Source organism: Manduca sexta, chromosome 4 (assembly GCF_014839805.1).
Source record: "Manduca sexta isolate Smith_Timp_Sample1 chromosome 4, JHU_Msex_v1.0, whole genome shotgun sequence".
Lineage (NCBI taxonomy): Eukaryota > Metazoa > Arthropoda > Insecta > Lepidoptera > Sphingidae > Manduca > Manduca sexta.
In genome coordinates this window covers 1,872,307-2,108,565 of record NC_051118.1, presented here as the reverse complement: position 1 = coordinate 2,108,565, position 236,259 = coordinate 1,872,307, and the positions used below count along the sequence as shown (strand labels likewise).

The following is a 236,259-nucleotide window of genomic DNA, read 5'->3' as shown; positions in this document are numbered from 1 at the left end:
GATGTTCATACGGGATCACACAAAGCAACCATCTTACTTGTTAGCCCTTATTTATTTAGAAAAAGCTGTGCTATGGATGTCGAGAGCATTTGCTCGCACTGTATGTTGTAATTTACGCACAATTGTATGGATATGACGGATATACGAATGTCTGCTGATTAAAATCCTAAGAGCACACACCTCAGACTTTTCTAATAATTATATGTGTATTCTTTGCGAGTTATCGCTTGATTTCATTGTGAAGGAAAACATCGTGAGGAACCTTAATACCTGAGAAGTTCTTTATAGGAATTTTGAGGGTGTGTGAAGTCTACCAATCCGCACTAGGCCAGCGTAATGGACTAAGCCCTAATGCCTCTCAGCAATAAAGAAAGCCCGTGCCCAGCAGTGGGGCAGTATATACGGGGCCGATATTATTACAGTACGGATAAATAAAACAACACATAGGTAATCGAATTTTCCTTTAATAATTTGTCATTTATTAGCTAGGGAATAAAATCACATATAACAAAGTGTCAGCGGTACATCCACGTCGCCATTAATGGAAGCTTTATACAAAACATGTGTTATTATGATACCGGCTTGCAGTGCGGACCTTAAATCTTAGAGAGGAGACCATTTAAGGCATAGTAGGACCCAGGCAGGTCGTATGACAGGAAATAAATATTTTGTTAATATTAAAATGAAATTGGCGTGATAATAAATTGTTGTTTCAAACAAGCCTTTTAAATGGTGACCCCTGTATAGTTTTAACATTGTCCGTAGCAGAATTTATAATTCTAATCGTGAGCTAATAAGTATTTGTACTGAATGATTTATGGAAGCCATTTTAAAAATATGACGTAATATTACAATTATACCATATCTAAACATATAAAACTGCATGATTACAATCAATAATAATATCTTATGTGAGAGATCGTTAAATAGAGATACAGCACTTTTTTCCATATCGACGTACAATCACGTCCAATCGAAACTATTGACGTGTAAAGACGTCATGCAAAAGTCGTTGTTATAGGAAATTGCTTTTACATATTATATTGTCTTTTGATGAACATATGGAATGAGCTACTTGAAAACGACTTGATCCATTTTAATAAAAAATTGTTGACGGACATATTTAAGAAGAGTGTTATTTGTCTTTTACATGTTGTATTTAAATAAATTATATCTTAGTAATGTGCAATATCAATTAGCAGTGTTACTAACATTACTATTATAGAAACGTAAATCTGCAAAGGCACTTACTGCATTACATGATGCTTACACACGAAAACACGACGAAACCAAACAATCCAAATGTAGACGATCACAGAAAAATAATGGTAAAGGCAAGTGGCGTCAGCAAATGCGATTATAAATTTAATTGCCTGCGTAATACCAAAGTGAAGGTCCTTTTGTATTTTTTAAATTAAAATACTATTTTATTAAAACTGTTAATTAGTGAGAATAAAAACAATCCACCAGAATTGATCAAACTGATTTTGATAGTTGGTTTATGTAACAATATTTGCCTATACAAATAAAGAAAATATTTCTCACATTGATCGACGCCAAAAACATTTACCGTCATCAGTTATTTTAAAACATTAGCGGTAGTCATTCTAAACGTGATACTTTTAAGGTTTCTGCTTTCACATTAGGAATACCATTTTTAGAAAATGTAGTCGAAACAAAATGTCTTATTTTTACAATTATAATGAAGAAAGGACATCATTTCACATAAACTTTCCACCGGCTCTTTTTACTATTATAAAATAGTTTAGCACAAACAAATAGTATCACGTTTAGGACAACATCATTATCATCTAAATATTAAACATTTTGTCGATTATTAAATACAAAGTTAAACAATCACCTACGCGCCGTAACATACAGAAAGATTTTTATATACTATAAACATTCAACTAATTTAAGTACGTTTTAAAATACTATTGTTGCAATAAATTGCAAGTTAAGAGAACCGAAACGCGAGCCTGTTTCACGCGATTCACACTTAAAGCACCTCATGCAGTATATCTGTGTCACAGTGGCGAAGGGTGACGTTTTCTAAAAGGGAACAACATATACGTAAAAGACTTTCCCGCCCTCACACACACTACTACAACTCTTGTTAGCCAGGATAAGCACGGGCGCGAATTTTATGACACCGAGCAGTGAAGTGCGGCGAGTCTTAGGGAAAAGTAATTTATATTTATCTTGCAACGAAATTAATCAAATAGAAAGATTGGGAGGAGTTGGAAATATTAACTGTGCCTTCATAGCAAAGCGGGAGGCTAAATAATGAGCTAAAAAGGCATTTTAACCTCAATTATAGGGAAGTTTACAACTAGATAAGCCAGTTGTAAAGCACCACGGATAAAAATTAAAAGAAAAGGTAACAACATATAGGTACTACTGATATGCGTAAATACGGTCTACAAATAGTTCTAATGATAATAAAATTTTAGGAAAATTACGAAAGGGAAACCGGCAGGAATCGGGACCCTTCGCCACTGATGTGACATTAGTTGCTTTTCTTAATAACACTTTTATGTAGTCCATACTCAATGGTTTATTTGCCAAGCCACAACCAGCTGCAGTAAATGGCTGTCAACAGCCAACTCTTATGCCTTTCCTTCTGCTACGATGATTTTTTTACCACGTTTACAGATATTACGGGGTAAAAATTTTATCTTTTCATGGCAGTGATCTGACAGTAAGTACAGTGCATTCCAAAAGTCAAACCAATATCAAATCTCGACAATTTCTAAAATAAAGAGCCATAATGTTAGTCCGCCAAAAAGTAGCTATTTTTAAACGGATTCAAAATTTCAAATCGCCATTTAACTTTTATATCCCTATTAATAGTCATCTTTTATACACTAAAATAAACTTGGAGTTCATTTGACTTTAGATAACGAGAAAATCATAATTTCGATTGAAGTTATGATGATATTATTAAGCATTTTGAAGTTTCGAATTTGTTCAGCTACTTTTATGGCTGACTGCACGTCCACTCACTCACAATAATATCTCGCCGAAATGGAACCGCATGTCTTTTAACCATGTCCATACACTACAAATACCAAAGTAAAAGCTTATCGTTCGAAACCACTCGATCGTACCGCGCGTGAAACAAACTCATAAGCACCTAATTTTATAATTAAACGTTACCTAGCCACCCTAATCCTTTATTCACTAGCCGTTTTAACACATTTTTAATACTATGTTAAAATTGAAATATCGAAATAAATAAAATAATACTAGAATAGTGTAAGTAGACGCTCTGAGGTTTGTATCTGTGTGTTTGTCGGCCATTTTTTGTTTTATGTTTAATAATTGCTGTTAAAAATAAAAGACTATTGTATAAATCGATGGGAAAAGACAATTTGTGACCAATATCAACAAATGACGACTGAAAATGATTGACGTATATGAACGTCATTTTGATTTTTATTTTAAATAAATTAAAATAATTTGTGATACAACGAACCTGGCCGACATTCAGAGAGCGATAACAATAAACTAAACAACTGGCAAGTACAGTTTGATAGTCACGCACGTATTACAATTAGTAACAGTTAAACATTTACAACAATTTTTTTATACACAGAAACGTCATTTATTGTCATTATTTAATAATGGCGTCGGTTCTACGTGTTATTTGTCGTTATTTTATAATACATAGACAAAAAAAAATGTCTTAGTACATCTTTTTCCATTAACAGCTTTTTAAAACTGACAAATCAACATTTCTTCTTTTTTGTGGTATTAATAAAAAAAAATGAATAAAAGCAATAATAGGGGACCGGACAGGTATTACCAAAAAATCTGAAATTCAGTTTAAAGTAAAGTTTGTAATATTAAAAATATTATCTCATATTTGATTTTGTAAAAGAGTTGTGATTTGTATTTTTAAATCAATAAATAAAATACAATAATTATAATATTTTTAGTCTATTCTTTACGGCAAATGAAACACTAATCACGGCGCAACGTCACACGAGACGAAATGACGTAATGTAGCGTTTGCGCGGGAATTATAGCTATTTAACATTTAGGCATGGTTTTATGTACTTTTTAAGCTTTATTTGTGCAAAATACTATTTTTCTTGGCTATTTATATCCACAATGATCAATTTAAAACACCTTCTGAAAATTTGTCCGGTCCCCTATTCCGATATCATAAACAAACACTTTTTTTTATTAATAACTCAAAATTAAAATACCAACAAACAACACGAGATATCCGATAATTTTTACAATTGAATGAACAACAATACGATGAGACAGTGCGTTGTGAACAAAAAAAAAAACAACCAAATACTCGTACCTTACACCAAAATATACATAGGAAGCCATTCACAACCAAACTGATGATCATAAACCAACAACGCCTGTCCAGCTCCAGCCAAGGTGGAGGGGCCGGAGAGAGATGGGGGGGAGGAATGGTTAATGTTAAAAACATATTGCTTATGACTTCCTATACACGATCCTGATCGTATTCTATTCAATCCCAAGAATAAGCCAATCAAAATTATTTATTTCTAAGTATATAAAAAACCTTCGTTCTGATTGGTCTATTTTTGCGATCGATAAAAAAAATCGGATCATTTATTGGAGACGACAGTTAGTTTTGTCTATTGGTCCAAGAATATTAAAGTCCATATTAGTATACATTTGCCAATAATAATCACCAGTTTAATTGTGAACGAATAAAACGCTTTTGTGGTATAAAATTTGTTTACTTTAGGAATAGAGGCAAATTATTTTAACCTAATCAGATGTCGCCTGAAAAGATTGTGGACTTTACACTATTTTATATGGGTAAAGTAACTCCACTGCACCTGATGGTAAGCGGAGTGGGGTCCAGCGTCGACTGACGAGGGATGATTACCCGACGCCAGTCGACACAAATGTGACGGCCTGTTTGAAATTTTATCTGTGATTTCGTTCGTACATGTGTCATTACTATTAATTTATTAAAACATGAATTTAGTCACTATATCTTAGCGCCATCTTGGTAGCTAAATCTGGTTACCCACATTGTAACAGGAAATATTGTCGGTATACATTTTCCATTGACCATTATAATATACCACAAAGCGTACTATTAAATACAAAATCATTATATACAAACATACACGCCTACGTGGTTAACTAACAACAACATCGATTAATATTATTTATGTAGAAAACGTATTTTACAATAGTTAAGCACCATAGGCTTGGCTAGGACATTCGAAAGGCTAGATTCTAGTTGAATTAATACCAAGACTTAGGTATCATAATTTTATTAGCCTTTAGAAATTACCCTCGAAAATTTAGCTTAAATTTCTCAAAAAACCTTTTCTTGATTTAATAAAACATTAACTTTACAGTATTATTTAAAAAAAAAAATGCAAAGTTATGTTTAGTTAAAACACAAATATACTCGATCAGCTGTAAATCAAAACCCGCTGTCTTGCCTCTTAATAAGGTTTAAACTAGGAAACCGGTGATGTTTTTGACAGCTATTTAAGCAATTCTTAACCATCTCTTAACGCTAAAACAAGTTTATAAGTAAGACTATTTGGATCCACAACTAAGCCAGGTCAATATAAATTAAATTAAGCCTAGAGGTTTCAATTGCTCCACTGAATCTGGTTGTTGACGTAGTTAGTTTCCATATCGATGACTCCTAAGTAAACTATCGTATTTGCAAAAGTAGCGATATTTACTTTTAAGCGTTTCGTTATCTATGTACTTTTTATTACCAAACCCATTTAAATCAAAAGTTAATAAACGAAAAAAAGCTTCATTAAAAATCATTTACTAATTTTTTTAATGGGTTTTGTAGTACCTAGATAGAGAAACGTTAAAATGGTGAATATCGATATTTTTTCAGACACGATAGTTTACTCAGGAGCCATCTATATAGTCGAGACTGAACTAAGTCCGTATCGATATTTAGTACAGTAATTAGTATAGGCTTTAGTGTCTTATCGTTTTTTTTCTTTTATTTTAAATTACTCCAGGTATGATTTATGTTTAGTGTGAGAGCGTAATAAACGTATTTTAGTTCTTTCTTTCTCTATTTTTTTAACTGAATTTAGTCTAGAATCTAGATTTAGCCCGATTCCTAGCCACGCCTACGCCAAGCATATCCGAGATAAGATTTGCGTTACAAAGCGAACAATTGAATTCTTAACACTAATTCATAACAGCCCATTAACCGTCTTCATACTCGCTCTTAAATAATGTAATATATGAAGTAAAATACGGATAGTTAAACGACGGATAAAGAATCTTGATCGATATTTCCGGATTGTGGAAATGGATCAATCAGAAAGTTAATTGCAACATTCCCATAATAGTTTTGATTGGGTTATCTTTTGACTAATCTGGAGATAGCGATCGAGATTGTTTATCGGCCATAACTCGACCGGTCTGAAGTCAATCACAGTACGTGCTATCTGTAGCCTGCAATTTTTGGAACCAGCTAATTGTCAATTTACTTTATGATTTCTTATATTTACTTGAATGTTTGGCATTAATACATAACTGATTTTTAGTCTACCCCGTGACCATGTCGGTTGCATGTTATTAATGTAGGAAGAAAATTTAAACAAATTATTGCGAAAAAATCTCTTATGTAATTTTATTTTAATTCACTTTAATCGCCTTTGTTTTCTGTAACTACTAAATAGCGAAAAAAAAATAGCTGTTATGTGACTCGTGACAGACTTCATCTCGGTCGATAGCGTGTTGTAATAAAAATAAACTGGTCCAATAATAGTACTATTACGATGTTTATTAAAAAAATTTAAGCGATATTTAAAATCCGGTAAAACAAAAACCATTCTGAGAGTTACATGAGAATCGTAACATCGGTATAAATTATTCTAATTTGTGACAATATTCCCTCGATTTCTCTATAAACAAGGTAAAATCTTAAAAACGTAGCTTAAAACATTCCGTTTTTTTTTTCAATCGATTTATACATAATCGATTTAAAAATCGTTTTGGCTGCGATACTCATATCAATAGTGGTTGGGCACCACGTAGAAATGTCTTTTACAATCATACCCGTATGAGAATTTGAAGAGTTTTCACTCGTACACACAGATAATTGACAAGATTTATGGAAATTCGACATTACACGCATTACAACATACAATACGGGAATCGAACACAATATCGCACTGTTTAATCCGAGTCTATTGAAACGACTGACCAATATGTTAGTATCGGTATTACATTTATTAGTATCGCCATTTAAAACAATAAAAGATTTCATGATTTTGCTTCACAATAAATTAAAAAATAAAAAAAAAACAAATAAATAATATGCCCAAAAAGCTTACACAATTCTGACCGAACACATAAAAATTTTGTAGATATAAACTACAATTTGCCTATCTCAAATCACCCCGATTCAATATTATATGGGAATCCAATTTTGACATTATTCTTTGGGCAGTACACGAGTTGCCGAATTTATCTCCTTTAATATATTGAATAGAACTTCCCCGCGCTTTCTTAGCGCTTATTCAAAACTCGGTTACCCCAGAATTAAATATGAAAAAATGCCATTAAAAAAATCCCAATAAGACTTTGTCGATATATGACTTAGTATTATAGGTCGATAACTCTAAGCTGGCTCGTACAGAATACTCACACTGATACAAATTAACATTTAAAAAAAACATATATGACCTCGTTACCATGCAGGCTGCAGTCTTCGAGAGAAAATTATGATATAAAAACCGCGATTAAATAGGCAAAAAAAAATTAATAATTTTGAAACATTATAATTGAAGGGACAAGGATATATGTCAACAAAATGTCACGCTATATGTTTTTGTTGATGTGTGAGTGATGCGTCGTCATGGCAACCGATAAGTTCATTTCGACACATGCACAGCTTGTAAATGTGTTGTACGAGCCAGCTTTCGGTAATCGATCTATATTATGTAGGGCGTTGTCATATATTTATACATTTCATTTAAGACACGACTTTCAAAGTAATAAATATGTTAAAATATGGATTTAAATTTCGGCCAAAAATAAAATTACGTAAAGTAATTTTCACATATCAACAAAAAAGACGTATCAAGTACCAAATATAAAAAAAAAACAAAACAAAAAAGTATGGAAAACGTTCACAGCCACGCAAAAAAGTTTTCATAAAAAAAAACATAGTTTGAAATACTTTGATAACAATAAGTGTTTTTTTCGTTATTTTTTTAACCGATCAGGTCAATTTCAGACCTGAACCGTTTAAGTACATTAAATAAATAAAAAAAAAAACACAAGAACCCAAAAAAAGATTGCATTAATAGAACCGTTACTCTCAGTGTTGCCACACTACATATCCTTGCCAGAGTTAATAAATAATTTGTGAACGTCCGACGCGACGGCCCGGCGGCTGTTAGTTTATTGTAAAGCTATATAATAAGCTGTAAGCGACACAACCAACTAGCAGAGAACCTCGTACTGCGGTATACGCTGGAAGAAAAAAACAAAATTAAAACAATTGTGTTAAATAAAAATCTCAAGCCAGGTAACACTTTGTGTTGATTTTTCTAACCATGATTATGTAGGTTGCATAATTATTTAATACGTAACGGGTTTTAAAACGAATAAGACCCTTTCTAAACAAAATATAAAACTATATAAATCTGACTTGGAAAAAAGGCAGAAATATATTATAACTTATTTAAGTTCAAGAGATTTTGTAAATTATTCCTGTGCAAGATTTTGGCTTAATAAGTATCGTACCTGATGGTTAATAAGAATCAAGACAAGACTATGGGCTTTTAAATGAATAATGTGTATTGTCTATGGTGGTGGTGGTACGTACGTGCAGCAGCAGGCGCGGTCACCAGATGCGCGGCGCGGCGAGGTGCGGGAACCCGCTGTCGCGCGCGCGCCAGTACTCGCCCGTGAACACCCACGTCTCCTCGCCACCCTCCATCGATTTACTGCACACAAACAAATTCATTATACATCCTGCTCGAAGGACCCAACTTGATAATACATCAGTCATAGGAAGCCCACTGTTTGATATAGACCTTCCCCAAAGATTTCCAAACTAAACTGTTAGAAGTGGTCAGAATTTATCAACAATCACATACATCCTGCTCGAAGGACCAAGTTTCAATTCGTTGTTATAACAAAAAAAGCTCCAGTTCGTGCCTCAGCTGCTCGGCCGCCTCCACGTCGCCCTCCTCCAGGGCGCGCTGGTCCGGCCTGGGGGTGGGGGTACAGTAGATATAGGTAGTACTGACCGGAACCAGGCGGGCGTGTGGTCGGGCGAGTCGCGTCGCCTCTCGCGCTGCGCCTGCTCCAGCTCGTGCTTCAGCTGCTCGGCCGCCTCCACGTCGCCCTCCTCCAGGGCGCGCTGGTCCGGCCTGGGGGTGGGGGTACAGTAGATATAGGTAGTACTGACCGGAACCAGGCGGGCGTGTGGTCGGGCGAGTCGCGTCGCCTCTCGCGCTGCGCCTGCTCCAGCTCGTGCTTCAGCTGCTCGGCCGCCTCCACGTCGCCCTCCTCCAGGGCGCGCTGGTCCGGCCTGGGGTGGGGGTACAGTAGATATAGGTAGTACTGACCGGAACCAGGCGGGCGTGTGGTCGGGCGAGTCGCGTCGCCTCTCGCGCTGCGCCTGCTACAGCTCGTGCTTCAGCTGCTCGGCAGCCTCCACGTCGCCCTCCTCCAGGGCGCGCTGGTCCGGCCTGGGGGTGGGGGTACAGTAGATATAGGTAGTACTGACCGGAACCAGGCGGGCGTGTGGTCGGGCGAGTCGCGTCGCCTCTCGCGCTGCGCCTGCTCCAGCTCGTGCTTCAGCTGCTCGGCCGCCTCCACGTCGCCCTCCTCCAGGGCGCGCTGGTCCGGCCTGGGGTGGGGGTACAGTAGATATAGGTAGTACTGACCGGAACCAGGCGGGCGTGTGGTCGGGCGAGTCGCGTCGCCTCTCGCGCTGCGCCTGCTCCAGCTCGTGCTTCAGCTGCTCGGCCGCCTCCACGTCGCCCTCCTCCAGGGCGCGCTGGTCCGGCCTGGGGGTGGGGGTACAGTAGATATAGGTAGTACTGACCGGAACCAGGCGGGCGTGTGGTCGGGCGAGTCGCGTCGCCTCTCGCGCTGCGCCTGCTCCAGCTCGTGCTTCAGCTGCTCGGCCGCCTCCACGTCGCCCTCCTCCAGGGCGCGCTGGTCCGGCCTGGGGTGGGGGTACAGTAGATATAGGTAGTACTGACCGGAACCAGGCGGGCGTGTGGTCGGGCGAGTCGCGTCGCCTCTCGCGCTGCGCCTGCTCCAGCTCGTGCTTCAGCTGCTCGGCCGCCTCCACGTCGCCCTCCTCCAGGGCGCGCTGGTCCGGCCTGGGGGTGGTGTACACGAGACATAGGTAGTACTGACCGGAACCAGGCGGGCGTGTGGTCGGGCGAGTCGCGTCGCCTCTCGCGCTGCGCCTGCTCCAGCTCGTGCTTCAGCTGCTCGGCCGCCTCCACGTCGCCCTCCTCCAGGGCGCGCTGGTCCGGCCTGGGGGTACAGAGGACAGTCATGATACATTCAAATTAATCTATTTTACGGTTTTTATATTATAATTTTCTCCCAGCGTTTCTACAAAGACAAGTAGCAATATCTACCGACATTTTACAATATTTTTTTTTTTATATTTTGTGTTGGTGGTCCGATCTACGCAGACTGAACTCACAGTGTCTTGAAGTCTGGCAGCCAACCAGACTGACTTTTTGGACGACCAATACCTCAGTCCGATCGGTGACCACGAAGGCTGTAAGGTCTTTGAAACGTCGGGAGAAAATTATAATATAAAAACCGCGACAAAATCCGTAAAATAGTTTTATTTTAATGTACTGTCACATTTTCATATCACGCGTTACTTTATTTAATTTAGTATCTACGCAGAATCGACTAACTCACCTGAGCCTGGTATCGGTGTGGGGCAGCACCTCCCTCATGCCGGGCTCCATCTCGTTGAGCTCCATCGCGAACCGCGTGAACCCGTAGTACAACTCGTGTTCGGGCGGCATCGCGCCTGAGGGAAACATAATTATAATATTTTTTTTTTTTTTATACAATGACTCTCCTTTTAAATGTTTTCATAAATATGTAGACATTATAGTAAAAAAAAAAAATCATATTTTGAAAAATATATTTTACTTGATACACAAAAATCAACATGTAATATGACTACTTCTTGTATTTCTCTCCCACTCTCTATCCACCCTTTTTTTTTTGATTTCGCGGAGAAAGTGCCTTATTACTATCGCCCAGCCTTCGTGGGGGGCGACTGAGCGGTTATGCTGGGGCAACCGTGCCTTACGGCCCGGCGTTGAGCCGCCCGGATTTGATGGTGACCTTCGGGCGACCGCCGGGCCGAGTCCCTAGCCCTATATACAACTTAACCTATGCACGGCCTACTAGCCAAAACTCCGCGGTGGCCCCCTTCGGCGCATTTGGGACGGCTGCGGGCTTCCTCTGACGTTGAAGTGTCTAAGTCTGCGACCGCAGCCGCCCCTGCGCGGTGCCGCCTTGCGGCCCGTCCACTAGGGAGGGGAGGGGGGGCCCAGAAGCCCCCGCGCAGCGAAGGACGCCCTCGGCGTTTACGGCAGCGTGACGCCAACTGCACACTGCCGTCCACTCTCTATCCACCTACCTACCCTTTCGCTCTATGCCTATATTTACGAATTTTACCATGTATTTTATTCACTCACCTGGCCTCCACAAACACCTGGCAGCAGGCGGGTCTCCAGCGTACAGCGCCTCGGACCAGCGTCCCGTAATGCGCAGTCGATTCCCGGTGCTGCCCTCCGTGACGAACCCGCGCACCTCGTGCCGGCTGCTCGACCATGAGCTTGCCTGGAACAAACGCGAACATATACCTAGACAGTAGACACCACACGTGCAATATGTGATATGTGTATGTCGAACACTTTAATCCCCTTATTCATAGACTTTGTTTATCTAAGCTCTATCTTTACTATAATAACATGTCTGTTTCTCAGTGCTAACGGCAGCCTTCGCAGTGCGTACACATAGGGCCGTTGTGATTGGCTAATATTGAGATACAACTTGAATCTAGTTGGCTTTTAGATAAACAAAGCTGAACAAACAGCAAGCTGCCAGATAAACAAAGCTAAGTAACAGACTTGTTATTATAGCAATGCTCTGTCCTTAGATAAATAACGTCTAGGAATACGGAGGTAAGAGTGTGACACAGCGTGTAGTTGATAGCATGATTTGATTCGGTTTAGTTTTTTTAATATTGATTCGATATAATCGATATCGATTTTTGTTGACTAGACCCACCTTGATATAGTTGACAGTGTGACATCCCCAGATTGCAGAAACGATTCGGCTTAGTTTTTTAATATCGATTCAATATAATAGATATCGATTTTTGTTGACTAGACCCACCTTGATAAAGTTGAGCTTGCACGTGATATCGGTGCCGTGGCACACGATGTGCATGTCCCCATACTGATCCACCCAGCGCTGACCTCCGAACAGGTTGTGCACGCATGTCGTCACCTGAAAATCACGAACACAGGTAAATAAATGTTCTAGAATCTAGATATAGTAAAATGGGGTTAAATGGACAGCGTTGGAGGAAGGTCTATGTACGGTGCAACCATACAAATATGCGCTCTTAGCATTTTATTCTATTACCGCAAATATCGATACTTCTAGCTTCAGTTCGCGTACTGCTGAGCAACAAGCCGCGCGTGCTCATATCAAGCAATTATCAATAAACAACCAGTCTCATTAAATCATTAACATTTTATCGTGTTAAGTTTATATCAATAAACTGTCGATCATTTATATCGAGTGTTGTTCTTTATCATAACATCATCAAAACAAACTATAAAGTGTGTGGTGCTGAACCTAGACCGTACATCCTTTTGGTCCTTCGAGCCGGATAGCAGATCATTAGCAGACAGTATTAAACGAAATATCGTGTCAGTAATAAACGAAACAGATTAATACCAAACAATGGTCGTTTGAAAATAAAAATATTCTGTGCCATATATTGGTACACATTACGTAAACATTTCCCCTCTCCTCACCTTATTCCAGCTGTAATGATCTCCGGTGGTCGTGAGCCGCACGTGTACTCTGCCCGTCGGCTGGAACTCCATGGACTTGCCCCAGAACTTGGTCTTGATGCGCGCCTCCTGCCAGAAGCACCAGCGCGAAGACTCAGCGTGACACGCCGAGATTGGGGGGTGGTGAGATACCTGGGGGGAAAAAGGATAAAAAATAAAGTTGGGATGTTGAATTGTTTAATGTTTTAAATAATGAGTAATATTTTAATTAACTGCTTTTTATAATGAAGGAGATTTTTAAAGTAAAAATAAAGCATTGACATTTTTAATGTGATCAATATAGGAACACATTAACAATGCAACTAGATAAAAAAAAATATTTTTTTTACAATAATAGTGTTTGTTGGAGCATACAGATCATTTCGTTCGCGCAGAGATGTCCTAGTATGTTTTGAGTTGGGGGTGTCGTGGGTAAAGGGATTGATTCAAGTGCTTTCCCCGAAGCTATTTATGGTAGTGTGCGTGTGCGGGTGCACTCATGTCGTTTACGTATACTATATTTTTTTATATGCGCACGGCAAAGTTACCCCACAACACCTGATGGTAAGATCCCTCTATAGTTGACAAATTATGCCAGCTTGTTGGAACCGGATATACATAGGTTGATCCCGGAATGCGACCTAATTACGTGGGCCACTATGGCGGGTTTAAAACCTCGTGTACGGTCGCTAGCCGGGCGGGTGTACCTGCTCGGCGAGGAAGCGGAAGTTCCTGTCGTCGCGCACGCACTCGTAGGTCTCGGCGAGCAGCGGGTTGAAGGGCTTGGAGGCGGCGCGGTGCGCGGCGGCGGCGTACGCGCTCACCGCGAACGCCGCCACTAGCGCCATGCGCTCCGCCGCGCCGCCGCACGCCGCCGCCGCGTCCAGCAGCGACGAGTACTCCAGCTCCTCGCACAGCCGCTGCCACACATCACACATGCTTACTACACTACTACACCACACGGCTGCCATTCAATTTATATTTCATCAAATAAAATGATTCGATAATCATTTATGTTTAGGCGAACGTTACACTTTAAAATAAAACTATTTTTCGGATTTTATCGCAGTTTTTATAATATTATAACCGGGTATTCAGTTACTATATGTTTATTAGAGTAAAAGTGGGCACATACAATACGCATCACAACAATATTTGGCAAGTACATAGGGTTTGCGCGCGAGTCGCCGTGGCTAGCGACGTGAACGCACGCACGAGAGCCCCGCTCGACTGGCGCGGGCCGGCCGGCGGCCGCGGCAGGGCGTCGTGGGGGAAGCGTTGGCGGAGTGCGGGGTGAAGGCGCGCTCGCGACGTACCTACTAGCGGCCGCGCGTGCGCGTGTACCTACCTACCTACCTAGTTACTATGTTATAATTTTGTTCCGACGTTTGCGTTTATGACAAAGGGGAGGGGTGGGGCGGGGGGGTTACTCAAATGTCGCCCACACGAAAAATCAAAATTACAATATCTACCTACATTTTAGAATTATACTATTTTTCTAAATTTTTAGCTGTTAATTCGCATAAACATAAAAAGTCCCTGACTGCCAATTGAGAAACGGCTACAGTCAACACTTTAAAGAGTAACTAATGGACTTGAAATAAATTCTATTTTTGTGAATACATTTTTGAGAGCTCATCAATAAGGAAGTGAAAACCAGTCCTGGATTTGTAAATAGGCCGTATAGGCCGCGAGCCGAGGCCTATGGGCGGCAGCCTCTTAGGGGCGGCAGATTTCAGAGAACGCTCACTCGATTTAATTAAACTTTCGTTTATTTAACTTTAGTGCCTTCCATAATACAAACAAATGGAAAATTATTAAGTATTTTAGAAACCTATATAGTACATACATACATAAAACCAAAGATGTTTTTATAACATAGATACGTTGTCCGAGCTCAATACTGGCAAGACGAAAGCAAGGTAATTGCCCGACATTCACTTAGTCAACCTCCAACCACTGTCGCGGCTAGTCGGCTTACTAACTTTTTGTATTTTTATAAATAAAATGCCTACCTGTGTTTTTAGACGATGTACAAATTCTAAAAAAAAACGCATCATTTCATACGTTAGTAATAAGTATACACTGTATGTAACTTATTTTTTAATTAATAAATGCATTTTATTCGACTGTCATGGCGACGGGGCGGTCGACGCTCGGGTCCACTCGGGCCCCTTCGGGCTCACTCGGGCTGCATCAATGTGACTATAGTAAATACTGGGCTATTTTTAAGTGCAATTTTGTTAGCCTATGACGCGTCTATTTGTAAAACATCAATACGCCACTTAAAAAGCTACCAAAATCTTCTACATCTTACCTGCAGCATGTTCAACGGCTCGTTGATGGTGACCGGCATAGATATCTGCGACAGGTCCTTGCCGATGTTCTTGTACAGCAAGTTCCAGAGACTGGGACCTCCCGGCGTGGGCCGGACGGAGGGCAGGCGTGTGCGACGCGACCACCCGCCCCCCGCGCGGGAGTCCGTGCCGTTCGCGTTGAGACGTAGGGTTTCTTGTTCTGCCGATAACACTGTAGAGAATTTAAAAGCTTATTCGTTTTTTATTATAATGCCAACATTAAGATTCATTCCTTAATATGTAGTATATAATAAGGTTATATTCCCGTGACACACGTAATGTCATGTAGCTGTCATGTTTGCCGGCAAACATTCCGCTGGTAAATGGGTTAATCAACTGTACAAGATAATTATAGTTATTTCTAGTTGCGAATGTGACTGACCGTCGGAGTTATCGGAGCTGGCCGAGCCCTCCTCGCTGCTGAGGGAGCCCGCCTCCGACGACGAGTCGCCGTCCAGCTCGATCACGCCGGCCTGGGGGATGAGGACAATCGTTATTACTACAACTGTAATACAAATAATCTGTCTTGCAAGTTAGCATCACGCCATTATGTTTTAAGGGATGTCAGAAGTGTATCACATCAAATTTCGGCAGTTAGGTCGCATATAATAGAATACGAGCCTATTGACATTTAAAGAACACATTTCTATACTCCCACACATACGCACACGCATGGCCGCACGCACGCACTCATACACACACACACATGCGAACATTTTACCCTCGAAGGAAGCACCCACTTTTCGTCATGTGTTTCTCGTTCCATAAAGTGATTGAAGAGCGAGATTATTGCCATATAAGGCATAAATTTTATTTAAGGCTTCATATTTACCCGCCCTGGAGATTGAACTCGAGAATTCAGTATTGCAAATGTATCATTCAAATTAAGCCACCAAGACACTTTCCGATGCTCCAATATGACGGAATCTTACCTCGTCAGCGGCGATGACCTCGTCTCGCTTAATGTCGTCCTCGTGCTGCTCCGCGTCGAAGAACTCCGAGGCGGACACGCACGACGAGCTGTAGCTGAGCGACTGTTGGAACTGCCTCGCCTGCTGCAGGGATCAGGGTTCGATTATATTAGTAATATGGAGTAATATGTTTGTTTTAGGACATGGATATTTGTTCTAATTAATTTGTTCTTATTAAAAGCTTTTGAATTACTGTATTTTGTGTTAATCATTTGAATTAATTACATTCTATATCCGTTTATTGCGAATATGTATATTTAAATATATTCTTTGACAACATAATATGGCGGTTTTTAAAATGTAGCGTTTTTCGAACAAGTTCATTACAGACTTCAAACGCAAGTAAGAAGCAGTAACCCTGAAGGGTAAGCACGTACGCACGTAACGCAATTTTTGAAGATTTTAATCTCCTCCTACATGTAACGCGCTGTAACATTTTCCTGTACGCCCCCCCTCCTTCAAAACTTATATAATTCTAAAGTGTAATTTTTTTTTGTAATATTCACAAATATTTTACGCGAAATATCGGAAAGTCGCTAAAATACATTTGTTACTGTTTTAAAATAAAAAAAAAAAAACAATGTTACATAACGCTTTGTACGAGATCCCCTTCCGCCCCTGTAACGCATCGTAACGTTTTACAAGACCCCCTCCCCCCAAATTGCGTTACGTCATACTTGAACGGCCTCTTATCCTGCGCCGGGCGCGAGCGCGAGCGCGGCCACGTCGGCGAGGTCGGAGGCGAGGTGGATGCGCGACAGGCGCGCCCGCAGCTCTGCGCACAACACTTCGCGACTCATTATATACATGTAGTGCACTCACCGCGTCGGCGCCGGGCGCGAGCGCGAGCGCGGCCACGTCGGCGAGGTCGGAGGCGAGGTGGATGCGCGACAGGCGCGCCCGCAGCTCTGCGCACAACACTTCGCGACTCATTATATACATGTAGTGCACTCACCGCGTCGGCGCCGGGCGCGAGCGCGAGCGCGGCCACGTCGGCGAGGTCGGAGGCGAGGTGGATGCGCGACAGGCGCGCCCGCAGCTCTGCGCACAACACTTCGCGACTCATTATATACATGTAGTGCACTCACCGCGTCGGCGCCGGGCGCGAGCGCGAGCGCGGCCACGTCGGCGAGGTCGGAGGCGAGGTGGATGCGCGACAGGCGCGCCCGCAGCTCTGCGCACAACACTTCGCGACTCATTATATACATGTAGTGCACTCACCGCGTCGGCGCCGGGCGCGAGCGCGAGCGCGGCCACGTCGGCGAGGTCGGAGGCGAGGTGGATGCGCGACAGGCGCGCCCGCAGCTCTGCGCACAACACTTCGCGACTCATTATATACATGTAGTGCACTCACCGCGTCGGCGCCGGGCGCGAGCGCGAGCGCGGCCACGTCGGCGAGGTCGGAGGCGAGGTGGATGCGCGACAGGCGCGCCCGCAGCTCTGCGCACAACACTTCGCGACTCATTATATACATGTAGTGCACTCACCGCGTCGGCGCCGGGCGCGAGCGCGAGCGCGGCCACGTCGGCGAGGTCGGAGGCGAGGTGGATGCGCGACAGGCGCGCCCGCAGCTCTGCGCACAACACTTCGCGACTCATTATATACATGTAGTGCACTCACCGCGTCGGCGCCGGGCGCGAGCGCGAGCGCGGCCACGTCGGCGAGGTCGGAGGCGAGGTGGATGCGCGACAGGCGCGCCCGCAGCTCTGCGCACAACACTTCGCGACTCATTATATACATGTAGTGCACTCACCGCGTCGGCGCCGGGCGCGAGCGCGAGCGCGGCCACGTCGGCGAGGTCGGAGGCGAGGTGGATGCGCGACAGGCGCGCCCGCAGCTCTGCGCACAACACTTCGCGACTCATTATATACATGTAGTGCACTCACCGCGTCGGCGCCGGGCGCGAGCGCGAGCGCGGCCACGTCGGCGAGGTCGGAGGCGAGGTGGATGCGCGACAGGCGCGCCCGCAGCTCTGCGCACAACACTTCGCGACTCATTATATACATGTAGTGCACTCACCGCGTCGGCGCCGGGCGCGAGCGCGAGCGCGGCCACGTCGGCGAGGTCGGAGGCGAGGTGGATGCGCGACAGGCGCGCCCGCAGCTCTGCGCACAACACTTCGCGACTCATTATATACATGTAGTGCACTCACCGCGTCGGCGCCGGGCGCGAGCGCGAGCGCGGCCACGTCGGCGAGGTCGGAGGCGAGGTGGATGCGCGACAGGCGCGCCCGCAGCTCTGCGCACAACACTTCGCGACTCATTATATACATGTAGTGCACTCACCGCGTCGGCGCCGGGCGCGAGCGCGAGCGCGGCCACGTCGGCGAGGTCGGAGGCGAGGTGGATGCGCGACAGGCGCGCCCGCAGCTCTGCGCACAACACTTCGCGACTCATTATATACATGTAGTGCACTCACCGCGTCGGCGCCGGGCGCGAGCGCGAGCGCGGCCACGTCGGCGAGGTCGGAGGCGAGGTGGATGCGCGACAGGCGCGCCCGCAGCTCTGCGCACAACACTTCGCGACTCATTATATACATGTAGTGCACTCACCGCGTCGGCGCCGGGCGCGAGCGCGAGCGCGGCCACGTCGGCGAGGTCGGAGGCGAGGTGGATGCGCGACAGGCGCGCCCGCAGCTCTGCGCACAACACTTCGCGACTCATTATATACATGTAGTGCACTCACCGCGTCGGCGCCGGGCGCGAGCGCGAGCGCGGCCACGTCGGCGAGGTCGGAGGCGAGGTGGATGCGCGACAGGCGCGCCCGCAGCTCTGCGCACAACACTTCGCGACTCATTATATACATGTAGTGCACTCACCGCGTCGGCGCCGGGCGCGAGCGCGAGCGCGGCCACGTCGGCGAGGTCGGAGGCGAGGTGGATGCGCGACAGGCGCGCCCGCAGCTCTGCGCACAACACTTCGCGACTCATTATATACATGTAGTGCACTCACCGCGTCGGCGCCGGGCGCGAGCGCGAGCGCGGCCACGTCGGCGAGGTCGGAGGCGAGGTGGATGCGCGACAGGCGCGCCCGCAGCTCTGCGCACAACACTTCGCGACTCATTATATACATGTAGTGCACTCACCGCGTCGGCGCCGGGCGCGAGCGCGAGCGCGGCCACGTCGGCGAGGTCGGAGGCGAGGTGGATGCGCGACAGGCGCGCCCGCAGCTCTGCGCACAACACTTCGCGACTCATTATATACATGTAGTGCACTCACCGCGTCGGCGCCGGGCGCGAGCGCGAGCGCGGCCACGTCGGCGAGGTCGGAGGCGAGGTGGATGCGCGACAGGCGCGCCCGCAGCTCTGCGCACAACACTTCGCGACTCATTATATACGCACGCACACGCCACTCACTAGCTTATTTAGTACCATAGTAACTTTTGCTCGCGGCTTTGCCTGCGTGAAGCAGTTTTCCGGAATAATAATCCCGTTATATAATTTCCTGGGATAGAAAGTAGTCTCTTCCAACGGTTTCAAATACTTTATCTTATTCGAGGTTCAAACTCAAGACTTCAATACGGTTTTTATCTGGTCACTTACCATCAGGTGCAGAGGAATCTTTTTACCATATAAAAACACTCATCTACAAAGTCTCCTTTTCTGTCCTGTTGTATATATATTTTCTCAAAATCTACGGAACGGATTTTAATGAAATTTGGTATGGAGATAATTTAAGACCCTGGGAAGGCTACTTGTTATCCCGGGAAAATATATATGCAGGACTTTTCTCCCAAAAAACTCCTTCCACACGGGCGAAGCCGCGAGTAAAAGATAGCAATAAATATTTATAAAGTTAAATCGGTTCTCACCAGAATTCTGCTGTAAAGCGGACGTGAGGTTCGTCCTCAGGGCGGCCATGACGGATCCGCCGGGCGTGCCGGTCGAGTCCGCCGCCTCCATCGCCGCGCGGAGTCGGCCTCGCTCGCACACCTGTAAAGCAAAACCGGCAATGGATAACAAAACCAAGCCTTAGACCTAGGAGATGCCGGATAAAGTAATATCATAAAAACGTTAAAAAAATCAGAGGCTGTAGATAAGATGACTATTTATGATCGTTTGCGCTAACGTTATGTATAAAAATACGTAATACACCTTTTTGTTAGTGTCAACGATTCTAGAAAGTTGTTTTTTTTTTTTTTTTTTTTTTTCTAATTCACAGTTTATTGCACTCCACAATCATTTTATACATAAGATGTTACATTTTAATACACTTGACATAATCGTGGACCCTGTCGGGCACAGCAAAGTTTCAAGAGAGAGAGAAACTATACAATTAACTACTTTTTTTTTACTGTTTTGTACATATACGGTTCCAGATGTAAATTGGATTTTTTTAAATATGGACATCGCATTATCAAATCTGCATTATAAAAGGAATATTTTTATTTCTTCAGCGCACGACCACACTTCGATGTGGAATCTAACATGTGCCTAAGTTTATTTATTTACGAACTATAATAAAGTAAATTCACAAAGATTAAATACAAGAATTTTATTTTATATCAGGCAACAAATTAAAGTTTAAAAAGAAATTACATCAAAGTACAAAGCCTGAAAACATATTTTTTATTAGAGTTTTACATACCAAAGTCGCAACAATGCTTTTCAAACTGGCCAGCAAATCTTTCGCGAGTACAGTGAAGTCTTCTCTGAGCTGGTGGTCGGGGGTCAGGCTCGAGATGGAAGCAGGGCCGGCGGTGGGGCCCAGGGCCTCCGCGCCGGGCAACGACTGGGGGCGAGCCGCCGCACATGCTACAAAAAAAATAACATTTAAAAAATTTTACAAAAAAAAATGGCATCCTATACAAACTCAATTTAGAATCAAGGCACATGCGTATAAACATATTTTATAGAATATTTGGCATATAATTTTGGGTAAGATATTTTTTTGATCCCATTTTGAGCAAATTGCACAGTGCAATGTGACGTGTTTATTTTGTAAGAAAAATTAGGTCAAATCTGAGTATAGGATACAAGATTATACGTCACAATAATGAAAGCACTGCGCGTTTTGTGCAATAAGTTTAAATGATATCAGAGAGGGCTGCAAGTCATATTTACAAATTGAACAAATATTCGAACCCAAAACTTTCAGAGTTGACCTTCATTTTTACCATTTTAAATGCATAAACCTATCACGAAACTAAATGGCTTTATTTCCATACATATTTTATACTGTAAGCTTATCAATAACGTGCAATAGATTTCAAAATGGTTTATGGTACAGTGGTACGATTGTGATTATAAAAACATACAATCTAAAGGCTGTGTTGTGATGGTACTCAAGATAGATTGGGGAGGTCGACCCCCCACTATAAATTATTTCATTTAATATACTTTTTTTTTTGTAATTTTATATCTTATGTTCCGAGCCTAGAACTTTATTGAAACAGCACATTGGGTGTTGTATATTGAATAAATATATATTCTTACAGTATATGGATATCAGATGATGTTAATTCAAATTGTACTGACTGAAATTGTTGTAAATTTAAATACTACGTTATTAGTATATACTATTTAACAAAAAGCTAGTGAAATTCTTGATCTAAATGACAATTACAGCTATATTTCAACATGATTTACTCATTAAAGTACAAAGTATCACAAAACCAACTCACATTGCGGGTCTCCGTAATCTCTTAATATTTCCACAATATATTGGCAAATGATTTTTGCTGTCGGTACAAAAATTCCACCACTGTCGCTTGACATTTCGAATACTTATTTCTACTTGATTTATTCCTCAAAGCACTTGAAATGGTCAATTTATTTAATCACTTTTTTCACCTAAGAATCTACTTATTGGATCTATGCATTCATGTTCTTGTAAGAAATATTTTAAATTTTCACTTAATAAGAACATGGAAGTTGATCTAAACAAAACATCATCAAAATGATAACATGACAAATGGAATATTTAGAAAAACACAACAGCATATAACACACTCGATTCTCCCTTGAATTGACTAACACAATCTGTTTGTCTTCCTATTTTGCCTCAAAATAAGTCATCGAAAAACTTCTTTAAACAGTACAAAGAATTATTACTTTCAAAAAACTTTCTTCCATTAAGCCGATACTCTGATGTAACGATCCAATTTGAACTAAGATTACACTGAACGATATTCAGATCACGCTTATCAGTGATAACGCCACCGAGATTACAATCAAGGCCTATTGTACACGTAGATTCATCTATCTCAATCTTCCATAATAAAACCCATGTTAGTTCGGATATTGATCTAAGACGATGCAACATATTTCGTATAATTTTGAACCCTATTTGAAGAAATTTACGCATATTCGTCACACACATAAATCCGTATAAATAGCTATTTCTAATTAGGGTCATTATTGGATATTGACAATTAACTTGTCAGTGGTTTGTGTGCGAGCAGTTATTTTTATTTCAGTTATTAATAACGATGCTACCGTATGTACATTTCCCATTAAACAACTGGGGCCTTATTCTCTATCCCGCACGTTATTTTAACAGTGCGTAACAAGCACGTAACACAACGCATCATGTTTAGGACTATAGAAATTTGGCTTACAGAATACCATTCCACGCACATTTCTCGAAGATAACATGACACGGCCGCGTTACGCGTTTACACTATCATACAGAAGGGCCCTGGAGTTCTGTAATGATTCTTTATGTTTACGTGAATGTTAGTCATTGAAATAAAACTATTTTGCGGATTTTATATAATAATTTTCTTTAGAATTTTCGAAGACTTTGCAGCCTTCGTGGTCACGGGCGAAACGTCGGGACAAAATATGTTTATACAAACCGCAAAACAGTTTTATTTCAACTGGAATTATATTATTATTGAATGAGAAAAAACTTGATATTACTCTATATATTCAAATCGCATAATTTTTTTTTTTTAAATCTATATTATATCAATAAGTTTGCATACTAATCGAATCATTGAACTTAAACCGAACAATTTAGACAAATTTTCATAAAAAATAGGTAATTATTACATTTTAAATTCTATTTATAAAATCTTATCCTAACCATGAAGGAATGACGCAAGCGCACAAACACCTACCTCTCTCATGCACAGTAACCAAGCGCCGTAGCATGTCGTGAGCTCTGTACATACGTGAATATGACGAGGATGAAAAAGGGGAATTTAAACAAAAATAAAAGCAGTCTTACGAACTAAAGTAGAGGCCAGAAATGTCGAAAGAAACGCTGGAAGGGAAAACCATAAGAATTTATTAGACACCATTTAGATTTTTATGAATGTTTATTGTGTTTTTATAAAGCAATTATAAGTGTATTAGACCCCCCATTATAAAAAACTGAATTCGACCCTGTACATAATTTTTATATTAATAAAAAGCTGACTCTCAAATTTATCTGCAGTGGTTTTATTGAAATATTTAAATAGAATTAATTTCAATTACTACAAATTACATTAGCAACATTCTCCATCCCGCTCGCTCATACAAGAGCGACAGAGACAGTACAGTGTGTTGTAGGTAGTCACACATGCTTGTATATCATAGTCCATAGCAACTATCTACGCCATGACATGCCTGAATGGTGCTGTGAAGTCTGCCCGTGAGCCATGCTCGCCACTTACCAATCTCGTAGAATCCTTGTAATGGCATACATTTTAAAATTTGTCGTTAAACCCTAATATTGTTAAAACGAAATGAAACTTATACATCAAGACCCTGATAAAAATATGGTTTTCAATGAAAATAAAACTTTATTAAACACAAATAAATTAATAAACAATGATTTGAAACGATATGTACAATTGGGATGGGTCCGTTTTGGTTACAGGATGGGAATTGGGATTCCTAGAAACAAATAACATTTAGTTAGACATTTTGAACCCAAGAGTATACATGTGCACGGTGAAATTCTAAAAAGACTGTATGTTCTTGGGTTCGGAAACATATAGTTGGTATGCACAATCAAATTTATTTATTATATGCGTTATATTCGTGATCGGTTCCTGCTTTTGTAGACTGTAGTGTCCATTTCGCTTCTTATTTTTAAATACTAGGTTATGTAAGTGTTCCTGCAGGGTTGTGGACGCGTAGAGAAATTTAAAATTCATTAAAAATCTATTTTGCGAGCTATGACTCAACTGTCTGAAACAACAATAAAAAAACCGCTTGTATGTTTTATAGTATATACCTTAAAAGGATTTTGAAAAGAGCAACATCAAAGTCTCTTGTGAGAACTGCTTTCCGAACTAGCATTAGAGTTAATATTGACGGAATCTAAATAATGTAATATTTTATCTGTAATATATTATTGAAATTCTTAAATAATTTGCCATCACCATGTGTATGTCTTACTTTCCTTTTTTTTTTTTTTTTTTCGCGGAGAAAGTGCCTTATGACTACCGCCCAGCCTTCATGGGGGGCGACTGAGCGGTTATGTTGGGGTCACCGTGCCTTACGACCCGGCGTTGCGCCGCCCGGATTTGATGTCAGCCTTCGGGCGACCGCCGGGCCGAGTCCCTAACCTATGTACAACGCACGGCATACCAACTAAAACTCCGCGGTGGCCCTCTTCGGCGCATTAGGGACGGCTGCAGGCTTCCACTGACGTTTGTCTAAGACTACAACTGCAGCCGCCCCTGCGCGGTGCCGCCTAGTGCGGCCCGTCTCCTATTGTGGGGGGGCTCAGAAGCCCCGCGCACCGAAGGACGCCCTCGGCGTCTACGGCAGCATGAGGCCTACTGCACACTGCCGTCCATCCCGGGGGTCAACCGAAAATTGTGCAAGAGCGCACAAAAATGCACTAGGGCGGACAGCCCCCTGCTGCCCGCCGACGACCCCCATCGTTATCTTACTTTCCTAACTCAACCATAGATAACTTATTATTACTATCACCATTATGCTTGCACGCGACACGATTTCCAACTAAACTTGACTGTGCACCCGACAGTCGACAACGAAAGCATGACGTTATCACAACTAACACTGAACGTGATACCAGCATGTAGTTGACTCACCGATGGGCAGCGAGGCGGCCGAGTTGGGCACGGAGGACGCGCCTCCGCCCGGCGACGGCGGCGCTGTGAGGGCCGACAGGGCCTGCGGAGGGATTTCGTATTAATTCAAGTTTTTACGAGCTAATTCAAAAACTCCTAGATGTTTTGCAAATACGCATTAAAAAGTGATTAAGGCAGATTTTATTAAAATCTCGGTATGTAATGGTTTGGCATAATTATATTGATGGGTGGATGATAAATATTTGCTACAAGCTGAAGAGTTTGTTTCTAATTTAAATACGCTAATCTCAGGATCTTTTTTTAATAATTATTTTGAATGAAGAGACGAGCTTGCCGTTCGTGGTAAGCGATACGACCGCCCATAAACAATAGAAACACCAACAGCTTGATTTACAGAGTATTGTTTGGTATTCTACTGCGCTCGCCATCCTGAGACATGAGATTTTAAGTCTTATTATTTCGGTAGTTACACTGCCTACAATGTCCTAAACCAATTTTGATTTAATTTTCCTAATAGTAAACTATATTACTCCTTAGTGCTATAAGCTACTTAATAAACCGGAAAAAAAATTACACGCGACCAGATCCTTAGACAAAGCTAGTCCTTTTATATTTATGACACCTATAACATCGATTACTATCAACAAAAAAAGTAATTTTTTTATATTTCCCTAACCATGTGCGAGCTGGACGGGTCGACGTGCGGCGGCGCGAGCTCCACGGACGCGCACTTGCTGTTGGACTTCTTCTTGCGCAGCCCGAACTTGCGCCGGTCCTTCTTCACGTTCGGCGACGCGCCCTCCAGCGACACCTGGCGGACAGGCATTGCAAACTTGGTATATTGATACAAAAATAACATACGTAGGTGAGATTGGGTGTTTTGAAATATGAAAAAATTTTGGTCCTTCGAGCCCGATATAATGACATCGATTTGATAGAATTATTATTAAAATAAATGCAAACTGTGTTAATGTATATGATTGACATAAATTCATGCATTTCACAATTATTACTAGGTTCCAATAGATTATTTTAAATATCACTAATATACTACTAATAATATGCATACTAACATAAAAATTTACAGATCATAATTTCAATAGACGTTACAATATTTTTCTTCTTTATTAATACAGTTCTTTTCTACGTTATATCAAAGGACATCGACTTCAACTTTCGCTATACAATTCATCTGAAAACAATATAATATTTTAAACATACTGATATTATATTGCTATACGAATATTTTAAATCAATAATAAATGACTCATTTTTTTATAATTTATAATATCCTAATAATTTGTATTTTAAACTTTTATTTGGAAATTAAATAATAATGTGGAATTATTTCGACCTGATTATCTATTTATTACATTTATACAAATTGATCCAATATTTAATATATTTACATGAAGACACTTTAAACCACAGAAAAACATTAATTCCTTTTAAATAACCTTTGAAAAACTCAAACAAGAAAACAAGTCATGTAATGTTACTTATCATTGAGATATTTTTTTAGTAAACTTCATAATCTGAGCCTGATTTTGATCATAAAATCTTTAGTAAACAAACTAACGTCAGTGTCATGGTGCACTTGCTGCTGCAACTCCAGCGCATCAAGCAACCGCTGCAACTGCTGGATCGACAGCTGCGCCTGGCCCAGCTCGCGCGACGCATTCTCCAGGGGACCGCCGGACTCTGGGAGGAGAAAAATGTGTTAAATTATGCGTTATACTTATAGGAAACTTTAGTGTGGTCATTTAAGGGCTTACTCTTGGTTTCTGTACGTAAAAATTGCAAAAGAATGGTTATTTTTATTTTTTATTCAATTGAATCTATCACCTAAGAAATATTGATTTTCAAACACGGTATAATGAAAAAGTTTTAATTTCACCCGGATCTACAAATAGAAAGTCTAATAAAAATGTATTACATTGTAACAAATAACAATACGTTGGTGGAACCACTCACATATCCATACATCGCTGTAAAAGCAAGCGAATTGGGAACAACAAGTGCGGACTTTCACCACAAACATGCGCAAGAGGTGATGACGAAACGTACAGAGGAAAACAGTACGGCGAAGTGGCAAGCGCACCTGCATTTGTCTCGAAATGAATGTAGTCACCGGCGCTTTTTTTTAACATGATTTTACGTTTGTTTGCCTGACAAGGGTCGGCTTATTCAAACACAATTGATTTTCAGGTGAGTGCTTTAGGCGATCGCAACCCTTGAAAATTAAGCGACCATGTTGAGGGCAACTTAACGGGTGACGAACCTCGGCTCACGACGGTCACTGGGAGAGGATGAGACATCAACAACGATGAGCGTACTAGACACTCTATCCATTACCGTATTCGTCGGCACGCGGGTCCAAATTATAAGGGTCGAGCAAGAGGATAGGGGGGGGGGGGGACTACGCGGCGACGACGAAACTGCGGACTTGTGCAGTGTTGGAGTTTCAATAACTCGTTTTTTCGGCGAATGGCCAGTGTTATAATCCTGTGGGTGGGTTAGAATTGAATGCCGCCATCTCCATTTAGCGTAGTTGAATGGAATCACCGCGCGCGAAGACGCGCATATCTATAGTGTACAAGCCGGTTCGCTATAGACACGAGCGAGGATAGACTACTGCCCGCTCTCTCATTGGTGGAATTTTAGTTGATTAAGCGTTTATAGGTTTGCTTCTTGGCAAACGTAGCGTGGGACGCACTCTGGCCAGATGGCGGGATGACTTACACAAGAGGGCCGGCAACGACTGGATGCATAAAGCTGTAGACCGGGCTATGTAGTGTAACTTGGGAGAGGCCTATATCCAGCAGTGGACTGCAACGGGCTGATGATGATGATGAAGCATTTATATAAATATAGGCTACTTTGATCAATATACATCACTATTAATCTGGACTTCGTGTTTAATTCATCTCTGCTGGTCGCAACATTTTTAACAACTGATTAGATGTTTTTAATATTATACTATTCCTTTACACTTAAAAAAGCGACTGAAAGCTTAGTGCATCTAGCAACAAGTCACCAAAATGAACCTAGAAATACAATACTATTTGTATACCCATGCAATTATATCAACCAAGCTTTAATTGTTAGAAGCAAGGCAATTAACGAATTCAAAGTATCAAAAACTAAAATAAAATATGAGGAGGAATTGATACTTGAAATGGATATATCTCTTGCAAATGTTAGTAAGGATTATGATTTTTTTTTAATATTCTAAAGTATTAGCACCCAATTTTTTCGAAACTCAATTTTATAAACTGAGAACCCAGATCCATTACGTTCTATTTATTTTAATAGACATAAAAAAAATTGATAATTTTTTTGTAGCCCCTTTACCCTCGTAGAGCTAATTTTTGCTCAATTAGAACAAATAGCTCACCAGATGTGGCATAGAGTAGAGGGTTAATTATAGAGTGATTATCAGATCATTCAAAATAAAGGCGACCACAGACTATAAATACCTGTGGGTTATCTCTCCACTCCACTCTATACATACACAATCTAGTGCCCTACATTCCTTGGACCCCGGTTAATAATTCCAATATCCATAGTACCATACCTATAATCCAGCTGGCAAGTCGTCCGCCTGGCGTGCCAGAGACGAACTGCGGGCCCCGGATAGGCGGCGACGTGGGGCTTATCAGCCCTATGGAAAACAACGTGTGGGCTACCGTGCTGCTTGGGCGGTATGATCTCCCTACTTTTTGGGTTCAGTCATTTTGAATTGTAATGTTTATATTTGATATTTTGAGTCTTATTGCATGTTGCAGAAATAGGGTATCAGTTCGACTTGAGAGGAAAATTTGTAGGTTTAAATTAGATAAGGAAAGATGAATTGAAAATTTTAAATTTAGTATCTAATAAAAAATTACCGTTTTGTAGTTTGATACAGTGGATACTGCTTGACATTTATATCTAACTATATTCTACCAAATTACCGTTTCTTGGTCAAACACAGCTGCGTAAAGGGCGACAAAGGGTGTATGTTTTTTTTGAACTATTGACAGAAGTATGACAAAATAAATAAAATAAAGTATTTATAGTGATTGAAGAATCTACCAAGGGCACTATAAATTAGATTAAACGGATCTAATAAAACCACAGGAAGGAAAACCATACCACGCCAACACACAAAACAGGGTTTGGAAAATGTGCATGAGATAGTAAATTGATTGATAAACAAAACATATGATTGTATTATACTATTTAAAGATATGTATGGTTCATAGTTTTATTTATCAACCAGGAAAAACTATAATCAGTAAGGGATTCATGCTCAAGATTATTCTAAATCGTATGTTCTAATCTAAATCCAAAAAAATAAGTAAATATTGCAAAAATTCTAAGATTTCAAATAGATTAGAATATTTTTCTTTTTTAAAAACTTATTTAGCCGTTTAATAAAATGAACTAAGTGTTAAAAAGCTAAAATAAGCTTTATAAACCTGCGCACAAATTACTTTACTCTTCTAGTAAGCTTTTGTGCATTTTGCAAAGCTTTGTCAAAGCACAAAGCGTTCACATTCATATAAATCGTAAATCCATTGCTAGTTCGCAGTTTTTGATAACTGCTTTTAGTAGTTACTGCAGTTTTATTTTAAGTTAATTTATCTACTGCACATTCAGATCATTTTATCAATCATTACAAAAACGAATAACACTAAATAAAATAAAATCTACTATAATATTAAGTTCTGAGACTAATAATTTCTCACTATGTAGACTTCACACATCTCTAATATTTAATTTAACTATAAACACATCATTCAACTACTAACCGCTGTTTCCAAAAAACGGTTCCATTAATCCTCAATCCGATCGCGAGAATAAACCAATCAGAATAAGTAATTTGTAAGCATGTCAACAAAGCTCTATTCTTATTGGTCCATTTTTAAGATCGGTCAAAAAGCGATTGGAATCATTTATTGAAAACTGTAGCAAATCATCGTCTACTCAATGATCTAATTGGCAATAAATCTAACCGGAACAATAAGGATCACTGGTGCATCTGTACAGAGTCTTAAGCTCGGCACTCCAGCTGACTTCTGCATTGGAGTCCGTCAACGAACTACGTCTAGTTGGCCCGTTCTGACATAGTAGCATCTGATAAACCTTCATATCGACATCTCTATCTCTCAAAACCACCATCATTCTCTCTGTTTGCGACTGTTTCGACACTTTAAGAGAAGGAGATAATATTGATATCTCCTTTATTATTTCTTCAGGTGGTTTCGGAACGTACTTTCTTCTTTTTAGCATATCTGTATCAATATTTATAGGTCTTGCTGTGTTATGGTAGGTTTCATTGTCAGTATTCGGAATGGACTTTACAATTGTGGTGACTGCTCGCTCGTGCGTTCCTCTCCAATTATGATTTGATGTTGCACTCTCTTTTGTCTCTGTAATGTTCTTATTTTGAGCTACATTTGCAACTAAGTAGTCAATTCTAGTGGATGATTTGTTCGTTTTATTTACTTCTTCAGTTTGAACGTAATTGTTAGCTACTTCTTTTGTTAGGTGTAACGTAGTAATCGATTTGTTTGTGACGACTTTATCATCCGTTTTAGTATTAACTCCGATATTAAGTGTTTGTTTTAAATTTGTTTTATTCACTGTATTTCCATCGTCTTCGAATTGAGTCTCATGATCATTTAATTTTATTGTTTCATTGTAAATCTTTCCCAATAGACTCAAACCTTGTACATTTGGACTGGTTTTGACAATTTTCTCACACTTTTTCTTTAACTTCGCAAATAGATTACTTATTTCCTTGTGTATACTAGGCACACCTTTAGACAAAAGTGTTAAATTTTCCAATAACAATAATATAAATTTTTCATCAATGATTCTGGGCGTGGGTTTCTCGAATACTTTTACTTCTTCGTTATGTTCGCTTGGGGTTAAAGGTATGTCTGTTTTAGAATCTAGGGCGATACCATCTTTCAACCTTACTTTCTTTTTACTCTGAAATTTTGTAACTTTATTCTTTTTCATAGTAGACATTATAAAGCAAGGCTTCATATCATTTTCAAAAGATTCTCTATCTTGGAAGATATTATGATTAAAGGATATGTTAAGAGAATCTTCACTGTCATTCATGAATTTGAATGCTTTTGAAGTTCCGTCACTCGTGCTAATATATGGTTTCAAATCAACAATCTCTTTACTGCAATCGAATGGTTTAGTATTCCCCACAGTAAATCTATTGAAAATATCATCAGATGTATAACTAGGGGTTTTACATGGAAACCAGTTGTTCGTTTTAATTTGAGGCTTGGAGTCGTTCGAGAATTTTAGACTTAAATGGGCACGTTTTGCTTTCGGCTTGTCGAATTTCTCTTTTAACTTTATATTAATAGACATAGTGCCCTTTGTTGCAGGATCATCAGCCATAGTGATATTTTCTAGATTGTATTTAGAAAGATCGATAACTAATGAATTTTCGTCCACTTTTTCACATATTATTTCCTTACCATTATCTTTTATTAACCTCGCTAATTCATCTTTTACATCGATTTTATTTTCTTTTTTAAGTTCCTCTTTTACCGAACTAAACAAAGGTTTGTCATCACTCTTTTTAACTTTAGAAAATATTGTCGTTATTTTATCTAAAACATCTTTTAAATACATCTGACCAGGATCAACAGATTTTTCAACTTTAGGATCTTCTACATCTGCTGGTTTAAGAGTTGTTACACTTTTTGAAATTTTCTTGACAATGGTTTCAGTTCGAACCTCACAAATAGGCCGTTTTGTATCATCAACGTTGTCACTAGATTGCGTGCTGGTGTTTGTTCCACTTCTGCTGCTATCATGTCTAAGCACATCTAAATATGCATTAAAAAATTCTTTCGCCACATCAGGAGGTATGGAAGTTTCGCTGATCAGTTTATTTATGGTTTTTTGAATTCCAGGCAGTTCCGAAGACGAATTTGACGTATCATTCGCTGTTTCATCAGTTTTATCGTCAAACCTACTTGAAAATTTACCGATATTACTTATTAGGGTTTTGGTGATTTTGATATCTTTTTCTCTACTTGGACTAAGTCCAGTTTCGCAAATGTAAACTGTGTTTTTGAGCAATTTTTCCAATTCTTGTATTCGTTTCTCTTTCTCGAAACTTTCGGTGTCGTGTCTTGGATTGTGATACTGTATCGGATTTTTATTTTCAGTGGTGATTCTGTGTGTATGTCTTATGTTCTTCCTAGTTGTGAATTCAGCTATGATATCACTGAGTCCATGGAACTGCGTTTCCTTGCACGTTTGATCTATAACGGTACTTGACAGATTTTCGTCTTTAGTAAAATGTTTATTCGACGGCTTTTCGATTGACTTAGCTTTCGTCATGGCCTCCTTAATTTGGCCAAACGACGTGTGCTTCAACCAATATTCCAATAAGCTTTTAAACAATGCTTTGACTGGATGCTCTTCCTGATTAGTTTTATCATCATATAAATCTCTCACTACTTGATTCACGTAGTATTTAACTTCGTCACCTTTGACTGTACTGTTATGTCTTTCAAATATAGTAACCATCAGTCTTTCTGTTATCCTGTCGTAATCAGACGCAGTCGCTACATGTTGAAGTTTTTTATTGGCTTTGTTATCAATGTTTACTTGTATTTCATTATTTTCTTTAGAGACAGGATCACAAGCTACTGCTCTGTTATGTCCCTTATCCGTTACCACTTGCTTCGATGCTTTCAATTTATATTTTTTCAACAACATGCATTTACTCAGAGGTTTCTTTAACGGTGGTTCATTGATAATATTTTTATACTTTATTAAGTTCGTGGATTTTCTACTTCGTTTCATTGGGGATTCAGTGATTTGACTAGAGATTTTATTACGAGTAAACAAGAAATAGGCGTTCGTCGGCCGACCCTTACGCGTGAATATGGACGTCTTTTCTTTCTTAATTGTATCTTTAAAGACATTTGTTTGAGAAATATTTGACATTTTATAATCACCGATCCTTTTTAAAGTTCTCAACGATGCACTATCAGAATTTAGGGTCGTCTCGCAAATCGGTACAGAATTTTGACCCGGTTCGTTACATTTAAAAGAACTATTATCTAACTCAGTGGAATGCATTTGTTTCTCCGTTTCGGTACTTCCATTTGACACATCAGCTGACCCAATAGGGTCGATATTAGCAAACAATCTTCTGGCACAGTTCATGGAACATAAGCTCTTATTGTAGAATTTATTTTGGAAATTTTTCGTTATACAGTTTTCCAAGCAGATCCCCTTTGTGCGGTTCTTTTTACTCTCATTGTCTTTGGTTAAAATATTATTTTGTTGTGTCTGAATGATTGAGTTAGTTGTGGATACATTTTGGACTTTACTTGCGTGAGATTTGACATAATCTTCGCTGTTACTTGAGATTTCTGAACTGGTATTGGATGCACCTTTGGGGAAATTAAGGATTAGGGATAATACGAAAGGATTATACTAGGTATTGGGGTAGGGGTCTTAAGTATAAGACGTGTATTACGGCCAATTTATAGGCTTTTTTGAAAACTAAATACATAATGTATAATTTCTCTTTGGTTTTAGACACAGTACAATAACATACACAAATTTCTACATCATTCAACAAAACAATGGTCACAAAATCCCAAAATGACCTACCCTAAACTAAACAGTAGTAGTGCTTCAACATGTCCGAGTACTGTAAAACTTCAATAATATAATTAATTTTGAATATTTTGTTTAATGCTTATAAAATATTGAATTACTTTTTATATTTTCATGTAGGTTGATGAATTATTTGACCCATAGTTATTCAAAACTATCATCTTTGAAGTCTTGTATGTAATGAGGTTATGTAATTTAGGTTGCCCTTTTATATTTTTAAATTCACCGATCTTTTTAAGGGCTCTATCAGTAATAAATATATCTGTCACCTTATGATATTTTTTTCTTTATAATATGTTAGGAAGCCTTGCGGACAGATTTCCTGATACTAAGTTATAATCATATTCCAAAATAACGTTTTCACCGAGAAATCGTCTTTACGCCGCCATGTTAAGTAAAGTATAGAACCTACTCGGACATGGTGAAACAGACATCCAATAAAATCCATATGTATACATATAATACTCTTATCGATATATAACACTCACGTGATGACGTGTCCGTCGGTGGGAGGTCGTCTAGCGGCGCGTGTATCTTCGGCACCGACTCACGAGCGCCGAAGGTCAGCAGGTGCTGGCGGTACAACCTTCAACAGATACATTGTGATTAATGATGTTATCCGGGGTGAATCGGAATGGGGCGTTAATTTACTAGTTTTGTTTTGTAGTCTCATAGAGTGTCGAGACAAGTAAAAGTGTAGTCAAGTCAAAGCAAGTAAAATCTTTTTTAATTTTATTTAGTATGCTAAACTACAGTAGGTCAGCGCGGACAGTGGTGGTGCCCAGTGGTGTGACAGTATATAATACAGAAGCGATATGAACATACCTGTGAGCCTTCAGCACATTCAACCAAGTCCTGAACACGTCAGGCGTCTTGGCCCGCAGGTGGTATATGAACTCGTCGGCGTCGATGTCGATGCGTCTGCGCCGCGCCTTAGCCGAGATGACGGACAGGCCGACGTCCACCGAGCCGTGCAGGCGGCCGCGCGCCACGTCCGTCGGCGACCGCGCGTACACGAGGATACCGCCGTCCACCACGAAGAAACGCTGGAAGGTATTATATTATTGATAATAAACTGACATAATAATATGGTAAGACATGTAATTTTTCAATAATTCAAATTCATTCCGAATCATTTTAAGTTATGTCAACAGCTAATTTAGATGTCGCGTGGTAGAGGGACTGAAAAAACAGAACGAAAGACGTATTTAACAGATTTCTTATTAATTGACTTTTCGGAATAAAAGAAGCCTAATGGAGAATACAGATAGACTATATTTTCATGGCTTGTAGCTCCACCAGCGTGTTAAACCTTTACCCCGCTGTGGCTCTCTTAGCGCATAAGTCACCGTAGGCGAAAGTAGTCCTCCGCGAAATGAAGCTCATCGGTACATTTTTCCAGGACATAGAAGCTCATATACGATAATTCAGAAATTAGTTGACCTGCATGCTATTCAGAAGATTCTGCGTTCTCTTCTAACAAACATCTTCACAATAAAAGAAGTAAATTACCTTGTGCCACCCTTTGAGAGGCCATTTCCTCTTCTTGTGCAGGTACCCGTTGAACACGTCGGGCCTCTTGTCGAACCGCTGCCCGTCCTTCAGACCCTCCAGCACCTCCCACTCACTGCCGCGTCTCCTACTGCGAATAATCGTTCAGAAAAGACCTCAAACTTGAGTGTAAATGATACGGCAAGTTGCTCGTCTGGTGGTAGAGGGATAACGGAGTCCAAACCATATAGGCTGTATTACAAAGCAATTGATATACAATTATGATAACACCTTGGTAGCAGAAATACTTAGTCTGGCCATAAATACTGTTACACTTAATTATAAAAAAATATTACATTTGAATTTCGAATCTGTCATTTTTATACGATTGTTCATTGTGTTTTCTCATTTTGGCGCCAATACATTGTAAAATATTTTGCGATATTAAAATGGTGTGGGGTGATAAAGAGAACCGAATCGCTGTGATAGCATTACACAAAGTAGGTATGGAGCCAAATGCAATTTTTAAAACTCTCCATACACTTGGTATTAGTAAAATGTTTGTGTACCGGGCTATTAATAGGTACAATGAGACCTCCTCTGTTTGTGACAGAAAAAGATCTGGCCGTCCACGTAGTGTTCGTACGAAAAAGGTGGTCAAAGCAGTAAGGGAAAGAATTCGAAGAAATCCTGTCCGAAAGCAAAAGATTTTATCTCGGGAAATGAAGATAGCACCTAGAACCATGTCGCGTATTTTAAAAGATGACTTAGGACTTGCAGCCTATAAGAGACGCACTGGCCATTTCTTAACTGATAATTTAAAGAAGAATAGGGTGGTAAAATCGAAACAACTACTGAAGCGGTACGCAAAGGGAGGTCACAGAAAAATTTTGTTTACGGATGAGAAAATTTTTACAATTGAGCAACATTTTAACAAACAAAATGACCGTATTTATGCTCAAAGCTCTAAGGAAGCTTCCCAATTAGTCGACAGAGTGCAACGTGGACATTATCCGACTTCAGTGATGGTTTGGTGGGGTGTTAGCTATGAAGGAGTGACTGAGCCATATTTTTGTGAAAAAGGTATCAAAACATCGGCACAAGTGTATCAAGATACCATTCTTGAGAAGGTAGTTAAGCCCCTTAACATCACCATGTTCAATAACCAAGTATGGTCCTTCCAGCAAGACTCGGCGCCGGGTCATAAAGCTCGGTCCACGCAGTCTTGGTTGGAATCGAACGTTTCGGACTTCATCAGAGCTGAAGACTGGCCGTCGTCTAGTCCCGATCTTAATCCGCTGGATTATGATTTGTGGTCAGTTTTAGAGAGTACAGCTTGCTCTAAACGCCATGATAATTTGGAGTCCCTAAAACAATCTATACGATTGGCAGTGAAGAATTTTCCCATGGAAAGAGTGCGTGCTTCTATTGATAACTGGCCTCATCGTTTAAAGGACTGTATTGCAGCCAATGGAGACCACTTCGAATAAGCTTTTTATATTTTTAATTGTTTTATATTTATGTATTAAACTGACACACTGTAAAAGTAATAAATGTTATTTGCAGTTAACAATTTTCTTTTTTCTTTATTACAATATTTATGGCAAGACTAGGTAGATTCAGTGGTGAGACTAAACATTCAGATCAGTAAATCCAGAAGATACACGTTTTCTTCTATTATTTCACAGTGGAAATATAAAACTATAGCATAAAACGGTGGGTACTAGACTAAAAAGACTTAGAAATTTCCTAGCTAAATCTGTGGTGCTGTTCGTAGGATACATAATACCAACGGATAACGACCAAAGTACAAAAGTGTATAACCCTCCTTAGTGGACCACGCAATATAGTCGCATTCTAGGATCAGCTTGGGTATATCCGGTTTTAAATAGGCCGGCATTATTGTGTCGACGTACGAAGGATAAACATTTTATTGTGACTCCAATCCAATGGCTCATTTTGTTTGCCCGTATAAAAAAGAGTTTAGCCAGGAAAGGAAACATCTATTCTTCTCCTACTATTGCACCATCCACACAAATATTATATCATGTTACCTGCGCGACTTGCCGCTGCGCGGAGGCTGTGGCTGCGGTCGGAGGACGCGGTCGCCGCTATCCGCCGACAATGACGCGGTCTCGCCCGAGCAGTCCGAGTCGGACGGCGCACGCCGCAGCGCCGCCGCGCGACCTGCCGCGCCGCGACGACGCTCGCCTGCAAACAATGGCGCCGAATCATTTTAAGTTATGTCAACAGCTGATTCAGATGTCGCGTGGTAAAGAGGGACTGCAAAAACAGAACGGAAGACGTATTTAACAGATTTCTTATTATTCGACTTTTCCGAATAAAAGAAGCCTAATGGTGAATACAGATAGACTATATTTTCATAGAATATTTTAATTCGGAACTTGGTCTCTCTGTAGTGCTAAATTTTATATTATTTCGTTCAGGCGTACGGGCGATTATTTCTAAACATAATCATCATTTAGAGGAAAATTCTGGCATTTTCCTTCGGTTTCGCACATTTTCCGTTTCCTGTATAAAAACTGCTTGTTGTACTCAGAGACAACGTAGCTTATCATTAATGAAAGAATTTTCAGAATTGAAATAAAGTTGTAAACGTTATCGCGATCAAACTTCATCTTTATGACAATAGTAAAAGTTTTATAATTTTTTATAATCATGAGTACTCAAGTACAAAAGAGAATATTAGATACAAAATTCAAACTATTAATTAGTATGCTCTCAAACATAGCAATTAAATGACTACCGATTTAGAATCTGACACCACTATTTTGAATAAACCACTCCAATCACTTTTTTCGATCTATGTCAAAAATTGACCAATCACAGCAAAGTTTTTGACAAGCTTGCAAATAAGTAATCTTGATTGGTTCATTCTCAGAATCGGATTGAAGATTGAGATCGTTTATTGAAAACGGCTGTAACTCGTTAATTGGCGGATAAAAACACTAGAACAGTGTTTCCCAAAGTCGAATGCACCGCGGCACATCTACACTCCAAATTCTGACCTCACTTCTAGGCTGCCACGTACACACTTTTAATACTTTATAAAACGCAAGATGAAGTGTCTTAGTATCACTTTCAGTTACTTTTTACTGCTGATAGGCCTCTCATATGTGAGCGTCCGCCTGGGCAGGTACCACGGCAATGTCTATTTCTACCGCCAAGCAGCAGTGTGTAGACTGTTGTATTCCGCTTTGAAGGACATTGTAGCCAGTCTAACTACTGGACATAATGAGACTTAACATCCCACTTCTCAGGATGGCGAGCGCAGTGGAGTACCAAATAATACTTAGTATTTCAAGGTGTTGGATGGTGTTTCTACTGTTTATGTACGGTGGTATCACTTACCATTAGGCGAACGGCAAGCTCGTCTCGTCATTAACAGCAATAAAAAAAATCTCGTTCATCAGTTATCATTCATTCTATTTTTCAGGCCCACCTATTATTCCTTAGCTACACACCAGTTTGCGACCGATGTTTTGAGAAACGCTGTACTAGAACATTATGAAACAGCCCTTAAATCCATTAAGCGACGGCACGCTAAGTATTAACTCTACCTACTGCTAACATTAAATTCATAAGAAATAGTTAATTGAAGGTTAAGTGGTCTGATTGATCAAATTAATCTAATTAAACACGCAATCACGATGAATCGCGCTCCGGCCCACGTTGCCGTGATTTCATTACGAACAAATTAACAGTATTACCTAAGTGTTTAGCCTTTGAACTTTAAATACATATATAAATTAACGAGATGTGTATATACTATAATAACAGCCCTGTATTATATACTGTCCCACTACTGGGCACGGGGCCTCCTCTACTACTGAGATTGATCAGTCCTTAGTCTACTACGCTGGTATAGTGCGGATTGGTAGACTTCACACATCCTCAAAATTCTTTAGAGAACTTCTTAGGTATGCAGGTTTCCTCACGATGTTTTACTCACCGATAAGCAAGCGATAATTCACAAAGAATTCACACATAATTTAGAAAAGAAAGAGGTGTGTGCCCTTGGGATTTGAACCTGTGGACTTTCGTCTCGGCAGTCCGTTCTACACTCAACTAGGCTATAGATAAACGAAACGTGTATGCTGCTGCATAAACTGTAAGATTTCCATTCTAAACTTACAATAACAAAGCATGTTGGGGAGTACACTGCGTTACTCCGAAACTCAAAAAACTTTCGGTTAAACGTCTCGAGCCCCACCCGAGATGCCTCTCTAAATTGTTAATGCTAATAGAAAACAGAAAAACGAACGTGATTGATGTATCTTACTAATAAGTCTATTACCCTCCTAGCCGAATTTCGACCACGGCGGCCAATCTCAAAAATCAGCCAGGTACGCAGGAAATATTATAATGTAGAAATGTGTGCGATACACAAGCACTCTCTGTTCCTTCACTCTTAGTCCGGTGAGACGGCAATGCGAAATGACCGGAGTGAAATCACGCGAAGGACCTACGACTTTACGTTCTAAATTTACATTAAAAAAACAAACCCATATAATGTTATTTAAATTAACCATTATACCCCAGCCATATTAACTAGGATATATAAAATAATAATACAATCAAACAATTGCCAACGTTATCACTTGTCACATTTCGGGTGTACACGTGAATCACTTCGATAAAGCTGATTAAACATATCAGCACGTGTTTTTTATTTGTGTACATACACCCTTCGTTATGCAAAGCATTTGAATTCTTATACAACAGGAGGCGATGAACTATGTTTCAATAACAAGTATTTTATTTTTATGTATGTTACTTGTTACTAATTTAACAAATGCGATAGTTTGTGAGAATGTTTGTATGTTTGTTAGAAGTAAAACTAAAAAATAACTTAAATTCTACGGTCGGATTTCAACCCCAATTATTATTAGATAATATGGGCCCGACGTTTATCAACTCAAATGAAATCATGGATCATACCGTCAATTTTGGGTCAATTTACTCTACCCCAGGTCTCCTTCTCTCTTTCTTTACTCTACTCTCCATGCTAGGTCTACTTATGTTATAGGTCACTCCACGACCATTAAGCACCTTTAAGAATCTCAGAAAATGGCCCCATTGCGCTTGATTGTAAGTGGAGGGGGTCCAATAGTGTCGACTGACAAGAGATGATTACCCCCCTCGACAGTCAGATATACACAGGATGATCCCGAAACGCGACACTTACGAGGGCCACTATGGCGAGTTTTAACAACTTGTGTACGGTGGTCCTTGCGGATATAAAATATATCCTATCACCAGCAAAATATATATTGTGTATACCGTTTTTATTGATGTTTGCCATCATTGTTAAACCAAGCAATACTAATAACGAGTACCAGAGGAAACGAGGTTAAAAAATGTAATAATAAAGTTCATTCATCCCTAAGGCTTTTTTAGCACACAATTTTAGGAAGTAGAGCTGTATACCCTTGCCTGTCTACAACGCCAAATTAAACAGCCTATCCAACACACGTACACTGCTCAAATCTGATATTTTAGATCACTCCAGACTCGACTATTAGCCTAAATCTCGTTACCCTACCGATACGTAACGATATTGGGTCATACAGATGTCGAACGCGCAATCGATACGTACTTAGGTCGTCGGCCCACGGCTCAAATTAATGCTGAATACTTACCATATATTCGTCGTAAGGCAACTTTCATAAATACAGTCTTCAATGCGGTTTATTCAAAGGAAAACAGTTCAAAACACGTGACCATAAAAACTAACCGCACCTTTTCATTGAATTTCATTTAAATACACCTTTTTAATTTCATTAAAAGTTCAGTTATGTATTCAATCTGTTTCGCTTTGAATTTCTCAGTAATTACTATGAATTATTAAAATAAATGTACGGATAAAATAACCCTAAATCGTAATATTTAACATAAAAAGTCTTTTAGAGCCTTTATACTGTTATAGTATAAGTATGATAATTAACAAGTTAAGAAATAAGAAATCAAGTGAAGGTTTTGAAGACAGAAACAACGTGTTGCCTAAAGCATACCATGCCCTTTATTCACTGAAAAATGTACTTCTTAAACGGCTTAAGTATTGACTCACGAATTACTAAAAACATTAGCAATTAATTAACAAAGATATGTTTAGAAATTCTTTTCGTAGACTGCTGAAGATCATAATTTGTATCATTGAACTCAAAAACACTCGTATCTCACGTGAGCCCGCTAATCTTACAGTTAAAACCGAATTATTTCGCGTGCAAGAACCGAACTTCACTGAACGTAAACCGAACATCAAACTGCAATGCGACGTGGTCGTGGTGCATAAACCATTCGCGGTGGTCGTTTGATTGCCTTTTTTTGTTGTCATTAACGAGTAAGGGAGGCCTCCCTTCCGCCCCCTGTATTGAATTAGTATACTCGGCAGTAATTAGACTGGAGAATTGGGAAGGCGGTGCGCGGGTAAAATTTACACGTCTGAAACAACTATGCTTAAAAGTAACGGCTAAGGGAGAAGCTTAAAGCCAGTCGTCCACCGCCAACTAAACTAAGTTAGTTTAGCTTAGCTCGCATAGTTGAGAGAGTTTTTTTTATAAATATGCGTCCACCGCAAACTATACCACATGTATAAAAAAGTGGCTCATCTATGCGAGCTAAACTAACTTAGTTTAGCTAGCGACGATCGGCTTAAGAGTTTTCAATACATTTTTTTTTATTTGTTCTTGAGACGATGTTGCCGTTCGCCTGATAGTAAGTGATACGACCGCCCATAAACATTAGAAGCACCATCCAATACCTTTAATTACAAATTATTGTTCCGTATTCCACTACGCTCGCCATCCTCAGAATGTGATGTTAAGTTTTATTATGTCCAGTAGTTACATTCGCTACAACGTGCTTTAAACCATTTGACTTTTATTGCAATATAATAGTTAGGTATTGTTAATGGAAAAAATAAACTAGGGGGTTTCCCGGCAGTGGGAAAGACCCACGGTGTCTTTTACAACTCAAGCGACATAAATTAGAGGATCAAGGAAAAATGTAATGGCCTAAGGAGGTGATTGATTATTATTATGAGATTATTGTCTCCCAAGAACATTAGTTAAGTCAGGGACCCGATCAGTGGCCGAAAGGTGATTTTTTTTCGAAATGGAAGCTGAGGCAACATATATACATAAATATACATAAATGCGGTCTCCAAATCGTTTTAATGATAATTAGATTCTACACAAAGGGAAGTCGGCAGGAATCGGGTTATATGGACCCTTCACCACTGGACCCAGCCAAGGTTCTGCCTAACCCGCAATACTTATATAATAATAATAATAATATCAGCCCTGTATTATATACTGTCTCACTGCTGAGCACGGACCTCATCTACTACTGAGAGGGATTAGGCATTAGTCCATCACGCTGGCCTAGTGCGGATTGGTAGACTTCACACACCTTCGAAATTCCTATAGAAAACTTCTCAGATGTGCAGGTTTCCTCACGATGTTTTTCTTCACCGTTAAAGCGAACGATAAATTCACAAAGAATACACACATGATTTTAGAAAAGTCAGAGGTGTGTGCCCTTGGGATTTGAACCTGCGGCATTCGTCTTGGCAGTCCGTTCCACACCCAACTAGGCTATCGCCGCTTAGTACTTATACAGGATCATTTTGACATTGCGTAACTAAACGAAACCACTTACTCAACTTCACTTTTGCTGACATTGTGCCAAAAATCATCCATTAATAATAAATATTTCCAACAAAAATCCTGGTTTTAGTTTTATGTTCTTTTTTATCATTTTGTAGTTTACTGCAAATACTTCGTGTGTGTGAGTGTATTTCTGACTGAAACTATGATGTTGCCGCTGCGACGAATTCTCTTAGAGTAGTAATAGTGGCATTAAGGCGCGTGAAATTAAAAATTACTTTTTACTAATATTTATTTTGTTCGAAAGTTACACTTTCTTCATTTACATTTACTGCTCAAGTAACTTATTGTAAAGTGTTATTTCCGAGTAGATAAGTATGTGGTTTCATTTTACCTATTTTCCATGAAAGACAATGATTAATTTCAATTAACAACTGCCCGATTAACATAATCGCGGTTGGATATGGTCACATGTACGGAAGTCTGATACCAATGTATACGCGGGATAATAAACCTAATCTCTCACCCGTAATCAGAAATAATCGTTATCAATTCAAAAAGATAATTTGACATTGAAATATTACATGAGTCATAGTGACTTTACGTCTATGTCATACCTACTATTGGATAATATTGAATGGACTAGAAGAACATAGTACTTCGTCCCTATTTTTTTAAATATAATTCTATTTACGGGTATCTCTATAGGATTGATTCCCAAAGTGGTCCAGGTGGACCACCAGGGGTCCGCGGGAGACTTGACGGGGGTCTACGGTAGCATCACCGAAATATAGGGGTCCACGAAAATTTATCTGGTTTGATAGTAAAGCACTACAATTTTTGCTTGACTTCACCAATAAATGTGGTAATATAGCGGTCGGAAGAGGCATGGTGACCCCAAACCCCCTGCGATGGTTGGTTGCTATTTGTAATACACTTTCTCTACGACACCTAAAATGATGTCCACCAGAACCAGCCAAATTTTGAAAAGTGTCTACAAATAGTTTGGGAGCCTTTGCTTTAGTCAGAGAAGAATTGTTCCCAGTTGTACTTTCGGTTATGCAGTGCTCAATATCCTTACCACGGATTAGTATTTGCATGACCGCTAGGTCGAATCTTCAACTAATAACTCGACTATTTAACGTCATCCAGCATTTAGTTATAAATTTTCTTCTTCTACCTCTTCCCAATAATCTAATATGTGGTGTCGCAAAACGACTGGTATAGTATATTAGTTTCCAGGATCAGTCTTTTGTCACAGCAAGTTCTATCCCTTGTCCACGCAGAACGCATAGCCTGCGAAGTTTAATGGCGAAAGCACTGAGAAACAGACTATTTTTCAGAGCATTGCCAGAGTTCTTAGGGAAGTTTAGACCATTTATCTATTCCTTGAGGATCGTATGCGTGTTCTTGTGAATGTATTTTAGTTATACTATCAACATATTTTAATTACAATGACCCTAATAATATTCCTTAAAGCAAAAACGTCATCGAGACAAGATAGTCATTTGAACTTTGGGATTACAGGCTTTTTATGTTATAAAAATCATTTACAAAATGTTGCTTAACATGAGAATCGGTATTGCCGTTGATGATGCACTCACGTTTGTTGTCGAGACGCGGTTGGTCGGCGGGGGCATGCTTCACACCGCCCTGATTCATCTCCTTGCCGCTACACGCATCTACCAGCAACCATCTTAAATCACCTGCAATGCAATAAGTACAAATTCATTAATTCAAATAAAACAAACACTTTCCATGCTGTTGTGGCTAGAGTTAAAAAATCTTGGGGATAAATTAGGGACAGACCATTCCTCAACAAATTGAGAAATCACAAACAACGCTATTTTATAACGCTCTTTTATTGAAGAAATATTACCTATGTTAAGTGATAAGTGTAGTTTTTACAAGAGGCCTTTATACAATAAAGGGGTTCTTGCATTAATGAAACATCTAACAAAACTAACAATTAATTTAAGTTTAACCAAATAACACTAGTAATAAGGCTTTTTTATTTATTTATGTTAAGTCTTTATCGTCCGTTAACACCCACCACTCCAAAAGAATCTTTATGTGTGATGGGTCCCATGGCAAAATTGACAAATAATTCCCCTGGGATCGGATGTGTAGTAGGCGCCCTCCCCATCACATCACAGGACGGAAATACCGTTTGCGTAACGTGCGTACCCTTTGATAACACACGCGTGACGGTATGTACGAGAAATTTGTATTCAACTGCGTGTTAGATCTGATGTCATCGAAGTATGACTTGAACGAGTAAATGGAATAAAAAGCGAGACAGTTGCTCGTCTGATGGCAAGTACCACGATTACAAACAGTATTAACACCCAGAATGTTGAATTACGAGATAGGTAGGGTCCAAGTTTGTATTGTGTTTTTAAAATAGATGTTTATTTTAAATGTTAATAAGTATGAGCCGGTAATCGAGCTGACGGGTTTCCTGATGTGCAGTGGTTTTCTTAGCTAAGCCCATAACACGCATAAAACCAGTAGAATCTGGCGTTACGTCCAAATAGAATATCGGCATAATATATGTTATGTCACCGCATTTACGGAATGTTTGATATTTGGACTTCCGGATTTCTTATTCAGCTAGTCTCTACGGGACACTGTTACTATTCCGGACCTGGGTTCCTTACGCTATGAATATTTTAGAAGAGATTACTTTATTATATTCAGCTATTGTATCAAAATCGAGGGCATACACTTTGCTGACCACACACACACACACACACACGCAAGCACGCACGCACGCACACATACATAAACACAACACTACAGCGACTCTTATCACACATGACACAATAAAAAATCTGTAGAAAAAAAATAACATGCAAATAGACTTCTTAGAAGCTAAGAATATTATGTATAATACAATATGTATTAGCTATGAGCCTGCAGATAAAAGGGCTCAGTCTCATAAATTATTAAGAATAAAAAAATTACAATAAAAAGAAACTTGATTTCTGTGGTGTTCCCTAATTTCCACTGATTCATCGTGACATTCACGGGTTAGCAGTACGTAAATATATTACACAGTAAGTATGAACATGCAAATCTCGCATATCAATAACTTAAAGCAACAGATATTCATAAATAAACACAATGGTTTCGTGAAGATTAAAGTAAGGTCCAGCCAAGACCTTAATACGTTAATACGCGCTTACTGCGCCGGCACGCTGTACTTGAAAAAAAAATACACCAATAAAAATACGTACCTATGCTAAATATGTTTAGAGGATTTTTCAATTTCATATTACATCACAATTAAATAACTTCTTAATCAAACCCGTCCGCCCACTATTAAATTTAATACTAAATGTTTTTTTAATGTAATATTAAATACATCTAATCGCTCAAATATTAACACCAATTCCCCATTCTGTAATCGCTGATTCAACTAATTAGGTTCGTTTTTTAAATTTCGAACTAGCAGCGTCGCATTTTTTTCTTCACTTATTTAAATTTGGAACACTGATTTCAACACAGAATTCAAATTGGTTGTATTCAAAAACTATTTACACTTGGATGTATTTTTTTTTCACAACTTATAACACGTCCATTTTCGAGCGAAGTACTGATATTGTATCTTCAGTGGTCATATCATTTTTTATCTTTATCTTTTATCATTAAGGATATCAAACAATGCGAGTGCTGTATTATCCTCTGGTGCAGCGTCGAGTGTAAATATAAATGTGCTGAGAAATCCACGTGTGCTAGATATCGGATTATAGCCAGTTTTAAATATGCAGCCGTAGTTTGTGAAATTAAAATGTGATTAGCACTGAATTAGGTCACGAACTAACACTCATTAAAAAGTTATGTGTTTTATTAGTAACAGAACGACGAAAATGTGACTTTTTAAAAAATAGTCTTCTTAAGGCAACAATTTAATAGAAGTACATACAAGGACTCAAAAAGAAAAGAACTCAAAACTACCGCAATCAATATGCCCGCCTTAGCGGATGGACCAACGCCATAGAGGAGCATTGATAAAGATCACGAGATGCGATCTGCTAGACTGGGGCTTGCAGTACGAGATGACGCAATATCTTCGAACAAAAATGGAAGTTGTCATAAGGTATGTGTATATATTATGTATACTTCAATTATTTTTAGGGGCAAGTTTCTGACACAGGGAACTTATTCATTCTTATTGCTTATGTGCCAACGAGTTCTGATTTCAAGCAGGCCGGTATAAATGTATCGTCTGGCAAGCGACAATCATTTCTCATCAGTCAATACTCTATTTAGACGTCGCTCTGTTTACCATCAGGTCCAGTAGGGTCACTTTCTCGTGCCCGAATAGATTAGAAACGTGCTCAGATACTTCCAACCAACTAGGAAATTATTTTCTTCTCTGTAGCTGATGTTAAATCTCTATAGCGTATAACATCACCAATTTCAAAGGTCATAGATGCATTACTGGATTAAAGGAAGAAAAAAGGGATATGGGAAGACTGGAAGACATTTAGACTTTAATATCTCCTTTTTGATGAGACAAGATAATAGCTTGCCTGTGTATCATCGACAGCCCTAAGTTATGCGCAATTTATTTACGTGTGAAGTTCTCGCAGGCCGTTTAAAAATTACGCTAGTATTATTTTGACTTGAGCTATAAAAAATACTATAAACCCTAAGCTAATAACACGAACTGTTTACACATTAAACAATGTCGTTTTAAATTAATGACTAGACGTGAGTAACCTAGCCCACATCGCTTACACTGGTATGTTTGTATTCAAATTAGTAATTTCAGTTCGTGACTCATTTTGTTAGGTTAACCCTTTGTTATGGGGTTGGAAAGTATGTGACGAAGGGAATTTGATCAAGATTTTATTATTTAATACTTATTACATTTGTGGTTTGTTTTAAAGGTGTTATAATGTGTGATAACACAATGGTACTTGAAAACATATGAACGAACCTTATATTTTTGTTAAGGCATCTTCACCCTTAGTCATGGAAATGCTGTCGGTAGCAAGGCGGGTGAGGAGAACAGCATGTTTATCGAGTTATTCTAAAATATACCTAGTTCGGATGTTACTTTAAGAATCAATATATGTTTTTATACCCAACAAAAGCAAAATCTGACGACCTACTGTAAGGTATGAATCTGAGTTCGAATACCCGGTCGCGGTATTGGGTTTTTTTTACTCAGTATCAGCCGGGAATCTGGAATTCCTACTCGTAATTGTGGCTAACCCCCTATCAGATCATGGAACGAAACAACAAATACCTAAATGTGGATGCACTGGTTGAACCTCTGCCTAACCCTTCGGGTATGAAGGCGTGATGTGTGTACCATCTGGTAACCTATTACCATTATATATCAGCAAGCAAAGGCAAAGCTTTAAAATCGCCTACTATCCCAACAGATAGTATTGTAATAATGACGTCACGATGCTTATACTTCATGGTTTTTGGTTAAAATAGGGCGCGGGGTGTGGCGTACTGCGGGTATATAAATCAACCGCATCCAAACTTTCGATTGGGTTCCATTATGTGAAAATTCGGAGGCCATTCGATACGGTAATCATGACGCCATGGATTTGGAAGTTTATGTGGAAGCTCTCGCTATTCGCGACGGGGTCGATAGGAATTTAAACAGTAAAGTTAGGTATAGTAGTTGCCTAATTTAGGATGCCTATTTCTATTTCTGGTACAATGCCTGAATATTGAAAGATTTTTATTGTATATTATTAGCATTCTGCACTTATGAAGCGATAGCGACATTTTGTAAAACTAGAAAATTTCCTGTTATAGATTGCAAAAAGTCCACAATTACCACATTTTCATTTAAATTGAAGAAACGATTTCACTATGTTTCTTCAACTCGACTGCTATCTGACGACACTCCCCTGTTTTTCAAATCCTATGCAGGATAAATAGAAAAGTTCACAGAAACTAGCTCGTACTGAGTCTCTATTGTTGTCTGACGTCACTTCCCTCTTTCTGGGATCCTACAAATAAATTATCTCTAGCTGAGTTTCGGATCAAACACCATCTGTCTATAATTTTATCAAAATATAAACATCCGGAAATATTAAAGCTTTGATTAATTAATGAAGAGAATCTAATTACTGCGCCGACGCAACGCAAGGCTTGTTAAGTGGGTCAGTGCGGCAAAGTTAGGTGTTCTGTTATTGATGACGTCATTTGTCTCACTTCTTACCTCATTCCTAATATAATAGACCTATGACACTACGTACTTGTATTTAAATGCGAATATTGTAAAGATATTTGGATATTTGTTGGAAACGCAGAAACCGCTGAAGTTTTCGATGAAATTTGGCAGAAATACTTTAATAATCTCGTTTAATATAACAGTTGTAATTAACTAGTTCACACTAGGTTTTACTCACGAATTTGCGCCCATGAAATATTGCTTATAAAAATTAATATATCCTTTCAAAAGGTCTAGGAGTTTTACATACCATTTTCCTACAAAATCAGTTCACGAACAGTCATTCTCTATTTATATTAGTATGGATTACTTTCAGCAACCAATTTCATTCCGCAGCCGACCCACATTAGAACGCGTCGTGAGCTCTGACCCGTATATTGCGCGCGATGCAGCCGACGAACAAAGGTGATAAAAAAAACATTCCACTGCCCCACCATTATATTCTAACAGCTTTTGACCTCACACTTATGAATAGTATAATCTATACTTTTTGTGCAATAATGGGACGAGCGAGCTGCTCGCTTGCTGATAAGCGTCTCGACACCCTGAATAATAGCAAGACTTTACAGAACTTTGAATTGGAAAGCCGTGACAAAGGCACCGCACTGCGTTACTTCTTATTATGCTCAGTAATTACTGGCTACAATGTCCTTCATAGGAGAATACAAGAGTGCAGTTCTAATTCGGAATAACATAATTTAGCGATTGCCTTATCGTTCTTAATTTTTTTTCAGTTTTGTATTGTTAATGATTTTAGAAAGGTGCATAGGTGCATAATGCATAGGTGTCCAGGCACAAGGATCTGCTCCTTGTTCCTGGACACCTATGCATAATCTGATCACGGCTATGCCGAGAAGGGTGTCTTCCACAATATACGTCTTAAGTGCATAATATCGGATTAATATGACAGCCGTCGTACAACAAATATACATTGCGGACATAAATCGGGGTTCCGAATTACCTTCCAGAGAAAAAAATACGCAGTTCTATTCAAATCTAAGATAGCTATAACTAAAATATTCTTACGCTTGATAAAAAAAATACTATACGCAATACTATTGGAATGCTGAACATGTGTCACGCACGCCGATAAAAAAAAAACGACACAAAATCCGAAATAAATTAGTTCCCATTCAACAAAGATATAAGTCAATCGAACAGCGCATCATTCGCAACGCGTTTTGTATAAGGTTGCCATATGCGTATAAATCCTCAAAAAAGAGGGATTATGACGTGTGATCTTGTTTCACGTATTTACTGTCTTGTATGTAGTTAAGTATATTTGGTATTTTCAGAAGACCACATTAACGATGACGGCAAATCTAAAAAAAACAGAATTATGCGTCTCATTCTGTCATTTAATTACTTTATTTTTCCGAATAATAATTACAATTATTATTCATCCGCGGCTTTATGAGTTTCACAAGCCCAAAACAACCATTCAATGTTTTTTGTCAATCTTGATATTTTACTAAAGTTAAGTTACTTAGTTAAGTTCTATACATCATAGCCTACTAAATTTTTAAGAGTATTTATATATTTTCTTTTTCTCCTTATGAATTTGAATATCAGCCTCCGACTTGAAGTAAAACCTTCGGTTGAAAAGTCAAGAAATGTTCAGGAAATCACGATGTTGAACCTGGCAACTCATTTCCAAGCTAGCCGTTCGAAGGTGAGCCAGCCAATTATGTCACAATGACATCATCTTTAGAGTTTACACTACGTTGTTTGGGCCGATGTTTCATATTGTAAATACTGCTTTGATGATGTTTTTAACGCTTTTGTTAAACGCTGTGTTTATAGAATCTAATATAAATTTTGCTTTCGCACACATCTCCGGTAGATTTTTTCCAAAATAAGATTTCACTATATTCTTCCAGGATACAAATTGGACTATATCCTAATCAAAGACTTGATCTATCTGTTTGCCAAATTTCATCCAAATCCATTCAGTGGTTTCCACGTGAGTGGCTTACAAATACTTTGACAAACTTCCGCATTAAAATATTAGTAGGATATACCTTGGATGTAGTTGCTCGTGAGCACCAGTTTTATAGGTTGGCTCTTCAATACAGATCCCGAGATCAGAGAAAGTGATTAACGATTAAAACATCTTTGCAGTCAAGTTATTTATTAGTTATTTAGTTCGACATTATAGTGTGATGTTTACTGCGAAATATTGTTTTTTTATAGCATAAATGACAAATATTTGGTTACTGGATGGTAAATTATAATCATTGGAATTGCGAGTGACCGACACTACAGGATACAGGTTAAATGGAGCAAGGTATAATCCAGCATTCTTTAAACCGAAAACGTGAGAAAGCGGCCATTATAATTTTTCGTATTTGAATACACAAAACAACATGCCTTTTTCCCTGATTCAAAATATCTACACACTTGTACTTCGACAACTAATTAGTTATATTTTTACACGGGCACAGCCAATTATATAATATGGGAGGAATTCGGAGTAACTGACACTACAGGGTACAGTTTAAATGGAGGTATAATCTAGCATTTTTTTTTATCCGGAAGCATGAGAACAAAGTGGTCATTACAATTATTTAAATTATCAAAAAATCCAATCATAATTTGAACACACAAAGCGACATACCTTTTTCCCTGATTCAAATCACACACTTGCGTTTCGACAACTAATTAGTATTTTTTTACACGGACAAAGCAATGTAACCCACTGCACCTGATGGTAAGCAAAATGGTGTTACGATAGATTGTCTAATGACGAGAGAAGAGCATCTCTTGCCAGTCGTTACAATTACGCCGGCCTGTTCGAAACCGAAGCAAACTGATCTCGGAACGGGACACGCGTGAGCTACAATGGAGTGTTTTTCACCTTGTGTCTGATGGCTGCTATCCGAGCGGATACAAATAACCTTCCATTGTCATCTACCCAAACTGGTCGGATCCTTTACTGGTGGTAGGTCTCTCATATGTGAGAGTCTGCCTGGGTGGAAACTGTCTATATCTGTCGCCAAGCAGCAGTGTGTACTGTTGTGTTCCAATTTGAAGGACATTGTAGCCAGTGTAACTACTGAACATAATAAGACTTAACATCTCATGTCTCAGGATGACGCAATGGAATATCAAACAATACTTTGTAATTTAAGGTGTTGCATGACGTTTCTACTGTTTATGCAAATTTAGGCAAGCTCGTATCGTTATTCAAAGGAATAAAAAAATAAATAAATCCGAGATCTTAGCAGATAGACAGCACTCGCACCATTACAGATACGCCACCGGGGAAAATCCTTAGTTATTTCATGTTTTCACCACAAACACCTTATCAAACTCTAGCAATCTTGAATATTCCCCTCTTGAGCTTTACTGAGTTAAAGTAGGCCAATTTCTACGTCATCGTTAAATATTTTACGCAAATCACCATAATCTGGAACCTAATTCCGTTGAGAATGTAACAAAGCCCACGAAAGCTCCTAGCATTTCTACACGTTAATCATGTAGTTTTTTAAATTTCACCGCGTAGTAGCAATATCGTAATAAGGAATTCACTGGTGAGAAGTCGCCGATTCGAGCCAGACTGACAAAAAACTGACTTCTATATTCCTTGTTTACATGTTTGCTGGTGGTAGGATATATTTTATATCCGCCCGGATAGCGACCACCGTACACAAGATGTTAAAACCCACCATAGTGGTCCACGAAAATGTGTCGCGTTCTCGGATCAGCCTGTGTATAGCCGGTTTCAACACGCCGGCATATTTGCGTTGACTATCAGAGGGTAATCATCTCTCGTCAGTCGACATTTTATCACTTTATTGGAGCCTACTCCTCATACCATCAGTGCATGTAGCCATGGCTGTATAAAAAAAATAGTTATTTATATTATGAAGTACAATTGTGTTTTATGTCTAAAAGTGTGCATGAGCATTTCAAAGACATATAAGGTTTATTAAAAAGCCTTACATCAGCTCAGGATGGATGGTCTAAATCCTTCTTTGAGTAATGCTGTGTTCTTTGATTAAAATTGTCTACAATTGAAGCCAGAACTGTCATTATTAAAAACCATGCCATTTTAATATCACTAAATTTGATCTAGCAATTTTAATATAAGCGCAGGCAAACATAAATATTTACAGTTCATATTTAGTTTAGTAGTAACTAAAGTATTATTCGATAAATTTATTATTTAATATTGGAAAAAATCGTAAAATTCAAAAACACAATCACATTAAATTTGTTTCTATCAATGAAATCTCATACGATACATATACAATAAGGATATTATTCCAGGTAAATCAATAAGGAAGGATATCATACATCACACTGTAAGTTCATCATGAGATGAATAATAATAACACCCAGTATTGACTAGTGTTTTAGTGTTAATGGATTCGGAATGCTGACATTGGGGGAAATTTACTTTGGCATTGTCAATGGTTTTATGGAGAGCCAACCTTGTGAAATGTTATTCTATGTTATTTCATTGGTAGAGGTGTGCTGAAAGGCTAAATTTATAGACAATCATAATAAATATCTGCAGATAGGGAAAATAAACCAATCACAATAAAATGTAACAAAGTATTCAATTTTTTGTAAGTCTGTGATGGATTCCTAAAGAATATGCATTAAGATTGTTCATACATTTTGGCCAATAAACAGTAGATATCAAGGTTGTATTAATTTCATTGAAAACCAATGTTGAGTGTTAGCTTTGATTTGTTTCTGCCTCATATTCTAGACTCTTTGATTTCTATTTACCATATTTCCAGGGTAAAAAAAAATTGGTGCACATCTCTGCATGCCCCGGTCTGGGACTAGCCTGAGATTATGTTGTGTATGAAATATGCAATTCCTATTTAATGGGATGATAGGTCTACTACTAAACTAATTTGTGGCAGATTTGCCCAGGATAAGTAACTTTTTATAAGCTTATTTAGATGTATACTATATAGGGGTTCAAATGAAATTAAGGCTGTAAGTAATTTTGTATTAGTTTAATGATTTTGTTTTTTGTTTTATGCCATTTACATATTGTATTGATGCTCCTTTAAAATACAAAATAGAATAAATTTATCATCAGGGTAAACAAGGGTAGACCCTGGAATTTAACTACCATACAAAATTGTACTGGAAAGTTTGTAAAATCTGGGAATTATCCTAATGACATAATACTCGTAGATGCTAAACATCTTATACAGACTGTCATGGGGTTAATAATATTTTTTTAACGTTAGTGTACTCTACATTTTCATACAAAAACCACCGGTGGTGATGAAAATGTGTGCAGCTATTACATCTTCCCAGCAAGAAGTATTCATGGGCAGGTTGCTTTAACCACACTTCTGTTAGGTAGCAATCCAGAATTTTGTTGGGGCAAACCTGCACATTATTTGTGTTGCATATGGCGATATTGGCATTAAAGTGTTTTAATTTTAAATATGCATTTAATTTATTAACTCACAAACATGTTTAGGAAAATGTAGCCTTTATAAGCACTTGAACAATTATCAGTTTAGCTTGACCAAGAAAATAAAAAACCTTGCCATGTTATGGTACTACTTTCTTGTACAATGTTGACTTTAAAATGAAAAAAAAAAAAACTGGTGACCCCAAAGCAGCTATGAAGCATTTATAATATGATAATCTTAAGATTGAACAAAAGTATATAGATAGAAGTAGTTTCTGGGAATAAATAAATTTGTCAATTATTTTTATTGCACACAATTTATATCTATTGAAATGTTGATATTTCTGACTTGGCTGCTGTCCACAAATAATGGAATGGTTATAAATAAATTCCATCAGATATAGAAAAGTTGTTTTGTAAAATATTGCTGCTTTTCAACACTATGCTGATTTGAAAAATATTTTTTCGATATTGCAATTTTAAATTTAAATGAAATTTTAATAATACTGCATCAATGATATTTTTAAATTTAATTTTGCATATGAATACTGTTTGGACCCGTTTGTGCTTCTCTAGAACATTTAGCCCAAATTAACATAATGTCTATTGCCTGCTATGCAAAACCAATTTACTTTATCTACCAAAAATATTGCCAATGTCAGCGTGCGGAAAATAATACGGCTTCATATCGCAATAAATACGAGCAACCTTCGCACAAAAACCTGTTCTTCATGATAGCACAACATTTTAACCTAATTACTGCGTGCCATTACCTTTAATACGCAATAAAAATATATAAAACCTGCGCCGATGTGTTAAAACAGGCGCGAAATTAAGCCGATAGCGAATTTCCTTAGTCATTTCATTGTAAAAAAAAAACTCCAACCCATATGATACCATGAATAAACATGTTTAATAACAAAAAAAACAAGCAATACTTACGTAAGCACCTTTAAATAACAGCCAGAAGGAACACAAACATCACAGAGGCAATTGATTTTGAATCCACAATTGAATTTTTTTTATCACCAATTATAAGCATCTAGGAATTTTCACACCGAAATATTTCACAGGACGTCGGACGGGATTCGCAAACTACACTTGCAATTTGAAGTTCATTTTCGTATTAATTGACATAATTGAGAAAGAAACCCGCGACAGCGAAACACCATTTTGAAAGATTGAAGAAAAGATCGTCAAGGATTTTTCCCTTCTTGTCAGCTTGCGTCATTGCGGCAATTTGACGTTTACGCATTGTGTGATACCTGGTTTTTATAAAATTACCCTTTAAAGTGTTTTGTACTATTGAAGAAATAGTTTCTATTTTCTGGAACAATTTATTGTTAGCGTAGCGTAGCCTTACATATTTGGAATTCATAATGCTAAAAAATGTAAATTAAAATTAGAAGCGTTCTGGAGTTTTTATTTTTTTATAATAAATGCACTAATAGTAAAGTAAAATTAAATTTATAAACATAATAGAATAAGGCTAATATAGAAACATTAAACTCAATGGCAAGCTTGTATTTTTAAAATTTTATCACTATAGTCAGGGATATGAATTAATTCAGTAAATTCTAGTCACAATTCCCGACGCAAGAGTGAACTATATCTATAGCATCGTTCCTAATTTATATAAACCCTAAAATTGATAAACTATAATGAAACGCCCGGTGACCATTTTATGGGTTGTAAAGTTTTTAAAACGTGGGGAGAAAAATATAATATAGATAACCGCGATAATATCCGTAAATAGTTTTATTTCAATGTCTAACATTAACGTAAACATAAGAAATCGTTATGCAAAACCAGTAATGTTAATTTGTTTGTTTAAATTACATACGTTCAATCCAGATAAACACCGCCCTGTCTAGGGAAATTTGAGTAGCTTGGCAACATTTAATTCGATCATACTTAAAGTAGCGTTCATGAATCATGAATGGCTGCGTTCATACGATTGACCTTAATATATTCATTTTTATTCAGCGACGCAAAGTAAAAACGACGAATTAGCACATTATATAATTGTGTTTTGTCAAGTAATTACTTAGCATTTAGTTTAGGTGTAGTTTACGACTAGGTAGACTTATTATATCATTTTAGAACCTATTTTGTATTTATTTAAATTTGCTCTATTGTTTCATGGTGGTATCTCAGTGTCCATATTGTAACGTTTTTTATAATTTCATTTTGCATTATATATTGAACAAATTTTTAAAGTAGGTTCAGGAATTATTATAAAAAATTTTCTTTGGATGTCGAAAATCATTTTATTGAGGTACAATGTGCCCATTTCTTGAAAAATATATTCTTATTATCACAACTCACTACAAATTATTATCTAATAATGTTAATTCAATAAAGTCCATAATACTTGATACACGAATTCTCAAGTATACAATTCAACTTCATTTCCATCATTAATATTAGTTATTTTTTTCCAATAAAGATAATCCTCTTTCAACCCCTTAGAACCTAAGAAGTACGGATACTCCTTGCTTGTCGACACGAAAAAGATCCCATGTTTCTTCTTGTCTATGGTTAGATCCATATTGTTTATCTCTACGGGACAATTCTCGAAGCATTTCCCATCCCTAGCTTGTTGGATGCTCTTGCATTTGATGCCTAGGAACTTTCCAGGGTGCCTAAGAGCGACGACCCAAAGGGCTAGGACCCTGAAATGGCTGCAAGTCGTGGTGCAGGGGTATAGGTTTAGGTCCGAGGGTTGATACTCCCCACCGTTGATGTAGAAGTCCACGTGACCCATGGGGGTGGCCATTCCGTAGCCATCTATGTTGGTGTGAAGGACCTGGAAAAGATATTAAAAATGTAAATTGACGTGATTAGTGACGTATTTGATAGGAACATGCTACACCTAATTATCCAATCGAGAATTTAATATTTTTTGATCAACGTGGTAGTTGGATATTGAACCTCCTGAACCTCCTTCGTATCATCAATGTAGCCCACTGTTTTGAAATATATGAAACCTACTCCACTAACTTTTCTCAGCTTTGGTGAAAAGCTGGACCAGTATACGATTTTCGTCTAAAATTGTCAGCACATTCTCTTTTCCTACACAACTGACAATTTACTAACTGATTTCCTCGGTACATTCTCTTTAACTATACTCATTATCTACATTTATATGTCTGTTCTTACTTGCACAAAGTCAGCATTAGAAGCATCCAACCGATCTTCCTTCCCCAGGGTCCTGAAGCAGGGTCCAGATGGCTCCAGCGCAACTATATTCGATACATTCTTCCCAGTCATTTGCTGGTAGTTCTTCGCCACGTAGCTCACCGTCTGCCCTCCCAGGCTGAACCCTAAGAGTTCTAGCTTTGAAGGATCTAGCCCAGCCTGGGTTAGCTGGACCAAGACTTCGGCTACGTGCTTCCCAACTGGGCGCATCAGCCGACTGGCTCTGTTGCGAAAATAAGGGTAGTTTTAAGATTTGTATATCTTGTATGGACTAGAGATAAGAGAGAGAGAGAGAGAGAAAGAGAAAGGGGGGGGGTTAATAGGGGGTTATCCATAGGCTGACGTTATAATCCGTGATTTCATTTGAATTGGTAAAGGTCGTCTTCATGTTATCTAATTCAAGTGAGTCTCCAGTGGTTGAAATTCGACCGTCAAATTTAATATACTTATAACACTAATTTTACATTGTCTACTCCATGTCTACCCCTCCGGGAGACAGGCTTTAATATGTACTTACAGATGGTAGTGTACTGTGGCAAATCTTTGATTGTCTACAATGATGATGTTGTAGCCGATGTCCTCGTACTCGTTCGCGAACATAGCTGAGATGGGGAAGCTGGGACTGTCCAAGTACCCGATAGCCAGGAGAAGCGTCCTCCTGGAAATTTTAATTAGAAGATCAGTTGATTGCTTTAGACAGAAATATTCTAAAATATGTCAGGTCATTGTTATGATGTCCCTAATTCGAATCCTGGGTCGGGCAGTGATATTGGGTTTTTCTGTTTAGTATCAGCCCGGAGTCTGGAGTTTGTGCCTGATATGGCGATAAGGCTCGGCCCAAATCTCATCATGGGACGGAACACACATGGCGAAACTTGGGATACCTGATTGCATCATCATTATGCTAATAACGATGTGATGATATGTGTTTGTGTACTGAATATCACGTCTGATGAAAGACTTCAATTTTTTAGATCTTGACCCTGCTTTTGGAGGTGGAGCGCAATTAGTTTTCTAAGGGGGTGCAACGATTGTTCTGATGTCGACTGCTGCCTACTGTATATGCAATAAGACAGGCCAGCATAATGCTATCGACCATTAAAGAAGGTAATACCTCTTGGCACTCGCTATATTTGGACTGAGCTTAAGACATTATGGGCAAAAAGAAAATTTACAAAAGATTCTCAAGTGACAAAATTATGTATAAATCGTACTTACAAAGTTCTGAAAAACAATTAGAACTTAGAAAGCAAAAATTCTTTAAAATCTTACCTCTTAAAGTTAATTCTAGGATCCTTAGCAATGTTCCTGGCATTCCAGTAGTTGTACTTCTGTCTGGAACGACCGTTCCCCTGCACCACGAATGATAAGTACTTCAGCTGGCTTTTTGGAATGGTTGCAGGCTTCGTGGAGCCAGGACCTGGAATTTAATTATCAGTCATTTAACTAGATGACTCATATGAAGCTCCTGAGGTTCTGTCATGGGTCTCAGTGATACTGGCTTACTGGATACAAACGCAGTCAAAGACATCTTTCACTGGCATTTTTACCGCGTTTTGCCAACTTTAATTTTGAGCTCAAATTGTTACTATACTAATTATCTCCTTACAATGGTTAAATTCATATTATTTAGTATAGTAGAAGTATATTGGATATATAACATTATGATGACTGTATAGAATTGGTTACTGAGTATATTTAATGGTCGTCTTTATAGCAAATCTAGTTTGCCTCGATGGCGTATTTCGAGTACTGCGGTGAGGTTCTGGGTTCCTATCCCGGGTCGACCCAAAATAATTGTGACTGTGTTTTTCTATCTTAAAAATATTACTTAGTCACAGCTCGGAGTCAGGATGTTGGCGGTGTAATACCCCCGTGCCTCGGAAAGCACGTCGGACTGCCGTATTACCAAACTATGAGAGCGAAGAAACAGAGAGTGCACCTGTGTATAGCACATTTGTGCGCTATAATATCTCCAGCGCACCTGGCTGATCTCCATTGAGATTGGCCGCCGTGGCCTAAAATTCGGCTAGGAGGATTCATTCAGTATTTTTAGGCTACGGTTTGGTTGTGCCTCTGGCGTTGCTAAGTGCAATGGGCGACGGATGCTGCTCACTATCAGGCGTACCACTCATTTGTCTACTAAGGCAATAAAAAAATAGCATATAACAGTTACTCGTTTACAAAAGTGCAAATGAGTAGATTATGTCTTCTGGCCATTATTATACGAGTATTATACGAGTATTGTTGTGGTTTGAGAGAATAGTCTTTAAAACAACACAAGGTAATAGCTAGTATAATACTGGGCATAATGAGATTGAACATCTAATATTTCAGGGTGGCATTACTGTGGTAGTATTCGTTGTGTGTTCATGGGCCTTTCTGTCAAACGAGTGCCTTATTGGTCTTGTAATTGAGTAGTTTAAAATGTAGTGGCTCGGCAAACTTAGCGTAGGACGCATTCCATCTATGTGCAGTAACCATCTGCGAAAGGCCTGTGGCAAGAATTGGATGCGACAGACCGAAGACAGGGTAAAATGGCACATATTGGAGGAGGCCTATATCCAGCAGTGGACAAAGATAGGCTGATGATATATATTGATCAATAAAATTTGTATGCAACTAGAGGCATCCTTGAATGAATAATGCAGCTCTTCAAATGAATGCACTTGTAATAATGTGTAATCTATTTCTTCCTATTTCCTGCTAACTGTTGAGTATCCATACACAAAGAAAAGTATATACATGTATGAATAGCATAACGCTTTTACTATTTTCAGGTGTAAGCAGAGGTTTTATTACAGTGAGAGTTTAAAAAAAAACAGATTAATAACGAGGGCCGGGTTAACTGTTAGTTTATGCATTCATTACTAAACATAGAGTTTTTTTTCTATTTTACAACCACCCCATTTGTGTGTGTTTTAATTAATTCCTGAAAAAGAAAGTCTTTTTGTTTTTAACTTTCAGTGCCCAAATCAAGTCGGGGTCATGCATGATTTGGATAAAGATAGTTTAAGACAGACGGAGCTCAACCATAAAAAGATAACCGCAGCCGGTAGGATTCGAACCTACGCTCCCAGAGGGAATCTGATTTCGAGTCAGACGCCTTAACCACTCGGCCACGACTGCTTCATATGTGTTTAGTGATAAAGCACGCCCTATTTGATTAGATATCTGCCAACTCTTCCATGGGACCTAACATAACTGGTGAAATGTAGATGTAACTCTTCTGTCTACCCCTGAAAGGGACTATCTATTCATTACGTTACTCGTTAAGAGTGGGAGAGAGAGTTCAACGAAGTGTAACATTATGTGACAAGCAGGCGGGCTACACAAGTTTCGTCATGTCCGAAAACTCCGACAATCTCACACTATAAAATATTTCAGATGTTGGTTATACTTCGTAGTCCGTTTAACTTTCACGCGGCTTTAGTATTTTTGATAAGATTTCAAGGGTAAATAAGAAAATCTTGTTTAATGCCAATCATAATATATTTTTTAATAAGTTTATTTATCACTTATAAACATAATTCTTACTCGACAGTGGTGTTTGTATTTCAAAATACATTAAAACGGTAAAAAAATCATTTAAAAAGGTTACCTTATTTATTCTATGTCGAGAAAATGCGTTGAAAAATAATCATAAACACATAAACTTGATAATAATTTGGCTAATTACGGACTAATTAATATAAAATTGTAAAATATTCTTTATATTTACTTAACTAACGTACCTTGTTGAATAGTAAAACATTTTGGTTGCATAAGTTACCGTTACGGCGCTTACACGGAATGTGTTGTAATGAAATAGTTAAAGTCAACTTGAATTTAGTATTTTCAATATTGTTTGGTTGCCATTTTGTTTTGATAAAGGTAGTGTTTACTTTTGACTTACCCACATTAGTTGCACTTATGCTGGTAAAGGTTTATAGTTCTTTTTTTAATAAGTGAGAATAAAAAAGAAAATATAGAGCACAGAGGGTAGAAACAATTACGTTGTTAACACTATTGTTGGTGGTAGGATATATTTTATATCCGCCCGGATAGTGACCACGGTACACAGTGTTAAAACCCGCCATAGTGGCTCAAGTAAGTGTGTCGCGTTCCGGGATCAGCCTGTGTATATCCCGTTCCAACAGGCCGGCATAATTGTGTCGACTGGGGTAATCATCTCTCGTCAGTCGACATTGTATTGGACTTCACTCCATGTTTTTTTAATTAGACAACGCATACGAATATTCTAACCAAATTATTGTAATGCTCTAAACCGCGATAAAAACTTAAGGCAGTCGTGGCCGAGTGGTTAAGGCGTCTGACTCGAAATCAGATTCCCTCTGGGAGCGTAGGTTCGAATCCTACCGGCTGCGGGAAGTATTTTTGCACTTCATAAGAATTAAATAAAGAAGTAAAAAATAAGAGGTTGGGAACAATCATTTTTTTTATCTGGTATGGCGAGTAGCACTGCAATTTGCACCTTATCTTCTATACTTATAATAAATCTGTAGAGAGGTCAATTCTGTACATTAAATATATTTCCAAAATAACTATCAGGGGGTGATTAGGGATTGATACTGATGCCAAAAATGCAATTAGTAAAATTTTTGTCTGTCTGTCTGTCTGTCTGTCTGTATAACCGTTATAGAAACAAAAACTACTCGACGGATTTTAACGAAACTTGGTACAATTATTTGTCATACTCCTGTGCTGGTTATAGTATACTTTTCATCACGCTACAATTAATAGGAGCAGAGCAGTTTAGGGAAATGTTGGGAAAACGGGAGAAGTTACTCCATTTTTTAAGCTTCCGTCGCGTGTGCAACCTTAATGGTTAAAGCTACACAGAAATCATGTATGACGGAAATGTTCTCCTTAAAATTATGTAAAAAATATCCCACGACAGCATATGTCTATCTTTTATGGTTGACTCACAATAACACGTGTAACTCCCGATAGCTTAGCAGTTCGAAGCTTTCTCCTTATATTTGTCTACTCTTACGTTTATAACACTCTCAGTCATCCCTAATTAAAAAAGTTAACATTATTAAATATTCCATAAAAAGAATCATAGAAATGGGTATAGAAACACCAAAGTTATACATGAAATACGCTAATAATAAGCCATCATGCGTGAATACTGAATCATGCTATAAGGATTATTTTTGTATATATATAAGGTCGCGAACGCACAGGCAGGCGGCTTGCTTGGCACCTAGAGGCTAGTGAATCACCTAGCGAGTAGCTTCGTAAAACGAACACTCTCGAATGTTCGCGACCGGCTCCATTTTTGAAGTCCGAAATCCACGCGGGCGAAGCTGCGAGCGGAAGCTAGTTACAAATATATCGATAGTCTGAATCGCTGCATTTGTTAACTCCAATATGCATTAAGTTAGGATGCCATATTACTATTCAAATAAACTTAATTTATTGTGACGTTTAACATAATATAGCTTGTACAAAAAATATATATTTAAAAAATAAAGTTAAAAAGAAGTTATCATGTAAGACCTTATTCTAGCTTAAAAAACAAATGCCAAATAACAAAAAAACAGGATAATGTCATTAAAATGTGATCCCCAATGACCCCCATAAATCGAGTTTATCAGCCTAGCGCAACAAGGAACAAAAAATCTTTTGTATGGAATTGACATGGCATTTAATGGCGGATACTGCTATCTCTCTCTCTCAGTACAGTTTCTCTTTCTTTACCTCACCGCCATTATTATTGTTTGTTTATTTCCTGACGTTTTGGAATACATTTGTGTTTATTGATTTATGTTTGTATTATTTGTTATTCAAACAAGTAAAAATATACTAAAAAGTGTTTTTGTTGGTGTAAGTGAATACGTTTTAAAGACATGCTACCAAAAAAACGTTTCATTACGTGTGAAATTTGTGGAGATCGAGCCAGTCGAATAAATCACAAAAGCAGAATGTTTATGGCGAAATTTCCATTGGATGAGGTCAGGTAAGCATTAATTAGATGTTTTTAGTCATCGCGCAAATAAAGTAGCTTAGAAATAATAAAAATTCTCATTTTCTAATTACCATTATGTTACTAGTGATGTTGTTATGATTATCGATATCGATACCCATTTAGATCCAGATTCTGTGGGAACATAGTGATAAAAAGTAGTAATTCTAACTATCTACATACCAAGTTTAATCGCAATCATTTTAGATTTTTTGCGGGTACGAATAATAAACATACAATTGCATGCACACGCTTTATAATATTAGTAAGATGATGACTGATCATCAGGACAAAAATACTAAAGTCGTGTATGTGTCGGTGTGTGTGTGTGTGTACTTAAAAATGCGTTGAGCAATCAATGTGCCTGGTCACTGTTTATGATTTTCGGATTAAATATAATGTAATAAGCAATTTATTTACAATTAAAAAATATTTCCAGATGCCGAAAGTGAGTTCAGATTGTGGGAAGAGAAGATTTGATATAAGTTCCCATAGAAAAGCTCCATACTTTGAAATATGTGTGTGGTTCTCACTTTAATAACAAAGATTTTAATAAAAAGAACAATCGCCTTAGAAAGTCAGCCATACCATCGAAAAATTTGAAAGCTGATCCACTTCTCGATGAAATGTTGTTTGAATTTCCGTGCCATGTTTTTATAAACAATTATTGCACAAATGATAATATCTTTCAAGAGAAGTGCGACAAAGAAGTGTCACCATCCTTTGACTTTATAATTAAATATTCTCATTGTAACTTGACCTATCATAAGTGCAACTATATTCGCCTACATGGTGAACAAAGGATTTTATTTTAAAATACAATTATTATTAAACATGTGAAAGCTTTTCATTTTATTTCGAGTCCCCATTTCAATCCAGCCTTGTAATTATTATGCTAAAATGTTCACTGTATATTGTGAGTTGGATTGATAATGTGGACTCGAAAATACATTATATGAATTTTATCAAAGTAGCATTAGCGTCGATTCCCACCCAGTAGAATTTATCGATATCGATAAAAAGTGCTCACTACTATGTATTTTGTTCAGTTGGTAGTATTGTTATTTGACGTTCCTGACGTATTTTTCCGTGATATTGGTATTGATACGCCATGTAAATTCGATTTTATTTCTTTGTATTAAGTCCTGTCTCTTAAAACGTAGTGATTATATTCTCTTTGGAGTTTATTTCGAGTAATCAGTGCGAAGTACAAGGATTTTCCTCATGAAGAGCACTTATAAATTCTAATTGATAAATATTTAAGGAAAATCTAAATGACCTTTCGTTGTGACATGATCTGCTTATTCAAAGGTTTTTGATTTTTCCATAGAGATTATTTATTGAGTTTTTCTACTCAGTATCAGCCCGCAGTCATACCTAGGGTTGCCACTTTGCTGAATTAAAAATATAATCATAATATAAAAGTAGTTAACTGAGTTTTTAAGGTTTGTAAATTGAATATCTAAGCACATAGAAAAATTACTCTTGAAGTAAAACAATTTTACAAATTATATCGCGGTTTTTTATATCCAGTTTTTCTCCCGACGTTTCGACATTGCAGCCTTCGTGGTCACGGGGCGGACTGAGGTGTTGGTCATCCGAAAAGTAAGTTACAATTTGTACCTACATTATACAATTATATATTTTTTTAAATTCTAGGTTTCGTCGGTCTCATCTACGCAGAATGAGCTTACAGTGCTTTGAAGTCTGGCAGCCGGACTTTTGAGTTCCGATTTAATTAAATGTAGAATAACGTCAGAAGATAATTATAATATAAAAAACACGATTAAATCTGTAAAATTAATGACTTCTTCGCATAAACATAAGAAATCGTTAGAAAATTTACCAGTTATATGAAATACTTAGAAAAAAATGTCACGTACAAACTGACATCATTCCACTTGGATATCCTAGTTCGCTCCTGGAGTCCAAAATAACTGGTGCAAAATAACACACAAAAGCACAAAAATATAAAATTGTCTTCACCATTTTTAACACTGCCTTCAAATTTATTTACCACAAAGTATATTATAAATTGATTGTACTTTTAATAAAAGTCTATCAAAACATTTAAAAAAAAATATCTTTTATCAAAATATAGCAAAAACAATATATTTATTGCGGTTATACAATTATTTTCAAACATAATTTTTCCCGCGTAAAATAAATACAACGCGTTCCTTTTTTAAATTTTAAGGCAACGACTGTTCAACCGTACGGCTTTCAAGTAACTAGTGAAGGTAAAGGAGGTTCAGTTACGTCTAATGTATAAAGGTTGAATATTTACTGCGAAATATCGGAAAGAGAGTTATACTGTATTGTTGTTCCGTTAATGTATGAATATAGGAAACAACATATTGTTATGAGTACCTGTGTATCCTTATTCCTTATGCCGTACATAATAAAATTTTAATTGGAGTAAAGTATGGGTGTGAATGTTTATATGTAAATTTATTCTTGTTCCAGTAATCGATACTGGAAATTACGTACAGAAAATAAGGCTGTTAACAATTAAGTTTGTGTCTCAATTTCACCAAAATTTTTGTGATCACTATCATTAGAAATACCAAAACGCATGCAGTTTTGCAATCCTGCCTACCTATTTACATAAACGGGCGTGTCATTATAATTATGTTTTCTGTAAGGTTGAAGTAGGCATGGCCAGTAACTAACAAGTGTCTAGGACTTAGGCAGAACACAAATTAAAAACAATAATACGATAAATAATTTAAATATTTATTTTCATACAATATTTTTTTTTATTAGTAACACAACGGTTATTACAAAACTTTGTTAGTGTTCAGAATATTAATCGATGAAGAGAGAGGGTGAATTGGGTTTTGAAATATATATCGGCAAGATTGGTCGACAATTTGATGGGAAGAATTCCCGAATACGACAGGTATGAGAGGCACAAGTTGTATGTTTGAATTTTATATAATTCATGCAGTCTTATATTACATTTATATATGTCAGTAAGTGTTAAAAAGATTTCGTGTTGACACATTCACTATTATAGCCTGATCAGGAAAATAAAAATTGCCAGTACAAGATATTAGTATCATAATTTACCACAAGACGATTATTTTTTACTGCTCAGGGTATACGTCTTCCTCCAACTACGTTATATATTGTGGGTAATTGTGTTCGAGAAGAGTGTTATAGTAAAGCATCTCAAACTCTTGACATTCCAGACTCATGATAATTTACCTTAATAATGATGTCTAAGAAAATTTGCTCTTAAAAAATGTCTAAAGGTTTAGCAAACTGGCAATCTTCGCAGGCCTGCTTTTTGCTTGTACATATTCCTCCCTTGCAGGGATACTCCCCTTTTCGTGGATACTGTGTCGGATTCGAGCGGTCAGGCCTGAAGAGAGGCTGGTGCAACTTGTTCAGCATGGACAGCTCGAAGCGTTGGACTTTTTGCGGTGCTGCTGAGGTTAGTAGAAATGCTGCTGTGAGGAGCAAAAGATGCATCTGGAAATGGTTAAAAAATTTGATTAGCAACCTTATATGCCCGGTTGTCTGGAAGAGATCGCTTAAAGCGATAAGACCGCCTATTGTGCATCATGCTTTTCTTTTAATAATAATAATATTTGGTTTGTGTCCTTTTTATATTAGTATTTGGTGTGTGTGCAATAAAGAGTTTTTGTATTGTATGCCCGCAACTTCCTACGAGTGGATAACTGTTATTAATATTCTGCTTCCAAATAACAGTCATGTGTCCGTCCACCTGCGAAAACTATATGTAAATTCGTTCAAACAGAAAGAAAATAATTCTAAAAATCTGATTTGTGTTCTATTACTTTTCTTTAGTGACCTCGTTTCTTTGTATATACACACTGGGTTTTGCTTTTTTTATTATATTTATAAACAATAACATATCGCTTGGGATTCTATCCGTACGAAATTTCTAAGAATACATATATATATGTCGTCATCGAGTTGATTTTTAAATGGAACGCCAACGCCATCTTATGGCATTCGACAGAATCTTCGCTACACAGCGCAATGAGGATGTCAGACGACATCAAGAAGGCCGGAAAGCTAGCAGTCAAAGAGAATGACAAGCCTATGAAAAATTAGCAATTCAGTTGGTTTTAGATCAAGTGATCGAATAATATTATTGGAGACTAGTGCTGTGGGTGCGTGGAGACTGTCTCGCGTTCCGTAGTAGTTTGTGTTGTTGGAATTATAATTGTTTTGGGACAAAAACTACAAGTACTAAAATCTGACTTCGGTTATTGTGATCCGACATATCCCCACATACGCCCACGATACTTAGTAGTAACAAGCTATGAAAGACGATAACGAGCATATACCATGCCTGCCGTTATATATATATATATACATACAATACTTCATTTGAGGCGTAAAAAGCGTGGGCTTATAACTTTTAAACCAAGACAACACTCAAAAAACTCAAACAAAAAGGTATTTTTTAATTTATAGCGGTGTTTTAATCATCAGATAAAAATTATTCCTCCTATAAAATACAAAATAAAATTAAAATGGACAGTTGCATGAGGAATATTGTTCATAGCTCTCACTTTTGTATTTAGTTGGATTAGAATTTATTTGATAGACAACTGTTTGACGACATAAAAATAAACCCAAGTATTTTTTTTCTTCACCTACCAGTAATGTAGACCTGGCTATATTATTTGTATACCACTTGTAACTGCAGGCTCATTAATCGATGACATTACAATGTACATTTTGATTTACGAATTCACACGAAGAATTTTCTTAACAAGATGCATTGTTTGATTGTAAGAAAAATATTTTTATTGTAGTTGGTTCCTCAAGCGAAAACAATCCTCCATTGAAATTCTGCGTTAGTTTTTATCGTAAAGCATGTAATCATTCATATAGCAATACACTAGTTTCTGGTCGCGACTTCGCTTGCGTTAAAGACCATTCCCTAGATAAAAGCTTCGCACTCTCAAGTAATGTAACTTCCAATTAGAGAAAGAATTTTCAAAATTGGTTTAGTACTTTTTTAAATGATCTATTACAAAAATGTTATGTTTTCTTTATAACCTACTATCAAGCTATTTAAATGTTATTGATCACAGAATAACAGACGTTATATTCATCTAACTTCAGTGCCAACTCCAGCAACTTTATGTGATAAAACTACACTGTAGACTCATTTGTCTCTTTTTAGACTAGCTAGGCATAGGGTCCTCATTGCATTCGATAGTAAATGGACTAAGGCACTGATAGTGTCGACTGACAAGAGATGATTAGCTAGGGGTAATCATCTCAGACTTAACTTATGTCTCAGGATGAAGAGCGCAATGTAATACCCATCTATTAATGATCAGTTATATCACTTACTATCAAGCGAGGCGCTTTTTTATACGGTCGCAGCGGAGTGACCCACTGCACCTGATGAGTAGTGGCGTCCTATTAGAGTATAGACTGACGAGAGATGAGTATACCCAACACAATTAGAAAGAAAAGAAAGAAAGATTGTATTATTGGGACAACATCAGTATAACAAGGACAATAAAGAAGATAAAAAAGAAAACAAAAAATATAAAATTATACCCATTGTGCCAACAATGGGAACTCTCATTCAGCGCCTTGCTGTAGTACCAGCATGACTGATACTGCAGCACTGATTTTCAATAAGGGACCCAGGTGACGTACGGATACTCAGTTAGTGTGAAATATAATTTGTGTTATTGTCAAATACAATACATCAATTATGCTGACCTAGTCGGAATGGGATATACAAGCTGATCCCTCAATGCGACACACGTGGGCCACTATGATGGGTTTTACACCTAGTGTATGATGGTCACTATCTGGGTAGATATCACCAATCACTACATAGTATAAAACAAAGTCGCTTTCTCTGTCCCTATGTGTGCTTAAATCTTTAAAACTACGCAACGGATTTTGATGTGGTTTTTTTAATAGATAGAGTGATTCAAGAGGAAGGTTTATATGTATAATAACATCCATTAAATAATGGAGAAATATTGCACCCGTCCGAAGCCGGGGCGGGTCGCTAGTATGCTATAAAACTCGCAAGCGACCTTTTCTTTACTAAAATAATTTAGATATTTGCGTCGATATATTGCCTAGTTGCTGGTTACAGGTTAACCAACGCTAAGTAGTATCGCAACGGATATTATTATAATTATTTACATTCTATCAAATATCTAGTATAATACTAATATTATAAAGAGGTAAAGTTTGTAATTTTGTTTTACTAATCTCTGGAAGTACTGAACCAATTTTGAAAATTCTTTCACTAATCGGAAGTTACGTTATTCCAGAACGCTATAGGCTATTTTTTATCCCGGAAAAATATTTGACCAGGAAAACTTTGTAACACAGGCGGAGCTGCAGACATAAGCTAGAACTATATATAAAAACCTGCAAAATATGTGAGTAATTTTGAGTTTTAATATCTAGAAGTAGAGAATTGATTCAAAAAAATATTTTACTCATAAAAAGTTACTGTAATATAGACTATTTGTAATATATTTCGTTTCGCAAGCAGAACTGTAAAGCAAATGGAAATAGCACTTGTTGAATTCAATAGAATGGATAATATTAAATTGATTTTATGGATTGTGATAAGTAAGGATTTGAGTTTAAAACGCATAACTCTACAAATTGATTTGAATGACGTGATATATGTACCAAATCATCTAAACCGAATAGTTAAAAAAGAATTGAATTTCGTAAAATACATTGATTATTGTCTACAAACAATATTTACATGTCATTTTGATTCAGAAAACAAAAAAAAAAAAACACTCACACACTACAATTGAACTACTATGATGGTAGTGTGTTTTTTGTTTGTTTTGTTATTCAGCGTGTACACCGAAAAAAATATTCGAAAACAATTCAGAGTTTCTTTGTCCATACTTCTAAACAAAGAGTATTGTTTGCCAAATATGTGTTTCCCAAAGACGTTATTACAAATGGTGCCCATTTTAATACTTGTTCACGATATTCCGCTATGGACTTCAAACAACAAACATGTGTTTTATCTCTGAAAGGGTAGACAGAGACGCAACTAGTAATATTCATGTGATACCGCGCAAGCCTATTGCCATTTCCAATTTCAGACTTGTTCTTGCTTGAAACAAAAGAGGTTCTGCATGTAAACTAATATGTTTAATAAATAATAAAAATATTTATTTATTTATGTCAGTTTTTGAGACCAATAATCCTCTTATTTAAGTATATTATCAGGTTAATTAAGAATTAATAAAGACCTGATTTTAAACATCTTAAATTAAATTTATTATCTTAACTGATTATGAACTACGGTGGCAGTGCTCGGAAATGATGCTAAATATAAAAACCTTGACTCCAGTAATGGACACGAGCCAAGTGAAAAATACGGATGTTTGTAACGTGGAATTATAGATTTATTTTTATAATGGGACTTTTTTGACGTTTCGATGTATTGAAAATAAAAAAAATATATACTTAATAACCACACACGTAATTTTAACCGCATAATAAGCTGCAAATGTGTGGTGGTTGTCAAATACATATTTGTAGATAAAAAAAAGCCGCTCGCATTTCACAACTAGCGCATCGCTCGCTACCTCTTAAAGACTGTAATTTAGTACCAAGCAATATTATTCAGGTTCTGATTCTTTAATGACAATGAGGCCAATGTAATTAGTGTTTAAAACACTGACGATAGCAGTACAGTACCAAGCAACGCTTTCTTAGAAAAAAACAGCTGTGTTGTCACTGTTTATCGGCAATTGCATCGTTCAGTAGAGTGGGTTGCTCGTCTCGTCATTTATTGTAATAAATAATAACAACAGTATTATATACTGTCCTACTGTTGAGCACTGTCTCTACTACTGAGAGGGATTAGGTCTCAGTCCACCAAGCTGGCCCAGTGCGGATTGGTAGACTGAACTACCTTCGGAATTCTCATGAAAAATTCTAAGGTATGTAGGTTTCCTCGCGATGTTTTCCTTTACGGCTAAAGTAAACGCTAATAAGAACAATACACATGAGTTCCTCATAGCCGAATTTCGGACACCAATCTTAAAGATCAGCTAGGTTACAGAGACGTAGAAGACATATAGTGCACAAGTGTGTGCGCAATACACAGGTGCACTCTCTGTTCCTTCACTCTCATAGATCGGGGAGACTGCAATCTGACATCACCGGAGAGAGATCAGACGCAGGACCGACAGAAACATATAAATTAAAAAAATGGGAGGTGCTTGCCCCTTCTTGGCAGTCCGTTCCATTCCCAACTAAGCTCTCGTTCAATACAGTCATTCATATATTAAAAAAAAAACCATTATCAACTCACCCAAACTCTCATGATGAATCCACAATTGTTTTAACTATACGAAGCGTATCCTTCAAGAATGCATCCAAAGCGTATCATAGACAATAGACTTTTGGTTATACGTTGTGTTTATTTTTCTCTTAAATACGATTAGCGTGGGCGAGCACCGTATGCCGCGACCGTTATGTGCCTCTGTCACCCACGTCACCCACATACGATGGATTTCATAGATTTGTGCACATATCTAATAGAAGTATGTCGCACATTGACTGTTGAAAGATCGTCGCATACTTTTAATATCGCTTTGTGAGTTGGTCATGTTATTAAGCTGACGTACGGAGCGTCTAGGTTGTGAAACTACGACCAAGCTTCTTCAGTAAAGATGAATAAAGAATCGGTAAATGGACGTAATTTAGCATGACAGATTTCATTATGTTTTAGGATACAAGCTGTTTTTTACTCCAGAATAATTTACAGTGGGAATTACTTTACATAGCATACTTAATAAATTATAGCTTGATTTTTTTGTAATTTTCCTCTGTTGGTTCCTGTAATTCAAGATATAAATGAGATTTGTATTCCTTCTAAATCTTTGGCAACTGCTTTATCAATAAACTATAACCAAGCATTCGTTCTCATTATACGTACAATCAAATACATCATTTTCTCCATTGATTACTTCATATTTCCACAACAAATTTAATTTATGTTGAAGTAGCATTTCATGTCCCAGATGGCGGGAACTTTTCATTAATGCGATGCGATATATCGACCGGCTTTTTCGACCTATTTTAAAAATAGACAAATCAAAACAAAGTATTTTTGACATGTACAAATGAATTATTCTGATTGGTTCATTCTCGGAATCGGATTGGACATTGAGATTGGGGTTAATTTTTGAAAACGGCTGTTAGCTAGCTGTGCACCAACCTTTATAACTATAACGGAAACCTCTTATCATGTGTCATTTGCCGCGTCACACTTGATTAGGCACAGTTTTATTCTTAGAAAACTGTGTTTGTTTATTTTAATAATCTCACAGGTTTATGTGTGTGATGTGTGAATCAACAGTGAAATGTGAAATGGAATAATAAATAAACATTTCCTTCCATGTAGGAATACCATAAATGTTAGAACGCTGTTAATTTTAGGCATAAAATGGCTGATAAATTTTCTATAAAATGCGTTTCTAAATATATATAAGTAATAACTACTAAGTATACATTTCCTTCCACGTAGGGAAACCAACCAAACCTTACATGTACGAATGACTGTTAGTTTTCATTTCAGGCATGAAATGCCTCATATTTTTTTAAAAAAATATTTTTCAAAATATATATAGTTACTAGTACTAACCATACATTACTATAAAATATGTTTTTTGATGATTGGCACAATTGTACTTTCCTTAATATTTCTTCAGGTCCCGCTTAAAGTACCCCACGTATGCCGGAAAATTAATCCACAGTAAAGCTTCAATTAAACGGTGGAATTTTCTTACAGTATGTTTCTTGAGGCAAGTCCTCTGTCATAGCGTGCAAGAATTGCTACATAATTGTGTTCAGAAGGGACAAAAATTGTATGTCTTTTCCAGAATCGGATGTGCGCGGCAAAGCTTGCTCCGTTTAAGTGAGAGTTAATGTTACAGCAAAGATAAGAATTATTAAACCTTGTTGGTTATTCCGCGATGGAAAAGATCACAAAGCTATTGTTCCGCAAGCCATACCCTAAAACGAAACATAATCAGCATAATTATATTTATCATCAAGAGATACAACATCGCTTTGTCGACTAACTTCACTACACGTTAAATGCAATGAAGTTGGCTATGCTAGAATTATTTTTCGTCCCTCCCTCCGTCGACGTTTTCATTTGGTTTTTCTTTACTGCAGTTTATTCTATGGTAGAATCATAGTAACCTCTTTGACGCAACGTACTATTGCATGTCTAAGATGAAGTGAAATAGATTACCGGCGATTATAGCTGATTATAACAATTGCGTGACAACGTGCGTGTAGCAATGTGCGTTTGGAAACTGTCACGGTAGATATAGCTGACTTGAGGTCACAGCCAAACCTTTGGTACAATCGTTTACGCTAAGAGAAAACAAAAATATGTATGTGAATGATATTTCGTAGCGATAAACATACAACACACACCTCTAGCTTTTCTAAAGTTATGTGTGCAATCTTTGTGAATCATCGCTTTCTTTAACGGTGAAGGAAAACATCGTGAGTAAACCTACGTACCTGAGAAGTTCTCTATAGGAATTTTGAGGGAGTGTAAAGTCTATTAATCCGCACTAGGCCAACGTGGTGGACTAAGGCCTAATACCAAAGTAGTAGAGGAGGCCTGTGCCCATCAGTTGGACAATACCTAGTCTTGCCATAAATATTGTAATAAAGAAAAAAGAAAATTGTTAACTGCAAATAACATTTATTACTTTTACAGTGTGTCAGTTTAATACATAAATATAAAACAATTAAAAATATAAAAAGCTTATTCGAAGTGGTCTCCATTGGCTGCAATACAGTCCTTTAAACGATGAGGCCAGTTATCAATAGAAGCACGCACTCTTTCCATGGGAAAATTCTTCACTGCCAATCGTATAGATTGTTTTAGGGACTCAAATTATCATGGCGTTTAGAGCAAGCTGTACTCTCTAAAACTGACCACAAATCATAATCCAGCGGATTAAGATCGGGACTAGACGACGGCCAGTCTTCAGCTCTGATGAAGTCCGAAACGTTCGATTCCAACCAAGACTGCGTGGACCGAGCTTTATGACCCGGCGCCGAGTCTTGCTGGAAGGACCATACTTGGTTATTGAACATGGTGATGTTAAGGGGCTTAACTACCTTCTCAAGAATGGTATCTTGATACACTTGTGCCGATGTTTTGATACCTTTTTCACAAAAATATGGCTCAGTCACTCCTTCATAGCTAACACCCCACCAAACCATCACTGAAGTCGGATAATGTCCACGTTGCACTCTGTCGACTAATTGGGAAGCTTCCTTAGAGCTTTGAGCATAAATACGGTCATTTTGTTTGTTAAAATGTTGCTCAATTGTAAAAATTTTCTCATCCGTAAACAAAATTTTTCTGTGACCTCCCTTTGCGTACCGCTTCAGTAGTTGTTTCGATTTTACCACCCTATTCTTCTTTAAATTATCAGTTAAGAAATGGCCAGTGCGTCTCTTATAGGCTGCAAGTCCTAAGTCATCTTTTAAAATACGCGACATGGTTCTAGGTGCTATCTTCATTTCCCGAGATAAAATCTTTTGCTTTCGGACAGGATTTCTTCGAATTCTTTCCCTTACTGCTTTGACCACCTTTTTCGTACGAACACTACGTGGACGGCCAGATCTTTTCTGTCACAAACAGAGGAGGTCTCATTGTACCTATTAATAGCCCGGTACACAAACATTTTACTAATACCAAGTGTATGGAGAGTTTTAAAAATTGCATTTGGCTCCATACCTACTTTGTGTAATGCTATCACAGCGATTCGGTTCTCTTTATCACCCCACACCATTTTAATATCGCAAAATATTTTACAATGTATTGGCGCCAAAATGAGAAAACACAATGAACAATCGTATAAAAATGACAGATTCGAAATTCAAATGTAATATTTTTTTATAATTAAGTGTAACAGTATTTATGGCCAGACTAAGTATATAATACAGGGCTGATATTATATTATAACGATTTTAGAAAGGCGTCTTGGAGTCCGACCCTGTAATCCATTTTCTACCATAACAATTATTTACCCGTTTTTCTAATCATTATTTTTAGGATCGTCTTATGTCGTTGTTCGGTCTTATAACTACCGTGTTAAGGTATCGGGTTTAATCCACGCGTCAAGCAAAATATTGCTTCTTTGCTCTGAATGACGAGACGTGCTTGCCGTTCGCCTGATGGAAAGTGATACAACCGACCATAAACAGTAGAAACAACCTTGAATAACAAAGTATTGTTTGGTATGCCACTGCGCTTGCCATCCTGAGACAAGAGATGTTAAGTCTTATAATGTCCAGTAATTACACTGGCTACAATGTCCGTCAAACCGAAACACAACAGTGACTACACACTGCATCTTGGCGGCAGAAATAGACATTACGGTGTTACCTAGCCAGGCGGACTCTCATATATGAGAGATCTACCACCAGCTGTTTATATCATGAAGGCTTGGAATAAGCATGGTGAAAAGTAGATACCCAAGTGACTAATCTGCCTAACCCATTGGACATAAAAACGGTAAAGTGTCTGTTAATTATTTAATACTAATAATTATAAACATGATTTTGCTTTATCATAATATTAGTATGATAATTAACATTATTGTAACATAATATTCAAATGTAGGGTAAATTAATTAACACAATTAAAAATAAAGTTTGATAGTACAAATAAAACTTATCAAATTAAATTTAATGTTGTTACCAATTAGGATTTGTGCATAGAGAAGATTTTAGTTTTTTTTTTACGGAATCGGGAAAGGGACCTCACTTCACATAATAGCAAGTGGAGTGGAATCCAGATAAAGTATGAACTGAAGAGAAATATTGACCGCTTACCAAACAATTATGAAGGCCTATTTGAAACCGAATGTGTACAGGCTAAGCCTGGTGCGTGACATACGTACGAGGCCCACTATGGAGGATTAGGATAAATATCTTACCATCAGTAAGTTGAGATGAGAAGGTGAATCAGGCCTAGCCTTCGCTATTCAAGCGGCCTGGCCGACATTTTTTTTTGGCGCCCTGTTTTTGGACCTTAATGTAACATATCTTTGTAGGCATAGCATAACGTCGATGATAATATTCTAACCATAATCCATGGCGCCCCTCTAAGTCTTTGGCGTTGTCCCTGGGACTAGGCATCCGCCCCCCTAAAGACAGTACTATTAATAATTATTAATTAATCCTAATAATTAGTAATTAAAGCGGCAAGCAACATGAAGTCTATGCAAATATATAAATCTGAATAGTTTGTTTGAACGCGTTAATTTCAGCAAATACTAAACGGATTTAGATGATTTTGTTCACTAAAAGAAAGCTACATTACTAAAGTGATGCTACTTTTTATCCCAGAAAAATATTTCACTGGGGCCGAGTGCAAGAGCTATTGCTATATAGCATACATTATGCACACACCCTATTACAAAAAAAAATCTGATAACATTACGCACTCGTACAATTCAATTAATTTATAGGAAATTTCCTATAAATACTCTATCGTTGATCAATTTGCTATATTTGGCTGTCAGTGGTAAAATTTGGTGGTAGATACCATGGAGTACCTACCAGCTGTATTTATCTTGTTTTTGAGTGTCCATCATTGCCTCTCCTATTCAGTTGGTAAGTAGGCGGTTGAAAAGAAATGTTTGGGTGTTAATATTTCGAATATTTAACGCATTAATAAAGGTATCACCTTATTCTTAACTATCATTGTCGGTTATTGTTAAGTGTTAACCCTAGGATATTCACTGCTGAACATAAGCCTCCCCTAAAGATTTTCAGATCAATATTATAAGGAACATATCTGTCTTAAATCAATCTGTCTTTAAATAAATAAAATAAAATGCTTTATTCATCACGTAGGCAAACATAGTTGCACTTATAAGTCAAACATGAGAATATTTAATTATTATTTAAATAAAGTCGCTTATATAACTACAGACATTTTATCATTGCATTTTGTATTGGTAACTAACTGACCCGACAGACGTTGTCCCGTCTTAATTATGAATTTGCAGCGCGTATTCTGTCAATCGCTGACAGTTATTTCAAGCACTTGACAGTTATATAAAATTAATATTTTCGTTAAGTTTTTTTAAATTTTCTAATTTTCCGCGCAATTTGTGATTTTTTTTTCTTTCATGAGAACCTTCTCCTGATAATAACAAACGCAACAAAAAGAAAATAGTGAAATCGGTCCAGCCGTTCACGCGTGATGGCGTGACCAAGGGAAATAGGAATTCATATTTATATATATAGATTAAATCAATGAAAGACTATAAAATAAACAAATTAGCCTGCTCGGTCTGGCAGGAAGAAGAAATAAAAAAGATATATCCCGCAACGAAATTAAAGAATACAAAGGCAGGGAGGAGTGGGAAATATTCTAAAAATATTATTAGGTATCAAATGTTATTTTAGATTACAGAAATGATTCGGAGGATGAGCGAATCCGCTGGCCTGCGGAGTACCACCTGAAGGGCGAAGAACTGAATCTCAAGACCGGACTGAAGACAACGTTTGAGCTGTGGTACGTAATTAATTAATTTTTTAATCGAATTCAAGATATTTAAACTTATGTATGTAAGTTTATATGGTCGCAGTTTTCTCAATAATACTAATCCAACTTTATTGAGGTTTTCTTTTAAAATATAGGTTTTCCTTTAACATAAAGTCCACATCTGAACATAGGCCTGAGTCCCACGTGTGCCTATACGTGTACCCGCATTTATATGGTATCAAAATTAATTCACCTTACCGCCTGCACCTACCTTACTGTAGGTGGTATAACCGCCTCTGCCTACCTCTGGTTACCCGTGATTGTAATTGTTTTTTTTTTGTTCAGGTCCAGTGAGAATCTCAACCGGTACCGCAGGGACTACTTTGATGGAGTAGAGAAGATGTATTACTACGGGACGTCTGATGACGAAAACTCCACAGTGTATTATGTAAGAATGTACTTTATATGTTTTGGGATTCTATGATAGTGCTTTTAGTCAATCAATAATTACCGATACATATTATAAAACAAAATCCCATTTTCTGTCTGTCTGTATGTTAACGATTTTCTAAAAATCTACTGAACGGATTTTTATGAAATTTGATATGGAGATAGTTTAAGACCCTGGGAAGGTTACAGGTTACTTTTTGTCCAGGAAAAATATATAGCGGGACTTTTATCCCGGAAAAACTCTTTCACGCGGGCGAAGGCGCGAGCTAAAGCTAGTATTTAGTTAAAAGAATTAAATAATTAATTAATACTTATTTAAAAAATGGTGTAAGGCCTAATGAATAAAACACTGTAGCTGACGCATTGGCGTAGCTTGAGTTACTTTCCAGGGATGGTCCGTAATCGGAGACTGAAACATGACTTTCCTGGCTATAAGTTTATGAGATAAGCATATTGCGCATGTCTTTATCCGCGTAAAAGTTGTTCCAGGATATGACCAGCTATATACTTTTCCGGGATAAAAATACCCTATGTTCTTCCCAGAATTTCGAACTATCACGATACGAAATATATCTCATTCATATCATTGGTTTTCAGCTTTTCCCAATCTCTGACGAAGAAAGCGTCAACACTATCGTGTGTATGGAAACGGAGGTCGAAAATGGTCACAAGTTCTTACCAAAGTTGTCAAAGTTAAAACAGACAGGTGTGTCTTTTTGTTCACATTTCAACCTATTCTTTGAGTCAGGTTCTTACCTTTAGCTTAGTGCTTTGCCTATATCCAGTACCTATTAAGGGTTGACGGAACTTTCAACCATATTGTTCAAGAGATTTGATTTAATTTGACCAGACAAGAACTGCCTTTGAACCCAATCCCAGACCAATTGTATTAGAATCGATTGCATGGCCTTCTGTCTCACAGCCCGTATCATAAGTTACGTACTAGTTAATAGAGTATGAAATAACTATTAAATTTTAGGTACAGCAAAGTTTGAAGATAAGGAAGTTCAGAAATGGGAGTTAACAAATATCATGGGGAAGATGAGGGTGGAAATATCGGCTTACACTTACACTGTGGGAGACTACTACGTACCCGTTCAGTGAGTTGGCTCTGTGTAATGTTTGTATAGCACGGCGTAATTCCACTGCACCTGATGGTAAGTGGAGTGGGGTCCAGTAAAATATCGACTGACAAGAGATGATCAAATCTCGGCAGTCGACACAATTATGCCGGCCTGTTGGAACTGGATGTACACAGGCTGATCCCGTAACGTCTTATTAACGGAGGCTATGTGCTGTTTGCTGTCCGTCATGAGAAACATTTTTGTAAATTAAAAGACGTATGGTCTTTGTTTTAAGGATAAAGGGCAGGCTATTAATTTGAAACATTCAAATTGGATGCTTTTTGCGTATACTTCGGACAAACATGATAAACTTTAGCATTTAATCAGACAATTGAGATTATAGTTAATACATGAATGTATGTGATGGTAAACATCATCATCATAATCAAATGATTAGAAAACCTCAAAGCTCCACTGGGAGAACAAAGACGGTCTTTGATGTTAACATGTTTTGTTGATTTACTGGGCGGTAATCTTACAAAAAGTTCCTCGGGTAAGCCACTACGAAGACGTGGGCGGTTACCTAGTTCACACTTAACACCAACAATTTTTTTTATCGACTTCAAAAAAAGGAGCAGGTTTTTTGTGTTTCTTCCGCGACTCTAAAAATTGATATATAGGTAATGTTAAATATTTTTTGTTTACGTTTAAAAAGTTTTTATTTACGTTCCGCAATGATTTCACCGTCGCTTACAGAAAGTAATACCACAAGGAATGTATTTCAGAATCACAATAAAAGCTTATAATTTGGATAAGGGGCGGTTGGAATCTCATACTATGACGGATTACTACGGCTTTTCAAGTGAAGTGGACGAGACTGATTTAGACGTCGATTGGGGTGAGTAGCTAACCTCGGCAAGTAAGTACGCCTTAGTAGAATTTTTATTTGGATATATACTCAGCAGTCAACACTTGGGCTACCCGCTAATGAAATACTGGAATCTCCCTGCTTAGCGACTGCAGAGTCCTGTAGGAAAGTTGGGATAGATGGAAAGGAAGTGCTCATTTCCACTGACACCTATATGACATACTGACAAAAATATATTTTTACTAAAATCCTGGCCCCTCTGATGATAAAATACTATTGAGTTCTGCCCCATTCAAACTTATTGTCCACTCCGCGCCCATTTCGATAAAATAAGGTGTACGCGATATTTGCAAATTATAGTAACATATCAAAATTTGTTTCATTGTAGAGCCAGTAGTGTGCGAAGAAGAGGCAACGTTTTGGGAAAGACATGACATTGGCAAATTGAGTCCCGGAAGGAAGCATCACGTCGACCTGGCGTTTAGAAGGTTCGTGTAAACTAAGCAAACAAAATTGACTAATTAATACTTTCTTATTGATTGTACTGCAACAGATTTGAAATGAAAAATATTAATTATTATATCCATATTTTTTAGGTTTGCGTCTCAACATAATAGGCTTTACGATGACGACGAGCATGAGACAAGAAAAGCTATTTTCCACGATAATTGGAAGTAAGTGTTGTTGCAAATTCGTCCTTAAATATATTTTTAAAAATCTACATTTGATTTCTCAACGACGGCTTCAATAAATCCTGTTTCTCAACCGGCAATATACAATCTTGTGAATGATGGTTGATCATTAAAAATGAAAACATTTAGGGTCCACGAGCATCTATCGTGTGCATGCGCATAATGTCATCACGACACTAAAAAAGGAAAACACAATGTATTATTTCTAGGCAAGTAGTCGAACACAACAATAAAAATTTGGGATACAAATTGGAGCTGAACAAATATGCAGACTGGACTGACGAAGAGTTCGCAGTCCTCACGGGCCTGAGACCTTCGGATCGGGACTTAGGCGCTGTGCCCTTCCCTCACACTGACAAGGAGGTGGAAGCTATAGTCCAGGACCTTCCTGAAGAGCTGGACCTCAGGTTGGAGGGCGTGATCACTCCTGTTAAAAGTAAGCAGATCATGATATTTCGAGTCTTATTCCACCTGTTCTTATTACATTCCACTATAGAGGTGACGGAACACATTTGTGTTGCCTTTTATAACAATTAATTCTAATGCCATTGTTAACCGATGCCTTTTCTGAGTTTTTTGTGATGGCAATCGTAATAAACCACCCAAGATATAGGACATTTAAAAATATTTGTGTGATTAAGTGTTTTTAATTATTTATTTTTTCACTGTAGACAGGGTCTGGCTAAGTTGAAATTACTGGCTGCCTAATGTTAACCTGTTTAAGCTGGTCCCTATCAAATTCTATATAAAAAAATCTTAATTGGTGCAGTCGACCTTTCAATTCACATGCACACACATGAGTTATAGGGAATAATTATAATTATAATCATAATTTTGGACAGATCAAGGGAACTGCGGGTCTTGCTGGGCATTCTCTTCCGTCGCCGCTGTAGAAGCGACGTTGGCGTTGAAGAATGGCGGCAGGAACCTAGAGTTGAGCGAGCAATCATTGGTTGACTGCGCGTGGGGGTGAGTGATAATATATACACACACACAACATCACGCAATTATCCCCGAAAGCGTATGCAGAGGCGCAACCAAGGCACCCACTTTTCGCCAAGTCTGTTCCATCCCATGATGTGATAGGGGGCGAGCCTATCGCCATATTGGAACCAAATTCCTGATTCTGCGCTGAAACTAAACAGAAAAACTCAAATATCACTTTGCCCGACTCGGGATTCGAACTCAGGACCTCAGAGCGCTGTCGTACCGCGCATGCACTACAACTACGCCACCGAGGCAGTCAGTGATAGTATATTTAAGTATTAATGTCAAGTTGACATGAGAACCAATTCTGGGATGCAATCAATGACTAAATATAAAGAGGACAGGCCTCAAAAGTTAGCTATATGAATAAGTTATATTTATGTTAGGGAAATCGACGCAGAATTGTCAATATATATGTCTATCTCTTTTACTCAAAGCTTATTTGGAACGCAACAAAAAAGACAGAAATAATTGCTTTCTTCGCATATGGCACTATTTCGTTTACTTCAACACACTGGGACCGCCTTGCGGCAGAAACGCCATTTTATGCTGGGCAGTCGGCAGGTACATGTAGTGTCAGACGATGTAAACAAATCTTCATAAATATTGAATTTAAAGTAATATAATCATATTCTCAATTGTTCAGTGTGTTTATTAGTGTATTTGTTAAGTTTCGAAAATGACTCAGTGTTGTGTGAAAGGATGCAAATCGAATTCACGCAAGAAAGACCCCGAAATATCTTTTCATAGGTTAGTAACTGTTTTTACCGAAAATTAGCAAATATCTTTGTATATTTACTTTTTGGATGTGTTTTTACCAATTAAAATGATATGTGGATCTGGTTTGTTAAGCTTTGGACCCTTTTAGGCGTGATTTATACACATTAAAATCATTATGTTTGTTTACACACGAGCTTAGGGATGGGTGGGTGGATTTGTTTAGAAATTATTGATATCGATATTTTAACAGACGCCCGTTTATCAGTTACGGTTTTTGTCTTTGAAAGAATGTTAGAGCACACATCAATATTGTATTATTCAGAAGGACAAACTAAGTGAAATTAGAATATTTTTTAAGATAACCAAAAAATTTAAAAACCAAGGCAAAATGAATTGAGAATATTGAGCGACGTGATTGGAATCCTACACCAAATACATATTTCTTTACATTTTGAGAAGATATGCATAAACCACACGTTTAATTAACGCGAGTAAAGATAACTGTTTTCCAACAATATTCGCGATAAGTAAAATAGTAATGATTATTATACTTCACCTAATAAGTAGTAATATTACTTTAATATATTGCTATGAATAAAATTAGAATTGTTACATAAAAGAATAGATAAACATAAAAGAAACAACATAAAGATGAAATGTAAGATATATTTTTACAATTGGCGGTCTTATGTTTCGAGCAACCTTTGCATGCACGGAAATAGATACATAATCATATTGTTGTTATTGCAAATAATTATTATAATTGATTATCTTAACCACCATTTTTACGGTCATTGATTTTAGTTTGCTGAACCATAGTTATGTTTCTCGATCAAAGAGCATAATAATAAAATAAAATAAAACCAACCAAATAATTGCTGGCTACGCTATCTTATTCCATTTATCATGTATTAAATAAATATCTTAATCTGTAACTTAAATTTTTAGCAAGGAATAGTGCAACATACAAATATAGATCAAACACAACTGGATGTTTGTCACAACAGGTACTGCTTTGTTTAACAATTGTTACTTATAAATCAGTTTCAGTTTGTTTGTTTACATTATGATTTGTTATATTTATATTATGGTAGTTCCTAACCCCTTTCGTATTTGATCTTTTTTGGGGCTTGTTTGTCTCTCTTAATTCTTCGATGTCGATACAAAATTTTCGGTACTAGCATATCACTATTGTAAGGGGCGGAGTCGGCACCATTTTGTTCATGAAATGTGCCGCATGTCACGTGACCATATTACCCATCCTCTATACTTCTTTTATCATTGGATGCAATACGATTTTACTAAGTAAGCTAATTTAACATATGAATTTGAGCCTGGTGCAGGGTACAAAAGGTTTTTTACAATGTCGCAATCGTATCTGGTTAAAAAGGTCTCTGGTGCTATCTAGCTGCATGCCATGACGACCTTCAAAGGCCGCTGGCCGACCGGATCGTGGGTTTATTGCACCATCATTAATACTCTAAATTACAGCTTCGAAGCCATGGGATGTAACGGAGCCTCGCCTGATAGCGGCTTCAAGTATATTCTGGAACATGGAGTTCCAACAGATATGGAATATGGACCTTATTTGGAAAAGGTTGGTTTTGAAGATTATTTTATCTCTTGTATCATGGTGCTTTCGAAATAGAGTGTGGTGAAAAAGTATATTCAGATGTTAATGCTTTCTTAAATTTTAATTGAAGTATTTTCTGTGCTAATGTTGCTATCGTTCATTTATAAACAATTTTTTCTCGACTTCTTTCATCTACTCATGCTTTTAGAACGGTTTCTGCGAAGCTCGCAACATGAGCAAGCTTTACCACATTACTGGCTTCGGGCGGGTGACTCCTCGCAATCCTGATGCCATGAAGGTTGTGCTCAATCGTTACGGGCCCGTCTTGGTCGCCATCCACGCTGGAAATTCCATGAAGTTGTATTCCAGTGGAGTTTTCTACGATGTTAATTGGTAGGTTTCTTTTCTACAGTCTAGTCAGGTAAACAAATGAATTCAGGTAAAGGAAAGAGTTATTAGAGCAAAAAAAAAATGAATGTGATTTTTTGATGCACTCTTTTTTTACAGCGAAAATTCTACTCCAAACCACGGTGTTGCACTGGTTGGATACGGGGTTCGTGACGGGGAATTATACTGGATGGTGAAGAACTCCTGGGGCGAGGACTGGGGAGAGGACGGCTACATCCTCATGTCAGCCACCAACAACAACTGCCTGCTTATGGACAGCGGATTCTATGCGATAGCTTAGACGTAGAATACGAGGATTCTTGGTAGATAAAATGTTACCTTGGAACGAATGTCCACTGCCGCTTTTAACAAAAAAGGCGACTATGTGTTCATGCGTGCGTGTGTGCTGTTTCGACTACCTTTCAAATGCTCATCTCGGCCGGTGGATAAACGCTTTCAGTATTCATTTTTAATATCAAGAAGCCTTTCTGAATCCTCTCTTCTTTGTATTAAATGATTATACCTATAGACTTTGTAATTAAATACCACGTGCTGTTGAAGTTTTGGTTTTATTTCTAGCATTTGCATCCAATTTCGTTAGTGTAAGTCTATTTCTCGAATAAAAATAATCATCATGTTAAGGCAACATGGGTGGCAGTAATGAAGCTTACATAACTGTATGAAGTGTCTAGAAATAAATTTAAACGAAAAAGTAGTTAATTAGCAGATTTACAAACTATCTCTCGTTTGTTACACTATATTCATCTCGCCCAAGCACATGCGGGAGAGATGGCCAATTGTATTTTAAGTAAAAAAGGTAATTATGATACTTATTCTGATATAATAATTATTTTTTCTTATTTTCTGAAAGTTTAACAATCAAAGTTTCATTGAACGACGAGTTTTAATTTTAACTGCTTTTCCAAAAATCCATGGCTATTTCCTCTAAACTCCTACGTTTCATTCTTACATACACACTATGTATACATCACAACAATATTGTAGCTTTAGTTATTGTACTGATAGGAGGCTTGGGTGTACAATGGGCCGACCGAGTAAGTATCACCAAGCAATGCCTATTCTTTTCAAGCACTCGTATTGCAGTTTAAAAGGTATGTTAGCCACGTCATTACTGGACGTTGTGAGACTTAACATTTTACGTCCAAGATGATAGGCGCAGTAAGTGCCAGTACTTTATTTTGTTTGTCGTCGGTCGTCTCGCTTACAAATAATAATTATAGTTAAGAACCATCTCGATCACATCAGCTTTAAAATAAAAACGCATCAAAATCATTCTATTTGTTTAGAAGCTATGATGCCACAGACAGACACACAGGCACAATGATAAACATATACACATTTTAAACTTGTAACTAACCTCTTTTTCGGTCAAGGGTAAAAAAATAACGTGAGTATATTAAAAGAAAACATAGTTATACCCTCAACTGCAATAGAGGACTGAAAAGTAGAATAGCTGGAACAACTACAAGCCTTAAATAATAATAATATCAGCCCTGTATTATACACTGTCCCACTGTTGGGCACCGGCCTCCCTCTACTACTGAGAGGGATTAGGCCTTAGTCCACCACGCTGGCCTAGTGCGGATTGGGAGACTTCACACACCCTCGAAATTCTTAAAGGGAACTCCTCAGGTATGCAGGTTTCCTCACGATGTTTTCCTTCACCCTTAAAGCAAACAATAATTCACAAAGAAAACGCACATAATTTTAGAAAAGTCAGATGTGTGCGCTTGGGATTTGAATTTGCGGACATTCGTCTCGGCAGTCCGTTCCACAACCAACTAGGCTATCGCCGCTTCTTTCCTACTACCATAAGCATTGATGCTCGCTAATCAATAAATCAAGTGAATAACAAAACGAGTGGATATATAAGCACTGTTATAAACTGAAGCAATTTTTCCTACTAATATTATAAATGCGAAAGTTTGTGAGGGTGGATGTATCTATGTATATATGTTTGTTACTGTTTCACGAAAAAACTACTGAACGGTTTTAGATGAAACTTTACAGTATTATTGATTATACATTAAAATAGCACATGGGCTACAATTTATAATGATTTTGTGTAATTTGATCATAATCTAACGATACATATCAAGTAAGCCGAAAAAAAAATGATTTCTTGGCGTACGCTGCCTAAACCGTTGCAGTTAGACAAAAATGATGTACCGTAGGGTTGTTTGTCTTAAATAGTTCTAAATAAAAGCCCGCGACGGCATATATCTACCTTTTATGAGGAAGCCACGATGGCCAAAATAGTGAGCCATTTCTGTCTATATGTTATCGATTTTCTCAAAATCTACTGAACGGATTTTTTATGAAGTTTTGTATGGAGATATTTGACCCTGAAAAGGTTGTAGGCTTTCTATCCCGGGAAAGTATAAAGCAGGACTTTTATCCCGGGAAATTCTCCACGCGGACGAAGCCGCGAGCAAAAGCCACTATTAAAATAAGAAGAAATGTCACTGACTACAGATATATACTTTGACAAATATTACACAGACCAAACGACCAGTACGACTGTCAATGAATAACTGCTCGGTCCCAACTGCCAACTGCAAACTGCAAACTGACGACTGTCTCAAACGCTCAGTGTTCTTTTAGCAAAGGGCATCACAAATACCCTCACAACTATATTTTTATCCTAGCAGTACTTAGTACTTACCTATATTTTTAAAGTTATAGCTTCTGTTAAACGTGATGGAAATACGATACAAATTATTGCGACATAAACCCGAAGCAGTCGTGGCCGAGTGGTTAAGGCGTCTGACTCGAAATCAGATTCCCTCTGGGAGCGTAGGTTCGAATCCTACCGGCTGCGATATTTTATTTTGCTTCTCTTATGACAATCTAGACAAACTTTTATATTTGGGACCGTTTCCAACGATTACGCTAGTACAAAAGGGGGTCTATGACTTGCTTATTTGCGATGACGTCGAGGACGAATGCGCCGGAACAAAGATTAACGTCAGCAAATTAAAAAAAATATTTTTATACAGGGTCATTTTGACGTTGCATTACTAAATGAAACCACATACTCGTCTTCACCTTTGCTGACATAGTGCCAAAACTCATCCAATAATAACTAAAATTTTCACCAAAAATCCTGGTTTTAGCTATCTGATTTTTTATCATTTTGTAGTTTGCCAATATGGCCTGTGCGTGAGTGTATTTCTGACTGAATGTGTCATGTTGTCGTTGCGAAGGATTCTCTTAGAGTAGTCGTAGTGGTATTAGGGTGCGTAAAATTAAATATTACTTTATTTAATATTTATTTTGTTCGAAACTTACTCATTTTTATTTTACATCTACGGCTCAAGTAACTTATTGTAAAGTATTATTTGCAAGTAGATATGTATGTGGTTTAATTTAGTAACGGAATATCAAAATTTTCCTGTATATTTTTTGATAAATAACAATTAAGAAATTTGAACAGATTTTTAAATTTTTTAAACTATGTTTACATAGTTATAAAGTTTATATCTTCTACGCTAGGGGGGAGTAAGGTTTCTTTACTTTTGCTGACAAAGGGGCCGGGTTAGGGAGGGGGGAGGGTGGTTAAAGTACTAAAATTCTGGCTACGTGATACTCGAACGGCCGCTTATCATTCTGTGTAGTGAGTTATAAGTTTAACCTATCAGGTTTTTTAACCCGTCACGGATACACCATTAAGAAGATTTCAATAAATTTAGCATAGACTTAGACTGGATTAAAACGGAAGTTATTTTTTATTCCTCAGAAGACTTCCATGGACGTAGTCCTGTACAAATGCTTGTAAAATAAAACAAAACGCTTCAACAGCACGTGGAATTTATTTATGTCTAAATAATCATTGAACAAAATGAAAAGAAGAGATACAACGGCTTCTTGATATTAAAAATATACACTGAGAGCGTTTGCCTGCCGATCGAGATGAGTATTCGCATGAAAATGGACGCGGAGTGGTCGCACTTTGGACACGGCATGGTTGCACATTGGACACGGCGTGGTCGCGCTGTGGCCTTGGAGTCATCGTTACTGCGAAGGCGGCGATGGATATTCGCTTGGATGCGGCGAGGTCGCACACTGACACGGTATGGTTGCACGTTGGACACATCGTGGTCGCGCTGTGAAATTTGGAGTCAACTTCTTACTGCGAAGGCGGCGATGGACATTCGCTCTAAATTCGCATATTGTCAAGAAGCCTTGTATCCTAAATCTAAGCTATCGGATAGAAGGCAGTGTCCATAAGCAAGCAGTTGTTGTTGTTGGCCGAAATGAGGATGTAACCGTCTTCTCCCCAGTCCTCGCCCCAGGAGTTCTTCACGATCCAGTACATCTCTCCGTCACGGATGCCGTAGCCCACCAGGGTCACGCCGTGGTTTTGCCTCCTACCTTCGCTGTAAAAAAAAACTGTGTTTATCAAGAAGCATTTTTAAGTAGTTGAATGTTATTAGTTTATGATTCACTCGGTTTGCTGGTGTTAGGATATATTTCATATCTACCCGGATAGCGATCACCGTACACAAGGTATTAAAACCCGCCGTAGTGGCCCACGTAAGTGTTGCGTTCCGGGATCAGTTTGTGTATATCCGGCTCCAACAGGCCGGCATAATTGTATCGTCTGTCGCGGGGTAATCATCTTTTGTCAGTTGACATTCTATTTGACGCCACTCCACGTACCATCAGGTGTGGTGGAGTCACTTTGCCTTGACCGTAAAAAAAAACACGTCAGTCTCAACCAATCAATAATAACAACCAATCAATCAATAATCAATTAAACACCATGGAGGTGAGTTTCTTATACCACGTTCTAGACTGTACTTACCAAGTAACATCATAGAAAATTCCACTGGAGTAAAACTTCATGGGTGTTCCAGCGTGAACGCCAACTACAGCAGGCCCGTACTTATTGAGGACTACTTTCATGGCGTTAGCGTTGCGAGGAGTCACCTGCCCGAAGCCGTTGATGTGAAACACTTTGCTCATGTTGTAAGCTTCGCAGAAACCGTTCTGAAAATATAGGTAAATAGCAAAATGGCGGGAAAGAGATGGAAATATTGGTACAGAACATAATTGAGTTTTAAAAGAGAGAGTATCAAGATTAATAAAATACCACTAAATCTACCTTTGCCATATAAGGTCCATATTCCATCTCTGTTGGGACTCCATGTTCTAGAACATACTTCATACCACCGTTGGGCGCACCTCCGTCACACCCTTGGGCATCGAAGCTGAAATTATTTGGAGCATTAATGACTTGGTCTTCGGAATCTATAATCCTGGAGTTAGTTAATAGCTGGTAGACGTCACCTTGACATGCAGTTAGATAGAACCAGACATATTATCTACTAGATACGATTGCGATGCTATCAATATCCTGGTATACACTGTACGAGGCGATCTCGTGTATTTAATAAGCTAATAGCTAACTCAGTAACATCACAGGTGCTTAAATGCTTTCAAGAATTAGAAAATGTGATCCTCATATTAAGTTAAACTTAAAAGTTTTGTTAAATGAAGTATCAGTTACCCCCACGCGCAGTCGACCAGCGCCTGCTCGCTAAGATCCAGATTCCTGCCGCCATTCCTCAACGCCAGCGCCCCTTCTACAGCGGCGACGGTACAGAAGGCCCAGCAAGACCCACAGCTCCCCTGATCTGTCAAGTAATTCTAATTATTCTTCTGATCCTCATTAACTACCGACGATTCTACCGCATCTGATGCTAAGATATTTATAAAATCATGAAGGTCGTAGGCATGTTCATCAGCATTAACTGGAGGTCCAAGTACCTCTACTTGAACGAGTTGCTGGTAGCTATAAATATTGTGTACACTTTTCCATCAGATGCATTGAGGCTTTTCAATGAAATTAAGGTTATTAACATCGTTGGAAATATTTTAAATGTTCTTCTCTTCGTCTAGACTCTAGTACGTATCTTTAGGTCAAGCTAGATTTGGTGCGGGTTTTTCATACTTTAACCGGGACTAAAACCCCACAAGGGTTTATGTCAGGCAGTTTTGATACTAAACTAAATACTTTATTCAATAAATTTGATAAGAGCATGATTCCTTAGGACTTACTCGTCGTTTAAGATAGATGAGTGAAGAATAAAAATAAGATCTGTTTACTTTTAACAGGAGTGATCACGCCCTCCATCCTGAGGTCAAACTCCTCAGGAAGGTCCTGAACTATAGCTTCCACCTCCTTGTCAGTATGAGGGAAGGGCACAGCGCCGAAGTCTCGATCCGAAGGTCTCAGGCCCGTGAGGACTGCGAACTCCTCGTCAGTCCAGTCTGCATATTTGTTCAGTTCCAATTTGTATCCCAAATTTTTATTGTTGTGTTCGACTACCTGCCTAATAATAAAACAGTGGGTTTTAATCATACCAAAATATTACGCAGACATATATAAAGTTGAGACATATGGAAAGAGCGGCGATAGCCTAGTTGGGTGTGGAACGGTCTGCCAAGACGAATGTCCATAGGTTCAAATCCCAAGGGCACACACCTCTGACTTTTCTAAAAAATCACGTGTGTATTCTTTGTGAATTTATCGTTCGCTTTAACGGTGAAGGAAAACATCGTGAGGAAACCTGCACATCCGAGAAGTTCTCTATAGGAATTTCGAAGGTGTGTGAAGTCTACCAATCCGCACTAGGCCAGCGTGGTGGACTAAGGCCTAATCCCTCTCAGTAGTAGAGGAGGCCCGGGCTCAGCAGTGGGCAAGTATATAATACAGGGCTGATATTATTATTATTATTATTATATATATAAAGTTCCAACTACACTTACTTCCAATTTTCATGGAAGATAGATTTTCGCATCTCGTGTTCATCTTCACCGTAAACCTTTTTATGTTGAGTTGTAAACCTAAAAACATATAGAATATATTAAGTTTTTCGTTTTATATCTGGTGCAGTGCGATCTTACAAAAAAGTTGTTCAAAAGACCCTTTGATCTACTCTGGTTATACCAACCTTCTAAACGCCAGGTCGACGTGATGCTTCCTTGCAGGACTCAGTTTACCAATGTGATGTTTTGCCCAAAACGTTTCCTCATCATCGCACATTGCTGGCCCTACAATTATATGTATATTGTGGTATATAGTGAGTGCATTTGTCACCAAAGCGGTGGGCGGAGACAACTAACTAACAAACAACAGCAATAATATAATAAAAGTTATAACAACATGGATGCTTTGCACCCACTCCAAAGTTATCAGTATTGCTTGAGCCCCTGAGCAGCCATATAGTTGGCGCACCTATTCCAGGCATTTGGTACAAGGGATAATCATCCCTCGTCAGTCGACATTCTATTGGACACCACCCTACTTACCATCACGTGCAATGGGGACACTTTGACGGTCCCGTATTAAAAGTTACATATTTAATGTATTGAATTATTTAATAAACAAAGCTTTAGCTGTATTTTAAGAGCTTGTTCTCAGCTAAGTCGGCGTCGTTAAAAAAACATAAATTAGCTGTCTGAATACGTCGTACTGTGATTTAACTTATTGTTCGACATGTTGTTGATATATTTGTTAAATAGTGGCGAACTTAAGTTACTGACTTTAATTTGACAGCGTCTCAGCTGAAATCTCACTTAAGAGCGCAGCTGAGTGGCGTCTATTATGAAGGCTCCTAGTAATCTTATCAATTTGCCTACACTAACTACTCACCCCATTCCACGTCTAGATCAGTCTCGTCCACTTCACTTGAGAAGCCGTAGTAATTGGTCACAGTATGGGACTCTAACCGTCCTTTATCCAAATCATATACTTTGACTGTAATTCTGAAACAGAGTCCATGTGATAAACCAAGATGGTCAGACCAAGTAAGCAAAAAAATATATATTAGGTAGTATGAAGATAGCTCGGTTCCTAACATCCACTACTGCAACTACGCCATTTATGTAATCATGCAACACCTAGTAAAAAGAACCTAAAAAAGAAGTAAAAACAGAGCCAACTTACTGAACGGGGACGTCTTCGTCTTCCACCTTGTAGGTATAAGCAGATACTTCCATCCTCTGTCCGTCTGATTCTTCTTTGAAATCCCATTTCTGAACTTCCTTATCTTCGAACTTTGCTATCCCTGAAATGATAAGCTCCATTTATAATCACGCTCTATCTCTTTCATGTTTAGTGATACACGAGTTGTGGATTAGGGCCTCTTGGAATTCGTTCTTAGGTAGGGCAACTCTATGGGTTTCTGGATATTCACGGGATTTGAACACTAAAAGAAGTTTGAAGACCGGGGAAAGTAAGCTAAAACCTTTTTGTATCATCTTAAGAGAATATGTTGCGCTTATTTCAAATTGAAGAAGATTGAAGACATGCCGATGAGCTATTGAAATCCAGTTAAGTTTCTAAAGGAAAGTATAAATTTAAACCTTATGTACCTGTATAGTTCCCTTTTGGCAAATGCTGTAAGAATTCTTGATCATCGTCATAATTGCTTTGTTCGACACATATGATCGTGTTGATACTTTCTTCATCAGACATCGGGAACATCTACGAGCAAATCATAAACATCTCATTACGACGCAGAATATTTTCTTTTTGTTTTTTCTTAGAATAAAAATTAAACTAAAATCCATTTATCTATTTACATCTATTATAATTAAACATAATAACATTGTAGAATTATAAAGGAAATTATCCAGCTCATGGCGGCGATGAAGATGGCTCTCAGAAATTAGCGATTCATTCTATATAAATACTATTTGCTATTTACTGATAGAGCACGATAGCTTAATTAGGCTAATGGGAATGGATTCGACTGCGAAGGTGAAGCTCCGCCGATTCAAAACCCAATACACACTATTGACTTTAAAAAGTTACGTGTGTATTGTTTAACAATTATAATTTTTCGTTTTAACGTAGTAGGAAAAGATCGTGAGGAAACCTACATACGCAAGAATTTTCTATAAAATTTCGAAGGTAAGGTGAAGTCTGACCACCCGCACAAGGCCAGCGCAGATTACGGCCTAAACCTTTTCTGTAGTATAAGAGGTCCATGCTCAGCATTGGACAGTATATAAACTAGCATTATTATTATTAAAAAGAATATTGCAATTGGAGCTTTCGTTAGTACATAAAGTTGATTCTTACATAATATACAGTACAGTTTTCTTCACCAGAAACCCCGTAGTAATATTTCTTCTCGACTCCGTCGTAGTAGTCTCTGCGGTATCGGTTGAGACTCTTACTGGACCTATGCAATTTCATATTTAGTCATATATTTCTGATACTATGGCAAATAATGTCCAATAGGCTGGTGTGCAATATTCCATGCGGATGCTCACGGATTAGTGTTGCGGTGGAATGGACATGTGTACCTCGCGACCATTGATATAAGAAAGAGAGAGGACAGTATGGCGGGGTTATAATCGATAGGTAAGTCTGGCAGAAATCCACAATGTATTTTATCCCGTTAAACCACCGTAGGATATTAAAAAAAAATACTTACCATATCTCAAACGGGGCCTTCATTCCGGTCTTGAGATTCAGTTCTTCGCCCTTCAGGTGGTACTCCGCAGGCCAGCGGATTCCTTCATCCTCTAAGCTATCGCTGTTGTCTATAATATTGTACACAATACCTTAATCATGGAACAAAACCATATTTGGACGATTCTACTTTTTAGTACCTAAAAGTTTGTCTCCTTTAAACTAAACTCTCATAATATAAGATACCATTTAAGAAAAAAAACCTAAGACGACATAATACTTCATAGCTTTAGGTTACGCAAAATATATTTTTTGCCTTTACATGCTGTAAGTTCTTACTTTATGCCAAATTTCATGATTCTAGATCAACGGGAAGTACACCATAGGTTTTGATTCTCACGTAAAATCGAAAAACTTCAATTTATAACTTAAAAACTTATATAAACCAAAAATGCACGGTAAAACTTCGCTGCTAACATTTAGCACATATTATAATATTTTAGTCCATACATCTATAACCACTCACATCACCAAAGCATTTAATTTTTTTTCTGAATATACTCTAGCTTTTAGGCATTGAAAAGTAGAATGGCCTGTTTATTACCTTGTATTCAAGTTTCAGAGTAATTAGTAACAAGACTTATTTTTAAAATATTTTTAAAATTTTCTTTCCGTGGCGATGGTGAATAATAAATTTATATTATTGAATCCCGGTGGCTAATTAATAAGAATTGCATAATGATTTCATGGTAATGGGGATGTAAGACATTGAAATAAAATTATTTTTCACGGCAAAATCCGGAAATATTGTTTTATATCAATATTAAAACTTGGCTATACAATAACTTGAAATAATGGAAACAGTAACATGTAATTAATAACGCTTAAGAAAATAATTAGCAAAATATACAGGGTCAATTTGACATTGCGTTACTAAATGAAACCACATACTTATCTACTTGGAAATAACACTTTACAATAAATTACTTAAGCCATAGATGTAAATAAAAAACGTGTAAGTTTCGAACAGAATAGATATTAATAAAAACTAATTTTAATTTTACTCGCCCTAATGCCACTACTACTCTAAGAGAATTCTTCGCAGCGGCAACATCATACTTTCAGGCAGAAATACACTCGCGCACACGCCATATTCGCATTAAACTAAAAAAATAATAACAAGATCAGAAAAATAAAACTAGGATTTTTGGTGAAAATATTCGTTATTAATAAACTATTTTTAGCACAATGTCAGCAAAGGTGAAGACGAGTATGTGGTTTCATTTAGTAACGCAATGTCACAACGACCATGCAAAAAAATCATTAACTTACCCAGTGAATAAGAGAGACAGCGATGCGCACTCAAAAATAAAATAAATACAGCTGGTAGGTACGCCATTTTACCTACCACCGAATACCAACGACAATAAAGTATGCCGAAATAATATCAACCATAGGATATTTATAGGAAATCAATTGAATAGGGCGAGTACATAATGTTACCAGGAAATGGATTTATTGTGTTCCAATTGGACATCGCTTTATTTTTGTATTTGTAGTGGTCACCTTCCAGTTTTGCAAATGATCGTAAGTAGAAAATTGGGAAGGGAAGAAAAAAGGAGATATTTTTAAGTAGCAAACCAAACTAGCCATTCAATGGCAATTGGAGTGGATTCTTAATAGCAAGTGTTCTCTGCAGCCAGTAAAGAAACAAAGAAAGATATTTATTTGACAAATTTGGAACACGGGTTGATAACACATGGGCTACTTTTTATCCTTGCAAATAGTTCCTATGGGAAATAATGTTTTCTTTTTACTTGGTTATTTAAATAGATCATTACAGTGTTGTTGGGTCTTGTAAAGCGAGAAAAGTATTTATTGCACACAAAACCGCGAGCAACACCTAGTATTTCATAATATTTCTGTTTTAAATATAACAATTAAATTTAATATATATGCACAAATCCTTATATGTTTATATAAAAAATAATTGGATAAGTTTTAGTTAAATGTTATCTAAAATTAATTTTAAAAACGTATTAATTAATATGATTTACATTTTAATGTACTACGTTAATTAGTGTAACTAGATAAGGTGCCTAAATCATGTTAACAATGATATAATGTAATTTATTTCACTGCAAAAAATGTGAATTATAAGTATGAATCATTTATATGGTTAAATGAACAATAAACATTAAGTACTCTTGACTTTATTAGATGAGAAAAAACCTTACAACTATATCGGTGATGGCGCATTCCGAACAGACCGGCATACTTATGTCGATTGGCGACTGATAATAATTTCTCCTCAATCGATATTCCATCTGGACCCCACTCTAGCCAGTGTAACTACTGGGCATAATGAGACTTAACATCTCATGTCCCAGGATGGCGAGTGCAGTGGAATACCAAACAATACTTTATAATTTAAGAAGTTGAATGGTGTTTCTACTGTTTATGGGCGGTCGTATCACTTACCATCAGGCGGACGGCAAGCTCGTCTCGTCATTCAAAGCAATAAAAGAAAGTTGTCACTAGGTGCATTGGAGTCACTTTTCCGTACTCATAAAGAAGAGTTATTATTGACTGTGATCTTCTAGTTAAGTAGGGTTTTGTTCCGAAGGCAAGAAAAACAATGACTGGAGTCCATAGATTTTCCTAAGAACGGTTTAATTTTTATTAAGATTTATTGACCAATTTAATGTATTAAAAATGTACCTAACCATTGTTATCTCTATTCATCTCTATTATTCAAGTTACTCTATGTCTAATAATTTCCGTAGATAGGTTAATTGGATTATGTTTTAACGCCATCTCTGATTTATAGTATAAAATTACAGCTTAGGTAGGGCCACGGGCACAGTAAATATAATTATTGAGGTGGAAATTTGTAGATTATGGTCGGATAGTATAATATTTAATCCGTTACTAAAAGGTATCGGAAAAACCTTTTAAAGTGTGATAAAATAAACTTAATATGAAAGAAAAGCATGTTAATGTGTTTGGAAAATCGTAGAAGAATCCAAGTTTACTACATCAAGTCATACAAGTTAACGCCATCTAGCGTCTTTTTCTCGCACCTTTTTGAATGATCATGGATATTGGTTCACTATTATTATTTTATTATATTGTGGACAATTTAAAAATAAGCAATAAATTAATTAACTATATTTTATATAGAATTAAAAAACATTATTTTAATGACAACGCCATCTATTGACATTTTCCGAAACTAACAAACTGTATTTAAACTCTGGAAATAATAAGAGCTATTCACTTAACCGACATATGAAACCTTGAATGCAAAGTTCTTCCATCTGGGTAGATAACATTGCTTTGTCTATTTCAAGCAGTAGTGTGCCAGGACTTTTGTTTTTTTTTATTTGGCACTGGAACGTTGACTGCATTGTACCTGAGGGTAAGCATGATGCTGTCCAGATAAAGTATCGAATGTTGACACAATCATGTCGGCCTACTAAGATACTTCTTCCCGCTACGATTCGTATAACACTAGAGCCAGTGAGACTTAAAATTAGGTTCCTTCTCTTCTCTTAGATCTCTTTTGTTTATAAGAGCGTATAAAAGACTGAGAACTCTGAGATCCCGGATTTGATTAGGTCAAGAATATTTTAATTAGGTCTTCCAACACAATTTCGACAGGATTTCTTGAAATAGATTTAGACCTTAAGCGTTACCTACGTTTGAGAAATAGAAGCTATATGTAACTATAACACAATAAACACACATCACGCAGCTATCCCCGAAGGGGTATGCAGAGGCGCAACCAGGGCATCCACTTTTCGCCAAGTGTGTTCCGTTCCATGATATGATAGGGGGCGAGCCTATCGCCATATCGGGTACAAATTCCAGACTCCGGGCTGATAATGAGCAGAAAATGCAATATCAACTTAGCTCGACCCGGAGATCGAACCCGAGACTCAGCAAAGCAATTGTTCCGTACAACTACGCCACGAGGCAGTTATCTAATATGTTTTTATTAAACCTACATATAATTACAAATGTAAAAGTAACTTTATCTTTTGCACTTTCATGGCTAAATTACTAAGCCGTATGATAATCGTGATGAAATTAAGTACAGAAAAAATTTTAAAACCCTAAGACGCGGCACACGAAGACTACTTTCTAATATATTACCAACAGAAATTTACAGGAACCTGTGATTTAATATTGAATTATACAGAGTCATTTTGTCATTGCGTTAGTAAATGAAGCCATAAACTTGTCACCACTGCTAATATTGTGCCAAAAATCATACATGAATAGTAAATATTTTCACAAAAAAAAAAACAATTTACCTTTTCGGATTTGTCGATAATTTTGTTGTTTAGTGCAAACACGGCGACTGCGTGAGTGTATTTCCGACTGTAAGTGTGATGTTGCCGCTGCGACGAATTCTCTTAGAATAGTAGTGCAATTAGTATTTATAAAATAAAATAACTTTTTATTGATATTTATTTTATTCGAAACATATTCTTTATTTCACATATTATACTCTTCAAGTAATTTATTGTAAAGTGTTATTGCCGGAATACATCGCACTCTTAATAAGATAATGACCTATTCCAAAATTGCAAATTTGTGGGAATCGTCAAACAATCAATTTCTGTTTGCGACCTTTTAGTTTTTTCCCTTTTTTCATGCTATAAGTTTCATTATTTACCTATCTTTAATAAGCTCAATTTTATAGTAACTTCAAAAAAAGGTAACAAACAGAAATTAGTTATCCGACGACAGATTATGTGATTTCATTTAGTAACGTAATGTCAAAATGGCCCTGTATAAAGATGGAAATATTAAGTTTAGTTCTAGCACTTCAATATGCTAACAGAAAACCATTAAAAGCAGAACATTCTAGAGTCAGGTCGGTATAGTTTTTATCTCCGTTTCAAGTGTGGTAGACTCGCCTCTCCAGCTGTAATTTTAAGTTATTTTCTGCTTAACTTGTCGTTAAGACGCTGTTGCACCAAGCTTATAGAGCGCGACTACTTTTAATATGCAACTTTTCATTAAATTATTGGTAACGTGACATATATACGAATATGTGTTTTTTAATAATATAACATGTTGCTTATTAGCCAATTTAATGTACCTAATTGTTGTCTCTATTCATTCCTATTCACCCCTGTTGGAAGGTTAATTTGAAATTATATTTTTTTGACATTTCTGTTTTATAGCATGAAGTTTTGGTGTAGGACCACCAAGTACAGTAGTACAGCAAATTACCATACTAAGGTGAAAGATTGTGGTCTGATAGTAAGTTATATTATTTAATTTGTAACTAATTGATAATAAAAATAACGTTTCAATAAGTTTAATGGTAATAGTGTGATAAGATGAACTAAACACAAAGCAAAAGCATAATACGATTATGGCTAATACGCGAAAAATCCCAATTTACGCGACTAGTTTCGACATGCTTTTGTTTAATAAGTAATATTATATATTTCATCGAATGCTTTAGGATAAATTTATATTACGCATTAAATGCGGATGGAGTTCTGTGCAATACCTAAGATTTAATATTTCGCTAACTTCTTCCCTAGTGAGACAGCGGTCCAACACCAATAGAACAAAAAATCAACCCACTCCGCATAAATATTACGATAAAATGTAAAACGTTTATTAACTGGAGCGTCTCTGGAACTCTACCCAGCGATAACAACTTCCAATTTTGTAAAAATATTAAAAGCAATTGCGAACTGATTTTTTGCGACCGTTTCATAAGCTTTTAATTTTATTTTAAACTTGCGAATTGAATATGATTCGTTGTTCCAAATTACAAGATAGGACTAATAAAAATAAACAGAGGTCCATATACTTGCAAAATTATTATTTGCAATAGTAATATTTATTTATCTATCGACCCTCGGTGGCGTAGTTGTATTGCATGCGCGGTACGGCAGCGCTTTGAGATCCTGGGTTCGAATCCCGGGTCGGGCAAAGTGATATGTGGGTTTTTCTGCTCAGTATCAGCCTGGAGTCTGGAATTTGTGCCCGATATGGCGATAGGCTCGCCCCCTATCACATCCTGGGACGGAACACACTCGGTGAAAAGTGGGTGCCCTGGTTGCGCCTCTATATACCCCTTCGGGGATAAATGCGTGATGTTGTGTGTGTAATATTTATTTATTTCACATACGCCATAGGCACTTATATGATATTTAAAGATACAATCTATACTATTATACGAAGCTGAAAAGTTTGTTTATTTCGATGAGCTAATCTCAGGAACAACTAAACCGATTTTGATTTTTTTTTCGCTAATACCAAGCTACATTGCTCCCGAGTGTTACAGGCCATTTTTTATCCCGGAAAAATATAAAATGGCACTTATACCACGAAAAAACTGTAATACAAAGGCGCAGCCGCTAGTACAAGCCTGTCTACAAATAATAACATTTGATATTGCATATCAACCATCATTATTGTTGAATAGAACATTCTAGATTTATTAAGCAAAGTATTAACATTGATTTCGATAGATCCACATGCAGATACAGATCGAAGCCCTTCGTGGCCCCTATTAGTCGCCTCTTACGACAGGCAGGGGATACCGTGGTGGAATTCTTCAAACGCCCCCATTCCACAGGGCGGTACAATATCTACCTACATTTCACAATTATCCAACTTTAAATTTTAGCTGTTGGTGTCCGATCTACGCAGAATGAGCTCACAGTGTCTTGTCAGGAAAATATCGTTTGCTTGAACAATAAAACTAAAAGGATGTTCGCGACAGCTGCAATAAATAAAGAGCTTTGTCGCATCCAATATAGACGAGAGCTTAAACCTTCTAATCTGTCATAGCGTGGGTGTCAACTTATTGCTCGATGTTGAGCGAAATAACTTAAGTGCTATTATTAGAGCAAATATTTTCAAGGGACTTTTATTAACTAGTTTAGCTCGCGGTTACGCCTGTCGTGTTTTCTTCCGATATCACGCAGTCCGTACCAGTGTAACAAGCCTGTAACGCAAAAATATATAGGAGCTATAGATGTCTAAAAAGAATTTACATAAAAGGTGATAGTTAAAGAAATTACCGCGTTCAAAGCAAATAGTTTTTTTTTTTTTTATTTTATATAGGAGTATTATAAGATTGCGTTAATAAATGAAACCATATACTTGTCTCCTTGAAAACAAAGCTTTACCATATGTTGTTCTAATCATAGATGTAATTAAAAAGGGTAAGTTTCGAACAAAATAAATATTAAAAAGCAAATTAAGTTTTACACGTACGGTTCCGGTTACGGTAGTTTGCGGGTAAGTAATGCCACTAATTCTACTGTAAGAGAATTCGTGGCAGCGGCAATATCACACTTTCAGGCAGAAATACACTTACACGCAATATTAAAAAATAAACGAAAATTAAAACCGCGATTTTCGGTGAAAATACTTAATATTAACTGATAATTTTGTCTGACTAACTACTGATAAGTTTGCATGTCAGGAGAGGGGGAAAAGCAATATGTGGTTTCATTTAATACCGCAATGTATAAATTTCTCTGTATACAAGCGATGTTAGTCTAGTTAGGAATGGAACGGACAGATAAGACGAACGTCCGCAAAACCAAGTATTCTTTGTGAATTATAGCTTGCTTTAACGGAAAACATCATGAGGAAACCTGCATACCGGAGAAGTTTTTTATAGGAATTTTGAGGATGTATGAAGTCTACCAATCCGCACTACGACAGCGTGGTGGACCAAAGCCTAATCCCTTTCAATATGGGACCAGGTCCGTGCCCAGCAGTGGGACAGTATATAATACAGGGCTTATATTATACTTATTTTATGATTATATACCCGCAATGGGATATAAATATGCGTAAATTATGTTCATGTTAATTTATCGAAAACCTATTTTATTTTCTATGTCATATGCGACATTTGTTTAACTTAGGAATCAAACTACCACGCTAGTAACCAACATAGATATAGCAACTATCAAGTGTTAAGTGTTCATAAATTCAATTATAGCGCTTGGAAGCAAGCTTAATGCTTCCCATTAGCAATAAAGGGGATTGACAGTGAGGTAACTAGATTTCCAGGGTATAAGCCATTCCTTGATCGAAGCAATGTCAACACTAATGGAAGTGTCTTGGATAAAATTATATAGGTTTCCAGAGATCTTCATGGAGGTCCACTCAGCGGCAATAGTTAGCGTTTTGTTCATTTCTGCTGTTGAGCATTTACTAGCTATTCAGACCTAACAGCTGAAGTAATGTATAAAAATAAATAAAACTAAAATTAAATGCTTTATTCATCACGTAAGCGAACATAGTTGCATTTATGATAAGTCAAGGTACATGAGAATATTAAATTATTACTTAATTAAATTAGCTTATATAAACAAAGACAATTTATATTGAAAATAAAATAAATGAAAAATATAGTAAACAAAGAAGTTAACTTGGGCTGGCAGGAAAGAAGAAATAAAATGATGTATATATGTAATTTTAAATAAACAAATTTTAAATACATAAATTTTAGTACCATGCAGTACTCATTCGAATAACTGATGATTATTATCATCTTTGCGTTGTCAGAAAGAAATCCCGTCAATGGAACCACGTTATCAGCAATAATATCTGAAAAAATATTCCCTCCCATTTCTCAATTTCCCAAAACTTTAAAGGGTATCAAACCATTATCCCATAACTACCTCCAATTAAACTTTCAAATCAAATCCCTAATACGCGTCATTGTCAAACTGTTCGAACATTATAGATTACGGCGTAATGGTCTGATATATCAATATGTCTAAAGGCCTATCATTTATTCCACAATGTCTAACCTAACCCAATTTCCCTCCATGTCCCGGCAGGGCGCGGGAGGGGTCCCATTCAGATCGCGTTGAGCGCGCCCCGCCGACACACGCGCGTTGCCTCGCCGCGCAAAATGTCATACAATTTTTAAACCCGTGCACTTGTCAAGAAGAAAAATGCCGAAATATAATCATTTGCTGGCGTTTTTGTTCGCCGTCTGCTTGGTTGCGGGTAAGTTATAGCTATAATCAATATTAAATTTAATTTAGTTTGTTTTGCGATTGTGATCGTTGAACGTTCATTTTGTTTTTGTTAATTCAAATTTCGAATTTAGTGTTTTATTTTATAAATATCAATTAGTAAACGTTGAATATATTTTTTTAAAATAAGAATGTTTACGGCCAGTATTTAATCATAAAATATTTTTTTATTACTTTTTTAATCTATAATATTACAATGCCATACGTGACCTTTTAAAATTAATTGCGTCTAGACCAGCTTACAAACACTGAAATATCTAGACCCTATAAGTGCGGACTATGAATAACAAACTACTCGAAAGTTCTACAACTAGATAGACGAGTTACAATTTATAAGATCAGGAAAACTAATATAAACCCGTCTTTGTGGCTGTCAGTGGATATATTCCGTAACATTTATTACGTTCATTGTTCTTTTCCCGCCCATTTGATGTTTTTTCTTTCTGTTGATTATGGTGTCTTCACAAGAAAAAATATTTATTATCGAATGCGTATCTTTGTTGTAATACTAATTTCAAATTACAGAAATATTAGTACACATAATATTGAAATATCTTGTACTTACGGTATATTATATTGGTTGCTATTTAGTATTTGTGACTGGATTTCGGAGTCAATAATGCGAATAAAATCTTTAATTTTGTCTTAATTTATAACAAAACTATTTCTGAGATTAGAATCTATAGAATTTTCGAAAGCGTTAAAACAATTTAAATTTGTATGTAGAAAAAATACATAAATGTTATGCGATCATTTTAATTTCACTAAGGCGAAGGTAGTCTCTATCGTACAGCCTAAAATCTATTGTATGAAAATAAATATACAAAAACTTGTAAGTGGTAAATTTATAATCAGTGAGCATAATTTTACACATTACAACAATACTTGACCTCAAAATCTTTTTATAAGATTCTATATTATAATCCTTATATTACATAGAAATTGGTCTATAATTGTTTGTATCGTTGAAGTGGTATAGAGTTGTGTTTTCGAGGGGAATTCTCTAAACGTTCTGAAATTCGATAGAGCGACAAACAGCGTTAGATATTTTAATTTATGCACACAAAGCTGAATTAAACTATTATAAGCTACAACCCAATAAACTAAAATAAAATTGAGATACTAAACAGAATGTGGAAAATAAACATGTTTGCGTTTTATATTGACTATTTATAAATACTATATATATCTATATATATTTATATATATTTATAAATACTATATATCTATATATATTTATATATATTTATAAATACTATTCATGTATCAAAGGGTAGGCAGCGTCCAACAAATATTCGAAACAGCGGTTTTAAATTGCCTTTGCGATATTGAACACAGATTTATTCCAGGGCGGGTCATGTTTTTCCGAGCGAAAACTTGCACAAAGGTTTGTTTGAAGCTATGACCTCGGAGTTGTATGCCGTTTGACCAAAGAGGCTATTAGCTTTCTCTATTTTTAATATACTTGGCATAATATTTAATTTAGTTATGATTTTTCGAGCCCTAGTTTGGTTTTGATGCGTCTTTATTTGTTAATTGTTTTTATGTTTAATATATTGTTTCATTGTCATTGCTTTATTTCGTGTTGTATACTTGAACGTTTCGTATGTCAAGTAATTTATTCTTACGTAAAATGTTACCTCCTATAATAATGTTTCTTATAAGTGGAATATTCTTAAAAATATGCAGGACGGCACTATATTGCTGGGTTCTGTTGCCCGGTTTTATTATTTTATGAAAATTAATAATGACATAAATATGGTTGCTTCACGATAAGCTCTTAGCCTAACTGTAGCAACTTTGAAACTTGAATTACTCTGTATGACCTTACGTTGTGATCATCTTCAGAAGAACCTCCTATAAACATTATGTTCAAAGGCTCATAACAATGCCTTAGAATTTCACTGTCTATAAATCAAACTTGAACTTAACAATTACTATAGCTTGGCGAGGAATGTAGACAATGCGGTGGTATATACAAACAGAGCTTTTCACTTGTTTTTATATAAGTTCACGCTAAAGTGACCCCACTGCACCTGATGGTAAGTGGAGTGGTCAATAGAATGTCGACTGACAAGAGATGATTACCCATCGACAGTCGACACAATTATGCCGGCCTGTTGGAACCGGATATACACAGGCTGATTCCGGAACGCGACATATATGGGCCACTATGGCGGGTTTTAACACCTTGTGTACGGTAGTCGCCATCCATTAAATTTTTTTGGTACAAATATAATAATACTTAAAAAAAGCATATTAAAACTAGTCGCGTATACTAGGATTATCCTCTTATTTTCAAAAACAGTGGCGTGCTTTCGCTTTGTGTTTAGTTCATGTTATCACTCTACTCGCTATTGCGACGAATATAAAATATATCCTACCACCAGCCCATAAAGAAAGAAAAAGAATTTATTGTCGCGGTACATATCCATATTATATATGCACATAACAAAAAAATAAAATAAAGAAGAAAACCACTGAGTAATTAATTACTATGTCCAAACCGCGACAACTAGTCTATCTCAGCATAAGCTGTGTTATAACAAGCAAACACAGCAATGGTTTTAGCCACCTAATGTACTTACATACGGACGCCAAATCAACCATAAACATAATTCATTACAATATAATACCTGCAGAAGCAATTTGTATATACTCTTCGTAGACAACATAATTTAAGACATGTTTTCCGTCAACCCAACAAGGGCCCTTATTCTGTATGATAGTGTAAACGCGTAACGCGGCCGTGTCATGTTATCTTCGTGAAATGTGCGTGGAATGGTATTCTGTAAGCTAATTTCTATAGTCCTAAACATGATGCGTTGTGTTACGTGCTTGTTAGGCACTGTTAAAATAACGTGCGGGATAGAGAATAAGGCCCAAGGATAGCGTGATGAACGCGTTCACACGCCGCCGATTGTTCACGGTTCAGCGCGTGAAGAAAGCGACAATGTAGATACGATATGTATGCGGTTTGTTACTCATTCAGTTCCCGGTAACAAATAGACTAGTTCTACATATCGCTGGTTTACTATCTGTGGCGAAGGGACCATATAAATTCCTGCCGGCTTCCCTGTATTTATTTCTTTTTATTTTCACAAAACGGGTTACAATCATAATACAAATTTGATGCTACAAATGAGGTTTTTTAACACAATAGGGGACCGGCTTGTGTTCGATTTTGTACATTATTATATATGAAATGGTTGATAATACGAAAAAGAAACCCTCCTGCGAAAACTGCATTAAAATTGGTTAAAAAATGAGCCAGTAATTCATATTTCAAATATTACTATGTGCCGAAGTGGGCGCGAAGTGGGGATATCGCTTCATCTCTTTCTTTCGCACGCGTCATAATGCCCGATGACGTCACACGTGGGTATTGCGCCTCTTTTCTGTTTTTTGTTACTTACCCCTTCTACCGAAATTAAAAGACTTATAACTTGTTGATTTTTTACCGGATTTAAATAATGTTTTCTGTGTTATAATTTATATAACGTAAATATTTGATAAAAAAAAGAACAAAAATGAGTCCGGTCCCCTATTATAAACCAAAACTTGTGTTTTACAATAAAAAACAAGTGCGATTGATATAACTATGTAATAATGATAAAGGAAAAGAGAATGTAGAATCTAATTGTCATAAGAACGATTTGTAGACATTTATGCGTATTAGTACCTATAAGTTGCGTCGGGTTGCCTTTCGGAAAATTTTACATTTCACCACTGCTTACTATTACAAAGTTTTATGTTACATTTGACTAGCTTTTGTCTGCAGCTCCGCCCGCGTGAAGTTTTTTTGGGATAGTTTCCCTATACTTATAGTTCGATAGTTTTAATAGCATTCGGATTCGGTTATCAGATAGCCAAGAAGTAAAGTTGTATCTCAATATGAACTAATTGCAGCGTCCCATTTCACCCTGTACTTACGAGGGCTGTCATGGTGAAAGTGGTGAGAAGCAAATATTTTATCATAGCATTGCTCGTTTGTAGGTAAGTAATGTTTGTGAAGACGCGCGATAATCAGTACAATCGTTGTCAATTGATGTTTCGCCACGTACAAGGTCATATTGACACTGCGTTACTAAATGAAATTGCACACTTATCTTCTTGAAAAAAATAATTTAAAACAAGTCACTCGAACCATAGATGCATAACAAAAGAAAATAAGTTTTGCACAGAATAGTTATCAATAGAAAGTACTAATTTAAAACGTCCCAATGCCAGTTCTTCGCAGCGTCAACATTACACTTTCAGACAGACATACACTCATGTACACGCCATATTCGCACTAAATGCTATGTCAAAATAACCCTATGTATGACACAATATACCCTATGTATTTTGATGTGAAATTTTATTAAGATGCTGTTAGTTAGAAGTAAGTAAACGCAGAAGTCTGATGGTGGTAGACACGGTACTAGGTTATTTGTATCCATTCGGATAGCGACAACCGTACAAGGTGTAAAACTCGCCATAGTGGCCCACGTAGTGCCTTCTGGGATCTGATTTCGGCCAGGGCATAAGGAGGTTCTCAGGGCTAAAGACTAGCAAAACTACGCCTATCCAATATTCATGGTATTCATATAAAACGTTTCCATTTAGTCTCGGGCGTGAGACAAAATATTCTAAACTAGACTGGAGGAGCGCTCACGACTTGCGACAATTTGAGCTGTCAACTCGTCAGAAGCTATTGTGCACCTAAGTGTGGACTCCGTTGAGTATTGTTCCCTTTGTGCTAACATTTTTATCTCCATTATGCGTGGCGATTTATCATGTGAGACCTCGCAGCTTTGTTTAGGGAAATGATGGACAAGGTCTGTACTGGTAAGTGTTTGAACTTAAATCTTATTGTACTTCTTATTAATATTATAAAATGGTTTTGCTCGCGGCTTTGCCTACGTAAAGGAGTTTTCCGGGATAAAAGTCCAGCTATATATTTTCCCTGGATAGAACGAATATAAGCTTCCCAAGTCTTAAACTATCTCCACACCAAATTCTAAAAAAATCCGTTCAGTAGATTTCGATAAAATCCATAGCATACAGACAGACAGAAAAGGGGACTTTGTTTTATAATATGTATAGATGTTATAGTTTGTGAAAATGTTTGTATGTTAGAAGTAAACGTAGAAACAGCTGAATGGATTTGGATGAAATTTTGCAGACGGGTACAATGTTCTAGATTACGTAGGCTACTTCTCCCGAACAATACAAAGTGGATTATTTCCGGGGCAGGTATATGCTTATTTTTTATATTTATTAATTACACTCAAAACAGGTTATAATCGGGTAAACATTGTATACCAAATTGCTTAAGATTTTTACATAATTATATATGTACATAGATATATATGTACTACGTACAGTATGCGATAGAATAATTATAATCCAAAACTTATATAGCGCATACGTCAGACGAAAGTTTTGCTTGTGTCGCTTGGGATTTAAAATATAAGTACACATGCAAAGTGTGTGATTTTATTTGTAAGTAGTACAAAATAACTGGGTCAATTGTAAAAATTAATTTATTGAAAAAGTTACTCTTTTCAGTGTGTAATAAAGGCTATATTTTATTTTTATTCCGAGATGAATTCAACGAACACCGAACAAAAGCTTTAGAAAATACTTTTTACGAGACTTATATGCAAAGGAAATACTGTATTCTGCCATCCGTCTGTCGCTATGCGCTTTGTATTACATGCAATATCGATAGCAGAACGCACACGAGCACGGTGGCCAGGCGGCTGGGACTACCGGGATATTACTGGGATATTTTGGTTGTTTACAGTACTTTTTATTTGCTTTCCTAAAATTCACAAAAATGTTGGACATAGTCTTATATTAATACACTTTAATGTTCCTTGTTTTTGAATGATAGGATGTATTTACATAGTTGTGATTTTAATGATTTTGTTATAAGTTTAATTAAAAGCCTAGTCAACCATTCCAATCCCTAAATTCAAATTGATTGCAAAATTGAAATTAAACTAATTTTCGGATTCTATCGCGGTGTTAGTATTTTATTTTCTCCCGACGTTTCGAAGACTTTGCAGCCTTCATGGTCACGGGGGGGACTGCATGAAGGCTGCAAAGTCTTCGAAACGTCGGGAGAAAATAAAATACTAACACCGCGATAGAATCCGAAAACTAGTTTAATTTCAATGTCTAACATTCGCGTAAACATAAGAAATAATTGATTGCAAAAGTTAAATATTTTTTACTGCGTTTACAGGAGGCTTATTTTATAGGTTTATTTTTTGTATCGGTCCGATTAGCGGTTGGCATCGGTTATTCATTTTCGTATACAAAAATAATATTCCCATTTCAAAGTATCTCTAATTTACTGGGTAATATATATTTAGTCCGATTCTCAGGGAAACCTTCGAGTACTGTTGGCTTTGATTACTTATAAGTATTCTACAAATTATAGATATAAGTAGAGACCGGATTATATGCATTTGCATATTTTGCCATTTTCATCGGTAATTGTATGTAAATCGTGGGATGTTGCATACTGCATATTTCAAGCATTTTTTCGTGCATATTTCGTTAACTTTAAGTTGCATATAATCCGGTCATATAAGATTGTAGTAAATATGCTTTTCAGTAAAGAAATGTCCTAAAAAGTCTAACTTTCTATCTAGCAACCCTACATCCAACACTACACAGATGCCAGATGACGTCGCCAGACAATATTCTGGATCAAACGTTTGACTCGGTTGGAGCCAATATTGGCCTTGCAGCTGATTGTCAAGTTATATATTGATTTTAGTTTTATTAATTTTTGTTGTGAATGCAGGCTCCCGGAACTAAAGCTTAGATAAATGGTTCATCATCAGCTGCAGAATGTCCACTACTGAATAGGGGCCTTCCCCAAGTGTTTTCGGATATATTATTAGTCTATTTCACATAAACGGTTGTGTAAATTTAATTAATTTAAATTATTAATGAGTAGTGATAGCCTAGTTGGATGGAACGGACTGCCGAGACGAGTGTCCGCAGGTACAAAACCCAAGGGCATACAACTCTGACTATTCTAAATAAAAGTATGTGAATACTTTGTGAATTATCGCTTGCTTTAACTGTGAAGGATAACATCGTGGGGAAACCTGCACATCTGAGAAGTTCTCTATAAGAATTTCGAAGGTGTGTGAAGTCTACCAATCCGCACTAGGCCAGCGTGGTGGACTAAGGCCTAATCCCTCTCAGTAGTAGAGGCCGTACAGTGTACAGTGGGACAGTACATAATACAGGGCTGATATTATTATGATATTGTAATTATTGGGCATCATGAGTCGTGTCAGGGTAATGAGCGCAGTCCAACACCACGCAGTACTATGTATTCCAGTTCAGGGCCCTTATTCTGTATGATAGTGTAAACGCGTAACGCGGCCGTGTCACGTTATCTTCGAGAAATGTGCGTGGAATGGTATTCTGTAAGCCAATTTCTATAGTCCTAAACATGATGCGTTGTGTTACGTGCTTGTTACGCACCGTTAAAATAACGTGCGGGATAGAGAATAAGGCCCCTGATGATGTTTCTACTCTGCATGTTTAATGACGCGCAAGCCAGGCGAGCTACTTGCTCGTCCAGTCATATTATAAAAAGGCTGGTTTAAATTTCGTTCCAAACACACAATTCTAGAACGCTTACGGGTTTTTGAAATGATTTGGTTAAAAAATTATGTTTGTTAAGGACTCTAATCAAGTTAGTTTTCATCATAACAATAAGTCTATTGTCCCAAATTATATGAAAAATTATTGGATATATGAACTCACAAATATATAACAATCATTTACAATGGGGTTGGGTCTTATAGATATAATCCCGAAAAAATATTAAAAAAAAATAACAATAATTCCACCCTTAACTGACTTATGAAAAGGAAATTTGATTCCTTATTCCCGCAGTGACCCTCGCATAACCGTCGTCGAAGATTCCACGCAATCTAAGATATTGTGGGTCAGATATCTATTGTGATTCAATAATAAATTCACTTACAATATTTGGGGTATACTTTGACGTTACCTCGGGAATAGGCGAGACGTGGAGACAATTGGATAGTATACGATGATACTTTGAGATTATACAAATGAGGTATGTAGGTATAGGTATGGAGGGAGGGGGAGGGCTGTGTTGGGAATTTGAAAATCAGTTACAATATCTACGTACATTTTATAATATTTTTTAATTGTTTTGTTCTTCTCGGTCGGTCGGACGGTCTGATCTACGCAGAATGAGCTCACAGCGTCATAGACCCTCCATGACCATGAAGGCTGCAAAGTCCTCGAAACGACGGAAGAAAATAATAATAGCACACACACACACATCATCACGCATTTTATCCCCGAAGGGGTATGCAGAGGTGCAACCAGGGCACCCACTTTTCGCCGAGTGTGTTCCGTCCCAGAATGTGATAGGGGGCGAGCCTATCGCCATTTCGGGCACAAATCCAGACTCCGGGCTGATATTGAGCAGAAAAACCCAATTATCACTTTGCCCGACCCGGGATTCGAACCCAGGACCTCAGAGCGCTGCCGTACCGCGCATGCAGTACAACTACGCCACCGAGGCAGTCAATAAAGGCAGTCAGTAATAATAATAGCAACCGCGATAAAATCCGAAAAATAATTTTATTTCAAAGATTATTGATTTTTTGTTGCATGAAGAACAGTAGTTGTTGATCATTACAAGACGTAATATTTATTGTCTAGGTAACAACAGTACCGTGCAATTTTAATTAAATATTCTTAGAAACTATCTCTTTTCTTCCTTTGCCTCGTCATATTTAAAAAAGCAAAAACAGATTAAAAATTCACCCAGAGATAAATTCACATTGTCAGAGTGACATATTCAGATTAAAAGTGAAAAGCAGCGCATCCGAGAGCGTCCGATAACCCTGCATTGGAACATGGCTATCCGACCACGTGCCGCGCTTTGAGATACTGTCCGTTGCGACGGGCTGTATTTTTTGAAATTCGAATATTCATTTTTTTTTAAAACGTTCCGTTATGCTTGGGCGATCATTATATAATCTTTTTGTTATTACCAGTGATATTTATTTTAATATTAAAAAATCAAAATTATTGGAATTTTTAGATAATTTTATCCTTGGCTGATTATAAGATGCGAAGTTATAGTAAGTACTTGAGAACCAATATATCTGGAGTTATAAAAAAATACTTTTATAAAATAATGATTTAACAGTGAAAAAGTGACCATGATCGTTTCCTTCTTTGAACCTAGGTACTTCATGCCGTAAAGTTACATAATCGCAACATTTTATACTTTTAAATACCATTTTACACATATCTTCGTAACACGAAATTTAATTATACGATCAAATTATAAGAGATCTTTTAACTGGCTGTCACTGTACTCATGTTTCGTGACAATTTTGTGCAATAAACGATATTGTGGAAAGTTGACAAGTCAGGCCGGTATAATAACTAGATTTATGATGATGTCGCACGTAAGATATGGCATATATCTCGCCTTTTCTATTTTCAAGGGTAGGCAGACGTTAGAGAAGACATTTTGATAGTTATGTTAGGTCCTATGAAAACAAGCTAGCCTATCGCTGCTATAACGGCATTTTTATTTTTTTATCCTTCGTGAAAATGGACCAATCAGAATAAAGTTCTTATTGACATTCTTATAATCGACGTGGAACGAACTGCCGAGACGAATGTCCGGTTCAAAGCCCTAGGGTACACACCTCTGACTTTTCTAAAGTTATGTGTGTATTCTTTTTACTATTGCTTGCTTTTACGGCGAAGGTAAACATCGTGAGAAAACCTGTATACCTGAGAAGTTCGCTATAAGAATTTTGAGGGTTTGTAAAGTCTACCAATTCGCACTAGGCCAGCGTGGTGGACTTAAGCCCTCTCAATAATAGATGAGACCCGTGCCCAACAGTGGGACAGTATGTAATACAGAACTGATATTATTATATACTAGCTAGCTATGTTTTTGTCTGAGAGTCCGCCTGCGTTAAAAAGTTTTTACAGGACAAAAGTACAGGAGTAATGTAGCTTATTTGTAAAAAAAATCTAAATTGATTTAGATGTGTCTAATATTAGTGCGTTCAAACAAACGAAGTTTTCAGCTTTATATATTAGTATACATGTCATATTCACGAGATAAGATCAAAGATTAAAATTGGGATAGTTTATAAAAATCGGTCGATAAAAATACTGTTTATTTTACCTAAAGATTAACCTTTTATGAATTGATGTCTTGAAACGTGTCTTATAAAATACAGCTAAGAATATCAACCCTTTTGCCCTTAAGTTATGAGATATCTCGAGAACTAAGTAACTTGGGCAAAGTAAGTTATCCGTTACTTGACCTCTCCGTACTTTGAAGTGGATGAACGACTTAGGGGCTGTTTACACGGGTTTTTGTCGACTACGACTTTTGTATTTTTTTTATTGCTTTGAATGACGTCACGAGCTTGCCGTTGGCCTGATGGTAAGCGATACGACCGCCCATAAACAGTAGAACCACCGTCCAATACTTTGAATTACACAAAATCATTATAAATTGTAGCCTATGTGTTATTATGGTGTATAACCAATATTACTGTAAAGTTTCATCCAAATCCGTTCAGTAGTTTTTTCGTGAAAGAGGAACAAACATACATACATCCATCCTCCCAAACTTACGCATTTATAATATTAATACATCTTGTGAAAAAGTATCATAATGTCACAAATTTCTAATAAAGATTGTACATAAACAGCATACATAACCGGGCCGTGGTAAAACCAATCGATAGAATCGTAAAATCTTCGCAATATGCCGCCTACGTGCTAACCTACGGAGTTCGAATAGGCAATTAGTCGACGGCAGATAAATGCCGGCTTTTCCGAAAAACGGCAGGTCATCAAACAGAATAAGGGTGTGTACACTTGAAATTCGATTTCGCACGATTTCCCACGAATATGTACGAATTCTCCTGCTCTCGATATAAGCTTGAGGATATGGGATGTTTTAATTTGGACTGTATGTCCTGTGTCCACGTGGTAAAATCCAACAATCGAGCCCAGGAACATGCGATGTACTACATTGCGACCGATATAATTGTGGCGATCGTCGGTAGACGCTACATCGCTACACAAGTCGCACGTATTTCAAAGACTTATATTCTCACATAAGCATCTCACCTTAGTTACTTCATAAAATACTAGTCATAAAATACTAGTCATAAAATACACTATTTGACTGACGAAAAAAATCTGCTACTATTTTAAAAACGCAACAAAAAATCGCCCACTTGCACGCGACCTTACCCGGCCTATATCACCCGAACATAAAGCTCGATCCAGATGACCGGATTGAGTAATCGAGCACCATCGCTTTTTATGAACCAGAGATCGATTATGGCGATAATCCAAAGCAGGTGAGCACTTTTTTAATAACATTACGCCTTGATCCTTAGAGGGTTAAACAGAAATTTATCTAGTGCACTTATACTTCACGGAGATTTATATTTTACTAGCTGAGCCGACAGACGTTGTCCCGTCTTAACTATGAATTTACAGCGCGCATTCTGTCAATCGCTGACAGTTATTTCAAACCATTGACATTTATACAAAATGAATACTTTCGTTAAGTTTTCTTTAATTTTCTAATTTTCCGCGCAATTTTTTGAATTTTTTCTTTCATAAGATCCTTCTCCTGACAATAAAAACACAGCACAAAAAATTGTGAAATCGGTCCAGCCGTTCACGCGTGATGGCGTGACCAAGGGAAATAGAGATTCACAAACGGACATGGGCACGACAATGTAACTTGACGTGATGGTAAGCGGTGTGGTGTGAACATAGTGTCTCATCAAACACAAGTATGACATACATACAAACATGGCGACCGAGTCGGAAGATGTGTAGTTCGTCATTGGCGTGCATAATGGTATTGCGTTTGACCATTTTCTGTTCCTGTAAAACAATATTACGTGAATACATACATACATAACATCACGCATTTATCCCCGAAGGGGTATGCAGAGGCGCAACTAGGGCACCCACTTTTCGCCAAGTATGTTCCGTCCCATGATGTGATAGGGGGCGAGCCTATCGCCATATCGGGCACAAATTCCAGACTCCGGGCTGATACTGAGCAGAAAAACCTAAATATCATTTTGCCCGACCCGGGATTCGAACCCAGGACCTCAGAGCGCTATTGTACCGGACATGCAATACAACTACGCCATCGAGGCAGTCACAAGTATGACAGCTTGTTTTTTTTTATTTTAGCGTTTATCACAGGAGTTTCCACTGTCATAAAGAATATGGGCCCTTTTTGCATGAGCAAATCTGAACACTAAGGCATTGACAAGGACAACATTAATGAATTTAGGAGTTTATACTGTCATAGGGAATAGGGTTCCTTTTTGCACAACTAAACCTGAGCGTTGAGACAAGGACAACACTAATGAATTCTAAACTAATTAGCCACCAAATAGCTATTAAACTAACTCTTCCCCACTTCTAAATACTTTAACTACTACTATATATAAAAATGAATCCCTATTTCCCTTGGTCACGCCATCACGCGTGAACGGCTGGACCGATTTCACTATTTTTTAAAAAAAAATTGTTTTTGTTATTGTCAGGAGAAGGAAAAATTAAGAAAACTTAAGAATGCGCTCTGCTAATTCATAGTTAAAACGGGACAACGTCTGTCGGGTCAGCTAGTATTATATTTTTTACTAAAAGACGTATAAATTGTGAAGGTTATAAAAATCCCAAAACAAGATTTCCCCGGGCGCCGAAAGACCCGATAAGTATACAAAAAAATTATCCCGGGTCCCGTGCAAAGTGAGTGATAAAATAAACTGTTTTCGGTCCCGCGGGATCGTGCAGTTTGCAGCCCTACCCGGCCCCTTGTGGATAGGGATGGTTGATAAATCCATGGTAGTTATCACTACTTAAAAGTAGGTGGTTCTTATTTGATTTTGTTCTATATATAAATACTAGTTATTGCTCGCGGCTTCGCACGCGTGAAGGAGTTTTTTGGTATAAAAGTCTCGCTAAAGAAGTATCCGATTTAATTATATTTGACTTACTATTTTGGTTATAATAGCTTCCACGTAAAAGGTAGATATATACTGTCGCGGAAAATGATTTAGAACTATTTAAGATAAACAATTCTACGGTACATCATGCTTGTCTAACTCTAACGGTTTAGGCAGTGTACGCCAAGATAGCTGTATTTTTTCCGACTTACTTGATATGTATCGATATATTATGATAAAATTACACAAAATCATTATAAATTGTAGTCTATTTTATTCCGATGAATAACCAATATTGTTGTAAAATTTCATCTAAATCCGTTCAATAGTTTTTTTGTGAAAGAGGAACAAATATACATACACACATACATTCATCCTCACAAACTTTCACATTTATAATATAAGTAGGAAATACGTTTATCTTACTAATCATAAATGCGAAAGTTTGTGAAAATAGATGTATGGATGTTTGTTGATATTAACCGCAAAAATAACTGAATGTATTAAGTTGAAATAATCAATCAATATACCATACCGAAAAATAATCAACTTGACGAAATATATTTGACCACACTTTCATAACGTTACCATAAATGTTAAACTCTATATTATCTTAACAAAATAAGTTTCGTAAAACTTGTCTTTGATTTTTATCAATATTTTTGCTATAAATTTATTTGTTGATGGGTTTATGGTTGTCTGATATCAGCCGTCATGTACAATGTGTAAATATTTCGGCGAACCTACACGGATTTGCCGAATCCTATTACAGTCTGGATATATTGAATATTGAACTTGTCAGTTTTGGGAATTCGCGTTTATTGGATATTTTTTTTATAAAATTTACGATATTGTCGGTTAAAAGATTAACTGACTTGCCTTTGCCTTATGAAAAAAAAAAAAAAAACAAGAAATCGTCTTAGAATCAAGCCTTGCAAGTTGGAATTCTATAAAGTTATTTATATAGTAATTATTTCAGCCTAGATTGCTATCCTTTTCTCTTCCATTGACCATATTTACCCCATTGAACTGATACGTGACATTTTTACAACAAAAAAAATTTGAGAGTCGCCTGGGTCATTTATTCGCCTCATTATGGTCTGAGCTTTTGGATAGTTTGGGCTCCTTGCACAATGATCTTTTATTTCCATAATATCACAAAACTTTTATATTTTCGTTAGGTTACTGAAAATTGTTTCGGCTGGGATTGACATTTCGCTTTGCTGGGTAGTTCGTGCATACCTTAGTATTGAAAAAACATACGCAACCTTATTACAAATTATTGTGAACGCACTCTGAGTGTTTTATTATCTGTGATCATCTATGTGTACTTGTATATCTTCCGTTTTAAAAAATTAAAACCGTTCGCACTGGTTCACACTGACTTTCATGTTCTTTTAACTCGTGTAGCTTCCCAATAAAAACTAACTGCGCATTATAATTCAGTATTTTATCAAGTGTAATGCTGCTTACAGCGGAGCACGGGCTTCATCTGCTACTGCGAGGGTTTAGGGCTTAGGCCTTAGTCCACAACGCTGGACTAAGGCAAGTTGGCAGAGGTACACTATAGCCTAGTTGGGGCTTGAACGAACTGCCGAGACGAGCTTCCACAGGTTCTAAACCCAAGGCATAAGTTACGTTTGTAATTTTTATCAATCGAACGAATTACGTTTGTATTTTTTCCTAAGCGGCGATAGCCTAGTTGGGTGTGGAACGGACTGCCAAGACGAATGTCCCCAGGTTCAAACCCCAAGGGCACACACCTCTGACTTTTCATGTGTGTATTCTTTGTGAATTTATCGTTCGCTGTAACGGTGAAGGAAAACATCGTGAGGAAACCTGCACATCTGAGAAGTTCTCTATAGGAATTTCGAAGGTGTGTGAAGTCTACCAATCCGCACTAAGCCAGCGTGGTGGACTAAGGCCTAATCCCTCTCAGTAGTAGAGGAGGCCCGTGCTCAGCAGTGGGCAAGTATATAATACGTGGCTGATATTATTATTATTATATTATTATTGTTCGCTTTAACGGTAAAGGAAACCTATATACCTGAGAATTCTCCACAAGAATTTAGGAGGTATACAAGGTCATTTTGACAATACGTTACTAAATGAAACCACATACTCGTCCTCACCTTTGCTGACATTGTGCCAAAAATCATCCATTAATAACGAATATTTTCACCAAAAACCCTGATTTTATTTTTCTCATTTTTTTATCATTTTGTAGTTTAATACCAATATGGTGTGTGCGTGAGTTTATTTTTTATATATATTTTTTTTATATAGTTGCAATGGAATAGGCGTTTGTCGTCCATCACACCTGATGGAAAGCGTAGATGAAGACGTAGGTGGTACACGCGCATCCAAAAGATACTTATTCACTCTACTCTACTCTTTTTCTATTTTTGACTGAAACTATGATGTTGCCGCTGCGACGACTTCTCTTAGAGTAGTAGCAATGGCATTAAGGTGCGTAAAATTAAAATTAATTTTTATTAATATTTATTTTGTTCGAAACTTACCCTTTTTCATTTTACATCTACGGCTTAAATAACTAATTGTAAAGTGTTATTTCCGAGTACATAAGTTTGTGGTTTCATTAATAACGCAATGTCAAAAATACTCTGTATGAAGTCTCCAACCCACTACATAGTCATAACTCATCCAAAAACTAATACCAAAAACAGAGAACGTAAAAACCACGATATATAGCCCTAAAGAGGTCCCAAGCTTAGGTAATAAAAATAATAGAGCCTTACAAAACAAGGGTCACCATGATCTCCCACGTCCCGGGACAAATTACAAAGCCCCGATTAAGATAAAGCCAGTTTAAGCTTGTAATCTGTTTAAACAGGACGTAGGGTGTCGCTCTTTGTGTAATCAGCGGATAATTTGTTATGAAACCGATTGTTGGATATTGGTGTGTTTTTACTAAGATGTGTACAAATAATGCTAGATTTTTTTTTATTCTTAATAGCGAAGGTTTGGGAAGATTGTTGGAAGCAAAAACTGCTAAATTGATTTAGATATTTTTTGGCAGCGATAGACCAAATCTTGGATAGGCTTCTTTTTGACTCGGAAAATATCGGTATATTAAGATTTCACATCTTAAAAACTATATTTTTTCTTCCAAAATATCCCTAAATATCCCAAAACTGTCCACCCTATAGCCTGCCATAAACTCAACGCTGTACGTATTTACGGCCACTACACGCTATAAACACACCGCTGCGGTCGTCCAGTCTTGGCACCAGTCATGGACACCTTATCGATACACACGCGAGCCCGATTATGCACCCACCCGTATTGGCAATATATCTCCGTAACGATTGTATTCGACGTGTGTTTAATTGTCTGTCCAATATCGGACATGCGATATTGGCTTCCATTGCCAAGATGTTTTATTGTCCATGACTGGTTATTTCACTTTAAAATGAGCTAGATATATTTAGAATAGAATATGGTTCAAAATTATAATAATAATAATAGAAAGAAAATCATAAAAAAGCGTCGTCTTGATTTTTTTGGTGCAATCTCAAGACGCTGGTTGTTAAAAAAATCTATACTATAATTATGTATAAAGCCATAGCTAAACCTCAGAAGACCTAATTTATCTCTAAGCAAAAACCTTCAAATCGAAATTCATCTACCACATCGAAACCGCAGATGTTCGAAACCGTGCACGTAAACCGGTCATTCGCAAACCGGGTATTAATAAACCGGGCACAATCCGGTCCGGCCTGTATCCGGGTAAGCCGCAAGCCTGATGGATGCGTAGCTCACGGCATCTGAATATTTATGATGGACACATTGAGAGAATATCGACGTGGATATTGCATTGTTTGAGAAAATGGTGTTTTTTTTTATATTGAAACTAGCGACCCGCCCCGGCTTCGCACGGGTGCAATGCTGATACTAAATACACTACAGAAAAACTGTGAACGTTGTATATAAAAACATAGCGGCCCGCTCTGGCTTCGCATGGGTATAACATAACAAAATAACAGTATTTCTCCACTATTTAATGGATGTTATTATACATATAAACCTTCCTCTTGAATCGCTCTATCTATTAAAAAACCCGCATCAAAATCCGTTGCGTAGTTTTAAAGATTTAAGCATACATAGGGACAGAGAAAGCGACTTTGTTTTATACTATGTAGTGAAATAGCACTACGTCCACCGATATATAATTACGTACTAGATTTGGCGTTCCAAACATTCACTGTGTTTAACTGAATTGAACTGCAATCCACTTAAACTGACTTTAGTATATACTTTAGTCAATATTGACAGCTTGTGGTTGTGCACGGAGTGGCGCTCATGATATAAGAACTCGAGTCTAAGTGTAAACCTGGATGTGAATAAAAATATTAGTCAAATAAGTAAAATTATTTGTTGTTCTAGTGAATAAATAGGTTATAACAGTGACGTTATGGTTGCCGTTTGATTTCAGATTTTGAACAAATTGTATATATGGACGTTCGGATCTATAGAATATACGTCAATGATCACGTCTTTTTTATTTTGAGTGCTTGTTCTTGTTCTGAGGGTAGATAGATGAGTATAACATTCACATTTCGCATTGTGTTAATAACAATAATATCAGCCCTGTATTATATACTGTCCCACTCCTGGCTACGAGTCTTCTTTAGTGAGATGGATTAGGCCTTAGTCAACCACGCTGGCCTAGTACGGATTGGTAGACTATACACATCCTCATAATTCCTATAGAGAACTTTTCAGGTATGCAGGTTTCCTCACGATGTTTTCCTTCACTGTTAAAGCAAGCGATAATGCACAAAGAATGCACACATAAGTCTACAGTAGTCAGAGGTATGTGTTTCTAGGTTTTGAACTTGCTGTATGCAATTGGGTGTAGTAGGTATATTTACTAAGTGTAATTCCAGAAACCGGGCTGCTACTGAGTAGAAAAACCAAATATAACTTTTGCCCGATCCAGGGATCGAATCCAAGGCCCCAGCACTGCAATCGTACGACACAACTACACCACTGTGGCGTATACTAGTTAAATTCTTATGTAAAATCCAATAGCAATAAAGTCTATTTTTATTTGACTTTTAGTACTCAGTAAATTTACCTGCCGCATTTACCTTGCAATATCAGAAAATTAAATGCGTTACCCAGCAGCTAAAAGCGATATCACCCGATATTACAAGACATATTGCCAGGTAATTTGTCATCGGTTGGCACGATATCTAGCACGTGCGCAGGATGAGCTGCAAGTCGGAAGCTCAGGTTATCAATCACGTCGCCTGCAATCCTGAGGACATCTGCGTTTAATACCTAAAGCTATGGAAATTTTTATATATACATACTATTACGCCAATATCCCATAGGGGTAGATAGAGACTATGGACCGCCATACGCGATTTTGGCACTTTTCTGAAGACCTTCCCATTATTGTTTTTTACTTTGAAATAATTCGATGACCCCGCTCAAAATAACAAAACTAATTGCTATCACGAAAATTATTGTTATAAAGTAAAATTATAGTAGTATCTATCCAAGTTTTGAATTTAAGCGGATGTTCCAGACAATAGAAAATGACAAAGACTCCGGAAATTGTCTGCCTTGTTATTGATTTTAATTTCCGGTCAAAATATTTCATCTTATAGAAAATATACTATAAATTTATATTATTGAATGTCTTTTAATTTTCTTGTATTATTCATGTTTTTATAAATGCTTTTTGATACCTCTAATTAGTGAGTAGACTCATCCATAAAATTTTAAGTAAACATGTTAAATCTATAAATTATTGGTGAGATTTTAAATAAATAATAGGGGTAGATAGAGAAGAAATCTGTGCGTCCGTGATTCGAAATTTTTTATTCAGGGTAAAGTAACACTGGACCTGAAAGTAAGCTACGGCTTAAAATATAAATTGTGAAACTTTATTTTTACTGTATTATATGTTATATTAGCTTATGCTCGCGGCTTCGCCCGCGTGAATAAGTTTTCCGAGATACTAGTCCCACTATATATTTATCCGAGTTAGAAATTCCTTCCCAGGGCCTTAAAGTATCCCCATACCCAATTTTATAAAAAATAGTTCAGTAGATTTTGAGAAAATCAATCACATACAGACAGACAGCTTTTGGGAATTTTGTTTTATAATATGTATTAATTAGTCAGTCAGTCTAATTTTAGTTAGTTTTTTCTCCTAAAATTTTTCCCAATTGGTAATAAGTCACTGTCTTATCTTAAATGTCTGTATGACAAGATGAGACAGCATCCTCGTATATTAATACAAAAATTATATATGTACAGAAAATATACTAATATTCGCATTAAAAACATGCAAATCTCATATATGCAGCGATCATTTCGGAATCATTGTTCCGTAGATTCCAGTTCTGCAGGTCACTTCAGCATATTGAACTACGAGAGATGCATGTCAGCCGTTACGAAGCTATATTGCGAGAGGAGGTTAGCACTTCAAAATTGATTACCCGACTATTGCAAGTGTGGATATTTTTTTTAACAGGCGCGATAAAGTGATGCCACAGCACCTGATGGTAAGTGGAGTGGCGTCCAATAGAATGTCGAGTGACGAGAGAGTACCCCTCGGCAGTCGACACAATTATGCCGGCTTGTTGGAACCGGATATATGCAGGCTGATCCCGAAACGCGACACTTACGTGGGCCACTATGGCGGGTTTTAATACCTTGTGTACGGTGGTCGCTATCCGGGCGTCTACCAAATTTTGACAGCGATAACACGTATAGGCAAATGAAAAGCGATGAGTATAACAGCTTCCTGACTAAAGATCAGATAAGATTTGTCGTAAATATAACCTGACTATAAAAGTTAATCAGCGAACCATTTTAATCATAAGGTAACGAGAACGTTTAACGCCCACATAATTTAAAAATCTTTATTGAATTATTTCATGAAATATATAAAAGAAATCCTTTGATTAAATTGCGACATATCTACATATTATAAATTTAATAACATAATAACTAAAAGAAACACTTTATATGTTTTTGCATTATGATTCAAAAAAACCTTTAAAATATCGATGAAGGAACCAGGCTCTCTAATGCCACACTACTTTACTACTGGTATTGTAAATTTGCTACCTAGTATTTTTTTCTAGTATTTAATAGAATGACATTTATCGTGGGATTAAAACAACAGGCCTAACTCTATTTTAATAATTTCAACATGGTACCGCTTGGTGAATAACCGTTTAGTCTATTTTACCAAAGCCAAGCGAAAAAATAACAATAAAGAATAAATAATTCATTCAATAGAGTCGAAAGTCTGATTAAGATGTCAAAATCCAGAAAAATAAATATAATTAAAGTTACTTTACTTTACTTCGGTGTCTTAGATCATCTCTATATTATACAGGAAAATTAATTAATTAAAGTTTAATGCACTGCGGTGCGACGGAACAGTTTCCTCGGTCTTTGTTACTCGATTTCTTTTGTTAGTTGCGAACAATAAACATCCGCTAAGCACTTAAGAATATCGATAAAATAGCGGATAAAATCCCATCTCTACGATAAACATACGTTATTTAATAAACGGCAGACAAATTGTAAATGTTGTTTGTAGTTTGACAAAATTGGTGGTAGGTCTTTCATATGTGAGTGCCTTCCTTTGTAGGTACCACCGCAATGACTATTTCTACTGCCCAGCAGCAGTGTGTAGTCACTGTTGTGATCCGGTTTGGAGGACATTGTAGCCAGTATAACTACTGGACATAATAAGACTTAACATCTCATGTCTCAGGATGGCGAGCGCGGTGGAATACCAAACAGTACTCTGTGATTTAAAGTGTTGTATGGTGTTTATACTGTTTATGGATGGTTGTATTGCTCACCATCAGGCGAACGGCAAGGTCGTCTCGTCATTCAAAGCAATAAAAAAAAATCACCAAAACATTAGCTGAAAGAAAGTCACTCACTTTCTACTTTTAGGTACATATAGCCATATTTGGGAATTTCAGACTCAACCGACCGGGGCTCGAACTTCGAACCTCAGAACGATGTAGTACCGCGCACATAATGCTAAGCCACCGAGGCCATCATTTAATTATCTTAATAAATAAATATGAAAATTTGTAAAAGTTTTAATATTTGTTATAAATAAGTATACGCAGTTACAACCGAATGAAATTTGGCACACGTATAAAACATGTCCTGTTTAACCACATAGGTTACTCTAATCCCTTTAATTTGTACAAATGGTAGGACTTTATTAGGAGAAAAGGCTTTTCACGCTGGCGAGGCTGCAAGCAACACTTCTTTATTAATCATAACTCATTTTATACATAAACTGGATTTTGCTGGCGGCTTCGGCCGCGTGATGGAGTTTTCCGGAATAAAAGTCCCGCTATATATTTTGTCGGGATAGAAAGTAGTAATAACCTTTCCAATGTCTTAAATTATCTCCATACCAAATTTCATAAAAATCCGTTCAGTAGATTTTGAGAAAATCGATAACATACAGACAGAAAAGTGGGCTTTTTTTTATATTTATAATATTTATAGATTTTATTGCGCGCACTCATTGGAACAAGGACAAGATTAATATTGAAAAGAAATAAGTGTATTACATCGCGTTGAAGGTAAGCCAATTGCATACCCGGTCGTAATCGGATGCAGTTTGGAGCTGATTACCCGGGTCGATGCATTTGTCCGGCATCCGGGCGGGATTCTATCAGGGATTACTGGAGCGATATGATTAGATCGACCTTTGGTTACCTGGTTAATGATTATCGGCAAGGGAGTTTGGTTAAGTTGGACAGTTTTAAGTTCAGTGGCGCAATTGCGCGGGGTCTGCCAGAAAACTATTTTTATTATTTTCGGAAAATTTGATTGATTGATTCAGCAGCAGATTTGAGATCAGCCAAGTTCGCAGGAGATATTATAGTGCACAAGTATGTGTGCAATAAATAGGTACCTCGGTACGACACTGTTCTGAGGTCCTGGGTTCGATTCCCGGGTAAGGCAAAGTGATTTTTCAGCTCCGTATTAGCCCGGAGTTTGGAATTCGTGCTCGATGGGGCAATAGGCTTGCCCCCTATCACATTATGGGACGGAACACATGGACAAAAAGTAGGTGTCCTGGTTGCAACTCTGCCTACCCCTTCGGAGGTAAAGGGGTGATGTATGTGTTTTAAATATTTTTTTTATTCATTTAACGTATTAACTTATTAGAAGAGGTATTAAACCTGATCAACATACCAATTTATTTTCATTTTATCTCATTCCCATTTCTTATCAGTAAATCTATAGCAGCATCCCTCTAATTCAGTCACCAAAGTCACTCTATCGACATTTTATACATAAAAATGAAGGTGCTATAAATTTCATGCAGTTTGCACCTTATTATGCGGCTAATGCGTTCTGGTCCGGCTCGAAGGACCACGCGATTGACATTTTTATCGGAGATATTACGAGAGTGGCCGAATTTGAACCTTATATTATAAAGAATTTGAATAAAACGGTATTATGTATGATAAAGGACATTTTAGTCTCAGTATTTATTGAGTTAGTCGAAGTAGCAACATAAACTGACAGTAAAATAAAAAAAAAATTATTTATTCATCATGTAGGCGAACATAATTGCACTTATAGGTCAAGGTACGTGAAAATATTTAATTATTACTCGAATTAAGTATATAACTAGAGACAATATATTGGACATAAAATAGATGAGAGTACAAAGTAAACAAAGAACCCAACTCGGGCTGGCAGGAAAGAAGAAATAAAAAAGAGTATTTAATATCTAGAGAAAATTTCTGTCAAATCACTGATTCACTATTACAAGGTTCCATGTTAATATATTTTTTGCAGAAATTGAATTATATTTAACATGATTGTACGTATTTTTCAGTAAACATTTTAATAATTCTAAATGACAAATAAAGGCGCAACCATGAATTATAATCTTTTAAAATTGATTTTTCCTACTTCACTATAAATTAACGTAGGACCTTGTAACAGTAAGCCGGCGATATCTCAACAAAGTGATATGTTACATAACATTATTATCATAGAAAACCAACATTTCAAGAAGTATGTATAATTTGGAATTAAAATAAGTAGAATACAATGTAATCATACATTTTTTTATACGTGCACGCACAAGTGACCCCACTGCGCCTGATAATAACTGGAGTGGGGACCAGTAGAATGTCGACTGATGAGATTACCCCCTCGACACTCGACACAATTATGCCGGCCTGTTGGAACCGGATATACGCAGGCTGATCCCGAAACGCAACACTTACGTGGTCCACTATCGTGCGTTTCAACACCTTGTGTATGGTGGTCGCTATCCGGGTAGATATAAAATATAAACTGCGAAAAGTAAATATATGATAAAATATTTTTGTTACTATTTATCAAGTACTAGCGACCCGCCCCAGCTTCGCACGGGTGCAATGCTGATACTAAATACACTGCAGAAAAACTGTGAACGTTGTATATTAAAACATTGCGGCCCGCTCTGGCTTCGCACGGGTATAACATAACAAAATAACAGTATTTCTCCACTATTTAATGGATGTTATTATACATATAAACCTTCCTCTTGAATCACTCTATCTATTAAAAGAAACCGCATTAAAATCCGTTGCGTAGTTTTAAAGATTTAAGCATACAAAGGGACATAGGGACAGAGAAAGCGACTTTGTTTTATACTATGTAGTGATAAAACGAAAAATATTATCTTTATTTCCAACTGCACCTATCCCATTCATATTATTAAATAGGCTAAACAATTGCAAGCAGACGTACAAACTTGCACTTTATACAGCGTGTTCACTTTCAAGTTAAAGTTACGCGAAGTTCTAGAATCTAGATAAATGTAGCCCAAACGTTAATCCGGGATGTAAACTCCACCTGCACTTTAGTTTACTAGTTTATTCACAGAAATACCGGTTAAAACTAGTTAATAATTCCGATTAGGCATTAATTTTATGAAACTTTGAAGTATGCTGGTAATGTGGTGCGACAGCAATTAGGCTGTAGAATGGTATTGATATGACAGTGAAATTAAACTACTTTTCGGATTCTATCGCGGTTTTTTATATTTTAGTCTTCCCCGTGACCATGAAGGCTGCAAAGTCTTCGAAACTTCGGGAGAAAAATAAAATATTGAAACCGCAATAAAATCCGGAAAAAATAGTTTAATTTCAATGTTTAACATTCGCATAAACAATAAAAAATCATAATTGATATGACAGGTTTAAAAATGTTTATTTATAATTTATGTGAGTTTTAGTAGATACTATTTGGTGCCTGCGGTTTCGGTCGCTTGAAGTTTACGGGATAAATATTTTTTCGGGTTAAAAATAGCCTATAGTACTCAGGAGTAATGTAGCTTCCTATTAGCGAAAAATAAATCAAAATTGGTTTACTGGTTCATGAGATTAGTGCGTTCAAACAAACTTATCGGTGTTATACTATATTAATATAGATTTGAACTCTTTGCTTTATATTCTAAGAACGAAATTCGTATTTAACCAGCCAACGACATTTGGTACTAGCTTATAACTTTTTATATCTCGTCAGTCGACAATCTATTGGACCCCACCTCACTTACCATCAGGTGTAGAGGGTGTAGATTTTAATAAAAGATTTATTTGTTATGATACTTTATATTTAATGATACCCGCTGATGATGAGGATGAATTGACACTGGTTAAGATATAATAAATCGATACAAAATGCTGCTTTAGGACACGCGACGCGGTGGCATGGTGAATGCGTACTAATTACATAAAATGGCTAAATACACGCGCGATGCACAAAATGCTGACAAAATAAAATGTAGGGCGTTAGCCCGTACAGAGGGTTCTGGTTGATGTGACCGTATATAAAAACTGAGAGACGCTGATTTGATTCCCATATTAGGTATATTAAGTGATATAAAAAACTTCATTAATGTTATATGGGTAAGAACACAAATCTATACTAATATTATAAAACTAAGGAGCTTGTTTGAACGCTTTAATCTCAGGAACTACTGCACAGATTTTGAACTTTTCACTTATAGAAAACTCCATTACTCTTGAGTGCTATAGGCAAATTTTTATGCCAGGAAAATATTTATCCAAGTACTATACTTTTTATCCTAGAAAAATATTTATGCTGGAAAATCTTATTCACGCGTTCCAAGCCACAGGCAAAAGCTAGTGTATGAACAAAATGGGTTATAAATATAACCTTAAAGTAATATTCCCAAAGCTTAATTCCATTTGCCAAAACAGACTAGATGCAAGTATTTTTTATTAGAAACATACTAGTTAAATAGGTACGTTTTAATCCCTACTTTAAGCCTGTGTTTCGCGCTCACTTTTAACGGGAACTAATTATGCTCTGCATTTTGTGTTTTTAACGTCATACGTACTTTGTGTAATGTTAAGCAGCTTAACTTAACTTACACTAAAACAGATTTAAAAATGTTAACTATAGAATTAATCGCTTTTAGGATTGTGTGTTTAATACTGATAATTAAGTATACATTAGGATGAAAATATTTTTGTGAGGCTATTTGTCACACTTTTTGCCGTAAAATACTGATAGTTTGACAAGATCTGTGGGAGGTCTCTCATATGTGAGAGTCCGCCTGGGTAGGTCCCACCGCAATGTCTATTTCTACCACAAAGCAGCAGTGTGTCACTGTTGTATTTCGATTTGAAGGACATTGAAGCTATTGTAACTACTGGACATAATAAAACTTAACATTTCAAATGTCGCGATGGCGAGTGCAGTGGAATACCAAATAATATTTTGTAATTTAAGGTGTTGGATGGTGTTTCTACTGTTTATGGGCGGTCGTATAGCTTACCATCAGGCGAACGGCAAGCCTGTCTCGTCATTCAAAGCAATAAATAAAAATAAAAACGGAGGTATAAGAGATTGAACATGATTAAAGTTCATATAGATTAAGCTTGATAAACACAGAGCAAATTTATTTAGTCATAGACTCCAAAATTGGTGTCCAGTATATATTTAATGTTAAATAAATTTTTGGTTTTTAGTGGTTTTTGAAGGCGATATAATTTTATGTTAAAATTTTTTTCTTTTTTGTGTTAGTAAAAAACAGTATACGTTGACATCATTTTAAGAAATTTCTGATGTATTTCCAAAGTCAAGAGTTCAACAACAATGAAATTTTCAAACCACACGGGAAGCATCAGCTTTCAAATAAAAAAAAAAAGAATCATCAAAATCGGTTCACCCACAAAAGTTCTGAGGCAACAAACATAAAAAATACAGTTGAATTATAAAACCTCCTTCTTATTTCGAAGTCGGTCAATAAGTACTAAAAAACAAAATATTTACGGATTTGGCACACGTCACTATTGCCGTGTAAACATTGCTGTTTCGAACTGAAAATAAAATCCTATAAAGTACTTCAATTTGAGGAACCAGTTTGCAGGTTCGGAATGGTTACGTCAAAACTTTGAGCGTTGCAATTGCAAAAAACCCGGGTAACGCAAAGCCTATTCGGCTTTCCATCCGACTGTGCCAGGGGCGTGGTTGGGCTTAAAAAGGGGTGCTAAAATCGTGGTTCGGTTGGTGTTGGTGTTTTTTGGTTCATTTAAAAAAAAAAAAAAATTTATTTAAATAATAATTTTAATTTTAGATTATTTATACATAGTATTTAGAAATCATGATGATCTGATAAAATAATACCAGATCATAGCGTTATACGATGATGATGATGAGAAATCGTGATGAGGTACTTTCTAACTAAATAAGAAAATAAATACGAGAACTACAAAACTCAAGAATAACTGTAGTTTTTAATGCTGTCTACTCTAGCTTTAATCATATGAAACTGTATAGAAGAAATATAGACCAACAGCAATGTAGGGGGTATCATCCCCTTTAACTATCTCCTAAATCCAGCCCAGTCCGTTCTTTAGCAAAGCTGCGTCCACCGCACGGCCGCCGTCAACACGAATGATTGTTTTAAATTTCCATTGCACGAATGATTTCCATTTTGATTTCCCTGTATTGTTTGTCACCAATTTTTTTTTAGGTGCACGGCCAAGTGCCCCCTCTGCACCTCATGGCAAGTGCAGTGAAATAGAATATCGACTGACGAGAGATTGCCCTTCGACAGTCGACACAATTATGTTTTGCTATCTGGCTATAGCCTATTAAAAGCGGCGATAGCCCATTTGGTTGTGGAACGGACTGCCGAGACGAATGTTCGCAGGTTCAAAACTCAAGGAGACACACCTCTGACTTTTCTAAAATTATGTGTGTATTCTTTGTGAATTATCGCTTGCTTTAACGGTGAAGGAAAACATCGTGAGGAAACCTTCATACCGGAGAAGTTCTCTATAGGAATTTTGAAGGTGTGTGAAGTTTACCAATCCGCACTAGGCCAGCATGGTGGACTAAGGCCTAATCCCTCGCAGTAGTAGAGGAGGCCCGTGCCCAACAGTGGGACGGTATATAATACATGACTGATATTATTACGATATTATTATCCGGCTATAGATAATTAGAGCGAACGCGAAGCCTCAACAAGTCGCTAGTTAGGAATAAAAATAAATCTTAAAGTAAACAAGACAAAGAAATTTCTCACAGTAATCAATATTCATTTCAATAATACATAAAAAATTGGTGGTAGGATATATTTTATATCCGCCCCGATAGCAACCGTACACAAGGTGTATAAACCCACCATAGCGGCCCACGCAAGTGTCGCGTTTCGGGATCAGCCTGTGTATATCCAATTCCAACAGGCCGGCATAATTGTGTCGAATGTCGAGGGGAAATCATCTCGTCAAACGACATTCTATTGGATCCCACTTTATCATCAAGTGCAGTGGCACTGTGCCTTGCTAGTATAAAAAGTCATTTTCTCAGTAGGATAGTTTTAATAGCCCGTATTGCCTCAAAATAAAACATGCTCTTCATGATAGTTGTAGAACAAGACTACAGTTATATATGTGAAGCCATATTGAGTAATTCTACCAACTTTGTCCTTCCAAATAGGGCGCACGCTCGGCGAGAAATATAACTCTCTTTTCTTAAAGAATACTTTGAAGGAAACTCCGTTATCTTGAAGGCGACAACAGCTGCTATAATGTTAAATCCATTAAGTACGAAAATACTGGAACACTTTGGATATATAACTTTAGGAAATGTATGTTTGATGTATTAAAGCGAATTAAAACTATTTTGCAGATAGATTTTAAGAAACTGTGAGCTCATTCTGCGTAGATCGGAACGTCAACAGCTAAAAATAAAAAATAAACTTTACTCAGAGTATATTGATATCTTCCTTCTAGGTATATTTAAAACTAGAGTTAATTTAGAAATTGTATCGATACATACACTTATAAAATTGTAAAATGTAGGTAGATATTGTAACTGACTTTTCGGATGACCAACACCTCAGTCCGTCCCGTGACCATGAAGTCTGCAGTCTACGAAACGGACGAAAATTATAATTAATAATCGCAATAAAATCCGCAAAATAGTTTCATTTCAAAATGAACAATCGATTGGATCTAAGTTTTAACAGTTAATTTAGTTTTAACCGTGTGTTTATTTTAAGTTAAGAATTAATACGATGTAAACTTAAACAGTTAATTTAGTTATAACCATATGGAGCTTTACGATAACATGTCGAAACTCGAGGCTACCTCATAAACCAATATTGCTCGTGGCATTTCTACAGTCCGCCGATCTCCATTTTCGTCATTATGCTTCGGGAAATTCGCGAAATAAACTTGGCCGTCGCTGAATGGGCATAATTTGCAACTTTCGCCGGCCACACTGCACTTCTCGTTGAATCAAGTTGGGCAAATTGACGACGGTTTTTGGGAAGTTGGTGTAATTTTAAATTTGTAGTAATAAAATCTTGCATTTTTTTTGTTCGTTGTTTCGTTAATTTTTACTATGAAGTATGACCGGAGATAATATATACCAGACATTGTAGCCAGTATAACTATTGGACAAAAGACATAACATCTCATGTCTCAGGATGGCGCAGTGGAATACCAAACAATACTATATGATTTAAGGTGTTGGATGATGTTTCTGCTGTTTATGGGCGGTCGTATCGCTTACCATTAGACGAACGGCAAGCTCGTCTTGTCATTCAAAGCAATATATATATACTAAAAGATGTTAAGGAACTTATTTACAATTCTACAAAAAATTATCAATAAGAGATGTCAAAACTTATTTACAATTCTACAAAAACCTTCAATATTTATCGAAGAATTTTTCTACCAACAGTGAATCAAACAGCTCAAGATTTAACATAATATTAAAATACAGTCTGAATGTTTCCAAACGTTTCTCCCTTTTTGCATCGTTAGTTTCCGATGCACGTAGAGCGGACGTGACCGGCGACTCTTTCGAGTTTTAATAAAAAAAACCTTTCCCGTTTAAATCTATGAATACTAATGGTTTTTTTGTTATTGCAAAAGAAAATGGTTTTACATTTTAAATTCGAGATTCTAGGGGGTCTGTTAGTGGTTCGGTAGAACGGAAACGAAAAATGTTGTTCCGTAATGGTGTACTCATCTATATATAAATACAGGTGTGTATGTACCCTATGGACTCTAAAACGGCTGGAGCGATTTTAATGACATTTTAGTAATTTTTAGATTAGCCCAGAAGGAGATTCTGTGAAGTTTGTACACTCATAAATCATTCCATTATCCCCGAATGGGTAGGCAGAGGTAGTGCACCCACTTTTCCCCATGACGTGGAAACCGTCTCATTATAGGGGGCGAGCTAGACCCAAACCGTGATAATAAGCAAAAAAAACCTAATATCACTTTTCCGGTCCGGGATTCAAACCCGGGACCTCAGATTGACCATCCCGCGTACACAATACAATTACTCCATCGAAACAGGCAATGAACGAAGAGACAGTAAGCCGCTTGATGCAACAAACTACAGCATCAGTGTAGTTTCTAATATCTAAGACCATTAATGAACTCTAATAGACTGTTTAGATTACCAACTTACACAGGGTGTTACGATCAGCCAACGGAAGCTAGTTGGGAAACTACTGTATATTTAAACACCCTGTATATATCGCTTGGTTTAAAGTTATTTAGATTGGTAACATAGACTACAGAGCCGCATTTCAGCCTATCTCTAAGAGATATAATCGTCTGGCTTTACAAATATTCACTGTTTGCTTTGTTTACGCGAGTTTTAGACATTGAAATAAAACTATTTAACGGATTTTACCGCGCTTTTTCATATTAATAATTGCTTCCGACGTTTTGGAGACTGCAGCCTTCATGGTCACAGGCTGGACTAATAATAGTTTTATTTCCAAACATATACATGTTATACAAATATATCTTAACTAGGTATTACATGCCGTTTCGTACGTGTGAAATGCCTTTCCTGCCTCAAAGCCCCATAAATACAAGCTTTATAGCGTCAGGTGAACGTCAGCGCCATCTATTTTTAAAAAAATTAATAGCCCATTAATACCCATGAAAGTAAATTGTTGTTAGTATAAGTTAGCCTAGCGACTAGGCTACAGCGGGGATAGCCTAGTTGGTTCTAGAACGGACTGTCGAGGCAAATGTCCGAAGGTTCAAATCCCAAGGGCACACACCTCAGACTTTTCTAAAAAAATATGTGTGTATTCTTTGTGAATTATTGCTTTAACGGTGAAGGGAAACATCGTGAGGAAACCTGCATACCTGAGAAATTCCCTATAAAAGTTTCGAGGATGTGTGAAGTCTACCAATCCGCACTAGGCCAGCGTGGTGGACTAAGGCCTAATCCCTCTCATTAGTAGAGGAGATCCGTGCCCAACAGTGGGACAGTATATAATACAGGGCTGATATTATATAAGTTAATCCAGGACATAGTCCATTCTTGTGCCAAATTCCATCCAAATCCATTCAGCTGTTTCTGCGTTTACTTCTAACAAACATCCAAACGTATTGAAACTCACAATTATAACATTTAACACATTAATTTTAATTATCAGCCTTTATAAATATGAAATAAAGACATAATCCAACATTGATAGCTTTAAAATACATTCAAGCAAACAAAGCTTTATTAAACGCGGTCGTTTCCCATTATGGAAGTAATTTCGCCGATAATGTACCAATGGCGCTGTCCAACACATCACTACGTATAATAAATGAACACACAAACATACATAATTACATTATCGAATCCGGCCAAACCTCAAAATACCAAACATTGAAATTAAATTGTGGGTAGGTTTGTGCCTATGATAAGAGGGTTATGTAATGAGCTTGGAATTTTTGGCCGATTATATGATAGGTTTAGTACTGCCCAGCAGTGGGACAGTATATGATACGGGGCTGATATACATACATACATAACATGACGCATTTATCCCCGAACGGGTATGGAGAGGCGCAACTAGGGCACCCACTTTTCGCCAAGTATGTTCCGTCCCATGATGTGATAGGGGCGAGCCTAATGCCATATCGGGCACAAATTCCAGACTCCGGGCTGATACTGAGCAGAAAAACCCAAATATCACTTTGCCCGACCCGGGATTCGAACCCAGGACCTCAGAGTGCTATTGTACCGTGCATGCAATACAACTACACCACCGAGGCTGTCGAGGGCTGATATTATATTAATATTGAAATATGTTACATATTTGGCTTTTGTATTGTTAGGTCCCATGTAATGGTATTAGGCGGCGATAGCCTAGTTGGGTGTGGAACGGACTGCCAAGACGAATGTCCGCAGGTTCAAAACCCAAGGGCACACACCTCTGACTTTTATAAAATCATGTGTGTATTTTTTGTGAGTTTATCGTTCGCTTTAACGGTGAAGGAAAACATCGTGAGGAAACCTGCACCTCTGAGAAGTTCCCTATAGGAATTTCGAAGGTGAGTGAAGTCTACCAATCCGCACTCAGCGTGGTGGACTAAGGCCTAATCCCTCTCAGTAGTAGAGGAGGCCCGTAGCGAACAGTAGGACTGTATATAATACAGGGCTGATATTATTATTATTATGTAATGGTATCTTCAGTCTAGGCAAAATTACCGTTCGGAAGGATCGCGTTCGACTGACACGGTCTGTTTGTCAAGCATAATTGTCCGTCTCGACTGACGAGCGCGATCCTTCCGTGCGTGTGTCAATCGTTACGTGACAACTTCACGTAATGATGCACTTTCTAGTGCATTTACCGGTAGAATTGATGATCTGAGGTATCCATTTAATCATTTGCTAGTGTTTCATACGATAGGGTCATAAATTATAAATAATACATTAATTTATGAAATGTAAGTGTATAGAATTGAGTATTCACGTATAAAATATTTTTGATACGTTCGTATAGCCAAATTCACTACAATTTTTTTTTAAATTAAACTATTTTTCGGATTTTATCGCGGTTTTAATTATTTTAGTTTTCTCCCGGGGACTGTCCCCCCCGTGACCATAAGAAATCAAATTCAAAATAACTTATAATTTTGAGTTTTATTTATTTATTTCAATAACACAGGGCCATTACAGGGTACACCAATTACGAACTGGCGGAACTATTAATAATATAAAACTCACAACTATATTCTATAACTATTAAAAAAATAATTATGTAATACAATACAATTTTTGCCTGCTAACTCCTCTTCAAGTTTCGCCCATTTAATTCCGACAATTCGACCATCGGGATTCAGAACTACTAATGTATTATTAAAATCCATAAGAAAATACGCAAGATGTTATAACAACACTGTCACTTGCTCATACTATTATCAGCAATAACCAAGACATAAGATCAGAAAATGGTCTTGCGGTTAGCTTGTCCTGTCATTACAATAAAGATCACCACTGCACCAAACCAAACGGAACGCCACTAAAACGGGTAAAATTTAAACTGATGGAATCTTCGCGAGACAGACTGCTGGGTAAATCAAGTTGATTTGAGGTAATTCAAGATGGATTGCAACGCCACTGTTTTATTTTCTAACCGAATTCGTTTGCTGAGCTGAATTTGCATTGGCTTTTACGGAATTTGTTCAAGAAAGATTTTAAAGCTTGGTACTTCAATCGAGAGTACGTAGTTTCACATTTAAAAAGGTTTATGCAAGATGTTTTGAAACCAGAGTAATTACTTACAATGATGTTCAAAAAGAAGCCTTACGCTAAGAAATCAAAACGAAAAAAGACTTCACGCATACATACACATTCGTGATTTCTCGAGTGAGAGAGTTGATATTTTAAACGACTACAAACAAAGAATGGAATCTGTATTTATGTGTAGTGTATAAAACTGTCCCAATCGGAACTACTTTGACTCTCAACATTGCGCGTGCAAATGCCATATCTATCTGTTTATTTATGGATTATCATTGAGTCTTCTTTAGCATTATGTCTTAAGACCCGTAGTGAAGATATCTTTCTACGATCGTTAACGCTAAAGATATATATGAGAATGACATATCTAGCGATAAACTTATCGATACGCTATGTCTCACAGATTTTTCTGTTTTCCATTGGCGTGAATGTTCGTAGAAAGGTATCTTGGCTATGGTATCAGGTGGGGAATGAATGAATGAAATGCATGAAATAAAAAGAACAATTTCAAAGTACTATTAAAGATTTAGCTTTACAAATATAAATTCGTTTTATGGTCTATATGAATACTTCTTTTGAAACACCCTGTATAACACTTGTTTTTAATACACTAAAGTTTGAAGTTGTAAAATTGCAATAATGGGCATCTGTATCAATTGTTTAGAGGTCTCTGGCGTGTCATAGATGAAATAAATTGTGCTGTGTTGGGTAGTTATTTTATATCTTTATTGGATGCGAATTACACATTGTTATATATTATAGTACACGCGGTAAAAATATAGCTCGTGGTATCGAACGAAATATTAAATTAGTTCTATAAATAAGAAAATAAGTAATTAACTCAAAATGTGAACATTATCACCAATGAATAATTAAATCGCCAAGATAAGAAGGATCAGTTCAGTAGCTTAGCCTGTCATAGAGGGATCCTATAATTAAAGTTTTTGGGGGCTTTTAAAGACAGTGCGAACGTTTGGGCGCCCACTTAGTTTAATGTAGTTATGGGACAAGAAACTGGATGCATAAAGCAGCAGACCGGGCTCTGTGGCGTACCTTGGGAGAGGCTTATGTTCAGCAGTGGACTGCAACGGGCTGATGATGATGATGGACCAAGGGGGGCTCTAAAGCTCAGGTATCACTGATACGGCTGATACAGCGGTAGCTACATCCCTGGATCAGTCGTCATCACTAAAGTTGAAGACGTTGGCACACGCATCGCCAAACTGAAGTGGAGATAGCCAGGATACTTAGCTAGACAGGGCGACAGCGGGTGGACCAAGGCAACCACGGAATTGAACACGAGAAATGGGCAAAGGAGTAGAGGCAGACCACCAGCCCGATGACCTCGCACGATATGCTGGTAAGCATGCAAGCAAGTGGTTAAGACTTGCACAAGACAAGGAGTGGCGTAACAATGAAGAGGTTTATATTCAGCAGTAGATGGATTGGGGCTGATTAGATAAACAAAACATGTTTTATAATAGTATTGTTATTTGTTTATTGGTATTTTATTGGTATTTTTGTATTGATTAAAAAATAGGTAAATTTAACATTTATGAATTCTCTATTTTATTTCTCTAAACCCCAGTTAAACCATATTTATATTTTGTCAGTTATTTTGGGAGTGGCCATGTTTTGATCCGTTTAAATATGCTAATATTTCGTATGAAGCGAAACACGCTGCTATTGTTATGCAAATATTATTAAAAAAGGCTGAAATTTCATTATCGTGCGTACTTTAATATTGTATACTGACAAGCCATTTGCATGATATATAGATTTGTCACAAAGTTACTTATTACAAAGTTACTTATATCCAAAGAGAGTTTTAAATAAAAACAAATGCTACATAGCACTGCCCGTGATTGTCACTCTGAGACATTTAAATAGGTCTTCAAACTCTACTTTGCTGGTGGTAGGATATTTATATCCGCCCGGATAGCGATCACCGTACACAAGGTGTTAAAACCCGCCATAGTGGCCCACGTAAGTGTGTCGCGTTCCGAGATTAGCCTGTGTTCGTCCAGTTTCAACAGGCCAGTATAATTGTCATCTGCCGACGGGTATTCATCTTTCGTCAGTCGATCTTCTATTGGATTCCACTTCACTTACAAATCAGGTGCAGTATGGTCACGTTGTTGTGCTCATATAGAAAATATTGACTAGAATGTGTTTCAAATATGCAGAAATATGTACACTGCTTGTCGGGAGATAAACAAAATTTGTTTTATACGTTGTTACAGCAAAGTCTAACAGCCATTCATGATTCATGAAGTATATCAATATTAGCCAATCACTACGGCCCTATGTCTATGCACTGCGAAGGTTGCCATGCCGTCAGCACTGAGAAACAGACTTGTTATCACAGCAATGCTCCGTCCTTAGATAAATAACGTCTATGAATAAGGGGGTAATAATGTACCGAAACATTCCATTTGTTAGCGCAAGCCACATAACTTCTCAAACTAATAAAGTGAAGATACACCGCGTTATTAACTGCACAGATTATATAACGCTCTACTTCCATGGTAATAAGTCCGTGTGAACGCGGCTCAATAGGGCGAGAGCACACTGAGAGTTGTATTGGTTATTAAGCTTTGTTGGATAGTTTTGGTGAGAGATCGGAATTAGGGATACCGTGAAGATTTGTCCTGACTTATCACAGTGTTCAGGCAATATCAGGACTGTTTTTTAGAAATGTGGCTTTCGTCAGATTTTATTTTATTGAGGAAAAACAAAGTTGTACATGACATACGATTAAATAAGCACAGTTTTTTATAAACATACAACTTACAACGTTGTTCACAGAATATAAACTAAGTATAATTTTCAAGTACGAGCGATAAATTTTCACGATTTTCCAGTTAGAAGTTGGTAATTTTACTCGTAGTATATTGGTATCTTCCTTCTATGTATATTTTAAACTAGAGTTAATTTAGAAACTGTATCGATACATACACATATAACATTGTAAAATATACGTAAATATCGTAATTTTGACTTTTAGGGCAATCAACATCTCAAGCACCACCCTCTGACTATGAAAGCTGCATAATGATTTCTTATATTTACGCGAATGTTAGACATTGAAATTAAACTAATTTTCCGGATTCTATCGCGGTTTTTTGTTTTTTATTTTTCTCCCGACGTTTCGAAGAGCCTTCAGCCTTCATCGGACCACCAACAGCTAAAATTTTAAAAAAGTTGTATAATTGTAAAATGTAGGTAGATATTGTAACTTTGACTTTACGGATGAACAACACCTCAGTCCCCCCCGTGACCACGAAGGCTGCAAAGTCTTCGAAACGTCGGGAGAAAAATAAAAAACAAAAAACCGCGATAGAATCCGGAAAATTAGTTTAATTTCAATATGAAAGCTGCAGTTTGAAATATCGGGCGAAAATTATAATATAAGAAACCGCGATAAAATCCGAAAAATTATTTTATATCAATGTCTAACATTTGCGTAAACATAAGAAACCATTATAAAATATAAATTATGGTATATTTCTACATGTAATGCCGACAGGGCAATTTCTTTAACACTGACAATATGCACTTATATACAATATGCATATCATCAACAGACCATTTTCGCTTTTCAACTTTCTGCTATAAAATATGTATTTTACTTGTCTAGTTGAAAACAACACTTTATCATAACTTATTCAAACATAAATGTGAAATAAAGAAAGTGTAAGTTTCGAACAAAATAAATATTAGTTATTTTAATTTTATATTCCCTAACGCCACTGCTACTACAGGAAGAGAATATGTCGCCAATCAAACTTTTAGTCAGAAATACACTTATAGGTACACAAACTGTTTGCAGCCTGTGTATATCCGGTTATAACGACATAATGATTTCGACTGCCGAGGGGTAATCATCTCTCGTCAGTCGTCATTATATTTGCCCCCACTTCACTTACCATCAGGCGCGGTGACGTCACTTGGCCGTGCTTGAAAAAAAAGAAAAATCAATACCGTGATTCTTGGCAAAAATATTTGTGATAATTGTTGATTTTTGGCCCAATATTAGCACAGGTAAAGATGAATATGTGGTTTCTGTGGTATCACTGTTATTTTAATTAAGCATACTTTTATTATATAATAAATCTGTATATATATAAAAATGAATCCCTATTTCCCTTGGACACGCCATCACGCGTGAACGGCTGGACCGATTTCACTAATTTTTTTTTGTTGTTTGTTATTGTCAGGAGAAGGTTCTTATGAAAGAAAAATTTAAAAAAAATAGTGCGGAAAATTAGTTTATTTAAGAAAACTTAACGAAAATATTAATTTTATATAACTGTCAATTGTTTGAAATAACTGTTAGCGATTGACAGAATGCGCGCTGCAAATTCATAGTTAAGACGGGACAACGTCTGTCGGGTCAACTAGTATTTTATATTTATTCAATCAACAATGACACAAGGACACCAATGATCAAAGGGGGCCTCCAGGGGCACGGGGGACAGGAGGGCTGTCTCTTCATAAACTTCAGCCGTCACACTTGACAGATGCCCCTTTTTTTTTCGACCCTAGAGGACAGGCTATAGTCTTACGACCATACTGCCTAGCCTTACGTATTTGACAGCTGACACGTCCATCTGACATTTGCAGGAACCACAGACAACAATGCTACAGTTTCATTTAGTAACAAAAATCATTTATTTAAAGACAACATTTATTTCGAGTAGTCTGCATTCACAACAAAAGCTAATAACATAACACTGCAATCAATACAATATAACCAACGGTGATCGGCTGCAAGGCCAATATTGGCTCAAACCGAGTCGCACGTTTGATCCAATACAAGAATATTGTCTGGCGACGTCATCTCAGGAATCTGAGCAGACGGTACGAGGTAGGGTTGCCACGTAGAGTTGGCAATTCATGGATATGTCCTAAAATATTTTGAGATTAATTCTAAGTCTTAGACAGTCAATAAAACATTATTATTACAATATTATATTAAAGTAAGTGATATTTAAAAAAATTAGGAAGATTTTTTTATTTTTATTTTCGATTAAATGGATCAAATATAGATACCATACGTTAGTTAATTACTAAACTTAACAAATACTACATTCATTATATTTTAAAAAACAAACAAAGACACATCACGCATTTATCCCCGAAGACGTAAGTATGCAGAGGCGCACGCAGCGCACACACTTTTCGCCAAGTGTGTTCCATCCCGTGATGTGATAGGGGCGAGTCTATCGCCATATTGGGTACAAATTGACACTAGACACTGAGCAGAAAAACCCAAATATCACTGCCCGACGCGGGATTCGAACCCAGAACCTCAGAGCGCTGCGGTACCTCGCATGCAGTGCAACTACGCTATCGAAGCAGCATTATATTTCTAGCCTCATAAATTACACATATAAAGACTGCAGTGAAAATTGCAAATAGATGAAGAACGTTGCATTCGGAAATTTCGAAACAGTAATTTGCATCAATATATAATATGTATTACGTACTAGATTTGGCGTTCCGAACATTCACTGTGTTCTACTGAATTGAACTGCAATCCATTCAAACTGACTTTAGAGTGGTCAATATTGACAACTTATAGTTGTGTAGGGAGTGGCGCTCAGATATAAGAAGTCTAGTCGAAGTGATAACCTGGATTTGAATAAAAAATATTACTTAAATAAGTAAAATTATTTGTTGTTCAGGTGAATAAATAGGTTATAACAGGGACGTTTTGGCTGCCATTTTAGTTGAGATTTTGAACAAATAGTTTATATGGACGTTCGTGTCTATAGAATATACGTCAATGGTAAATGGTAATTACATGAAGCTAGCCGCAAAATTTCAGTGAATTTCAGATAAGCAAAATAGTAATTACTGTATACATCCAAAATAGCCCAGTAATATCCCGGTATTCCCGGCCGCCTGGCCACCGTACTTGTGTGCGTTCCGCTATCGATATTGCATGTAATACAAAGCGCATAGCGACAGACGGATGGCAGAATACGGTATTTCCTTTGCATATCAAAGTAAAGTTATTGTTGATAGCATTTATTTGAGCTCTACTCTGAAGTTTTTACGCTGAATAAAGGACGTCAAATCAAATAATATCAATACATCGCACTCTTAATAAGATAATGACCCATTCCAAACTTGACAATTTGTGGGAATCGTCAAACAACTAATTTCTGTAATGATTTCTTATATTTACGCGAATGTTAGACATTGAAATTAAACTAATTTTCCGGATTCTATCGCGGTTTTTTGTTTTTTATTTTTCTCCCGACGTTTCGAAGACTTTGCAGCCTTCATGGTCACGGGGGGGACTTCTTCGAAACGTCGGGAGAAAAATAAAAAACAAAAAACCGCGATAGAATCCGGAAAATTAGTTTAATTTCCATAACTAATTTCTGTTTGCGACCTTCTAGTTTTTTCCCATTTTTTTCATGCTACAAGTTTCATTATTTACCTATCTTTAATAAGCTCAATTTTATAGCAACTTCAAAAAAAAGGTAGCAAACAAGAATTAGTTTTCCGACGACTGCCACACATTCACAATTTTGAAATTTTATTAAGAGTGCGGTCATGTTAAAATAAAAATGGTAGATTTATATTTCGTGTTTTAATATTGTTGGCAATATAACTGGCAAACGTAGGGACATAGGAACATAACACAATAACTATACGGGTAACGGAAATCCCCCCGTGACCATGAAACGTCGGGAGAAAAATAAAAAAACACTTTATAATCCGAATAGTTTATTAATTATTATTATTTTACGTACGCCCTAAACCTTTCCACTATTTTTATCATCTTCATCCAATAAAATAAAATAATAAATAAAATACTTTATTTATCACGTAGACGAACAAAGTTGCACTCATGATACGTCAAAACAAAGCATAAGAATTATTATTATTATTTTCTAAACAACTATTAAAATTACTTACATAACTATGGACATTTTAAATAGTTCTGGTAGAAATCGCTTTGAACGATAAGACCGCCATTTGTACCACCGATGTTTTAATTATTTCCACCGTATGAATACATATTTGTTTTGTTTTTTACATGTATGGTGTACAATAAAGTTTTAAATAAGTAAATAAATAGTTTAATTTCAATTAGTTTCTATCTTTACTTATGTGGTATTCCGCTACCCCGAGGATAGGCTGTATTTTTAATAGTTATTATTAATTAATTTCCACGCAATCAAAGCCACAGCAAAGGTAAATAAAATAACTGCATAACATTCATATTTACGTTTAAAATACATAATCCATTATAATTGGGTACTGAAATTTTGATAGGTCATTATTCCGGTAATTACATTATTAATATTAACTGCGAATGGTTGCCGCGAAAATAATGGATAATAATATTGAAGTAATTTATGTTTTCGTTTTGTAAATACGAACGAAAATATGCCCACGCTGTTATATACAGGGTCCTTTCGATATTACTTTAATAAATTAAAACAAATACTCATCTTTACCTCTGTTAACATTGTACTAAGTTATCCATGAATGACTAATATTTTATCTAAAACCCGGTTTTAGTTTTCAGATTTTTTATCACTGTATTTAGGGGTGAATATGGTGTGTGCGTGGGTGTATTTCTGACTGAAAGTGTGATGTTGCCGTTGCGACGTATTCTCTTAGAGTAGTAGTGGCATTGGAGCGTGTAAAAGTAAAATTTATTTTGTGCCAAACTTACACATTTATATTTTACATCTACTATCGAGTAACTTATTGTAAGGTTATATTTTCAAGAAGATAAAATACAAAATTACCCTGTATAACTTTTAGTAATATAAATGCGAAAAATTAGTTCATATTTTTCGATCTTTGTTTAAACAGGTCGGTATAGTTATGTCGACTGGCGAAGTACAATCATTTCTCGTCAGATTATTTACCGTCAGGTGCAGTGGAATAATTGCCATCACCGTATGAGTAAGTCAGGTCGCCTAGTCATCTAGTCCTTACATATTATAAAAAAATCCCCGTCATGTCTGTCTGTTCGAACACAATAAACTCAAAAACAACCGAACTGACTTCAATGAAACTTGGTGTGAAAATAGTTTAAGCTGTTAGGAAGATCATAGTGTACTTTTTATCTCTAGAAAATATTTAACGAGACCACTATCCAGAAAACTTACGCGGGAGAAGTCGCGAGCAAAAGCTACTTGTAAATAAAACATTACTGGATTAAACAAGCATAATGTTTATACAACTCTAACACTGCAACTGTTTCCAACTTCATTCCGTGCAAAACATTAATAAAACTAATTGTATGAGTTTTCGCAGCGCTCAAAGCTTTCTGGAAAGGTGAAGTGCAAGTACTAAAATTTATAAAACCGACTGTGTCAAAGGCTGTATTTAGAAATACATAATTTAAAACATTATTTTAACGCTAATGCCTCGGTCCGATAGAATGACGATTGATGATTACCACGCGACAGTCGACACAATTGTGCCGGCCTGTTAGGACCGGATATACACAGGCTGATCCCGGAACGCGACATACTTACGTGGGATATGGCGGATTTTAACACCTTGTGTACGGTGGTCGCTATCCGGTCGGATATAAAATATATCCTATCACCAGCAAAATCAGCAGATTTAGGTTTAAGTTGCGTACCTGGGAATCGAACCAATCTTCTAATACCTGCTATAGCGAAGTAGGAAGATTGTTACTACAATTCTGTTTCCTGTGCATTTGTTTCGCAACGCCGGCAAAAACCGAACAATATAAGTACAACAGCGGGCGTGTGAACCCGCGCCTGCATAGTTTTTGCGAGAAATGTTTAATGCTTGTTGTTAGTTTAATGTAGGTATTTAAAAATTTATCTAATGCTTAGTGGCAAGTTCTTTTTAGTGACCATTTTTCTTTTTATAAACATACACAATCTTATTCCACAGAGGTAGGCAGAGACTATTGAGTGAACCATGCTAGGATTTTAGTAATTTTTTTTGGGAATTATTGCTTGCTTTAATAGTGAAGGAAAACATCGTGAGCAAATCTGCAATACTTGAGAAGTTCTCTATAGGAATTTTGAAGGTGTGTGAAGTCTACCAACCCTCACTAGGCCAGCGTGGTCTAAAGCCTAATCCCTCTCAGTATAGGGGCTCGTGCCCAGCAGTGGGGCAGTATATAATACAGGGCTGATATTATTATGTGCTAGGATTTTGACATTTTTGCTACTTCCATATTGATTACTTTTTCGCCCACAAGTATTGTCTCATGTAACACTTTTTGAATGACCAAATTGAAGCAAATGCATCGAGTTCGTGATGGTAGCGGCAATACAAGGATCTGGTGATTCTAAAGCCCCTACAGGTTCTAAGGATGAAGGGGCAGTTATTGGCAATTAAAAAAAATGTGAAAGTCCACCTGGCTTGTCAGGCACAAAAATAAGAACAAATTCAACTTTTTTAAAACTCTTCTACGCTAATGCGAACTTAATACTTCAGTAGCAAGATTATTTTTTCGTCATCTTAAATAAAGTAAACCCTTTGAAGTTTGCATTAGTGAAGAAAAATAATTCAACATACAGACACAAAGGTTTAATTGTCTATTTTAGCCGATCGACAGCAGTGCTAAAACTCTTTTGTGTTACTATTAAACAAAAAATTGGCTTATGACGTCAATTGGCATTTTTATATCAAAAATCACATTAAAACATAACTAAACCCGGGTGAATATCGCAGTAACTCTAATGCCGTTACAATCCCCAACAATACCTGCCATCAACGAAATCCTGGGAGACGTATTATCTTTTAAACTCGCTGAACAAAATATTCTGCTAGCGCAAAACACTCCTTACCACCTAGAACATAAGGACTATTTCGTTATTCAAATTATTTGTCACTATGGCATATAATTCACCGTTGTTCAAATGATCTGAGTCAGCCGCTCAGCAAATGCGGATTTACTTTTTTAATATCTGCATAATTGTTTCTAAGGAAATCGTCAGAATTAAACGAATTAAGTTGTGCCAATTTTAATATTAGATTTGTGGAATGAAATTATAATTAAGTTCACGCCTTGATCAGGAGGCGTTTTTTTTGGTATCGAACCCCGCAGTCAGAATCCCGTGAATGGGATATCTGGTATCCCCCGGCGTAGCTACTGCAGGGTCCTGGAGGAAAGTTGGGAGGGGATAGCTGGGAAGGAAGTGTGGGGGAAGGATAAGGAAACCTCTTAGGATAGGAGGAGGGGAGAAGGCTAGGAACTGTTCGCGAGCCCTTATAGGTCTCAATGTGCATTGACAACCATGAGGTTTACGCACTGAACTGTGTGCCTAGGGTCGCGACAAATGTTCCTCCTTGCCTGGGCGTGCGTTCAGTTTGGAGACCGAGCGCACAAGAATTGCCTCGAGGGGTTTAGGGGAGAGCAAGGGGGGTTAGGCAGGATTATAAACTACTCAAACTTTCACATTCGCGCATTATGAGGCGCTTTGTTAAGTTTAAAAGGTAATTAAGACATACAGATAAACACACGCTTTTATTCAAGCACAAAGGCTACCATATTTCACCAAGTGTGTTCCGTCCCATGATGTGATGGGGGTGAGCCTGCCGTCATATCAAGCAGAAATTCCAGACTCGTAGCTGATACTGAGCAGAAAAACTCAATGTTCCGGGATCCAAATTCGGGATCTAACAGCGGTAACATATCGCGCAAGCAACACAACTAAACCATCGTGGCCTATTGTCGTAAACAAAGACACATATTCGTGTATAAATTTCCCTACCAAAAACCAATTTGATAATTTTCAAACATACCGACATTTATAATATTAAAGCCCTCCCAAAAGCAAACGACTTTGAGCATTCGTTCCATAAATTTACAGCGCACGAGTTGCAAAATAATACTTTACAAATAAATTTAAGGTTATTTTTTTTATTTGTTCTGCCAAAATATTCCTTATTAAATTATCTATCTAAGTGTTTGTTAAAAATGAATATGGTGTATACTTTAAAAGATAAACGGGAATAACAATTATTTAAAAAAATACACAACTAAATACGGTTAGCACGCTGTTTTGAAAAACAATACACAACTAAAAACGGATAGCGCGCTGTTTTGAAAAACGATATGTAACTAAGAACGGATAGCGCGCTGTTTTGAAAAAAAAAATACACAACTTATTCGGATAACGCGCTGTTTTGAAAAACAATACACAGCTTAAAACGGATAGCGCGCTGTTTTGAAAAAAAATACACAACTAAATACGGTTAGCGCGCAGTTTTGCTGGAGACACCACCATAAAATCAATATTTATATACTTATTTTCCTTTTTTATCTCACATAAAATGCTTGGTTCTACGACTTTATTGCTCCAAATTATTTGAATAAAACTATATGTTCCTCTAAAGATTCATTTAACGTGAGATGTTTCTGTAGTGTTACCGTACCATGTAAACGTTCGTGCGCCGTCGAGCGCGAACTCAGTGAAGCGCTAATTCGTATTACATATTCAGGGAATAAGGGTAATATTGTTGGAACGATGTTACATCACGTAAATGTTATCAACGGAGACATAAACAGTATAGTTAGTTCTAGACCGGACATTAGGACCTTCTTTACCAATTGATAATAAGTTGCTGTTTTATTTGAAATGTCCGTGTGACAAATGTCACAGCGTCCTTAGATATTAATACAAAAATATGATATTTATACAAAATATGCTAATATGCGCACTAATAACGTGCAAATCATGACATGGAAAAACATGAAGGGTCAGCCGGTGTATATCCGGTCTCAACAGGCCGGCATAATTGTGTCGACTGCCGAAGGGTAACCATCTCTTGTCAGTCGACATTCTACTGGACCCCACTCCACTTACCATCATGTGAAAAAATCCACTTTTCGGCGTGTTTTCCATCCCATGATGTGATAGGGGCGAGCTTATTCAGTTACAAAGTTTTCTTATAAAACTGAGCCCGCGGTGGTACATTCAACTACATAGTAATATGGGAAACAGACAATTCCATTTCAGAACTGTTCTGGTGGGAACTAGTTACATAATTCTCTACAATAAGTGTATAAAATCTTCAATGACGTTGTCGCCATATTAGCCACAAACGTCATTAGATTTCTGCTTTACCAGAGATCCGAAACAAATTAACTACAACTTCAATTTAATTACAAATAGAGCAGCTCTATAGATATTACAGAATGCTACTCCAGGCGATAGTGTATGGCTGAGTGGTTATCCCGAGGGAGGTTTTAGACGATAAGTGAAGCGAAAGATCGCTGCCCGGGGACCTGGGGAACTTAACTGTAATTTATCAGAAATGGTTCAGCTGTAATTGATAGCTGTGAGTTATCGAAATAAAATAACTTTTGTTGGATGCAGATCATGGAATCGATACATTATTATTGTGTATTTTTTGTCTCTCTAGTTATTTTATCAGAAATTACTTACGGTGAAATTAAATTGCGTCAGCGTTGCGACTTTGAGGTCTCATGTTCGATTCCCGAGTTGAACAAAGTGATATTGAATTTATTAATTATAAGCCCGGAGTTTGTTTTTTGTGCCTGACAAAGGCTGACCTATCACATCATGGGTCGGAATATAAGTATACTTTTATGACTAAACAGCTTAAGCTATTTCGATGAAATATGACGTAACCTCATATTAGAAGGAAGGACATAAGTTACTTTTTATATATATAATATCGTTTTAAAACTGACGCAAAGAGTAACTTAACTTAAGAATCGAACCTAGGACTTTCCACATCATACGCTGCCACAGAGAAGACCATACTTGAAATTATCAAAAACAATTAATGCCTTCAATTTCGAAAACTTTGTTCAATCATATCTTATGACAATGTTGAACTTTTGTTAAAGAGATGTAAAATTAGCAAAGATTCCTTGTCTGAAAGATTAGATCCTTTTAAAACTCCCTCGGGAATGATTAAAGTTTCGTAATGTAGGCGCGTAAAGGAACAATATCCGGGATAACCCGTTAACACTTCGTATCTGAGTTTGCGGCCTTGTGATTTGGAGTTAAGATAAATAAACATTGAAATAAAAGTATTTAACGGATTTTATCGCGGTTTCTTATAGAGGGTCGTTTTGACATTGCGTTACTAAATGAAACCACATACTTATCTTCTTGGAAATAACACTACAATAGGTTATTTGACCCGTAGATGTAAAATAAAAAAGTGTAAGTTTCGAACAAAATACATATTAAAGAAAGTAATTTTAATATTAAGCGCCCTTATGGCACTTCTACTACTTTAAGAGAATTCGTCGCAACGGTAACATAATACTTTCAGGCAGAAATACACTGCCACACACGCCATATACGCATTAAACTACAAAATGATCAAAAAAATTGAAAACTTAAACAGAATATTTGGTAAAAATGTTCCTTATTAATGCATGGTTTTTGGCACAATGTTAGCAAAGGTGAAGACGAGTATATGGTTTCATTTAGTAACGCAATGTCAAAATGACCCTGTATAATTTTCTCCCGACTTTTCGAAAACTGCAGCCTTTATGGTCACGGGGCGGACTGAGGTCTTGGTTATCCGAAAAATAGTAGTAAAATTTGGACCGGACAATGCATTTGTTAGCCTGGCAAGGCCGGGTTATAGAAACATACCGGACTTTTGGAAAGCGCTTTAGGCACTCGCAACCCTTGAATAGTAAAGTAGTTTTTCAATGTCTATCATTTGCATCAACATAAGAAATCATACATACATACATAACATCACGCATTTATCCCCGAAGGGGTATGCGGAGGCGCAACTAAGGCACCCACTTTTCGCCAAGTATGTTCCGTCCCACGATGTGATAGGGGGCGAGCCTATCGCCATATCGGGCACAAATCCAGACTCCGGGCTGATATTGAGCAGAAAAACCCAAATATCACTTTGCCCGACCCGGGATTCGAACCCAGGACCTCAGAGCGCTATTGTACCGGACATGCAATACAACTACGCCACCGAGGCAGTCGAAGATATCATATTACCAATAAACATTTTTAATTTGTAAACAAAATTCGTGGAGTCTCAAAAAATTTAGTTAAAGGACTAACCAGTTACCATACACCTAAGTATTAATATACTGAGAGAGTAACAAGTTTTTAGGTTTAGTATTATGCAAAAATTGTATTTATTATGCAAAAACATCCTCTTACATTTAACAGGAGCTCCAATATTTTAAATACTTCTATACTGCAACTTTTAAAATTTGAAGTCAACTAGCCGTGATAGTTTGATATAAATCGTTTCCAAATCTTCTACATGTTTTTTTGTTAATCTTAACCTCGCTTTAGACGTTCAAAAAGCGATATAATTCAAGCTGCTTGTTTGATCTATTTACAGAATTAGGTATGTGGATCTAAAGGTTCAGGGTTTGAATCCCCGTTCAGGCAACACGTTGTATAGGTTTTCTTTACAATGGCCCGGGATTTACGTAGCTAGTCGAAATCAGACACAATATTTCTTTTGTTTCTACCTCAAAGAAACTTATTTTTCAATGTTCTATTCTTTGACTGCCTGGTGGCGTAGATGTATACAACTGCAGTTTTAAGGTCTAGGGTTCAAATCCCAAGTCACTTAAAGTGATATGGGTCTTTCTGCTCAGTATCAACCCGGACTTTGTAATCTATGGCTTTTTTTAATTTTTTTTTTGATTCGAAATGGTCTTTAGTATCAAAATTAATTATCAATCGGTCACAATTGTGTCTCACATAGGGTCCGGGGGGGGGGGGTTGCGAGGTTCCACTTTTTGATACGTAGTTCATCTCCCCCCTGTAATCTATGGTCGACATAGCGATATGCTTATCACATAGGACGTAATACACAGTAAAATTGGTGCACTTGTGTCTCCGCCTACCTCATAAGGGATAAAGGCGTGAGTATGTCTTTGTCCTATCCACCTGTATCGATCGGTAGAGTTTAAGTCATCACTCGTGTCGTATTTGGGTCAAGGGTCGTTCCCTTGACTGAACGGGGAACAAGGTCGGGCTCTTGTTGTAGAGACTAAGAAGTCATTATGGCCTTTTTGTAGATGTCATAAGAGGTTGTGATTTTTTATTTGAATCCGGCTCGAAGGACCAATGGTTGTAAGTGTTTTTGATTTGAATTTTGATTGTGGTTTGGTTGGTTTGAATCATGATCAAAACACCAATAATTGTTTTTGTAAAATAGCTAATATTAAACATTTATTGTTTAATTATTTAGTCTGTAAGCTTTCCTGAAATTGTAAAATAAAATAAAAACAAGTACTCTAAATATAATTCAGGTTATTCGTAATCAATTATTACATGTAAAATTCAGTGTTTAACATAGCAAGTCACAATTTTAACATTTTATAATATTATGTATTAAGTTCTATTATGTGAATAATAATTTAATTTAAATATTTAAGTGTATGCGTTTAAATCATTGGAAAATTCAGCATTGTTCGCATTATTGATACTGAATTATATCAACATTAAAACATGATAATAAAAATTATTTAAGACATTGGATGAATTAACATCTACCGAATACCATATGACGCTTTTTAGCTATTTCTTCTACACTTAGGCTGCTATTTCGCCTCCTAACAGTCGAGCGACTTGCTCTTCACTCAGTAAACAGTTTTTAGGCAATTCATAACCTACAAAACTCGAGCAGTTCGTATACATTTATTAACCAATCAGGCGGTTTAATGACTGCTATAGCTGTAAGGTTCGAAGGACCAAAAAAAAATTTTTATGCTTGCGTGACAAAGTTACCCCACTGATGGTAGTGGTGTGGGGTTTAATAGAATGTCGACTGGCGCGATATGATTACCCCTCGGCAATCGACACAATTATGCCGGCCTATGGGAACCAGATATACACAGGCTGATCCAGGAATAGAATGTCGACTGGCGCGATATGATTACACATTGCCAGTCAATACAATTATACCGGCCTGTTGGAACCGGATATTCACAGACCGATCCCAGAACGCGATACACTGACGTGGGTCACTATGGCGGGCTTTAACACCACACGTTGGTAGCTTTCTGGGCGAATATAAATATCCTACTACCAGCAAATAATAAAAATATTCCATCTTAGGCGACAGTTTGAACGAGAAGCATAATATACTAAAGCACATATTATTCAATATAGATAATGTTTATCTTGTATTATGTGCTACTACCGCTCGGGGAGCATCGCGTGTCGGTTCCGGTAAAAGTTCGCTTTGTATCCGGCACGCGACGTGTGCTGAGAATAGCGGAGAGGTAGCGGGAGCGATTTGTGTATGGGAAAATGAAATCGTGGTCTCTTTAACTGGAAAGTTACATTTGACTCTATAAGAATATTTTTTATAGTAAAATCTATACTTTTTAAAACAATATAAAAATATATTTAATTTAAGTCTTTTTACATTGCGTTATTAATTTAAATCACATATTTGTTTTACCTATGCGAACATTGTCATCAGTCTCATATTTTCCTTCACCATTACTTCTAATTAATAAACCCTTAGGAGATAAATAAGTATTTTTTTCGCGGAAAAAATGGCTTATGCCTACCGCGCAGCTGAGGGGATCTGCGCAGTTATATTAGGTTCACCGCCCTTACGACCATTTTTTTCGCGGGCAAAAACGCGTTACTGTTACCATAACTAGGGAGGGGGGAGGGGTTGGTGTAATGGTTACCTTGGTTTCACCGGTCTTACGCCCGAATGTCAACACTTAGGGCTATAGCATCATCCGAGCAGTAAACCGAGTCTAATGCTGTATACACCGTACATCAGCATACCAACCAAAACCCGAGGTGGCCTTCTTCTGCGCATACGGGGCGGCCCTATGGTATTTTGTTGCTCTAAGATAGCTGCGCAGAACCGTCTCTGACCGCACCTTACGGCTTTGAGTCATCCAGAAAAATGGTAAACGCAGCCATCAATCCCGGGTGTCACAATAATGTAATCTACCGGAAAATCACCTATTGCCCGCCCGCGACCCCTCAATGGCTTCTATTAGCCGCCTCTTACGATAGGCAGGGCACAGGGTGGAGGAGTTAAATTGGTGGTAGAATATTTTTTCTATCCGCCCAAATAGTAACCACCGTACCGTGTGTTTGCTTGTTATAACACAGCTTATGCTGAGATGGCCACCTAGTTGTCGCGGTTTGGACATAGAAATTAATTACTCAGTGGTTTTCTTCTTTATATCATTTTTTGTTATGTATATATAATATGGATATGAGCCGCGACAATAAATTATTCTTTCTTTCTTCTTTCTTTCTTACACAAGGTGTTAAAACCCGCCATAGTAAGTGTGTTGCGTTCCGCGATCAGCCTGTGTATACCCGGTTCCAACATGCCGGTATAATTGTGTCGACTGCCGAGGGCTCTCTCGTCAGTCGACATTCTACTGGACCCCACTTCACTGGTAAATACACCATCAGGTGCAAGGTCACTATGCCATATTTGTATATCTAGTCTAGAGTTTTAAAACATTTCTCGCTGTCCGTCTGTCGCTCGGCCGGCTTTGATCGCGTGCGCGCGCGGTGTAAACGACATCTACATCAAACACTCAACGCCGGTGTTACGTGCTCTCTGTGAGTTTCCCTTTTGTCTTTGCATGATATTCTAAAAAATTGACATGTTAGATTTGCATAGTTACTCATAGTTTTTGTGTTACTGGTAGCGACTCCCATAGCGTGAAAACTTGTGGTAAATTATCCATTATATACTTTTCCCAGATGAAATGTAGTATGTATGCTAATTCAAGATATGGTTTGTGGCTCAAAATTCATGTAAATCCATTTAGTGGGTTTTGTGTTTATTTCTGACAAACATTGAAACATTTTCATGTGCTTTTACATTATACACAAACACTATTGCTCGCGACTCCTCGTTTTAACATCCATTTTCGAAATAATATAATATCAAATATAACATCTCTTCTGCATTATATACTGTCCCACTGCTGGGGACGGACCTCCTCTACTACTGAGAAGGATTAGGTCTTAGTCCACCACGCTGGCCCAGCGCGGATTGTTAGACTTCACACTCCTTCAAAATTCCTATAGAGAACTTTTAGGTATGCAGGTTTCCTCACGATGTTTCCTTCACCGTTAAAGAAAGCGATAATACACAAAGATTACATACATAACTTTAAAAATGTCAGAAATGTCTTTGGGATTTGAAACGGTATGTTACTGAAATAATGCGAATAGCAAGCTCGTCTCGTCATTCAAAATAATAAAGTAATATAACGCGTAGTGGTAGTGGTATGGTTGGTTATATTTTTAGTTGGTTGGTATGTTTGTCACGAAATAAAAGAAATACAATGCATTAATTAAGCGTGTATGTTTGTTTATTTCTGGTGTAAGTCTGGTGAATACACTCTAAACATGCTAGTGGAAGCGGTGCATGACGAAACATTATATAATTAACAGAAAAAAGGTAACACTATGCGACAGTGCAGACATTTTATGATGTACATTTTTCACAAAAATGTAGACATGTAACGAAATAGTTCTTAGGATTTTTTTTTTAAATTAAAATCTATTAAATTGTTTTCATTAAAAAGTGTTATAAACAAATAAAAACAAAAAACCGTAACAATATCTTTTATACTATTTCGTTACAGTTATTTATTTTGGGAAATACTCCTGTACGCTATATACAGTATTGACGCATGCTTAACATCAAGTTATAATAATCAAAATTTGCTTTAACTGTATAGTAAATTCAAACTTTGGCCCACTGAAGTTATGCAAGAAAACTATCTGTGTTCAAAAATTTCACTCACACTAAATATTTTTTTCTAACATCACTTGAGATGTATGCAAACACTATAAGAAAAAAATCATGCAGTTAATCGTGTACACTATAAAAAAATAACACCTTAAATTTAATTTCGTTTTCAGACACTTGTAAGAACAGTAGTGAAACATTGTGGCTTAGGCCCCATATAACTAAGACGCCTTAGCGGCTTATATAAAAATAAAGTTAAATACGACTACTTTAACTAAAATCCTGTTCAGTGCAGTAAGTTGATATTGTCTGCGCGGCGCCTTACACTCATGTGCTGTTATCGGCCATTATAAATTTACAGTTCAATAAGCATTTCAGTTTGCTCCCCAAAGTTGTTCAGGTTGTCTGGAAGAGATCGCTTTTAGCGATAAGACCGCCTATTAGAGCACTTTTTTATATGATACAATAATTGTATTCATTTTTCTGTATTTGGTGTATACAATAAAGTGTTTCATTCGTTAATTCATTTCCCAAAATCGTAGGCAGAGGAGCAACTAATCCACAATGTCTGCCGTGTGAATTCGTCTTATAATGTGATAGGGAGTCAGCCTATCGCCATTGGACGCAAATCCCAAATTTCAGACTGATATTTAGCAGAAAAAACAAAAATACTAAAGTCCTAGTTCAAATGCCAGACTATCAAAGTTAAATTACAACCCACAAAAGCTAAATTCCAAATCTAATAAACCAGACGTTTCCCGCAAATCCAAGCGAATCCCACGGGAAGTTTTTAATATTAATCGTTGACATGATTGTGCCAAACCCACGGGATCAACCATCGCTCCCGTTGATCATTTATTTAGGCTTCATTTGAACTTGGATGAGCCGGCCCCTGGGGGAATGCGGGGGTTACTCGGGATAGTTTGTCAATGTAAGCAACTAATCTTGGGAATAAGTTTCTGGTGAAACATAAATGGAGAAGGATTTAGTTATAACTAGGTTTTGTTAGCGGTTTCGTTTGAATAAAATACTATTCTAGGATAAAAAGTAGCCTATATCAATGCGGTACATAATATTGTGCCCTATTTATATATCATCTAAATTCAGCAGTTACTATGTTAATTTGAACATCCGTATTATTATAATATTTTTGTATTGAAAGTTGAGTCTTATTGAGTTGAACGTGTTTTTTTTGCGACGCTGAGTTTTATACATATGGAATACACATATTACCGCATTTTTAAGCTAGCTAATATAAAAAAATCGCTTAAGTCAAACTCTTATCGTTATGGATATTTATGAAATTTTGTACACTGACCAAACTCTGGATAAAAAATTACTTTTTGTCCCTGAACATACACAACAGAACTTTTATGCAGGAAAACTATTTAATGCGTGTGCAAAAGCTTACATTAATAAAGCTTTTATCACACGTAATGAAGGCTTTCATCCCGTAATTAGTTGTCTTTGTCGGGCTGTTTTTGCCCTAATTTACTTTCCATTTATTATATTACGTCTTTTATCGAGGCTTGGGCTCGTTTGCAAAGTAAGCTAACCGACTGTATAAAGGAGGGTAATATGTATGTATATGAGTATACACTTTATGTTATAACTTATTGCTTTGGGAACTTCAAACTTCACAATCAGTTTCAAAGACTACTTAACAAAAAGTCACAACTACGGCCCAACGCCATAAAATGATGGAAACAGCATGAAGTATCAATCCACCGCCACTAGCTTTTAATTCATTTATCTTTTAGTAAAATGGTGTAGATACGACACCACGCATTTGCCTTTAAAAAATAACTTTAACTGACATAGCCACCTTCGGTTCAACCTTCGGGTTACTTCGGAAATTCAGTGCTATTGGCTCCCGATGACCTTATAAGCGTGTTCAGCCAATGAGAGCGTGTGAACCCTATAGGTAATGCGCGAGTATTTGAAAATTCAGAGAGTGATAAATTGGCGTGGCACGCGATATCATCGAAGCGTGTCATGTTATGTATTTACTTTTACAAGTTAACACTTTGTAATTTACCTCTGCAATTTTCACTTTATTATACAGTTTATTGTAGCACCCAATAATTTGGCTGGCCGGCATAATTGTGTCAACTGGCCAGAGATAATCTCATTCCAATCGACACTATGTAGACTGTACTCACCTTCCCATAAGGTGCAGTAGGTGTACCGGGCATAAAAATAATCACATACATAATCATTTTGTCATCAGCCCTGGCCATGCCGAGTCCGACATCCGCAGACGATGATGATGACGAGGACGACACGACACAGCAGAGCCGTGCTGAAGTCGACGACGATGGCCGCGTCTACAAGAATCCTAGGAATTCCCCCTCCGCCCAGTGCCCAAGAGATGAGGAGCAGGCCACGCTGCTGGTAAGAATACAATCACGGCTTTTGATCGTCTTTAGAAGTAGGCAGAAGTGTAACATTCAAATTTTGCCAGCTATGTTAGGTCTCATTTAGTAGGAGCAACTAGCAAACCCATTGTCATTTTATTGGTAAGATGGCTGGCTCCTCCTCCGCTCCATTGGTGGATGGCTCCAGCACATAAGTCCAGGAACTCTCCGTTAGCTCAGTACCCGAGGAATAAGGAGCTGGCCAAGGTGCTAGCAGTACACTTTACAAATAATCCAAATAACTTTAGTTTCCAGTATCTGGAAATCTTGCTAGGTTTAGTCCTTAATGACTAATTTGCCACGTCTATTTATTGTCTTATTGGTATTGACCAAAAAAATATATAATAAGCCCTTCAGGTATTATATACTGACCACTAACCATGGGCTCCTTAACTACTGAGTAGGATTTATTTAATTAACTAAGTCTGATTAAAAAAAAATTGTTTCCAGGGTCAAAAATGCCTCCGCAAATGCTCCTCGGACGAGGACTGCAAGAGTAAGAAGAAGAAGTGTCTTTGCGACGGAGCCTGCGGCATGTCCTGCATCAAACCAGGTCAGTGTCTATTTGCAGGAAAGAAACTAAAATGTTCACCTGGTTTACCTAGGAAAAGGAATAGAGGCATATGTAAGTGTAGTGCAGTATAATATGCTTTTTTTTTGATAGCTAAAAAACTAAAAACAATAACTTTCAAGGAGAGTAAATAGTATAAAGCTGAAATTTTTTATAATGCCAAGTGTTATGTTGCTAAAAATACAATCAAATACATCGATTTTTTATACGTGTTTAGATTTTTTATTATTTTATAAATACACCAAAAAGGCCTTGTATCTAGGCTGACTGAATTAAAAAAAAATCTAGGAACACATCACATATACCGGATTCCTAACCATCCGCTCTCAAATTGAAATACCAGATAACAGTACAGTTTAATAGATACATAAAACTATTTCAAAATTGTCGAGTTCTAGTTCAGTAGGAATTTCAATAGAGCTGCATTTGCTTCGCCCCGTGTAGCGACGACAGCATTCGGGTTATGTTGTCGTGTTGGATTTGTGCTGCAATTGTTAGTCAACACGAATATTATTCGGGCTTCAAAATATGTCATACGATGAGAATTAATACTTTTTTATGACAATATTTTATAACCAATGACGATAATGTGTTTTATTCCGCAGTCTATAAGTCGCATTGTTGCCAATATCAAAATTCTTTATCGGTTATTATTAATCGTGGTTAATACAAATAAAACTAAAATTATGAGAATTTCACTAAGGTATCGAACGGAATTTATATATCATTAAATAAGTGGTTCTCGAAATATATGTAAGTAACGAAATAGTTTTTTTTACGAAATATTTACTTTTCTTTCTCATTTGTTATTTTTGTTTATCTTAATAAATGCATTGTATATATTATTTTAATAGAACGAATATATTAAGACAAACAAAATAAGATAAATGGCACAAAATTCCCTGAAAACTATTTCGTTGCGTGGGTACATTTATTCTGAGAAATACTCAGATAACAGTAACGTGAGTGACAAACAACAGGATAAGCCTGTTATCCGGCATCACCCCGACGTATCCTACATATCTACGCCAAACTGCAGCGTTGTCAAACATAGAGTCAAATATACAGGGTCATTTTGACATTGCGTTACTAAATGAAACCCCATACTCGTCTTCACCTTTGCTAACATTGTGCCAAAAATCATCCATTAATAACTAATATTTTCACCAAACATCCTGGTTTTAGATTTGTGATTTTTTGATAATTTTGTAATTTAATGCGAATATGGCGTGTGCGCGAGTGTATTTCTGACTGAAAGTATGATGTTGCCGCTGCAACGAATTCTCTTAAAGTAGTAGTAGTGGCTTTAGGGCTATTAAAATTAAAATTACTTTTTATTAATATTTTTTTTTTCGAAACTTACACTTTTTTATTTTACATCTACCACTCAAGAAACTTATTGTAAAGTGTTATTTCCAAGTAGATAAGTATGTGCTATCATTTAGTAACGCGATGTCAAAATGACCCTGTATTACTCAATAAAAAAGTATCGTGGCCAAGGGTCCATATAACCCGATTGTTGCCAGTTTTCCTTTCATAATTTATGTAAAATCTAATTATCAATCATGGGCGCTGAGAGAGGGGTGCAAGGGGTGCACCCGCCTGTTCGGAACAAATCACTATAAAAATTTCTGAATGTTAACGGAAACTATCGACCACAGAGGTTTTATTATGGTTTAGCTTATACAAATACCCGCACGAATAACATTTGAAAAAAAAAAAGTTATGTACTTAGTACCTACTATACTGTGTAGATGTAGATATACCTCCCTAAATGGCGGCGTCCATGTCATCAACTAATCTCTCTCTCTCCCTCTTCAGCCTTCATCAACCAATGCTGAGTAAAGGCCTCTTCCATATATCGCCACCTAGTGCGGTTTTGGACTTTCCGTATCTAGTCTTTCCCGGCTTTCCGAATGATGTCGTCGGTCCATCTTCGCGACTGCCTCTTCACGTTCCTGTGCCCAGATCTTGGCCTCCATTCTAGTACCTTCCTCACCCATCGGCTATCTGATGTACGGCTTATGTGGCCTGCCCATTTCCACTTCCTTCAAGCTATGACTTCGACTATGTCTCGTAGATTAGACGTTTCATCAACTATTCTAATTAGCATTGTCAACCATTTACAAACCGCATTTATGCATAACAGAACTTCTAAGTTGCGTCTGATTACGTTTCGCAAACTTCGCCACTGAAAGGTATAAAAAGTATACATAAAATTTATTACGTTTATAAAACATACGCAATGAATGCAAAAAACCATGAAAACTTAACATTAAATTCGCAATAAAACACACCATTTTTACAAGTTCAATAAAACAAATTGAATTGGCCCGCTCGCGTGGGTGTTGGGGAGTAAAGGAAGCCAATCCCCCCTAATTAGGTTGTGAGAAATGTCTATTTTATAGGGGACTTCTCGTTGATTGTTCTACGCTTGGAGTGCCTCCCTTTTAATTTAATAGTTTATTTTTTAAATCTTCAATTAAAACAGTGATAATGAGGAACACGGGCTGTTGCGATGTTAGCTTTCTTTTACCAGCTTTAATATGTGGTAAGGTAGATGTGGGGTTGACGCAAAGACAAGCATGTTGAAGAAAGGTTTTGACTTAGTTTTGACGTCAGCTCGTTTGTCTGGCGTCAGCTCTTGGAGATCTGGTCCTGGTAAATTTTGGGAGAAAATCTCCCACAGTATTGCTAGATATGGGATTCGAACCCAAGACCTACAGCTCCCATGCCAATATACGTTGCCATTACTAAGGATGTGACTTAATGTATTTACTATGTTTCATTAAAGTTATGAAATTTCTCTTCAGTTAAACAAGCAGAAACTGATGGAGACAAATAATCCGCTCTAAATGCGGTACATCCAATGATGACCACGATCAGTCATGACGGACCGACTACAGAGAGAGACAAGCATGTCAATTTCCACCGACCAAGTCACTTGCTAAAAGCGGCAATAGCCTAGTTGGTTGTGGAATGGACTGCCGAGACGACTGTACGCAGGTTCAAAACCCAAGGGCACACACCTTTGACGTCTAAATCATGTGTGTATTCTTTGTAAATTATCGCTTGCTTTAACGGTGAAGGAAAACATCGCGAGGAAACCTGCACATCTGAGAAGTTCTCTATAGGAATTTTGAGGGTGTCAAGTCTACCAATCTGCACTAGGCCAGCGTGGTGGACTAAGGCCTAATCTCTCTAGTAGTAGAGGAGGCCCGTGCCCAGCATTGAGACGGTATATACTACAAGGCTAATATTATTATACATAATTTATAAGTCACTTGCTCACATCTCTAACTTTATAAACAAGTTCTGGACTAAGTGCTCGCGAACCCTATTTTTTCAAGTCAGTCTTTAGTTCGCTCCCCGAGGACCGTTTGGGACTCGGCACTTAATTTATCAACTAATTAAACAACAGTTGCCTCTTTTTGTTGTCTTGTTTTAACGTAAATTCTTACGTAATAGTTTACGTTACGGGACTATTAACAAATATTAGCTTTTATTTAGTTTACTGAAACTGAATTAATTTAATTTATTGCCTTGCTAGTTTGTGTACAATGCATTATCACGCAGACTTTGTTTAGTTTAGAAATTAATTTAAAACGACTGTCAACTCATCTATTGTTAATTAGTTAAGAAATTTAGTTGAAGCAATTGGTATCATGGTAATTGTAGGAAAAAATCCTCTTCTTATATTTACCGTCCCATTGCTGGGCACGGGCCTCCTCTACCACTGAGAGGGCTTATACCTCAGTCTTCCACGCTGCCTAGTGCGGATTAATAGATTTCACATATCTTCGTAATTATTATGGAGAACTTCTCAGGTATGCAAGTTTCCTCGCATTGTTTTTCTTCACCGTTAAAGCAAGCAATAATTCACAAAGAACACACACATAACTTTAAAAAAGTCAGAACATACCCTTGGGTTTTGACCCGGCGGACATTCGTTTCGGCAGTTCGTTCCACTGCCAAATAGGCTATCGCTGTTTATTGTTCTTCTATGCTCTGCTTAATATCACACATATAAAATCCCTCAAAACTGTATTTTCATACCTTTTTTTCACCTTTTTATATACAAAACATCACGCATTTATGCCCGAAGGGATATGCAGAGGCGCAACTAGGGCACCCACTTTTCGCCAAGTATGTTCCGTCCCATGATTTGATAGGGGGCGAGCCTATCGCCATATCGGGCACAAATTCCAGACTCCGGGCTGATACTGAGTAGAAAAACCCAAATATTTTATATAATTTTTAATATTAAGTTTTATTTACTAATTAATGTTTACCGCCCAATCTGTGCCAATAAATGTATTTTTCTTTTTCTTTCTTTCTTTCTATAAGCCCGTGTCTGAAATTAGTGTCCGATGTGGCAATAGGTTCGGCTCTTATCACGCCATGGGACGGAACACACATAGCGAATACCCACCTACCCACCTCTAGATAAAAGCATGGTGTTTGATGCAGTCTTATATGTTCTGCTTGATACCACCCCGAGTCTAGAATTAATTCCTTATATTTAGATATGCTGGCCCCTTATCACACCATAGGACGGCACACACAGCAAATACCCTAGCTGCTCACCCCTAAGGGGATAAAAACGTGGTGTTTGTTTTAAAAAAAAACACTATACCGTGTTTACTAGTTTTGCCCCAAATTAATTTTCAAACCCGATGATTCTGAAACCGAGTTTTTGCGGGCAAATTTCCAGTCTGACCTACAGAGGCCTTAAAAAGCCGTCTCTTTGCCGCAAAAAGGTCGAGAGGGCACTTGTACGCCGCGAGAGTCTTTCACTTATTTTTTTTAATGCTCCCGTGGCCCTGACACGTATGCCTGCGGCTTTTCATGCTATGAAAGACGAACGATTAACTTAAGCCAACAGTGTGGTTTTAGGTTTTTTATTACGCTATTTCTTTAGGTACAGAGATGTATAGTACGAATCAAACCTGCTTTACGAAGGCGAGATTTTTTAAAAGTTAGAATATGTATTGTTAAAGGTCATATTATATTATGCAATTTAAAAACAATTATAAAAGTAAATTATTTTTTGATGTAGAAAAGAAATGCTAAAAATATATTCTGTGGAAAAACATTAGTGAAGGTGAAACGCTGTTATATTTTAAGTATGGCTTTCTTATATTATCTTTACTAAGAACCTCGCAAACAACAAAACAAATACAAGACATGGTTACACAATGGGCGGTCTTATTGCTAAAAGCGATTTCTTCCAGACAACCTAAGGTATGGTGCCCGAAAAACGCCTGGTTCCTAACAAGGCTCATTATTCATGCAGCATATTTTGATATTTCTTCGTGTTGTAGTGCAAAAACACTACAATTATTTGTTATTACAAAAAATATATTTCATTTTCCATCAATACAGTACAGAAATTTCAACTTAAAAAGCAAAATAAATGAAAGGCAGCCAGAACGAAATGGCCATTAGAAATTATCGTATAAAATATTTTACCTCTGAGTATTAAGTCATTAATGCGGTGACGTAATGTGGATGCTGTTCAACTGTGACCTATTACCCGCATTAAATTATGTTATATTAAAAAACGTTGTGTTAAAGAACATCACACAATGACTAGCAATATCAGCCTTGCTTATAAAAATTTAGCAAATTATTTTATTTATTTATTTATTTATTTATTTTTAGGAAGGCTTACAGACTAATAACATTAAATTAAGTCACATCTATACTATTATATAAAGCTGAAGAGTTTGTTTGTTTGTTTGTTTGTTTGTTTGTTTGAACGCGCTAATCTCAGGAACTACCGGTCCAAACTGAAAAATTCTTTTTGCGTTGGATAGCCCTTTGTTCGTGGAGTGCTATAGGCCATATATCATCACGCTATACCCAATAGGAGCGGAGCAGTAATGGCTAATCTCAGGAACTACCAGTCCAAACTGAAAAATTATTTTTGCGTTGGATAGCCCTTTGTTCGTGGAGTGCTATAAACTATATATCATCACGCTATACCCAATAGGAGCGGAGCAGTAATGGCTAATTTCAGGAATTACCGGTCCAAACTGAAAAATTCTTTTTGCGTTGGATAGCCCTTTGTTCGTGGAGTACTATAGGCTATATATCATCACGCTATGGCCAATAGGAGCGGAGCAGTAATGGCTAATCTCAGAAACTACCGGTTTGAACTGAAAAAATATTTTTGTGTTGGATAGCCCTTTGATCCCGGAGTGCTATGGGCTATATATCATCACGCTATGACCAATAGGAGCGGAGCAGTAATGAAACATGTTGCAAAAACGGGGAAAAAATATTAGTTTTGAGAGCTTCCGTTGCGTGCGCTGCGTAAACGGTTAAAGTTATGCAACAATGATGTATGACGGGATTGTTCCTCTTAAAAAGTTCTAAAAAATATATTATAAAACAAAGTCCCCCGCCGCATCTGTCTGCCTGAACGTGTTAAACTCAAAAACTACCCAACGTATTAAGATGAAATTTGGTATGAAGACAGTTTGAGACCCTGGGAAGAACATAGGCTCCCGAGAAACTACTACTTTTATAACGGAAAACTTTAGCCTGAAAAACTTTATAACGCGGGCGGAGCCGCGGGAAAAGCTAGTCAATGTATAATTAAGTTGCTAATAACTAGCCTCCACAATTTGAGTATACAAATATCAATATTAAAAAGAACCAAAAAAAAAAAAGAATAATAAAAATAACAGTATTACTTATATAGTCCTATAAGAAGTATTACAGATATGAATATAATTTTAAAAAGAATCATTTTCAATATTATAATTTTATAATTAAACAATTTTTCGGATTTAAATATTTTTAGTTTTCTCCCGACATTTCGAAGACGGCAGCCTTCGTGGTCACAGGGGAGACTGAGGTGTTGTTCATCCGCTAAGTCAAAAGTCAAAGTCAAATAGTAAAGCTATGCTTAGTTAAAACACAAATTTACTCGATCAACTGTGTGTAAAAACCCGCCATCTTGTCTCCATGTCATGTCTGCCATGTTATCCTCCTTCGACCATCAGGTTTTTTTTATACGACCACTGCACCTGATGATAAGCGGAATGGAGTCCAATACAATGTTGACTAAAGAGAGATGATTACCCCTCAGCAGTCGACAATTATGCCGGCCTGTTGGAACAAACACACAGGTTGATCCCGGAACGCGACATACATGGGCCACTATGGCGGGTTTTAACACCCAGTTTACAGTGGTCGCTATCCGGGCGGATATAAAATATATCCTACCACCAGCAAAATGTTTTATTATATCTATATACTTACAACCTAGCACTTTAATTTAATTAATATTTCCCGCCATTTTTACGTAATGAAACGCGTTAAAAATTCCATCGCGCCGTCTGAATATCTCGTATGTAGGTTATCTTCTATAATACCCGTGCCCGTGGCATATGAAAGCCGCTTTTTCTATGACAGTATATCGCTCGAAATGGGGAAATGTTAAAACTTCTTCCGAGTGAAGACTCGTCAGTTCGTGGCGTTGGCAGGTCATTTATACCAGCTATCTCCATGTTACTAGGTACATAACTAAAATTATATTTTCCCCTCTTTTGTGTCTGCGTATAAGCATCAATAGTTTTTTTTTCGGGCTCCGCAATCTACACCGCGGAAACCTTGCGAAGGGGATACTGGAATTCCCCGGCTTAGGGACTGTAGGGCCTTGGAAAAAAGATGGGAGGAGATATCTGGGGAACGAAGTGTGTCCCACACACTTCGTTCCCCACAGGAGAAGGAATTCTCTCACGATGGTAGAAGAGGAGAAGGCCAGGAAATATCCGCGAGTCTTCGTAGGCCTCAATGTGAATTGGCAACCATGAGATAGACACACTGGCCTATGTGCCTAGGGCCTTATCAAATGTCCGCCATGCATGAGCGTGCATTTGGTGTGGAGACCGAGCACATAAGAATTACCACGGGGATGGTAGCATCATTAGTTGGTTTATAATGTTCTATGATATATTGATATCTCATGCTCTCAGTGACCGTTCTGAGCCAGTTCGTAACCCGTTAGTGGATTTTCCTCAGCATGGTCGCTTAATTTTTCAAGGGTTGCGAGCGCCTAAAGCACTCTCTCAAAAGTCCGGCGTGTTTGTATAAGCTGGCCCTTGCCAAGCTAACAAAAGGTATAGTCAGGTAATAAATAAAAATATATATAATGTATATAGGGTCATTTTGATATTGCGTTACTAAATGAAACCACATACTTATCTACTTGGAAATAACACTTTACTGTAAGTTATTTGAGCCATATATGTAAAATAAAAAAGTGTAAGTTTCTAACAAAATAAATATTAATAAAAGGTCATTTTGATTTTACGCGCCCTAATGCCACTATTACTACTCTAAGAGAATTCGTCGCAGCGACGACATCACACTTTCAGTCAGAAATACACTCATGCACACGCCGTATTCGCATTAAACTACAAAATGATCGAAAAATAATAAAACTAAAATCAAGATTTTTGGTGAAAATATTCGTTATTATTGAATGATTTTTGGCCCAATGTCAGCAAAGGTGAAGACGAGTATGTGGTTTCATTTAGTAACGTATTGTCAAAATGACCCTGTATAAATTCTCCAAATCCACAGAGTAACCCCATACGTGTGCCTAACTAAGCATGTTAACCAAATCTGCATCTTGAATAGCAATTTATCTCGGGGCATCGCCGAGCTAGGTGACTTGGCCTGAATCCCCCACATCACGAATTAAATAACCGTAATAGAATTTGTAATTAAACCACCTCGGTCCTACATGTCACAATACACCGCCGGTTTAACAAACGAGGCCCGTTTATTGTGCGAATAAATCACTCGATGTACAACAAAGCTTTGAATTCATGCGATACAGTCGCTGCAAAGTTATATTTGCGTTCGCCGGCAGCGGGGCTAGCGTTGCCTCCGCACACAAATGTTAGGGAGTTGTTAGTTCAGCAATTTTCCCGTTTGTATTTTGTAAATTTGTACAAGCACATCGTTTTCGTTGGACGTTTTTTTAATTTAAAGCGGGGGAAATATTCATTGTTCGTACACGCGTTGTGACTACGTGTGCGTTTCAACTGCTTTTATTGTTTCGCGATTGTCGGTTTGTTCCGGTTTTGAGCCTTTGAGACGGCTCGTTTGACTTTGTGATTCAATTCTTAGCTAGACTTTTTAATTATAAAGCAAATATCATGGAAACCATTCATTTATTAGGTTCTTGCAAAAAAACAAACGTGTGTTAAACGTTAGCTCGTAGAGGCGTGTTGGCACGTGTAAGTTCCTCGCCTTGTAGTAGACGATACGACCTTCAATAAACAGTTTACTATCTAGAACTTGGGAATAAAAAGCACTACAACGCGTTGCACTACGCCCCTCACTTAAAACAAAATCTTAAAACCTCATAATGCTTAATTCTTACACCATCTTCAATTTTCTTCAAACCTGAGCAAATCACTTCAAACACACCGATGCTTTGCGACAGAAATAAACATTGCGGTAGTATTTACCAGATCTTCAAAATACTTACACACCACTTATGCACACACATGCCTTTCATTCCCAAAGGGGTAAGCAGAGGAACAACCAGTGCTAAGACATGTTGTGTAATCGTCATTTCTAAAATCTGCTACAAAATTAAATTAAATATAATATGTTCATATAGCCTAGTTGGTTGTAGAACGGACTGCCATGCCGGGACGAATGTCCGCAGGTTCGAATCCCGAGGGCACACAATTTGACTTTTCTAAAAAAATATATTTTGTGTATTCTTTGTGAATTATCGCTAGCTTTAACGGTGAAGGAAAACATCGTGAGAAAATCTGCATACCTGAGAAGTTCTCTATAGGAATTTCGAGGGTGTGTGAAGTCTACAAATCCGCACTAGGCCAGCGTGGTGGACTAAGACCTAATCCCTCTCAGTAGTAGAGGAGGCCCGTGTCCAACAGTGGGACAGTATATAATACGGGGCTGATATTACTTTATTATTATTATAATATAAAATGTTCAGATGGACGCATCTAAGCATTAGGACGCCTGATCGCAACTCCGCCGATCATTTATGAATAAAGATGGCGGGCGCGGAATATTAAATTTATTCATTGGTGTACACGGCAAATTGCTGACGAGTTTCGCTGTTGATTATTTCTATTTGCTATGAATAATCACTTTTTGTAATTTTGCGAACTTTTCGTTCAATATTTGTTTTGAATGTATTTTTGAATTTTTAGCTGTCGCGGCAGTCAACCTTGGTGGTGTAGTCATGAGATCCTGGGTTGGAATTCCTGGTCGAACAGTGATATTGGGTTTTCCCCGCTCGGTATCTAGGATTCATGTCGGATATGGCGACAGGCTCTCCCCTTGTTACAACATGGGACGAAACACATGGCGAAAAGTGATTGCTTTGGTTACAACTCTGCCTAGTCTTTCAGTGATAAAAGACCTTATGTGTATGCATATTTGTGTATGTATATGTCTTTAAGGGACCATAGAATCTAAACGTTTGAAACTGTGGTTTCAAATATTTATAATGACAGTTTAAAACTGATATTGCTCTAATGACATTTCTATAGTTCTAATTTGACATAATCATATCATATCTTAATGAAATGTAATTTTTGAAAGACGACCACCCGATCATGTTGTGTTTGCCTGTTCAATATCACTATTTTTTTTTTCTTTTCTCATGATTGAAAACTATGATTGTAAATGTCGGCGAATGCACGCTGTACGCCGTTATTTAAGTATGAATCTATGTTCTCTTTTATTTGCTATCGCTAATTTTATTTTATGCCGCTCCAGGTTTAGTCGATTGGATTTCATCTTATCCCATGTTAACGGTGATGTGCGTGCATTAGCTTATATAACTATTGTGACTATGTACAAGAAAGACTTGGAAAAAATACAAAAGAAGTACTGAACAATTGATGACAAAAAGCCCGGAGTTTCTTTCTGCCTTTCTTCTTCGGGTAGTCATCACTTAGGTAGCTAGTGAAAGGCTGGTAGGTTAGCTAGGTTAGGACTCATGTCCTCGCCGGTGAGGATCGCGACGCGTTACCCTTCTATTTCCCCCTACTTGCCAGCCCGAGCTGGTTACTTCGGTTTGTACCTAGTCTTGTATAAACTTTATCCCTAATTTAAAATCTCCATAGTTATATAAGTGATTTTAATAGTTGTTTAGAAATAATAATTATTCTTATTCTTTGTTTTGACGTATCATAAGTGCAACTTTGTTCGCCTACGTGATAAATAAAGTATTTTATTTTATTTTATTTTAATGCAGTGTTAAAATAACGAAATTATACTTTTAGTAATTGTTAAAACCACTCAAAACTTCAACTTACTATGCTAATTAAAGTTGAAAATATACCAGCTGAAAACACAAGTATCCAAAGCCGAAAAAAATTAAAACCCCACTAGAGATTTAAAACTCGAACCCTCAACATTTTGCACATAAATTGAGTGAATTTAAAACTATAAAAAGTCTGCAACATTAGTCGCCGGTGATAAATTCTGCGACACAGCGGCGCGGAAACGTTTCCCGCCATAATTCTACAATTTTTACATAGAAACAAACGCAAAGGAAACGTATATAAAATGGTTTATTATAAAACTTGTTTGCGTTTTATTTTGTTACTAATATTACAAAGGGAACGATTTGTTTTGTTATGTCTTGAACAAATACATTAAACTATATATGTAGTTAGTTATAGAGCGAACATCAGGGTCAAATTATTGCTCCAAAACTTATCAATTGTTAATAAGTCGCTGTCTTATTTGAAATGTCCTTATGACAAGATGTCACAGCGTCTTAAGATATCAATACAAAAATAATATATTTACAGAAAATATACTAATATTCGCATTAAAAACGTGCAAATCGGTGAATATACGTCAATAATGCAAATCATGATACGGAAAAATGAGTCTCCTCTATTACTGAGAGGGTTTAGGCCTTAGTCCACCACGCTGGCCTAATACGGGTTAACAGACTTCAGACACCTTTAACTTTAACTTGAAATAAACTCCTTGCAACGGTGTTCCCTGAGTGCTATGACTTGTCCTTTAAGCGAGGCTTGAAAACAGTGCTAGCCTTCCTGCAGGCAACGGCTTGGCTGTGCCTCTGGTATTGCAAAGTCCATGGGTGGCAAATGTTGCTGATCAGGCACACTGCTAGCCCGTTTGCCTACTCACGCAATAAAAAAAAAACCTTTTCAAATGGAAACGGTTTATAACAAGGCTATTATTGTCGCGATGTCGTCACCAACAAAAAGTCGTAACATCAATAATTGTAAAAGTCTTCATTAAAAACAAACCCGCCATTACAATGTAAACAAGGGTATCTATCTACGCTGCCGGGTAATCTTAGATCGATTATGCTCCGGAGGGTCGCGCCAATTTGTTTGTAACGGGACGGATTCAGGGAGAGGTGTGGGGCAAATGTCCCCTAAATTATAAAAAAATACCCTCTTTGTTGTATCTCAATATTAGCCAATCACAACGGCCCTATATCTACGCACTGCGAAGGCTGCCATGCCGTCAGCACTGAGAAACAGATTTGTTATCACGGCATTACTCCGTTCTTAGATAAAAAACGTCTATGAATAAGGGGATTAATATATAACATAACCGAAATTGCCTCTCCTTTGAAAACCGTACAATTTACTAGATGGTCTTATGAGCTGAAATCGATTTCATTGACATCGCTGCGCCGTTCTTATAACTGTATTATATGAAAGGTGATGACCACTCAACCCTTCGCATATAAAAGCCCATAAATAACGGTAACCTTATTGCGATATAGCATTAAATGGACTCTTCATCCCTGAAGAAACAAAAAATTACTCTCGATTCCTTACCGAAGTAACTTTTCTTTTCTCCCGTGACATTCTTAACATTACCTCCTCGCTTTATCATAAGCCATTTTCATAAGCCCAATAACTCCTCGCTTTCCATTTAAAATGGGCCCCTTACCGCAATCCTAACTTCGCCCCTGGTTAGTGTTCTAAAGACAAGCATCCCTCGTTAAAGCTGATTAATAGCACGATGTTACTGTACCTCCGAATCAGATATACTATATTAATTATTGTCTGGTATTTGCTGGTGCCGTATATTTTGTACTACTGCATAGCGATTAAAATTTCGCCATGATAGCTATATGAGTCGTTACAATCACTGCCGATACAAAAGGGTCTGTGGCAATGTAATTGGATGGGGCTTTTTAACATGGGTACCGCAAAGTGACCACACTGCATAGGAGCTCGCATCAAGTCCCTAAAAGGCTATTTAGGCATTGTGACTAGGTTGCACAACCTATAGGGGCGTGGAAGTGACCAGACCGGGACCAAGTTTAAGTTTCATGAACGCAGTTATAGGAGCTCGCATCAGGTCTATACAAGACTTGGTGTTAGGTTAGTTCGGCTTTAGGTTGGGAACGGCAAAAAACGATAAAGGTCTTCGAAAAATAATCGCACAAAACACGTTGACTCTCCTTTGTATAAGGTTTGATGAAAAAAGATTAAACCACGATAGCAACATGGTATCTAGTTCAAAAAAGTTTTCTGGACCTCTGGTACTACTGGGCCTGAAGCAGCATACATTGCAAGTCTAGCACTATTTTGCCTTACAAAAAAAACAAGAGATAAAAAAAGTTTATTTTCCATCACAACAATAACATTACGCTCTTCCACAGACAAATATTATTACAAAATAGCTCTATTTAAATGTTTCATCGATTCCCTCTGCCTACCCCCTTGGTGAGCGTGAATACACAGTATCGATCGGCGAATTCAAGTCACCTGAAGCGATGGCCCGTTTTATATTATTTGATTTGTCTCAACTCGTACCTTCGGGCGCTGTTGTGTTCGCCAACGTTTTACTACTTTTAGGACTTTCTACCCTGTAGACAGGTTCCTGTAGACACATTTTAGAATATGATTCTGTTTAAGGAATGAAAAAAGAATGAGGAATAAATTGATTACAGCTTGAGTCGCTTAAAAAATGATTGCTTGTATATCCTGAAATTAATATATGTTTTAAAAAAAATGTTATTTCGTCTTAAAAATTTAACGTAATTTTTATGAAGGACCAGCAAACCTAGCTCTATTGTTTATTAAATTATGAACTATATTAAGACGTTTATGACTTCTGTTTAATTTTGTAAGCTTCGGTATTCAAAGCCGCCAATATACGTTGGCTAAGCGTTGCCAAATGATGGCCAATAGCAACGAAAAACCGCATATTTGGCTTATTTTGTTTTCTCTCGCTGTAGATTGCCTAGATAGCTGAATTAAGGCAAGCGCCAACATGTGTAAAACTTATTTGGCGTAGTTTTTCACAACTCAGAGTTGTTGCGATCACTTATGTCACTTATATACGATAAACACAGACAGCGCAGAGCGTGTAGGCAGTACAAAACTCCACTATATTTGCTTACCACTTACATTGGTTCAGGTAGTTTGTAATGGTAGCACTTTTAGAATCAGTTTGCCTACGCTCCCATAGGCTAAGCTCGAACAAGATGTATGACTGGCTTAAGATATTACCTATTTCTAAACATTACATCTAACGTATGCAAATTTTCTCTGTCCGCTAATAAATTCTTTGACTATACTTTATTTATACAGGAAATATCCCAACGGCACGTCGCGACTTGGGCACCCTACCCCTCCCCGCTATACGGAGACGATAAGTGGGTACTTGGGGTAATGGTATTTCGTATTTAGTATATTAAAGTGGCGGTTTTTTATTTATATTGCGGTGCACGGGTATTAGGAAGGATATAGACATAACTTGCAGGTTTTGTGTTTTGTTTATTCTTCCTTTAAGCTGGTTGCAGAAGGAGCAAAATTGAGTAAGTCTAGTTTACATAGCTGAGAAAATTACATATAGAACTTAGTTAAAGGTCAAAAGGTAAAAATAACGCAGCTATGCGAGCTTAAGGTGGTAGCTCAAGGTCCATTTTCATACATTTTGTTTCGGCTTTAATCTGGGTAACTAAACAAGTATTGGCAAGTAAAGAATTTAAATTCACGTCTAGTTAGTGATTAGTTCTCGCAGTTGAAAGAAAAATGTAAAAATAATTAATAATCATGGATATTTCGGCCTTTAAAATTTAATATGACGAAATTTTAAAGGCCGATACTTGTTTAGTTACCCAGATTAAAGGCGAAACAAAATGTATAAAAATGGACCTTGAGCTACCACCTTAAGTAAACTATCTTTGCTTTCTTTACGACCAGCAACCTGCGTTTATTGTTTAATAGTAATAATAATACATTTATTTGTATTAAAAACACAGAAAAATGTTAAATGATACAAACTCAGTTGGTGTACAAATGTTACAGAGTAGTTGCATTACATTTGTCACAAAAAATGATCTGCTGATACCTATGCTAGGAGAACCTGTGTTATAAGTAAGTGTGCTTAAGTTACTATGAAACAGATTGCTTTACTCAACAATATAAAAAATAATAAAATACACTATCCACTGCTGATCACGGACTACCTCTACTAGTGAGAGGGCTTAGGCCTCAGTCCACCACGCTGGCCTCGCTATCATAGCGCGGGTTGGCACACTTCATATACCTTCGCAATTCTTATAGAGAATATCCAAGCATGTAAATTTCTTCTTTATGTCTCCAATAATGAGCTAGTACAATAAAAATTAAATGCTGTTAATAAAAATTAACAGCGCAGAGCGTATGGGCAGCTCCACAAAACACTTCTACATTGCCCGCTAAAATTGGTTTTCTTCAAACTTACCGAACGTCTACACGGTAGAACTTGCCTTGTATCAATTTGCTCGGTCGTGTCTGCCTAAGCTCTGTGTATATGCGGTTCCAACAAGCTGGCATAATTGTGTCGACTGTCGAGGGGTCTCTCGTCAGTCGATATTCTATTTGACCCCATTCCACTTACCATCAGGTGCAGAGAGATACTATGCTGTTCTCGTGTAAAAATGTTAAATAGTTCAATACATTAAATGTCTACTTGAAATGCTACTCAAATATGAAATTCCTTTGTTAATACAACCCATACTATTCGGCTTAAGAATTTTCTAGAGTGGATTAATAATTTTATTTTATACAGTTCGCCCTCTATAAAATTCTTAATCTGGGCTCCAGCGTCCATAATGTAAATTAATGTCCGCAACAAAGTTTGTTTGTCCAGTCTCTCATATCAAAGCTCCGACGTCGACTGACAGTTGCAAAGAAACTCATAGGACAACGCCGCTCAACATTTTGTACACCTTGTTTTAAAATGAACTGTGAGGGCTATATTTTAAAGTTTATAATGTAAATAGGCACCAGTTCGTCTTAGCCAAATACTTGGAGGATAAAGGGTTTAGTTTATAATAGTTAACTAGGACGATAAACTCTATAGATTATGTTTCGGATAGGTAGAAGTTATATTATTAATTGTAAAGTGGATGATTTGTTCAACATAATCTGGAAATCGCACGTCGAAGACAAAATAGTAAATAGATTACGGTGTATTTATATTTAAGGAGCAATTAATGTTTGAAAATTAAATATGGTGATGCCATAATATTATATTCAATAATACCTACCCCAAAATGCCCTAAATACAATATTTTTTATATATTTAAAAAAAAGTGGATTTTTTTCGCCAAGTATCAGCATTCCGAATTAATCGCAACTAGAAAATCAGACTTTTTTGTGTTGACATGCATGTACATGTACATGTAATTATTAAACTCACATTATTAATAATATTTAATATTTCCAATTCTCCCTGTGTTTCTATTTGATTATTTTATTGACAGCTATAGGCAGATTAGGGTCTCGTGACTTCCTCGCAAAATGCATACCACTGGATCTTGGCTTATAGTAGCAGCAGCAGGTGTAAGGACAGGAAAGTCTCTAAGACTCGAAGCTAATATTGTGTCAAAGGATAATAAACCTAGCTTTGCATTGGCAAAGCCTCGTAATTCTCAGTTCCGAATAGTGTTATTGAAGTGGATGTGTAATCTTCAGGAAGGAGTTCATGGGCAGTCATGATACCGAAAAGTAAGTGGTTTGATTCAGTTCAATAAACTCTACGAATTTTTCTTCTCCCTTTGTTCTTTAACTGCTAGTGCAAATCAATCAACGTCGCGAGGCGATGAAAGTTTGGGAGCCGACGATATCAGCTTACCGAACCGCGCAGAAATCTTTAAAATATAAACTTTTCCAAGTTTGTTCTGCGAGTTCTAAGAAATGGCAATCCCTTAAAGTTGGCACCGTCCTGGCAAAGTTGCCATCAAGTTGCCAGTTGGCGTGGGAGCCGGCATTCTAAATTAGATCTTCGTGAAACTTTCAGTGTACCTTTTGAGTGCAGTTTTAAAAACCCGCCATCTTGTGATTTTGTTTCAGACAATACGAATCGGGTTTCATTGTTGGGTCGATCGGGGCTTAATGGAAATTGGTTTTAAGGCGTTTATAAAGGAAACGTATTTCAAGTCACTGACTGTAGCGAGGATAGAATAGGGCTGTTTTAAGAAGCTCTAAAGGAAGTTGAAAATGGAAACGCAGTTCCATATATCTTTCTTCTTTCCTCGGTATCTCTAAGTAGACTAGTAGTTCTTGGAATTTGGTATAAATTAATGATGAAAACCCCCATTTACAATAAACAATCCAAATCGCTATTTTCGATCTATCTAAAAAACTTACCAATCAGAACAAAGATTTTTTTGACATGTTCACAAATGAGTTATTTTGATTGGTTCATTCTCGAAATCAGATTGAAAATTAAAATTAAGATCGTTTGATAGTTTTCGAAGAGCGAAAGTAAAAATTTGTGGCCTCCCCGACCTTACTTTCTAGTCTCAATCTTAATAATTGAAAAATTGCCTCTAGCAATAAGAATTTCTCTCTAGTCGGTCCTTCATATCTGAGAATCGTGGTCAGCATCAAGGTTGCATCTGGAGCAGATGATCTGCCTCCACCGGTTTCTAATAACTAAGAATAAACTCTGCCAACTTCTTGTGAGATGCTTACCTGTTACTACCCAACATACACCACTTCCATATATTATGTTTGGGGTAATTGCTTCCACTTTCAGCTCTTATTATGTTTACACGAATCTGATATCAAACACCAAGGAAATTAATTTACAGAGTTTAATTGCTTTCCCCTAAAGCAAATTCCGCCTCAGGACAAATGTTATTAGATTTTTTTATTGAATGACGCATCTAGTAATGGTAGACACACAACCACATCATGTCTTTATACCGGAAGAGGTAGGCAGAGGGTTTGCTTTTTGCTATGCGAGCTTATTACCATGTCAAGCACAAAAGACAGGCCTCGGAAGGGGAAAGGATCATCATTGTCATTATCCGCCCGCATAGCGACCACTGTACATTAACACCCGCCATAGTGGTCCACGTGTGTCGCGTTCCGGGATCTACCTGTGTATGTCCAGTTCCAACAGGCCGGCATAATTGTTTTGGCTGTCGAAGGATAATAATCTCTCGTCAGTCGACATTCTATTGGACCCCCCGCTCACATACTATCAGGTGCAGTACAGCAAAGTGACTCCTCACTGAGTTCTGCCCGTATAAAACACAAAAACAAAAATTATTTACTTCTTAGTCCAGAAGCCGTGATCCATAAGTTGCCTTTCGGTTCCCAAGTCGGTCAATTAATACTTATAATGAAATGTGAGTTTTTATGATTTAAAATAGAACACTTAAATTATTGTCAATGTAAATAGCACCTTAAATCAGGTTTGTTTTTCAAATCGGTTTCAACCTCAGTTTACAATAAAACCCTGAAGTTAGAGCGATGAAGGAGAAGTTTAATACTATATTCAATGGCAAACGACCAAATTAAACCGTTTGTTCTATAAACTTGAAGTTTTGCACACAAATTGTCTATAAGACGAAGTGTGCCATAACTTCAGGGCGGCATTACGGGCAAAATGCAACGGACCGCCTTTAGCGGGCTGTAAAATCTTGTTTAATTTGGAAGTTTTTTGTGTATTGGGACCTAAAAGGAAAGTCGCCGGAAGAACTTTATATAGATTATTGATTTTTAAGTCAGGAAGAGCTCCATTCGTCTTATTTTCCCACAGGCCATTGAACATTGAGAAAGTAATTTTAAAAATGCATTTCAATACCAAAATCAAAAATGCATAGTGGGTAAGGTAAGATATCTCGGCTACGTGCTTAGGCACGAAAGATATATACTGCTATAATTAATAATGATGGGCAAGTTGGAGGGGAAGAGACGAGCTGGACGAAGGAAAAAATCGTGGCTCAGAAACATCCGGGAGTGGACCGGTATCACCTCGTCGAACACCTGTTCCGCCTGACCAATGATAAAGAGAAATACAAGAAGCTGACGGCCAATCTTCAACAATGAAGAGGCACTTAAAGAAGAAAGAAGAAGAATGCATATGATTTTGTATTATAAACTCTGGGCTTAAAAGCATCGCTTAAATAGAGACCGGAGGCGAAGGTTACAAAAACCCTTTTATATAATTTACACAACACACCTAGTAAGAAATTACCTGTCGGGTTCCCAAAATAGAATAAAGGTGTGCAGTGTTGCCAGTTACGAACGCAGGAAATCCGAGTGTTAGTGATTTAATACTTATAGTTTTAACTATATGGTAGGTCTATTAGAATAGGTATGCCAGTTTCTCGATTACATGATTTAAGTTCTGATGTATTCCAGCTAGAAGAAAAAGAAAATCCAGTCAGTAATTCTCGAGCATTATAAAATTTCATTTCTAATGTCAAGACTACGAGCACCGTTCATAAATTTGAAATTCAAATGTCTGACGTTGCTTTTTATGAGGAGTCGTGATCGTGGTGTTTACCATTAAGGAATTGATTTCATGGTTTCATTAAAAAAATGATCATTTCGAGCCTGTACTTACTAAACAAAATAAAAAAAAATGCGAGTTGGATTCACCAAGGGGTCCTTAGAAACTAGCTTTTTTTGTTATTATAGTTTATAATTACGATTTTCAGATGTTTTACCTCACATGTGCTGAGAGATATTCGTGCCAATTTTCATGATATTAACTCAACGGGAAGTAATTGATTGGTTATGATTTCCTTATGCATGTAATATATGCAACATAAACGGTCATATCTTTTGATAACGTCGACTTCCATGTTTGATTTTTTCACAACTGATAGAAACCATAGATCTGATTATTTGATATAAGTTTCAATTGGATACCTTTACGCGTTCCTGAGAAAAGGGGATTGACAGACAAACGTATACCAAATTGATTTTACAAGAAATCATTTTGAAATACAAAACCCTAAAACCCAACCAAAAATAAATAACAAATAAAATTTTATTACTTAATATTTCCTCAAATTCCACAAAATCCCATAAAACTGGCAACACCTCGCATCCCCCGCAAGATCAAAAGGTCGCAACCCCGGCAGATATCAATCACGGACAACCCTTTTTGTTTGTAAACTTTAATATATTGCGGAGTAACAACCACTCCGCCATTCCATTTTCAACTTGAAAATGTACGGGTCCATAATTTATTGCGTAACGCCGCGGTTAAGATAGGTTTCTGGGGATGGCTGATTTAGCACGAATTTATGGTAATTATGGACTGAGCTGAATAGAATAATTTAACAGCGTCAAAAAATATTGAGGTATTATGTATTTATATGTATTGACAATTTGGCCGAATATAAGTTAAATTCATTAGGCACCCTTTGAGAAGTTGTTTTTTCGGCTGATTTCATCGATCGAACCTTTGGATCGACAGCGAACAATATTATAAAACAAAGTTCCATTTTCTGTCTGTATGTTATCGATTTTCTCAAAATGTACTGAACGGATTTTTATGAAATTTTGTATGGAGATTGTTTAAGACCCTGGGAAGGTTATATGCTAATTTCTATCACGGAAAAATATATAGCGGGACTTTTATTCCGGAAAACTCCTTCACGCAGGCGAAACCGCGAGCAAAAGCTAGTGAATCACTAAAAATTAAGTATGTATATTTTGACTTCTTTATTCTTGGCTTTGGTCTATAGATTGATTGGTATAATTTATTGAATTCACTCGTCAGTAAATTTTAAGGAATAGAGAGATGTCTAGTAATATCCAAAAATTAAAAACATTATCAAAACTTCTCTGACATCAGTTGTAATGTTAACTGATAAAAGGTCTTTTGAAATAATGGTTCCATCAAGCGGGTGCGGGTATTGTGTTTGACAATTTTTCTTTAACTTATTTATTTCTTTTCCTGCAGTGTAACTATTAGACATAAGACTTAACATCTCATGTCCCAGGATGGCGAGCGCAGTGGAATACCAAACAATACTTTGTGATTCAAAATTTTGGATGGTGTTTCTTCAATTTATGGGCGATCGTATCGTTTATCATCAGGCGAACGGCGAGGTCTTCTCGTTATTCAAAGCAATATTAAAAAACAAAAGGTTCGCCCCCCTGTCATGTCATGGGACGGAAAGTGCATTGCTAAAAGTGGGTATATTTATATATTTACTTTAGTACTTACAAAATGACTGTCTGATTTGTCGTTTTGGTACACGATGTCCCCACGTATGTACCCAAAAAGCTCGTAATATGCCCTGTGTCCCGGCCTGTCACGGGCTCCTTTGTGCGATGTCGCCTCCGGCCCGTAATTTCTCTGCTTACCTAGATTAACTTGATTAAAAAGTGATTCTTAGTTGACTGCCTGAGGTTTTGGGTTTGGATTTTTTCTTCCTTTTTGCTTGATTTCACGATGAAAAAATTTAATCGTCTCTTATGTCGTCTCTATTTTGCCATCGAATTGAATAAGTGATTTTTTTTTATTATAATTAGAAACTGTTCTTTCAACTCAGTGTAATTGCATATATTTTATTTTATAAATTAACTAGGTTCGGTTGGTGACAGACGGTGGTTTGTTGGTGGTAGCATATATTTCATATCCGCCCGGGTAGCGACCGCCGTACACAATGTATTAAAACCCGCCATAGTAGCCCACGTAAGTATGTCGCGGTCCGGAATCAGCCTGTGTATATCCTATTCTAACAGGCCGGCATAATTGTGTCGACTGGCCAGGGGTAATCATTTCTCGTCAGTCGACATTCTATTGGACCCCATGCCATGCTCGTATAAAAAAGGCTATTAAATAATACGTAGCATAAATTGGTTAGTTTTAATGTCCTCTAAGAATAATAATGCTTTACTTCTGCCGTGGCAATAGCACTATCTCAGAAAACCGGCGTATTTTTAAAGTGGCTTCATTGAACCTGACGTTAAGTGAGATGAAGCCAAAAAATGTCGGCAAGAAATAAAAACATCCGTAGACGGTCGGCATAGTCACCAGCCTCAATAATTGAAGAAAGAATAATAATAATATAGACGGTTGAAATTCTAATTGACGCGACATATTTAAAATGAGCACATTTTTCTATGCTTTTTAACCTAGTTAAAAAAAAAACATAAAAAAGGTCGCTGAAGTCAATTGGCTTTTCAGCTGTCGATATAATAATAGTTTGCCTTGAATACAAAGGGTGGCGACATTTTATTTAACAAGAACCAGTCCAGCTAGACCCCATCCATAGACCCAATAATTCCCATCTTCTAGTAATGGTCCCTGCGCTTTGCAAACGCTGTCTTTGACTGCATTTCCTCCATAAGTACAGACAAAGAGAGTACTTGCAAGGTGTATAAACCTCAACTAGAGTAATGTATCTTAAAGGGGCCTCTACATGTTGGATCCATGTCCCCACGCAAGCCTTCCAAAAGGACCGACTTTCATGCCGTGATTTCCCGCAGGAAAGAGACAATAATATAAATGATAATAATTGGTCCTTATGAAGGGTTTCTAGATTATTATAAATCAGCTTACCCATTTGTTCATTTCCCCGTTTATGTAATAAAAAAATCAAAAAATATGGACTGAACACTTCACAGCGTTACTATAAACCAGTTTAATTAACCAAGCCAAGCTGTACGTCAAGCCGTCAAGCTTTGTTGACGTATCCTGAATATGCAAAACAGATGGTATCTGCAACGGACCGCTGGATCAGGGATCAAGAGTGTACGGGCAGGGACGAATTTAGAACTTCGTGTTGGATGGTTTTATAAGGAAGCTCATTTTTGTTCGATTGACAACGTGGTAAATTTTATCCAGAACTTCATGTAATGCAGGCGAAAATAGTTTGAATTTGGAGGCAATTTTTGTCTGATATTTTTGAAGCGATTTTTTTCTGTAGTTTATTAACATTTTTAGGTTACAATAACCTTTTGGAAGAAGAACTATTCGAAAATTCTACCAATAACCACGGTATACCCTATACGTCGTAATTGACAACTAACTAGCAGTAAAAGAAGACGCCGTCGTACGACTCTAATACTCTAAACTTATGAAGAAGCACTAAAAGTAGGGAAGTATCACCCGTCCCCCTCTATCTTTCTGGATCCGGGTCTGTTTACGAGATAAACCCACGAAGCCACTCTCTGATTAAAACATCAGACGAAATCCCTTAATTTCACCTCGTTTTTCTGTTGAAGAATTATCATTTGTTAAAATTGAAAGATTTAATGAAAATAAAATGTTAATGTTTTTTGTGGGATTTGTTGAGATTAAATAAGGTTTTTGTTGTTAAATACATTCTTATGATTGTATTTTTTTTACAATGAATCTACTTCTGACAATTTGATTATTATCGATTTTTTTTATATCTGTGTTTGCCTTGGGTGTGGGGGACAAGGTTCTGCTATTTGATACATAATCCCCCCCCCCCCCCACGTAATCCCCTCCCCCTTAGTATTGTATTTATCATGATCATAAGATATATATTTTGTATACTCGCACGACAAAGTGACCCACTGCACCGGATCATAAGTGGAATGAGGCACAACAAAGTCGTTGCCCACCGGCAAATTACAACAAGCTGGAACTCTAAACAATAAGATATGTTTAAAGACATACCAAATAATTAAAAATGAAAGCCCGTGGCTTTCTTTCTCATCACTACATAGTATAAAACAAAGTCGCTTTCTCTGTCCCTATGTCTCTTTGTATGCATAAATCTTTAAAAGTACGCAACGGATTTTGAATGCGGTTTTTTTAATAGATAGAGTGATTCAAGAGGAAGGTTTATATGTATAATAATAACATCCATTAAATAGTCAGCATTGCACCCGTGCAATGCAAGTGCAGTTATATAACTAAAATAAAGCGTCACGAATTGCTCGGTGGCGTTGTTGTACTGCATGCGCGGTACGATAGCACTCTCAGGTCCTGGGTTCGAATCCAGGGTCGGGCAAAGTGATATTTTGGTTTTTTTTTGCTCAGTATCAGCCCGGAGTCTGGAATTTGTGCCCGATATGACGATAGGCTCGCCCCCTATCATATCATGGGACGGAACACACTTGGCGAAAAGTGAGGGCCCTGGTTGCGCCTCTGCATACCCCTTCGGGGATAAATGCGTGATGTGTGAGTGTGAATTTTATATTAATGTTTTTATAAAATCGGTTTAGCTAAGTGAAGTCACGGTGTATTTATATTTAGGTAACCCCGTTACGGGAGTGTCTCTTCAGTCTTCAATATTTGCATGCACGTGTTCAGAATGCGGGCGCGTGTTTAACTTGACGCAGTGACTTCCATGACCACGAGGAACTCTCAATTGACAGTTTCAGTTGGATTTCATAGAGTTAGTTACTACTTGTTTTGAACTTTTGTTACTTCTCAGCCTTTGTTACCGTTTATTTCAGAACTAAAGTAACGTAACAAAATAATGACACTTCGTATTTTTGAAATCAAAGAGATCTAAGATTATATAGAGCGTACATTGGGAAGATTGTAATACTAAAAATTTGCGCTTATGTGATGGTTACTCAAACTGCCGTGAAATAGCAGAACATCAATGTAAAATACTTCATATTTTCCATATCATGATTTACACGATTTTAATGCGAATATTAGCATATTTTCTGTAAATATATTATTTTTTTATTAATATTATGGACGCTGTGACATCTTGTCATACGGACATTTCAAATAAGACGGCGACTTAATACCAATAACTTTTGGAACAAAAAAAAAAATGTATCTATTATGTCCGCTCCTGTAATTTCATGTGCTCGGTTCTCAGAGCTTGGTTCTATATCGTTGCTGCAGTCTTCTTTAATGTCAAATGTGTTATGCCAATTGCTGTTTGTCGTTGGTGTCCATATAATTCTCTTTGGTTGGTGTCTTTTTGTGCGGTTAACTTCGGGTCGAAAGTTTTTTAAACTCATATTATAATTATCTACTTCTACCTACTCGACATTGGCAAAATCACCGATAAAACGGTGGAGCCATTTTTATTTTAAAAGAAGAAGAACTTTTGGAGCAAACATTTGGCCCTGATATCCAGTCTATAACTAAATATATAGTTTCATTGCTTTACGCAACGGATTTTGATGCGGTTTTTTTTAATAGATAGAGTGATTCAAGAGGAAGGTTTATATGTATAATAATAACATCCATTAAATAGTGGATAAATACTGTTATTTTGTTATGTTATACCCGTGCGAAGCCAGAGCGGGCCGCTATGTTTTTATATACAATGTTCACAGTTTTTCTGTAGTGTATTTAGTATCAGCATTGCACCCGTGCGAAGCCGGAGCGGGTCGCTAGTTAATCTATTACAAACATACTAATAATTTAATATTTTCTCTTTATAAGTTAGATGATACAAGCATGATGACCTCACAAATCATCATACGAGACGCGACATCAATCCGTCGCTCCACATCAGCACTGAGTGAGATATTTAGAAACCTAAATAAGATTAACTCGATCAGTACATTCTAAAGATACAAATAATAATAATAATAATAATAATAATAATATCAGCCCTGTATTATATACTTGCCCACTGCTGATCACGGGCCTCCTCTACTACTAAGAGGGATTAGGCCTTAGTCCACCACGCTGGCCTAGTGCGGATTGGTAGACTTCACACACCTTCGAAATTCCTATAGAGAACTTCTCAGATGTGCAGATTTCCTCACGATGTTTTCCTTCGCCGTTAAAGCTAGTGTTGCCCAAATTCAGTCTTGGTCTTGCAGTCTTGGTCTTGTTCTTGCGTTTTTGCAAGACCAAGACCAAGAACAAGACCGCGTATTTTTAGCAAGACCAAGACCAAGACTGACCGTGCAAGACTTGAGCAAGAACAAGACATAGCCTGCAAGACTCTTGCGTCTTGCAGCTAGGACTTAGCGCTATTTCACTGAGTAGTTAGGTGTAACAGTTCGGTGTATAGGTAGGTACGCTTAGGAATTCTATAAGAAGCAAAAAACTGTATCAAAGAATATGAAAAACTGGACCTATGCGCATTACGACTAATACCATAAACATAGCGAATAAAAAAATATCTATTAAAATCAAACTGAGTGCATGCATAGCTATGTTTTAACCATCGGCACTTTGATAATGCGGCATCAAAGGTTTTGTACTTACTTCTCAAAGAAATTTGCCGCTTTTCGGAAGTACATGGTTATGATACACGCGCCGGCGGCTTCTTTTGAAATCTAAAACAATCGTTGCCGCCACGCCGAAATCATAACATTTGACACTATTTGATTGCCGCCATAGGGCGTAGGTATACTCATGCAAAATAATTTCGAATTTTAAGAGTACCTACAGGTGTTCCAAAGAATAAATAAGTTTCAGAGTGCTTAGAATGAAAATGAATACATTATACTGATCACGCAAGTAGTATTATGATTGGGATAAAATGGTAAGGATAGCCCGACTAGAAATTTAAAAGTGCGACCAATGGGGCCCTTCTTGGGCTTCCCTCTTGGGGCCCACTTTGGGATGTCACGCAAAGCCCTCTTGGGCCCCCATTGGGAAATCCCAAATGGGCCCCCATTGGGAAATCCCAAATGGGGCCCAATTAGAAATCCCCATCAGATCCCAATCTAAATTTATAAAAAATCTAAAATTTCAAAAAAATCAAAAATAATTTTGAATTACGGACTCTGATGGTACTATAACTTTATATTTCGATTAGAAAGTGAACTATTGGTTGAATGCATCCTTGTCGTCAGTTGGGCTCGAACTCGGGTCCTCTTGATCATCAGTCGTTCACGTTACCACTGGTCCAAGCGGGAATATTACATTCGTCGCTTTATTTGATGTACATCCAATCAACTAGATGATATTACTAATATTGCGGTTAAATGTTTAATATTTGTTTCTGTTTTTTCGTTTATCTTAGTTAGATTTATTCAAGCGGAACTATTAGCAATAATTTACTATTTCAACGTTGGGATTTCCCACTTAAATCCCACTCAAGCCCCAATTAGGAAATGTTAACAATAATTTTTCATTTTTACTTTGGGATTTCCCACTTTGGCCCCACTCGGGTCCCAATTGGGAAATATTAATAATAATTTTTCATTTTTACTTTGGGATACAATGATAAATCGTAAAACTCTTTTATTAAATTTCTTATAAGTTGAAGGTTCAATCTCTTTTTAGACAGATAAGTATTGTTCTTTAAAATACAGTCAAGTTATTGTAATTAATTTGTTTTTTTACATGTTTTAGCAAATGTAAGCTTATAAATCATAAATGTTTATTAAGAAACAGTTACTTCCATGGAAAACGACATATAGGTCAGTTGATTTTTCGAATTTCTTATCAAATCTTCAGTTATTTATTAATCTGCTTGATCTTTACTATGGCTATGTTAATTCAAGCTCACAATGTTCCAATTCTAATACGTTTTTCTAAGATTTAAAGTAAACTTTAATAAATAGTAATAGACTAATAGGTAATTGCAAGACTTGCAAGACTCTTGCTGCAAGACCAAGACCAAGACCAAGACTGGGAGCGCAAGACCAAGACCAAGACCAAGATCAGGTGTATTGGCGCAAGACCAAGACCAAGACTGGCTAAGTCTCGTCTTGTTCTTGCATTTGGGCAACACTAGTTAAAGCGAACGATAAATTCACAAATACTACAAATTACTTAAAAACTTTTAAATCGATAATCACAGTCCATATTTACAACTAAATAGAGAAATGGGACACACACTCCAACCTTTAAAATACATTTTTACATTAACCGCAAACTAGGGCACGGTACGCTCCCATTCTGCCAGTGCCAGGGTTAAGTACAAAGCGACCCAGTCGTTTAAAGTCGTAATAACTCTAGGGCCCTCGGCTCCTTTGTTTACCAAGGTTAAGTTCATGGTTGCGTTATTACTTTTAGTTGGGGTTTGGAAGTATGTAATTTATTGAGGCACTGAGCTGATGTCTTGGGTTGGATGCTCGGATCGGGTAATGTGATTTTCACTTGGTATTGTGCCGGAGTCCGGAATTTGTGACAGATATGTCAATGTGATAGGGGGCGATAGTTTCGTCACCTATGATATTATGGGACAGAACTCATTGCGAAAAGTAGGTGCTATGGTTGCACTCTGCCCATACTTTCAGGAATGAAAACGTGATATGTTTGTTTCTTTTTATAATAGTTGGAAATGAGGGTGTGATTATCATCTTTTTTAACCTTCTGAAAAAAAAGTTTCTATATATTATATTATGTAAGTTAAGAATATTAAGATTAACGAAGTATAATTTCTAGATTATTTTTTTTATTTTAAAGGGATAATAGGTGTACGTGACCTGGATAACACAATTTGACCCAAATGTCCAGGGTTATTGACTGCCTACTTCGGTGTTAGCAATTTATCAATTTAATATTCTAGTACGTCATAATAACTCTGCATCTATTGCAGATGCAGTCTAAATATAGCGTTGACTATACACGGTTCTTCTCAATGCTCCTAGATTTGAGGTCGCTCTCACACCCGTCTGCAACTCCAGCCAGGATCGGCAGTGGCACGCATTTTATGACATCGAGTGGCGAAGCTCGACGGACACTAATCAGTCTTACGTCATTCGAACGAAATTAATCCAATAGAAGGATAGAAATATTAATAGTCCATTCTAGATACCTCCACTGTAGATTTGGCAAATCATACGTTGTGGAAACGATTTGGAATTAACGTGCGCACTTCTATACGCTTTAAGGTCCTAATTTACTATTCCGGGCAAAGTGATATTAGGATTTTTGTTCAACCTCGTATATGGAATTTCTACCCGATAGCTGTAGGTCCATGCCCAATCACAGGACAGCATTATAATACAGGGCTGATAATATAGTAGTATTAAATTTTTGCGATGTCCTACGAGATATCTAGCCTACGCGGCATCCAGCACCGAGAAAATCTAGTTGAATAAAATTAAAAAATTTGCATGTTAATTATTCATGGTTTTGGAAGATTTACACAAGTAGATTATACCGATATTGCTGGGTTTCCTTTATCCTAGAAATGTTCCAGTGAACTTCAAGCTGACAGAGCGGTGATAAAAGTTAGCTATAAAGGACTTCGAAGCCTCCCTTACAGATGAATTATATTCATAATTAATAACCGAAGTCTGGCTCATGCAAACTCTCTAACGAGGTCGCTTTGTTCGAAGTTTTAATTTGCTAACAAAAACTTATTTATGAAGAGGCTTTGATAATTAACTACGTGTTGCGAAGGCGTTTGACAACTTGATGAAAAGGTTTTTTATTTCTTTTTTAATTTATCATTGATACAATGCAGTCTAAATATAATGTATGCCAAAAAAAATGTCTTCAAAATTATGTCTGCTTGTCGCAAACATTTACCAAAATATGCTACCTACTAATCGGATTTTATTTATTGTATATTTTTCAGATTAAGTACCTATTTTATAAGTTTTACGTAAATATTTGATTATTAAATGTAGATAGTAAGTACCAGTGGCGAAGCGTCCATACAACCCGATTCCTACAGGCTTCCCTTTTAGGTTTATTTTAGTTTGTCTTTTCTGTAAAATTATCATTTTTTTGTTAACTCAGACAATTTTTTTTCGTCACGGGTTACCTTTTGAAGAGTTTCACCCTTCGCCACTGGTAAGTACTCTTTTTATTACCATTTCTTTGGGAGCGCAGATTGGAGTGTGACTTTTATATTTTTTCTTTTATATGTACATATATTTATGTGACGAGCAGTAGGAGTTACTTAAAAGTTTCGAAACAGCCTCTTATTTCATCTCAGCGTCATTTGGTAATATAAAATAGGGTTTTACCTTCAAATATAACGTTTGTTGGGTCCGGAGACTCATTCGGGATCAGGCAAACATAATTCGAGTTTAGCATCTTCCGTTTCCGCGTCACATCTCAACGTAGGGACATCCTGTTACACCTACTCTTGACAGCTTGGTGACGTATTTCCGGTTTCCGTTCACCAGGTGGCAGCGGCACGCTTTCTTGCTCATTGCGGCCTCAACAAACTTAAAACTTTCATACTGACCTTGTAGAAGTAACACAGGGGCGCGAGTGCCTCCCCGGCGGCCTTTAGACCTACACCACACTTTAAAACCACTGATATTTTCTTTGAACCCAACTAAAAGTGTTAAAAGAATGTTATTCTCAATTTGTCGGAGATGATTCCGTAATAGCTCGTCTGTTCATAATTGTATTCAATAATATGCCAATATGTGGATAATGGTGTGGATTATATAGAAAAGATAGAAAGAAAGAAAAGGAGTTTTATTATTGGCACAAAATTCAGTTTTAAAAAATAAAGTTTTTTTAAAAAAAAAAACAATTAATGTGCCAACAATCATTCAGCTTAATAGTGCTGCAATACAGCTGCAGCGCTGGTTTTCAATGAGAAGCCCAAGTGTCGCACGGATGTCCATTCGGTATACAAACTGGAAGTATAAACAAACAAACAATATATTTGTATATGAAATTAAAATAACTTTTTTATATTCCTTCCTTAACATGTAACCGTTTATTGTCCGTAAAAAAAACTTATTAGTAACTAGTAACAGCAGGCAGCGTTCATCATCATCATCATTTTATGATGAAAGAATTGAGAGCAGTAAGTTGTATTACTAGCATTTTTAAATTAAAACAACTTAACTAGGTTACGTTGCTGTTTTGAACCGAAAAGTTTTCATATCTCCTGAGCAGCGAAATGTTTTGTCAAGGTTCATGCTTAATGATGCCATTGTCTAGGATTACTTCAAGGCTTAAGCTAGAATACTGAATTAAATCGCAATATAACCGAAAAACAGATATTTTATTAAATAAGGTCTAGTTTCCAGAAGATTGTTTCTTATGGATGTTTTGTTTAAATAATAGAAATAATTCCATCGCAGTTCGTATTGGATGGATACTTTTTTTGCCTTGTTTACTGAGGCTTTGATAAAATGAAAATACGTGCATCAAATCCGTTCAGCCGTTTTTATATCACGTACAAACAAATTATCAGTTTTTTTCTTCATCATGTACAAATAAGTCAATATACTGTATAGGCATTTGTGTGTGCCTATCTACTTTTTTTCTTATATTAATAAGATTAATTTACTACTTCACACTAATTTACTACTTCACACATATTTAAAATCAGCACTTTTTTCTTTATTGTTATAACAATCGATATATATGTACTACGTACTAGATCTAGCGTTCCGTACACTCATTGTGTTCGACTCAACTGTACTGCAATCCGTACACCTGACTTTAGTATGATTTTAACACTGACAGCGTGTAGTTACGTACTGAGCAACGCTCATAATATAAAAACTCGAGTCTAAGTGGGTGCGAATAAAAAATTTCAGTCAAATAAGTAAAATTACCTATTTGTTGTTCAAGAGAATAAATAGGTTATAACAATGAAATTTTGGTTGCCATTTTAGTTCAGATTTTGAACAATTAATTTATATGGACGTTCGTGTCTATAGAATATACGTCAATGGTTATAAACTAGTTAAAATTTTCTAAAAAAAATGTTGCTTAAGTCAAATACCCTTATACCCTTTCAACCGTCGATATGTTTTTTATTTCAAAGTACCTTCGTCGCCAACAAATCTAACTTCTAAATGTGTTTTTATAAACTTTGTACTGATTCACCCGCGAAAGACAAAGGATTGATGCATTCGAAATGTGGTGCTGGAGACGAATGTTAAGAGTTCCTTGGACTGCGAAACGCACCAGTGCATCTTAAGCCAGCTTCAAATAACAACTCGCTTGTCCACCATATGCCGACAACGCAGACTCTCATAATTTGACCACACAGTGCGCAGAGGCGATGACAATTGAGAAAATCTGATTACGGTGGGGAACATCGAAGGCAGAAGATTGCGCGGTTGTATATCAACGAGAGGATCGATCAAGGACAGGTCTCATCGTCCTTTTTAGAGCGCGTCTCTTAAGAGGACGAGAGACACGCGCTAGACAGAAACCGGTGGAGACAGATCATCCACTCCAGATGCAACCTTGATGCTGAGCAAGATGCTCAGATACGAGGGACCGACTAGAGAGAGAAAGACTGATTGATATCTTTTTTTTTTACAGATCGCGAATGCCCTGAGCTGGAGCAGCCAGAAATCGGCCAGGTCACGCTAACCGGCCGACTGTTTGGAGACAAGTGCGTATTTTTAAAAATCAAATACTTCATATTAAAGTAATAAGAGATATGATTACTGGTGGTAGGTCTCTCATATGCGACAGTCCGCCTGGGCAGGTACCACCGCTATGTCTATTTCTGCCGCTTAGCAGCAGTGTGTAGTCACTTGTGTTCCGGTTTGAAGAACATTGTAGCCAGTGAATTACTGGACATATTAAGACTTAACATCTCATGTCTCAGAATGGCGAGCGCAGTGGAATACGAAACAATACTTTTTAATTCAAGGTGTTGGATGGTGTTTCTACTGTTTATGGGCTGGCGTATCGCTTACCATCAGGCGACGGGAAGCTCGTCTTATCATTCAAAGCAATAATAAAAAATGAGTATATAATCTAAATCATTTTTCCATTTTACGAGACAAAGCGATGACTTATAAAAGATTTCTCAAAGATCAGAAGCCTAAAAATAAATGTTCTAGTGATCTGTAAAAGACTTATCACTTAATCTATTGATTTTACATGTATAAATGTTTGGACAGTCATCAAATGTGGCTGAACATATTAAAATATTCAAATAGCTTTTAAACTTTTGCGTCTATCTTTAGAATTGTTTTTCTTCACGAAAATCCACATTATAGAGTTTCCTTTTTTTAAGATAAAAAAAATACAATTAAACTTAATACGTAGAAGCGTTTTCAATTTTTAAATAGGTTAATTTACTTTATAGGCTGACTGTACATTTTGTTTTAAAATTAGTTTATTAAATAAGGCGAATAATTTAATAAGCATTAATTAAATTTGAACGCTACGAAGGCGAAACTTGATTAAAAACTATATTTATAATTAAACAGCTTGCGTGTATTGTAGTATACTCTAGTTTTACGAAATAAATTTAAATTTGAATTCGTATAAAGCTGAAAGTAGGATTCGGGCCGGTGCATATACGGCTGAGCGCTGGGCAGAGAATTTTTTACTGTCAAACTATTATCGACATTGTGTTCATTGAAATAATATTCAAAATCAATGAACATAACAATAAATTCTTTAATCTTCAGTAATTTATAATCCAAAGAAGAAAATGTCATGTTTGATATTAAAAAATTCTTTGCTCTGCGCTCTGCCATACAAAAGAAAAGCAATGCACCTAATTTTAAATTAACATTTCCTGTTCCTAACAGTAACGTAATTCTATTTAATATTACCCAGGGCCCTGTACTCCTGTCCCCACGGGTACCACGTCGTGGGACTTCAGAGTCGCAGCTGCCAGGCGGACGGAAAGTGGGCTGGACAGCCACCTGCATGCAAGGAGAACAGTAAGTAGCCTGGAAGGTGTGTAGGTGATGTAGGGCGCTTCTAACAGGTTCTCTGGAAATCTGTAGGGGAAGCCTTTAAAGATTTCTCATGATTTCACGAATGATAGACATCGAAATAATCATTTCGGATTTTATCGCGGTTTTTAAATAATATTCTTCCGGCGTTTTTAAGACTTTGCAGCCTTTATGTTCACGCGGCGGACTTAGGTGTTGGTCGCCCGAATAGTGCACATTGTCTACCTAATTATCAAATCTGTAATAATAAGGGCTCCCGACCTTTCCAAGAATATGCAGCCTTCATGGTAAAGCGGCGGCCTTAAGTGTTCGTCCGAGAAGTCCACATTACAATCTATACCTAATTATCAAATCTATAATAATAAGGACATTGCAGTCTTTTAGACTGGTGCAGAGCATACTCCCTAAAAACAACTCAAGATACGATCCTCTTTACACAAAATTATAATGTTCTATATGAATTCCATTGTCTTCTTCCAGTCTACTGCCTCCATCCACCGACGATCGAGCACGCGCGCCACTCCGCCCTCCCAGAGCAAGCGACCTTCGACCTTGACGCCACTGTCCAGTACAACTGCCACACCGGATACGTCACCAACGGCTTCCCCAGGGCCAAGTGCCTTGCCATCGACGGGCAGGCGTCGTGGTACGGCCCGGACATTAGCTGTGAACGTAAGTATAATATACAGACCATCGATATAATATGTACTACGTACTAGATTTGGCGTTACGAACATTCACTGTGTTAAAATGATTTGAACTGATATCCATTCAAACTAACTTTAGTATGGTCAATATTGACAGCTTGTGGTTGTGTACGGAGTGGCGCTCATGATATAAAAACTCGAGTCTAAATGTAAACCTGGATTTGAATAAAACGTATTAGTCAAATAAGTAAAATTATTTGTTGTTCAAGTGAATAGATAGATTATAACTGTGACGTATTGGTTGCCATTTTGGATCAGATTTTGGACATATAGTTTATATGGACGTTCGTGTTTATAGAATATACGTCACTGACACAGACAAAATTTGATATTAATGAACCCAAGATAATAACTTTGTTCAGATCTCTTGTACATTACAAAAGTGCAGTTCCGGAATACTGAAAACTCCTTTATGTACAATTAGTGTCTGGACTTGATGGTATGTGAAGTGTTTAAGACAATAAAGGAAATTTATTAAAGCCATCTACTGTTTATGTACTGGCGGACCCAGGAATGAGTTACTGCAGCAGATTGTTCAAATGTACACTATTTGGTGTAGGTGCAGGAGGTGGTTCCTCTCGGAATAAAATAAAAAAATACCTTGTAAGCCCTTCTTCAAAATTTCTCACATTTCCATCTTTGTATATTTATTGCGAAACAGTGGTTAAAGTCCACGAACACCTTATTAGAAAAGAGACCTCTAAGTGATCCAAGATTACGATGGAGGCATCTAAGACTCCGTCTATACGAAGGAGTAGCACAACGCTTTTACAGACAAGGATTTATCTAATCGCAATGATATTCATGATACCTGAGTATTAATAAATTAGAATTAGGTTTAGATAAGCGTTTAACGATTTCTTAGTTAATTTAAAACCCCAGATTGTAGCCAAATAAATTTAATTATACCATCTATTGGGAAATATCTACCTACACTTACAAATACTACATACATCTACTTCTTTACAATAGTTAATTTACTTATTGTCACATTTCCTCACCAGCCCGGTCTTGCGGCGAGCCGGGCGACGTGCCCCACGGGTGGGTGACGGCCGACTGCCACACGTTCGGCTGCCGAGCGGTGGTCCAGTGCGGCCAAGGGTTCGAGCTGGTGGGCAAGGCCGAACGGTACTGCCAAGCCGACGGGGCTTGGGCGCCCAAAGAACTGCCGACTTGTGTCCGTAAGTGATTGCTGTTGTTCGGTGTGGGCGGGTGTGAGTCCGTTTGGTGATTTTGAAGAATTACAAATTGAGTTTTGAGAAATTGTTTGTGGATATCTATTTAAGATAAGAGATTTCGTAGAAAGGCAGTCTGTGACAAATGGAACAAATATTACTAACTGAGGTTTGAGGGTGGATTTGTTGAATTCCTATTGATTAACACTTAACATTGTTTAGTAAAATCAATTAGTTTTGTTGTTTTTGCTTCCTATTATTCTGTTTCTTTTGCTAGCTAATTTGCTAATGTATAAATCATATTTTTGGAATATATTACCTACAAGAGTAATCTGCCTTTCGAAGTTACATCGAAATAAGGGCTGCAATTTTATAAATTAGCCTGGAGTAATAAATAAATTTTGTAATGTTCGAAGAACCTCAGTAAACTATAAACATTTGAACAGCCAAAGGGACTCACAGCCAATTTTAAACAATTTTTACATTTTTCAAAATAAAAATTTGTAACGCGTCCTGGCATTGCTTCGTGACAATGTAGTTGCCGAATCCTCAATGTCCTATGGTTTGGAATGTGCATGGTTACCGGTTATTGTCAATGGTTTTATATTTTAACGGTTAGATAGCATGGCGCTTGTTTATCATGGCTAACATCAGCAATATCATTGTCATGATGCAATTTGTAGTGTCGCCCGACTTCGCTCGGGGAAGTATTATCGGGACCAGAGCCCCGAATGTAATGGTGGTGGATGATAGTTAACGGGATTTGTAAATAACTTAGCTTTAATCTAAAATGTACAGATATACTTTATAGCGGATAATGTAAGAAATGAATAGAAAGAGAGTCATCAAAAAATAGACACTCAATATTCTGGTTATTGTACAAAATAATATTCTCTACTCTCCGAATGAAATAAAAATGAATTTTGGCGCCGCGCCATTCTCACAAGTCCGACATTAGCCTTAATGTGTTGTTTAAAACGATATTTTTCTTTCTTTTCACCGCTGCTTTAGAAGGAGATAACGGGAGAGTTTGAATCGTTACGTCTGTAGTTCAATGTTACAATAATGTATTCAAAAACTAATCAATTAGATACGAATTTCTATGGCCATGATAAAATGACTAGCTGGTACGTAGATTTAGTTGCTTTATTCTATGTATTATTGTAGTGAAATAAACTTGGGAATTAAATGTTTGTTTTATTTGCATGTTGCATGGTATTGAGAGGTCATGTATGAGTGGTTAGGTAAACTGTGGTGTCGCCACGTAGTGGTGACTCAGGTGCAGTGTGCCCCGCCCGAGGCGCCGCGGCATGGCAAGGCGGTGTACACGTCCTGCGCGTACAACTCCGTCGTCTCGTACGAGTGCAAGTACGGATATCGGCTTGTGGGGGACGCGACGCGGCGCTGCGGCGCTGACAAGAAGTGGTCCGGCACGCAGCCAATGTGCAAAGGTTCGTGGCATTTCTACTTTATTCTAGCATACAAAGATACATAATCTGAAGATGGTCTTAAAATTCACTGTCACTGAAGATGTGACTCAACTTCTGAATACACCAGGAAGACACAATTCAAATCAGTTTCCTTCAAAGATAACATAATGCACATATCTTCTCCGGCTTTTTCTGAAAGAGGCACAAGTCGTGAGCACACTTATGTTAGGTCGGTTGTTGGTTGTTCATCCAACACGCCGATTTTGAACATTACTATTTCCTTACTTGATGCTCGTTTTCTATTTGCTTACATGTACCATGCGGCTACTATACACTCTCGTCCAATTTGTACATATTCAAGCTGCCCCCCACCACTGTTCCTCTGTGCTCATGACTTGCTCACACCCAACAGTCACACAAAATTCAGACATCACACTAAAATATCTATAGACTTCGTAACTTCGGTAATAATTACGAGAACTAATATTAGAAGACCACATTTGTTATGTACACTTTTTAAATTTCATAAGACACTATGCAAACGGTATTTTTTTGCCAACACTCGACGCACGTCGTAAAGCGTCATTTTATTTTTTTATTTTATTTTAATAAAATTAAGACGCAAAACAGATAATGTGTATAATGCAATAACTTTTCTATGCCCATACAATGTTTTTAATTTGTAAGTGGATTAAAACTGATTAACCACCATTTTCAAAAAATTATCCCAGTCGCTTATTTCGATCTATCGTGAAAAGCAATTTGTTTGACCAATCAGAGCAATTTGTTTTGACACGCTTACAAATGACTTATTTTGATTGGTTCATTCTTAAAAAAGGATTGAAGATAGAGATTGGGATCGTTTCTTGAAAACGGCGGATAATAGTATCGTAAGAATATTGAAAAGTTATTTTGAAGTGTTAGGCCTCTTGTATGAGAAGGTCCGTATGGATAAATACAGTTGTGTTTTATACATTTTACCGATAGACTAAATTAGTATCATGATTATTTTTGGGGCCGTTCAAGTAATATGTAACGCATTTTTGACCCCTCACCCCCACCATGTAACGCGCCGTAACGTTTTCCTGTACGCCCCCTTCAAAAAATTATGTAACTCAAAATATATTTTTTTTCGTAAAGTACCGGAAAATCGCTAAAATACCTTCGTTATTGTTTTAAAATAAAAAATCCAATGTTACATTACGCGTTGTACGAACCCCCCTCCCGCGCCTAAAAATTTCGTCGTATTAAATTTTAAAGGCCGAAATATCCATGCATATTAATTATTTTTACGTTTTTCTTTCAACTACGAGAACTAATCACTAACTAGACGTAAATTTAAATTCTTTACTTGTCAATACTTGTTTAGTTACCCAGATTAAAGGTGAAACAAAATGTATGAAAAATGGACCTTAAGCTATAACCTTAATGCATCTACCTTACTAATCTCTTCACCACCTTTAGGTTGACTGTAAGAGAATGTCTTTGGCATTAAGTCCGCCGATATACATATACAGATGACTTATAGACTTGTTTTAGCGTTAAGGGATGTTTAAGAATTGCTTAAATAGCTGTCAAAAACATCACACCAGTTCCTAGTTTAAATCTTATAAAGAAGCAAGATGGCGGGTTTTGATTTACAGCTAATAAAGTATTCGAGTTTTAACTAAGCATAGCTTTGCGAAATTTTATAAGTAGGACTGATAGTGTATACACGGTGCAAAAATAATCAATAAACAATGCCATGTAATTTAGAGGATTTGGTGATTTTAATAGATACAATTCTTGAACTGACCATCAAGCGAGCTATGTCCTCAGTTTGTCATTTAATTGCACAAGTCTATTCAGACCTCAAATTTAAATCAACAGCTACAAAATTACAATAATGATAACAAACAAATAATAATTTATGTTTTTGTAGCCTGATTGTGAAAATGAAATACTCATGCCATGTTAAAAATATGAAACTAATTTCTTATATTTACAACGTTAACTATAAAACGATAAAGTAGAAATGGCGTCCTCAAAAAAGATTTTTAATCTTTACAATCAGGCCTATAACTATATTACTGCCGAGGAACTTTATTCGTCACATCAAATTATCAGTAACCTAAACGAAGTAAACTGTTTAAAAATGTGGTAAACTGCAAGGGCAAAAGAAGATGCATACAAATATCGCATAACGGATTGATTGTGTAAGTAAGAATGTTAATTGGTAAAGCATTCAATTCTCCTGAACTAAATCCTTAACTCCATCCAGAGATCAACTGCGGGCATCCTGGACAGTTATGGAATGGATGGTTGGAGAACATCTCTTCTGGAACTGGGCTGGGCGCGTCCATTATCTTCCGGTGCCAGGATGGCATGAAGATGGAAGGCAACGGGTCCGCCATTTGCCAGAGCGATGGTACTTGGAGTCATCCGCTGCCGCAGTGCTTGGGTAAGACATTTCATGAACTTTGGACTATGAACTAGAGTATACAGAACTGAATTTCAAAGAGATAAAAGGAAATTTGGGATTAATAGTGAGAGTCATGTATTGCTTTTTGTGAGAAGAAAAGACGAAACATGATTTTATTTTATTTAGAAAGCCAGCCATTTGTATAGCAAATTGTATAGCAATTGTTCAACACGTGACTGCATTGACTGAACTATTGACCAAATTTTCCAGCGCCATGCGTGGTGCCCCACGTGTCTCAGGGGAAGGTGGTACTGGTGGAGAACAAGACAGACAACGCGACACACGAGCCCAACACGCAGATCGTGGGCAGCTCCTCAATGGTGCAGCATGGTGAGACCATCAGACATTCCTACATCTTTGAAATAGCAGTTATACCCATAATTCTATAATACGTGACAAGAAATGAGCGGGTCCGTTTTATTTTTAAAAAAATCTTTAACTATTTCTCGCCAAAGTAACCATAATACTTGATAGTAAAAAGATGTTAGCAGAAGTCTAAACTCTTAGTGCATCCACAATTTCTCGTGATTATAAATATATATTGGGAAGAGAACCCATAGGGGAGTGCCTATTAGCGCCACCATTTTGGACGCTAATTCAATCCTCAAGTAAATCAGGTCTTATGAAATTCAATAAAAGTTCTCTGTCAAGCAATATACATGGATTTATGTGGGGAGTTCTTAGAGCCCTAGAAGAATATAACATATTATCATGTTTCCAGGCGAAGTGATAATGGTTGACTGTGAGAAGAACTACGAGTTCCCGTCGAACAACGCGGCGGTGACCTGCAACAATGGCACCTGGACACAGATACCGCGCTGCCAGCCCGCCAGGTCTGATGCTCTTTACAAAGCTTCTGGTAGTCAGGTCTTGGAGAGCTATCCTATCTCGCAAGGTCTGATGGATTATAGAGGTTTTGAAAAAACTTTTGACTTTGAAATCGAGGATGCTAATTATTATACTAAGCTATAATATTTTGAGAAGGTTGCTGTAGACCACATACAGGGAACATGAAAATATATTTTAATCAAATATTTACCTACTTCTATGATCTCTACTGTACTTAGCGTAACCAGTAAATTTGGACAAAATATTAAGTGAAAAGAAGGTGCCTTCTTGTTACACTATTTTATTTAACTTTTCATTGAATGTATAGATCGTTGTGAAGGAAATAGGTATTTTCTACGCGCTACATTTATACAACGTTCTAACGCGTTACGCTGTTAACTTGTTACCCAGAAATACTACAAACTCTGAACTTACTAGTTTGTAAGTTCTATGCGCCTAAGTCATCAAAAACTGATAATACCAATGTCTTTCCCATTACCAGGTGTAAGAAGATGCCCAAATTCCCTCGCAGCGGGATGGTGATAGCTCCCAAAACTGAACACGGTATGAAGGCCAGGTTTAGGTGTAAGGATGGGTACGAGTTGAAGGGAAATCCCATCGTGGTCTGCTCTTTTGGGAATTGGAGTGGGGAGACTCCGAAATGCGAGGAAGGTATGTTTGGCAAATGTAACCTTTATTTATTTGTATTATTACACTAACATATAAAATAACTATATAATAATATCTTCAACTGGTGCTTACATAGTTTGTGACAGATCTACACAACATAATTAACCTTGAAACTATTTTCATTCTTTGGAATACCTATTTCGAGACATCTATTTCGGAGTTAGCAAAAAATACTAACAAGGAATAAAATACCTATCTATTTCCAATTAGCAAGAAATTCTGACAATTGTCATTGCTTTAATATTAAATATTAACAAAGATAGTTATTATCTTTCGTAGAATATAACAGCTTGAAACAAATTTTATACGAATTAAAAGTAGTTATATCGACTCATTATCATTCCTTCCAAAGTGATTTTGTTTAAAGAAATGAATTATAAAATTAATTGATGCGTACAACTATCCGTAAACTGTCAACAAATCCACGACTAATGCCTGCCACAAAATAATGGCAACAAAATCTCTACTCCGAACATTGTTATTTAGCGGCAATCGGATCGGAATCTGGAATTTTACCCCGATATAGGCTCACCACCTATTACATCGTAGGATGGAGCACATGGCGAAAAGTAGGCGCCCGAGTCAGCATATCCTTTTGAGGATATATGGTGATGTTTGTTTGATATAGACAAAGCAATACTGCTCAATTTAGACAAAACGCATACAATAAAAGTGCTTTTGAGAAATGTAATAAATACATAACTTTAAATATTTTATTCTTTTCCAGTGTACTGTCCATTCCCGGGATACATAGAAAATGGAAAAGTTCTGCTAGTCGGTAACATGGGGCTATACGATTATCGACCTTACGTCAAGAAAGTATGTTTGAAAATATTTATTTATATATTCTTCTAAAAGGAGTTTTATTGTACGATGTTTATTTATTACAGGTAGTAAATAACAAACAAATAATGTACGAATGTGAGAAAGGCTATGTATTATCTGAAGGTCCTCCTGGAGCGACCTGCGTGGGAGGTCACTGGAGCCCACGGGAGTTGCCCAAGTAAGTCAGTAATTTTAATACACCACGCCAATGTCTTTGTGCCGGTAATTATTTGTCGAAATTACTTACACATTGTAAAAAAAATAAGGTAGACGCATTTCAGTTTAAGCTAATTTTCAAGTCATAAAAGTATCGTAAATTAAATTAAAAATCACAAAATGTTCCATTTGTTTAACAAGTCGTTAATAAAGATCGTTTTAGTAAACTATTTTTAACTTCCATTTCATGTAACAATTCCAAAGATGCACACTTTACCAACACCCGCGTATCCGTTGGAGCCGAAGACGCCGCTCCATCGACACTGAGCTCAGACACCGAAGATCAGCCTACCTTCGTCAGTACTACAACTCTCTCCGCCGCCAAACCAATCCCACACAACAGTACATCGACGAACTATATGATAAATACAACCATGGCACGCAAAAACCGACCTTACGACACGCGAATTTTAAGATCATGAAGAAGTTCGATGATTTTGAAGAGGATATTGTGCCTGGTACAGTAGATGATAATGATGAAAACTTTCCCACAGCCGTTTACACTGTTTATAACGTTCATGGAGAACCTATTGGTCATAGACTTTATTCCTATCAACCTGTTTATGAACCGGAAGACGATGATATAATAGAACATGACGATGAAATCGATTACCAAGATTCAGATAGTTACGACCTTCCGCATGCAACAATACTAAAAGGGGGAGTATTTGCCGATAAACTGGACGATAGCATCGAAAATATCGATAAACTAAAGCACGAGTACTTCGAGAGATATATCGATAAACGGAGAAAAAGATTTTTGAACAAGAACAGTGATGTGAAAAAAGATTTGGATGATGAATTAGATAGCATGGAATCGACTGTCGAGACAGTCACGGCGATAGCTAAACGACGCAAGAGGTATGTGAATGAAGAAGAACATTACAGAGAATTCACTAAACCTATTAATGATCTGGAAGTTACAAATGATATAAGCACAGAATTACTAAAAGTTATACCGCTAAAGAGGAATCAAACTGAATCGAGCAAAGAAGTAGCAGTCATCCCTCTGCAGCATAATAAGACGAACTCTACTGAAGTGGATAATATTCTAGATAAAAGAGATAAGAGAACAAGCAGGAAAACAGATAGACTGAATCAAACAACTGCTACTGTACCAAAAACGTAAGTAGAATTCTTATTATAACTGGTACTGGCGCCTTGCTACAGCAGAACAAATATTTTAGAAATGTCGTTTGTTACCAAACTTTATTTATTGCTTGCCGTTTCAGCACAGGTTTTGTTTCATCGTTAATATTTATATTATTATCATAGGTCTGTTAAAGACCTAGGTCCTAGTCACAAAAACTTAGGAAACTGTTTAAATCTCATATCATCTTTAATCAAACCAGATTACTCATAAGCTACTTTAACTCCTACGATTTAGAACAAAATTTTACCATATAGGGGCAGAGAAGGAAAAGGTGGCCGTACCCGCCACCCTCCACCAGATCCATCGAGCGAGGAGCAAGCACAAAGCTCCGACATAAAAGAAACAATCGACAACTCCAATAAAACTGGCAACTCTACTGAGAAGGGACGGAGGGGCCGACCCAAGAGTCCTTGTGAGCCGATAGCTAGCGATCCTTATGTCAACATCGAAGTTGTGAAGTACGGTCGGGATCCTAATAATACTTTCAGCTCAGGTACGCGCCTTTTAAAACAATAAATACTTACGCAATTAAATAGTAGGAAAGAACGGCAGACATAATTATTTTACTGATAAAAGTTCTTGGTAGCTCTTTAATGACTTCATTTATGTATATTCCCGCTAGCACGCCTCTTCAGTCTGGGTTTGAAATATATGTTTTTTCGCTAAGTTAAAGTTACCAACAGCTTCAATGTAAATAAGTTGTATATTTGTATAATGTAGGTAGATATTGTAACTTTGACTTTGCGGATGAACAACACCTCAGTCCCCCCCGTGACCATGAAGGCTACAAAGTCTTCGAAACGTCGGGAGAAAACCAAAATATTAAAACCTCGATAAAATCCGAAAAATAATTAATTTTAATGTCTAACATTCGCGTAAACCTAAGAAATCATTAAGTTAAAGTTGTCCATAGATGGAATTTGTTCTATACATCATCAGACCACGGCGGGGTTTTTTATGATCCTGGTTAGACATTGTGAAAAATAAATACATATTCGTTACGAATCTCTGAGCTTGTGTTAATGGAGTAGGTCTCAAATTATAGATATTACATTATTAGTACACTAATTCCAAAACCCTCCAGGAACAATAGTACGAGTTGCCTGCGGGAAAGGTTACGGCTTGAATTTGGAGCAAAATGCAACAGCCAAGTGCGTGCGAGGGCGGTGGAAACCTGAGAAACCTAAATGTGAAATACGTAAGTATAACTAACGTTGTACGAATTATTCATAGTACAGCATTTACGTCAGTTGGAGACTAAGAACTAAGCCAATCTAGTTTAGAAAATAACAATATATACAGTTTGACAAAGAAACTAGTTTTCAAATATATTTCGACGAGCTAAATCAAATTGACTTAGTTTAACTTTTGTCTGCGCCCGGCGTAATGTCTTTCATGTTATAAAAAATAACTTCATTGTTTATGAAAATTACCTTTTTTAATTTACCTATATTATCTATTAAAACTGTTTTTTACTTCTAGCTTCTACATTCTATTAAACTTCTCAAAATTTATTTTTAATTTCTGCATGCCTGCCATACTTTAATTTGGACTATGCTTGCGTATTCCGCTAGATTCTTCTCACGGTCTACTGGTGTTTCCATGATTTTTCTAATAAAGCTATCTCGTTCCAGTGCCTTGTCACGTACCATCCACGGAGTACGGAATCTACACAATGTCGGAATCAGGACATCAGAACTTGGGTATCGGACAGGAGGAGAAAGAATTGAACGAGACAGATCCAGTGCCTAATGGACAAGTGGTGCACTTCTCTTGTGAATACGGGTGAGGCTGTTTTCTTATTCCTCTTCATTTATATCCAAGGTCAGGAGGCCCTATTCCGTTCACGAGGGTATATCCGTCTTTTGCAATCACGAACGTTCTAATTGTAGGACAGCTTAGATGCCCATATAGGTAAATAGGGGATTTTTTTAGTCTCTTACCTATAGGGCTATCGAAGCTGTCCTTCGCATAGAATGTCCGTAATTGAAAAAAGATGGATTCGCCTTTATAGACGAAATAGGGACCCCTGACCTTATTTTAGAAGCTCTTGTATTTTGAGTTATGCACATTATTATCAGTCTGTTTTTGAAAATCAAAACTATAAATTAAATCAAAAGGAATTGAAGTGGCTAAGAATTTGGAGGAAATGAAAGAATTACTCCAAGTAATATTAAATATATAGAGATATTTGAAGAATAGGGATAGATACCATTACGACGAACGCGAAAGAAATAATATACCAAGTAAAACTCTTATTTCAGATACAACGTGCAAGGTCCTACGAACTTGCGCTGTTGGCTCGGAGAGTGGGCCGTCACCAGCATGCCAGAGTGTGTTGCAGGTAATATATAAACTCTACTTAATGCTGTAAGGTTTATTGCGTGACCAGTAATATATAAAACTTCATTTGGTGGCTTCACTTATGCTTTTTCGTTTAATAGTTAACATTGTCAGTATTATAAAATTGTTCCTTATTTTACTACAATATGGCAAAGTTAATTTTCCTGGTGAGGCTATAAGCCCTATAGGACATTATTTTTATTTTATATGTGTCTAGCGGTTACAATTTCATGATGATTAATGAGTATTCTAACAAAGGATTATTTAAAAATGCATCGATAAAATTGTCTGTATATTTAAATATTCACCCATAAAAACAAATCCAAATACAAATTAACTTTATCACCTATCGTATATTTATATTCGGTTTAAAGATCCCAAATACTTCTGTAATCATCTGGTGATAGAAAATTGTGTGATAAAACAGAAACGGCCGTAATTTCTCATCGTATTAAGAAACCATTACCTAAACGTCATGTTAATAGTGCAATAGAACGCGTGCTACAAGCAGTACCATTTAGGTTATCTGTCATTAATGAGGAAGCCGAGTGACCTTCAAATGAGGTAAAGCATTTAGTTTTCATGAAATGGGAACAGTAACGAGCTTCTAATAAACAATACGTGTTTGCATTCTCCACAAATCTTTTACAATTGTTTGGTTTTGGAATAATAACGATTATTTTTAGATAGGCCGACAAACGAGTCTACTATATTCCTTGATTTTAAGTAATCACTGCAAGTCTAAAGTCGCGGTGCCCTTCACGGAAAGTAGTAGCGATTAGGGAAGGAATAGGGGTGTTATATTCTCGGGAAACTTCCAGTATACTACAGATCTTTAATGTTTTAAGGTCCCATCAAAAAATCAAGATTAATAGAGGTGCTACTCATAAAGATTAGGGTATGGACGGGAGTGTTAGGTCTTTTATTTTTTTTTAGTATAGCCTAGCTAGATAAATAAGAATCTACTTTAGGAGCGTCACGGTTGCTTTTTAGTTTTAAAGATATCGTTGTGAATAGTAGAAATTTGTTTCATATTTTGTCACATCATGACGAAGTTTTTTATTCTCCTGCTCCGGCTATACATTTGAAATTCATATTTTTTCTAGCCCCCTGCGAGCTTCCACTGCTCCACGGCGCGTCGTACGAGGCAGGGTACAGGTCTGGGCTGACAGTCGCCCACGCCTCATCAGTCAACATCGCCTGCGACCCTGGCCGAGCACCACCAGCTACACTGAATTGTCATTTGGGAAGATTGCAGCCGACCGTACATGACTTTTGCAGGCCTTTGGGTGGGTAGATTTTGGTAAGAAGTAATGAGGGAGATAGGGCTCGGTTTTATAAAGAAAGAATTTGGAAATTGGATTTTTCTTAAATTATCACTAACATCAAAAAAGATAGTGTTTGCCTCGAGCCGTTGACCTAACGTAGTTGGTGCGGAGGAGGAGGCTTCACATTAAGGGGAGCGGCAAAATATGAAAAAGAATGTTGGCGCATGTATCTCGTGCTGCGGGCTACACCCCACTTATTTCACGAAACGACTTTCTTTTCTGTCTGTCCCGGTGCCTTGGGGCTACATGTTTTGGTTCCACTAATGGTAGCAAGAACTCTCGCTACACCACTGCCTTAGCTTCTGATATGTCAAAGTATATTCCAACATAAAACTATAAAAAATATATAAGCTGATTATTCAGTTATGTTCATACCATTCCAAATTTGATCTAGTTAATCAGGCAGCTTGTCTGAGACATGAGTAATCTCATAGATTTTAAACAAGGTACGTATACTACAACTTGCAGCTAACCTAACTCGACCACGACCGACATCAGCCTACCAAAGCGGTTCAGACATAGTCAGGGAAGATATATCGGATCTAGAACCGGATCTAGACGGAAAGAGCATCACCGACTGCGGCCCTCCGGCAAGGTAACGAGAATTCACTTGTTAAAAAATAAATCGAGGTCGATAGGGCTGTATATTTTGGGCAATCGGGGAAGCAAAATGTTTTCATCCATATTTTAAAAAAGTATACTTCAAAATAAGAAGCAATGGTTTTTGATGTTATAATTTAGAAGACTGTTTCCAAATTGAAAGTTGTAAAACTTATAATATGGATGTCAACGTACTGATGTATCATTTATTTATCAACAAACGCTTTCATTGTAGCTTTTGTGTGTTTTATGTTTGTCCATTCATTTTTTATCGTTTTCTGTAATTACGCTATATTGTGACTACGCCCTCACCTGTCCAGTATCGTCTATTTCTTCGGTTATTTGACTATTGTTTCCTTTAATTCAATTTCATCAATTTGATCAAATCTTACTGTTTTTATAAGTCTGGTGTATAAATTTCTTCTATGGTTTCAACTGTCTTCATACGCGTTGATCGTGAAATATAGCGTAACTACGTTCTCATTGATATATCTTTTATTTTCCACGTGAAATAATGGGCCTGATTTTGCTATTATTATTCGCCATTACAAAAAATTATGATTGATGACATCTGGGATTGTTTAGCAAAATGTTGGTCCCGAATCTGCTTCTAACGCTTTGAGTTCTTTGATTTTCTTTTATATATATTTTGTTTTGCTATTGTCTTGTGTGAATTTTTGGAACAAGTTGGGTCCAATGTCACTAGGATCAAATTTGGTACTTTACAAGTTATAAAATATGAAGTGGCGAGGACCCGGCTCGTTCACAATCTAAATCATCGTCATCCTAGAAGACGATATGAGCTGAGAAAAACAAAAAGAATGTAATGTTTTTGCAAAAAGTAAATTTCTTATTTGCTGGCTGGATAAGACTGAAAGGGACCCAGGCGTACAGGGATGCCAAGCCCTGGTGAGACCTATATAGGTTCGGAATTTTGCTTCTTTAACTTACACATCACTTGTTCACACTCATCATAAACATCTTCGAATGATGCTGACAGTGTCATCCCATCAGATTTTCTACAGCATTTCAAGATACTTCAATTTTCGATTATTTCGATATGTACATTTCTTTTTGGAAGGATCAAATCCCTAGATGGCAGGGTTTAGTTGTTATTAGGTTGATTCTAAGGCGTCGCCTCAGTTAGGTGGATATCGCATACTATCTCTAAAACACTGTGAAAAAATGTTTCGAAAATTCAGAAATTTGGAGCATCTCAAAGAACTAAAGTAACGTAACAGATCATAAGAATTGAAGTTGAATTCAATATTCAAATTGAAGATTTTGTAAAAACTTTGATCGAGTCTGCGAAATCTACCTAAACATACATTTATGTGTATATGTTGAACCAGATAGCTATGTGTATGGCCGTGATATTGGCTTTTTATGTCTTGGCCGAGCTTACATTTTGTTGCTGACTTACGATTCCACTAAACGTAGTGCATGTTTTAATGAAGTATTATATATTTATAATAATTATTTATACAATTAGCGTTGCAAATGTCAGACTGATTCAACAAAAATTACAAAATTGTCCATAGGTTGTATACAAAAATGTACAGCGAATTTTCTAGAAAATTTCAAATTGGATCCTATATTATGTAAGATATTTTTATATGTTCAATGAGTAATTTGTCAAAATATATAACTTAAAGATACTATTTGAATAATTTACTAAGACAAAAATACCAATTACAGCATCAGATCAATATCTAAAATTAATGTAATTTTTCATGTTTGTTGCTTTATATAAAAGCCAATTAGATTCTAAAGAACAAAAACAATCAGTTTTAGTAGATGATAATAATTCAACTAGAACCACCACTGTGTAAAAGTAGGTTTAAAATGTTTGGACCCATCGTCAAAACCCAAATTCTTTTGAAGGGTCCAAGGCACGCTAGTGTACCGCGACGGAGACGAAGTAAACGGCACATTGGGTTTAGAAGGCTACCCGCACGGAACAGAGATCACTTTCAAATGCATAGCGTCCATAATGGGAGAGAAGACTACGTGGAAGCTCATATGCGAGCAAGGGGAGTGGGTTGGCAAGAGTTTTAACTGCGGTAAGTGGAAGTCTAACAGTATTATATCAGACCATATCCAAAAATGGCACTGCATACATAACTCTCTGGGATAAAATGTAGCCTGTATGCTGATCGGGGATATAGCAGCCTATTTATATTAGGTGCTTTGAATAATAAGACAACGCAGATGCTGCTAATGTCATGGCATGAAACACTACTATGAAACTGTGTCTAGCAAGTACAGCACTTTAAACCACCACAGGATGACTGCACCGAGCTCATGTCAAATAATTGATATCTAAACAATATCAACTGACGAAAGTGGATTGTCCAACAGCATTCGACACAATTATCTTGTTCAAAACGGAACCCTCACGAGCTGATTCTAATATGCTAATCATTTGGGGCACTATAGCAGATTTTACACCTTGTATACGGTGGTCGCTATCCGGGCGGATACAAATGTGCAACCACCAGCAAAATATGTTTGTATTGAGTTGACAACATCGGCGCGAGGGACATGCCATTTTTAAAGCAATATATTTCCAGAGGACCTCGAGGCTCAGAGCGAGGAGTTGATGAACAATAACAGCTGCACGTTCCACAATGACGAGCCGCACGTGGTCGCCTTCTACAACGACCTGGAGATCACAGAGACCGTCGACTTCCCTTACGGAGCTGTTATCATATCGAGGTATTAAAAAAGAGTTGTTAATAAAAAAAAGTTTGTTATAAGGCTTATCACCAACTACCAGCCAGTTTTAAAGAAGTGGTCATGAAATCGATAGAATGAAATGGAGACCAAATACCGGCAAGCATAGCTTTAGACGTCTACCTCCAAGGTGGACAGGCGACTTAAATAAAGGTCGCAGGAACATTTTAAATGCAGGCTGCTTTCGACAGGTCCGTCTGGAAATCTTTATGCAAGGCTTTGTTCAGCAGTAGACTTTATGTGTCTGATGCTCATGATCATGATGAAATCGACATAAAAGATGATTTTATTCTAAACAAAATAGCAGCCAATGACACTTAGTGTTTTTTCAAATCTGCCGTAAATGGAAAATCAAATTAAGTAATCGGTATTTGCATGTTAAACTAATTTTATACCTACTTTGTTGCAATGGGTCTATTTCGATTAACCGAAAATTGTGAATGAAATTGCGATGATTAATGAACATCATTGCTTAGATTATCAGTTATTGTCCTACTTAACTAATGGTAATATAATCAATCATCTCAAAATCAGATAACAGAAACTTTATTTCAGATGCAGCGACATAGGAAAGTACGCGATGACCGGCTCCCAGACCAGGAAGTGCATCAGCGGCTCGTGGGACGGCGTGAAGCCATCTTGTTACGGACTCAACCAAGAGAACGACTACGCTAGTAAGCTTTTATCTTATCAACTTTCGACCTTAGTATTGGGAGTTTTATTGTACGATGTCTGTTCTGAAAGTAATGAACTATTAAAATTGCCTTTACGGAAAGTTACACTGTCCATTCGCTTAGCTACATTCGTCACAAAAGACAGCATCTTCCGTTTCATCTTAAGTTATTTTCTTCTTATTATTTGATAGGAGTTGACCTTTTTTTCTCGCTCTCACTCACTATCGATCTTTGGTATATGATTGGTCTTTATATTAGCCAAAGATATTAAAATTAAACTATTTTTCGGATTTTATCGTGTTTTTAATGTCTTAGTTTTCTCCAGACGTTTCGAAGACTTTGCAGCCTTTGTTGTCACGGAGAGAACTTCAATCTTCAAAACGTCATGAGAAAACTAAAACATTAAAACCGCGATAAAATCCAAAAAATAGTTTAATTTTAATGTCTAATATTCGCGTAGACATAAGAAATCATTAGCCAAAGATATATTTACACGTCTAATTACATCAAATTGTTCCAGTGGACAAACCTCCAACGATATTGTTCCGGCACTCCCAGGGTCCAATAGCCCAGACGAACGACGGCAAACTGCTTGTGTATCCTGGCACGGTGCTGCACATGGAGTGCCTCTGGATGAGGAGGTTCGGCAACCCTAAATGGAATGTCACGCACACCAATCCAGAGTGAGTTATTCTGTTCAGTATGTGAGCAGGGATCCATTTTATTTCCTTTACAAAATTTAGTGTTTTGATAGTTATAATTCTTAGTTAAAGCGCATTATGTATTAAGATATAATATATAGTGTTCGAGAATTAGCTTTAGAAAGACAATAATTCTTTCCTACCACTATATGAAAGACTTATTGTCTTTTAATGATGAACAATTACATTTCATGGCAAAATGCAAAATACACATAAATTATTTGTCAACTGATTACGATCTACGAAAATATAACCTGACCAAGAATGAAAAAATCCTGCTTTAGAGCCGCCACTTTTGCATTTCATTTTAAAGTTAACGTTGTCAGTACAAGTAATTAGTTCTATTTCTTCCTCTCGTCAGGTTATAGATGTAATTATACATTTTATTCACATTAGATTTTACTTTAAAATTTCAAGGGCTAACCATAGCAATTGGATAAATATCCTCCTATGCTTTCCATACAGTCCTGATCGTAAATACGCGGAGGGCTGGACAACAGACCCTGGCCGAGACAGCCAGCTGGAGTACCGGCTCAGCATCATCAATGCAGTGAAGGAAGACTCCGGGATATACAGATGCGAGACTCCAGCGCGGCAGAGTCATCAAGTGGAGATCATTGTTGAAGGTAGGTAACATATACAAGTTATTGTTTACTAGAACACTACATGAACCAGTAAAAAGTCAGAGTGAAGTTTATGCAAGAATTGATGTGTTCTGCTGGTACCAAAAATATGATAACCTGTGATATAGGTATCAGCAACTGTTCGATGTCTCATAAAACTAAACTTACTAAGGGTAGACTTGTAGGTAGACTTCCTATAAGAATTTAGTGCCTCTAAATATGTAGCTTTTTAGATAATATAGGACAGCAAGAAAAAATACTTTTGTTTTCTTTTTACTCAGAACTGTCAATTGAGACATAACTATTACTACTCCTGATTGCTAAGTATACAAAAAATATAAGGAAAACCTATTTTCGACTGTTTAAGTGAGAGACCAGAGTTTTTTACGGTTTACTACACAGCATACAATAACCTGCAGGATCAAGGTCATACTGTTCACAGCAGAAGAAATATTATCTCTGATTATATCAACAACTTAAGACCCTTATTTACTACTCCTTAAGATTCATAATAACAGTCAAAGTCCATTACAGTAAGCAGCAGAAGTTACAGAAGAGTCTTAGAACTACAACTACATAAGACCTATGTCTAGGTATTCTGGTACGAAGATCATTAATAATGCATTGTAGCATGATTTTGAGTGATCGCATGCACTGAATGTTTGAACCTGAATTTGACGAAGTGCATGACATCTGATTAAAAAAAAACCGCATAGAACATAAGAATGTCCTTTTCATAAAAAAAAATAATTCTTCTGTTGATTTCTCCTCTCAGTAAATAATACTCTTCCAAATAAAAATATTAATAATGTAATTTAACTAAAGTTTAGATTTTTCCAAAAATGTCAGGCTAACTAGTCGCCCCTATTTAAATCTCTATTCTGTTGATCCTTCCATCTCGGAATTTACCATTCAGATGTCCACTGCCCCCCACTGCCTATACGACGCGGGCTGGTGGCCAGTGGAGTAGGAACGCGGCTAGGCACGGAGATCAGGTTCTCATGCGCCAATGGAAATGCCCTCATCGGCGCTCAGGGCATCACCTGCAGGGCATCAGGCAATTGGAGCGCCCCGCTACCAGTGTGTGAAAGTAAGTGAAATTAATTGATTTTGGGTAGTTTGTTGAAATGATTCTTCGGGTTATGAGGATACAGTTCTAATTAAGTTTCAGCTGGAAGTGGTACGGTGCTGGCAGTGTAGTAGTGGTATTAGCCATTCATTTCTGTTGCACATTATCTTCATTCTTGGTTATACACCTAACCACTGAACATTTAAAATATATTTCTTCTCTTTACAAAAACAATAATCAAGTAATTGATAAGTCCCGACCAAATAGGCAAAATTTGTGAACACCAGTGTCCCAAAATGTGTGAACCGAAACCACATTGAATTGCCAACGTCCATGGATGATGGTGACCACTTATCATCAGATGAATTGTTAGATCATCTGCCTTTGGAGGTAATAAAAAAGTGAGTGGAATAAGCCCGAGTGAAGAGGTATGCGCGTGCGCAGGCGTGGAATGCGGCGACGTGGTGCTAGACACGCCGCTGGGCGCGGGCGAGCGGCGGCCGCGCGTGGCGGTGGTGTCGCGCGGGGTGGGCGGACGCGCGGCCTTCTCCTGCGCGCCGGGCTGGGCGCTGCGCGGGGCACCCGAGACCGTGTGCCTGCCCGCCGCCGACTGGGCCCGGCCCTTCCCTGTCTGCACTGGTGAGCGTCACCGTTTAGACCCTCACCGCTATTCCATGTCTTACGGCCATTCCTTCATTGACATTAACAGCCAGTTACAGTTACTTTTTCGAAGATTTTGATATTTGTTTTGCGGTAAATGTTATCTCTTTTACTTTACCTGCAATCTGTACTTTACCGTTAATGAAGAAAGGTGGTGTTAATCATGCCGAAAGTTTATATGCTAATCTAGCTTTATAATTGGCTCTGACAACCTCTATAGTGGCTAGATTATGCCCTCCTTATGATATTACGTATAACTTATGTTAAATTTAATTAAAATATCTTCGTTTACCCGTATGTCTTTGACAAAGAACACCTTACTGGCACATTTCTCACTATTACTACCACATTTTCAACGACACCATGATATTTTCTGGCTGATATATTTTTGCGGGGGAAACTTTCATAGTATTGAATTTTATTTATTCGACCAATGTAGTTGCTGGTAGAAGATATTTGTCTGTATATCAACCACCATACACAAGTTGTAGAACACAGTCTTGATCGATACGGCAGTTTAGTTTGGTTGTTACTGTGCACTTATTGATCCAATAAGATCCAGGCAGTCTAAAGTCCAAGACCTGTAACTCAAGTTTCTACTCTCTTCGATATCACAGAGGTATCCTGCCCAGCTCTCCCTCCACCGGCCTCTGGGTACGTCCTGGGCCGCGCGCCGTACAGAGCTGGCGATGTCCTACAATTCCACTGCAACCCTGAGCACACGCTGCACGGAAGACCTATACTGGTCTGCCAGGACAGTGGCAGATGGAGTGATAAGCCGCCTACTTGTAAGTATTTAGTTGTAAATTCAATACATTTTTCAAATACATAGAAAACTCATTGATTTTTTTTTCTTATAAATACTTTATGGCATAGCATTTGATCCATCTTATTAGAATTCATCATTTTATCATCAGCCCTGTATTATATACTGTCCCACTGCTGGGCACAGGCCTCCTCTACTACTGAGAGGACTACTACTACTCATTAGAATTAGGCCCACCAGATTATAGTAGCGGCATGTGATAGAGAAGTAATTGAAACTTTTTATATACAAATACAGTCAATCTGAATAGATTGAAATTCAACAGTAAATACATGTATTATGTGATGATCTTGTAGTACATACCCCTGGAAAGGAAAGGTGACGATGGTATAAGATTGAATAATTCTTCAGACCACTCACTATGATACAGACGATAGAAAACAATGAGACAATGTCCCGCCTACTGCAGTGACTTTAATTTTTTGTGACATCTTCATCATACCATCACATTGTCATTTCAGTATACAAAAAATACCATTAGATCCAATAAAGTCACTTCACCGCGAAACCTAGAAATCTAACCACATTAACTTCCAGGTGCTCAAGCCTGCACCTACCCTGGAACCACTATATCTGGCCGGATGTCTTCAGTGAAGTTTTACTACAAGATCGGCGAGACGGTCACCTTCACCTGCGAACCTGGATACAGGCTGAAAGGAGCTCCCATGCTCAGGTGTCTGAAGTGAGTACAGGAATTTTGGTGTTAAGTTATTTATAACTGAATCGCGCGATGAGTAGCTTATGCTACTCTACACCTCCCACTAAACAGCATCCAGACTTTTAGATTACACAAGGGTTCAACAACAATGATTTTTTTAAGGCGGTATATTTTTTTTTAAAGTTTTTATTTTTTCCTTTTTGGTATTAGTAAAAATCAGTACACGTTGATATTATAGTTGACGACATCATTTTAAGAGTTTTCTGATGTATCTCCGAAGTCAAGGGTCTAACTACATGAAATGATGAAAATGGACCACAAGGGAAGCACCAGCTTTCAAATAAAAAAAGAATCGTCAATATCGATTCACCCAGTCAAAAGTTATAAGGTAACAAACAAAAAAAAATACAATCGAATTGAGAACCACCTCCTTTTTTGAAGTCGGTTAAAAATACTTAATATAGCACCGACTTCCTTATCGTTTAATAAATAGGGTTCAAAATAAATTTTAAGTTGACCCTATTTTGATCATAATGTCGACGATATGTCCAACTAGAAAAAATGACCGTATGACATTACGACTTTATATGTCTGAAGGGCAAATTAACTGCTCAATGCCAAACCTTAGATACTCAGAAGCATTATAATCGGATTAAAAACAGTCTCGTCAGGTATTATTGTTTAATTCGTCGGTTTGTTTTATTTCATTCTAATTATTATTTACAAAACGTTTGAGCCAAGGACAAAAGGCCAGAAACATGCAAGATATTTCAAATTACTATTCAAACTCTAAACTGCCCAATAATCTATACTGCTGTGCTAAGTGCAAAAGCGATATGTCAGGGAAACCTTATTTGGAGATAATCGAAATTTTGTAAATATAGTTTTATAGTTTTCTAAGTAAAACTGAGATAAGGAAAACTCTTTTAAGGTCTTTTTAACAAGTTCTAAACAAGATACCGTTATTAAGGCAAGTTCATTGGATGGGTATTTCTTTAAGCTATTCGACGACATAAAAATCAAGATTTTGTTTTTTTTGAGATACCGCTATTGAGCGTAGCACGGCAGTATAGGCAGTATGAATACTAGACTATGTTTTATGACTTCAAGAATTTAGTTTTTTAATTTCTATTCTATTCACGTAATAGATGCCTCGGTGGCGTAGTTGTATTGCATGTCCGGTACAATAGCGCTCTGAGGTCCTGGGTTCGAATCCCGGGTCGAGCAAAGTGATATTTGGGTTTTTTCTGCTCAGTATCAGCCCGGAGTCTGGAATTTATGCCCGATATGGCGATAGGCTCGCCCCCTATCACATCATGGGACGGAACATACTTGGCGAAAAGTGGGTAACCTAGTTGCGCCTCTGCATACCCCTTCGGGGATAAATGCGTGATGTAATGTATGTATGTATTCACGTAATATTGTTTTACAGGAACAGAAAATGGTCAAACGCAATACCACTATGCACGCCAATGACGAACTACACATCTTCCGACTCGGTCGCCATGTTGAATGCCGACATTGACGCCATGTTGTCGGACTCCGCCATCATGCCGTCCGACATCTTGCGGACGCGCGACACGCCCGCCATTTTGTCGCCAGAGAGCTACAAGGCGGCGGTGACGCGCGTCGCAGTTTCCAGAATGTTGCGGCGCGGGCCCATAGAGAATTATAGAAATAGGATCTTTAGAGTAAACAGGCTTTTGAGGAGGGATGGTGAGAGATAATTTTTGGATGTTTTTAGGTAATGGCACAGATTGGTTATTTTTTTGTTATGGTGATTTTTATTTATTTTATTGATTAGTGTTTTTGTACATTTTGTATTTTTGGAATATTGATCTAATTTGATTGTCTAAAGACAAATTTGAATTGAGTATTTTATGTGGATTAATATTTGTTATATTTGTTAATGAAACTGTGCATTATTTTTATGTAGATAATATTTATTTTTAAGTAATTGAACTTCATAAAAAATCTCCTAAGAATCAATCTTATTCTTCTTATAAAATTCTTCAGCAGTCTAAGACTGCGATTTTTACATGAGAAATATGCAAAACTTCCAAGTGACTATAATTCTGTAAAAATAATATAATTTAAGAATAAATAAAATGTATTAAATATAGTTTTTTCAAAAGTCTTCAATTATATAAATTTCTCGTGCCAAACTGATTTACTTGAAGTTTATTAATTTCAAATAAAGAACTCTAATGTTACCAAGGCTAAGGAAACTTCACTTAAAGTATCAAGATTGCGTTTGTGGTTTGTCTATGACATATGTCAACAAAGAGGATTTGATAAATACAACTGATAAGACTTTTAGAAAATTAAATAGGTTAGAACATTCCTTTGTTATTTATATTAAGTTATTTTAATTCTTCGAAGACTGTTTTATTTTGTGATAAAATATAATTTTTCAAAAATTGTAAATAAACGATCGCTTCGCCAAAGAAAACGTTTAGAATACTCATGTTAGTACTTAAATTTCGTGTAGATATATTGTAGCTAGATAATGGGTGCACTCACACGCGGCGTTTTTAAAAACGCTACGCAATTATCCACAGTAAGTGCGCCCGGATAAGTTAATATAATGAATTTTGAATTGTACGCTAGTACATATCTAATATCACGCACAAAGGTTTGGAACTTTTTTATCATTGTCTCTACACGATACGGTATATAGCTCAACGGCAAAATGTATCAAATAGCCCTTTAATATTTCTCTGTGATATGGGTTGAAATGTTAATATTATATTTTTCGTCATTCTAAAATAATTGTCGTATACCATAGAGCTTAACCATCTCCAAATAATCTGATTAATATATTTTTAACGTTCATTCAGCTTAGAAAATTGGTTCATGGCTTATTAATTAATAGATGTATTTTGAAAAATATCCCAGACATACAATTTTAATTGAATTGATTATTATATTATATGATTGCTGTAAAGGTGCTGCACTATTAATGACTAAGCATAAGCTTAGTACAGTACAGCAAGCTTACTTATGTTTGAGCTAAACACCGTTCGTTAATGTGCATATCAAAATAAAATTTGCATATCGTCTAAATTAAGGAAACAAACAAACAAACATGGCGTCTTTTTAATCGTATACGTTAACGTCTACACACACTTGTAATAATTCTGTCCCGTCACAAAAATAAAGGAATTAATAAATAATTATGAATAATATGTGTTTTTTTTTTAACGGGATGGGCAAAGTGACTTCACCCGATGGTAAGTGTAAGTCCAATGGAAAGTCGACTGACGAGAGATGATTACCCCTCGGCAGTCGACACAATTATGCCGGCCTGTTGGAACCGGATATGCACAGGCTGATTCCGGAACGTGACACACTTACGTTGGCCACTATGGCGGGTTTTAACACCTCGTGGTGGTCGCTATCAGGGCGGATATAAAATATATCCTACCAGTAAAAGTCAAACATGAGTTTATGTAACAAAACAAAAAAAGAAAAACGCGCCCGTTGAGAGTAACTATTACAGCAATATTTTGCGCTCGAACTTCCAGATACGTTTACACTGGCGACAACACACATGCAAATCGCCGCAAGTTCTGCAAGCTTCAAATTTTGCAGAAGTCAGCAAGCCGTGCTGATTTTCAAAAATTGATTTATATTCTTTACCTATTCCTCGCGTCGTCTAGGTATTGTTCTCCAAAAATATTTAGTGTGCAGATATGAAACTTTTACGCATTTATTACATTACTAGCTTTTGCTTGCGGCTCCACCCGCGAATAGCCCATAGCCTTCCCCGATAAATGGGCTATCCAACACTAAAAGAATTTCTCAATTCGAATCAGTAGTTCCTGAGGTTAGCGCGTTCAAAAAAACTCTTCAGCTTTATATAATAATATAGATATAGATTGCCGCTGTGGAAAACACGAGGCCATTAAAATTACCTTTTATGCAGAATTAAAATTATCACCTACGGGTGTCTCGATTAGGTATAGTTTTTAACTAATTATCCACAGCACCCAAGTCAAATACAACTCCCACATCGTCTGTCTTACATTAGCCAACATATTTTATATTTATTATTATTATTTTGTAACTAAATAACATGTACGTGTCACCTAATTTGAATAAGTTGTATACACTTTTATTTGGATTCTGACTAGCCATTAGATCCACTGTAATGTAATTTTAGATAATTATTGTCAGTAATCTGTTTAGTGTATCTTTATAAATAAATAAACTAAATTTACTTTGTTGGAAAAACACCATTAAATATCACACGTATTTTATACCCAAAGAGGTAGGCAGAGGCGAAACTAGTGAATCTAATTTCCGCCGAGGGCATTCCGTTCCAGGGTATGATAAAGGGAGAGCCTATCGCCATATCGGACACAAATTTGAGACTGGGTTGATACTGAAAAACCCAATATCACTTTCCCTGGGCTGGGATTCGAACCCAAGATATGAGTATTGCAGTCGTAATACAACTACGCCACCCTGGTTAACTTAATAATTTAATTCTCAGGGTAAAAAAAAATTGAGAAAATCTATTAAAAACAAGCAGCCTGGATACAGTAAGTACTTATTTATAGTTGCTAGTTGTAAGTACTAACAATACCTAAAGGAATAGGTCAAATAATTGTAATTCACTTACCAGACAAAATAGTTATGTATTTTCCTAGAATACTTGAAACCTTTTTACTTAATATCTACATTTGTTAGATTTTAACTACATATGTGAACCTTGAAAACAAAACGATCATTTAGTGTTATGCCGCCAGACTTTCGCAAATATGATAAAAGGCAAACAAAATATACAACATGAGTAAATTCATACATTATTACTTACCTTTTATCCATCATATCAACGGACCCTAATCTCTAAAGAATTGTCCATTTAAGTACAAGTAAAAAAACTACATTCAAGAGCATTGTTGAATTTGCTAACTCGGAAAAAAGCAAAACTTTTCAACCTTTGTAATTAATCAAGCCACACAAATGACGCAATGTACGACACCCGTCCATTATTTGATTGACAGACGTTGCGATCCGTGAATCGCTTACTTTACAATACACTCAGTATCCATTACCTGCTCGATTAGACAGACACAGAAAAAGCGTGAAATTAACGTTCAATGTAAATGAAACTTTATAACTCTCAACAAAGGTGACACCAACTTGAGAGCATTCGAAAATCGAATTGAAAAATCCAGTCGAGCGCCCGCCGCTGCCCGTGAATGACGTGTGGGATTACGAGTTTTCGCGCCAAAACGCGTCTTACTTTTCGATGTATCCAATTTGAATTTCGCTTAACAAATCAGTAAAAGTTTTGGTGTATTTTTTGTTTCAAGTGGTCTGAAGGGTTTGAAGTGAGAAGTGTTGTGTTTTTCTAACGACGTAATACATCTACACACCACACGATCTCATGCGGAGGTGAGTTTAGTTTGACTTGTCGGTTTCGGTATTTGTAATTTAGATTGTGTAGGTTAAGTGCATTCCGTGAATGAACGGCTAATGATACCTACCATAGATAAAATGTCATTGTGCCGTTCTAGAGCATAGACATACTTCGACCCTTTACTGCTACGGTTAAAACCTACTTTAGAAACTTGCATTCTAAATGAGACGCTAATCAACAGCCATGAAATTTTAAATAAAAATTTTAAATTACTTAATTTAAAATATAAATTGTTGTTTTTCGTTACTAAATTATTATGACCCAATTAAAAAATATACTTAATTTAATTTTCACAGTTTTCAACCTACCTACATATCAGATTGACATACATGATATAATTTAATTAATTTGTAATTAATAATTTACTTCTCATGAGTCAGCAATAACATCTACCTTCAAGCAACTCTGTCACATTGTGGCATGGTAGATGTCCTTAGCAGTAGAGAAAGATCACAACAATCCATAAGGTCTTCGGGGTGACAGCCTGGTCAATCGCTCGAACCTCGCGCTTCAAGTAGCCTTCCGATTACAAAGGTCACGTATTAAAACCAGTACCCTATTCTGGCAATCTGGTAAAAAGGTCTGGCATAAGTTAAACTGCTGGCTATAAGGGGACCCAGCTAATGAAATATATTACAAACAGAATCTAGTAATTCCTGCCCTAATCCCGCAATATATTTCTGGTCTGTCACATGTGAGAGACCGCCTGGGTAGGGTACCTCCTCAATGTCTATTTCTGCCGCCAAGCTGATATGGAGAATGAGAAAAATATGAATTGTAGGTAAAGTCGAGAGCACATGTTCCTCACCCACTCGCCCTCTCCCGCTTTAACAATAACATAGAACAGAGCATAATTGAGCGTACGGAATATTAGAAATGGAATTGGTGAATTCATTAGAGTTTCAGAACCTCTAGGGGGGAGCAGCTGCCCGTCCCAGCCCCCCCTTGGCGACCTCCTTGGTTCTATAGCCTTTATACACTGCTAGATCTAAGCGATAACAAATAAAAACGTAGTATATATCTGAGGCTTTCTTTTACATGATACCGAACGATACGTACCTCGTTTGTCGAAATCTCCAATTAAAAACAGTTTAAACAACTTCATGTTATGATAGTGTTACATAACGTTAAACCACATATTGACCTCACATAGTTTAGAAGTCAAGATCAATGGTGATTGTCGGTTGGTAATTATGTGAAATAAACTATGAAAATAATAAAATATTCCTATGGTTAGTTTATAGCAAGTGCTGCAATTATTAGGTCGGAACATGAAGAAGCAATTAGACAGGCCGGCAAAATTATGCCGATCATCGCTTTTGATGATCGGAAAATTTTTGCATGTATTTGTGTATCTCATTACGAACAAGACTCAGCACAACAAGACGAGGCAAGGGTCCGGGCGGGATCATTCAACTATTTGGTAAACAAGATGCTTTGTTGGTTTAGAGGTTAGGGCCACAAACAGAGGTCCTGCAGCTAACCCACCCCGAGGCTCCCTTCAACTTTTAATTTTAATTCCGAATTTATTGTTTTTTCGTTTCATTAGACGCTGGAAATCGCGGCTCTAAAAATAAGTCAGATAGGCAGTGCCTATATAGGTTATAGAAAAGCAGAAACGAACTAAACATTGAGTTCTGTAGTTGTTAATGGTTACATTTTTATTGATTGGCATGAAGGTAAAAGTCCAATATAACCAATACCGTTTACAAAACGTTGCCGATGTTTATATTCAAACTTCTATATATAAGAAATATGTAATTATAACTGACCTTGTGTAATGTACTAATGTTATGTTTCTTTGTAAATATTTATCTTCTATTACTAAGAACATTTCCTACAAAAACAAGAGGAAGACATAAGCTAATATGTGAGGTAAACTTCGTTAAAAAATTAGCGTAGTAAATATAAATTTGAGAATATTGATTAAGAAATAATGGCAAAGTTAAGAATTAAGGAAAATCGAATTAAATATTATTCCATGAGTAATAACGTCGAGATAATCGATTAATTAAAGAACCTTCAATTAATTTTCAACTAGTCAATTCCTCGTCAGTCAACTCCACAAAACTGGCTGCAATTATGACAAAGGTTCGCTGTGTTTTGTCAAAAAAGGATGTTACAAAAACAAAAAAACAAAACCACAAAAACCGCTACAAAATAGAACTGGCTGGCAACTTTGGGTGTTTGAAAAAAGAAACCCAAATAATTAACAAAAAGTTTCCATACACTCTAAAATAACGCAACAAGAAACAATTTATTGTGCAAAACACGAAAGGAAATTGCATGTTATCACGAACTGAGACGGAAATATCACTAAGATATTTTGCGAATACTTATTTTAAAATAATTCTTAGAACAGAACTTGACTAAGACCGGTGGCTAACACAGCAATCATTGATAAAATTGGAAACAGCGAGGTTTCAAAACTAACGGGTAACGCTGTGGATATGATTAAAACTGAGTATATTACCTATAAGCGGCGATAGCCTAGTTGGGTGTGGAACGGACTGCCGAGACGAATGTCCGCAGGTTCAAATCCCAAGGACACATACCTCTGACTTTTCTAAAAAATCATGTGTGAAATTATCGTTCCTTTTAACGGTGAAGGAAAACATCGTGAGGAAACCTGCACATCTGAGAAGTTCTCTATAGGAATTTCGAAGGTGTGTGAAGTCTACCAATCCGCACTAGGCCAGCGTGGTAGACTAAGGCCTAATCCCTCTCAGTAGTAGAGGAGGCCCGTGCTCAGCAGTGGGCAAGTATATAATACAGGGCTGATATTATTATATTACCTAGATTCAAATTTAATTAATTTGCTGGTGGTATATTTTAGCCAAGATGCCTTTATAAACTCTATGTTACGTATAATAATGATATATCATAGCATTAGCACTAGTTATGTAGATGGTAGGATATATTTTATATTCGCCTGGATAGCGACCACCGTACACAAAGTGTTAAAACCTGCCATAGTGGCCCACGTGTGTCGCGTTCCGGGATCAGCATGTGTGTATCCCGTTCCAACAGACATAATTGTGTTGAATACCGAAGTTTGCATAGGTGTAAAAACAAATAGCACCAAACAAAATGTATTAATACTTAAATTATCAAAGCAGTATCAAAGACATCGTAGAGATAGGTCTGAACTTAGCCTCGTGTCTCGATTGAAGTTAGCGGTATTCAGAAATTACAGAAGATTTCAAGATTACGATTAAAATCAGCTCGTGATACAATCAAGCGATTATATTTTGATTTTAATCAAATGATCTGATTTGGATCTTGATAACTCTATCTTCATCTTATGCTAAATATAAAAAAATACTAAAATTACGATTCCGTAAACACTTCGCATAGAACAATTTTTAATTCACAAACGGAATTTTCGATGCTCAATGTTTCCTTCTAGATTCCAACCCTTGATTTTTAGATTTCAATCGTCTGATCCAAAATTATATAACAACTAAGACTGCCTCTGCGGTGTGGTTGTACTGCATGCGCGGTTCGACAGCGCTCTGAGGTTCTGGGTTCGAATTCTGGGTCGGGCAAAGTGATTTTTGGGATTTCAGCTCAGTATCAGCCGCGAACCTGGAATTTGCGCCCCTATGGGGATAGCTTCGCCCCCTATCACATAATGGGACGGAACAAACTTAGCGAAAAGTGGATGCCCTGGTTGCGCCTCTGCATACCCCATCGGGGATAAATGCGTAATATATGTGTGTAATATGTTTTTCTTCCATTAATTTCATTCGTCTTCATTTACGTGCCAACTAAAAACTTCAAATACACAATGACGTCGTGTACTCAAAACTAATAAATTGTATTTGTTTTTAACATACATAAGTGTTGGAACTATACACGTTCCGGTTAAGTCGAATAATTTGATATTAGTAACTGACATTTGAATTTAGCTGTATTAGAATCTGATTTGGAAACAGATATTGAAAATTACTGTTTATAAAAACGTGAGAAATAAACATTATGTTACTGCACATAATTTCTTGCATTTCACATGAAGACGAATAGCCAAAGTTACCAACGGAAGCGGAAATCGCCACGGCTAATGACGCGCCTAGACAGAATACCAATATTAGTTAACATTCAACTAATCAACATAATTTTTTTTTTTGCAAAATTCTAACATAAATTGACTACTTTGTAATTTCGACATAACGAAAATTGTTTTACCGTGGTTCATAATATCGAGGTACTTATTCGTTTATCTACCTCCATGTACACAAGGTCGTCAAGTACACGATCTTAAGCGAAAACAATTGTTTTAATTATTTGAGAGCCGCGCCATCTTGTATTTAAACATACAAATTATATCATTAGCATAAATAATGTATTGCCGTACGACTTAAAACAAAAATGATGACAAAAAATTATGGACGAAGCATCTTTAAAACCTCTTTGTTTTCAAGAATTTCGTTGCGGTGTCAATTCTCGTTTACATCACCGTCAGGAAATGAAATAAAATATTACAACTTATATACAATAATAATTTATTTTGGAGAAAAGTTCTGGAGTGGCGACCACAAACCGGAAGACGCAGCGTAGGCAAGGCCTCACGAGATGGACCGAGGACCTGGTGAGGGTCGCCGGAGTCCGATGGATGAGGGCGGCCCAGAACCGGCCCCTGTGGCACTCAATGGAGGAGGCCTATATCCAGCAGTGGACTATTCCCGGCTGAAATGATGATGATGAATAATATATTAGCACTTGCTCATATATAGTTTTCCGGGATAAATTTGAGCCTATATTTGGAGTTAGTTCCATGGCATTTCCTTGATTGCTGCATTCAATTCCATGCAGTTGTTTTTGTGTGATGCGTGTACAAACATACGGACAAAAATCTGTTTTGGCTGCTGTTGCTCTAATAATTAACCCCTATATTAGTTTTCCTTCAATATCTATAAAGTACAGACATCGGTTATCACAATTTTATTGTATTTCATACAGCAACTAAATCAATGATATATTACAAAACATATTATTATTAAATCAATCTGAACTTTGTCCTCGATATGATGATAGATCACCCCCTATCATATCATAGGACGGAAAACAAATGAAAAATGCGTAACCCTTCAAGGATAAAAGGTATGAGTATGTTTATAATTCAAAGTACCAATTGGTTTCATACTAATAATTTGAAACACGGAATTTCGGATTTTACGATACGCTGTCCTTTTCCTTGTAATGGCATTCGCTATCTCTCTCTCTCCAAGCAATCTATACGTGCGAGGAGTGTATAATTAGAAGACACGTGCGAAGGCTTAGCGCATGCGTACTAATGATTCACATCCTTAGCTTATGGCGAGGTCGAAGGATGGAATGACAATTATTACGTTACTATTATATGAATAACATGTATTACTATTGAATAAGGTGTATTTTGTATTGTCTACAGACAAAATAAAGTCAGTCTTGACTCTCCTTAAGCACAATACCAGAGACCTTATTCTCTATGCTGCATTTTATTTTGACACTACGTAAAATGCAAAAAGGCAAAACTTCATTTAAAAACAACAGAAATTGGCATACAGAATATATATTTTTTTTATTGCTTTGAATGACTACACGAGCTTGCTGTTCGCCTGATGGTAAATGCGATGCCGTCCAGATAAAGTATCGAATGGCAACAGATGACTATCTCATGCCATTCGACATCATGCTGACCTACTGAGATACTTCTTTATGCTACGGCGGAAGAACCCAGGATTATCTGTTTGCGCTGTCTTAGAGAATAAGACTAGAAATATGATGGATCAGCTGCCAGCCTCAAAGAAGCGAAGATAGCTTTTGTTTCTCGCAATTTCACTCATTGTACGAAATGCAACATCAATCTGTCACTTCCCGTTATGTTTCTATGATTCAGTGTTATAGCAAAGCAAATAAAAAACCAGCTTTAAGGCGCCACTTTTGCTTTTCCGTTTTAAAAATATTGTCGGTACAAAAAATTTGTTCCATAATTTACAACATGGCGACGTTTTTTATCTTCATCGAAGGTATACTACTCTAGTCAATAAAGTTGTTCATCTTTGGAAGTCCACTGCTGAACATAGATCTACCCCAAAGATTTCTAAAGGATCCTGTTAGAAGCGGCCTGCATCCAGCATTTTCCTACCTTTATGAGGTTGTCGTCAACAGTGGCGACGGGTCCATACATAGTGCCTCTTTTCTGTATCTCTGTATGTTATCGCTTTTCTCAAAATCTACTCTCCAATCCGTTCAGTAGATTTTGAGAAAATCGATAACATACAGACAGACAGAAAAGGGGACTTTGTTTTATATCTAGATGTTAGTAAGAATAAGATTAACTATGTACCAGTTAAGTTATATATAAATGTAAAGAATAGCAAATCAGTACCGCAATAGCAAAGTAATTGTAAATAACCTATGTATATTTAATTGTAATTACAATGTCGCGTCGTGTACACGAGTAACAATAGTACACCGGCTATCCTTGGGCCGGTTTAATATTCATTTGAATTAAATTGTTCATTAAAGCGACATGGTTTTTATATAATTGAGTGACGAGACGTTCTCATACACGAATATACGTAGAAACCTAAACCTAATGATACAGGGTACTCATGCGCCTTTGAACTTTAGACTTTAGATCAAAGCGCGTTGAATGAAATCCTAGTCGAAATGCGACCACGGTGGCCAATCTCAACGGAGATCAGCCAGGTACACAGGAGATATAGTGCACAAGTGTGTGCGCAATACACAGATGCTGCCCTCTTCGAGGCTATTCTGGTGCGCTTAGTCTCCACACCGAATGCACGCTCATGCATGGGCTTTGTCGCTGCCCTAGGCACACAGTTAAGTGTATACCTTATGCTTGCCAACACATAAAGAGACCTATAAGGGTTCGCGAATATTTCCTGGCCTTCTCCCCTTCTGCAATCCTGAGAGGATTCCTTCTTCCCCCACATTTTGTTCCCCAAATATCCCCTCCTGTCCTCCAAGTTCCTGTAGTCGCTGAGGCGGAGGATTCCAGTAACTCATTCGCAGATTTCCCCCGGGGTTGGTTGTAGGGTCTGATACAAAAAAAATACACAGGTGTACTCTCTGTTCTTTCACTCAAACATTTAAACAACGAAACATTGTTTTAAACTATATCATTTATTTAGATAAGTTAATGCAAATCCTTTGAAGTTTATTTTAGCAAATTATTTTTTATTTTATAAGGACACTAAAGATTGAAGTCGAGTTGAAATTTTGAATTTGTTCAGCTATGGCTGTCCGTACTTACCATAAAATACAACGTAAGCAGCGTGCCAGTGTAAGTAAAGAATAATCTATATTATATTAAAAACTATAGAGACTGTATTTTTGAACGACCCAATCTCTATCACTCCGATTTTGAAAATTATTTCATAATAGAAAGCGCTTTAATATTCCTGAGTTATAGATCACTCCTTATCCACGCAATAGACCAAAATTCACGAGCAAAATTACTAATAAGCATTTCGTAAATACAAAATTTACTTTTTAGCTACCAAATATGACCCGGATGTGTTCTGTACATTAAGTTTTTACCCGCAAACTTTTTGCACATTAGCAAATTATGCGCATACGTTATTATTTCTTGAATTAACGATAAAATTAAAATTAACTCAAAACAACGCTAGAAATTGAATAATACTTTGACGTAAAAACACAAAAAAATGAATATTTAATAAAATGAGGCATACAGTAAAATTAACAATCACTTAATAAGATATTTTTATTCATTTAATATGTTTTTTTTGTGGTCCGTATTACCATATGAATATATGCCTAATAATACTTACAAAGCGGCGATAGCCTTGTTGGGCGTGGAACGGACTGCCAAGACGAATGTCCGCAGGTTCAAATCCCAAGGGCACACACCTCTGACTTTTCTAAAATCATGTGTGTATTCTTTGTGAATTTATCGTTCGCTTTAACGGTGAAGGAAAACGTCAAGAGGAAACCTGCACATCTGAGAAGTTCTCTGTAGGAATTACGAAGGTGTGTGAAGTCTACCAATCCACAACTAGGCCAGCGTGGTGGACTAAGGCCTAATCCCTCTCAGTAGTAGAGGAGGCCCGTGCTCAGCAATGGGAAAGTATATAATACAGGGCTGATATTATTAATACTTATGTTCTGGCAAAATTAAAAACGGCCACCAGTTTTATCATTGCTAGCAGATGGCGCCACATTCTCAAGATTCTAATAGGAGAAATTGATATTTTAATCTGTAGTCTCCTTCCATTTTGACTTCGGACGAAGACTAAGACCTTCCATTTGAATTTAACTTCACTATGAAAATGTCATCTACTCCGACACTGTTTCCAACTGTTAAAACGATCTCATTGATTCGAAACCTTAACAACAATTATCGAGCACCAAGCCATATACAATGTACAATAATGATGCGATTTATAATCATAAACAAGTCACGCTACGATGACGCAGAATAGCTGACCTTGTCTAGTTTTTGCTAGACACGTGATGGGAAGAGTTGGTAGACACTCGTGTTGCTATGGAGCTGATAGGTCATGTCAGGAGTAGAAGAAAACTTCCTGGTGTTTCCTGGTGACTGTGTGAGTGTAAGTGAGGATTCTAGTTGAAAACCAGCGCCAGGCACTCCTTGTATGGCATTAGTGTTGAGCTGGGACCTTTTTGGTAACAGGAACGCTGTCTGCCATTTTGGATTTTTTTTTATTTTTTTTTTGTGTTTGGGCACAAAACTACTACTTTGGTGGTAGAGATCTTACCGCCCTCACACCTACCACTACAACTACTGTAAGCCAGGATCAGCAGTGGCACGCATTTTATAACACCGAGTGGTGAAGCTCGCCGAGTCTCAGGGCAAACTAATTTGTCATTTTCCCGCAACGAAATTAATCAAATAGAAAGATAGGGAGCAGTTGAAAATATTAATTGTCCACTTCCCTCCATAGCAAAGCTACTATTTGGTGGAATTAGGATATTTGTATCCGCCGAGATGCCGACCACCATCCACAAAGTATAAAAACCGCCATAGTGGCCCACGTAACTATCGCGTTCCGGGATCAGCCTGTGTACATCCACTTCCAAAGAAGCTGTCATAATTGTGTTGACTAGCGAAGTATTCATCTCTCGTCGGCCAGCACTCCATCAAAACCCTACTTTGCATCAGGTGCGGTCGCTTTGCCGACAAGTATAAATTAAACTATAAATACATAGACATCCACCATCTTTAAATCAGTAAAGCATAACCAGCACAATAAGTACTAGCCGAACAATCGGAGGTGGTGGCTGTTCGCGGTTGGACGGCGGCCTCAGGGCGACCTTCGCGAGACGAGGCGACAGAAAAACAGTTTCCGGCTGGCTTTCCCGCTGCGACGCGACATTGTCTTGTCAATGATACTAACTTTATTCCATTTGAATCAACTCAATAGAGGTGTAAAGACCAAATAGACTGCATAGACTTATATTGTTTATACAACTAAATCTGATGAGCAGGCCGCTAGCCTGATAGCAACAAATACGAAAATGGGACTACATAGAAGATCTCACATTGTTTATAAAACTGAATAAAATAAGCAAACCACTAGCCTCAAAGCAGCTGTCCGTAAACAGTCGCAACACAATCAATTTTTTAAATTTTAAAGCACTGAATGGCTCTGCACTCGTATTTTTTAACATTCCAGAATCTTGATGTTAAGTTTCATACAAACAAGTATTAAAATTTGCTTAATGTCCTTAAAATTTAAAGAACAGAGCTGCACAATACTGTTTAGCGGCAGAAATAAATGGCTTCCTTCTTAATTTAGCTCCAGCGAAAGAATATCAACCAGGTACGCTGGTGATTGCACAAGTGTGAGCGTAATACACAAGTTCTCTGTTCCTTCACACTCAAAGTCCGGTGAGATGGTAATCCGACATGACTGAAGAGAAATCAGGGCATCGGCAGAAATAGAAATTCACCTGAGTTTCGCATACCAGAGACACACCATCTGGTAAAGATTAGAGATAAAAATTTGACAGTATACTATAGAATATAGACAATCAAAAACTTTGTTATTAACCACATAAATTGTTGGTTATTTAAATTCATAACCGATTTGTAGATTCGCGAACCCTAGTTCCGTCTCCATTTAACCTTTTAGGAATGAAAGCGGGGTCTCCTATTTGTTTCTATCAAAGCAAAAAAGAACTGTTTTAATCTTGTGATTTATCTTTTAATCGTCTAGCAACGTACTAATTTCTTTCCAAAAACATCAGATTATTTTTACTGGAAGTTTTTCAGATAAAATGATATCATCAAGAAACCATGGGGGTTCACCAAAACCGAAGGTGACGTATCAGCATGCGGGCTACATTCTAACCTTAAATGTTCTTCCTGATATGAGGATAATATACAAGTACCTTCGTGTCTAAGGACGCGGAAAAATGATTTGACACGACATAATAACGAACTTAGAAGGAATAAAAAACAATCTGGCAGCGATATAAGATATAACAATCTTTTTTCTCTTGTTATAGAGATGTTTTTTTTTGCAGTACGGCAAAGTAACCCCACTGAACGAAATGTTAACTGGAGTGGGGTCCAATAGAATGTCGACTGACGAGAGATGATTACCTCTTAACAGTCGACACAATGATAACCGGCCTGTTAGGACCGGATATACACAGGCTGATGCCAGAACGCGACACACTTACGTGGGCACTGGTGGTGTTAACACCTTGTGTACGGTGGTCGGTCCGGGCGGATATAAACATACCACCAGCAAATGTTTAACATCGGCCTAAGTGCCGGAGTTTGCCGTAGAGGCCCTATATTAAAAATGTTTTGGGTGTTCTTCAGAGCAGTGCGAACTTTAAGCACCCGCTTAGTTTAATGTAGATATGGGCCAAGAGAGGCCTCTAAAGCTTGGGGGCCCTATATGATTGATAATGCTGTTACGGCAGTAGCTACGCTTCTGACCGACATATCACCAGCGATGTTAGATCTCATATAACAGAGGGCCAGAATGTGACTATAATATACTGTCTATATTCATAAATACAATTTTGATTCTGCTTCCATCCGTTGACATCCAATAAACAATTATACTTACATGACAAATTGCTATATACCTGTATCCGGAGACAGCGGAAGCAGCCAAGCGTGGTTGGATGTGACGTCAAAGGGTGGTATAATGACGTAATTAGAGCCTGTTGTAACATAAGTCGGAACTATAAAATCAACCCAGTACCTGTAGTAGTGATTTACGCATTCTTCTGACTGCCTCGGTGGCGTAGTCGTAATTGTACACGCTACAGTCCAAACACAACAACTTAGGGAACAAGTATCCTTAAGCGTAGGTTAGGCCCGGTTGGAGTTCGTCCACCACGCTGGAGTAACAAGGATTATAGTCCATATAGAATTCATATGATTTGCAGCTTTGATAGTTTTCCAAACATGCTCCGAAAAAAGCTTCTAAACTAGAAAGAACCTATCTGGCATTGTGGATATTCAAGGCGGAGGTTACGATAAATTTGCTGATCCTCATTCACCTTCCTTTATCATAAAGACTTCACCTAATATGACATGACATAATAACACAGCACATATTTAATGGTGGTAGGTGTCTCATATGTGAGAGTCCTCCTGAGTAGTTACCACCGCAATGTCTATTTCTGCCGCCTAGCAACAGTGTGTTGTCATTGTTGTTTTTCGGTTTGAAGGGCATTGTAGCCAGTGTAACTACTGGACGTAATAAGACTTAACATCTCAAGTCTTAGGATGGCGAGCGCAGTGGAATACCAAACAATACTTTATAACTAGGTTGTTGGATGTTTCTGCTGTTTATAGGCGGCCGTATTGCATACCATCAGGCGAACGGCAAGCTCGTCTCGTTATTCAAAGAAAATAAAATAAAAAAAAGACAACAAAGTAGCTAAGATTTTCTGGTATCCCTCGCTGGCAGTCATAGAAAAAGCACCATCTAATAACATAATAACAGATTTCATTACCTCAAAATATTCTTACAAGTTTACGCCAAAATTCCTAACATCCGTCGCCCAAGCCATACAAGCGTGGTCGATGGTATCTCATGCAGGAAGTGCAGGCGTGCAGCGGGCTGTGTGCGTGCGTCATGCTACATCGGGTGGGATAGGGTTGGCACGAATTAGTAATAAAATAGAATTTAAAAAAATGGGTTATTGGGTTAAGTTGGGTTTTGGATGTTAAAAAAATGGAATAACGGTTTAGCGTGTAAGATCGCCGCGGGATTTGATATTAAAACAGTTAAAATATTTTAGTGGGTTATGTTTGAAAAATTCAATAATATTTAAAGATATTTATAAAATTTCTTCATCTATAAACGTAAACTACCTACTAGAAGAATCAATTCATCGCTTATTATTATATTAGGTTCTTTTAGTGAAGATCCCCGTCACGTAGTGACATCTATATTTTGCGCATACGCACACATTGGTTCTGGTTATTTCGGTACCTACCCCTTTATTTAACTACTATATCACCTACCCTTAAATTACAATAGCCCTAGAAATACAGCAAATTTGATTTCGACCTGCAAAGATGCACGCAAAAATTTCCATTTTTTTAAACTCACAAATTTAAAACTTACTAATAATCAGTAATTTCTCTCACCGTTGTTTAGATCAAATTATCATCTGTCACGCACCGCGTACTGGCCTTCATGGGCAGTCATCTTTAAAATTAAATAACACGCCTAAAAAATATAATAAAAAGTAAAACTCGATTGAGTTGCCTTGAATGATTTTTTATTTGGTTATGGTTTGAAGATTTATTAACGGACTGATATGGAGATTATAGAGAAAACTGTAGAGAACACAATGTTTTGTTTATTTAAGAGCGAATTTAAGTTGCATCTCTTACAAAATATATGATAAAAGATTTTTGTAATTTCTGACTTTAAAAGTACGCAAACCCATAATGGCCGCGTAGAGTCGTTTGCTCCTTATATGTCGCTTATAAGGAGTGATTAGCATTTTTTTGCATAAATTGTACGATTCCTTGCTGACTGTACATATTTTTCAAAAACTGTGAATGTAAAGCCTAATATCTTTAAAAATCATGAACAGTCTCCTAAGAAAGTTTTGTAATAGCAACAGCGGATAGGGTAGCTTGCCCTTTGTTGCCCCATATTAAAATCCATCTTGTATATTTTGATGCAGCTAACCTCACCTATTAGTGAATACATTTTGAATATAGAATCAATGGTTCCGAAGACTACCTCCGGCAAACCCACAAACATAACCTCTTTATAATATTTATATTATAGACAACCTATCGTGTCGTGCCAACCCTGTTTACACTCCACTTGTTTATGCACAAACTGATAGCTCATCCGTCCTTGTCTAACACATGCTAGACAGTACACCCGTCTCGCTCCTACCTAACTGTGGACGTACAGTTACTCGAACGCTTATGATCGATCAACGCGTCATTTACTTTGCTTTTGGGGATATGAACTATGGAAACAATTTATTATGCCCAGTAGTCTGGACTTCGCCGTGCTGCCAACCTAACGAATTTAAATTAAGAAATTCCGTGTCATGTTGCATGTCTGTAAAAGTGACAATCGTTCCAATTTTGAAATAGCGTGTTAACGTTAAATTGGAATTCGAAATTTAAACGCCACTTTTTAAAACTGATTGCGAATAAAAATCGAAATTTTACACTCACGCTGTGATATTAGCATAAAAATGCCAACATTTTTGTAAGTTTTCATAAACATAGCAAACGTAAAGATAAAAATTACAACTCGCGAGCAAAACCATTCAACTGATAATGCAGTTACAATGAACGGTTCAATTGAATTTTTATCATACAATTGACCTATAAATTACTAATTAATTACAATCATTATGGAGATGATTAATTCTCGGAGTATTTAGTTCAATGTCAGTAGAAGTTTTAAAAGGAATTTACTAGGTTTTAAGACGTGGTTTTTGATGCATGATTATAAAGTCCTATTTGGCAGCGCCCGTATAAAACAATATACCTCTTATACTCTAATAGGTATTTCTAAGGTATGTGAAGACTGCCCGCACTACAGCATGGTGGACTAAAGCCTAAACCCTCTCAATAGTAGAGGTGGCCCTGTCCAACAGTGGGAACGTATAAAGATATTATTACATTCTATACGTGGCGTAGTCGTATTAGATGAAGAGCTGAGATCTCGGGTTCGAGTCTCGGGTCGGGAAAAGTGATATTGGGTTGTTTTACTCAGTATCAGCCTGGAGTCTAGAATTTGTGCCCGATATGGCGATAGGCCCTCTATCACATCATGGGACGGAAAAAGTGCGGCGAAAATTAAGTGCACCAATTGCGCCTCTGCCTATCCCTCGAGGATAAAAGGCGTGAGTGTGTGTGTTCTTCTTATACTAATAATAAGCATTGGCCACATTTCTCTAAATGATTCTATATTAGTGGCCCAGTTAGAAATTGATGGCACTTTTTCATAATGAATGGTCTCAGCGCCATCTCTGTTCTTTGTAACTGTTTTAAATTGAATACTTTTATAAGAGTTGGAATTTCTGTCCAATAATTTATGTTAGGAGAATTATTTTTTATAAACTAAACATGAGATATAGGTCTTATATCTTATGTTAAGCTATGTACCGTTACCTCCACTGACACTCATGCTCAGGACAGTACGGTGGATGTGGTTGGGCGCAGGTTCGATTCCGCGCAGCCTTGAACCAGCGCCGCGCGACCTCGTATAGAAATGCAGAGGAATCAGAGCGTGCTCGCGTGTTGTTGGCAATGTATCATATAAGAGTTGTTTATAAATGGCTAGGTTGTTGAAAATGGCGTTCCGGAATCAGCCTGTATATCCGGTTTCAAACAAGCCGGCATATTTGTGTCAACTGGCGAGGTATAAAATCGTCAGTCGACACAAATTTGCTGGCCGGCATATATGTCGTTTGGACCCCACATCACTGACTATCGTTTGCTGAGAATTTCTGCCGTGCCCTTATAAAAATACCATTTATCCCAGCCCTATATTCTATACTGTCCCACTGTTGGGCACGGGCCTCCTTTACTACTGAGAGGGATTAGGCCTTAGTCCACCACGCTGGCCTAGTGCGGATTAGTAGACTTCACACACCCTCGAAATTCCTATAGAGGACTTCTCAGGTATGCAGGTTTCCTCACGATGTTTTCCTTAATAATAAGCAAGCGATAATTCACAAAGAATACCCACATAATTTTAGAAAAGTCAGAGGTGTGTGCCTTTGGGATTTGAACCTGCGTACATTCGTCTCGGCAGTTCGTTACACAACCAACTAGGCTATCGCTGCTACGACAATCAACAGTCACAAATACAGATCAGGCGTTTCACAAAATGACAATTGTTCCAACAATGTGTGTAACATTTCTCCGTTGTTACACGTGGATGGAGGTGTTATTCCGTTTGAATTGAGTATGCATCGCTGATCGTGCTGAGATCACAAGGGGCCGTCGGACGGAACTTTCCGTTTCGGCTACCGAAATTCGGGCTTCGGTTTCGGCGAAAAAATGATCCATTATCACTGATACCAGACTTTCCCGCCCTCACACCCACCACTACAACTCCTGTAAGCCAGGATCAGCAGTGGCACGCATTTTATGACACCGAGCGGTGAAGCTCGGCGAGTCTCAGGGAAAACTAATATGTCATTATCCCGCAACGAAATTAATCAAATAGAAAGATAGGGAGGAGTTGGAAATATTAATTGTCTACTTCCCTCCATAGCAATGTGGGTGACAAAATCATGATCTAAGGAGGCGTTTTAACCTCAAGGATGCGGACTATCACTGGTAGTGTTTATCGATTGACAACGGATGATTACTCCTCGACAGACGATAGGCAACAAAATTCCTATTGGAACAGGATATACACAGACTGATCCCCCCGCGACACACGTGGGCCTATGGCGGGTTTTAACACCTTGTGTATGGTGGACGCTGTCCTTTCAATCAAAAAACGAAATCAATGTATAAATAATAAATGTTCTGCGCGCCCTAATCCATATTTCCAATATATCTATACGACATAAAAGTCTACTTTATGAGAGCTACCCTCATGATGTGTTTTGAGAATCGAATATTTTTCCTCCTTTAAAATCAAACCACAAATCCACTGCCATTATAAATAACACGGTTAAAAAAACATTTAGAAGTCTTCTCCGTGGTATCAATAACCAGCAATTCATAACACAATACAAAAATAAAAAAAAAAAACACATTTCTCTCTAATCCTTACCAGGAACACATAAAGTTACATCCCTTAGAAGTCTTCTCCGTGTTATCAATAACCAGCAATTCATAACACAATACAAAAATTAAAAAAATAACATCACATTTCTCTCTATTCCTTACCAGGAACACATAAAGTTAAAGAGGTTTTCGAAACGTTTACTCCGGGCCGACGGCCTTGCCCGACCTTCCTGGCTGCACTCGCATTCCTTTGCCATGACGGTTATGGACGCAAAAAAACCGTTTCCTAGATGTGGAAGCTTTGTTATTTTAATGGGGTGGTCATTTATTTTTGGCGCCAAAAATGCCTTTAACATTCAGAAAATATAACGCACTCTTAATAAAATAATGACCCACTCCAAAATTGCCAATTTGCGGGAATCGTCAAACAACCAATTTCTGTTAGCGTCCTTTTAGTTTTTTCCCTATTTTTTCATGCTATAGGTTTAATTTTTTACCTATCTTTAATAAGCTCAATTTTAAAGCAACTTCAAAAAAAGGTAGCAAACAAAAATTAGTTTTCCGACGACGGCCACAAATAAAAAAATTTGAAATAGGTTATTATTTTATTAAGAGTGCGAATTAATTGCAAAATGTAGGTATATTGTAACTGAATTTTCGGACGACAAACATCTCAGTG

The 236,259-nt window shown here is 37.2% G+C and overlaps 6 protein-coding genes and 3 non-coding genes across 11 annotated transcripts in view; 5 read left to right on the top strand and 4 right to left on the bottom strand.

The window, feature by feature from the left end:
• Nucleotides 1-4,081: 4,081 nt before the first annotated feature.
• LOC115444551 (oxysterol-binding protein-related protein 3) lies at nt 4,082-46,789 on the bottom strand. 3 transcript variants are annotated; one of them, XM_037440566.1, is made up of 25 exons: nt 46,410-46,789; nt 44,775-44,876; nt 37,594-37,750; nt 35,561-35,690; nt 34,874-35,094; nt 34,537-34,634; nt 30,391-33,819; nt 28,968-29,054; nt 26,970-27,091; nt 26,067-26,201; nt 25,391-25,472; nt 20,983-21,149; nt 20,207-20,327; nt 19,615-19,700; nt 16,360-16,482; nt 15,810-15,900; nt 15,388-15,599; nt 13,778-13,990; nt 13,053-13,223; nt 12,403-12,516; nt 11,700-11,844; nt 10,906-11,020; nt 10,381-10,503; nt 8,831-8,951; nt 4,082-8,475 (listed from the first exon to the last, which is right to left on the bottom strand). In XM_037440566.1, the coding sequence occupies exons 1-24, from the start codon at nt 46,444-46,446 to the stop codon at nt 8,849-8,851; spliced, it is 6,384 nt and encodes a 2,127-aa protein (XP_037296463.1). In that variant the 5' UTR covers nt 46,447-46,789; the 3' UTR covers nt 4,082-8,475; nt 8,831-8,848. The 3 variants fall into 3 exon arrangements, with proteins under 3 accessions (XP_037296463.1, XP_037296465.1, XP_037296470.1); XM_037440568.1 differs by lacking the exon at nt 30,391-33,819 and having other exon boundaries at nt 19,615-19,712; nt 46,410-46,787; XM_037440573.1 differs by lacking the exons at nt 28,968-29,054; nt 30,391-33,819 and having other exon boundaries at nt 19,615-19,712; nt 46,410-46,787.
• Nucleotides 46,790-57,000: 10,211 nt separating this feature from the next.
• On the bottom strand, nt 57,001-66,016 carry LOC115444579 (lipase member H-B). Its single transcript, XM_037440577.1, has 5 exons — nt 65,823-66,016; nt 59,241-59,388; nt 58,486-58,626; nt 57,930-58,191; nt 57,001-57,576 (listed from the first exon to the last, which is right to left on the bottom strand). Exons 1-5 carry the CDS (start codon nt 65,926-65,928, stop codon nt 57,157-57,159), a joined length of 1,077 nt encoding a protein of 358 aa, XP_037296474.1. The 5' UTR covers nt 65,929-66,016; the 3' UTR covers nt 57,001-57,156.
• Trnas-cga lies at nt 61,016-61,097 on the bottom strand. The gene has a single exon. It is a non-coding gene; the product is annotated as a tRNA-Ser (tRNA).
• Nucleotides 62,254-62,335, top strand: Trnas-cga. The gene has a single exon. It is a non-coding gene; the product is annotated as a tRNA-Ser (tRNA).
• An 11,458-nt stretch (nt 66,017-77,474) lies between the features above and the next one.
• Nucleotides 77,475-85,782, top strand: LOC115444563 (cathepsin L-like proteinase). Its single transcript, XM_030170388.2, has 13 exons — nt 77,475-77,601; nt 78,403-78,511; nt 78,827-78,929; nt 79,529-79,637; nt 79,911-80,031; nt 80,781-80,893; nt 81,252-81,351; nt 81,460-81,537; nt 81,765-81,991; nt 82,398-82,524; nt 84,754-84,859; nt 85,044-85,228; nt 85,343-85,782. Exons 1-13 carry the CDS (start codon nt 77,535-77,537, stop codon nt 85,521-85,523), a joined length of 1,626 nt encoding a protein of 541 aa, XP_030026248.2. The 5' UTR covers nt 77,475-77,534; the 3' UTR covers nt 85,524-85,782.
• Nucleotides 85,783-87,982: 2,200 nt separating this feature from the next.
• Nucleotides 87,983-88,064, top strand: Trnas-cga. The gene has a single exon. It is a non-coding gene; the product is annotated as a tRNA-Ser (tRNA).
• A 972-nt stretch (nt 88,065-89,036) lies between these two features.
• Nucleotides 89,037-96,119, bottom strand: LOC115444556 (cathepsin L-like proteinase). Its single transcript, XM_030170381.2, has 13 exons — nt 96,006-96,119; nt 94,696-94,804; nt 94,338-94,440; nt 93,626-93,737; nt 93,198-93,318; nt 92,904-93,016; nt 92,203-92,302; nt 92,018-92,095; nt 91,355-91,581; nt 90,756-90,882; nt 90,351-90,456; nt 90,051-90,235; nt 89,037-89,622 (listed from the first exon to the last, which is right to left on the bottom strand). Exons 1-13 carry the CDS (start codon nt 96,070-96,072, stop codon nt 89,442-89,444), a joined length of 1,629 nt encoding a protein of 542 aa, XP_030026241.2. The 5' UTR covers nt 96,073-96,119; the 3' UTR covers nt 89,037-89,441.
• Nucleotides 96,120-103,528: 7,409 nt separating this feature from the next.
• Nucleotides 103,529-217,137, top strand: LOC115444557. Its single transcript, XM_030170382.2, has 31 exons — nt 103,529-103,688; nt 157,736-157,899; nt 158,373-158,475; nt 190,870-190,942; nt 192,127-192,233; nt 192,729-192,920; nt 193,960-194,136; nt 195,399-195,581; nt 197,821-198,000; nt 198,232-198,351; nt 198,743-198,854; nt 199,352-199,521; nt 200,267-200,358; nt 200,430-200,542; nt 200,785-201,705; nt 201,988-202,226; nt 202,818-202,931; nt 203,368-203,518; nt 203,998-204,077; nt 205,183-205,365; nt 205,873-205,999; nt 207,889-208,067; nt 208,578-208,722; nt 209,296-209,414; nt 209,935-210,097; nt 210,581-210,741; nt 211,655-211,828; nt 212,252-212,446; nt 213,085-213,255; nt 213,831-213,975; nt 215,384-217,137. The coding sequence occupies exons 1-31, from the start codon at nt 103,634-103,636 to the stop codon at nt 215,676-215,678; spliced, it is 5,403 nt and encodes a 1,800-aa protein (XP_030026242.1). The 5' UTR covers nt 103,529-103,633; the 3' UTR covers nt 215,679-217,137.
• A 2,007-nt stretch (nt 217,138-219,144) lies between these two features.
• Nucleotides 219,145-236,259, top strand: part of LOC115444546 (rhophilin-2) — a 93,212-nt gene continuing 76,097 nt past the window's right edge. The window contains exon 1 of the mRNA XM_030170364.2: nt 219,145-219,357. The gene's annotated coding sequence lies outside the window, so the exon portion shown is untranslated. The remainder of the gene's footprint in view (nt 219,358-236,259) is intronic.

Excerpts from the sequence above, each read along its gene's own strand:
- LOC115444551 (XM_037440566.1), bottom strand. The coding sequence starts at position 46,446 with ATGAAATTGAAAAATCCTCTAAACATATTTAGCATAG. Across the intron at positions 27,092-28,967 it reads ACTTGCCAGCTGGATTATAG|AGTCCGGCGGTCCCCTGGAG; the intron begins GTATGGTACTAT and ends TTCTCCTCCCAG. Across the intron at positions 26,202-26,969 it reads AAGTGCACCATGACACTGAC|GTGTCGCTGGAGGGCGCGTC; the intron begins GTTAGTTTGTTT and ends CCTGTCCGCCAG.
- LOC115444563 (XM_030170388.2), top strand. The coding sequence starts at position 77,535 with ATGGAGTACCTACCAGCTGTATTTATCTTGTTTTTGAGTGTCCATCAT. Across the intron at positions 78,512-78,826 it reads AAGACAACGTTTGAGCTGTG|GTCCAGTGAGAATCTCAACC; the intron begins GTACGTAATTAA and ends TTTTTTGTTCAG. Across the intron at positions 80,032-80,780 it reads GACTACTACGTACCCGTTCA|AATCACAATAAAAGCTTATA; the intron begins GTGAGTTGGCTC and ends AATGTATTTCAG.
- LOC115444556 (XM_030170381.2), bottom strand. The coding sequence starts at position 96,072 with ATGGCGTACCTACCAGCTGTATTTATTTTATTTTTGAGTGCGCATCGC. Across the intron at positions 93,017-93,197 it reads GACGAAGACGTCCCCGTTCA|AATTACAGTCAAAGTATATG; the intron begins GTAAGTTGGCTC and ends ACTCTGTTTCAG. Across the intron at positions 92,303-92,903 it reads TGATCTAGACGTGGAATGGG|GGCCAGCAATGTGCGATGAT; the intron begins GTGAGTAGTTAG and ends ATATAATTGTAG.
- LOC115444579 (XM_037440577.1), bottom strand. The coding sequence starts at position 65,928 with ATGGTGAAGACAATTTTATATTTTTGTGCTTTTGTGTGTTATTTTGCA. Across the intron at positions 59,389-65,822 it reads AAGTGGAATGATGTCAGTTT|GTCCTGGCTCCACGAAGCCT; the intron begins GTACGTGACATT and ends ATTAAATTCCAG. Across the intron at positions 58,627-59,240 it reads CCTAGAATTAACTTTAAGAG|GAGGACGCTTCTCCTGGCTA; the intron begins GTAAGATTTTAA and ends TAAAATTTCCAG.
- LOC115444557 (XM_030170382.2), top strand. The coding sequence starts at position 103,634 with ATGCCGAAATATAATCATTTGCTGGCGTTTTTGTTCGCCGTCTGCTTG. Across the intron at positions 157,900-158,372 it reads AGGAGCAGGCCACGCTGCTG|GGTCAAAAATGCCTCCGCAA; the intron begins GTAAGAATACAA and ends AATTGTTTCCAG. Across the intron at positions 210,098-210,580 it reads GTCACGCACACCAATCCAGA|TCCTGATCGTAAATACGCGG; the intron begins GTGAGTTATTCT and ends CTTTCCATACAG.